The sequence below is a fragment of the Mustela lutreola genome, chromosome 1 (genome assembly GCF_030435805.1).
Source record: "Mustela lutreola isolate mMusLut2 chromosome 1, mMusLut2.pri, whole genome shotgun sequence".
NCBI classification, from domain to species: Eukaryota; Metazoa; Chordata; class Mammalia; order Carnivora; family Mustelidae; genus Mustela; species Mustela lutreola.
In genome coordinates, this window is record NC_081290.1 from 42,808,080 (window position 1) to 43,096,437 (window position 288,358).

The window sequence follows — 288,358 nt, forward strand, 5'->3', positions numbered from 1 at the left end:
GAAGGCATTTCAGACTCTACCATAACTTCCTGAATTAAGATTCCCCCTTTCAATTATCCCTTCCTTCTTGAATTCTGATTTTCTTCAACTCCTTTGGTCAGCACTAGTACTTACAGGGGTGACTAAGAGACATTGTTCCCATAGCCTCTGTTCTTAGACACCTCAACATTCCTCTCTTAAACTCTATTCCTTGCTTCCTACTGTTCCCCTCACACATTTATAGGCACCAAGTAAGGAAATTAACATAGCATGCATGTTTATACATATTACATTGTCCTGAATTTTTATTTGAAAAATATGATCCTTCATTCTTTGAGGATTTGGATAGCCATCAGAATGCACCCCTTAGATGTCCCACTGCAAAAAGTGTAATTGACATCCCCCCCCCCATTTTTAAATTGAGGCTGTTCTTTCAAGATGCTTTGAGCCAAGAACTGAGCATGGCTGGTCCATTCTTACAACATAAAACAACTTTAGCTCAAACACACACTCACCCATATGCCCTTGTGAGCTTTTCTTGGAACTACACTATAGTTCAAGACTCTTAATATGTATTCTCCTCTCTTTCACTCTTTATTCTTCATGGCTGTTATACCCAATCTTTTTTTTTTTTTTTAATTCCATATTTAATCCAGGCTGGTTTCTGTTTTTCAAAGACTCAAACTGACATAGGAACATAGAATGAATGTGTGTGTGTGTGTGTGTGTACACATATACATGCATATATATACATATATAATATATATAATCACTCTTAAATTTTTTTTAAAAAGAATATAGAATATGTGGTCTCCATTCCAAGTATCATATCATTAATGAATTTTAATGTAAAGCAGTAAACAATTTCATGGTTACTTAATTTAGAAGGATTTGGAATTAAATACCAATTCTGTAGAGTATCAATTATGATTTTAGACTATCCTTTCAAGACATTGTTTTCTATATTCTGAAATAAAAATATCAATAGTTATCCCATATAAGACTGTTGTGTAGAGGAGGTTTCCTGTATATAGTAAACATTCAATTAAGTGGTAACTAAAAGTAATGATTGAGGAAATCAGGAATCTTCAGAAAATTATTTTGGACACTTGAAAGAATGGGCTTTCAAATGCAATTTTTATATTACTCTCTGTGACTAGGGAAATGGCAATTTAAATTGACAGAAGAAAGATTGACATGGTTGGCAATATCTCCTGGAATTACCTCTGCAGTGTTTTCTTGAAAACCTTGGGTGGCTGAAGACCTGACTTGTTCTCAGGGATTTCACTAGATCTCACTTTTTAATAGGAAAGAATCAAAATCTCATGAAAAATTTATCATTAGACCCCCTATAGACCTGGGGAAACTGAACTTTTCAAAGGTTTTTTTTTTTTTTTTTTTTAAGATTTTATTTATTTATTTGACAGACAGAGATCACAAGCAGGTAGAGAGGCAGGCAGAGAGAGAGGGAGGAGGAAGCAGGCTCCCCGCTGAGCAGAGAGCCCGATGTGGGACTCGATCCCAGTATCCTGAGATCATGACCTGAGCGAAGGCAGAGGCTTAACCCTCTGAGCCACCCAGGTGCCCCTGAACTTTTCAAATGTTAACTTTGTGGCTTTTGCTTGCAGTTGAAGGATTACAGAAATGACCTCATTTTTATTTTTTAATTTATTTTTAAATATATATTTATTTATTTTAGAGAGAGAGAGAGATTGGAGGGGAGGGGCAGAGGGCAGGGAGAGAATTCTCAAGCAGACTCCCTGCTGAGCACGGAGCCAGAAGTGGAGCTTAATCAACTCAACCCAAATCATGACATGAGCCAAAATCAAGAGGCAGACACTTAACTGAGCCACCAAGGTGTCCCAGCAATGACCTCATTTTTAAGTAGCCCCCATCCTAAGCATGGTGATTTGGGGTTATTAGTGCTGTGTCCTCAGGTTAACCCTCAGATAACCCAACTAAAGCAAAAGGAAATAAACACATCGCAGTTCAGAATATTTGCAAGGTTTGAATATAGTGAAACAGCACCAAAAAGAAACTACAGGTGTTTGAGATAGAATTTTGATCTGCAAAAGTCTCTGCTACATGAAAGAAATAATAAATTTTCATTTTTATTCAAGCAGAGCTTTAATACATATAGAACTTTAATATTTGATGCAAAAATTTAATTGTTATAAATTCTTAGTCATATATGTGAAGAATGAGATATATCTTACGTGAAATATCCTTCTAGTTTAAGAACACTGTGATATGCATGACAGAAGAGAGGTTTTGAGGTCAAGTCTGTCATTTCATATAATGTAACTTCCTTAAAGATTAGATGGTAATGCAGGTCAGTGATAAGAAAATAAGAGGCTATGTACATTCAGACAGTAAGTTAACACTTCAGGAACAAATCTAGCTTCTTTCAAAGTATCAGAACTTAGCCACACATTGAGTAAGGAGTAAAAATTATTACCAGTAGGAGAGTGCATTGTGTGAACGGAAGTCTCAGTTCTTGAATTCCCTACGAAAAGATTTATGTAGGGATCCACACTTGAATAAAGACAGCCAGAAGAAAATTAGCAAGCACAAACAGTTTATTAAAGCAAAAGTATACTCTCAAGGTGGAAGAGTGGGTAGGTTCTGTGAGGTGGGACTGGACACTAGGCTGTTCTGGGATTCGATATTAGTTGGGTCGCTCTGTGCTGGAATGAGTTTTGACAGACAGTGGGGTGGTTGCTAATGGAGGCTGCTTCTAATCATTTTCAGAACTCTTTCCACAGGTTGGGAAGGGGAAAATTTTTGAGCCTATAAGGTTTGTACCAGAACCATCATGGGGGTCTTTCTCCGTGGGGGCAGTGGTGGTAGAAGAGGAGAGTGAGTGCATGCTGTGCAGGTCTGGCGCTTTGTTAGTTAGCCCCAAGGTCTTGGAAGCCAGGAGGTCAGGATGTTGAGCCCCCTGGGCTCCTAAGGTGTAAACTATTTAATACCTTCCCGGCCTCTAGCTTCTGTCTCTACCATTCCCTCTTCAAGGACCAGTGACTCTGCCTCAGGGTGTTCTTCCATTGCTCAAGTCTAGCTTTTACCTAGATGTTACCTCCTAGAGTAGTACTAGCGCTCTCTAGGATGATAATTCACAAATGAAAACAACACTGAAAAGAAAGCAGACAAATTCTTTAACAGATATATCAGTAATTATATTCTGAGGAATTATATACAAACAGTGATGCTGAGTAAACAAACACATATTATTTTAGTAGATTTAATAAATAAGAAATTCCCTGGAATACTGATAGAAATCAGTTTCAATGGAGTAAAGAGCATGAACTTTCTGAAAAATGGATTAGTAGCCAAATAACCATACTGTATATATATATACATAGCCAGTTGCTGAGATTAATAGAATAAACAGGAAAATAATGAAGTAGCTTTTTATTAAAAATGTTTAGAAACTTGGGGCGCCGGGGTGGCTCAGTGGGTTAAAGCCTCTGCCTTTGGCTCCGGTCATGATCCCAGGGTCCTGGGATCGAGCCCCACATCGGGCTGTCTGCTCAGCAGGGAGCCTGCTTCCTTCTCTCACTGCCTGCCTTTCAGCCTACTTGTGATCTCTGTCTGTCAAATAAATAAATAAAATCTAAAAAAAAAAATAAAAAATAAAAATGTTTAGAAACTCAAGATCCAATAGTGCAGTTGATAACTAGGCATGAGATACTATACCCAAGAATAATACTGTCAATTTAGGAATTTTTTTTAAGATCTTTTTCCTCATAAACCAGATACTGAAAGACTTTTCTGTAGGTGGCCAGATTGTAAATAATTTAGGCTTTGCAGGCCATTTATGGTCTTTGTTCTGCTCGACTTTGTTTCTTTTCTTTTCTTTTCTTAACAACATAACATTTTTAAACTTTTCTTAGCATACAGTGGTGGAGCATACAATGACCTACAATAACCAAGGCCCAGATTTGGCTTAAGGGCTATAGTTTGTGACCTTTGATTAGTATTCTTGAAGTTAGGATATTCACACCCTCCACAGAAGGGGTGCTGCAGATGACAGAGGATAAATGAACTGTCCCTAAGATAATGAGTTCAAAATAACAGAACACTTTTATCACCAGGTTCTAGGATATCACATGTCTTATAGAGAGGACTGGAATATCTATGAATGAATGAGAAACTTACCTGATTGGACTATCATATGGAAATGCAATCAATACTGCATATCCACTTCCACATTGTAGCTGATGCATTAGATTTTAGGTTTCTGTTCTTTCTTTTGCCTCCTTGCCCATTTCTCTTATAGATACAAAACAGTTTATGATTTTTAACAGAGATGACCAAATACATTTCCCCCTATCTTTAACATAACAGATGAAGAGAAAAATTGGTAAAGATTCATGTGATTTTCATTTCTTATTTTCCATAATTATTTGACATGGCTTAAATTGAATATAGCAGAAATGTCTACATTAACTTGAAATTAGAAGACTGCTTTACTTTGAGCTATCTTAACAAACATAGAATTATCTACATTATATCCATAGAAAAGAAGGAAAAGGCCTTAATTACTTTCAGTGTTTCCAACCCGCAAATCAAGGAAAAGATTTTGAAAGAGCATAAAAAACCATATTTTTGTGGTATTCTGAAATACCCCATTTGGAATGCTAATTATAATCAGCACATATATTACAGGGTTTCATCTAGAGAATAATATATTTCACTTTTGACCTTATAGCCTTCTATCATGTCCTTATGCAGAATTCACATTTCCCTGACAAAGGAGGCCAGAGAAGAAGCCTGTTGGTATATACTGAGAGCTTCCTGGGGTTGCAAAGCTTAATACTTTTTGATCACTCTGGATGAGGCATTTTATGCAAGATACTCCACTTACATAGATGTGATTCTAACCCTTAAATGATTTAGTTTCCAAACAAAATAAGAAAGAAAGAAAAGGAAGGGAGATGTCATATAAGAAGTGAAAAAGAAAATTAAGTTATAACAAGAGAGGAAGCACAAAGAAGGAGTGTCTTCACTCCGTAAGATGCATTTCAGATGTATGAACTAAACGTGAACAGTACAAAACTAATATAAAATGACAAGCAAAGGCACAAGAAACAAGATACGGGGAAAAAAGCAATTTAAAATTTTCTATTTGCTCGATGCCTTTGAACAAACCATGGATTTTATAGTTTCTTTTTCTATTTGAGAGTGGCGATGATGGTTGAATTGAACCTATATATTGGACAAATATATACTTGGATATTTTTGACATTTTAGCAAACTTATGTTGCACTGATATCACTAATTTTATGGAATGTGATAGAACCATCGGGAATTGGCTTAATACATAGCCACTAACCACATGAGGTTAGTGCAACTAAAGAACTGAAATTTTAATTTAATTAAATTAATTTTAATTTAAAGTTAAAAATTAAAACACTCACAATATATTTGTGTTACAACATTGCTCTTGTAGACCGATTACATTTCACTTTAACCATTGCATTATGTAAAATGACATTGTTTTTTTGTTGTTGTTTTGGGTTTTTTTTTTAAGATTTTATTTATTTATTTGACAGAGTGAGATCATAAACAGGCAGAGAGGCAGAGACAGAGAGAGGAAGGAAACAGGCTCCCTGCTGAGCAGAGAGCCTGACTTGGGGCTCAGGACACTGAGATCATGACCTGAACCAAAGGCAGAGTTTTAACCCACTGAGACACCTGGGCACCCCAGTAAAATGACATTGTTGTTTTGTAGTGCCCATTTTTAAGTTCACGCATTGTTTCTAGAATTACAATCTAGTTGGTGTCCACAAATTCAACTAAATTGTTTTTTTCAGATGGAAGGGTATAATACTGTAATGTGTTTTTAAAATATTTTATGAGACAGTGTGAGTTGCAGTATTACCTATATAGATTATAATTGTGATAATTAAATGGAAAGATCAGGGCCCCTGTTGGCTCAATCAGAAGAGCATGCAACTCTTGGGGCACCTGGGTGGCTCAGTGGGTTAAGCCTCTGTCTTCGACTCAGGTCATGATCCCGGGGTCCTGGAATCGAGCCCCGTATCGGGGTCTCTGCTCCACGGGGAGCCTGCTTCCCTTCCTCTCTCTCTGCCTACTTGTGATCTCTCTCTGTCAAATAAATAAATAAAAATCTTTAAAAAAAAAAAAAAGAAGAGCATGCAACTCTTGATCTCTGGCTCATAAGTTCAAGCCCCACGTTTGGCGTAGACATTACTAAAAGTAAATAAACATTAAATGGAAAGATTATTTTAATTATATTTTTTTTTCCTAATTAAGAAAAAAGTATGAACAAACTTTAAAATTTAAAGCAAAAGCATAATACCTGTGCAGAGTAGAGTTTGTACTATGATCTCTCTAAAAACAAGATTAGAAGAAGGTATGATGCAAATTTTATGATTAGTGGGCATTGCAATTTGCTATAACAGAACAAAATGAAAAAATTCTTAGAGGAAATAATATTAAAAATAATAAGGAGTGCAATAGTAATACAAGTTCTGAGCAAAAAAGTAAATTCCTTGAAACCTTGCTTCTCAGCATTAAAAAATATAATAATAAAATTGTTAAAACTGATAGCCTGAACTCAAAATTAAATATCCAAAACAAGTTTTTAATGATTTTAATAGGGTATGAACTTGTACTTTTGGCCAGCCATAAAATAGATAATATGTAGGTTTAAAAAAGTCATTTTTGAGTGATGGTATAAGCAGTTATTATTTCATTTATGGTTAATTTGAAAGAAAATTATGAAAAGGTTAAAAAGATAACCTACACAATTTTTTTTAAATTCAATGAAGCCACCAAGCAGTTATAGTAGAATGCAATTTTTTTTACAGTGTGAAAAATTAATTGATTCAAAATTCTAATTACTTTTTTTAGCTTTAGAAGAGTCATGTTTTGTTTTAAAGGACTTCCAAGTATCAGTGAAGACTATTAATGGAATTCATGAATTAGAGTTTTAAAAATTTTTTGTATCTGTCAAAAAGATTTTTCAGTGAGATAAGAAATAATAGTTTCTATTATGACACAGCAAACCTTATTATAGTAGGTCAAATGTCCAGGTTTAGGGGAATTTAAGACAAGAGACTAATATTTTCCTTATTGTTTCATTTCACTCTTTAAGGCATATGGAAAATATCTGTGCTCAATGAGTAGAAGCAGACTGTGAAAATAGTAACAGCCTTAATGGCTAATATTGTTTCATAGACACATGCAAATGTATGAATCGTCCCCAGTTTATGAAACTGTTGAAAGAAATAGAAGATAATGATGACTTGTACTTCGGCAAAACTCAAAGTTTTAGAAAGATTCACCAGATTGCTAATTCCGGTTCAAGATTTTTTTGAAACAAAAAATGACTGCTAAATATCCTCCAATGAAAGGCAATTTAAAAAAAAATCGTAGTGTGACTTACGTTTTCTCACCAACATCAAACAAATATGAATATTCTAAATTTGAAGTTCCATGAAAAGAAAAACTTTGTGTTACTTAGCTAGACAGGTAGAATAATTTATGATTAAATTCCAACTTTTCCTACAGTAATAATAATTTTATATAAAAGTAATACATTTTCTGACATGAATCAAGTGAAAGAATTTTCATTACAACCACCAGCATTATGTAAATTATAAAACTTCAAGAAAAATTCAAAGAATATTCTGTAGGTATTCATAAATTCAGAGCTGCTTTTCAATTTATACAACATTCTTTGAATTGAATGTTAATACAGTAAGAAGACACAAGAATGAATTTATGTAATTAACTGAATAAATGTAATTTTTAAATTGATGGTTTTGCTTCAAGCCATATAAATTTTTTTTAAAAGACTAACCTTCTCAAATAAGCGGAAATATTAAAGGGAAATTATTTTTGATTATCAATTCTTTATTGGAAAACAATGCATTTTATAGATTTAGGTGCCTGTTTATATATTCATCTGTAAATTCTGTGAAATTTAAATAGAGATATTTTTCTGATGAACATGCAGCATCTAAATTAAAATGTACAGTGGAATTCAATGACTGTACAAAAAAAGAATGTAAGATACTCATTTTTATATTGATTTTTGAGGAAATGATAACCTTTTGCATATGTTGGGTCAAAAACATACATTAAAATTAATTTTATTTATTCTTTTAAAATTTTATATGAAGTGATTAATTTAAAATTGCACTCATAACTCACATTTTATTTCTATTGGAAGAGCTAATGTTGAGCATATAAGAAAATCAATGCAAAACATAGGCTGCTGTCTTTGTCACAGCATTGCTCAAAGATCAATAACAGGAACAAAAACACTCAAACTGTTTTTCTCGCTATTTAACCATTGATTTTTGCTTATATAGCATTGAAGGTATTTGTTCATGGATGTGTATATTTATTTGTTTTGTTTAACAGGCAGTGAACAAAACAAGACTTTGAAAATAAGGGTTTAAATCTCTTTTTCACTTAAAATCCTTTTACGTTGAAAACAATACTTCACTTTTAACTTGATGGAATTAATAATATCAACCCTATAAGGTACTGCCACAACTACCAAGGAAGAGAATTAAGAATATGTAGTTGTAAATGTTAATTTTTCTATGAGCTCATAAAGATTTTATTGGGCAGTTGCATTTCCTGCCTACATAGATATATACTTCATAAACCTTCTGCTAGCCAAGGCGATGTAACATATAATCAAATACTATCTCTGTCTTTATCAGCAAAGGAAAACTGTCATATATTTTGAACAATAAAATCAAATGTGTGTGCATATATATATACACACACATATATATGTGTGTATATATGTATATATATAAGCTAATTATATTTAATAATTCATTTTATTCATGGATTTCAGAAAAGAAAAATCCTAAATATTCTTCTAAGATTTAGTAAAAATCCCCCAATACTTAGAAATTATACAGCATACTTCAGAATAACACAAATTAAAGAAAAAGTCTCAAAAATATAAAAATAAATGACAATGAAAAGCCAACTTGTCAAAATTTGCAGTGAAAGCAGTCCTTAGAGGAAAATATACAGCATTGAGTGCATACATTAGAAAAGAAGGTAGATCTAAAATCAATTATCCAAGCTCCCATCTTAGGAAATTTCTCTCTTAGGAATCTCAGGAAACACGAGCAAATTATATCCAAAGTGAGCAAAAGAAAAAAAATAATAAAAATTAGAGTAGACATTAATGAATTTAAAAGTGGGAAATCAATAGAAAAAAATCAACAAAAACAAAAGCTGGTTCTTTGAAAAGATCTCTAAAATCAATAAATATCTAGCCAGGTTAACAAGGACAAACAAACAAAAAATGACACCAATTACTAGCACCAGAAATGAGTGAAGGGGGAAAAAAAAGTCACTACAGATTTCATGGACATCAAAAAGATAATAAAAGAACACTATGAATAACTCTATGCTCACCAATTTGATAACCCAGATGAAGTAGACTAAGTCTTTGAAAGATATAATCTGTCAAAGAAATAGATGACTGTCATGCGAATTGACCAGGGTAACTGTGAGGGCTAAGAGGATGGTGAAAAGAAATTAAGAGACAAAGAGATGGGAGCAGGAGGGTCCCTGAAGATGATGTCCAACAGTGCCAAATTTATTCCACGTCTTACAAGCATTTATAAGGCAGACCAGAATAGGAGGAGCATTACATCAGTACCTAGTCAGATGACCCCAAGTTCCTATAACAAGTTTACATGAACTACAAGCAAACCTCGTGATGCTAAAGCCATTAGCAAGACAATCAACCAGGGAGTGGATCATGGGAGGTACAGAACAACAAGGATTAACTAAGAACTCAGGACTCTGGGCACATTGTTCCCTACTGCAGGGAGAGTGTGTGGGAAGTCACGTAGGCGAGCGCACGACACATAGCACAGACCCTTTCTCAGTGCATTCAACTTTCCCGTCCTTAACCTTGTCAAGGTGTCCGGACTTTGAAGGAGACACAGTCAGGGCCTGGTTTGGTCCTCGACTCCAACCGTGCCGTGGCCTCCAACAGATGACAATTGGAAAAGTCCTATATCCATTGAAGAAATTTGATCACTGGTGAACCTTAATATAAGTGAGTGAACCCTAATGTAAACTGTGGATTTGGATATGTTAATGTAGGTTCACAGACTGTAGCAAATGTACCATTCTGATGTGGATGTTATTATTTGGAGAGGGTATGCACATGTAGAAAATGGGGCTATAAAGGAACTTGTACATTCTGCTTGATTTTGCTGTGAATCTAAAACTGCTCCCAAAAATAGCATATTTGAAAGGAAAATATGAAAGAATTAATTCTGAAAATCCACGTTGATTCAGTTCAACATTTAAACTAAAATTTTTTTCTACAATATTACATGTTGCCTATTTTCTACCATATTCCATGCTGCCTGTTTAGAGAAACTAAAAGGATAAGCTAGGGAGGCACTTGGGTGGCTCAGAGGGTTAAGCCTCCGCCTTTGGTTTGGGTCATGATCTCAGGATCCTGGGATCCAGTCCCGCATCAGGCTTTCAGCTCAGCAGGGAGCCTGCTTCCCCTCTTTTTCTGACTGTCTCTCTGCCTACTTGTGGTCTCTCTCTCTCTGTCGAATAAATAAAAATCTTAGATAAATAAATGAATAAATAAATAAATAAAAGGATAAACTGGAAAAAAGTTAGTAGGAAGTTCATGGTAGAAGGTCAAAGGAAAAATAAAATTATTAAGAATGAAAGTAGGAAACAAGAAACTCCTTTGTGTAGATTTTTAATCATTTTCAAGATAAATGCACCTGTTTTTCATAAAAGATTTCAGTTGTTTTGACAAAATGTCAAAATCAAGCTCTTTATTTTGAAATAACCAAAAGAATGATGCAAAAATCAAATAAACAAATTGGATCTACCATCCTGCTATATGGAAATGGAAAATTACAAATACAACCAAAATTCCCTTAAGGATTTTATTCCATTAAGGACTTCAACACCCCTGACCTGCCAGCCAGCCTTAGTTTAAAAACCAGGTGTTGGGACATCTGGGTGCCTCAGTTGGTTAAGCATCTACCTTCAGCTTAGGTCATGATCTCAGCGTCCTGGAATCAAGTACCTCGTCCTTGCTCAGCAGGAACCCTGCTTCTCCCTCTGCCTCCCAGTCCCCCTGTTTGTGCTCTTTCTCTGACAAACAAACAAACATTACCACGGATGTTTGCTCATATGATAGGTGAGTCAGTTGTTTCTATCTGTAGAGAAGGAGTATCACAGAGACCATGATATCACTTTCATTGTCTTTACACAAGAAATTTGTGTTACTGGGACCCAGCAAAATGGGTCAATGATGAGTAATTAAAAAGAAACAGACACTTGAACTTGGGTTCTAGTATCTCTATCAATTCTGTTTGGCCTTGACCAACGATTCATTGGATTTTGTGAGGACGAAATGATGTGTGTGAGCAGCAATTTTTAAAATGTTAATTTCCACAGTAAGTATAAAAGTTTGTCTTGTGGACTTTAATGTTGGGTTGCGGTCATCATTGTGTCATCAGGTTGTTTAGCAAGTTGTATAAAAAGAAAGAACCCCTTTGGTTTTTGTTGACTTTAATTTTATCAAATTATTTCACAGACAAGGACATATTAGGTAAGTTATGCTCTCCTGTTGGCTTATATAAAAACAAATAATAAATCTAAACTCTGAGGTGATCAGTTTGTACTCTCTTACACAATATCTAATGTGTGTGTGTACTCTTAAGTATATATATTATAAACAACAAGTATATATACTATAAACAACTGTGTGCAAACACCCACATACCCACACACACTCAGTAGGCAAGTGCATACTATTTCCCTTTAAATGCAATAAAGTAACACAAACGAAACTATATTATTTATTATTTGGCATATGTCAGACACTGGAATAACATTCTGTGATGGATTGTCCCTTGTAATAAGGGGAGATATATATATACATATATATATGTATATATACAGACACACACATATACATATATACACATATATAAGCATTTATTAGTTATACATATCTAATAAATAAATTTATTTGTAAAAATATACCATTAACCCCACTTTTACAAATAAATATCATTAACCCCACTTTTAAAATGAGGAAACTGAGGCTCAGAATGTTTAAAGAACTTAAACAAAGCCCCTCTTGAATTAAGGTTGCTGTTTTGAGTTTTGGAAAACCCCACACTTCCTTCTAGCTGCATCCTTCAGCTAAGTATTTTGTTTGTGGATTTTTTAATTGTTTCATATTGCCTTGGCTTTTGAGAGGCAGATATGGTGATATAATTCAAAGAACTTTTGATGGGTCACTTTCTGCCTGTCTGTGCTCTACTGACTGAGAAGTAGGAGGCATAGAAGTCTTGCTCATTTCTTTCATTGAAGGAAGAAATAATAAATCATACTATATCTCATTTTATGTTGTAAAACTGCCTAATAGCATCATGTTTTCAGCACTGTATTAAACCTAATGTAATTGCAACTATATAGCTCTCTAGCAAAGGTAAGGTTTTCTTCAATTCTTTACTTATGTTATAGAACCTGCTCCGATTGTTCAGCACAAATCATTATGGTAGATTAGAGAAGCAGAGGATTGCTTAGCAATGTTTTTAGTATAATATAAACAGTAGAGACAAACGATAACTTAAATGAGTATTTGTGATCATTAGACTGCCCATGGCTCAAAGAATAAACTATGCCAAAAGCTTTAATTTACATCATAAAGCAAATTATTTTAAAAATGCATAATGATATTGAAAATAAGTATAATCTTGAATAATGATTTTTCACCCAAAAGTATAATCACAAATTTATGTGACCAAAACACTATGTATATTTTCAAGTATGTCTTTTCCCATAACCCATTTGTCTTTCGGGAGATATCACAGAAAATTCAGTAAGACTTTTTTGGGTTTTATTTTGTTTTGTTTTGTTTTTAAGAATTTATATAATATGGAGTGCCTGGGTGGCTCAGTCAGTTAAGTGGCTGCCTTTGGCTCAGATCATAATCCCAGTGTCATGGGATTGAGCCCCATATCAGGCTCCCTACTGGGCAGTCTCACCTGCTTCTCCCTGTCTAGCTCCTCTGTGCTTGTGTTCCCTCTCTCGCTCTCTCTCTGTCATGAATGAATGAAATCTTAAAAAAAAAAAAAAAATTTATATAATAAAATATGATTTCTGCATTCTTATATCTGATTCATTTTTTTTCATTTTTCTCCACTCAGAATATTTATTTCATTAAAATCTGATAGATCATTAAGTCTTAAAGTATAGAGTTCCATTTTATGTTTTCTGCTAATGTCACATTTTAAAAAATCATTACTTTCTTCATATTAACCATATATATTTTTCCTTTATAAATCCTACTCTCCATGTCCTCTGTAATCCTATTTTTGAGTGACAATAACAAAAGTGCTGAAAAAAAAAATCCTCCATTCTAAATTATGTGTAACATTAATGTTGGGATGTCAGTTTAATTGCCTTGTAAAAATGCATGAAAATAAAATGTGAGTGCAACAGAAAACCTTAGGTCTCAGGTCAGAAAATTCTAGTATTCTTTGCTTCCTTTCCATGATAAGAAAAAAAAAAAATGACACAAAGTTGAAAAAGAATGTGGCATACATATTAAATCAAGTTTTCCTAATGAACTTGAATAGTTGTTGCCATGAAGCACGTAGAGAATCTGAAAGTTTCCTGTTCTCTTGGGAGCATAAGCATTTTTATTAACATTAGAAATGTTATAGCACTTTTAGATAGCAAAAGGTGATCCTGGACTTATTATTTCCAGGCCCTCGAAATTCTTTTTGCTTCTCTCAGTTCTAAAACTGTGGAGCTTTAGAACAGACAACAGCTGCACCCTTGTCATCCTTCACCAAAAGTGTTCTATCCTTTGCTCTGTTTGTAGGGTGAGTTGAAGGAGAAATGAAATGTTTCTTAATTTTACCAGTTAATTTTTAGTATTTGCTTGAAATTTAAAATTCTAATAGCAGTTTGAAATATTTCTGCTAGAGAGTGCAAGGACAGAAAAATACATATATGCATATATGTAGATAATCCCCTCTATCCATATCTATATCTGTATTCCTTCATTGAAACAAGTGAAAGCAGGATTAAATTAGGATAAGTATTGAATTTGATCAGAGCTGTCTAACTTCTCTCCCTATGACTGGACAGGTCTTCAGATTTAGAATTCAGAGAAATTATTTTTTAGATCATTGGTTTTATGATGCAGAACACAATTATTAACAAATAATACTAATAAAGGTAAAATCTATATGGTCTATCACATAAAACTAAAGTACACCATTTGGATTTATCCTTGTAACATAAACTTCAAATTTTCTAACTTTGTTCAACTAAATTTGCAAACCTAATGTTGCATTAACTTTTACTTAAGCTAATTCCTACCACATTTTCCCATTTGTATTTAAAAAAGCTCTTAGTGTTGAAATTCTATCCCTATTTAAGCAAATCTCTTCCAATAAAACTACTCCCTTGAATTGGATTATTTGCCATACAGTGCTTTATTTCCTCTTCCTGAATATTTGATAAACATTATCTGGAACCAATTAACACATTGATCATTTCGATGTTTATTAAAACCCTCTTAACGACTTTTAAAGAAGAAACATGGTTGTATTTACAAACATTATATAGCGCATTAATCTAGGACATCATGCAGAGAGAAAAAGACATTTAAGGCATAATTCATTGGTTGTATAAAAGAGAGTTTCGTTAGCAGCTTGGTGAAATATTCTTAGAATGCTGTTATAAATATAATAACAATTTTCTGGTAGAGAAGTCAAGACAGCTTAGGGAATTGGTAAGGAGTTATGGGTGAAATTCTCAAAGGGTGCTGTAGAGGCCCCAAGAAGGGGCTTAAATGCACTGGAGCGCGGTAAGCAGCTGCAATTGATTTAGCAAGTAATAACGCGGAACACAGGGAAGGAAAGAAGAGAGGAACACGTAGCCATTCTGTCCTGGCTTCGATGTTTTTCTGAAGGCCAAGGACATAATTCTGCCAAACTTTTGAGGTTGTTTTTCTTGTTAAAAAGTATCACTTTGCTTTTTTGACTAAGTATGTGTCAGTTTTAATATAACCATTTGATGGCTGCTCTCTCTGGAGAAGGGCATGAGACTGTCTTGTGTAAATGGAAACTCAAATCTTTCCTTTCCCATTCTCTGCTTACGCATTGAGAAATGATTTTCATGTTTTGCTTCACCTTCTCAAGGATGAAGTCACTCAAGTCAACCATTTTGTTTCGTAGCTCCTGGGGGGGTCCTACTGGTGACAGGACAAGGAAGAAGCCTCAATACGTGGTGTAGTTAATGCTCTTACCTTTGCTCTTGGAGACAGTTGGAACTGGTGTATCTGACAATACACAGCATTGCTTCAGAGCCCCATATGTTAAGAATGATTTCATGCAGTCATTTAAGTATAACCTTCTCTGGCTGCCTGAAACGCAGCAGGATTTCAGGGACTGGAGGGTCATAGTTCTTCGGGTTCAGACAGCTATGGTGACCCCTTCAAATGCCTCACAAAGACTGGGCTGTCACACTTTGTCAGGTGGTCTGTGTTTTCAGAGCTTTATCCTTGTAAAAGATTTAAAGTGTTCTCATTGCTGTAGAATTTCTTTAGTCACATCTTCCAGCTTTTTCCCTCTATATGGCCTTTTCTCGATCCAAACCATCCATCACTGTTTATAGACCATCTCCCGCAGTACCTTACCATGACACCACTGTTCATATAATCTCCTCAGATTAAAACCTCATCGATCCTCATGTCGATTAAAACCTCATGTCGATCCTCATACTGACTTCACCCTTCATTTCAGCGCATTGAAATCAGGCTTATTATTCAAAGCTCAATCCATGTGCTACCTACATATTAGAAGCTTACAACTAACTAATTGTATTTGCTATATCATATATATTAGATTTCTTTTCTTACTTGTATCAGTTAATGTATCAGTAATGCATTAGTAATGTAGGCAATGTGATTAGTAATGTAGGCAGAGTGATTGAGTTGGAGTCTGGAGTCTAATTACATGCATTCAAATCTGGATTGCTAATCTTAGCAGACGTGATATTGAACTAGTTGTCTGACTTCTGCACTTTAGTTTCCTCATCTGTAAATTAAAATAATAGTACCTAACAGAAAGTATTTTTAAGACAATCAAATTGAAATAATATCCATGGCTACCTAGAGGCATGTTTAGCACAACCTAAGTGTTATAACATTAGAAATCACTATTAGTGCTTTTGGGTGTAATGGTTACTTTCATGTACTTGTCAATCATGCAAAACTCTAAGAAAGAAGTATTTTGTTTTCTCAATAATTGTATCATCTATAAACATTTATTTCCTTATATATAATTGATCCTTCAGCAAACATTTGTTAAAATCAGTCCATTGTGAAACAGGCACAGGTACTAATTTTGAACTCTTTGAAAATGGAAACTATCCATTTTCTGGATCTCTCAATATGTTTTTACCATAAGAAGTCAATAAATGGTATTTGAATGAAAGACTGAAGACTTAATGAAGGAAGAAAGAGAGAATTTTAAGCAGACTCCTCACTGAGCACAGAGCCCCAGGTGGGGTTTGATTTCACAACCCTGAGTTCATGACCTAAGCCTAAATCAAAAGCTGGACGCTTAAATGCCTGAGCCAACCAGGAGCCCCAATATAATAGGTTAAATTATTTAAGAGACATTTCAAAAAGCCTCAAATTTCTTCCTTCATGATCAGGCAGTCAGTTTTGTTGTACCAGTTTTACAGATGAGGAAATTTTAGTCAAAGAAATGAAGTTAAGGTCACAAAGTAATATGAGACAACACTGGGTATCAAATCAGAGTTTGAACAATAATCAAAGCCTACATAGTTTCCTACTGCATTACATTTAGAAATGACTTACAGGAAGTAAGCTCATAAGCATGATTTAAGTCAAGAAAAATTAGAGAACATATTGTCTATGCTGCTCCACTTCATTTCAAGTAACTATTTTATAGCAGCAATTCAAATAATAGTGAAATATAGAAGTAGCAATAGTCAATCCTTTTGAGGGTGGAAAATACTACCCAAAAGGCTCTTTTCTCAAAATGAGGATTTGGGATTTGAAACCTCATAAATTGTACTACAAACTCTTTTATTGCTCAGATGTGTTAAAGGTTATTCTGTTTTGAGACCCTCTTGATAGCTTTACCTGTTCTTAGTAAGTAGTAATGATTACTGTTTAAGAATGCATTAACTACATGTACTGAATAATTATTGTGACACATAGGGAGCCTCTACAACTAACATGAAACCCATTGGAACAGTTCACTCTAGAAGAGATTTCTGCACTATAATGAAACAATTTATAACTTGAGAAAGGAGGGCAGAGATTTGACAAGGAGAAGGACAAGGAGGAAAAGATGTTCATCTTTTTTTGTTTGTTTGTTTTTAAGGACAAAACTTTAGTGAGCATTTTTCAAAATGATTTTGGGTTATGAAGGCATGCCTATTACTGGAAGTAATTAAAGCAAAAGCTATCATTTCACTTGTCAGGAAATGAATTACCGAACCAAGAGATGTTCTCTAAGAATTCCAGCTGTTAGTTGGCATACTTTTACCACATAGGTTAGATTTTGAGGAATAGAGAGCCTTTTAAGGTTACATTGGTGATTGGGGTGTATTGTAAGGAAGCATAAGGAAGTGAGTTAGGAGTTGTATAACACATTCTTTCAGAGAATGGAAGGAGCATCTGAGATAGAGTAATGTGTTATATTATAACCTCCAGAGTGGGGAATTTTCCAGTTCCTTCTTTAATCTCCTGCCATATTTGCTTCAAATTTCAGTTTTTCTTTCCCTTTTACTTTACCGTTTGGATTCCTCACAATTATACTGTTTCTGTCTTTTCTGTAGTGCATCTATTGTCTTCCTTCAGCATCATTTTAATCTTTGTTTTTCCCTCTTCATCTGTCACCCACCAGTTCCGCTGCAAATCCCATAGTTTAGAGCATCCATATAAGGCAGGGTTTCCAAGACTGGAAAGAAAGTTAAAGAGTTAATGCTAACTGATACTGGAGATAATTGAATCTTTAATGATGACTGAATAGATACTTCAGGGTCTTGAGGTACCCCAGAGTCATATTTAAATGCATTAATTACCTCTCTTATTATTTGTAACTTCTTTCTTTTGCATAAAAGTCATGGGGAAAATAAATTAGTGAGTTGAGCTTTCAAATAACTTGGAATACAGATAAATGAGAATGTATTGTAATTGTGTGTATTGCAATTGAAGAGTCATTTCCTCAGATATAAGATTAATGACCTTGACCTTCCTGCTTGATTCCAATTCTAAGACTTCTGTGATCTACATAAATACAGTATAGAGTTTCTCACCATGTTTTGATGATTGCTTTAGTATAGTCACATTTAAAACTTGAATTCTAAAAAAAAAAAAAAAAAGCAAAGAACGAAAACAAACAAACAAAAATATTGAATTCTATTTCCTGTATTAAATACCTGGCTTAATCAAGAACATGAACAAATATCCCAATATTTTGCAATCATATGATAGTAAGACTGCAGGATTTTCTTAAAATTTGATAAGTAGTTGAGAACTCTATAATGTGCAGGAGAATGTGGTAGTTCTGATCTGCTTCCCTATTCTGGTAATCAAGAAAATGTCAAACTATTATATATACTATAGGTGTTTGTTTTTCCTGATCAAATGTTACCATTCTGAGGAGTGATATCAGGTTGCTAATTCTTTGGTTTTTTTTTTTTAAGATTTTATTTATTTATTTGACAAACAGAGATCACAAGTAGTCAGAGAGGCAGGCAGAGAAAGAGGGGGAAGCAGGCTCCCTGCTGAGCAGAGAGCCCGATGTGGGGCTCCATCCCAGGACCCTGGGATCATGACCTGAGCCAAAGGCAAGAGGCTTTAACCTACTGAGACACCCAGGCCCCCCTAGGTTGCTAATTCTTAATGTCAAATGCATTTTACAGAAACTAGAAATAATTCACAGTCCCATTTAATTTCAGAACTAGTTTACTCAAATGATTTGGTCATTTATTCAGTCTTTTAATTTTTTTTTTTTTCCTAATGACATCAGTCTAATATGAAGTCTAGCTGAAAGCAGCTTCACATGAAGAGATTTAAACATAACAGGACTGGAAATACAGTGGGATTCCTCTATGCCCTTGGTTCCCAGTCCCCACATCTTTCCTGTCATGTAACTTCCTCTTTGAGAAATAGCTGAACAAAAGAAATAACTGAGTAGCCTTTGACCTCCCTGCGTTAACTGCTGGCAGATTTCATATTTCTCTATTAGTTTCATTATTGGGTAAAAAAAAACAGTCTAACATTCATCTTTTCCTCTTTAAAAAATTTTAACTATTATCTATGATGTACTGGGTAATGTTCTAGGTCCTCAAGATGGGGTAGTAAACAAAACATACAAAAATACCTGTCTATAAAGAGTTTCTTCTCATGGCATTCTGGAAACTCTTTAAAATAAGTAAACATTTCATTTTGGACAACTACTTTTCAGTGATTTTTTTTGTGTTGTTTTGTTTTGTTTTGTGCATTTTAAATTGACTATCATGGAAACTAGGTAGATTATTTACTGGAAACAGAACTGACATATTCATCTACTTTATAAAACTACAGAACATTGAACTCATTACACTTGTAAGTAAACCCAAAGATGGGCAAAATAGCATGTGTAGCATTTTTTGCTGTTTTCCAATTTAGTATTTACTCAAAGGATAGAAGAAGTTGTGTAGAGAGAGCTTTTTCATAACAATATTCAGATTAATTGATAGATTACAAATAGCTGACAAGCAATAAACCAGAACAAATAAACAATTTGCCACTGACCATTAAGACAGGAAATAATACGTTTTTGCTTTCTCTCTGGAATAAACTGGAGTAAATAAGTAAGCAAGCATTTGTGGCTATGTTGTCATTGATTTCACTTGAGAGCAAAAACATTTCTAACTCACTTGTGGCTTTGTCTTTGGCTAAATTATATGGTTTTCTCATTGCTTACATAAAGCACTCAGTACTCTAACAATGACTGGTCATTTTAATGTGTGCACATTTACCACTGTCCCTGCTGTGGGTTAAACTACATTTATCCTGCCACATATTAAATTTTAAAGAATTTTGCCTTTACCTTAAAGATCTATTTGCCTAAAACACATAAATTATATTTGTCTAAAGCACATTTTATTTTCTCAAATGATAATACATATAAGAAACTATATATAAACTCTACAACAAGTAACAAAGTTGCTTCACTACCTGATTTAGATCAAACCAAAACAAAAACTGCACTATAGGCTTAATCTTCAGCAATGGGTTTTTCCCATGAATAGTGACAGAAAGAAAATATTTTCTTCTTCTAAAAGCAAAGTTAAAAGAATGCTTCTCCCTTCATCTTTGCACATTGTTAAGTTCAGGCCACGCGAGAAGACATAAATATTGACTTGAATTAATGGTGATGTGTGATTTTTAGAACTTAAAAAAAAAAAAAGTAAAGATTCTCATCACAAAATTTCTATTACCTAGCAAATTATACAAAGTGATTTCACTCAACCAATGCAGTAAGTTAAGCATAGTAATATTTTCTGGAATTTTAAGGGGGGGGGGAAAGAACAGAAATTTTTGAAAATATATGCAATTATCTTCATGTCATTATTAATAGAGCAGGTTTTTACATAACCTAACATTCTGATGGACTGATAAATATGATTAATCAGCATGAGGATAATGACAACAGTCCCTCAGCATTTGTTTCTAGTTGCTCTTCAGACTCATGTCAGTGTGCCAGTTTGACTAGATGCTTGTGATACTTGCTAATACACAAAACTCAAACTCCTACACATGGTTTAGATAAATTTTGGATAAATTAAGAGGTTTTTTTAAATAATGTCAAATCAAAAAATTAACTACCAGCAATAATTTTCTAATCATTACCACATAAAGGCCAAAGTAACTCAGTCTGGTTAGCTGATTTCTTTTTCCTTTTCTACCTGTTAATTGATAGGCAACTATTTGATTGATAGAATAGCCCTAACCAAAAGAATGTTTCTTTCATGATATTTGTATTTGGATTTTCTTGGAACTCAGATATAATGAGACTGAAAATTTTAAGAAAAACGTTCCTTCAAGTATCAGTCAAGGCTACACTTGTTTTATATGGAATAGTGTCTTTGTAATCTGGCAATGTTTGGCTTGGAACTTGAGTATCTGGAGGTAACATATTCAATAAGTGTGTTGTCTTGTAGAAGCTTTACTGTAAATAAGAACCTAAATATTCAATATTTATGCTGGCATGACTGCTTTTACCGACCTGACCATGGGCAATTGATGAGTTAGTTAAATAATGAATGATATCTGTTTTAAATATGTTAGTATGATATGACTATGGAAGATCCAATTAGAGATGTTTAGTAGGTAGCCAAAGGTCAAAATCAACCAATCAATCAATCTCATTGGGAAATGAATCTTTGTGAATCATAAATATGTATAAGATGATTGAAGTTAAAAAAAAAAAAAAAAGAGGATTGAAGTTATCCAATGGATAAAATGTTGGGAGTTATATTTAGGACTAAGTTAAGTATAAAACCCGTTAGGTTTATACTGCATTAGTTTGTTTCCCTCCATCATCTTCAGCCAACAAATTAAATAGAATCAGCCGGGTTACATTTTTCCTGGGTGGTTCCTGCAAAAATAATACAAACCATCAATAATGGCAGAGGAGTGATTGAGGTAATGACTTCTTTAGAGAACAATGTGAAGACTGGATGCAGATAAAAGGAGAAGACAGCAGAGGAGCCAAAGACTAGAAGTGCCAATGAATTAATAGCCTAAGTGTTTATGAATGACTGGGTAAATGAATGAACATCATTTGTAGTTATGGTCATATTGTGTCTGCAAAATGTAAACTCAGAAGTGACATATTTAAGGCAATGACATGGATTGCTTGTGACCCTGTGTTCTCATGGCAGTTTATACTTAATTCTACTCTAGAACTCATTACATTGTATAGCAATTGTTTTTTTGTGCCTTTCTTCCTGACTCTAATGGGAATCACTTTCAGGTAGGGAAAATTATTTAACCCTACCTGTTTCTGGGACATAGAGGATTTCTGGTACATGGTGGATGCCCAATATATGGTGTAAGTGTGGAGGTGTGTATGTCTGGGCACATATGTGAAGATATATTTTAATATATGCTATTGAATATAACTAAATTTATATTCTATAAATGTAGACCAGAGTATCACTTTTGATGCAGTCATCATAAGCTTTCTTGAGCTATATGAAAAGTTTATTAAAGTTTTCCTTCTCTTATTGTTCTCATGCATTTTTCAAAAGGCCATCTTTTATTTTTTAAACTTTAAATTTTAGATTTCATCCCCTAAGCCCTTGTAACTTTTCCACGAGAAAAGACCTCTTCATTCTTAGCTCTTGTTCATTCATTGAGACAAAAGTCTGTCTCATCACTTGATTTTAACATATTCCATTATCAACCATACCCTTAAAATATTTTTCTTTTTTTCTTTTCTTTTTATTTTTTTAAATTAAGATATAATGTATTATTAGCCCCAGAGGTAGAGGTCTGTAATCACCAGGTTTACACACTTCACAGCACTCACCATAGCACATACCTTCCCCAATGTTCATAACCCAACCATCCTCTCCCTACCCCACTCCCCTTGGCAACCATCAGTTTGTTTTGTGAGATTAAGAGTCTCATGGTTTGTCTCCCTCCTGATCCCATCTTGTTTCATTTATTCCTTTCCTACCCCCGCCAAACCCCTCATGTTGCCTCTCAACTTCTTCATATCAGGGAGATCATATAATTGTCTTTCTTTGATTGACTTATTTCACTCAGCATAATACCCTCTAGTTCCATCCACGTCGTCGCAAATGGCAAGATTTCATTTCTTTTGATGGTTGCACAGTATTCTATTGTTTATATCTACCACCTCTTCTTTATCCATTTATCTGTTGATGGATGTCTAGGTTCTTTCCATAGTTTGGCTATTGTGGACTTTGCTGCTACAAGTATTCAGGTGCATGTGCCCCTTCAGATCACTACATTTGTATCTTTGGGGTAAATACCCAGTAGTGCAATTGTTGGGTCATAGAGTAGCTCTATTTTCAACTTTTTGAGGAATCTCCATGCTGTTTTCCAGAGTGGTTGCACCAGCTTGCGTTCCACCAACAATGTAGGAGGGTTCCCCTTTCTCTGCATCCTTGCCAGCGTCTGTCATTTCCTGACTTGTTAATTTTAGCCATTCTGACTGGAGTGAGATGGTATTTCATTGTGGTTTTGATTTGTATTTCCCTGGTGTCGAGTGACGTGGAGCACTTTTTCACGTGTCTGTTGGCCATCTGGATGTCTTCTTTGCAGAAATGTTTGTTCATGTCCTCTGCCCATTTCTTGATTGGATTCTTTGTTCTTTGGGTGTTGAGTTTGCTAAGTTCTTTATAGATTTTGGATACTAGCCCTTTATCTGATATGTCATTTGCAAATATCTTCTCCCATTCTGTCAGTTGTCTTTGGTTTTTTTGACTGTTTCTTTTGCTCTGAAAAAGATTTTGATCTTGATGAAGTCCCAATAGTTCATTTTTGCCCTTGTTTCCCTTGCTTTTGATGATGGTTCTAGGAAGAAGTTGCTGCAGCTGAGGTTGAAGAGGTCTCTTAAAATATTTTCAAAATAAGATTATTATTTATTATAATCTATCACCATAAGAAAACTTATAAATTTAAACTTAAGATAAAAAATTTTAAAATTTATTCATGATTTTATTTATTTGGGTCCTTTCTCTTTTCTTTTTGATAAGTCGGGCCAGGGGTTTATCAATTTTATTAATTCTTTCAAAGAACCAGCTCCTAGTTTCGTTGATTTGTTCTATTGTTTTTTTGGTTTCTATTTCATTGATTTCTGCTCTGATCTTTATGATTTCTCTTCTCCTGCTGGGCTTAGGGTTTCTTTCTTGTTCTTTCTCCAGCTCCTTTAGGTGTAGGGTTAGGTTGTGTACCTGAGACCTTTCTTGTTTCTTGAGAAAGGCTTGTACCGCTATATATTTTCCTCTCAGGACTGCCTTTGTTGTGTCCCACAGATTTTGAACCATTGTATTTTCATTATCATTTGTTTCCATGATTTTTTTCAATTCTTCTTTAATTTCCCGGTTGACCCATTCATTCTTTAGAAGGATACTGTTTAGTCTCCATGTATTTGGGTTCTTTCCAAACTTCCTTTTGTGGTTGAGTTCTAGCTTTAGAGCATTGTGGTCTGAAAATATGCAGGGAATGATCCCAATCTTTTGATACCGGTTGAGTCCTGATTTAGGACTGAGGATGTGATCTATTCTGGAGAATGTTCCATGTGCACTAGAGAAGAATGTGTATTCTGTTGCTTTGGGATGAAATATTCTGAATATATCTGTGATGTCCATCTGGTCCAGTGTGTCGTTTAAGGCCTTTATTTCCTTGCTGATCTTTTGCTTGGATGACCTGTCCATTTCAGTGAGGGGAGTGTTAAAGTCCCCTACTATTATTGTATTATTGTTGATGTGTTTCTTTGATTTTGTTATTAATTGGTTTATATAGTTGGCTGCTCCCACATTGGGGGCATAGATATTTAAAATTGTTAAATCTTCTTGTTGGACAGACCCTTTGAGTATGATATAGTGTCCTTCCTCATCTCTTATTATAGTCTTTGGCTTAAAATCTAATTGACCTGATATAAGGATTGCCACTCCTGCTTTCTTCTGATGTCCATTAGCATGGTAAATTCTTTTCCACCCCCTCACTTTAAATCTGGAGGTGTCTTCGGGCTTAAAATGTGTTTCTTGGAGGCAACATATAGATGGGTTTTGTTTTTTTATCCATTCTGATACCCTGTGTCTTTTGACAGGGGCATTTAGCCCATTCACATTCAGGGTAACTATTGAGAGATATGAATTTAGTGCCATTGTATTGCCTGTAAGGTGACTGTTACTGTATAGGTCTCTGTTCCTTTCTGATCTACCACTTGTAGGCTCTCTCTTTGCTTAGAGGACCCCTTTCAATATTTCCTGTAGAGCTGGTTTGGTATTTGCAAATTCTTTCAGTTGTTGTTTGTCCTGGAAGCTTTTAATCTCTCCTTCTATTTTCAATGATAGCCTAGCTGGATATAGTATTCTTGGCTGCATGTTTTTCTCGTTTAGTGCTCTGAAAATATCATGCCAGCTCTTTCTGGCCTGCCAGGTCTCTGTGGATAAGTCAGCTGCCAATCTAATATTTTTACCATTGTATGTTACAGACTTCTTTTCCCAGGCTGCTTTCAGGATTTTCTCTTTGTCATTGAGACTTGTAAATTTTACTATTAGGTGACGGGGTGTGGGCCTATTCTTATTGATTTTGAGGGGCATTCTCTGAACCTCCTGAATTTTGATGCTCGTTCCCTTTGCCATATTGGGGAAATTCTCCCCAATAATTCTCTCCAGTATACCTTCTGCTCCCCTCTCACTTTCTTCTTCTTCTGGAATCCCAATTATTCTAATGTTGTTTCGTCTTATGGTGTCACTTATCTCTCGAATTCTCCCCTCGTGGTCCAGTAGCTGTTTGTCCCTCTTTTGCTCAGCTTCTTTATTCTCTGTCATTTGGTCTTCTATATCACTAATTCTTTCTTCTGCCTCATTTATCCTAGCAGTTAGAGCCTCCATTTTTGATTGCACCTCATTAATAGCTTTTTTGATTTCAACTTGGTTAGATTTTAGTTCTTTTATTTCTCCAGAAAGGGCTTTTATATCTCTCGAGAGGGTTTCTCTCATATCTTCCATGCCTTTTTCGAGCCCGGCTAGAACCTTGAGAATTGTCATTCTGAACTCTAGATCTGACATATTACCGATGTCTGTATTGATTAGGTCCCTAGCCTTCGGTACTGCCTCTTGTTCTTTTTTTTGTGTTGAATTTTTCCGTCTTGTCATTTTGTCCAGATAAGAGTAAATGAAGGGGCAAGTAAAATACTAAAAGGGTGGCAACAACCCCAGGAAAATATGCTTTAACCAAATTAGAAGAGATCCAAAATCGTGAGTGGGGAGAAAGGGGATAAAAAGAGGTTCAAAAAGGAAGAAAGAAAAAAGAAAAAAAAAAAAAAAAGAAAAGAAAAGAATATTTTTAAAGAAAGAAAACACCTAAGAAAAATGTAAAAAAAAAATATATATATATATTAGATAAACTAGTAAAAAATCGTTAAAAAAGAAAAAGGTAACAGTTAAAAAAAAATTTTACCCGAAGGCGAGAAAAAAAAAAAAAATGAAAAAGAAAAAATTAAATTAACTGCAAGACTAAAAAAAATCACAGGAAAAAAGCCATGAGTTCCGTGCTTGGCTTTCTCCTCCTCTGGAATTCTGCTGCTCTCCTTGGTATTGAAACCGCACTCCTTGGTAGGTGAACTTGGTCTCGGCTGGATTTCTTGTTGATCTTCTGGGGGAGGGGCCTGTTGTAGTGATTCTCAAGTGTCTTTGCCCCAGGCGGAATTACACCGCCCTTACCCGGGGCCGGGGTGAGTAATCCGCTCGGGTTTGCTTTCAGGAGCTTTTGTTCCCTGAGCGCTTTCCGTAGAGTTCCAGAGGACGGGAATACAAATGGCGGCCTCCTGGTCTCCGGCCCGGAGGAGCCGAGAGCCCAGGGCCCCACTCCTCAGTGCGCCCTCAGAGAACAGCGCCCAGTTACTCCCGTCTGCCTGACCTCCGGCCGCGCTCCGAGCTCACCGAGCCTGCGACCGGTTCAAGGTAACACGGAGCTGCGAGCTTACTGTCGGCTCTGTCTCTTTAGCCGGCTTTCCCGTTCCAATACCCGCAAGCTCTGCGACACTCAGACACCCCCGATCCTTCTGTGACCCTGCGGGACCTGAGGCCACGCTGACCCCGCGTGGGCTTCGCCCCGGTTTAGCCTCTGGAGCGATGTCCCTCAGCGGAACAGACTTTTAAAAGTCCTGATTTTGTGCGCGGTTGCTCCGCCGCTTGCCGGGAGCCGGCCCCTCCCCCCGGGGTCTATCTTCCCGTCGCTTTGGATTCACTTCTCCGCCGGTCCTACCTTTCAGAAAGTGGTTGTTTTTCTGTTTCCAGAATTGCTGTTCTTCTTCTCTTCGATCTGCCGATGGATTTTCAGGTGTTTGCAATCTTTAGATAAGCTATCTAGCTGATCTCCGGCTAGCTGAAGCAGTCTCAGCTTGCTACTTCTCCGCCATCTTGACTCCTCCCCCAAATAAATAAAATCATGAATGAAAGAGGAGAGATCACAACTAACACCAAAGAAATACAAACTATTATAAGAACATACTATGAGCAACTCTACGGCAATAAATTTGACAATCTGGAAGAAATGGATGCATTCCTAGAAACATATGAACTACCACAACTGAACCAGGAAGAAATAGAAAGCCTGAACAGACCCATAACCAGTAAGGAGATTGAAACAGTCATTAAAAATCTCCAAACAAACAAAAGCCCAGGGCCAGACGGCTTCCCGGGGGAATTCTACCAAACATTTAAAGAAGAACTAATTCCTATTCTCCTGAAACTGTTCCAAAAAATAGAAATGGAAGGAAAACTTCCAAACTCATTTTATGAGGCCAGCATCACCTTGATCCCAAAACCAGACAAGGATCCCACCAAAAAAGAGAGCTATAGACCGATATCCTTGATGAACACAGATGCGAAAATACTCAACAAAATACTAGCCAATAGGATTCAACACTACATTAAAAAGATTATTCACCACGACCAAGTGGGATTTATTCCAGGGCTGCAAGGTTGGTTCAACATCCGCAAATCAGTCAATGTGATACAACACATCAATAAAAGAAAGAACAAGAACCATATGATACTCTCAATAGATGCTGAAAAAGCATTTGACAAAGTACAACATCCCTTCCTGATCAAAACTCTTCAAAGTGTAGGGATAGAGGGCACATACCTCAATATCATCAAAGCCATCTATGAAAAACCCACCGCAAATATCATTCTCAATGGAGAAAAACTGAAAGCTTTTCCGCTAAGGTCAGGAACACGGCAGGGATGTCCATTATCACCACTGCTATTCAACATCGTACTAGAGGTCCTAGCCTCAGCAATCAGACAACAAAAGGAAATTAAAGGCATCCAAATCGGCAAAGAAGAAGTCAAATTATCACTCTTCGCAGATGATATGATACTATATGTGGAAAACCCAAAAGACTCCACTCCAAAACTGCTAGAACTTATACAGGAATTCAGTAAAGTGTCAGGATATAAAATCAATGCACAGAAATCAGTTGCATTTCTCTACACCAACAGCAAGACAGAAGAAAGAGATATTAAGGAGTCAATCCCATTCACAATTGCATCCAAAACCATAAGATACCTAGGAATAAACCTAACCAAAGAGACACAGAATCTATACTCAGAAAACTATAAAGTTCTCATGAAAGAAATTGAGGAAGACACAAACAAATGGAAAAATGTTCCATGCTCCTGGATTGGAAGAATAAATATTGTGAAAATGTCTATGCTACCTAAAGCAATCTACACATTTAATGCAATTCCTATCAAAGTACCATCCATCTTTTTCAAAGAAATGGAACAAATAATGCTAAAATTTATATGGAACCAGAAAAGACCTCGAATAGCCAAAGGGATATTGAAAAAGAAAGCCAACGTTGGTGGCATCACAATTCCGGACTTCAAGCTCTATTACAAAGCTGTCATCATCAAGACAGCATGGTACTGGCACAAAAACAGACACATAGATCAATGGAACAGAATAGAGAGCCCAGAAATAGACCCTCAACTCTATGGTCAACTAATCTTCGACAAAGCAGGAAAGAATGTCCAATGGAAAAAAGACAGCCTTTTCAATAAATGGTGTTGGGAAAATTGGACAGCCACATGCAGAAAAATGAAATTGGACCATTTCCTTACACCACACACAAAAATAGACTCAAAATGGATGAAGGATCTCAATGTACGAAAGGAATCCATCAAAACCCTTGAGGAGAACACGGGCAGCAACCTCTTCGACCTCTGCCGCAGCAACATCTTCCTAGGAACTACGCAAAAGGCAAGGGAAGCAAGGGAAAAAATGAACTACTGGGATTTCATCAAGATCAAAAGCTTTTGCACAGCAAAGGAAACAGTTAACAAAATCAAAAGACAACTGACAGAATGGGAGAAGATATTTGCAAACGACATATCAGATAAAGGACTAGTGTCCAGAATCTATAAAGAACTTAGCAAACTCAACACCCAAAGAACAAATAATCCAATCAAGAAATGGGCAGAAGACATGAACAGACATTTCTGCAAAGAAGACATCCAGATGGCGAACAGACACATGAAAAAGTGCTCCATATCACTCGGCATCAGGGAAATACAAATCAAAACCACAATGAGATATCACCTCACACCAGTCAGAATGGCTAAAATCAACAAATCAGGAAATGACAGATGCTGGCGAGGATGCGGAGAAAGGGGAACCCTCCTACACTGTTGGTGGGAATGCAAGCTGGTGCAGCCACTCTGGAAAACAGCATGGAGGTTCCTCAAAATGTTGAAAATAGAACTGCCCTATGACCCAGCAATTGCACTATTGGGTATTTACCCTAAAGATACAAATGTAGTGATCCAAAGGGGCACATGGACCCGAATGTTTATAGCAGCAATGTCCACAATAGCCAAACTATGGAAAGAACCTAGATGTCCATCAACAGATGAATGGATCAAGAAGATGTGGTATATATACACAATGGAATACTATGCAGCCATCAAAAGAAATGAAATCTTGCCATTTGCAACAACATGGATGGAACTAGAGCGTATCATGCTTAGCGAAATAAGTCAAGCAGAGAAAGACAACTATCATATGATCTCCCTGATATGAGGAAGTGGTGATACAACATGGAGGCTTAAGTGGGTAGAAGAAGAATAAATGAAACAAGATGGGATTGGGAGGGAGACAAACCATAAGTGACTCTTAATCTCACGAAACAAACTGAGGGTTGCCGGGGGGAGGGGGTTTAGGAGAAGGGGGTGGGATTATGGACATTGGGGAGGGTATGTGATTTGGTGAGTGCTGTGAAGTGTGTAAACCTGGTGATTCACAGACCTGTACCCCTGGGGATAAAAATATATGTTTATAAAAAATAAAAAATTAAAAAATAAATAAATAAATAAATAAAATAAAATTGAAAAAAAAAAATTTTAAAATTTAAATATATAAATAACAATCTAACACATGTATGGGCAATAGTCCATGAGTGAAATAGACAAAGAAACTAAAGTTTAAATTCTCTTTAATCATTCAAGTTCTGCTATTTCTAAAATATACAGAGCTGTCAATATTTGAAAATTTTGGTCTACTGTCTTCATAAAATTTAGATTTTATTTGGCACTAAAAGCTTAGTAGAAAGTATTTTTATAAGAATAATCATATATGACTTAGTTGTTTGTGTAACTAATTGCAGATTGGTTTGGGGTATGTTGTTGCATAAACAAAGTAATTTCAGGCTTTTATTGTATTTCCAAGATATCAACCATCTGGTTGAAAGTGAATTACTCAATCAACTGTCTGTAGTCCCAGGGTCTAGAAGAGGTAAATAAATAATTTCCCCATTTGGAGCATTGTGTTTGTTATTTTATGACTGGAAAACTGATATCTTGAGGTAAAATGATAATTATTTAAAAATAATCTATAAGCATGAATATATTTGCATGTCCCTATGTATACCCTAAATTAGAATGTCCTAGAATTGTGCATTTCATTATCCCTGATTTTTGGTACCGAGTGTGAGTCAGAACTGTAAATAATGAAGTGTTACTTATGGCACTTGTGTTAGGAGTTTACACATGGTTCAACAAATATATTTATTGTCCTATAAAAATACATGGTATACATAATTTGAGTTTTATATAGATGATATTTTCATGTTAAATGCAGATTAGAAACTGAAAGTTGTCATCTGCGAAGGACTAAGAGGAACTGTTGAGTGCTATTGATTGTAGCAGATAAACAAGAAAACTCAGTGTGTATTTGTATGTTAGAGAAATATGTTTATTAAGGTGATGATATTCCTGCTTCTTCTTGTAGTGAAAAAACACAGTGAGGATGCCTGGATGGCTCAGCTGGTTAAGTGTCTGACCCTTGGCTTCATCTCAGTTCATGGTCTCAAGGTCATGAGATCAAGCCCAACGTCAGGCTCCACATGTAGCACCAAGTCTGCTTGAGTATCTCTCTCTTTCCCCTTCCCCTACTGTCTCACTTTTTCTTTCTCTCTCATAAATAAATAAATAAACAAACAAAATATTTTAAAAATACATTGTATATAACCATAACCAACAGTATAATGAAAAATGGATAATTTGGTTTCTGAACTACAATGTTGGATTAGTTTGTGTGACATGAATTTCAGTATTTCCTGAACCTTAAGTATGGATCAACCTTTGGTCCTTTGTATAATTGATTTCTTGTGATACTCTCTCCCAGTTACCAAAAATGATCTGTTGGAAAGTGAAAAATTTGATTAATCCAATTATGATGTTAGGATACTTGTGAAGTAACTACCAAATTTCCTTCCTTTCCTTGGATTCCACCATCCCTTAAACCACTGACCTAGTACATGCCCTCTCATTGTTGGTCTTTTTGTATCTCTCTCAGTCTCTTTTTGTCTGTCTCTCTCTCCCTCACATATACACAAACACTTACCAATATCCATTTATCTCTGTACATGATTTGGAGAATTAAAACTGATGGCAACTATGGAAAGGAGAATTTGTGAGTCTCTTAATGCGAATAGTGCTGCCACAGCAGTTCAAGTAACAATGCAGAGCATCTCTCCCTTTCTCCTGTCTTTCATACATAAGATCTATCTCACTGCCCATCCCTGACATTCAGGTAGCACTGGGAGCATTTTCATGTGTCCAGAGATGGAGCCCTTGTACATCCTCTTGTTTGTTGGTGTCTATAGTGGGTTTCTTCAAGTGTTGTCACAAAAAGGAGACTTCAGCAGTGGGTTCCCTATATTGAAAGGAAGAATGGGGTAGCACTATAATGGACTTATCTGTGATTGGTTATAATATATAACTTTTGGTTCTCAGAGGGAATTGAAAGGTATTGAAAGGGAAGGAGGCAGTAGATAGAACCCTACTGAGAGAATCCCACTGGATGAAACTTCCATTGCATCACTTATTTCCTAGAATGCAAGAAATACTTTTTGTAATGACTATTCTTATTTTATTATCATCAATGTACACTTTTATGTTGGATAAATCCCAGATAAAAAATTTACTTCTTTCTTATATTCACCTCTCCAAGCCTCATAGATACAACTGTAACATCCTTTCCTCCCATTAACTTCTATTATTCTTTCTCAACTAACACACGTGCTAGGTTTGTAGGCATTTGAAAGAAAAATATATCACACCCAAGTGTGTTCTTTTCCAAGGTAAGCGTGTATAAATGCTTAATTTCTGTCATTGTTTTGCCATTTTAAAATGCCAACAAACCAAGAAAACAATAAACATTCCTGAAGATTTGAGATCTCCAAAAAGTATGAGGGTAATAAAATTGGTTTATTTTTAATAGAAAATTAAGTAAGAAGATGTGGTTCATATATACAATGGAATATTACTCAGTCATCAGAAAGGATGAATACCTATCTATTTGCATTCACATGGATAGAACTGGAAGGGATTATGCTAAGTGATAGAGGTCAATCAGAGAAAGATAAATATCACACAGTTTAACTCATATGTGGAATGTAAGGAATAGCATGGAGGACCACAGCAGAAGGGAGGAAAACTAAATGGGAAGAAGTCAGAGAGAGAGACAAACCATGAGAGATTCTGGACTCTGGGAAACAAAGTGAGGGTTACAGAAGAGATGAGGTGGTGGGACAGGGTAACTGGGGGGTGGATATTAAGAAAGGGATGTGTTGTGATGAGCACTGGGTGTTATATGCAACTAATGAGTTGAACACTACATCAAAAACTAATGATGTACTTACTATACATTGGCTAACTGAACATAATACAAAAAAAAGTAAAAAAAACGTTTATTTCAATATACGTATCCCAATATGTTAAATGTTAAACAAATATAATGATAACTTTTTATCAAGGCTTTGAGTAAGCTAATCTGTGAATGGACCACAATCTAAAAAGATCAATTTGCCTAGCAGAGAGAGGCAATGGAGTAGCCAAAATATTCTAAAAGAAACTTCCTACTTCATATTATTTACACTTAATTTTTTTCATATGAAAATAACATAGTCACTGAAACAGAATAAAATAAAATGCTATTGCTAGTGAATCTGAATTGAATTCTTTTGTAAAGCAAGGAAAACATTTATGTTGTACCCATATTCCAATAACTATATATATGGATTCTGATAAATATGTCAATTTTAGTTTATTTTTCAAATACGATGTATAAAATTGGTCTTAGCAGTATTCATGGTAAACTTCTCGTGTGATTATTGTATTCTATGAAATGCAAGCAGTACTAGATAATTAGTTGAAAATCATTCAACAACACAAATATTCTTCTAAATGTGACACATAATAGAACTCATTCAGCAAAGATTACAGTGCAGCTAGATCATTATTTCTGACATTCAGCAGTCAACATCCAACATCATTGCCGAAGATGGTTTTCAGAGCATCTAAACACTTTAAAATAACAATTGCGGTATCAGAGCATTCATGAATAACACACAAAGCTGGAATTTACATTTTTCATTAGTAAAACTCCCTGTTTTCTTCTAAAGAATGTTGTTTATTTGGGTAAATAATACAAAGCCATGGCTTTGATATGATTCTGGTATAATTAGAACATTTCAGTAATTAACTCCCTAGTCAGTGGATCTAAAAATTTAGAGGCCCAGATTACCACCAGACATACTTTTCAGATTTGTCCTTAGTTAATTATTAAAAAACAAAAAGAAAAATCTGGTCAGTAAAAACATTGTATAAATATATTTGTTAGCATGGACTACATAAATAACCCAGTGAGAAGCGCCTTCTCTCTCTCTCTCTTTTTTTTTTTTTTTTTCAATTTGACAGACTGACAGAGATCACAAGTAGGCAGAGAGAGGACAGGAAGGGAAGCCAGCTCATGCTGAGCAGAGCAGGACTCAATCCCAGGACCCTGGGATCATGACCTGAGCCTAAGGCAGAGGCTTCAACCCACTGAGCCACCCAGGCACCCTGTGCCTTCTCTTTCTAATCTAGCACTTCCCAGTTTATTCCACCACCAAGAAGTACAAAGTATTTTCATGATGCCTGTATAATTGGAGAAATTCATGAATATTTGTAAGTACAAATGATGAACAACAAAAAGCAACAATACTTCAACATTATTCTGAACTTTCATAACACTTTTTAGGGCATATGTTTCTCTCCTTACATTCTTTCAGAAACATTCACAAAGGCTCTCCTTATTCTGCTGAAATCAAATGTCATTTCAAGGCTTTTTCATGTTTCATCTTTTAAAAAAAATTTTTTTTTTTAAGATTTTATTGATTTATTTGACAGACAGAGATCGCAAGTAGGCAGAGAGGCAGGCAGAGAGAGAGAGAGGAGGAAGCAGGCTCCCTGCTGAGCAGAGAGCCCAATGCGGGGCTCGATTCCAGGACCCTGGGATCATGACCTGAGCCGAAGGCAGAGGCTTTAACCCACTGAGCCACCCAGGCGCCCCTAAAAAATATTTTTTAAATAAAAATTGATTTCCGACTCCAAAGACTGCTCCCTAAGTAAAAGAAAGAAACAAATAATTCCCCCACACATACACATACACAAAACTCCCATAATAGTTCAATAAGGTCATTGTGGCTGTATTATCTATTTATTGAACAAATGCATCTTTCCATAGCACAATTGCTCTGAAATTCTGAACTACCTCTTAGTGTTTATCACTTCTTTGCTTGGAAGTATTTAATGATCCCCCTCTCCTGCAGGACAGGATTTTATTTCCTTACTCTGTCACATAAAACTTCCCTGTGTTTGTTCCAAGACTGCTAGGGTTCAAATCCCAGTTCTCCCATTTATTAGCAGTCTAACCTTGTGCAAGTAACTTTAAACTCCTTAGCCTTCTGCTTTATCTATATAGTAGAAATAAAAATCATCTGTAGATTATAACAAAGCTACTATTGGAAATAAATAACATGTAAGTATATAAGCGCTTGTGACATTAAATATATATATATATATATATATATATATATATATATTTAGTTACATAATTGTACTGTGCAAGAATAAACTCAGCTAAGATTTGTTCTTACTGTATAATTAAATATAAACAAATATAAGAATAAATGTATGTGTATAGAAATACAAACACATGATATATTCATTTTAACTATGCAATTGAGTTGTTTTTTTGTTTGTTTTTTGTTTTTTTGTTTTTCTTTTAGGAAGACCATGGTTTAAAATTTGTGTGCCACTCTTTACCCTTGGTATCCAATATTCCAAGTTTCAGAAAGGTCTGAGGCTTTTGATTTCTCATTATCCCAGAAGGCATCCTCTTGTGGTAACCTGTTTTTGCCTCTCTCTTAATTGTAAGTTAAGATTCAGTCTTATTTATCTTTATATATCCTCTACCCAGAGCATCAGGTCACACAAATTTCTTAAATGGTATCAAATAAATGTCATTTGGGGATTTGATCTGCTAGTATTGAAGAGCTAGTATCAAAGAGCACTTGAAATGTTCCATTTTTGAAATATGTATAGCACATAAACAAGTAAAATTTCCACCTAGAAATATATTATATATACTGTCCTCAAAAGTCATATGTGAGGGCACTGATATAGTACAAAACTCTAGAGATCTTTGAAAATATTTCTGAATCACTGGAATAGAAGTTGTTTTTAAAAAGTTGGGTAGAACATATTAGTAGATTGTTTTTCCTGGGTGACATCTCTGAAGTCAACATTATCTCTAAGAATTTAGGGTAACTGAACTAAGTGAATACCTGAATGCAATATTATATGAATTGTTACTGATTTAAGTCAGGGCAGTCACACTAAAAAAATAAGCCACTAAAAAACCTCTCATGTTAAAAAAAAATTATTTTATGCAGCATCATGCAAGCTAAAAAGGGAAACCAGCGATTACTAGCATTTTTCTGAACCCAACATTTTAACATTTTGAAAAAAGGCAGAAAATACTGAGAAGTCAGAAAAATCAAGCTAGAAAATGAATTTATTCACAATAATCTTCTACAGATAAAAACTGCAGAGATGGAGAATCAATAGTCACACTTTGTACCCACTCCATCATAAACTTCAGTGGATGGCAAATTAAAGTCCAAATGAACTGTTCCTGAACTTTCTTAATAAAATGTCAGATGGGTTCTCAGTTCATCTCTTTGATCCTCAGCAATATTTTCAGTTTTCACAAAGGCAAACCACTGGATAAATGCATGACCACTTGTATATAAAAAGAAAATATCATTTAAAACTGTCTTCCACAATTTATAAAAACATATTATGTCTTCATCAATTCAGTTTTCAAATTAAAATAACAATTTTTGATTAGCCTAAACCCCTATTATTATAAGAGTAAATTCAATATTCCATGTCATCATTTTAATATTAATTACAGTCACATTTTCATACAAGAGAAATAAACATATGTTAAAGATATATTTACTTACATTTCTTTTTCTCTTTTTAATTAAACATTCTCAACCCAATATATAGAGGGAAAAAAAATGATTAAATAATTAACTTTTTTTTAATTCTTTGGAGATCCTTGTGCATTTTAATTTACAGGTTGATTATGTAGCCAGGAAAAGTCTCCCATGTTTAATTTGATTAAGCAAGGCAGAAAGTGCCTTAAAATGAACAGATAGCTGAAACTGAGTATGCATTTTGTGTTAATTGTGTTAATGAACTACCCTGATGAGACTTGTTTAGTACAAAAGGCCCCCTGACCTTTTGATTAACTATAAAATAGGATACCTCTAATATCTGCAGAGCTTTACTCTATTTTCACAATTTCTTAAAATTGAACTCTTAAGCCACTTAAATATTTTAGAAAATAGTGGAATAAGCTAAATAACTAGGCCTTCATTGTCTTAGTTATAAAACTATGGATTGTTGTTCACTGTAAAACTCTCAGGTGGGAGTCACTAGCATTTTTGAACTCATCACTGCCTTTGTATCCCAGACTGAGGTAGACATTGTGGGGTGATCTATAAGAAATGTAAGTCATATAAACCATAATATTGTGTGGGCAAGGTCTGTGACTCATGTACCGGGCACAAAACAATGTCTGAGTATAAATTGTAATAGTATAATCTAAACATGAGTGGAAGTTATGTGCAGCAGTTTTTGAAAAGGACACTGACAGTCTGAGATGAGACTTACAGTCCTCTCCTATGGGAAGTATATTACCCGTCAGTGCAAAGTATCACATCCTTGTGTCACAGCAAGATCTAACTTGTACACATATAATCATCTGAAAAATTGAAAGAATTGTGTACCTATTCAACAACTAACTAATTTTGGGGGCCTGAAGTCTTTATAGTCAGATAGTATCTCAAATGTGTGTATGTGTGTGTATGTTAAATGAAATACACATATATTTGTCAGAGGCAGGCCCCCGGCCAGGGCGACCTCCGCCATTAAAAGATGGCGCCTGGCTAGTTGCCAGGTTAGGATTGCCTCGTGAGACTAAGCAGAACGCCCAAAGAGGAAGTAAACAGCATTGGTTGCTAGCGAAGTTGTTCATTTAGGTGCACAGCCTGATTCGCTCCCTCCTGTACCCTGCTCACTGATTGGTCATGTAAGCATATATAAGTGTGTAGACTTGCGGAAATAAAGAGAGAAGGGAGAGAAGATGCATCCGAACCAGGGTTCTTGTCATCCTTGCGGGGCGAGAGCGATAATATTTAAACAAAAAGGAGACTCACAGATAAATAAAGAAACTTTTGGCAAGAATTAAAGGCATGTTTTTTCCCATTACATTGGGAGAGTTTTCCTTTTGATAACTTACAGAATAATTAAGAGATAATTGAATAATTTTAAATAAAGATGATAATAATGGACACTAGTATGCTGATTTATGTAGAATGAATGATAAAATAATTATTGTTCAAAAGAGTAATAGTTAAATACATTTTCTCATATAAAATAAAGCTAAGTTGCCATTAAAATGCAAAATATCTGAAAATAAGGAAAATCTTTTCAGGTAATTTTTTTAATTAAAAATTAGCATACAATGTATTATTTGTTTCAGAGTTATAGGTCTGATTCATCAATCTTACACAATTCACAGTACTTACCATAGGACATACTCTGCCTAACGTCCATCACCCAGTCCCCTCTTCCCATCCCCTCCCCTCCAAAAACTCAGTTTGTTTCCTGAGGTTAAGAGTCTCTTAAAGTTTGTCTTCCTCTCTGGTTTTGTCTCGTTTCATTTTTCTCTCCCTTCCCCTATGATCCTCTGTCTTGATTCTCAAATTCCTCATATCAGTGAGATCATGTGATATATATATTTTTTCTCTGATTGACTTATTAAACTTAGTGTAATACCCTCTGGTTCCATCCACATCATTGCAAATGGCAACATTTCACATTTTTGATGGCTACATAATATCCCATTTTATATATATACCACATCATCTTTAACCATTCATCTGTTGATGGACATCTGGGCTCTTTCCATGGTTTGGCTATTGTGGACATTGCTGCTATAAATATTGGGGTGTGCATGCCCCTTCAGATCACTACTTGTATACCTTTGCGGTAAATACTCAGTAGTGCAATTGCTTGGTCATATGGTAGCTCTATTTTCAATTTTTTCAGGACCCTCCCTACTGTCTTCCAGAGTGGCTATACCAGCTTGCATTCCCACCAACAGTGTAGGAAGATTCCCGATTCTTTGCATCCTCACCAACATCTGTCATTTCCTGACTTGTTAATTCAGTCATTCTGACTGCTGTGAGGTGGTATCTCACTGAGGTATTGACTTGTATTTCTCTGATGCCAAATGATGTTGAGCACTTTTTCATGTGTCTGTTGTCCACTTGGACCTCTTCTTTGCAGAAATGTCTGTTCATGTTTTCTGCCCTTTTCTTAATTGGATTATTTGTACTTTGGGTGTTAAGTTTGATAAGTACTTTATAGATTTTGAATACTAGCCCTTTATTTGATATGTCATTTCCAAGTATCCTCCCATTCTATTGGTTGTCTTTTGGTTTTGTTGACTGTTTCCTTTGCTGTTCAAAAGTGTTTTAGCTTGATCAAGTACCAATAGTTCGTTTTTGCCCTTGTTTCCCTTGCCTTTGGCAATGTTCCTAGGAAGAAGTTGCTGTGACTGAGGTGAAAGAGGTTTTGCCTGTGTTTTCTTCAAGGATTTTGATGGATTCCTGTCTCACATTGAGGTCTTTCATCCATTTTAAGTCTATTTTGTGTATGGTATAAGAAAATGGTCCAGTTTCATTCTTCTGCATGTGGTTGTCTTTTTTTCCCAACACCCTTTGTTGAAGAGACTATTTTCCCCCCATTGGACATTCTTTCCTGCTTTGTCAAAGATTACTTGACCACAGAGTTGAGGGTCCATTTCTGTACTCTCTATTCTTTTCCATTGATCTATGTGTCTGTTTTGTGCCATTAACATGCTGTCTTGATGATTATAGCTTTGTAATAGAGCTTAATGTCTAGAAGTGCAATGCCACCAGCTTTGATTTTCTTTTTCACCTTTCCTATGGCTATTTAGGGTCTTTTCTGGTTCCATATAAATTTTAGGATTATTTGTTCCGTTTATTTGAAAAAAGTTGATGGTATTTTGATAAGGATTGTATTAAATATGTAGACTGCTCTAGGTAGCATGAACATTTTCACAATATTTGTTCTTCCAATCCATGAGCATGGAAAGTTTTTCCATTTATTTGTGTCTTCCTCAATTTCTTTCATGAGCATCCTATAGTTTTCTGAGTATAGATTATTTGCCTTTTTGGTTAGATTTATTCCTACGTATCTTATATTTTGGGTGCAGTTGTAAATGGGATCAATTCCTTAATTTCTCTTTCTTCTGTCTTGTTGTTGTTCTACAGACATGCAACTGATTTCTGTGCATTGATTTTATAATCTGACACTTTCCTGAGTTCCTGTGTGAGTTCTAGCAGTATTAGGGTGGAGTCTCTTGGGTTTTCCACATAAAGTATCATATCATCTGTGAAGAGTAAGAGTTTCACCTCTTCTTTGCTTATTCAGGTGCTTTTTATTTCTTTTTGTTGTCTGATTGCTGAGGCTAGGACTCCTAGTACTATTGAAAATAGCAGTGGTGATAATGGACATCCCTGCCATGTTCCTGATCTTAGAAGAAAAACTTTCAGTTTTTCCCCATTGAGATTGATATTCACTGTGGGTTTTTCTTGAATGGCTTTTATGACATTAAGGTTGTACGCTCTATCCTTACACCATGAAGAGTTTTAATTAAGAAAGAATGGTGTACTTTGCCATTTTTTTTTTTCTGAATCTATTGAGAGTATTATATGTTTCTTGTTCGTTGATTGATTTGCAGATGTTGACCCAAACTTGCAGCCTGGGAATAATCCCACTTTGTCATGATGAATAATCCTTTTAACATACTGTTGGATCCTATTGGCTAGTATTTTGGTGATAATTTTTGCATATATGTTCATCAGGGATATTGATCTGTAATTCTCCTTTTTGATGGGATCTTTTTGTCTGGTTTTGGGATCAAGGTGATGCTGGCTTCATAAAATGAGTTTGGAGGTTTTCCTTCCATTTCTATTTTTTTGGAACAGTTTCAGAAGAATAGGTATTAATTCTTTAAATGTTTGGTAGAATTCCCTTGGGTAGTCATCTGGCCCTGGGCTCTAGTATGTTGGGAGATTTATGATTACTGCTTCAATTTCCTTACTGGTTATGGGTCAATTCAGGTTTTCTATTTCTTCCTGGTTTGGTTTTGGTAGTTTATAAGTCTCTAGGAATGCATCCATTTCTTTTGGATTGTCTAATTTGCTGGTGTATACTTGCTCATAATATGTTTTTATAGTAGTTTGTATTTCTTTGATGCTGGTTGTGATATCTCTTCTTTCATTCATTATTTTATTACTTTAGGTACTTTCTCTTTTCTTTTTTGTAATTCTGGCCAGGTGTTTATCAACCTTATTAATTCTTTCAAAGAACCAGCTCCTAGTTTTGTTGATCTTTTCTACTGTTCTTTTGGTTACTATCTCATTGATTTCTGCTCTGATCTTTATTATTTCTCTTCTGTTTGGTTTAGGCTGTATTTGCTGTTCTTTCTCTAGCTCCTTTTGATGTAGGGTTAGATGTAGGGTTGAGATCTTTCTTGTTTCTTGAGAAAGGCTTGCATTACTATATACTTTCCTCTTAGGACGACCTTTGGTGTATCCCCAACGTTATGAACAGTTATGTTTTCATTTTTATTTGTTTCCATGATTTTTTTAAACCCTTCTTTAATTTCCTGGTTGACACATTCACTCATTAGTAGATGTTCTTTAGCCTCCAAGTATTTGAGGTCTTTCCAATTATCCTCTTGTGATTGAGTTCTAGTTTCAAAGCACTGTGGTCCAAAAATATGCAGGGAATGATCCCAATTTTTTGTATTGGTTGAGACTTGATTTGTGACCCAGGATGTGATCTATTCTGGTGAATGGTCGTTGTGCACAAGAGAATAGATATTCTCTTGCTTTGGGATGAAAAGTTCTGAATATATCGGTGATGTCCATCTGGTTCAGTGTGTTATTTAAAGCCTTTATTTTGTTGTTGATCTTTTCCTTAGATGATCTGTCCATTTCAGTGAAGGGGATATTAAAGTCCCCTACTATTATTATATTACTATCAATGTATTTTTTTAATTTTATTATGAACTGACTTATATAATTGGCTGCTCAAATGTTAGGGGCATAGATATTTAAAACTGTTAGATCTTCTTGTTGGATAGACACTTTAAGTATGATAATCATCTCTTATTGTAGTCTTTGGCTTAAAATCTAATTTGTCTAATATAAGGATTGCCATTCCAGCTTTCCTTTGATGTCCATTAACATGGTAAATTGTTTTCCACCCCCTCACTGTTAATCTGGAGGTATCTTTGCGTCTAAAATAAGTTTCTTGAAGAGAACATATTGATGGGTTTTACTTTTTTATCCATTCTGATACCCTGTGTCTTTTAATTGGTGCATTTAGCCCACTTACATTCAGGGTACTATTGACAAATATGAATTTAGTTCCATTGTATTGCCTGGAAGGTGACTATTACTGTATATTATCTCTGTTCCTTTAGAGTTTATGTTACTTTTAGGCTCTTTCCTTTCTTAGAGGACTCCATTCAACATTTCCTGTAGGGCTATTTCGGTGTTTGCAAATTCTTTCAGTTTTTCTTTGTCCTAGAAACTTTTTATCGTTTCTTCTATTGTCAATGACAGCCTAGCAGATTATAGTCATCTTGACTGTGTATTTGTCTCATTTAGTGCTCTAAATATATCATGTCTGTCTTTTCTGGCCTGCCAGGTCTCTGTGGATAGGTCTGCTGCCAGTCTAATGTTTCTACTATGGTAGGTATAGATCTCTTCTTCTGAGCTGCTTCAGGATTTACTCTTTGTCTCTGAGACTTGTAAGTTTTACTATGCAATGTCAGAATGTTGACTTTTTTTTTTTTTTTGATGGGAGTTCTCTGTGCCTCTTGGATTTTGATGCTTGTTTCCTTCCCCAAATTAGGGAAGTTCTCCTCTATAATTTGTTTCAACATACTTTCTGCCCCCTCTCTTTCTTTTTCTTCTGGGGCCCCAAATATTCTAATATTGTTTCATCTTATGGTATCACTTATCTCTCAAACTCTTTCCTTGTGTTCCAGTATTTGTTTATATCTCTGTTTACCAGCTTCTTTGTTCTCCATCATTTGGTCTTCTACATCACTAATTCTCTCTTCTGCTTCATTTATCCTAGCCATGAAAGTCTCCATTTTATATTTCACCCCATTAATAGCCTTTTTGATTTTGACTTGGTTAGATTTTAGTTCTTTTACTTGTCCAGAAAGAGATTCTCTAGTATCTTCTATGATTTACTCAAGCCCATCAAGACACTCTGAACTCTAGTTTGACATCTTACTGATGCCCATATTGATAGGTTCCTGGTCATCAATCTGCCTCTTATTCTTTTTCTTTCTTTCTTTCTTTCTTTCTTTTATTTTTTTCTTTTTGAGATGAGTTTTTCTATTTTGACATTTTGTCCAGAGAAGAACAGATGAATAAGAGAACAAAGTGCTAAAAGGGTAACAAAAACTCCAGAAAAATATCCACTAAAGAAATCAGAAGAGACCCAAAATCTGGAAGAAAAGAGAGAGGCTTGGGGAGCCAAGAATGATCAGACTGGTGAATAAAACAGAGCCACACAGGAGATTTTGGATGTAGTTTAATCTGTTAGGAGAAGCTGCTTTCCAAAATTTTAGAGAATGAAAAAAATATATATATACAAAAATAAGGGTACTATGAAGAAGGAATGGAATATGACTATAAATATGAAAATTTTAAAAGATTTTTAAAAAGGAATTGATAAGAAGTTGGTTAAAAAAAAAGGAAAAAATTTTAAAAAAGAAAAAGAGAGAGAATGTGATCAAGCAGGAGATTAGAACAATGCCATACACTAGATTTAAGGTATATTTTGTTCTGTTAGAAGAAATGTATCCCAAAATTTTAAAGAAAGAAAAATTTATATATATATTATATATAAATATATAATATAATATATATAATATATATATATAAATAAGATTAAATACAATGAAGGGATAGAATATGAGTGTAAAAATAAAAATTAAAAAATTAAATATATATATATATATAAATATATGTATATATATATATATATATATATTTTAATAAACGTATAATGTATTTTTATCACCAGGGTACAGGCCTGTGAATCGCCAGGTTTACACACTTTACAGCACTCAACATAGCACATACCCTCCCCAATGTCCATAACCACAGCCCCTCTCCCAACCACCCTCCACCCAGCAACCCTGAGTTTGTTTTGTGAGATTATGAGTCACTTATGGTTGTCTCCCTCCCAATCCCATCTTGTTTCAATTATTCTTCTCCTAACCCCTTAACCCCCCATGTTGCATCTCCACTTCCTCATATCAGGGAGATCATATGATAGTTGTCTTTCTCTGATTGACTTATTTTGCTAAGCATAATACCCTCTAGTTCCATCCACGTCGTCGCAAAAGGCAAGATTTCATTTCTTTTGATGGCTGCATAGTATTCCATTGTGTATATATACATCTTGATCCATTCATCTGTTGATGGACATCTAGCTTCTTCCCATAGTTTGGCTATTGTAGACATTGCTGCTATAAACATTCGGGTGCATGTGCCCCTTCAGATCACTACGTTTGTATCTTTAGGGTAAATACCCAGTATTGCAATTTCTGGGTCATAGGGCAGTTCTATTTTCAACATTTTGAGGTACCTCCATGCTGTTTTCCAGAGTGGTTGTACCAGCTTGCATTCCCACCAGCAGTGTAGGAGGGTTCTCCATATTCTGCATCCTTGCCAGCATCTATCATTTCCTGACTTGTTAATTTTAGCCATTCTGACTGGTGTGAGGTGATATCTCATTGTGGTTTTGATTTGTATTTCCCCGATGCCAAGTGATGAGGAGAAATTTTTCATGTGTCTGTTGGCCACCTGGATGTCTTATTTGCAGAAATATCTGTTCATGTCCTCTGCCCATTTCTTGATTGGATTATTTTTTCTTTGGGTGTTGAGTTTGCTAAGTTCTTTATAAATTTTGGACACTAGCCCTTTATCTAATATGTCATTTGCAAATATCTTCTCCCATTCTGTCAGTTGTCTTTTGGTTTTGTTGACTGTTTCCTTTGCTGTGCAAAAGCTTTTGATCTTGATGAAATCCCAATAGTTCATTTTTGCCCTTGCTTCCCTCGCCTTTGGCGATGTTCCTAGGAAGATGTTGCTGCGGCTGAGGTCGAAGAGGTTGCTGCCTGTGTTCTCCTCAAGGATTTTGATGGATTCCTTTCTCACATTGAGGTCCTTCATCCATTTTGAGTCTATTTTTGTGGGTGGTGTAAGGAAATGGTCCAATTCCATTTTTCTGCATGTGGCTGTCCAATTTTCCCAGCACCATTTATTGAAGAGGCTGTCTTTTTTCCCTTGAACATTCTTTCCTGCTTTGTCAAAGGTTAGTTGACCATGCAGTTGAGGAATTACTTCAGGGCTCTCTATTCTGTTCCATTGATCTATGTGTCTGTTTTTGTGCCAGTACCATGCTGTCTTGATGATGACAGCTTTGTAATAGAGCTTGAAGTCCGGAATTGTGATGCCACTAACTATGGCTTTCTTTTTCAATAGTCCTTTGGTTATTCGAGGTCTTTTCTGGTTCCATATAAATTTTAGGATTTCTTTGAAAAAATGGATGGTATTTTGATAGGAATTGCATTAAATGTGTAGATTACTTTAGGTAGCATAGACATTTTCACAATATTTGTTTTTCCAATCCATGAGCATGGAACACTTTTTTCCATTTCTTTGTGTCTTCCTCAATTTCTTTCATGAGTACTTTATAGTTTTCTGAGTATAGAATCTTAGCCTCTTTAGTTAGGTTTATTTCTAGGTATCTTATAGTTTTGGGTGCAGTTGTAAATGGGATTGACTCCTTAATTTCTCTTTCTTCTGTCTTGTTGTTGGTGTAGAGAATTGCAACTGATTTCTGTGCTTTGATTTTATATCCTGACAGTTTACTGAACTCCTGTACAAGGTCTAGCAGTTTTGGAGTGGAGTCTTTTTGGTTTTCCACATATAGTATCATATCATCTGTAAAGAGTGATAGTTTGACTTCTTCTTTGCTGATTTGGATGCCTTTAATTTCCTTTTGTTGTCTGATTGCTGAGGCTAGGACTTCTAGTACTATGTTGAATAGCAGTGGTGATAATGGACATCCCTGCTGTGTTCCTGACCTTAGCGGAAAAGCTTTCAGTTTTTCTCCAGTGAGAATGATTATTTGTGGTGGGTTTTTCATAGATGGCTTTGATAATATTGAGGTATGTGTCCTCTATCCCTATACTTTGAAGAATTTTGATCGGGAAGGGATGGTGTACTTTGTCAAATGCTTTTTCAGCATCAATGGAGAGTACCTTATGGTTCTTGTTCTTTCTTTAATGAATGTGTTGTATCACATTGATTGATTTGCAGATGTTGAACCAGCCTTGCAGCCCTGAAATAAATCCCACTTGGTCGTGGTGAATAATCCTTTAAATGCACTGTTCAATCCAATTGGCTAGTATTTTGGTGAGAATTTTCACATCTGTGTTCATCAAGGATATTGGTCTGTAGTTCTCTTTTTTGATGGGATCCTTTTCTGGGTTTGGGATCAAGGTGATGATAGCCTCATAAAATGAGTTTGGAAGTTTTCCTTCTTTCTATTTTTTGGAACATTTTTGGGAGAATAGGAATTAGTTCTTTTTTAAATGTGTGGTAGAATTCCCCTGGAAGCCGTCTGGCCCCGGGCTTTTGTTTGTTTGGAATTTTTTGATGACTCTTTCAATCTCCTTAACATTTATGGGTCTGTTCAGGTTTTCTATTTCTTCCTGGTTCAGTTTTGGTAGTTCATATGTTTCTAGGAACGCATCCATTTCTTCCAGATTTTCAGAGAAAAATTTCAGAAAGAGAAATTAAGAGATTTTAGAGTTGCTCATAGTATGCTCTTATAATTGTCTGTATTTCTTTGGTGTTAGTTGTGATCTCTCCTCTTTCATTCATAATTTTATTTATTTGGGTCCTTGCTCTTTTCTTTTTGATAAGTCTGGCCAGGGGCTTATCAATCTTATTGATTCTTTCAAAGATCCAGCTCCTAGTTTCATTGATTTGTTCTATGTTTGTTTGTTTGTTTCTATTTCATTGATTTCTGCTCTGATCTTTATGATTTCTCTTCTCCTGCTGGGTTTAGGGTTTCTTTCTTTTTCTTTCTCCAGCTCCCTTAGGTGCAGGCTTAGGTTGTGTACCTGAGACCTTTCTTGTTTCTCGAGAAAGACTTGTACCACTATATATTTTCCTCTCAGGACTGTCTTTGTTCTGTCCCACAGATTTTGAACCATTGTGTTTTTATTTTCATTTGTTTCCATGAATTTTTTCAATTCTTTTTTAATTTCCTGGTTGACCCATTCATTCTTTAGAAGGATGCTATTTAGTCTCCATGTATTTGGGTTTTTTCCAAATTTCCTCTTGTGACTGAGTTCTAGCTTCAGAGCATTGTGGTCTGAAAATATGCAGGGAATGATCCCAATCTTTTGATACTGGTTGAGACCTGATTTAGAACTTAGGATGTGATTTATTCCAGAGAATGTTCCATGTGCACTAGAGAAGAATGTGTATTCTGTTGCTTTGGGATGAAATGTTCTGAATATATCTGTGATGTCCATCTGGTTCATTGTGTCATTTAAGGCCTTTATTTCCTTATTGATCTTTTGCTTGGATGATCTGTCCATTTCAGTGAGGGGAGTGTTAAAGTCCCCTACTATTATTGTATTGTTGTTGATGTGTTTCTTTGATTTTATTAATTGGTTTATATAGTTGGCTGCTCCCACATTAGGGGCATAGATATTTAAAATTGTTAGATCTTCTTGTTGGACAGATCCTTTGAGTATGATATACTGTCCTTCCTCAACTCTTATTATAGTCTTTGGCTTAAAATCTAATTGATCTGATATAAGGATTGCCATCCCAGCTTTCTTCTGATGTCCATTAGCATGATAAATTGTTTTCCATCCCCTCACTTTAAATCTGGAGGTGTCGTTGGGTCTAAAAAGAGTTTCTTATAGGCAACATATTGATGGATTTTGTTTTTTTATCTGTTCTTATACCCTGGGCCTTTTGATTGGAGTATTTAGCCCATTAACATTCAGGGTAACTATTGAGAGATGAATTTAGAGCCATTGTATTGCCTGTAAGGTGACTGTTACTGTATATTTTCTCTGTTCCTTTCTGATCTACTACTTTTAGGCTCTCTCTTTTTAGCAGACTCCTTTCAATATTTCCTGTAGAGCTGGTTTGGTGTTTGCAAATTCTTTCAGTTTTTGTTTGTCCTGGAAGCTTTTTATCTGTCCTTCTATATTCAGTGATAGCCTAGCTGGATATAGTATTCTTGGCTGCATGTTTTTCTCATTTAGTGCTCTGAATATATCATGCCAGCTCTTTCTGGCCTGCCAGGTCTCTGCATAAGTCTGCTGTCAATCTAATATTTTACCATTGTATGTTACAGACTTCTTTTCCCAGGCTGCTTTCAGGATTTTCTCTTTGTCACTAAGACTTGTAAATTTTCCTATTCGGTGATGGGGTGTTGACCTATTCTTGTTGATTTTGAGGGGGGTTCTCTGCACCTTCTGGATTTTGATGCTTGTTCCCTTTGCCATATTGGGGAAATTCTCTCCAATAATTCTCTTCAATATACCTTCTGCTCCCCTCTATCTTCCTTCTTCTTCTGGAATCCCAATTATTCTAATGTTGTTTCATCTTATGATGTCACTTATCTCTTGAATTCTCCCCTTGTGATCCAGTAGCTGTTTGTCCCTCTTTTGCTCAGCTTCTTTATTCTCTGCCATTTGGTCTTCTATATTGCTAATTCTTTCTTCTGCCTCATTTATCCTAGCAGTGAGAGCCTCTATTTTTTATTGCACCTCATTAATACCTTTTTTTATTTCAACTTGGTTAGATTTTAGTTCTTTTGTTTCTCCAGAGAGGGCTTTTACATCTCCCGAGAGTGTTTCTCTATCTTCCATGCCTTTTTCAAGCCTGGCTAGAACTTTGAGAATCATCATTCTGAGCTCTACATCTGACATATTACCAATGTCTATATTGATTAGGTCCCTAGCCTTCAGTACGGCCTCTTGTTCTTTTTTTTTTTTTTTTTTTTTTTTTTTTTTTTTTTTGTGGTGAAATTTTCCATCTTGTCATTTTGTCCAGATAAGAGTATATGAAGGAGCAAGTAAAATACTAAAAGGGTGGCAAAGACCCCAGGAAAATATGCTTTAACCAAATTAGAAGAGATCCCAAATTGTGGGGGCAGAAAGGGTATAAAAAGAGGTTCAGAAAAAAAAAAAGAAACAAATAAAAAAAGAAAACAAATAAAAATATAAAAAAGAAAAATTATATTTGATAAACTAGTTAAAACACATTAAAAAAGAAAAGGGTAAAAGTTAAAAAAAATTAGCAGAAGAAAAAAAATTGAAAAAAAAATTAAATTAACTGCAAGACTAAAGTATCATGTAGAAAAAGCCATGAGTTCCGTGATTTGCTTTTCTTCCTCTGGAATTCCACTGCTCTTCTTGGTATTGAACCTGCACTCCTTGGTAGGTGAACTTGGTCCTGGCTGGATTTCTTGTTGATCTTCTGGGGGAGGGGTCTGTTGTAGTTATTCTCAACTGTCTTTGCCCCAGGTGGAATTGTACCATCCTTACCAGGGGCCGGGCTGAGTAATCCGCTCAGGTTTGCTTTCAGGAGCTTTTGTTCCCTGAATGCTTTCTGTAGAGTTCTGGAGGACAGGAATGAAAATGGCGGCCTCCCAGTCTCCGGCCCAGAGGAGCTGAGGGCTCGGGGCCCCACTCCTCAGCGTGCCCTCAGAGAATAGCGCCCGATTACTCCCATCTCCCTGGCCTCTGGCTGCGCTCCAAGCTCACCCAGCCTGCGACCAGTTCAAGGTAACCCTGAACTGAGGGTTCACTCCTTGGCTCTGTCTCTGTAGCCAGTTTCCCTGTTCTAATACCTGTAAGCTCTGCGACACTCAGACACCCCTGATTCTTCTGTGACCCTGTGGGACCTGGGGCCACGCTGACCCCATGTGGGCTTCACACCGGTTTAGCCTCTGGAGTGATGTCCCTCAGTGGAAAAGACTTTTAAAAGTCCTGATTTAGTACTCCATTGCTCCGCCACTTGCCGGGAGCTGACCCCCCCCCCCCAACCGCCGTCTATCTTGCCGGCGATTTGGATTCACTTCTCCGCCAGTCTTATCTTTCAGGAAGTGGTTGATTTTCTGTCTCTAGAATTGCTGTTCTTCTTCTCTTCCATATCCCATTGGATTTGTAGGAGTTTGCAATGTTTAGGTAAGCTATCTAGCTGATCTCCTGCTACCTGATGTAGTCTCAGACTGCTACTTCACCATCTTGACTCCTCCCTCAAAAAATGATATTTAAAAAAAAGGAATTGATAAGATATTGGTTGAGAAAGGAAAGAAGAAAAATTCCCATAAAAAAGTAGAAAAAGAAAAAAATAAAGAAAATTAAAGAAAAAAAAAAACTTTGAAAGACTAAAGATTCATGGGAAAAGCCATGAATTCTATGCGCTAAATTTCCCTAGTGCTGTAGTTTTGCAGTTCTCATTGATTGGTAAACTTGTTCTTGGCTGGATGTTCTTGCTGATCTTCTGGGGTAAGGGTCTATTGCTGTGATTCTCAAAGATCTATGCTCGAGGTAGAATTGTTCTGTCCTTGCCAGGGGCCAGGCTAAGTAATCTGCTCAGGTTTTCTCTTGGTAGGTTTTGTTCCCTGAAAGCTTTCGATACAGCTTTAGATAATGAGAATGAAAATGATGGACTTCCAATCTCTGGCCATGGAGGAGCTGAGACCTTGGGGCCACACTCTTCTGTGAGCCCTCAGAGGAAAGCAGTCAATCACTCTTGTTCTCCTGGTCATGCTCACCTGCCCTGTGATGGACCATTTCTATCCCTGGCACATGACCCTGATTGGAGTTTCCAAACCCAGCAGATTTTTGCAGCGTGCTTCCAACCTACTCCTCCTGGGGGCAGAAGGGGAATCTCCCTGGATCTGCTGCTTGTTGGGTAGCTGCTGGAAGAATAGTGGCCCAGCTGTGCCATGGATCATGGTTTATGGGAACCCTGAACTGAGAGCCCACTCCTTGGCTCCATCTTTGCAGCTGGTTTCCTTACTTTGATATTAGGAGCTGAACCACACTCAACCACACATCAGCATCCCTGGTCTTTCTGTGGCCCTGAGGGTCCTGAGACCACACTGTCCCAGTGAGGATTCCATTCTTACACTTAGCCACTAGAGAATGTCCTTCAGTGGAGAAGACTTCTAAAATTTCTGATTTTGTGCTCCACTGCTCTATCACTTGCTGGTAGCCAGCTGACGGAGGCTCTGTCCCCCCCGCAGTGGACTGTTTTCCCAAATATCACCTTGGATTCACTTCTCCACACATCTAACCTTCCAGAAAGTGGTCATTTTTCTGTTCATAGAATTGCTGCTACTTTTTTTTTTTTCTTCAGTCTCCTGTTGAGTTTGTAGGTGTTCAGAATGATTTGCTAACTATCTAGCTGAATTCCTGGGACCAGATGAAATTAAGGTCTCCTACTTCCCCACCATCTTGTTCCTCCTCCCTTTATTTTAAGGTAATATTTAATGTAAATTTGAAATTGGAAAAAAAAAAAAACAATATGCTAACACAATTACAAGTTCTGGAGCCAAATATGTTTATATGCTTAACTATTAGAAAATAAACTCAAACATTAACAATAATAATATTTGATTTAGGGGATTACAAAGTGATTTTTTATATATTTTTTTCTGTACCTTCTGTATTTTCTGAAATTTCTACAATTCACTTTTATTTTATTGAAATTATTTAAATATATATTTTAAAATCAGTACCTCTTCTTGGTAAAATGGTCATCAAATATAAAGTGTTTTTTTTCAAATTTTTATATTTAAAACTATAAGTTAAATCTGTAAGCTAAATATTCCAATACCTGCTCAATTCTTCACACTCCCCACTTCCAATTCTAAAACTCTGTCACTTATATATTTATTTTTTGATTTTTTTTAAATAATTTTTTTTAATTCTGTTATGTTAGTCACCATACAGTACACCATTTGTTTTTAATGTAGTATTCCATGATTCATTGTTTGCATATAACACCCAGTGCTCCATGCAATAAATGCCCTCCTAATACCCATCACAGGGCTCACCCATCTCCCCAATCCTTTCTCTCTCAAACCCTCAGTTTGATTCCCAGAGTCCATAGTTTCTCATGGTTCATCTCCCACTTTGATATCCCTCCTTCATTTTTCCCTTCCTTCTCCTAATACCTTCCATATTATTCCTTATGTTCCACAAATAAGTGAAACATATGAATTGTCTTTCTCTGTTTTGTCACTTATATATTTATATATACACAAGTAGTTGAGATAGAAATTAATTAGGTCTTGGCCTAGAAAGTTTAACTTTTTCTTTTTCTTTTTCTTTTCCTAAATACAGAGTGTGTGTGTGTGTGTGTGTGTGTGTGTGTGTGTGTGTGTGTGTGGAGAGAGTGGAGTGAGAGTTGGGGAGTCAGGGGAGCAGGAGATGGAGAGAGAGAGAATTCCCAAGCAGACTGCAGGCCCAGCACAGAACCCAGCATGGGGCTTAATCTCACTACCCTGAGATCATGACCTGAGCTGAAATCAGGAGTCAAACACCCAATTGACTAAGCCACTCAGGTACCCCAAGTTTAACATTTCAAGGCAGATCATATGGGCATTCTCAAAGTTTATCTTCCATGCTGTTTTTGAAGGTTCATTCAAAAGTTTTTACATTGAACACTACCTATAATGCTTGTACTATATAAATATTGTTAGTGTAGAACAAATTATATGTTTGGTACATAGTGTTTGAATGATTGTAATTTTACAGATCTTGTGCTACTCAAAAAGAGTGAGTCTAAAATGCAGGTGAAGTACTTTTTTTAATTATATGGATGAATTTTTTCATTCATCAAAGAGTTACTGATTGCCTGCTATATGGAAAATGCTCTCTCCATTCTGTAATATTTAGATATCATACCGTATTACAGTTTGCTTCATATTCATCATGCAATTTCTTTTTCTTCTGTTTTACCTAGAATTATGGTCGCCTTTTTTATCCCCCATTGTTGGATAAATTAATCATGCTTGCTTCCCCACTTCTTTAATATTCTATGATTTATTGTCACAATACCTTGATCTTGATGCTTTGATTATGCAAAAAATTTATACCAGGACAGTAACTGTTTTGCTTGTTATTTAATCTCTACTATTCACCATAGAATCTGGAGTATTTTAATTCCTTAACAAATATTTTTATAATGGATGAATTAAAAAAAGCAATAATATGGTTAATACTTTTTTGTCTTTCTAGTTCCAAAAAAACTAGAGATGTACTAACCTATTATCTCATAAACTTTCAAGTTTTGTAATCCAAGAATGATTGTTTCAGTTTGGCACCAATTGAATGTGTTCTAGAAAGAAACTAAAGCAGATATCGATGTATTCTTTCAATTATTTATCAGACTTTTTATTTATTTTGAAAATACATTTTTTTTAAAAAATTTTTAAGTAATCTCTACACCCAATGTGGGGCTTGAATCTATAATCCTGAGATCAAGAGTCATGTGTTCTACTGACTAAGCCAGCCAGGCACCCCTGAAAATAAATTCTTGAACTCAAGCTTTGTATGGTTGTAGTCTGTATGATATAAATTAGATTCAGATGTTAAAAATAAAGAAGAAAAGGAAAAAGAAAAATACCAAGACACTGGAAAATATCATCATATTCAAAAAATTTAATTATTTCAGTTGGTTTCATGTCATACTTTAAAGACTTGATTTGGTACCTATTCAATGGCTTCTTTCCTTTGCCAGTTGAACAAGATTTGGGTTCTGTGGCATTATCCACAATGCTGTTTTTACAGGTAATAAAATGTTCTCATCGTGGACCCCCAGGAATCTTGGTGTGAGAGAAGTAAGTTTTAAAAACACAGAAATATGGAGATATATCTTATAAGGACATTTCTACCAAAATTTTAAATGACCACAGTATAAAGATATGTCAATAATTAGAAATCTTAGTATTTTTATTCATTTATTCATCTATGAGTCACCTCTGTTCATAAATGCTAAAAACCCACAATACTACCTACATCTGTATTACATACTCCTTATTTTCATGTTGCACTTCACCACCCCCCGCCAATACCTGCTATTTTCCTATCTTCAAACTTCAACTCTCCCAATCCGTAACAAACTTTTGACTCTTCAGTGTTCTGAATATATTTACTGAAAATGAAAAATAACTCAGTTCCTCTGTCTCTTCTCACCTCAAGCCAAAGACCCTAAAGATGCTTTCTAGACACAGTTTAACATAAGAATGTGATGTAAATATTGGCATTTGTTATAGTAACATCAAGTCTTCAGTATTGAAATGACTGCCAAAGGCATAGAAAGAGCCTAGCTAATTTGTAATTGGATTTACATTGATTGAGCTTCTACCGAAAGGAAAGTTAGTGGACTTGAATATGTTTACAGGGTCCTAGATATTTTACTCATTTGATTTACAATTCCTTAATCTTAGGCATATATATATATATTTTTTTTCGATAGTTTAGACATTTTGAAGTTGTCCAACTTGTAAGTCCTTCATCTCTTGATTTGTTTTCCTATTCATAGACTTAGCTAAGAATTCGTAGATATCAGTATTTATTTGTTTATTATTTATTTAAAGATCTATTTATTTATTTGAAAGATAAAGAGAGAGAGGGAGAGAGAGAGAAAGTCTCAAGTAGGCTCCATGCTGAGCATAGAGCTTCATTTGGGGCTTGATCCCACAACCTGTAGGTCATGACCTGAGCTGAAACTAAGCCTTGGAGGCTTAACTGACTGCAACACCCAGGCATCCTAGATTTCAGTATTTACATCAAGTCTTCTACTTGTTCATCTGGAAGATGGAGGTGCTAAACAAAAGCATGATTTAAGTTTTCCTAGAACGTGAGACCCTGAATAAACTTTCCTGCTATTGGACTTACTTTAGCCTCACCTTTCCTGCAATTGAACCAAAGCGAGTTTGTTCCTTAGCAAGTTGAGTAGCTGCCCAAGGGAAATGTTTATTTGTAACAAGATCATAGGGCATGGCTTCAAAAGCTGTGACTCTCTGGAGAGGGTGAGTGAGTTCCTTTTGTTTAGGGTTAGCATGAATATTTAGAGAGGGAAGCCTGGTATTATATGCTGAGGTAGGGCATAAGGTCACACATGGGCCTTAAGGAAACATGCCTGACTGTATGTTATGCAAATGAGTCTGAGGCTCCTCTTTGGGCAGAGATTTTAGTACTATAGGAGATAAAGACAATTGTTGGTCATTTCAGAGGCTCACTCCCTGGCCCATCTGCATAGGCAGGAGACAGGGCTTTAGCTCAATAGCTCTGAGTGGTCTGGGCCCTTGAGGAGGTCTTGTCAGGGAGTAATCGCCATCACCTGGTGGGTGGTTTCACATTTCATTGCCTGAGTTAAGAGGTAAGCTAGAATGAAGTGCTTATAGAAAATTTTAAGACAAGGGATAGTGAGTACAAGGGGGTGAGCAGTAAAGGCCAGGTCTTAGGGTCTAACTCGTGACATGCCCTCTGCTTCCTCTACTAAAGTGGAAACCAAGATATCTTGTTTTTGTCATACAATTTACTTTTTTATTTGTTTTTGTAAAAGCACTTTACTTTTAGGATGAATTTTGCTAGAGAAATCAAGCAATGGAATGCCTGAGGAAGAAGAAACAATGTTATCCATAAAGACACTAGCAACAAGCCCTGTTTCCGTGAAACAGATTTAGGGAGGCTAAGCAGAGGAGAGATGCATTATTATCTTTTGCAATTAAAAAGAGTAAATACTTTTCCCAAGGTCACAAAGCCAATAATCATTAAAATCAGGATTTCAATCCAGGCTGTCCTTGTTTACTTTGCAATGTTGTAAGATTTTCCATTAAAATAAGGAACACCTTACAGATAACAATTTCCAACAGGCTAAAGAAGGTATGCAACCTCCACTGCATCATTTTTAAAGTGTTCTATTAACAAGTTGTTTGGGCATTTAACAGCCATTTGTTACTCATTAATTTTAATAAATTGGGATTCTCTGTGCCTAGGTATCTTTTAACTTGTAGGGAAACTGTATGCCTCAGTGGTTCATTACTAGCCAGTACTCAATACTACTTAAACATGTAACCATTTGCACGCCATACATTCTATGTGTCCCATGCCTTTATCTATCCAGGTGTGCAGAATCCATCACAACAAAACATTATTATACATAACTTGTTTCATTTCTTAAATGTTAACAGAAATAGCAATTTCCATGAAATATAAAGGAATAACATTTTATGTAACATTCTGAATATCACATATAAATTCATGGTTCTCAGCATCATTCAACATCAGGGACAGGCATTGTACTCAAGATAGCAATCAGAGTAAAGGAAAGGATATGAGAATCAGAAAAATGCCAAAAAGATGACTGAAAGGAAATTCATTTGATTTTGAGAGAAGGGAAAAACACTGAGTCAAAAAGAACCCACGTGTCACACACATATAGAAAATTTTATTTGCGTAATATATGTGCAAACCTGTTTATGCAGATAAAATTAAAGAGATATTTGGGAATGATAGTATTCATTTTATGCCAGGTATGCTAGTGCCTACCTCATAGGCTTGTTGTAAAATTAAATGAGAATGCATGGAAAGCACTTATCACATTGCCTGGCTCATATTTCATAGTCAATAAATGCTAGCTGTCATAATTTTTTTATTGTGGTCATTATTCTGAAAGCCCAGGGTGAACAATTTGGAGGTATGTGCATTAATGAATTAATGAAACAAGTATAGAAATGTTTATATACTCAAAATTTTTATTAAATCTGCATGGCAGTTATCTAGACAATTCAGTTCACAATGTTCACTGGGGACGAGGATTATTTGGTTTGGCTGTCATACACTGAGATAATTAGTTGGACAGTTGACAAATTTCTCTCTTCTTTTATACTAGGCAGCAGCCTGGAAGAGATTTGTAATAGTGGAATCTGTGGACTTTCTTTCTATGTACTGCTAATTAAAAAAAAAAAAAAAAATCAGGCATATATATTTTCCTGAAAAAAAAAATTGGAAACTGCATGTTTCTTTTATTTCCTAGAAAGGAAACAGAAATCATATAAATCTGACCACATATTGTAATTGTTAGTTGTACATAATGATTCTTTTACAAAAAGTAAGAGTATATTGATTTTTTTCCCTACGTGAAGGTCAGAATCTTCAAACTGTGTATATCCTAAGAATCTGAGGATGTGGTGAAAAAAAGAGTCACTTTTTGAACATGTTGCTGATGAGAACAGTGGTGTGGTGGTGGCGTGGTCATTTGGATCACTCACTTATTTTTCTCAGTGAAAATCATACAATGGCCATTAAGGCTTATACATTACTTTCTCATTAAATTAATTTGGTTATATCAGTTCCCCAGGACCTACTTATTCCTAGTCAATTGGAAAATTGGGCTTTCCTGTAGCTGGGAAGCTGAGATATAGATTCAGAGTCAACTGCCTAGTTATATCCACCCCCCCTCCCCCACATAGAAAATAAGCCTCTTACTGCTCTATACTGCAGGTGCGTGGGTCCCCTCCTGAAGGCTTAGGGCTGTCAATCACAGTGAAACTAGACCTGAGTGGGAGCGTCCTAGGTCAGCAGCAGGTTTGGAATGTTTTCTCTTTGCAGTTATTATAGAAAAGACAAATTGGGCAATTGACCAGCTCCCTGCAGAAAAGACAGCTCTCACCTATGGGGAAAACCAGGGAGACAGAAGGACCAGAAGCCAGGTAAATTGCCTGCAAAATGGCTCCAACCATTTGAGGCTGGAGTGTAACACTCCTGGGGAACAGAACAGGGGCTTTGGGCCTGATAAACTACTTAAAAGCTACAGTAGCAGAAACCTGTTTTACCTAAGCCCCTGTAATTTTTAATTCCCCTTATACATTATTTGTTCCTCTTTATTCTCCCTATTAATTTAGAAAAAAAAATTCTTTTGAAAATCCTGTTCTTGTCTCTGATCCATTATACAGAGTAAAATAATAAGATTTTTTTTTTTTTCTTTTCACAAGTAGACTGACATTGTGATATTTTTAAGGGAGAGTTTTATAACCCAGGGGCCAAGAGAGGATAATGACAGATGGATTCCATGTGTGTGAACCTGAAGAAGCTGTCACTTAAGGGGAGATAGAAGTTGGTGACTCTTGTTCAGCTAACCCTCCCAACCAGTGAATAATTTAGAGGAACTGATTCTGCTCTGGTAGGGAGGAAAAGCTTCCTCAGCCCTATGGTCCTTCTAGCTGCAGTTAGGATCAAACTGACATGAAACAGATTAACAGGAGAAAGTCAAATTTAATAGGCATTCATACAAAGAATCCTCATAGACATGAGATTCCAAAGACAATGAGGCAGCATGAAGCTTATCTGAAATAAAGAGAGGGGCAGGGCCTGAAGATAAACAGGGGAGAAGCTCAGTTAGTATGGTCGAAGGAGATGTTTGGAAAGCCAAGTCTCAACTGTTATGTAGGTGAGCTCCTTAAGTAAAGGAGAGAAGTCTTCATAGCTGTATTCCTGTTGCAGGTTCTCTTTCCAATGTAAATTTAGGCAATTGTTGGGGAGGCAGAAAGCCTTTCTTGCATCGGCTGGGTTTTCATTACTTTCAACTTGAAATAATCTTTATGCCAATGTGGCATATTTTGGGTGTCTCATGCACCCATTTGGGTCTTTTCAAAGGGGCCCTATGTAATTGGTAGATAGTTTGCCTCTCAACGAGAGTTTAACAACAGTTTGTGTGTTGTGTGTGTGCAAAATGTATGTCTGTATTCATGTTATGGCAATAGCTTTTAGAAACTGTGAGTTTAACTCAGAATGTGATAGCTTGGGAACTAAAACACTGAATTCAAATGCTAGTTCTACTTCTTTGGGTTACAGTTTTTCCTCAGTAAAGTGAGAATAATAACAGAATATAACTAACAAGTTAGGTTAGATTATTAAAATATTTATTTCTCATAAAGAACTTATAACTGCTTGGCACAAGTAAGTTCACAAGAACTATTATTATTAGTAGTAGTATTAGTTATGGATCTGTTTAGTTATCTAAGAATTTTATTACACTGTTAACAATTTTTAGCTATTTCATTGCACTTTAAGCAAATTTGTTCATTAATATAAACCTGAAAATACCAAGATGTTATATAAATCTGTGTGAAAAAGGTGAACATCATTTTTAACTGAATATAGGATTGTCAGTTTCAGTAATTGCAGGACAAAAACTCAAATTCTCTAGTTGACAGAAACTACAAAACCATAAAAATGAGGGAGGGACTGACTTAAAGAATATCAGAACTAAGTTAGTGAAGAATTGTGCAGTTAACAACTGAAAAAAGAATACCAAAATCATGAGCTTCACATTTGATGCAATTTAATTATCCTCCCTAGGGGTCCCTACCAATCTAGAAGAAGAATGAGAGAAGACACAGAGTTGTTACTGTTTGTACAGGTTTAGGAGAATAAAACCCTGCAAATGCCCAGGACAGGATGGGGCTGATAATCTTCCCACACTTAGGAAAAAATTCTAAATGGATTACCATAGCAATAAAGGTGGACAAGCCATAGGTTAGCTCTCCTGGGCAAAGAAGCCCATTTTCAAGTCATCTCAGTGATTAAAATTGAATTGGATTTCCCAGGGACTTCTATGCCATCCGGAAGATCTAATTGTAAATCCTCTTTAGTAATAATAATAACAATAATAATAATAATCTGATTTAATAACAATACCATAATTTTTTTTTAAGATTTTATTTTTACACTTTAGAGAGAGAGGGCACAAGAGTGGAATGAGGGGCAGAGAGAAGCAGACTCTCCACTGAGCAGGGAGCCAGATGCAGGGCTTGATCCCTGGACTCCAGAATCATAGCCTGAGCTGAAGGCAGACACTAAAATGACTGAGTCACCCAGGCATCCCAACAATAACACAATCAATATTTAATATAAATCACATTTTATGTATTTATGTAATTATATTTATATAATCTTATAGTTATATGTATATATTATATACAATTTAATATTAATAACATAATATATAATATATAACATACAATAACATATATTATATATAATATATTTATATTTATAGAATTATATATAATTATGTAATTTTATTTACATGATTTATATAATTATATAAGTATATTTATATAATTATATTTATATATTATATATAATTTAATATTAATAACAATATTAACAATGTAGGATAAAGGGGACCATTCTTATTCTGATAAATAGTGACTATAAACAAAAAGTAAATACCTACTTAATTTTAAAATGTTGAAAAATATCTCTGAGATTTCTATCAAGCACTAGAGGAGATTCTAGCCAGTTTAAAAAAAAAAAAGGTTATAAGAATGAGAAAGAAAGGGTCACCTGGGTGGCTCAGAGGGTTAAGCCTCTGCCTCTCTGTCTTCAGCCCAGATTATGATCTCATGGATCTGGGATCGAGCCCCGCATCCGGGCTCTCTGCTCAGCAGGGAGCCTGCTTCCCCCTCTCTCTCTGCCTGCCTCTCTGCCTGCTTGTGATCTTTCTCTCTGTCAAATAAATAAATAAACTCTTAAAAAAAAAAAAAAAGAATGGGAAAGGAAGAAGTAATCTCACATTGGCAAGTGAAATATTTGATTATGTAGAAAATTCAAATGGAACTACTGGCATTTTAAAATTTAAAAATGAGTTTAGCAAGTTTGCTAGATACAAAATCAATATGAAATATTAAAATGTATTTATATGAACCATCCAACATTTGTTAAAAAAATACTTATAATGATACAAAATTATCTGACAGGTAGAGATATATGTAACAGAGATATAAAACCTAGAAAGTTAACAATAAAATTTTAGTGAGAGATAAAAGACCCACATAAAAGAAAAAAACACAGTTGCTTATGGATTGATTAGAAGAATGGGTAATTACCTCTCAAATTTATAGAGGGTCAGTCAGCCCCAACCAAAGCCACTGCACAACTATATTTAGAAATTAATCAGGTGGAAAAAATAAAAGAAATTTATCACCTGATATAAAATTTTACATGAATTATAAATGACCAAGAATGTCTAGATTCTTTGAGGAAGAATGAGAGGAAAGAAATGTTAAAAAGTCTGACAGTAGTACTGACACAATGATAAACAAATAAGCCAAATTAAATGGAAGAGAGATAAGAAACAGTTCATGTATAAAAAATTTAATTCCTAACAGAAGGGAGAGTGCACAATAAAATTTGTCTTTTTAATAGCTGGTGCTCGGTGAATTGAATATTAAAATGTTAATATTAGTGAAAGGTGGATTAAAAATGAAATACAGGTTTTTTAAATGATAATTCATAGAGTCATGCACTTTTGTGTAATTTTTTGTGTGTCTTGATACTTCAATTAAAAAGAATTGCTTAGTCAAAAAAAAAAAAAAAGTGATTCTGAATCTTTTTTGGGGGGAGCCAGAACCATGCTATAAAATTATATGTTTAAACTTGATTATCCAGACTTAGCAAAATTAGTTATCTAGCCTGTGTAATTAACTATTACATAAACAAATCAAAATAGTAAAAAAAAAAAAAAAAAGGATTTTTAAAGATAAAATTTTTCAAAAATATTGAAGACATTGACAGTTGAGATAGTTTCACAAACAAAAAAGCTCCTCAAGGATTCATTGTGTTTTGTTGAAAATGTATTGGAAAAAATGGATAGATAGATGATATTCAGCTAACAATCTGTATCTTTTTTTTTTTTTTTTTTTTTTTTAGTGGTAAAATATAGAAGAAAAAGAATTGGTAAATGTCAGGTAGTTAAAAGAAGGTCTGATAGCAGGAGTTCTTTAAATAGAACCAAAATGAAAGGTAGCAAAATAGAAGTAGTTTTCTTTGATACAATCCAATTTAATTCAATTGAACAGATATATTTTGAGTGATTGTGTATAGAGCCCTGTGTTAAGTGATTATGTTTCCTTAATGAAGATTTACAATTATTTTACTTTAGAATCTTCATCCAATTTTACTTCAAGCCAATGTTCTAATTTTTTACAAACTATAGGAAAATTCTTATTTTGGTGGTTGAATTTCGTGATTATATGTATTTAGAAAACATAACTTGTCAAGACACAAATTAATCAGAGCAGTTGAAGGTACTGTATCTGACAATAATACAAACACTCATGTATTTTATGTCTTAAGAACTTTAAGCAATATTTGTGTTCTTGCGGGGTCTATGTATGTATTGCATTTTAAGAAAACATCTGTTGGAAAAAAATTCTTGCTATGTTCATTCTATTTACATTTTTATTTATTCAATGTAATGCCTGGCTATTTGTTTTTGTTTTTCCATTTTTTTTCTATTCCCTCTTTTTTTGGGAGGTGGTGGGGCATTTTCTTAAAAGTATCAGACCAAAAATAGAGATTCTTTTTCATATTCTTTTTTTTTTTTAAGATTTTATTTATTTATTTGACAGAGAGAGATCACAAGTAGGCAGTAGGCAGAGAGGCAGGCAGAGAGAGAGAGGAGGAAGCAGGCTTCCTGCTGAGCAGAGAGCCCGATGTGGGGCTCGATCCCAGGACCCTGGGATTATGACCTGAGCCGAAGGCAGAGGCTTAACCCACTGAGCCACCCAGGCGCCCCTCCTTTTCATATTCTTAAGAAAAATTTGATGAATATACATAAGCTACCACTATTCAAATAACTACATGAATATTACTGTAGATTATGGATACACTTTTTGATATCAGTCAGTATAGTAATAAATTGAATAAAATCACATTTCAAATTTAAAGTCAATTCTGGCAACAAAATAGAAAGTAAATGCCTTGCTTATTTATACTTCTCAAGTAAAAAATACAAGTCCATCAATAAATGGATGCAGAAGTAGTATGTAACATAGATTGATGGAACAGAGTAGAAAGCCCAGAAATAAAGCCACAATTAATCCTTGATAAAGGAGACAAGAATATGAAATAAGAAAAAGAGTTTATTCAACGAATAATGCTGGGAAATAGGATGGCAACATGCAAAAGAATGAGACTGGACCACTTTCTTAGACCATACAGAAAAATTAATTCAAAATGGATTAAAGACCTAAATGTGAGACTCAAAACCAGTGAAGTACTAGAGGAGAACACAGGCAGTAAATTTCTTGACATCAGCCATGGAAAGTCCTTAGTAGATATGTCTCCTGAGGCAAGGTAAACAAAAGCAAAAATAAACTATTGAGACTTCACTAAAATAAAAACTTCTGCACAGTGAAGCAAACATTCAACAAAGCTAAAAGACAACTTACTGAATGGGAGAAGATATTTGCAAATGAAATCTCCAATAATGGGTTTGTATCCAAAATAGAGAACTGATACAACTCAACTCCCAAAAAGCAAATAATACAATTAAAAATGGGCAGAAGGGTACGTGAGTGGCTTCTCATTTAAACATCTGACTCTTGACTTCAGGTCAGGTCATAATCTCAGGGTTGTGGGATGGAGTCCTGTGTTGGGCTCCATGCTCAGCAGGGAGTCTGCTGGAGATTCTTTCTCTCCTTCTGCCCCTCCTGCTTATATATACATGCACTATCTCAAATAAGTAAGTATATCTTTAAAAAAATAACAAAAATAAAAATGGGTTGAAAACGTAAACAGACATTTCTCCAGAGAAGACATCCAAATGACCAGTAAACATATGAAATTATGCTCAACATTACTAATCATTAGGTAAATGCAAATCAAACCACAGTGAGATATCACCTCACACCTGCCATAATGGCTAAAATCAAAAATGTAAGAAAGCACAATTTTGGGCAAGGATGTGGATAAAAGGGAACCCTCTTGTACTGTTAATAGGAATGCAAACCAGTGCAGCCACAGTGGAAGACAGTATGGAGGTTCCCCAAAAAATTAAAAATAGAAAAATACTACAATTCAGTAATTGTATTACTGTGTATTTACCCAAACAATATGAAAACAGTAATTTGAAGGGATATACACACCCCTGTTTATTGCAGAATTGTTTATAATAGCGAAATTATGAAAGCAGCCCAAGTGCCCATTGATAGATGAATGGATAAAGAAGATGTGGTATATGTATACAGTGAAATATTATTCAGCCATAAAAAATGAAATCTAGCCATTTGCAATGACACAGATGGATCTAAAGAATATAGTACTAAGTGAAAGCAGCCAGTCAGAGAAAGAAAAATGAAATAAGATTTCATTAAATGCAGAATTTAAGAAACAGAACAAATAAAGGAAAAGAGAGAGAGAGAGAGAGAGAGAACTCAAAACCAAAAACCAGACTCTTAACAATAAAGAATAAACTGGTAGTTACCAGAAGGGGGGTAGGTGGGAAGATGGGTGAAAAAGGTGAAGGGGATTAGGAGTACACTTATCCTTGTGGACATTGGGGAGGGTATGTGCTATGGTGAGTGCTGTGAAATGTGTATGCCTGATGATTCACAGACCTGTGCCCCTGGGGCAAATAATACATTATATGTTAATAAAAAACAGCAATATAATCATAAAAAAGAGTACACTTATCTTGATGAGCACTCAATAATATATGGAATTATCAAATCATTATATTTTACAACTTAAACTAATATAAAACTATATGTTAACTATACTAGAATCAAAATAAGAAAACAAGTAAGAAAAAAAATAAAATCTAATGTTTAGAAAATATATGGTATATATATATATGCATATATATGTTATATTGAAATAAAATATGAAATATACTCAGCCGTAAGACAGAAATCCTATAATTTATGACATTTATGGATGTTGAGGGCATTATGTCAACTGAGATAAACCAGACAGAGAAAGACAAAGTATGGCATCACTTACCTGTGAACCCTTAAAAAGTCTAATTCATACAAATAGTAAAATGGTAGTTTTCAGGTGGTTATGGGGTGGAAGAATTAAAGATATATTGATCAAAATCTAAATAAGTTCTGGGACTCTAATGTAAGACATGGTAACATATTTAAATTAACACTGTATTGCCTAACTAAAATGTGCTCAGAGGATAGAATTTAAATTTTCTCACACAGAAAAAGTAATGGCTGGTGGCACATGGGTGGGTCAGGTGGTTAAGCATCTGCCTTTGGCTCAGGTCATGATCTTGGGGCCCTAGGATCAAGTCCCACATCAGGCTCTCTGCTCACAAGGGATTCTGCTTCTCCCTCTCCCTCAAGCTCTGTTTGAGCTTGCTCTCTCTCTCTCTCTCTCCCCAGTAAATAATAAATAAATAAATAAATAAATAAATAAATAAATAAATAATAAATCTTAAAAAAAAAAAACAACAACTGGTGGCTACATTAATTAACAAAACCAAAAGAATCCTTTCCTAAGGGGTGTGTGTGTGTGTGTGTGTACGCATATATACATATATATACACCAATGCACACTCTAAATATCTTAACATTTTATACATCAATTTTACCTCAACAAAGCTGAAGGCTTTTTAATAAGTACAAAATAACAATTATTTACAGATTTGAACCCTTTCTGCTGTTTTCAAAAGAGCAATACTAAAGACCCGTTGATCATTCAGCCCTTGCTTGTTTCTGCAAATTCTCATGCTTCTCTTAAAAAATTTATTCAAAGAGAATTGGTTTTTTTAGTGCTGATATACTTAATCAAGAAAGAGAAGAAATTTTATATAATGTAGCTGTTTATTATTCAAACTCCGACCTGTATGTAAGCAGCCATTTATCAATACAGAAAGTTTATATAAAGACAACATTAAAACATGGAATATGATTACTATTGGATTTCTTTAATGTTTCCTCTTTCCAAATAGGAGTATTCCATGGTGGGCTTTATAAGGATCATATCATTCTATCTTACTAAAATGGCTTCTACATTTAGTTCAAGATACCAGGTGTTTTGAATATCAGGAGTCTGTCCCTGATTCAAATGGTACAGTGCTTTAGATATACTTAAACAGATTTCGAAACATGGCTCTAAACTGGTCCAAGTATTTCTATTTCTGTTTCTCCTCCACTCATTCAATCCAAAGTCTAAAGTCATGGCCTATGAATATAATTTTATTGTTTAGCTTATGTCTATAGTGGTGTGACATTGTATACAAAGATGAACAGAGATGTATTTTTCAAATACTCAAGAATCATATGTTCTAATTGATATTCTCCAGAGAAACAGAACCTAGAGGAAGGCCTCCAAGCCTCCTATACGGAAGTCAGAAAGTAGGAAGTGGCAAAGTTCTGGGTATTATGAATTAGAAGCATCATTATTAGGAGAAAAGAAAGAGGTCATGGGATATTCATATTTCTGCCAAGATTTACAAACCTCAGAGCTTCTAACTACTATCTGCTTTTGGATCCATCAGGATTAATCCAAAAATGCTACTTATCTCGATATATTTTAGTAACCCCCTTGGATCCCCGAATTTGTGGTTCTTTCTCATGATCTGGACACTTACACCTAATTTTCATAATATTACCCTATTTTACACCCTCTCTGATTCCCATGTCTCCCCATGTGTCCCCCAGGCTTAAGGCATGTCATCTACAAAATCCCCTACAGCTTCAAACTCTTCTCTGAACTTTTCTTTCATCGTGTTCTAACCTACACTGAATGAATAAAGGAAAGAATGTCTAAGGGGGTCAGAAATTGAGACAATCTGTTGACCAAACCTTTTTCATTTCCTCTTTGTTTTTCCCCATAAATTCTTTTTTTTTTTTTTAAATAAAACGAGACTCTTATGGTGTAGCCCTATATATAGCAAAAGTTTAAAGTGTTTGTTGAAGCTGTGCAGATAATCTTGTTTGAACATTTTGTGTATATTTAACATGTTTTGAAAAGCAATAGTTTAAGTAAATTTGCCTTATAAGAAAAAGCTAGAGGAAGTTCTATCCTACAAATGTTAATCTTTAGGGAATGACTTAATGATATTCAACTCTTTAAGGTGGTATTTGAGCCTGCTGAATTATGTTTCCTTATTTTCACTGTGAACTGGACCAGATTTAACTGGAGCACAATAAATTTAGGTTTATTATTAAGTAATCCAAAAACTGCATTGATAGAGAATGGACCCTGCTGAATATTAAAAACAAACAAACAAACAAACAAACAGACACTAGATCACTCATAATACGTGAATCTGAAACCAAACTAAAACAAAATGATTCTACAAGACTGATAAAATTTAAACTGTTAAATCTTAGCTTTGGAGTACTTGGAGCCAAATGTAAAGCACTGATTTGTAAGCATGTTAAGGGATTTATAAAACTTATCTTTCAAGGGAGTTGGGGGAAGCCTTCTTGAAGCATTCTCCAAGCAAGTGATAACCTAAAAATCCAAAATAATATCTACCTGAGAGCAGAAAATCAAGAAATATAATTAGGTCATTCAATAGAATCAAGAGAATTGTTAGCAAAACTTTCCCTGAAGCAGAGTGGATTGCACAGTTCACAATATGATGGACTGAGCAGAGTCCACTTTTGTTCTGTAAAATAGTCTGTCAAGGTACTCAACATAAGCAAGAAGGTTATTTTATTAGTGACATTATCTTTTAAAATCATCAGTTGCTCTCACATACATGAGCTGAAAGCCCTTGTAAGCCTTTCTGGGAATGCAAAGTTTAGCCAATTGAGAGGTTGACATTCACTCCAGCAGCATAAAGTAGATGGTAGATAAATGAGTCAAACCAGTGCCTTCAGCAAATTCCAGCTAACTATTCAGTTATAATTAGTGTTTTGGAAACACCATCCATGTTTGACTCTGACAGGGAAAGTTTTCAATGTTTTTTCTTAAAAAAAAAAAAAAATACTGTCTTTTTTTGGTCATAGTTGTAAAATCTATGTGTCCAAAAATCCTGTCACTCATGAAGTCTCTGGATCTGACTGTCAGAGGAACTTCGGGTATTTTCGGGCAGTTAATGAATAGGCCTCCATATCTGTATCTTACACCTGAAGTCAGATGTCACAGTTAATGTGCACTGAGTAGGATAGTATGTTCCAACAGAGTATACAAGACACTCCAATAGCAGCACCCCACAGTCCTTTCAGAACCAATGAGTATCAGGAACCTGAGGTGGTTTTCTATGTCTATGTATTACCAACTCAACTGACTGAGAAGTGAATAATTTAGTCAGCCCAGTTTTACATGACATTTGCTTTAGTATTATATAGATAATGGCTTAAAGTAAAAATTTGAGATATATTGCTGAGCAATGCTACCTAATTATTTTAATTACTTAACCAATATCCCATTATTTATGCCTATAATTTTCTCAATCTTAGTTTTATTATTCTAATGCCAGAATCCAAAATAAGTAGGATTTTTGCCTCTGTCATTGAGCTAAGCATTATTTTATAGGAAAGTAATTAGACTAGGAATTATTTTATAGGAGAGTAATTAGACTCCATGATAAGAAAAAAAAATTATGGAAGACACTATTTTGCTTATAGATAGAATGTGCCTGTGATAGTTAATTTTATGTGTCATTTTGGTTGGGACACTGTACCTAGATATTTGGTCAAATATTCTGGAACTTTCTTTGAAGGTGTTCTTGGTATGAGTTCAACATTGAACTGGGTAAACTTTGAGTGAAGCTGATTGCCCTCCATAATGTAGGTGCAACTTACTGAAGCCCTTAAGAGAACACAGACTGACTTCCTCTCCTGAAGGAGAAGGAATTCTTCTAGGGGACTACCTTTGGATTCAAACTGTCTATAGCTATTCAATCAAAAGACATAAAGTGACTGAATTTAAAGCAAAAGCAAAAACAAACAAAAAGACTCATCTATAAGTTGCTGTAAAAAGACTCACTTCAGATCTATGGAAATACACAGAATAAAGGTGAAAAGATGAAAAAAGATAATCCATGAAAATAGAAATGAAAAGATAGCTGGAGTAGCTATGCTTATATCTGACAAAATAGATTTTAAAACAAAGACTGTAATAAAAGACAAAGAAGAACATTACATAATGATAGTCTCAATCCAACAAGACGATATAACATTTCAAAATATTTTATGTACCCAACATAGGAGTACCTAACTATACAGAGTAAATATTAATAGAGCTAATGGGAAAAATTGACACCAGTACAATAAGAGTAAGGGACTTTAATATCCTGCTTACATCAATGGCTACATCATCCACATGGAAAATCAATAAGGAAACATTGGCCTTAAATAATTCATGAGACCAAATGGAATATATATATGTGTGTGTGTGTGTGTCTACACACACACACACACATATATATATATATAAATATAAATATAAATAAAAACATTCTCTAAGATGTATATGTTAGGCCACACAATATGTCTCAGTAAGTTGAAAAAGATTAAAATTATGTCAAGCATCCTCTCTGACCACAATTGTATGAAATTAGAAATCAATTGCAAGAAAAAAAGGAAAATCACAAACATTCAGAGGTTAAACAAAATGTGCCCAAAGAACATGCACTAATAAACCAATTGCTCAATGAAAAAATCAAAGAAGAAATTTAAAAATCCCTTGAGACAAATGAAATAAAAATACAACTGACAATCTTTGAGATCTAGCAAAAGCTGTTCTAACAGTGAGGTTCATGGTAATACAGGCCTACCTCAAGAAACAAGAAAAATCTTATATGAATACTCTAACTTAATACCTAAAATAATTAGAAAAAGAAGAATAAAGGAAGATAATAATATTAAAGAATAGAGTAAAAATAAATGCAATAAATTTAAAAAAATTGATACATCTTTAGCTAGACTTCCACCCCCATGAGGTGAAAAAAAAAGAAGAAGATTTAAATAAATAAAATCAGAGAGTCTCCTGACTGGCTCAGTTGGAAAACCAGGCAACTCTTGATATCGGGGTCATGAGTTTGAGCTGCATGCTGGCTGTAGAAATTACTTAAATAAAACAAACAAACAAACAAAAGTTTTTAAAAAGGAAATTCTGTTTCAAAGAATTCTATTTCTTTGTTATTGAATTCTATAACAAAGGATCATATGGGACTACTGTGAACAATTACACGTCAAACAATAGGACAACATAGAAGAAATGGATAATACATAGAAACATACGATCTCCCAGGAGGAATTATAAAGAAATCCAATATTTGACTGGATTGATTACTAGTAAGGAGATAGACTCAGTAATAAAAAAAAAAAACCTCCCAACAAACAAAAATCCAGCATGTAGACAGCTTTACTAGTGAATTCTGCCAGACATTCAAAGTAGATTTAATACCTATTTTTCTCAAATTCTTCCAAATAATTAAAGATAAGAGAATGTTTCTAAATCCATTTTACTAGTCTGTTACTAAAACCAGAAAAGGACATCGCAAAAACAAAAACAACAACCCAAAACACAAAACAACAACACAAAAATTTATAGGCCAAAATCCCTGATGAACATAGGTGCAAAAATTCTCCACAAAATATTAGCAGACCAAATTCAACAACATATTGAGAGGATCATGCACCATGATCAAATGGAGTTTACTTCAGATATGCAAAGATGATTTAATATCCACAAATCAGTCAATATCATATACCACATCAACAAAACAAAAGATAAAAATCATATGATCATCTTAGTAGATGCAGAAAAAGCTTTTGGCAACATTCAACATTCACTTATGCTAAAAACTCTCAACTAAGTGTGTACAGAGGAAACATACCTCAACATAACAGAGGCTATATATGATAAACCCACTGCTAATATATTTTCTTCTAACACCAAGAATAAGACAAGGATGCCTGCTATCCCCACTTTTATTAAACATATTAGAAGTCCTAGCCAGAGCAACTTGGCAAGAAAAAGGAATAAAAGACATCCAAATTGGAAAGAAAGAGGTAAAACCATCACTATGTGGAGATGACATAATACTATATACAGGAAACACTAAGGACACCACACACACACACACACACACACACACACACACACCGTGTTAAAATTAATAAATGGATTCATTAAGTTTGCAGGATACAAGATTGTTATTCAGTTATCTGTTGCCTTTTTATACAATAGTAAGAAAATATCAGAGCAATTAAAAAAACAATACCATTTACATTTGCATTAAAAAAATACCTGGGAATAAATTTAACCAAGGAGATAAAAGATCTGTACACTGAAAACTATAAACAACTGATGAAAGAAATTGAAGAAGCCATAAATAAATGGAAATCTATGTCATGCTAATGGATGAGAAGAATTAATACTGTTAAAATGTCCCTAAAACTTAGAGTAATCTATAGATTCCAAAATTCCAATGGCATTTTTCATGGAATCTAAACAAATAATTCTAAAATTTACATGGAACCACAAAAGACCCCAAACAGCCAAAGCAAATTTCAAAAAAAAAAGAACAAATCTAGAGATATCACATTTCCTAATTTCAGATAAAACAAAACTATAGTAATCAAAACAGTATGGTATTAACACCAGACACATAGATCAATGGAATAGAATAGAGAGCCCAGAAATAAACCCTCATGTATATGGTCAATTAATTAATAACAATGGAGCTAAGAAAATACCATGGGGAATGGGCAGGCTCTTCAATAAATCATTTTAGGAAAACTGAACACCCACATGTAAAGGAATGAAATTTGATCTGCTACCTTATGCTTTACAAAGAAAAATTAATTCAAAATGGATAAAAGACTTTAATGCAAGACCTTTAATGGTAAATAGAAGAAAACATAGGTGGTGGCTCTTTGACATAAGTCTTGGCATTCAATTTTTGGATCTTACTCTAAAAACAAAAGCAAAAAAAGCAAAATAAACAAATGGGACCACATCAAACTAAAAAACCTCTGCACAGCAAGGAAAACCACCAACAAAATTAGATGACAACCTATCGAATGGGAGAAATTATTTGCAAAATATATATCCAGTAAGGGGTTAATATCCAAACAATATAAAGAACTCAAACAATACAATAATGTCAAAAATACAATCAGATTAAAAAAAAAAAGACAGAGGATCTAAATAGACATTTTTCCAAAGAAAGTATTTTTCCAACAGGCATCATCAAAAGATTTTCAACATAATTAATAATTAGGGACTTACAAATTAAAGCCACTTACAAATTAAAGAGATATTGCCTCTTTCCTAATAGAAAAAGACAAGAAACAACAAATATTGAACAAAATGTGAAGAAAGGGTACTGTTATACTTTATTGGTGGAAAATTCCACTGATTCAGCTACTAGGAAAAATGGTATGCAGTTTCCTCAGAAATTAAAAATATAAGTACATATGATCCAGCTATTCCACTTCTGGATATTGAAACAAATGAAACACTAACTTGAAATGATATGTGCACCTCTATATTCATTGCAACACTATTTACAACAAGCAAGATCTGGAAACAACCTAAGTATCTATCAAGGGATGAATGGATAAAGAGGTTGTGGTAATATATAGAATGAGATATTATTCAGCCATAAAAAATAAAATCTTGCTATTTGCTAAATACGAATGGACCTTAAGGCTATTATACTAACTGAAATAAGATGAAAACAAATACCATGTGATTTCCTTCATATGTGGAATATAAGAAACGAAACAAAACTCAAAGTTAGAACAGATGGGTGATTATCAGAGGAAGACAGTTGGGAGTGGATGTAATAGGTTCTGAAGGGAGTTAATTGTATGATGATGGATGGTAATTAGACTTATTGTGATCACTTTGTAGTATATACATATATTGAATTATATGAATTATATGTTATACAACTGAAACTAGTATAATGTTATATACCAATTTTACCTCAAAATAACATAAAAAATAATACAATGTTATAAAGATCATTAACACAACTTATAAACAAAATGAGGAGAAAAAGCTCTAATATGAATTTATTAGGAATTCCTAGAAGAAAAAATTTAAATAGTATAAAAAAGATTTAATTGTATCCTAAAAAATATTAATTATTCATGTTGCTATTTTAATTCTTGCTGTTGAGTTTTATATTGTTACTGGGCACCAGAACCAGATTATGTTCTTTTATCCCCCTCCCCGAATTATGTTCTCTAGAAACCATACTTAGATATGCTGTAGATCCAGTAGGACTGAAGTCCCAATTAGTCTGACATTTGAGAATGTAAGCTAAATTTACCTGAGTCTTTGTATGAGCAGTTGCCAATGAAAGTCCACAGTCAATTCATCTATGAGTATATTATCAAGGGCCATGTGTCTTTTAATATTCAGATAACTTCATGTATCAGAAAGTATACTATATGCACAGTTTCAAATGGATTCATGACTATGTCAGTTAAGATACTTAGTGAATCACTATATATGTCATCTTAGACTATCTTCCCATATTTCTCCTATACATCAGCTCAAATGAATAAAAGTTAACTGGACAAGATCCAAAAATGAGCATTATCAAATACATATATCACAAAAATATGAGATTTAATAAAACAAAACAAAACCATGTGGTTGTCTTAATAGTGTCATGGCTTAGCAGTGGGTCCTAAATTAGGCATGGAACCATATTTTTGAAAACTCAAAGTCACCTTGCTGAATTTGCAAACTTCATAGATAAGTTTTTATGAATGAAATACATACAATTAAATAATTAAGTAAGGTTATCTAACAAGAACTAGAAGAACCTCCATAATAGAATTAAAAATATTTTTCCATAAATATATTTATGTGAGGTGTGAGATATTAAATCGTTGAATATCTGAGTCACTTTGAAAGCTATGTAGTGATACCATATTTGGATAGTCACTCCTTGAAATTCAAATATCTGGCTTATAATCATAGAGACAGCAACTGTATGTATATAAAAATTTGTAAATATTAGAATTGATTTGGTATGGTTCCTCCTGCTTCAGGATCTCTACCCTATAACCTCCTTCTTTAGTCTACCTCAAGGAATGCTACCTCTGTTTTTTATTCCTGGATTCATTATCCAGTCCTGGCTCCCTAAAGTTCAACTTCTTTGGATATTCACTGTTCTTGCATTCTTCTACTACCTTCTTGCTTTGGAATTACTTCTTCTCCTTGATGGTTCCCCACCACCCACCCCTTAACATTCAGGGACTTGCTCAACATTATATATTCCTCGAATTATCATAGAGGTCAGGCTCTCATGCAATTTCTGGAACTTTGTTATAGATTCCCAATTTTTCATCCTTACATTAGCCTTACTATGCAACCCACTTGTACAGACATATTTTTTTATTTTTAATTTTTTAATTTTTTTAAATTTTGTACAGACATATTTTTAAAACCCAAATCAATCTAGTTCAGTACTCCGAACAACCTTTAGTGTTTCCCACTTTTTACAACACATTTTTCAAATCTGATCATGGCACATAAATTTCCCCACCAACTGTCTGATCTCTGCCCCTTTGGCCTTATCTCCCACGCAGATCCCTCTTGGCAGTGTTTTATTTATTATGGCTTGTATAAGCCTGTGGAACTAGTTCAGTCTGATCATTCATAGCATTGTCCCCTTGAGGAAATAGATCAAGTGTTCTAAAACAGTGATTTACAAATCACTTTTACTGTTTGATTTGTAGCACTATTTGTTAAACTTTAACTTGTGCTCACTACCTATTGTATGTGTAAGAATTCTAAGACTTTTTAGGGCCTTCACATACATAATGGAAGCTTTCCCTTATCAAAAAATATTTTGGAAAATATCCTAATATTATGGATTACTATAATACAAATAGTAAGAACTACAAATGCATCTCTACAAATTTACATTTCAGCAGCAATGGTAAACTTTCAAGAATTGGATTACTTTTTATCATGCTTGGTTTATTTACAAAATTTTTCAAAGTAGAACTAACTACTTCCACAATGCTCTTAGAAAAAGAAAAAAAAGAGGCTAAATCATTTCAGAACCTTTGAATACTGACAAGGGCAATACTTGTAAGATACTTATTACTATAAAGAATAATTTAAAAAAACTTTATACAAATTAAAAACCATAAAATTGAATCCTCAAACAAATTTGACTTAAAGGACAGATCAGTATTAAATTCATAAACACCACTGTATTTCATATTTTCAGTGTTAATATAGCACTAAAACCTGCTCTAGAATTTAGCTTCTTCATTGTAAAATAGAATAACATAAATTTACTATTTAGAATAAGAACTAGGGAAAATGTGTTTAAATCAACAAAAATCTGATATTAGATGACTGTATGAAACCAAATACAAAACTATATAAACATCCTTTTCAGAATAAAATGCTAGCTTCGATATATAATTGTATGAGATGCATTTGGAGAGGCTTGCTCAGACCATTTTCAAAATATGATAAACCATAGCTTAAGCCAAGAGATAAAGAAGTCTCTCCAAATTCCTGTATGTTAGACAACAGCTTAGACTGCCTGCTTATTTGTTACAGATCCACCAAAATCTAACTAAATAAATCTCTTTTAATAGCATAGTTTGATAACAGTTCTGACAAAGAAAACTGCCATCAGCAACTACTGTAGGCTGCCAAAGAATAATGCATTATTATAAGATATTGGCCAAATATATGGACTCACAAAAAATGAAATTAATTGGTCTCATAAGTCTACTTCTATTTCAGTGCTAGAATTAACCATTTAATTAACTCATTTTATTAAAATAGAACATTCATATAATAGCTTCAGCTTAAGCCCTGGGACTTTTCTGCATTGAGTGCTGGCTTCCTTTTCAGCATGTAGGCCCAAGATTATCCCACTATATCCAAATTCATTCAAACTTCAGCCAACCCAGATATCCCTCGGAGCCTCAATCTCAAGTATTCATTTATTCAGCAAATATCCACAGACAGCTACTATGTGCCAGGCATTATGCTAGGCACCAGAGAAACATTATCAGCATTTTCCCAGGGACATTTATTTTATAAGATATCTCACAGTAAAATGGTTCAGTGATCAATTTATCTTGAGAAATGTTGTATATGTTACCACACTCCCAAATATTCAAAACCTATTTTTAAAATTTTGAAAACATTGCAAGATTGTAGTTAGAGACAAAAAACACACATCATAGAATGGCAAAAATCCAAAGCATTAACACCATCAAATTCTGGTCTATCATTCATTGCTGGTAAAAATGTGAAGTAGTTTAGCCATTTTGGAAGACCATTTGGCAGAGTCTTACAAATTTACCCTAAAGATACAAACGTAGTGATCCAAAGGGGCACATGCACCCGAATGTTTATAGCAGCAATGTCCACAATAGCCAAACTATGGAAAGAACCTAGATGTCCATCAACAGATGAATGGATCAAGAAGATGTGGTATATATACACAATGGAATACTATGCAGCCATCAAAAGAAATGAAATCTTGCCTTTTGCGACAACATGGATGGAACTAGAGCGTATCATGCTTAGCGAAATAAGTCAAGCAGAGAAAGACAACTATCATATGATCTCCCTGATATGAAGAAGTGGTGATGCAACATGGGGGCTTAAGTGGGTAGGAGAAGAAGAAATGAAACAAGATGGGATTGGGAGGGAGACAAACCATAAGTGACTCTTAATCTCACAAAACAAACTGAGGGTTGCTGGGGGGAGGGGGTTTGGGAGAAGGGGGTGGGATTATGGACATTGGGGAGGGTATGTGCTTTGGTGAGTGCTGTGAAGTGTGTAACTTGGTGATTCACAGACCTGTACCCCTGGGGATAAAAATATATGTTTATAAAAAATAAAAAATTAAAAAAAAAATTAAACCTAGTCATACCATACAATTCAGTGATCACACTCCTTGCTATTTACCCAAATGAACTGAAAACTTATGTCTTACACAAAACCTGAACATGCATGTCTGTAGCAGCTTTCTTCACAATTGCCAAAACTTGGAAGGAACGAAGATGTCCTTTAGTAAGTGAATGAATAGGTATACTACATACAGGCAAACAATGAAATATTACTCAGAACTAAAAAGAAATGACTTATCAAGCCATAGCAAGACATGGGATCTTAAATATGTATTACTAAGTGTAAAAGGCCAATCTGAAAAATCTATGTACTTATAATTCAAATTACATGACATTCTGGGAAAGGCAATGATACTATAGAAAACACAAACTATGGAGACAGTAAAATGATTAATGGTTTCTAGGGGTTAGTGAGGAGGTAAGGATGGATAGGTAGGGTGTAAGTTTTTTTTTTTTTAGGGCAGTGACACTATTAGCTACGATACTATAATGGTAAACCCATGTCATTATACATTTGATAAAACCTACTGAACACGCAATACCAAAAGTGAACCCTAAAGTTAACTTAGGATACTGGGTGAAGTGTCACTGTATGTTCATCAGTTCTAACAAATATACCCCACTCTGGTGGGGTATATTGATAGCAGAGGAGGCTATGTATGTGTGGGGAGATCCCTGTCTCCTCTCAGTTCGGCTGTGATCCTCAATCTGTTGTAAAAAGTAAAACCTGTTTTCTGTTTTTGTTTTTTTAAACCCTTTTATCTTACTTGATTATGTGACTTGTGTGTCAGGAAATTATACTATTTCTTTACGGAACGAATAATCTCAACAGATTTCAGGAAGTCTTAGCCCATATGATATATAAATGAATCAGCAATTCAGTAAACTAATTAGAACACTCAGAAATATCAGTTTCCAAAACAACCTACAAAGAAACAAAAACTACCATAGCCAGTTATTTTGGCAAGTTGACTAATCAAGTAAATCAAATTTCATCTTGTATTTCAGTAGATAAAACAGGAGCTATCTCTTGTGTCATATTTTTTAAACCAATTTTTGATTTATTTACTTTTTAAAATATTTTATTTACTCATTTGACAGACAGAGATCACAAGTAGTCAGAGAGGCAGGCAGAGAGAGGGGAGGAAGCAGACTCCCTGCTAAGCAGAGAGCCTGATGCAGGGCTTGATTCCAAGACCCTGGGATCATGACCTGAGCCAAAGACAGAGGCTTTAACTCACTGAGCCACCCAGGTGCCCCTCTTGTGTCATATTTTAAGAAAAAACTCAATTTTTACAAACCTTTTGATTTAGAGTGAAAATTTGCATCAATATAGGTGATATTTTCCATTAAGTCACTTATTTAACAAATTTTTTTTTTTAACTCCAAATTTGTGTTGGCAAACACTTTCTTTTAAGGGCAAATGAGTAAATATAAGATTTGTGTGCTACTGAGGTCTGTTACAACTCACTTCTGCCAATGTGGTGCAAAGTGCAGTCACAGAAAATATGCAAATGAATGGGAGTAACTTGTGCCAATAAAACTTTCTTATAAAACAGGGAGCAGCAGGGGTGCCTGGGTGGCTCAGTGGGTCAAAGCCTCTGCCTTTAGCCCAGGTCATGGTCCAAGAGTCGTGGGATCCAGCCCCACATGGGGCTCTCTGCTCAGCAGGGAGCCTGCTTCCCCCTCTCTCTCTGTCTGCCTCTCTGCCTGCTTGGGATCTCTCTCTCTGTCAAATAGATAAATAAAATCTTTAAAAAAAGTTAAAAAAAAAAAAAAACGGAGCAGCACAAATTAAGCCTGAAGGGTGTGAGTTTGCTACTCTTGGTCTAGATGATAGGGATACAAATTTTAAGTTTCCTTCTTTTAACAATTTAGGAAATATGGAGGAAATAAAGGAAATATGAGTCTTTATTTCATTATTTTAACTTTTATGAAATTATAAAAGAGGAAAGGTTGACCAAGAAAGAAAATGCCCAAGTGAGACATTTTTCTCATGTTCCCGGGGTGAAGAGTGGTTTATCATAGTGCAGGTTGCTATTTTGTTAAATATTTGATTGCTCAAAAGAAGATCTGTCCTTTTTTTGCATATTATTTTGGAACGTATGGAACTACAGATGATATTCATTAAGAACTCACCCACTCACCTCCTACTTTCTGTAACAACTTATGGTAGAAATATATCAGAAGATGTGATGAAAGGATGTGTGGGAGAGTCAGCAGTTATACTCAGCTGAGGATATCCACCACAAAGGCAAAACCTACTATTGAAAAGTAACAAAGCTACAAAACAGAACAACTAACAATGAGGCCTGGAGGTAGAACAAGAGTAAGAGAGAAGAGCACCTGATATCCTCTAGGGGAAGACTGAATAAATTATAGTCATGTGTTGCCTCAAGAATCTCAGTAGGGGAGACAATGAGGTCATCACTTCCAAGCTCTGGCCTTGCTAATTTTCTTGAAGTTATTTGTGTATAGATTTCTGGAGACGGTAGTCCAAAGGCTCTGGGGTGAGAGAACCTATAAAATAGATTACATAAATGACTAGAGCTTTAAACAAGCATTTATGGAGCGTTGGTACAACAGTTAATTTTGTGTGTCCACATGACTAGGTTAAAGGATGCCTAGATAACTGGTAAGACATCATTTCCGGGTATGTTTGTGAGGGCATTTCTGGAAAGGATTAGCATTTGAATAGGTAGGCTAAATTAACAGATTGTCCTCACCAGTGTTAGTAAGCATCATCCATTTTGTTACTGGATGTTCCTGAATGAAAAAAAAAAAAAGGCAAATTTGATTTTTTTCCTTAAGCTGGGACATCTATCTTCTCCCACTCTTGGACATAACTGCTCTTGATTCTTTGACCTTCAGATTTAGACTGGAACTATATCACTGGCTTTCTTAGGTCTCTAGTTTGCAGATAGCTAAGCATGAGACTTATCACCCTCCATAATTGTGTGAGCCAATACCTCATAATGAATATTTCTCTGTTTATCTATTTATCTATCTTCTATTTATCTATCTATCTGTCATCTATAACCTATTTGTTCTATTTCTTTAGAGAATCTTGACTAATACAAGTTGATACGTTTATTTACCAGTAATATTTGCTGTGGGGGTAGAAGAAAGAGTAAATAATTCAATTTCTGAAATATTTAAGTTGGGATTATAAGACATATAATTGATAGAGATATATGTATGAGTGTTAAGCAGTTAAATAATATAACCCACAAAGCCCAACTTCTAGAAATTGTCATTTCCAAAAATAATAATACGACTCTACAAATCAAAGAGAAGATAAAAATTAAATAACATTTTAGTATATTTTTTGAAACCTCAACTGTCAAATAAGTTTGAAAGTATGAATATTTATAAAGAAAGTATATGGTTCAGTTGGGAAATAAGGAACAGGAATGAGAAAATACTTGATCATTTTTGAATTCAGAAATTTTATGTTTTCATGTTTTATTGATTTATTATGTTATATCCAATAAACCCCTAAGCTTCAATTCTTTATACTTATTCTATAGATTCCCACCCCATGCACATGGAATGCCTTACTAGTTTTAACACCATCTAGTGGTTAAGACCAAATGATTGAAAGTAAACTCAATAGAAGGTAAGAGGCAGAGGCAGGGATGCATTCCATTTCAACTTTAGGACAACATAGCTGATAATACTCTTTTCAGCTTCTTGATACATTATCAAAGCAAACATTGTAATAAGCTTCATAGGTGAAGGGTTTAAAACGAAAATTTTAGGAGAGATTTTAATTTTTAAAAACTGATTATTTATATTCTCAAACAAGCCTTTTGAAATCACAGTACCTGTAAAATTGATTTATTGTTTGCTTGGTCTTAAATACAAGAAGTTTCTTTCTCTGGAAGTGGGTGGAGAGAGTAATCTTGCTCTAATTGTAACTAAACTGTGAGGAGACAGAACATAGATGGATGGTAAATAAGCAGAACAAACCAATGGCAAAGCAGGTGTTCAGAACTGGATTGCAAAGCAGTTAATCAAAGTCAGTGACTTTTGCTAACAGGAACTAAGGCAACATTATTTTGTGGTTTTTAAGAGGACTCTTCAGCTAAAATAATCAGGTGGAGTGTTATAGGACGCTCCATAACTTACATGACTATGGATAATAGTAATTTCAAAATTAAAAAAAAAATTAAGGATGACTACAGCAATAAAAGAGGGATACAATAGTTATTTTTTGAGAGGAAAAGCTTTAATATTCATCTCAAGTAGTGATGATAAAATGCTTCAAGAAACACTAGTAGCATTATGACCTTATGTTAGTGTCTCTCTTATGGCAAAACAGAATCAGGAAAACAGGTATGGGGGTTTCTTCTGCACAGTGATACCAAATATAAGTTCACTGATAGAGTTCTGATGCCTGTAAGAAAATACCAATTAACATGAAAAATGATAATGTTGTAAATGAATTAACTATTATGTGTGTGAAACATAAAAACCTAAAATGGAAGCTCTAGAAAACACTTCAGAAATCTCTTAATCCAACAGACTCATTTTTCAAATTAAAAAAAAAAAAGGGGGGGTTGCCTGGGTGGCTCAGTGGGTTAAAGCCCCTGCCTTCGACTCAGGTCATGATCCCAGAGTCCTGGGATAGAGCCCCGTATCGGGCTCTCTGCTCGGCAGGGAGCCTGCTTCCTCCTCTCTGCCTGCCTCTCTGCCTGTTTGTGATCTCTGTCTGTCAAATAAATAAATAAAATCTTTAAAAAAAAAAAAAAGGGACGCTAAATTCTGCTGTTTTTTTTTTTTTTTCAGTTCTCAACATATGACCTAGATCAAATGTGTGAAATTTTGCAGAGCTAATCTGAAATAATTACAGTTCCATCTATGATCCCAATAGTCTCTATACGGTCCTCACCAGTGTTTTGTTATAGTTTTGAAAACAACCCAGATGTTAGCTGTTCTTACATTCTCATACACCTTCATGTTTTCCATCTGTGTATCCACTTCCGCATAGAGTTCATCAACACTTTGAGTTGTCATAAGATAATTTACTCACACAAACAAAAATATTAGTGAGAAATAGTCACTGCAAATAATTCAGTTAACAAACATTTACTTAAATCATCTGCTAAGTGCCAAGCACTATGTTAGGCGCTGGGGATAAATATAGGACTTGCCCGGATGGAGATTATAACATAGTGGAGAAGAAAGACTAATAGAATAAACAAGAGACCAAACCATATAAAGAACTACTAGTTCAGTAGAGATGAACACATATATTCAATGAAGATAATTAATGTGGTCAGGGAAACCCAAGAATGCTTCCTTAAGGAATGAAGATTTAGCTGAGATTCAAGGAAACAGTCTGATTTAATTTTAAGAGCTGATGTATATGTTGGTATACCTACAATCAAAATGTGTAATTTGAAGAACTGAAAGAAGACTTAGAGAGAGTAAACATATATGGAAAATTAAGTATAGTATACTCTCAATGAAATATTATGTGACACTCAAAATGAATGATCTGTAGGTACACACAAGAACATGAGTGGGCTTTAGCAATATAATATTAAGTTGACAATTATTTCTATATAACACATTCCTGTTTATGTCTTTTTACATTTTTTAAAAATGTAAAAATCATGATTAGCTCACTGCTGTACAAAAATGGGCTTCTGGTGAGATTTGGGTAGCAGGCAAAAATCAATGCACATGTACAAACACATATACACTAAGTTTCATGATAGTAATTGCCACATGTCGAAAGAATGGTGGGTTATGGGGAAAAAACATAGATATGATGTAGTATGTGTTTGTGTTTTAGTTCTTGAGTTGAATAATTAATTAGAAAGAGTTTATAATATTAGAGGTTAAAAAATACAAAAAGAGAAAGCCATCCACAGACCAATAATGACAACATATTTAAAAATCTAAAAATATAGGCAATGAAAATTCAATTGCAAATGCCTTAAAGATCCAACATCCAACAAAGATGAGAGAGAGAGATACACACAGGGACAGAGAAGAAATTAAAGCATGAAACATTAGTATCATGCTGGTTGAGAGGTTGGCAAATTCTTAGAGGCCAGATTCTTAATCATGAATGAGTTATGTGGGTCTTTATTTATGTGTGTATGTATGGCCAGATGGATGGATTTATAAGTTAACTTTAGCTTTAAATTCTTTTTTTTTTAAATTAATTTAATTTATTTATTTATGTTTAGTTAGCCAACATATAGTACAACATTAGTTTTTGATGTAGTGTTCAACAATTCATAAATTGCATGTAACACCCAGTGCTCATCACAACACATGCCCCCCTTCAGACCCATCACACTGTTACAACATCCCCCTCCCCTATGAACCCTCAGTTTGGTTTCCAGAGTCCAGGGTCTCTCATGGTTTGTCTCCCTCTCTAATTTCTTCCCATTCAATTTTCCCTCCTTTCCCCTATGGTCTTTCACACTATTCCTTACATTCCACATGAGTGTAACCATGTGGTAATTGTCCTCTCTGTCTGACTTATTTCATTAAGCATAATCCCCTCCAGTTCCATTCATGTTAATGCAAATGGTAGGTATGCATCCTTTCTGATGGCTGAGGAATATCCCATTCTATATATGAATGTCATCTTCCCTATCCATTTATGTGTTGAAGGTCATCTCGGCTCCTTCTAGAGTTTGGCTATTGTGGCCATTGTTGCTAGGAACACTGGGGAGCAGGTGCCCCTTCTTTTCACTATGTCTGTATCTTTGGGGTAAATACCCAGTATTGAAATTCCTGGGTGCTAAGGTAATTCCATTTTTAACATCCTGATGGACCTCCATACTGTTTTGCAGAGTGGCTGCACCAGCTTGCTTTCCCACCAATAGTGTAGGAGGGTTCCCCTTTCTCCACATCCTCATCAACATGAATTCTCTTTTTAGATTGGGAGCAGAGGGGGATGGTAGGGGAAGAGTAGGGAAAAAGTTTGTTTTTCTTTAAGATTATTCCCACTGCAGTAAGAAAAACTCCTTGGAAAGAGCCAACAGAGTTATATACCTACCATTAAAGAAGTTATAGAAGAGTCCAAAGTGGATTTGATAACATGTGAGGTAGTGTAATACTTGTAAAAATGGGGAGAATTAAGTTGATGTTTAAAATATGTAAAATATCTTTCCAATAGATAAAATGTATAAACTAATTGAATATGGACTTTGAGGGTGAAAAGATTTTAAAAAAGACTATTAAACTTATGGTACCTAAAAATTAAATACCTGGTAATGCTATTAAAACAATGTATGAGAGCTAGATTTAGGTAGTAGTTTACTTATTCAACAATTTATTCAACATTTACTAAATACTGATTTGTGAGTCATCATTTTTCTAGGTACTAAGATACTAATATAAACCAGATTTGCAAATGTCCTGCTTTCATAGCGGTCCTGCTTTAGTTAAAGAAGAGCCAGGTCACAAAGAAACATAAGCAGAAAAATAAGGTAGTTTAAATTCGATGTTATATAGAGGAAATAAAACCACACAATGAAATAAGGAGTGAGAGGGGAGGCTAGGAAGTTATTTTAAACAGGAGATTCACAGATTTCTCTGAGAATGACACTTCAGCAGAGACCTGAATAGTAACATCATGAGTTTTGGTTTTAGATAATGTTCTCCTTGAGGTATCTTTGAGATATCCAAAGTAAAGATGAGAATGATCCAGCAAAAAAAGACAGAAAAGCAGTCATGTGAGAGAAGTTCTACAGCTCTTGTAAAGGAGATTAAGGAAGGGTTAACCTGTCACCCCATAATATCTATGTTTAATTTGTATACATTTTTCTCCTTTCTGTCTGCTTCTCTAAGATAGGGTTGTGAAATTTGGTAAATATAAATACAAAATGCCCAGTTAAATTTGGATTTCACTGAAATATGGATTATGTGTGTATGTACACCCATGCACTGTTTGGGACATACTTGTACATAAAATATTTAATGTTTATCTGAAATTCTAATTTAACTGGGGATCCTGTATTTTCTAGCTACCCTGTTCCAGGAAACACTCAGCTTTCCTAACTGCCTTCTTCCCTCTTCCTTTTTCTCTCATCTTTCCCTTCACCTTTCCTTTCCTCCCTCGTCTCCTTCCTTTCTTCTTCCCAAATTTTCCACTGGAGACTTTAAAATCCTCACTTCTTCACTGAACAGAGCACAGTGATTCTGCCCCTTCTTGTCTTTTCTAGTATGTGCACAGCTCCTTATCAGGCTGTGGATTAGAACAAAAAACAGCCAAGAAGAGTCTCATCTGAGAAGTCAGTTGAAGTCTAAAATATATTTACATATGTGTAGGCACAGGCCCCAATAAACTGTCCGTAGGTAGAACACAGGAGCTCTTATCTGTCTTATCTATATTCCCTATAATGGACTATAGATGGTAACAGAAAATATTTTTTAAATGATAAAAGCAGGAAATTTGATGAAGTTATATAATATGTTACCAGCAATATTATGTAGTAGTGTCTGTTTCTTACCTTTAAAATGAGAGAGTTTAGGGGTGCCTGGGTGGCTTAGTTGGTTAAGTGGCTGCCTTTGGCTCAGGTCATGATCCCAGGGTCCTGGAACTGAGTTCTACATCAGGCCCCCTGCTCAGCAGAGAGCCTGCTTCTCCCTCTCCTTCTGCCTCCTGCTCTGTCTACTTGTGCTCTCTCTCTGTCAAATAAATAAATAAAATCTTTAAAAAAATAAAATAAAATGAGAGAGATTAATAATAATGGTCGTAATAATAACAATAACAGCTAATATATTGGTCAATTACTACTTTTGAGGTATCATATTAAACACTTAACATGTATTAACCTAAAAGTTCCTTTCACCTTTAACAATGTGTGCTTCATTGATCTCAGCACAATCTCAGATATGACAGAGCTTAACTGAGGAGAACTTAGAGATGCATTTAAGTTCATGGATGCCATTAATAATGTGCTGCAATTACATTTATTGAATGCCAGGCAAAAAGGTTTTAATGTTACCATGATTGGAGCATCTAATGGGCTCAGTCAGTAGAGCTTACAAGTCTTGATCCTGGGGTTGTGAGTCCAAGCCCTAAACTTAGTGTAGAGATTACTTAATCAAATCAAATCTAATCAAATCTTTAAAAATAAAATTAAGTTACCATGATCTTCATAAAGTCAGAAACATCACTGAAAAAATTCTTAGTAATTTATATTATTTCTCTGTTAATTCTAAAACTGGTTGAGGAAAACTTCTACAATGTGTCATACCTTGGCAATTCTTCTCTGTGAGAATCATTCATAGAACTAAAATTCCCGTTGGTGTGACTACAAGGTATTTGGTTGGTTGCATGAAACTACATGCTATGCCGGTGTAGGAAAAATGTGTTATTAATGCTATTAGTAAGAAACATACTTTAGAATTTACTTTTTTCATACTTTAGAATTTAAAAACATTTCTTCTATGCAGTTTATTGGGCTTTACAAATATTTCATTAAGCTCTATTTCCCCTGCTGTCAGAGGGAGGTGACTATGTTGCAAATATTATAATAGACAGCTATCAAAAGGCTATTCAGATAAGAAAAGAACACTGTAATACACAGCATGTGCAGTTAAGAGAATGAATATTTAAATATAGCCACTTACATTAAAAGGCTATGATAAAAGCTATATTGGCATCAGAGTGATTTGAAACAATATGAAGGATATCCCTTTTTGTTTGTCCCTCAAGACAATCCAGTGCACAACGGAAGCACAACCACCTACATGCAGAGTCCCACAGATGTACTTGAAGAGCCATGCAATTTGTAGTGTGATCTAAAAAGTTCACCTTACCCACACCTACCTTTCAAAAGAATTTCAAGTATGTGAAGTCCATTCTGTACAGGAACAGCTTATGGAAATAACTTTTGTGTCAGTCTATTAGGTAACTTTTGCTGCATACAAGCCACTTCAAGTTTTAGTAGCTTATAATGCCAAACAGACATGAGCTCATGGTTTGCAAGTTGGCTGGGTGATTTTTCTGGTATAATAACACAGATTGGATGTTCAACATTGCTCATGCACGCACAAGTTGTCAACCGCAGGCAGCGTGGAGTCTCTGGCTTGCCTCTTGCATTTGTCTGGGCCTCCACGATGACAGCACTATTTGCTTCGTGTGATCTCCGCTCTTGGGGATGTCAGCTTACAGTTGTTCTCATGGCAGCAGCAGGATTATTAGGGGGACAACAGAAGTGTAGAAATCCTCTTGAGGGCCAGGCTTGAAACCAGCATAGCACCTACCTCACTGCATTATGCAAACAGTTCAAGATGGCCTGACTAGATTCAAGGTCTAGGTAAAGAAGATCTACCTTTTGACAAAAGGGGCTGCATTAGTCACATTGTAAAGTTTTGAGTCTGGGTAAGGGAAGAATTGATGGCTGTTTTAAAATCTACCCCAGTGGTAGAGTACACATGTGTCATGATTTTGGCACCCAATGACTTTTATTTATTTATCTCTCTATCTACTTATTTATTTATTTTTGAGATTTTATGTACTTACTTGAGAGAGAAAACAAGAGAGAAAGCACAAGTGGGGTGCATCAGGGCAGAAGGGGAGAGAGGAAGGGATAAGCAGAGTCCCCAATGAGCAGGGAGCCTGACCAGGCTCATCCCATGACTCTGGGATCATGACTTGAACCAAAGGTAGACATTTAACCAACTTAGCCACCCAGGCCCTGGTACCCAACTATTTTTTTTAATTTTTTTTTAAGATTTTATTTATTTATTTGACAGATAGAGATCACAAGCAGGCAGAGAGGCAGGCAGAGAGAGATGGGGAAGCAGGCTCCCTGCTGAGCAGAGAGCCTGATGTGGAACTGGATCTCAGGACCTTGGGATCCTGACCTGAGCCGAAGGCAGAGGCTTTACCCGCTGAGCCATCTAGGCGCCCCTACCCAACCACTTTTAATCAGAGTCCTTTATTTGGGGGAATTTACCACTTTATCAGTACTACTTTCAGGAAAAACAAAAATCAAAATACGGATATGGAAAACCTGCTTTCCCAACTTCCTTTCAACTTACACTGTGACAAGGTGAGCTGACCCTGTCATGTGACCTAGACTTAATGAATTAGATTCATCTTTGTGAGATTTTTTACTTGGAGAATGGAAGGCACTGTGCATAGTTCATTTTCTGGTCAAGAGCTTAGAGTGTGGGAGAGAAACAGGTGCCATTGTTTCCATTTGTGGCCTCCCAAGTGATGCATATGACCTCTGCCTGTGTCGTGTATGGTGAGGTCTCTGAGGTATGACCCAGGGTGACAGGTCCCGGCTGCTCAGCCTCTAAGCCCGATTCTCTGGCCCTCCTAGAAAGTTGGCAAATTACTGATATTAAGTCAAGTCCTTAAATTAGCCAGAGTTGATTCTATGGGTTAAAAACTAATAGTCCCAATTGACATATTAGGGACAGAGTATGTTTCCTCATTTTTAAAATGGAAAAGATAATCTCCATGGAGAAATGGTCTGGGTCACAGTTAGTACTTAGCAATATAATTTTATGTTTTCTAAACATTTCATGAAACAAAATTCTACATCCTCTCTCAATAACTAACAGCACCAAACAACACTGGTGAATTTCATTTTACTTTATTCTTAAGACTCACAATTAATTTCTTTTAGTAGTCCAAATAGTTCAACTATTTGGTTTTTACTTTCCCTTACTTTTTTAAACAGAAAATTCCAGGCCTGCATGTCATGGTAGAAATATCTTTGAAAAGGAAAGTAGAAGGTGAAGGTCTGAGCCCATACTTATCATATACAAGATATATGTAAGTCTCTTATCTACTTGGATCCTACTGCATTCATACGGTTGGGAAAGTGACTGCATTGTTTATGTCAAGGATTATTTGAAGATTCATATGAAATATGATGAGCATAAAGACTTTGAAACTATAAAGTGTTATGTAAATAGAAGGGATTACTTTTTTTAGAAACGAATTTCTTAACCTCCCCATCTGTGGTATAAACAAATACAATTTTTAAATTTTTAATATATTTTCAAAGTTTATATCCATTTTGAGCCTCTCTAACATCTGTTTATATGTGTCCTCAATCCAGATTTAATTTAGATTGGTCTTTTCGTATTTTGGATTGAAAAAATTGACAGGAAAATTCTGTAAAGTAAAATTTGTTTACACCACTAGAGGAAAGTTTTCTTCCAAGCCTAATTTCAGAAGAAATACCACTTTTCTTTCCAGCGCATGGAACTGACCTGGACTAAATAGGTTACAAATTAATTTAAAGTGACAATGACTACTAGTAAGACTGAATAATGTAGCAAATTTGCTATATAAAACAGTCTTATAAAATAATTACTACACATTTCTGGTATACCATATGTTATTAAAGTTTACACTACAGGGTTTCTCTTTAGAATTTTGACCTAAATCTTTCTTATTTCCAAATCTATATACAGTATGATCCTTTTGTCTCTTTCTGAAAGGATTTGTGCAGACTACCTCGTAGTTTATGTTTTTTTTTTTTAATTTCCAACACTTCAACTTTATTATTTTCTTTTAGATGCTACATGGGGGAAAATCACCTAAGCAAGGAACAAAGGCATTAATAATTATACAAAGTTGACGACAAAAAGAGCAGTGAAATTATGTAGTATAATGAAAATTGAATTTAGGAACTGATTAAATAAAAGAATACAACCAATTACAAGAAGCATGCAGGCATACTATAATGCATAAAACCACAAAAAGGAAATACAGAAACAATGGTAAGTAATTCATCAAAAGTGACACCTTAAATTAAGTAAAGGGCAAGTGAGAATTTAGTTAAACTTCATCTTCTTCCAATTATTTTATTTCAAGTTTAGTTAACTTCTCAAGAATGGTAAACTTTCTGTTTCTTTCTTGTATTTATCTTATGATAATGATTCAATTTTTTGTGCTGACTATTTTGTCCATGAGATGTACCAAGTTCTTGTTTTCATTTCAGAAACTGGTGCCCAACTAACCTTATATAATAATCATCAATCAAATAATACCAATCTCTGCAACAATAGTTAAAATCCTTCAGTAGGCTCTTATATTTCTTTAAAAAAAGATCCATCTCCTTATGAGAATTGCAGGTGCTTATGTGAGTTCTCCTTGCCTACTTTTATCTTCATAATCTATACTATTCAGTTGTCAACTTTGCTAACCACAATGACCTTTCTTCTGCTCAACCTCATATGCCAAGACCTTCTGTGATCTGACTCTTATGTGCCTTTCTAACATGATTCCCTTCTGTTCTCTACTGTACTCATTATTTTCCAGCCACCGAGACCTCCACTCTGGTTCATGACCACCTGAAGACATTTCTCACCTCTCAGGGCTTGAGGCTTATTATTCTCTTGGTTCCTGAAACCCTCTTTCCCTTTATTTCATTGTAGAACCTGTTCCTTCTTGAACTCCCATTCTCAACTCAAATACCACACAGCAGAGAGCTTTTTCTTTACCACTCTATCTAAATTGCATCTCCTGTCAATCTCTATCATATAACTGATTATTTACTCATAAGTAAAGTGTCTTGCTAACTTGTTTTACTATCCCCCCTGAAATAGTAGTAATCTCCTTGTAAGCAGTGAGTATGTCATGATTATGATTATTACACTCCCAAAGTAGCAGGAGCAACACAATAAATATTTCTTGAACTAACTAATGAATCTATTGCTCTCCTTTGTAAATTAATATTCCTGTCTCTTACTAAAATATTATATTTACTCTAAGATAGTTGACTTATTAAATCACCATACAGAGATTTTTGTCTTTGTATTTTCTTTATTTTGATTACCAAAGTCTCATAAGTAATTGAGTCATTTTATTTTTTCCCTCTTCAGATGTCAACTATATTTACTGTCTTAATGTCCTGGATATTATTTCTATTTTCCAATACCCAACCTCATCCCCAAGCTTTTCTGCACTTTCCACCATGGGGTGTGGCAGCCCTAGGGCTGTATTTCCCAGAATCACTTGCATGCAGAGTTACAGATTCAAGTCCACTAATAAGAAGAACATACATGTGATTTATAAGGCAGAAGAGTAGCAAAGGCTAATATTTTTCCTATAATAGCAATAAGCATCTTGTGGTCTTTGGCAGACACTGGACATACTCCTGAGCCTTGTCTAAATAATCACTCACGTGGTGCAGCATGCAAATCAAATCATCCATGATGGTTTCTGCCATTTCTTGTACTTCTTCATTAGGAACAGTAGCTCTGATTTTGTGCCCTCAAGCTGTCCAATGTATATGTATGTATGTGTTTCTGAGTGAATTTTAAAGCTTCTCATTTTTTTTTCTTTCTCTTTTAAATACCTAGAGAGTTCTGTATTTTTCTGAGCCAATCAAACTTAGTAATTGGTGAAAATTGATCCACTACAAATGAATTTTAAAGTATTCTGATTTATTTAGTGACCAAACATACAGAAAATATTTCACAATTCTGTGTACTGACTTTTTGTGAGAGAGTGTTAAAATACTCCCAATTTTCAAAGACTAAATGGAGAAAGTATTGAATCTTTGAGATGAGAGGTAGACTAGTGGTGCCCAAAAGAGAAAGAAGGAAGGAAAGTAGGAAGGAAGGAAGGAAGGAAGGAAGGAAGGAAGGAAGGAAATTATAGCTCAAGAGATGAGTGGGAAAAGCAAAAAGAAGATAAAATGAAGGAGATCCTGACCCTACTTAGCTCATACCATCAAAAGTAATTTCCTTACTTTAGCTTGAAAGATATCATAGTTAGTCCAAATAGACTGCAATTGAAGTTCCCCATATTGTGCAATACCTTGACCTAGAAGAGACAGAATGTGTGATAAAACGGCCAAGTCCAGAGTGCTTGTGAAATAAAATCAGTTGATTCAATAGCCAAGTGGGCCATATGGAGTAGATTTCGGGTTTAAATGCCATTTTTTATGTGTGTGTGTCATTTTGGCCAATGAAAGTCCTGATTTGTGTCCAAATATTCATGTAATGATGGGCCAAAATGACTGATTCATACTAGAAGCTAACCCAACACAAAGAGTGATGAAATCTACTCTCATATTTGTGACTTAAAATTTATATGTGTGTGAAATGATTTCTTTTAAAACCAAGATCTTTATGACAGACTTAGGAGTAAATATATAAAATAAACATATATTATTTTATGTATCTGTTTATTTATATGCTCGGGTCTATTCTACTAGTGCATATTCTCAATGAAAGCAGGGTATTTCCTGTTTGATTTTTGCTTTTCCTCTGCTATTTCATAACCATCTAGAATAGTGCCAGTATTTGCTGATTAAATCAAGAAATGAATTAGAGGGCTCCTGGGTGGCTCAGTGGGTTGGGCCTCTGCCTTTGGCTCAGGTCATGATCTCAGGGTCCTGGGATCAAGCCCCACATCGAGCTCTCTGCTCAGCAGGGAGTCTGCTTTCCCCACTCTCTCTGCCTGCCTCTCTGCCTACTTGTGATCTCTGTCAAATAAATAAATAAAATTTTTAAAAAAGGAAATGAATTAGAGAATATAACTACTTATAACATGACTAAGGGCTAGTAGAAGTATTAAAATATTCAACTCTATAGGCAAAGTGTCCTCCTATGGAACTATTACCTTCAGCAGTTCTCAGACTTTTTGGTCTCAAGACCCCTTACACTTGCATTGAAAAATGCAAGTGACTTTAATTTATGTAGGGTATAATGCTATATTAGAAATTATCACTAATATTTTACATATGTATTAGTTTATGTTAAAATAATAATAAGCTTATTACATTAAACACATAAAAAAGTTTTCAAAAAATAACTATTTTTCAAAATTAAAAAATTAGTGAGAAAAACATTGTTTTACAACTTTGCAATTTCTTTGACATCTGACTGAATAGAAAGCAGTTGTATTCTCTTATCTGTGTCTGCTTTTGATCTATTACAATATGTTGTTTTCATTAAAGTATGTGAAGAAAACAAGTTCATACAAATAGTTCAAAAAGAAAGGGGTATTTTAATTGCCTTTCAGAAAATTGTTGATATTCATCTTTCATACTACACCAAAATTCTATCTTAAAGTTCATTTGCAATATGGAATCTGAAACTATATAAATAAACTTTTCATACTCTGCTATATTAAAATCTCATGGACTTACCAAACACCGTGAAAGTATGTTTTATTCTTGTAGGATTTTGTGACATCATGCACTTGTCATTTAGGAGGCACTGGATCACTAAGTGATTAAAATACTATAAATAATTATACATTTAATTTTATAATATGAAAAATGTTATTTATAAATATCACTTCCCATCTCATCAGAAATGTTCTTAAGGATGAAGTTGTCAAACTCATAGAGGTGTTCAAGTTTTCCTCTGAACTTTCACATTGTAGTATTGGCAAGTCCATTTACAGTCATTTGACATGAAGTGACAGACTCCCATTGTTTAATTTTGAGAAAATGTTCATCAAATATCCAATTCTAAATAAAATAATCTGTCCAGTCATTCTTTCAAATACAAATGATATTCCATGAAAAATAACAATAAACAAACAAAAAACTCCTGCTTCAACTATAATTTGAATGATTGCCATTGATTTTTAATGGTTGCTTGGAAATAGTTGTCATACTTTGGTATGCAACAGAAATGATTTATGCATATTTTCCATTTTGTCACACCAAATATTATAAAGATATGTACACAAGGGTCAAAATTTAATAAAACTAATAGTTTTTATGGCTTCAGTGTGCTTTTTTCTGAGTGTGGAACTGAAAAATACAGTGGTTACTAGTATAGTTGGTGCCACTCCCTTGATTGATGCTAAGGTGCCAGAAGTTTTACCCATGGTTAATTTTTACCATTGTGGCAAAATCATCAATAGAGGAGAGGGAAATACAAATAATGTTTTAGTATCATTATGAGTCCAATAGACCTCATAAAAGGGTTTCAGGGACTCCTTTACAAATCTAACATGGAAGTAGAAATCTGAATTAATTTGCTGAGCTGCCATAGCAAAATACCACAGATTGGATGGCTTAAACAACAGAAATATCTTGCCTCACAGTTTTGAAAGCTATAAGTCCAAGATCAAGGTATCAGTAGGTTTGGTTTCTGCTGAAGCCTCTCTCTTTAGCTTGCAAAATGGTAGCTTTCTTATTGTGTCCTCACATGAGTTTTTCCCTGTGTTTAGACATCATAGGTATCTCATCTATGTCCTAATCTTCTCTTCTCAAAAGGACACGAACCTGATTGGGTTCAGACCAACCCAAATGACTTCCCTTAATGTTAGTCACCTCTTTGAAAGCCTATCTCCAGACACAGTCACATTCTGAAGTATTGGGATTTAGAACTTCAGCATATGAGTTTTGAAGGACACAATTTAGTATGTAATAACATTTTTATCACTTCACTATCACACAGATTAAAAATGTTCTTGAATACTTTCATTCAAAAATCTCTATTTTTACATATGTATCTGTATATGCTGATTTATTTAAGTGTATACTGTAAAATGATTCTAGAAAGACCCTATGGATAACTAGTCCTTTAAAGTAGAATAATAAAAAAAAAGTAGAATATTACATATATGTTATTCATCTTGATCATTCCCTTAGAATTTTAACCTACCTTCAACTTTCGACTAAAAACTTTGATGACTCTTCTCTTAGTTATTTTAGGGTGTCTTACAAAGATATTTAAGTGTATAAATATTCTTTATAGGATACTGTATAGATATCTTATAAACTTTTAAATCCCCTTTGAAAGCGTAATCAGAGGGGCGCCTGGGTGGCTCAGTGGGTTAAGCCGCTGCCTTCGGCTCAGATCTTGATCTCCGGGTCCTGGGATCGAGTCCTGCATCGGGCTCTCTGCTCAGCAGGGAGCCTGCTTCCTTCTCTCTCTCTCTCTGCCTGCTTCTCAGTGTACTTGTAATTTCTCTCTGTCAAATAAATAAATAAAATCTTAAAAAAAAAAAAGTGTAACCAGAGTCTCAGCCACTAAGATCAATGGCTATTTAGGGTTCACTGAAATCTGCTTTCCAAGATATGGGGAGGGGAGTGGGTGAAAGTTGTAAAAACCCTAAGAAGCCTACTCTGTTAGTCTTCAGTTAAATCTGTAGGAATGACCTTTCATCTTAGGCTAGTTTATTGGGTCAAGAGCACAGATGCAGATTCTTATACCATTTGCATAAATTTTGCATTTATCCATGTTAATTAACATTCACTTTATATGTGTGGAGCTCTCAAAAAATTTAAAATTACCCAAGTATATTTTTTATAAATACCTCTTTAAAATCAGTTTTTGATTTTTATCTCATTATCAGGAATTTTATCTCATGATCATTCTATGACAGACTAATCTCCTCAGAAAATTTTCAGATAATTGAGGAACACTTTTAGGTAAATATTACTTTATTTTTACTTCTTTAACAAAAAAATTTTTTTAATATAATTTTTTATTTTTTATAAACATATATTTTTATCCCCAGGGGTACAGGTCTGTGAAGCACAAGGTTTACACACTTCACAGCACTCACCAAAGCACATACCCTCCCCAATGTCCATAATCCCACCCCCTTCTCCCAAACCCCCTCCCCCCAGCAACCCTCAGTTTGTTTTGTGAGATTTAGAGTCACTTATGGTTTGTCTCCCTCCCAATCCCATCTTCTTTCATTTATTCTTCTCGTACCCACTTAAGCCCCCATGTTGCAACACCACTTCCTCATATCAGGGAGATCATATGATAGTTGTCTTTCTCCGCCTGACTTATTTCGCTAAGCATGATACGCTCTAGTTCCATCCATGTTGTCGCAAATGGCAAGATTTCATTTCTTTTGATGGCTGCATAGTATTCCATTGTGTATATATACCACATCTTCTTGATCCATTCATCTGTTGATGGACATCTAGGTTCTTTCCATAGTTTGGCTATTGTGGACATTGCTGCTATAAACATTCGAGTACACGTGCCCCTTTGGATCACTACGTTTGTATTTTTAGGGTAAATACCCAATAGTGCAATTGCTGGCTCACGTGGGAGCAGCCAACTATATAAACCAATTAATAACAAAATCAAAGAAACACATCAACAATAATACAATAATAGTAGGGGACTTTAACACTCCCCTCACTGAAATGGACAGATCATCCAAGCAAAAGATCAGCAAGGAAATAAAGGCCTTAAACGACACACTGGACCAGATGGACATCACAGATATATTCAGAACATTTCATCCCAAAGCAACAGAATACACATTCTTCTCTAGTGCACATGGAACATTCTCCAGAATAGATCACATCCTCGGTCCAAAATCAGGACTCAACCAGTATCAAAAGATTGGGATCATTCCCTGCATATTTTCAGACCACAATGCTCTAAAGCTAGAACTCAACCACAAAAGGAAGTTGGAAAAGAACCAAAATACATGGAGACTAAACAGCATCCTTCTAAAGAATGAATGGGTCAACCGGGAAATTAAAGAAGAATTGAAAAAAATCATGGAAACAAATGATAATGAAAATACAACGGTTCAAAATCTGTGGGACACAACAAAGGCAGTCCTGAGAGGAAAATATATAGCGGTACAAGCCTTTCTCAAGAAACAAGAAAGGTCTCAGGTACACAATCTAACCCTACACCTAAAGGAGCTGGAGAAAGAACAAGAAAGAAACCCTAAGCCTAGCAGGAGAAGAGAAATCATAAAGATCAGAGCAGAAATCAATGAAATAGAAACCAAAAAAACAATAGAACAAGTCAACGAAAGTAGGAGCTGGTTCTTTGAAAGAATTAATAAAATTGATAAACCCCTGGCCCGACTTATCAAAAAGAAAAGAGAAAGGACCCAAATAAATAAAATCATGAATGAAAGAGGAGAGATCACAACTAACACCAAAGAAATACAAACTATTATAAGAACATACTATGAGCAACTCTACGGCAATAAATTTGACAATCTGGAAGAAATGGATGCATTCCTAGAAACATATAAACTACCACAACTGAACCAGGAAGAAATAGAAAGCCTGAACAGACCCATAACCAGTAAGGAGATTGAAACAGTCATTAAAAATCTCCAAACAAACAAAAGCCCAGGGCCAGACGGCTTCCCGGGGGAATTCTACCAAACATTTAAAGAAGAACTAATTCCTATTCTCCTAAAACTATTCCAAAAAATAGAAATGGAAGGAAAACTTCCAAACTCATTTTATGAGGCCAGCATCACCTTGATCCCAAAACCAGACAAGGATCCCACCAAAAAAGAGAGCTATAGACCAATATCCTTGATGAACACAGATGCGAAAATACTCAACAAAATACTAGCCAATAGGATTCAACACTACATTAAAAAGATTATTCACCACGACCAAGTGGGATTTATTCCAGGGCTGCAAGGTTGGTTCAACATCTGCAAATCAGTCAATGTGATACAACACATCAATAAAAGTAAGAACAAGAACCATATGATACTCTCAATAGATGCTGAAAAAGCATTTGACAAAGTACAGCATCCCTTCCTGATCAAAACTCTTCAAAGTGCACATACCTCAATATCATCAAAGCCATCTATGAAAAACCCACCGCAAATATCATTCTCAATGGAGAAAAACTGAAAGCTTTTCCACTAAGGTCAGGAACACGGCAGGGATGTCCATTATCACCACTGCTATTCAACATCGTACTAGAGGTCCTAGCCTCAGCAATCCGACAACAAAAGGAAATTAAAGGCATCCAAATCGGCAAAGAAGAAGTCAAATTATCACTCTTCGCAGATGATATGATACTATATGTGGAAAACCCAAAAGACTCCACTCCAAAACTGCTAGAACTTATACAGGAATTCAGTAAAGTGTCAGGATATAAAATCAATGCACAGAAATCAGTTGCATTTCTCTACACCAACAGCAAGACAGAAGAAAGGGAAATTAAGGAGTCCATCCCATTTACAATTGCACCCAAAACCATAAGATACCTAGGAATAAACCTAACCAAAGAGATACAGAATCTATACTCAGAAAACTATAAAGTACTCATGAAAAAAATTGAGGAAGACACAAAGAAATGGAAAAATGTTCTTTAACAAAAAATTTTTAACAGATGCATAATACTTCAACCTACTAATTTGCAAAATTTAAATAAATTAATACATACATATGCATATATAAATATCAAACAATCTTCAAATCATTTTGTAACAAGCTATCACAAATTAGCCAGCATAAAGTAAGAGGCTGTTCATAAATGGAAACCTTAATTTACTGCTTATTTATACATCACTGTGTGGGCTTAACCATGCATATTTGTTCATCAATATGTTTTTTTCTGCATACAAAATTAATAATTCCTCATTTAATTATTATTCAATTTTGAGAATAAAATTTTGTTAAAACATAGACTCCTCCAATATCTTATAATCTTACTCTACAAAACAACTTTTAATTGTCCTTAGGCCCAAAGGCCAGATCATCAAGTTAACCAATAATTCCCTAACTTAATTTTATGTATCTTTGTGTATATTGTAAGAACATTTTGTTCTCTAAAGAATAAGGACAATTTCACTTTTCTCTTATATTAAACTTGTGTTATGTTTAACTTTTTCTCATATTCCCAATTTTATTTACTTTCCAATTTTTTATAAGATGTTTTATTAATAGAAACATTCTCTACCTTCCTAAAAACAAGATTGACAAATGGACTTTCCTAATTCACTGCATGGTTGGCTACATATGTACATCATACATATTTAATTTTAATATTGTTGAAATGGCCATACTACCCAAAGTCATCCATAGTCAAACCAACCTCTATCAAAACACCAAAGACAGTATTCATGGAAATAGAAGAGACAATCCTAAAATTTGTGTGAACCACAAAAGACCCAGAATAGCTGAAGCTATCCTAAGAAAAAAAGAAAAAAGTGAGATGTATCATGCTTCCTGATTTCAAACTATACTATGTCATAATAATAGAAACAGAATGATAAAAACAGAATGGTAAAAATGATAAAAGAGACTCATAGATAAATGAAACAGAATAACAAGACCAGAACTATATCCTGACATTTATGATGAACTAATATTCAACAAGAGAGCCAAGATCCCAATGGAAGAACGGTAGTCTCTTCACCATCACCACAACCACCACCAGCAACAACAACAACAAAAACATGTTGGGAAAACTAGAGAAACACAGGCAGAGCAAAGAATTCAGATTTCTACCTCATACCATTCACAAAAATTAACTCAAAATGAATCAAAGACTTGCACATAATACTTGATACTATGAAACTCTTAGGAGAAAATTAGGGGAGAAATTCATTCATATTTGTCTTGGCAATTTTTTTTTGGATATGATATCAAAAACCACAAATAACAAAAGCAAAAATCAACAAATAGAACTATATCTAACTCAAAAGCATATCAAATAATTTAAAAAAATGAAAAGAGAGCCAATAGAATGGGAGAAAAAATTTGCAACCATATGTCTGATAAAAGGTTAATATCCAAAATATACAAAGAACCAATAGTAGTTAGTAGCAACAACATCAAAAACACACCAACTAAATAACAGGAAGAACCAAATACACATTTTTCCAAAGAGGACATAAAAATGACCAATAGGCACATGGAAAGATGCTAGACATCACTGGTATTCAGGGAAATGAAAATCAAATCATAATGAGATATCATCTCACACCTTTTAAAAGACAAGAGACAGCCATTGCTGGTGAGGATGTGGTGAAAGGGAACTCTTTTATACTGTGATGGGAATATAACTTAGTCCAGCCACTATGGAAAAAAATATGGAGGCTCTTCAAAAAATTGAAAATAGATCTACCATATGATCTAGCAATTTCATTCTTGGTAATATATACAAAGGAAGTGAAAAAAAGGATTTTTATGAGATATATGCACATTCATGTTTATCACAGTATTATTCACAAGAGCCAAGAAATGGAAGCAACCCAAATGCTCATCAATAGATGACTCTTGGTTTTGACTCAGGTCATGATTTTGAGTTGTGCTTGAGATTCTCTTCCTCTCCCTCTGCCCCTCTTTCACTCCACTCATGTTATCTCTCTCTCTTTCTCAAATAAATAACTTTTAAATCTTTTTTAAAAAATTTGCTTTTCACTATCTCCTAGTAGAAAAATAGTAAATCTGCTAAAAATTCCATGATATCTCCAACTAGGATGTTTTTCTCACCAAATAAACTTCTCCTGATAGCTAAGCATTCTTGAAATCTCATTTTTGCAAGAGAAGTGTTTCCAGCAACAAATCTTCAAATAAAATGCATGTGTGCATTTACAAAAAAAAAAAAAAGTGGATAAAAAAATGTGCCATATATATGCAATGAAAGATTATTCAGCCATAAGAAATCCTCTTATTTATTCCTCTTATAAGAGGTAGATATCCTCTTATTTGCAACAACCCTGGAACACATGCTAGATTAGAATAGTCTGAGATACTGCATGATACTGCAATCAGAATACTGCATGATATTACTTATATGTGGGATCTAAAAAACAAAACAAAACAAACAAACAAACAAAAAGGTCAAACCTGTAAAAAATACCAGAGAATGAAACCAGAAGGTAAAATGGTAGTTACTAGGGCATGGGGAGCCAAGAGGCAAGACTGATGATGTGTAGGGACAAAAACTTAAAACACATAGTAAAAAAAAGCCATACAATTCTTTTTTTTTTTTTTAAGATTTTATTTATTTATTTGACAGAGAGAGATCACAGGTAGGTAGAGAGGCTGGCAGAGAGAGAGAGAGGAGGAAGCAGGCTCCCCACCGAGCAGAGAGCCCCATGCGGGACTCGATCCCAGGACCCTGAGATCATGACCTGAGCCGAAGGCAGCGGCTTACCCACTGAGCCAACCAGGCGCCCCAAGCCATACAATTCTAATGCATAGTAAAATGAAAGTAGTGAATAATTCTACACTGCTGTGATAAAATATAAATATTGGTCCAATAGAATCATATTACAATACACTAATATATCAAGGTAATACAAAGTATAGCTTAAATTTACAAGCTCTAGCATGTGAAACTTATTAAAAAAAGAAAAAAAAAAGCTTAAAAAGCCTAGTAACTATTTATCCATTTATTCTGGAATTAGGTTTTAACACAATTTTAGCTTCTGAGATTGTAATGCAAATTTATTTTTGTGCTTAATTAATTTGTAACCCAAATACTTACACACACCCATAGCGATGTCACCCCAACATATATGAAATATATAAATAATATAAAATCAATTTATTCAAATATAGTTCATTTATGAGAAATTGATACATATATATATATGTATACATATATGGATGTTATCTAGTCTGAATCTTCACTTACTAATTAAAATTCAAACTAAAAATTATAATCTACTTTTAAACTCAAGAGACCAGTTCTCTGTCTACATAAATGGAAAATGCTTAACCCAAACAGTCGTTCCCTTACCAGAGCAGCCATTCTTAATTTCCATTGATTCAGAACTCCTTTCTTCAGTGCATGGGAGCTAGTTTTGATTACTCTCTGAATGCAGTATGGTGATGGCTCATGCACAGATGTTTCAGTTTATAAAGAAATCATATAACTATAAACATCTTAAACCAACAATATTTACTTTAAAAAATTATGTAAATGCCCCATGCAGTGAAACCATTGCAAATGCTGTTTTTATACATGTAAATGTATATGTACACATCAATGTTGATCTATTCTCAACCATCTTGTTGCAATTAATTTGAAAGTGAAGCTTCATGTATACTTAACTGTGACACATTGGCTGTTAAAACTTTCCATTTATGATATGTAATTGCAACTCTTTTCCTTCAGATGCTCTTCTTTTTTTTTTTTTTTTTTTTTTTTTTTTTTTTTTTTTTTTTTAAAGATTTTATTTATTTATTTGACAGACGGAGATCACAAGTAGGCAGAGAGGCAGGCAGAGAGAGAGAGAGAGGAGGAAGCAGGCTCCCTGCAGAGCAGACAGCCCGATGCGGGACTCGATCCCAGGACCCTGAGATCATGACCTGAGCCGAAGGCAGAGGCTTTAACCCACTGAGCCACCCAGGCGCCCCTCAGATGCTCTTCTTGTGCAGATTGTCCTTGTCACAGTAAGTGCCCTGGGTTCACCTTTTAGATGTCACAGACTATAGAAACCCAAATAAGCAGAATACTTGTGTTCAGTAAGTGTGATGCTTTAAGGGGTCTACAGATACCAGTAGTTTTAGTCCCAAGGGAATGTATTGCTTCGGTGATTTTAGCAAAAAGTATTTGTACTCAGTCTTTCAAGCTTATTAACTTGCTTTTTGTTGATAAACTGAAAGTATGGTCACATTTTCAGGGACAGGCTCAGGTTAATTGAGTTTATGAGACTGATGAATACAATACTGAATGGTCACATGATTAATTTTCAATAAAAATTATAAATATCCCACAAACTGAAATACTTACATTGGCATAATATGTATAAGGCCAAAGACATATTCTTGACATGTGTTGAGGATAATCTAATATTTTGAGTATCTTTGAAAGCTTTGGGCCTATTCCTATAAAAACTAAACATATGCACATAAGTGCAGTGTTGTGTTTACAATTTTGGGGGGATGTGTATTGCCAACCACATCTCCAATTGCCTTTACCAAATGGTTTCTGCTTTTGAACTAACTTTGACTCATACAAATTGATCAGGAAAGATCAAATAAATGAAAAATTTAATTTAAAATCTCTGGGTAGGGACATCTTGGCAGGGACACCTCAACACCAGCTGAGCATCTGCCATGGGCTCAGATCATGATCCCAGTGTCCTGGGATGGAGTACTGCTTTGGGTTCCCTGCTCAGTGGGAAGTTTCCTTTTCCCTCTCCCTTTGCCCCTCACCGCTGCTTATGCTCTCTCTCTTGTTCTCTCTTTCTCAAATAAATAAAATCTTTAAAAAAATGTAAAAGATCTGGGCAAAATTCCCTCCTGGTAGAGAATCCTGTTAAGTTATATATGTATTTAGACCATGCAAAATGAAAGTTCAGTCCAAGATGTAATTTGACCAGAATCATTAAATCTGGAAAATGGGAGAAGATTGCAATTTCTATCATCAAAGAAAGCTGTGTGTTGGGAGTCAATATACTCACAACATTAAGGAGTTCATAGGGAAAATTATTATATTGGTGTTTACATGTGCTATATATTTTATTCTATAGTAAACTGACAATTTTGAATTTTACTTGAGCTTTGTACAGCTGGAAAATAGCAATGACTAAGAAATTCCCCCACCCTTCTTCCTTCAGAAAAACACCCTTCTGCATATGACTTGGATAAGACTCACACATGTTTCCCTGGTTTATCTATAACAAGGCCAGAACAATTTTCCAAATTCCCATTATTTGTCTCATAAATAATTAGCTCAACTGCTTGTTCCCACTAATCAATCAGAACAAAATTATTAGTCAATTTTAATTATTAGTCAAATTTTAATTAAATGTATTTTTTTTCACCAGGTTCCCAAACTTTGATGAAACTTCAACCAGCAAATCACCCCTTCCTAACCACCCTCTGGATAATAGGATGGCCTCAGGGTAAAACATTCTCTAATCTAGTACCTGATCACCTCATTCCTTCATTCTCTTCCCACACTTACTTCCTCCTAGCCTTGTTTATTCCTTACAAAAGAAAAACTTTTTCCTATTGAGTAGTTCCTATTCCACATCAGTGTATTAAACATCTCTGCTTTCTACCAAATTGACTATCAGACAAAATTCCATGATATTCTGGTATTGATATTTGTCTAACCTCAATTCATATGATCGAAGGTTTTCATTTTCTAGCCATAGCATATATTTAAACTTCCATTAGAAAAATAAAATTTCAGTTGCTTGATTCCTTAAAAAAAATAAGTTTTTTTTTTTAAATTACATCTATGGAGTTTCAGGAAATGAATACGACAATTTTCTATGTGAAAATACAACAATAAGAGTGGAAAAAATAAAAATCAATAGCATAAAAAGAGAAGGAATTGAAAAGATGAGATCAAATTTGGAAGTGCATAATAATGGATATATAAATAGAAAAGATAATAGAATTAAATCTGAACAAATTATCAAGGTAAAACATAATTTATTTAATACAGCATATGTCTGTGCCTCATAATCTGACATAAATCAAACCACAACATGGAAAGTTATTGAGATTCTCAATGAACACAATGTTCATTATAAATATTCAACAAAAAATGGAGTGTGTAAAACAAGAGATATGATTAGGTACAACAAAAGAAATTCATTAAAAAGAGCCCAAAGAAAAGCAACTTTTCTTCCAATAAGAGACTTTGTGACTACCGATTATTAATCAAAATAATTTCCAACATCTAATATATTTTAATTCAGTACATATAAATTGGAAAAGATAGCCTGTGTTATAAAAACTTTGTGCATGGACATTTCCAACTCTTTTACGTTTTTCAAGCTGTTTTGGGTTCAATGCCCATACTAATTTTAGGTAGCATCGTCTACTCAGTTTCTGCTAGAAAAAGATAACCACGATATTTGGTAGGATTGTATTGAGTCTGTAGATAATTAGGGAAATATTGCCATCTTAACAATATTAAATCTTCCAATCCACAAAAATGAAAAATATTCCATTTATTTAGGTCTTCATTGATATCTTAAAATTATGTTAAGTAGTTTCAGTGCACAAGTGTTACATTCTCTTTTGAAAATCTATTCCTGCTACCAGGAGAGATCACAACCAACACTGAAGAAATACAAATACAAATAATTATAAGAACATATTATGAGCAATATATTCCAACAAATTAGGCAACTGAGAAGAAATGGATACATCCCTAGAGATGTATAAACTATCAAAACTGGAACAGGAAGACAGAAAACATGACCAAACCAATAACCAGCAAGGAAATTGAAGCAGGATTCAAAAATCTCCCAAAAAACAATAGTCCAGGGCTGGATGGCTTCCCAGGAAAATTCTACCAAACATTTAAACAAGAATTAACACCTATTCTTCAGAAGTTGTTTCAATAAGCTGCTACGAAAGAAAAGTTCCAAACTCTTTCTATGAGGCCAGCATTACTTTGATCCCAAAACCAGATGAAAAAATGTTTTATGCTCATGGATTAGAAGAATGAATATGATCAATTTTTTTAAAGATTTTATTTATTTATTTGACAATGAGAGAGGAAACATAAGCTGAGGGAGAGGGAGAAGCAGGCTTCCCGCTCAGCAGGAAGCCCAATGTGGGGCTTGATCCCAGGGTCCTGGAATCATGACCTGAGCTGAAGATAGTTGTTTAATGACCGAGTCACCCAGGTGCCCCAAGAATATAGTTAAAATATTTACGTGACCTGGAACAATCTATATATACAATGCAATCCCTATCAAAAGATCATCAATTTTTATCATATCTAAAACAAATAACTCTAAAATTTGTATGGAACCAGAAAAGACCCCAAATAGCCAAAGGAATATTGAAAAAGAAAACCCAAAGCAGGTTGACATCACAATCCTCATCTTTAAGCTCTATTACAAAGCTGTAATCATCAAGACAGTATGGTACTGGCACAAAGACAGACATATGTCTTTTATGTTACAAGACATATGTCTTGTAACAGAATAGAGAACCCAGAAATTGACCCTCAACTCTATGATCAACTAATGTTTGATGAAGCAGGAAAGACTATCCAATGAAAAAAAGACAGTCTCTTCAACAAATGGTGTTGGAGAAATTGGACAACCACATGCAGACAAGTGAAATTAGACTTTTTCTTTATATCATACACAAAAATAGACTCAAAATGGATGAAAGACCTAAATGTGAGACAGGAATCCATCAAAATCCTTGAGGAGAACCCAGGCACCAACCTCTGGGACTTCAGCCACAGCAACTTCTTGCCAAATACATCTTCGAAGGTAAGAGAAACAAGGGCAAAAATGAACTATTGGACTTCATCAAGAGGAAATGCTTTTGCACAGCAATGGAAGCAGTCAACAAAACCAAAAGATAATCAACAGAATGGGAGAAGATATTTGCAAATGTCTTATCAGATAAAGGGCTAGTATTCAAAATCTATAAAGGACTTATCAAATCCAACACCCAATGAACAAATAATACAGTCAAGAAATGGCCAGAACACTGAATAGACATTTCTCCAAAGAAGACATCCAAATGGCCAACAGACATATGAAAAAGTGTTCAACATCACTCAGCATCAGGGAAATACAAATCAAAACCGTATGAGAATTTTGGACCACTGAAAAGAAATTAAAAAAAAATTATATATATATATATATATATATATATATATATATATATATATATATATATGAGATAACACCTCACACCACTAAGAATGGCTAAAATTAACCACTCAGTAAATGACAGATATTGGTGAGGATGTGGAGAAAGGGGATCCTTTCTACACTGTGGGTGTGAATGCAAGCTGGTATAGCCACTCTGGAAATGGTAGGGAGGTTCCTCAAAAGTTGAAAATAAAGCAGAAATTGCACTACTAGGTAATTACCCAAAATATATAAAGTAGTGATCCAAAGGGATACCTGCTCCCCAATATTTATAGCAGCGATGTCCATAATAGCTAAACTATGGAAAGACTCCAGATGTCCATTAACATATAAATGGATAAAGAAGATGTGTTATGTAAACACACATACACACACACACACACACACACACACAGTAATACTACACAGCCATCAAAAGTGAAACCTTGCTATCTGCAATGATATGGGTGGAACTAAAGGGTATTATGCTAAGCAAAATAAGTCAGTCATAGAAAGGTAATTATCTTGTGCTCTCACTGATATGTGGAATTTAAGAAACAAAACTGGTTCATAGGGGAAGAAAGGAAAAAAAATGAAACAAGGTGATGTCAGATAAGGAGACAAACCATAAGAGACTTTTAATCATAGGAAGCAAACAGGGCTGCTGGAGGGGAAGAGGGTGGGGAGATGCAGTAACTGGACATTGAAGAGGGCACATGACATAAAGAGCACTGGGTATTATATAAGACATATTATATAAGACTGATGAATCACTGACCTCCACCACTGAAACTAATAATGCATATGTTAATTAATTGAATTTAAATAAATAAATACATAAATTTATTCCTAAGTATTTTATTCTTGGATCAGTTGGCTAAGTGACTGCCTTCAGCTCAGATCATGATCCCAGAGTCCCAGGATCAAGTTCAGCATCGGGCTCACAGCTTCACAGGGAGTCTGCTTCTCCCTCTGAACTTCTACTGTCTCATTCTTTCTCTTACACACTCTCTCTCTCAAATAAATAAATAAAATCTTTTAAAAAATAAAAGTTTTCTTAATTCAATTTTCAAATTGTTCACTGCTAGTGTAAAAATACAATTGCTTTTTCTATATTGATCTTGATCCTGTATCCTGAGCCTTGCTGATCTCTTTTATTAGCTCTATTTTTTTTTTTAAAGTATCCCTTACCATTTTCTTTATACTAGGTCATGGCATCTTCAAATAGAAATAATTTTAGTTCTTCCTTTCTATTCTGGATGTCTTTTAACTCTTGATCTTTCAGAGGAAAACAGTTATTCAATATTAACTATTTTCTACAGATGCCTTTTACTGGGTAAGGAAATTCTCTTTTCTTCTGAGTTTAAGTGTCTCTGTCATTAAAAGATATAAATGTTATCAAATGTTTTTTATGCACTTGTCATAATCAAGAGTATGTCCTTTATTGTATTAATATAATGTATTACATTGATTTTCATATATTGCAATCAACTTTGTATTAATGCAATAAATCTCACTTGGTCATGGTTTGCAATCCTTTTCATGTTACTGGGTTTGTTTTACTACTATTTTGTTGAGAATTTTGCATGTGTATTAATTATTGCTCTGTAGTTCTCTTTACTTGTGAATTATTTGTTTTGTTTTTGTATTAAGTAAAATTGGCCTCATAGAATGAGTTGGGAAGTGGTCCCTCCTCTTCTATTTTTTGAGATAATTTGTGAAAGATTGGTGTAATTCTTAAAATGTTTGGTAGAGTGTATCAGAGAAGCCATCTGGCCCTGTGTCTTCCTTTGTGGAAGCTTTTCTAATTATTGAGTCAATTTTCTTATTTGGCATAGGTCTTTCTTATTTATCCATTTCTTGTAGAATTAGTTATGGTAGTTTCTGTCTTTCTAGAAATCTGTCCATTTCCTTTAGGTTATCTAATTTGTTGGCATTCAATTGACCATCATCTTCCTTTATAAGTCTGTTTATTTCTATAAGTTCAGTAGGAATGTTCCTTCTTTCATGTTGGCCCACTCTCTCTCTTTTTAAAATTTTTTTAAAAGATATTATTTATCTGAGCATGAGCCAGGGGAAGGGAAGAGGGAAAAGTAGATACACTGCTGAACACTGAAACCAATGCAGGGCTCAATCTTGGGAGTCTGAGATCTGAGCCCAGGTCAGATGCTTAACCTACTGTGCTACCCAGACACCCCAGACATCTCTTTTTTGTAATCACTAGTTTAGCTAAAGATTATTTAATTTTGTTGATTTTTTCAGAGAACCAAATTATGTTGCTTTTTCTCTATTTGTTTTCCATTTACTATTTCATTTATTTCCACTCCACTGTTTACAATTTCCTTCCTTATTTGTTTTAGGTTAATTTGGTCTGCTAATTCCAGTTTCTTTTTTTTTTTTTCTAATTCCAGTTTCTTAACTCAGAAATTTAGCTTAGTGATTTGAAAACTTCTTTTTGTCATCGTCATCATCTTCTTCTTCTTCTTCTTTTTTAAATGTAGGCATTTACAGCTATAAATTTTCTACTGAGAATTGATTTTGTTACAGCTCGTACATTCAGTATGTTATGCCTTCACTTTCATATATCAAAAAATATTTTATAATTTTTCTAGTGATTTATTTTTTGACCCATTGGTTATTTAAGAGTGTGTTGCTTAATCTCTATATATTTATAAATGTCCCAATTGTCTTTTATTGATTTTTAATTTTATTTCACTGAAGTTTGAGAAAATACTTTGTGTAATTTCAATCCTTTTAAATTTACGTAGACTTTTTTATGAACTAGCAATATAGTCTATCTTGGAAAATATTCCTTGTGCATTTTGTTGATTTTGGTCTACTATGCTAGGTCTGTTTGGTTTCTCTGAGTACTCTGAATATTTCCTTCCCTTAAAGATCTTCTATCTATCCGTTATTGAAAGTTGAGTATTGGAATAAACCCATTTTTATTGAATTGTCCCTTCATTTATGACAGCTTCTATTTCACATATTTTGAGCTCTGTTATTTGGTGCATATACCTTTATACTGATAAATATGTTTTTGCATTAAAACTTTTATTAATATGAAATATTTTTCCCCTCTGTAGCAAATTTTATCTCAAAGTCTACCCACCTTATATTGATGTAACCACTCTAGTTTTCTTTTGGTTATTGCTTTCATGGCATATCTCTTTTTTCATCTATATACATTTAGTCTATTTATGTCCTTGAATCTAAAGTGTATCACTTATAGACAGCATATATTTCTATCATGTTTTGTTCTTCTTTCTAGTCCATACTCCCAAACCTTGACTTTTAATGAAAGTTTTAAATCCATCTGCATTTTAACATAATTATTAATAAGGTAGGATTTATATCTGGCATATTCTATTGGGTAAGTGTGTGCATATGAGTGTGTGTTTGTACATATCTTTTTGTTGTTGTTGTTCTTCTATTCCTGCATTTTGCTTTATTTTGTGTTAAATAGGTACTTTATAGCATACTATTTTATTTCCCTGTCATATATCTTACTATAATTTTTAGTTATTTCTTCATAAAATTTTACTTAATGTAATTTATAAAAGTCTAGTCCAGACTAATACCAACTAAAGTTCAACAGTGCATAATAAGTCCCTATAAGAGCTCCATTACCTTCCCTCTCCTTTGTTCTGCCTTTTTTTTTTTTTACAAATTGCATCTTTATTCATTTGGTGCCATCAAAATAATATATAATTATTACATTATGCAGTTGTCTATTATATAGTTCTCTCAGATAGAAGAAAAAAGGATTACAGAAAAAAAATTTTTACATTGCCTTTTACATTTACCTATGCAGTTACCTTTACTGGAGTTCATTCTTTCTTCGTATGGCAGGTTTACTATCTACTATCCTTTCCTTTAGGCTTGAAGGATTCCCTTTAGTGCTTCTTTATAACTGGTTTACTAGTGACTAATTCTTTGAGTATTTATATATCTTAGAATAATTAATTTCTTCATTTCTGAAGGATCATTTTGCTGGATATAGAGTTTTTGTTGACTCTATCTTTCAGCAGTTTGAATATGGATTCTTACTGCCTGCTGGATTTATGTTTTCTTTCTTTTTTTTTTTAAGATTTTATTTATTTATTTGACAGAGATCACAAGTAGGTGAAGAGGTAGGAAGAGAGAGAGAGAAGAGGTAACAGGTTGCCTGCAGAGTAGAGAGCCCAATGAGGGACTCTGTCCCAGGATCCTGAGATCATGACCTGAGCCAAAGGCAGAGGCTTAACCCACTGAGTCACCCAGGCACCCTCAATATTATCTCCTTATGTTTGTTTTGATTGTTTGGTTATAAAGTATTCTGATGTAGATCTTTTCAAATTTCACTTACATGATATTTGGTGAGCTTCATGGATGTGTCAAAAAATATTTTGTTTTTGTTTTTGCTTAATCAATTTTAAAAAGTTCCCAGACCTTATTTTTTTGAAATTTTTAACTTTTAGTTTTTTATAAACATAAACATAAAGTATATTTTTATCCCCAGGGGTACAGGTATGTGAATAGCCAGGTTTACATACTTCACAGCACTCACCATAGCACATACCCTTCCCAATGTCCATAATCCCAGCCCCCACTCCCTACAACCCTCCACCCAGCAACCCTCAGTATGTTTTGTGTGATTAAGAGTCACTTATGGTTTGTCTTCTTCCCAATTCCATCTTGTTTCATTTATTCTTCTCCTACCCTCTTAAGCCCCCATGTTGCATCTCCACTTCCTCATATCAGGGAGATCATAAGATAGTTGTCTTTCTCCGATTGACTTATTTCGCTAAGCATAATACCTTCTAGTTCCATCCACGTCATTGCAAATGGCAAGATTTCATTTCTTTTGATGGCTGCATAGTATTCCATTGTGTATATATACCACATCTTCTTGATCCATTCATCTGTTGATGGACATCTAGATTCTTTCCATAGTTTGGCTATTGTAGACATTGCTGCTATAAACATTCGGGTGCATGTGCCCCTTCAGATCACTACGTCTGTATCTTTAGGGTAAATACCCAGTAGTGCCATTGCTGAGTCATAGGGTAGTTCTATTTTCAACATTTTGAGGAACCTCCATACTGTTTTCCAGAGTGGTTGCACCAGCTTGCATTACCACCAGCAGTGTAGGAGTGTTCCCCTTTCTCTGCGTCCTCGCCAGCATCTGTCATTTCCTGACTTGTTAATTTTAGCCTTTCTGACTGGTGTGAGGTGATATCTCATTGTGGTTTTGATTTATATTTCCCTGATGTTGAGTGATGTGGAGAACTTTTTCATGTGTCTGTTGGCCATCTGGATGCCTTCTTTGCAGAAATGTCTGTTCATGTCTTCTGCCCATTTCTTTTTTTTTTTTTTTTTAAGATTTTATTTATTTATTTGACAGAGATCACAAGCAGGCAGAGATTCTGTCCATTTCTTGATTGGATTCTTTGTTCTTTGGGTGTTGAGTTTGCTAAGTTCTTTATAGATTTTAGACACTAGCCCTTTATATGATATGTCATTTGCAAATATCTTCTCCCATTCTGTCAGTTGTCTTGGTTTTTTGACTGTCTCCTTTGCTGTGCAAAAGCTTTTGATCTTGATGAAATCCCAATAGTTCATTTTTGCCCTTGCTTCCCTTGCCTTTGGCGATGTTCCTAGGAAGATGTTGCTGAGGTTGAGGTCGAAGAGGTTGCTGCCTGTGTTCTCCTCAAGGATTTTGATGGATTCCTTTCCCACATTGAGGTCCTTCATCCATTTTGACTCTATTTTTGTGTGTGGTGTAAGGAAATGGTCCAATTTCATTTTTCTGCATGTGGCTGTCCAATTTTCCCAACACCATTTATTGAAGAGGCTGTCTGTTTTCCATTGGTCACTCTTTCCTGCTTTGTCGAAGATTAGTTGACCATAGAGTTGAGAGTCTATTTCTGGGCTCTCTATTCTGTTCCATTGATCTATGGGTCTGTTTTTGTGCCAGTACCATGCTGTCTTGATGATGGCAGCTTTGTAATAGAGCTTGAAGTCCGGAATTGTGATGCCACCAAATTTGGCTTTCTTTTTCAATATTCCTTTGGTTATTCGAGGTCTTTTCTAGTTCCATATAAATTTTAGGATTATTTGTTCCATTTCTTTGAAAAAAAAATGGATGGTATTTTGATAGGAATTGCATTAAAAGTGTAAATTGCTTTAGGTAGCATACACATTTTCACAATATTTATTCTTCCAATCCAGGAGCATGGAACATTTTTCTATTTTTTTTTTGTGTGTCTTCCTCAATTTCTTTCATGAGTACTTTATAGTTTTCTGAGTATAGATTCTTTGCCTCTTTGGTTGGGTTTATTCCTAGGTATCTTATGGTTTTGAGTGCAATTGTAAATGGGATTGACTCCTTAATTTCTCTTTCTTCTCTCTTGCTATTGGTGTAGAGAAATGCAACTGATTTCTGTGCATTGATTTTATATCCTGACATTTGACTGAATTCCTGTACATGTTCTAGCAGTTTGGGAGTGGAGTCTTTTGGGGTTTCCACATATAGTATCATATCATCAGCAAAGAGTGATAGTTTGACTTCTTCTTTGCCCATTTGGATGCCTTTAATGTCCTTTTGTTTTCTGATTGCTGAGACTAGGACTTCTAGTACTATGTTGAATAGCAGTGGTGATAATGGACATCCCTGCTGTGTTCCTGACCTTAGCGGAAAAGCTTTCAGTTTCTCTCCATTGAGAATGATATTTGTGGTGGGTTTTTCATAGATGGCTTTGATAATATTGAGGTATGTGTCCTCTCTCCCTACACTTTGAAGAGTTTTGATCAGGAAGGGATATGTGCTTTGTCAAATGCTTTTTCAGCACCTATGGAGAGTATCATATGGTTCTTGTTCTTTCTTTTATTAATGTGTTGTATCACATTGATTGATTTGCGGATGTTGAACCAACCTTGCAGCCCTGGAATAAATCCGTCTTGATCGTGGTGAATAATCCTTTTAATGTACTGTTCAATCCGATTGGCTAGTATTTTGGTGAGAATTTTCACATCTCTGTTCATCAAGGATATTGGTCTGTAGTTCTCTTTTTTGATGGGATCCTTGTCTGGGTATGGGATCAAGGTGATGCTGGCCTTGTAAAATGAGTTTGGAAGTTTTCTGTCTATTCCGATTTTTTGGAACAGTTTCAGGAGAATAGGAATTAGTTCTTCTTTAAATGTTTGGTAGAATTATCCTGGCAAGCCGTCTGGCCCTGAGCTTTTGTTCGTTTGGAGATTTTTGATGACTGTTTCAATCTCCTTACTGGTTATGAGTCTGTTCAGGTTTTCTATTTCTTCCTGGTTCAGTTGTGGTAGTTTATATGTCTCTAGGAATGCATCCATTTCTCCCAGATTGTCAAATTTGTTTGTGTAGTGTTGCTCATAGTGCGTTCTTATAATTGTTTGTATTTCTTTGGTGTTAGTTGAGATCTCTCCTCTTTCATTCATGATTTATTTATTTGGGTCCTTTCTCTTTTCTTTTTGATAAGTCTGGCCAAGGGGTTTATCAATCTTTTAATTCTTTCAAAGAACCAGCTCCTAGTTTCGTTGATTTGCTCTATTGTTTTTTTGGTTTCTATTTCATTGACTTCTGCTCTGATCTTTATGATTTCTCTTCTCCTGCTGGGTTTAGGGTTTCTTTCTTGTTCTTTCTCTAGCTCCTTTAGGTGTAGGGTTAGGTTGTGTATTTGAGACGTTTCTTGTTTCTTGAGAAAGGCTTGTAGCACTAGATATTTTCCTCTCAGGACTGCCTTTGATGTGTCCCACAGATTTTGAACTGTTGTGTTTTCATTGTCATTTGTTTCCATGAATTTTTTTCAATTCTTCTTTAATTTCCTGGTTGACACATTCATCCTTCAGAAGGATGCTGTTTAGTCTCCATTTATTTGGGTTCTTTCCAAATTTCCTCTTGTGATTGAGTTCTAGCTTCAGAGCATTGTGGTCTGAACTTATGCAGGGAATGATCCCAATCTTTTGATACCAGTTGAGACCTGATTTAGGACCCAAGATGTGATCTATTCCAGAGAGTGTTCCATGTGTACTAGAGAAGAATGTGTATTCTGTTGTTTTGGGATGAAATGTTCTGAATATATCTGTGATGTCCATCTGGTCCAGTGTGTTATTTGAGGACTTTATTTCCTTATTGATCTTTTGCTTGGATGATCTGTCCATTTCAGTGAGGGGAGTGTTAAAGTCCCCTACTATTATTGTATTGTTGTTGAGGTGTTTCTTTGATTTTGTTATTAATTGGTTTATATAGTTGACTGCTCCCACGTTAGAGGCATAGATATTTAAAATTGTTAGATCTTCTTGTTGGACAGATCTTTTTAGTATGATATAGTGTCCTTCCTCATCTCTTATTATAGTCTTTGGCTTAAAATCTAAATGATCTGATATAAGGATTGCCACCCTGGCTTTCTTCTTCTTCTTTTTTTTTTTCTAAAAACTTTTTTGCTTTCAGCATAACAGTATTCATTGTTTTTGCACCACACCCAGAGCTCCATGCAATCCATGCTCTCTCTAATACCCACCACCTGGTTCCCCCAACCTCCCACCCCTCCCCCACCACTTAAAACCCCTCAGGTTGTTTTTCAGAGTCCATAGTCTCTCATGATTCACCTCCCCTTCCATTTTCCCCCAACTCCCTTCTCCTAACTCACCATGTCCACCATGCTATTTGCTATGCTCCACAAATAAATGAAACCATATGATAATTGACTCTCTCTGCTTGACTTATTTCACTCAGCATAATCTCCTCCAGACCCATCCATGTTGTTACAAAAGTTGGGTATTCATCCTTTCTGATGGAGGCATAATTCTCCATAGTGTATATGGACCACATCTTCCTTATCCATTCATCTGTTGAAGGGCATCTTGGTTCTTTCCACAGTTTGGCCACCGTGGCCATTGCTGCTATAAACATTGGGGTACAGATGGCCCTTATTTTCACTACATCTGTATCTTTGGGGTAAATACCCAGTAGTGCAATTGCAGGGTCATAGGGAAGTACTATTTTTAATTTCTTGAGGAATCTACACACTGTTCTCCAAAGAGGCTGCACCAACTTGCATTCATTCCCACCAACAGTGCAAGAGGGTTCCCCTTTCTCCACATCCCCTCAAACATCCCCTGTTCTAATACCTGCAAGCTCTGTGACACTCAGATACCCCCGATCCTTCTGTGACCCTGAGGGACCCAAGACCACGCTGACCCTGCATGGGCTTCACCTGGGTTTAGCCTCTGGAGCGATGTCCCTCAGCGGAATAGACTTTTAAAAGTCCTGATTTAGTGCTCCATTTCTCCACCCCTTGCCGGGAGCTGGCCCCTCCCCCCGCAGTCTATCTTCCTGACCCTTTGGATTCACTTCTCCGTCGGTCCTACCTTTCAGAAAGTGGTTGATTTTCTGTTTCTAGAATTGCTGTTCTTCTTCTCTTCAATCTCCCGTTGGATTTGGGGGTGTTTGCAATGTTTAGATAAGCTATCTAGCTGATACCCTGCTTCCTGATATAGTCTCAGCCTACTACTTTCCGCCATCCTGACTCCCATCCTGACCTTAAGTTTTGAAAATCTTTTTTCTTTCCTCTTGAATGTGCATTATGTGTCTTCAGACTAGATAATCTTAATTGAACTTCAAATTTGCTATTTCCTTTTCCAAATGCTCACATCTGCTGTTGACACCCTATATTGAATGTTTGAGCTTTGATTTCAATTCTAGAATTTATATTTTGTTCTTTTTTGAATCATGTCTAGCTCATTATTGATATTTTCTATGTGGTGAGATGACATTCTTATACTTTTCTTTATGTTTTTTGACATGGTTTCCTTTGGTTCTCAGAACATATCTTTAAAAGGTGATTTAACATCTGTCTAGTAAGTCTAATATGCGGCTTCCTCAAGGATAGTATCTATTGATAGCTTTTTTTTTCCTCTGTGTGAACCATACTTTCCTGTTTCTTTGCATTCTTTTTATGTGTGTCATACAAGAAATTTCAAATAATATAATGTGACAAATCTGGGAATCATTTTGCTCCCTTCTCAAGAGTTGGTTGTTGTTGCTCTGTGTGTGTGTGTGTGTGTGTGTGTGTTTTATTTGTTTGTTTGTTTGCTTGTTTTAGTTCTTTGTTTGTTTTGACCTTTCTAAAGTAATTCTTTAAAATCCATATTCTTTGTTGTGTGTGGTCACTGAAACTTCCAGCTACTGTAGTGGGCAGATAATTACTAGACAAATGGATAGATATTTCCTTAATAAATCTCCTAGTCTTAGCTGAAAGACTCTCTATGCATTTTGAGACATGTCTTAAACAGATGGTTGACAACTCTACATTAGCTTTTAATTCCTGATTTCTCAGAGTCTCATAGGCAGCCAGAGTTGAAAGCTCAGGGCCTTCTCAAGTTTTTCCCTGAGCATGGGCAAAGCCCTGTCTGTGTGCTTGTCTTCTTATTTTCCCAGAATATTATTGGAGCTTTTAAAAGTCCCTATGGATATCTACCCCCCAGATTTTCATTTTAAGAATTTGATTAATTCATTGCTTACCTCACAGTTTCAAACAGCTGTGAAAAGAAACAATACACACCTCCAGAGAGAAGCCTTTTCTTACTGGGGGAGCTTCAGCTCAGACTAAATAAATTAGACATACTTGTAAGTAGAATATTCCAGGGAATCATCAGACAAAAATTATTGATTCTCTGGAGATAAAGCTTTGAAGGAATCTCAGCCCTTTTCTTCTCCCTCTGCTCTCTGGTAGAATGCTGGATTTCACCATGTTTGTGGGCTATCAGTTTTGGGTAGTAGAGAGGGGAGTAGTAGGAACAGGACAAGTTAAAATGGCAAAAACTTTGTTCACACTGAGATTTAGCCTTTTTGGTTAAATAACATCTCTTCAACCTCTTTGGAGTTTGTTGGTTAATTTCTAGCAGATCAATAAAGTTGATTCAGCCTTTTGCCATTTTTTTCCTTGCTTTTGTGTAAACAAATTTTGAAGTCCCTTAATTGCCATTCTTTGTTAATATAATGCCATTTAGCCACTAATTCATGTAGGTCCCAGTCATACATATTTTTGTATTACAAACATTTTCAGCAAGGTAAGCCCTGGTATACTGCTTCTTTTCACATGTGATATGGAGATTTTGTTATCATGAACTCTTCTGATCAATTTCCAACTCCTAACATTATAGACCATCAAGCAAATAAATGTTCATTATCAACATATGAACAAGTCTCTTCTCTTTCATTTCCTAAGAGTGTATAAATATGGTTATTCTTATACTATTATAGTAGCTAGCAATTTGTTTGTAAGCAATGGCTTAGAGTATGAAGACTAAACTGCTGCTCTAGTAACAATAGCCAATTTTAGTTAATATTTATAAGGCTCAGTTTCCTCAGAAGTGACATAGGACCATTCTGGTGTTCTTATACTTGCTGTTGTTTAGGGAAAAACAAAAACAAAAACAACCTAAATCATTCACAGAAACCACATAAGTTGTGTTAAAACCAGAACTTAATTAACATTATTTATTACTGTTCTATTTCCTAAATTGTTCTACTTCTCTTATATCTTGTTCCCTCACTTAATCTCTTTTATGACTCAGTTTGCTCCTCTGGCTAAGTATTTGAGAAAAGAAAACACTTTAAAAAATGTATCAATTAATAACTTGGTTTTCCTTCTACTCTGGTGATTAGTCATTTAGATGGCATGAATGGAGAGTAAAATTACTCTGCAAAATGTAGCTAAATGACAACCTGTTATCTTTGTCATAAATTTCACCTATGTTTCATGTGGTATGCACGAAGACATAAAGAGAAAATATAATGAGTTGTTTTTCAATCTCATCTTCTCACTTAGAATCATTAAGGGAAGTAAAGAGTTATATTCTGTATCAAAAAGGATTGCATTTATATTCTTTCATTTCTAAAATGGTTTCTCTTTTTGAAATGGAAACAGTTTTCTAACTTAAAGTAGGTAATTACACACTCCATTAAACAAGTAATTAACAGATTACAATTTGAAAAAAAGGAAAACTTGAAAATGAGCAATTCGGATTCAGAATGTGAAGAGTAGTGTTATAATTAGCATAATACCTTTAGAAATAGATTAACAAGTACACAATAAAAATGGAAAAAGAAATAATCTGTTTTCTCTATACAAATCATACACAACAAATAGTATTTTGTGAGTCAAACATCAGCATGGTTTTAAGAAAGGTTGGTTTTATAAGTGTTGCTATAGTACTCTAAAATTCAAAAAGATTTTGATATATAAAATATTTTCTATCCTAAGAGGCTATGACTCTTCAGAGTCAAATGTTTTAAATTGTCTTTCAATGATAATTCCCTGAAGCAACTGGCCAATGTTAGCAAGCTCAACATGTGTAATTCAAATTGGCATTTTGAAATTGCAAATAAATAAATAAATAGATAGATAGATAGATAATAAGTCTGGCTTGGTGTTATGTACATACAGCTCATTTTCTCTGTAAGATTAAAAATGTGCATACAGGGAACTCAGAAGAAACAAGCATACTAAGTCTTGATTTTCCTGCATTCCAAGAAAAAGCAAGAAAAATTATCCATGTTAAAAGGGAAAAAAGGGCCACCTTTCCTGCTAATTTATTCTTGAAGAATAAATAAATAAATAAAAGTAAATAAAAACAAGACTGAGTAATTGAAGGCACCAGTGAGAGCTTTCAAGGGTAGTGATAAAAGTCACATAATAACTCACCCTACAATAAAATTTTTTTTTTTTTTTTTTTTTTTTTTTTAAAGATTTTATTTATTTATTTGACAGACGGAGATCACAAGTAGGCAGAGAGGCAGGCAGAGAGAGAGAGAGAGGAGGAAGCAAGCTCCCTGCCGAGCAGAGAGCCCGATGCGGGACTCGATCCCAGGACCCTGAGATCATGACCCGAGCCGAAGGCAGCGGCCCAACCCACTGAGCCACCCAGGCGCCCCTAAAATTTTTTTTATTCATGCAAAATTCTGGGCTAAACTTGATATCCAAATCACTGCAGTAAGAAAAAAAGTGAAGGGTTCTTTAAGTTGGGTCTTCTGATGAAACTACCAACAGGTTTTTTGTTTCCCACCATCTTGAAAAATCATGAGAGCAACAGTGTATCATCAAGTTAAAACTTGTGCTTTTGGCTGAGACCTGATAATGATCTCTTTTCTGAAAATTGAACTGACCCTGTGAGTAAAAATAGTTCATTTAAAACATTTGGGGAAAAAAAAAAGTCCGTCAACTATTTGCTAGAACCAACCCATATGTTGTTTTCATTCCATATCGAAAATAAACAAAACAGATCACTCTAAAAAAAGAGGTTTCCTCCTACAAGCATACTAAAAACAGACATTCAGTAGGTTCAAATCTGCCAGCATGGAGATGCTACTGAGAATGTCAAAAAGCTATTGTCTTTTGAGTAGTAATTTCTTCATGGCAATGAGGAAAAACTGCTGTTGCATGTTTCTACTGCATTTGCCTTATAATATTGGTTTTTTTCCAGTAAAAAAATACTAGTTTGAGTTAAAATTTCAAATGTTTTCTAAATAAGAACTAAATTAAGTCAGGGTAACTCAGTTAAGACAGGTAAGAAATTTTGCAAATATATTTATAATTATATTTGTGCCAATTACTTTAGAAACTTCTATTGTGATCTTATGTTAATCCTTAAGTCTTATTTATATCAACATATATGTAGAGCTTTTCTGGAAATGTTTATTTAAAGAATACTGCCATAAAAATCTATAACTTATGCATGTACAGATTTCAGCTATTATAGCATATCCAGTTAGGTTTTGATAATGAAAGAATTGGGTGAAATAGACTTATCAACTTGAATGATCACACTATGACCTATCACTTAGGCTTGTTTTTATTTATATTTTTATTATTTATTTTATTTATTTATTTATTTTTAATATTTTATTTATTTATTTGACAGACAGAGATCACAAGTAGGCAGAGAGGCAGGCAGAAAGAGAGGAGGAAGCAGGCTCCCTGCTGAGCAGAGAGCCCATTGCAGAGTTCAATCCCAGGACCCTGGGATCATGACCTGAGCTGAAAGCAGAGGCTTTAACCCATTGAGCCACCCAAGCGTCCCTCAGGCTTGTTTTTAAAGTAGGTATGCAGAGGGTGGTGAGCTGTAAAGCACATTCAACCTGAATTTTCTGCATATAAAGAATGATTTTTTTTTTATAAATCATATTGCATTTCTTAACAGCAGATCATGCATCATCATAAGTGTCATCTATGTGGCAAATCCAGAATTTGTTCACAAGAAATCACTGCTTAAGTGCTATGCTTATGCCCTAAGCATTGTGTTCGAAATTGAAAACAGAATTAGAAATATCCCAGACCCTTAGTTTTTGGGCATAACTCAACAATGACAACTACTTTTCTAAAGATCAAGAATACTTGGGAAGCTGTATTAATTTTACAGGGCAATTCCAGACAAAAATTTCCTGAATACAGTTAGAGTTCTCAAAAGGTTTCAGAGTTTTCTCTTTTCTCATTTCAGATATCAATTTTAACAATTGTATGTCTTTCTTAGTTATTTTGATGTAGAAAAAATATCCAGTATCTCTCCATTCACACCTCATACCCTTAAGCAAATATTTGGGCTCTGAGGATAGTGTAACTTCTAAGGACCCTCTGAAGCTGATTGTAGACAGAGACTGCTGGTCAAGATTACAAGGTTTCTCACAGCTCAGAGTATGGCATATTCACACACAATCATCAGTACTGGTGGGTTGCTATGGGCAGGGGTTTTAGTGAAACCTCAAACCATCTTCAACCATCTCCAATTACACTTAGTGAGGATTTACACAATCATAGAAAGATGTTCAGAAGCTTCGTGTCTGCACTATTGTTGAAGTGCTGATCTTTTCCTAGTATTTGTGGTGTTTGAGATGGTTAAATTTTAACCATCAACTTGGCTAGACTCTGGTGTCTGGTTATTGGTCAAATACCTGTCTAGCTATTTCTGTGAAGTTGTTTTGTAGATGTGATTAACATCTACAATCAGTAGATTTGAAGCAATGGAGATTACACTCTATTATGTATGTTTCATCCAATCAGTTGAAAACCTTAAATGCAAACTTGAGTTTTCTCAGAGAAGACAGAATTTTTCTTCAAAACTGCAACATGGGAATCCTTTCTGATTTTCCAGTCTCCTGGATTGCCCTAAGGATTTTTGACTCAAGACTGCAACATTAACTTTTGCCTGAGTTTCCAGCTGGCACAACGGCCAACCCACACAATCATATGAGCCAATTCCTGAAAGAAATCTGTTATTACTGGAATGTAGATATCCTATTGGTTGTGTTTCTCTGAAGAACCCTGACTGATACAGAGCTACCCCAAAGTGGAATTCTATTTTATAACTAAGCTCAGAAGTACCGAGGATACAAGGTCCAGAATACAGATGGGCTCACTTAGCAGCATCGGTGTTAATTTTTTTGTGACGCAATTCTTCCTGAATGACTGAACACAGCTTAATATAATTAGAAACATTCAAATAGATATATGTTACTAATTATTCACTGGAGTGTTCATTAGCTCCAGAGGTGAAAGGATGCTATTTGTGTTAAAAAAAAAAAAAGTTGTTGAGAGTACTTCATCTATGTTCAATACTATGCTAAATTTGGATAAAACTGTGGAAGATATTTCCAAAACTATGGTATTCTTAGTCTAGTGGGGAAAATAGGTGGTGGAAAAAGAGAAAGGATGTCCAGAACAATACTCTAAGCAGAGGGAATATCATATGCTGAAACACTTTGAAGAATATGAGGTAATGAGTTTGACAGTCATGAAGATAAATGAATGTTGAGAATCTGTGGCACTTACGAGAATATTGTTGAAGACTTGAGCTTAGTCAATAGACCACAGTTAAAATTTCTGAGCCTTCTCTTTATCCCTTATGTCATTTATTTATGGGTCAAAAAACAGAGATGTTTTTACATAAATCAAATGAGGTAATTTGTAAAGTGGTGAACATATAGTACTCGTTCAAAATATGGTAGTTTTTGTTATTTTATTAGTAGCTTTTGTTATTTTTTAGTTGACCTTCAAAAGTATGGTCTGGCAGATATATAATGTCTAGAGCGGTGATTATTGAGTACATGGCCCTCCCTCTTTACCTTTTGTGTCACTTCCTTTGGCAGCTATTTAGGCTAATATATGTCAAGCACTTATCACCATGTCTGGTACATAGTAAAGGCCCGAATATTGATAGTTAGCTTTATAAATGCACACACCAATCTGTACCTTTCCAGTCAACCACCAATCACTCAAGTGCCTCTTTTGTTCAGAATATTAGGAGTGTCTTCAATATAATGCCATTACTAACTAGTTACATAACAAAATATAAAGCCAGGTTTTTGTTTTTGTTTTTGTTTTTGAGACTATTAATTGCATTATTTTAAAAATTGGGGATTCCTTCACTATTTTCGAGATTGGATAGATAAATGATAGATAAATAATAGATAGATGATAGATAGATAGTCAGGTTTTTTATATAAATTAAAACTAAATTCAGGAATATAAGAAAGCCTTTGACAGTAGGTAAACACTGGTTTTGGAATTGAGAGACCTGAGTTTTAGAGCTAACTATAGTACTAATTGATTATTGCAAATATTTTTATAAAGTACTAAAATTGTTCAAAGTATAATTTCACTGTCCTAAAATGAACAAATTAAATTAAATGATTCATGAGATCCCCTTTGGCACTAACATTCCAGGATTGAAGATGTTCATATTTTGTGAGTCATAATATACAGGCAAATCCCACCAAAAGGAATCATAACAGATATTGCTAAATTACTGATATCTAAACAATGAATGTGATAAGATTTAATTACTTTGGGATCATAATATCAATTAAAGAAAACTAATGTGTGATCAGATTTTAGAGCATATAGGTTCTTGGATGTTTGAATTTCTGAGGCTGAAAACCCCAAATCATCTCCCTCTCTCTCTCTCTCTCTCTCTTTTTTTTTTTTTTCTGTCATTATAAGTCTTTTAAAAATCAGAATATTCCTGTAAAGTCTGCAGAGCCAACAATCTGTCCTTGGGACAAGTGCTTGAACTATGAAATGTTGCCTGAGGGTTTACTTAGAGGGAAGAGGTAAAATAATCTTGAATCACTGTTACTACCATCCCATAACCAATAATCAGATAATGCTAGCTAACAGTAGCAAGCAAAGATTGACTACTTGGTCCTGTAGCTATATCTCTTCTTTCAAATATTGATAACACATTTCTTCATATGCATTTTTAGCTATTAAGTGCTTCTCTGGGTAGTGTTCCCTTCCCAAGGGAAGTACTTGATTTATTCAACTATTGTCTTTATTGAAGCACCAAGATTATGGTTTGCAGTGCCAAGAAGTGGCTATACTCCTGAATGTCACTTTTATTGTCACAGCCTGTCCTAACATTTGATGCCAAGCTTGGTGTGTAGGTTGGGTGTGTAGGTTGACTAATGAAATCTGTCCAGTAACCAAATGTGACAAATCACTTGTCACAGTCTCAAATTCTTGCAACAATTGTTTCTAAGACCTAGAAATACTTCCAAATTCCCAAGGAAAGTTTTCAGTTTCTCTAATCACTTCTTTCTTTTCTCTCTACATTATACAATTATATGCCTCAATTGACATGAGGACTATAAATCAAATTCATTTTGAAACAAAGTGCTACACATATTTTTATCATCAATAGCAATAGATTTATTACAGTAACCATAATACTGATGACTTTGCAAACTGACTTTAATAAAGTCTCTAAAAAATGAGAATCAAAGATTTATGTGAGTTACAAGGTGATCCAGAAAACTGATCTTCCTCATGAAAGTTTCTTTCAAACAAGCATTTGAGTAAAACTATATGAATTTAGTCAGATTCTTTATCTACTTGACAGACAGACCAGATTTTTCATCATGAACATTCAGTTATATTTTCAAATGGATTAAAGATCAATAAAGATTTATCTTTCTATTTTTAAGGTTAATATAGTTTACAAAATTGTCATTTACCTAAAACCCCTGTGTTTTGCAGTATCTGTTTACAAACTCTACTGTTATTTACTTAGTATTTTATAACTTTTCTTTGCCTAAAAATGATTATGCATGCTTTCATCACCATTATAATAATGAATACCATTATATCAAAATACTATTAAATGTTAAAGATTTTAAAAATCAACAAAAATCATCATTAATTTAATTAATGTAAAAATTATATGTTTAAAAACTAATTTTTCAAGAATCAGAATGAAAATGTTTATTATAGGTCAGTAATCAAGTTTTGGATCCTTTAAGCTTAATTAACATTAAGATAAAGCTTAATTTAAGAAGATGAGTTATATAACTTTTTAGATTAACCTATTCTGAGAACCTCAACTGAAATTTTACATATACATATATATGTATGTGTATATATATATATATATATATATATATATATATATAACTAGAAAAATATTTAATTGCTTTTTGTGATAAATTCTAATTCTGAGTGTTCATTGTTAATTAAAATAAGATCAGCAACTTTGAATACCAAATTTTTGTTCCAAGAGGCCATCTGAGCTGTTCCTCAAATTCTTTTCTTCTGAATGTGTCAAATGATTTGGTGATGTTTGCAACAACTGGAGACAAAAGCATTTCTTAGAGATACAAAAATGCTATCCAATTTGGGAAATTATATGTGAAGACCTTTTACTTACTATCCATAAACAATGTTTTTGTGATGTTCAAAATACTTTTCAACATGTAGCACTGAATTTATAACTAAGTATCCCAACACATAAAATAAAATAATGTGCTATGGTTGAGACTTGATGACTGATCTTCCTGTTTTGCCTTCAATGAATTCAGTCTGTCCTGAATGTGGAATACTGCTATAAATGGATTTTATAAAGATAAAGTAAGGCTGTCCCACAGGGCTGATAGAACTGCAGAATATTCCAATATGTAAAGGCAGTCTCTATTGATGCATACAATGTTTAATATGCACACATATTAAAGGTTTTAACCATGAAGATCACCCACTATAGTTGTCCTTCTGCTTCAGTAGAAAAGGGAAGATTTTCAGCATTCAGTATCAGTGAAAAAAATTTAGGAAATGTTTCAAAAATTCAGTGGCCTCTCTTTATAATGATAGATTTTTTTTTCAGCTTTGTGTATATCTTGTAAGTCTTCCACATATCTGGGGTGGTGTGGGTTTGAGGAATGTGGATGTAGGATATGGAGTATTACTTTCTGTGATAGAATTTGACCATGTGGAACGACATGTTCTTATTTTGTACCAACTATGACTTTAGTGCTTTTTGTGTTCATCCCAATAAATCACTTTCAGACTATGTCATGAATTGATTACATAAGTTCTAAAATCCCTACTCCATTGTACTGAATGTCCAAGATTGACAGAACTTAAGATCTCCACAGTCACAATATTTAGCTCATTTATAATACACTAAATACTAACTAAAATCACAACATCAAAGGATTAATCCATTTTGAGTCAATAGAATATATTTTATTCTAGTTGTGATGGTATTTACTACCTTTTTAGCTATCTCTGTAATTTTGCAATGTACCATTTTATTTGACAAAAGCAACTTACCACTTCCTTTGTTTGTCCCTGCTTATTATTTTAAACTATTTTGGTAACGGATATGATAAGTTTATTTACAAATTACTCCAACAACTATAAGCTTCTCAAGTAAATAAAACATGATAAATGAGTATTCTAAAATATTAACATTTTTATCCAATTAGTGTTAACGAGTTACTAAAATTCTTGATCATCTTTCCACATTGCTTTAGTCTTTGGAAGTTTCACAATGCTGCTTGAGGTCAGACAGTATCCTATAAGAATTGGGAAGCATCTCTAAACTTAAAGGAAATTGTTTGTATTTATTTAGAGTTTCATAAAAAATTTATAGTTTAAATATTTTTATCATACTTTCAATATTTGCTTTGCAGCTGTTACTTCTACAAAACTAAAAGAAAATGTTATAATTTGTATCTCTCTCTGAAGACATGCAGATTTCATCACAATCAAACCTAACAATATTAATAATGCTATCAGTAATTGTAGTAATAGCTACAATTTAATATCTATGTTCCTGATATTATCTTGATTACCTAATCATGTTAACTTCTTGATTCTTCATATCATATTTAAATAACTTTCAATTCTTTGTATAACATTCTCTTCTTTAAACCAGTGATCTGAAATAGGTTCCATAGAGTAGAAAACATACCTCCTCACATACACACACAAACTAAAACATCACAAAACCAATTCCCACTCATATTTATTTTGCTTCATTCCTGCATCATTAGTAGGCTTAATATTAACTTCTTGAAATGTAGTTGCACTATCCTGATGAAAAAAAAATTGAGGGGCCCTTGGGTGGCTCAGTGGGTTAAAGCCTCCGCCTTCGGCTCATGTCATGATCCCAGAGTCCTGGGATCGAGCCCTGCATCTGTTCTCTGCTCAGCAGGGAGCCTGCTTCCTCCTCTCTCTCTGCCTGCTTCTCTGCCTACTTGTGATCTCTGTCTGTCAAATAAATAAATAAAATCTTTTAAAAAAATTGAAATAATACATGTCAACTAGTATGTAAAAACCCATGCTTCCAACTTATATCATCCTACTATTCATGCTTACAAACCATAATGGTAAAACATTTCAATTTAAAGACTTCATTAACCCTTTCTGGACTTTCTTAGCACGTAGTCATATTAAAACAGATTAACATGCAGGACACCTGGGTGGCTCAGTTGGTTAAGCATCTGCCTTCAGCTCAGGTCATGATTTCAGGGTTTTGGGATTGAGCCCCACATGAGGCTCCCTGCATGGCAGGGCATCTGCTTCTCCCTCTTCTGCTGCCTCTCCCCCAGTTCGTGTTCTCTCTCTCAAATAAATAAATAAAAATTTAAAAAAATACAGATTAATGTGTCACGATTTACTTTAGCTCCTTCCTAAAGCAGAAAAAATTCATTAAATATCAAGCTTGGCATGTTAATTATATTTTTCTAATGTGCATTCAAATAAATGCCCAAATATTAAGCCAATGATTATATATTTGCAAGGCTTAAACTTTGATAAAATATACAAGTTACATTTAAGATTCATCTAATATTTTTAGGTGTTCCTTTGAACTGAAGGGAAGTAATAAATTCACTTGATTTATACATATCTCTTATGGATGTCAGTAGTGTCTTGGGTCATTTTAATGCTTGTGCTATTCCTTTGAGAGTAAAGAGAGGATGGGAGGGGGTGGGCTTGAAGGAGAAAATCCCACACTCACATTGTAGGAAAAGTCTTTTTTTTTTTTATTTAATCCACAAATAAGAATATATGGATATTGCAGCTGTTAGCCCTAGGACTGATGACTGCACATAAAAGATTGCAGCAAATGAAGATTTTATTGCCCCTCTCTAACTTTCTAAAATGACACGGAAGCTTGCATGTTCTGGGCACCATTCCCAGAAGTATAGCATTCTCTCCAAAAATCCACAGATGCTCTTCTGGGAACGAGGTGGCAGCACTGGCAACACAAATGAGCTGACAGTGTGCAACCATTCCTGGAAGCACTGCCTTCTGGAGAGGAGACTTTCAGGAAAAAATACCAAATTTACTTCTGTTCTGTTCTTCACATAGCCAATGTATTTTTAAAACCCATAGATTAATATTATGTGGGAGGCAAAAGCAAATTTCTGACTGCTTGGAGAAATCACTAATACATTTTTTGAAACTGGAGACATGTTGGTTTGAGTTATCAAAGACTGGAGTGTTTGAGGCACCATATAAAGAAAAAAATTGGAAATATTTACTTAACCACCAACAGACTAAATCATTATGCTTTGCCTGAGAAGGCCACACTGTACTTACATTTAAAATAAAATACTTACTTTTAAACTATAAAATACTTCTTTTAAAAATAAAGCAGTTGCAAACAGTAGAGTCCTGCATTATCATAATTACTTGTATTTTACAGTGATTTTATCTTAGATTCATAGGCTGTTAATTTTTAAAATTGACCTTAATGACCATCTACCAGGTTCTTCATTTTATAGGCTCCTAAGAGATTAAGTGACTTGCTTAAGATGAGCCAGTGGTGATACACAGGAGGCTCTCCTTAATTCAAGGATAATATTTTACCTTTACCAATTTCCAAAGAGTTTCAAATTTATTAACTCACTTGAGAAATCTAGAAAACCTATGGAGGTGTTACTATGAAATAGAACCCAAACAATTTAACCAAATTGATTTACAAAATATGTCTCTCAGGATTATAAAACTTAAAACCACAAGCTTTTGTATTAAATACAACATATCACAATATATACTGAACAATCTCAAAATGATGAATTATATTTTATAAGTTTCCTACTTTATATTTTTGTTAAATTATAGCAGAGGAAACTCCCCTCATTGCCTTTGTAGTACTTATTTTTCTGTTTTAAATACAAGAAAGAATCCATTGTAACACCTCAGGAAGAAAATTAATTTAACAGCTACTTGATCAATTGACATACGATTGCAAAGAATGAAGATTTCTCATCCACAAAGTACTCGCTTTTAGACGCATAAGGAATAAATGCATATTTTCAATACAAAAATCAATCAAGTGCCCTCTTATTCGTGGAATCATTCCTGATGGAAGGAATATAACAGATGACAATATCATGTTTCAGTTCATTCTTGAGGCTTTCATGTAATTTCTGTTTCTATGTCAGTCTCCTACATAATATCAGAATGATCAGAGATAGGAGTCACAGTCTATTTATTTTTAAATATGTAGTTTCTAGCATAGGAGCTCTTATATCCTAGCCTTTCTGTAAATCCTTGTGGAAATGAATGATTCTGGCTATATTGGACCCACAAAAAAGGGGCCCAATACTCAGTAATTAAAGCAAAACCAGACACAAGAAGGAAAGAGCAACTAACAGGTAATATCAGTCTGATATCAGTCATGAATATCTTTAGTGTTTCAATCCAAATTGTTGAGCACTTTGATGGTGCAGTACTCTCACATTTTTTCCCCTCCATTTTTTCTTTATTGAGGCTGTTCATTGAAGATGACACTACAAGATGATGAGATAATGTGGCTACCCAAGTTAATTGGTTTCTCCTTATATTTGTCTCAAGATGCAAGTTGCTGGATAGGAGTAAATACTTTTGGCAGTTTTCTAAAACTTGTTCATTTTCTATTTCAGCATTCATTTTTATTTTATTGAATACAACATATTTATTAAAATATGGAAAAGAAATGAAGACATTCACAGAGCCATCATTTCATTTTGCTAGGATTAAAAAATGTGAAACACAGAACGGTGCTGCCTCTCTCACTTATATTCAAGCACACTGTCTACTGATTGATAGATAATCTAAAATACAAAGCAAACACATATTAGAAATATACCTACAACTTCAGTTACTTGACTTGAGACAGATGGGTTCGTATATTATTTGGATAGTATGTTAAGGCTTGATAGAGCACTTATTCTATCTACTGGTTGTCATGCTACTAAATTTTATTGTTGAGTAATGTCAGTTAAAAACCAAACCAAACCAAACCAAAACAAAACAAAACAAAAAAAACCTCCTTTCTTCCCATGATTGTATTTCCCAGACCTATTATTCTGTGCATTTGCAGATAGCAGTCACTCAAATATAATGACCTAAACAGATTCCAAATATTGATGTCTTGGCAAAGATTCTCCTACTTCCCAAAGAAAAAAAATTGTATGAAAAACCTTTATGCAGTAACTGTGTTCTCTCTGTGCCTGTGTGTGTGTGTGTGGGTGGGTGGGTGTGTGAGCTGTTCCAGCATATTGGTCTTTTTTTTTTTTTCAGAGAATCAATGACACAATCTTCTCAAATAAATTAACATGTAAAAATCAGCCATAATCTTTTAAATAGAAAAAAGTTAATGCTACAATTCAAAGAAAAAAGGACAAAGAAGAATGAGGGGGTAAACATTTTGATCACATTCTTAGATATGAGTAATAAAACTTAACTTTATGAAAGGGGTTTAGTCAATCTTCATAAAGTAAGACAGAAAAATCTTCTTAATTGCTTGTGTTAAAATGCATGGTAGGACTGGAAATCACATGTCATAGTAAAAGTTTTATTGTTGGGGTGCCTGGGTGGCTTAGCTGGCTAAACCTCTGATTCTTGATTCTGGTCAGGTCATGATCTCAAGGTCATGATTTTGAGCCTTGTCTCAGTGGGGATTCTGCTTGAGATTTTTCTCTCTCTCCCTCTGCTTCTCCCCCTGCTCCATGTTCTCTCTCTGTGTGTCCCAAATAAATAAGTAAATCTTTAAAAAAATGTATTCCTTAAGTTTTCAATTATCTGTTCAACTAAAATCATTGGGTACCTACTTTGTACCTAGTGCTTTTTTAGAAACTAAAATATGTACCAATAAATAGAATGTGTAAGTGCTTATTGAACTTGTATGCTAGTGGACAAAGATAGAAGTAGATAAAGTAACAAATAAACACATTATTTATCAGGTGACATTAAACACTATAAAGAAAAAGAAAGGTTGGTAAGTGAAAGAGAGAGATTAGGGGGCACCTGGGTGGCTCTGTGGGTTAAAGCCTCTACCTTTGGCTCAGGTCATGATCTCAGGGTGGCAGGATCGAGCCCCGCATCGGGCTCTCTGCTCAGCAGGGAACCTGCTTCCTCCTCTCTCTCTGCCTGCCTCTCTGCCTACTTGTGATCTTTGTCTGTCAAATAAATAAATAAAATTTAAAAAAGAGAGAGAGAGAGACATTAGGAAGAGATTGCTGGTAGAGGGAACAGAAGGTACTGATGATTTCAGATGGAAAAATGTCTGGTGTATTGAAGAACGAACATGAGATATAATGGTAGAAAGTTATCGTTCTACTAGATAAAATTGTAAAGGTGCACATTGTTCAAGGTTTTTTATTATGGAAAAATAGACATAAGTTTATCATTTTGAAGTGTAGCTTTCAGTGAATTAGGTATGTTCATATTATTGTGCGTAGCATCCCACCCTTCCAGAACTTTGCTATCATCTCAAACTGAAACTGTTAAACTGTACCTATTCAATAACTATTCTCCATTCCACCCCCCCACCCCAGTCCCTGGTAACCAGTATTCTACTTTCTATCTCTATGAGTTTGACTATTCTAGGTAACTCATACACGTGAAGTCATACAATAAATGTCCTTTGGGAGCTGTCTTATTTCACTTGCTGTAATGTTACCCCAATTCATCCCATATTATAGCACGTGTTAGAATGTCATTCATTTTGAGAATGAATATTACTCTATTGTTTGTGTATACCACATTTTGCTCATTTCATTTATCTGTTAATGGAAGTTTAGACTGTTAACACTTTTTTGGCTCCTGTGAATAATGCTTCTGTGAACCATGGTGTATAAGTATCTGCTCAAATTCCTGTTTTCAGTGCTTTTGTGCATATACCCAGAAGTGGAACTCATGAATCATATGGTAATTTTTATGTGTAATTATGTGAGTAACTGCCATACTGTTTTTCATAGCAGTTGAACCATTTTTACTCCCTCAGTAATGCAAAGGATTCCAACTTCGCAACATCCTTTCCAACTCTCAGTGTTTGGGGTTTATTGATTGTAGCCTTCCTATTTAGTATGAAGAGGTACCTCATTGTGGTTTTGATTTGCATTCATTAATGATAAGTTATGTTAAACACCTTTTCATGAGCTTATTGACCATTTACAAATCTTTGGAGAAATGGTTACTAAATCTCTTTGCTTATTTTTTTTAAAGATTTATTTATTTATTTAAAGAGAGAGAGAGAGAGTGGGGAGGGGCGGAGGGGGAAGGAAAGGAAGGTGGACAAAGAATCTGAAGCAGACTTCACATTGAGCACAGAGCCAGACACAGAACATGATTTCACCACCTCGAGATCATGACCTAAGCCAAAACCAAGAGTCAGACACTTAACACTGAGCCACTCAGGTACCCTTCTTTGCTTGTTTTTTTGCTGTTGTTAAGTTGTGGGGGTTCTTTATATATTCTATATGTAAATCCCATATCAGATAAATGATGTGAAAATATTTTCTTCCATTCTGTGGGTTGTTTTTTTCCTAGTTTTAATGTCCTTCAATGCATAAAAGATTTTAATTTTGATGAAGTCCAATGTATCTATTTTTTCTCCTGTTTGCTTGTGTTTTCATAATATATCTAAGAAATAATTTCCAAATCTACTGTCATGAAGCTCCTCTTCTTATTCCTCTTAAGGATTTTTTGGTTTAGCTTTTACATTGGTTTATTTCCCTTTAGACTTAATTTTTGCAAAGTAAATTAATTTTTTTTAAACAGTATAAGTTAAGAATCCAACTTCATTCTTTTGCATGGGGATATCCAGTTTACTCAATACCATTTGTTGAAAAGACTGCTCTTTCTCCATGAAATGGAGTTAATACTCTTATTGAAAACCATTTGAACATATTTACAAGAGTTTATTTATGATATCTGCCATACTATTGATCTACTTATCTGTCTTTATGCTAGCATCAAAATGATTTAATTATGGCAGCTATGTAGTTTGTTTTGAAATGAGGAAGTATGAGACTTCTGTGTTCTTTTTCAAGATTGGTTTGGCTATTTGGGGTCCCTTAAAATTCCATATGAATTTTAAAATGGATTTTTCTGTTCCTGAAAAAAAAAATGTTGCTTAAACATTAGTAGGTTTTGTATTAAATCTGTCAGATAACTTTGGGTGGTATTGATATAGTGATAGTTAATTTTACAACAGTTTGGGTCATAGGGTACTCGTATATTTGGTCAAACATTATTCCAGCTTCTGTCTGTAATGGTGTTTCTGGATGAGATTAACATTTGAATTGACAAACTGAATAAAGAAGATTGCCCTCCCTAATATGAGAGGAATTCATCCAATTAGTTGAAAGCCTGCATGGCACAAAAGAGCTAAGTGGGAGGATTCTTCTCCTACCTGGCTGCCTTTAAGCTGGGACATCAATTTCTTTGTCTTTGGACTTGAACTGTAACTATACCCCCAGCTTTCCTTTATCTCTAGTTTGCCAGCTACAGATATTGGGACTTAGTTTCTGTAATTGCATGAGCCGATTTCTTTCTTTCTTTCTTTCTTTCTTTCTCCACCAACATCATTTTTTTCCACCACTTTTTTTCTTTTTAAAAAATTTATTTATTTATTTTAGAGAGAAAGAAAGGAGAGAGAGAGCAAGAGCAGAGGGAGGTACATAGGAAGAGGGAGAGGATCTCCAGCAGACTCCCCATCAAACACAGGGCCTGAAACAGGCAGGTTCAATCCTACAACCCTGAGGTCATGACCTGAGCCAAAATCAAGAGTCAGACACTTAACAGACTGAACCACCCAGTGCCCTGAGCTAATTTCTTAAAATCTCTCTTTCTATCCCTCCCTCCCTCTCTCTTCTGCACACACAAAGCCTTGCTTTGTTTTTCTTTAGAACTCTAATACAGACATCTAAACAATTTTAAGTCTTCTAATCCCTGAACATAGAATATTGTATATCCTGTGTTTTCAGTGTATGTCTTTTATCTCCTTGGCTTAGTTTATTTACAAGCATTTTATTCATTTTGATGTTTTTATAAGATTTTATTTATTTATTTGTCAGAGAGTGAGGGAGAGCACACATAAGCAGGGGAAGCAGCAGGCAGAGAGAGAAGCAGGCTCTTTGCTGAGCAGGAAGCCCAATGCAGGACTCAATCCTAGGACCTCTGGGATCATGACCCGAGCTGAAGGCAGGCACCTAACCTGTTGAACCACTCAGGCATCCCTTGATGCTTTTATAAATTGAATTATTTTCTTAATTTAGTTTTCAAATCACTAATTGTTAGTGTATAGAAATTCAGCTTTTTTTTTCTGTCTTGAATTTGTATTCTGTAACATTACTGGATTTATTAGTTCTACACAATGATTTCTGTTTTTTAATTTTTTTCTTCTTGCGTAATTACTCAGGCTAGAAATTACAGTGTGGAACAGAAAGGGTGGAAGTGTGCATCCTTTTTTGTTTCTGATCTTAGAGAAAAAGCTTTCAGTTTTGCACCATTCAGTATGATGTTTGTTATGAGTTTTTAATATATAGCTCTTATGTTGAGATAGTTTCCTTCTATATCTAGATTTTTTTTAGTGTTTTTATTAGGAAAGATCAGAATTACTATGAAAGAGCAGAATCAATTATCAACTGATCAATCGAGGTGATCTTTTTTTGCATTATTCTAATAATGTGGCATTATACTGATTTATTTATTTAAATATTTTATTTATTGGAGATGGAGAGTAAGAGGGAGCACAAGTGCAGGGTGAGGGGCTGAAGGGGAAGCATATTCCCTGCTGAGCAGGAGCCCAATGAAAGTCTCAATCCTGGGACTCTGAGATCATGACCTGAGCTAAAAGGAGACTCTTAACTGAATGAGCCATCCAGGTGCCCAATAGTGATTTTAACTTTTTAAAATATTGAACCATCAGTGCATTTCAGGAATAAATTTTTCTTGGTCATGGTAAATAATTCTTTTATTTTGATGTTGAGTTTTGTATGCTAGCATTTTGTTAGGAATCTCTATGTTAATATTTATGGAGATTACTGGTCTGTAGTTTTCTTGTACAGCTTTTGTCTGCCTTTAGTATCAGGTCAATACTAGCCTCATAGAATGAGTTAAGAGCTGTTCCTCCTTCTTCAATTTTTGGAAGAGTTTGAGAAGTGCTGGTGGGCAGTTTTTCATTATTGTGTGGTAGACTTTATCAGTGAAGCCATCTGGACCAGGACTTTTCTTATCTGAGAGGTTTTTATTACTGATTAAATGTTTTTACTAGTTATATGTTTATTTTTATTTCTTTATGATTCAGTCTTTGTAGGTATTGTTTTTCTAAGAATGTGTCCATTTTATTTAGCTCACCCAAATTTTTAGTGTATAGTTGCTCATAACGCTGTCTTATAACATTTTACCTCTATTTTTAGTTTAAATTCAATTACCCTACATATAGCACATCTTTATTTTCAGATGTAGAGTTCAGTAATTCATCAGTTGCATATAACACCCAGTGCTTATCACATGTCCTTCTTAATGCCCATTACCTAGTTACCCCATCCCCATAACCACCTCCTCACCAACAACCCTTAGTTTGTTTCCTGTAGTAGTTAAGAGTCTATCATGGTTTGCCTTAACCCTTTATTTCCGTAGCATTGGTAGTAATGTCTCCACTTTCATTTTTTATTTTAATAATTTACATTTTCTTTTTTTTCTTATCCAGTATAGCTAAAGTTTAACCAATTTTGTAGATCTTTTTGAAGAACTAACCTATGATTTTGTTGACTTATTAGTGTTCTATTCTCTGTTTTTAACTTTTATCATTTCCTTTCTTCTGCTTACTTAAGTTTAGTTTATTCCTTTTCTTTCTTTTTTTTTTTTTTTTAATGTTCTTGTATGGACTTTGACTTTTACTCTGAATAAAATGTGAAGCCCTCAGAAAACTTGAAAAGTGGAATGGCATAGTCTGATATATTTTTAAATGAGAACTTTTGCTTTGTGCTGGAAATAGATCAGAGTGATATAAGGGCAAAACCATAAGAACAGTTAGGAAACAATCCAGGAGGCAAAATAATGGTATCTTGAACAGTAATGGTTATGGTAGATGTAGTTTTGATATTCTGAAAAAATGTTGAAAGTTGTGAAACAAGATTTGTTAATAGATCTGACATGGGATGTGAGAAAAGAGGTGTCAAGAGTCATGGATCCAGGGGCTTTGGTCTGAGCAGGGGAAGAATGGGGCTGCTGTGCTGGGATGAGGAAGAAGCACATTGGAGGTTTTGGAGATTAGCAGTTAACTTTCAGACATGTTAGGTTGTGATCTATACTAGCCACTCATAGAAATATCAGGTAAATATTTGGAAATACAGGTCTGGGATTCAGGGGTAGAGATATATTTTGGAAATTATCCCAATGCATTTAGATGAAATTATCTAAAAATGTTAAGGTATATTGGGGAAAAAAAAAAGATATCAAAAAATGAATCCCTGAGGCACTCCAAAATTTAGAGTCCAGGAAGATCAAAGGAAATCAACAAAGGGACTGAGAAGCAGCTGCCAAACTGCCAGTGAAATGGAAAAAGAATAAAGATATAGTGTTCTCTTGAAGAAAAAATGAGGTTGGGGGAGGTGTTTAGGAATGGAATCAATTGTATGCAATCAAATATAGTGATCAACTATATGAAATAATATCAACCGTAATATATATATATATATATATACATATATATATACACACACACACATTATATATATGTGTGTGTGTGTGTGTATAACCATATATATGTAACTGGGTAGGAGCTAAATGTGAGGCCAAGAGAGGACTTTGCTTTAAATGAACAGTTCAACAAGATATTTGTCTGATCAAAGATCAGGTAGAGAGAGGAAATTGGCAGCAAAGCTGGAGTAATGTCCTTGAGTAGTAACAGTGGCTGGAATCTAGTGCTCAGGTGGGAGGGATGGCTTTTATGAAGACCACAGAGAGCTCACCCTTATAACAAAGTTAATAGGTCAGAAGTTGGTAGGTGTATAATGGTGGTTATAATAGTGTATAGACATTCTCTTCCTTTTTTTCCCCCTCTGTAAAACAAAACAAAACAACAAAACAAAACAAAACAAAAAAAGTGGTTGGTTGAGCCTGGGATGGATTTGAAGTCTCTAGAGGTTTGAGGAGAAAGTAAAGATGTGAAATGGTTGTTTGGAACAATAAGAAAGTGTAGAGATTAAACAAGTGTAATAGTAGGGCCAGATAAAACTGAGGACCCAACGATATTAGCAATCAAAATGTTGAGGCCCAATCATATGATGGAATATTTTTGATGACCATATTACACGGCACAGGGGCATACCTAAAATAAATGGAGAGTTAGAATAAGCAGGTTTATTGATCGCAAATTAGTATGATTACATAACAGAAATGAAATGTGATTAATTCTAATGAGGCATTGAGGTATTCAAGCTGAGTAAGAAAGAGAACATAATTATATTAGTTTCCTTTTGCTGCTGTAATAAGTTTCCATAAACTTAGTGACTTAAAACATCACAAATGTATTATCCTATAGTTCCGGAGGTCAAAAGTCTGACTCAGACCTCATTATGCTAAAACCAACGTGTAAAAAAGACTGAGTTTCTTTCTGGGAGGCTCTAGAGGAGAAATCGATTGCTTCTGAATTTTGGCTTCTAGAGGCCACTTACATTTCTTAGCTATTGACACTCTTCCTCCATTTTCAAAGCCATCAATAGAGGTAGTCTTTATCATGTCTCGTAACTGACATATTCTTCTGCTCCCTTCTTCACCATTTTAAGAACCCTTATGTCTACATTAGGTCCACCCAGATCATCTAGAATAATCTCTTCATCTTGTCATCTTTAACAAATCACATCTGCAAAGTCCCTTTTCCATGTAAAAGAATATATCCATGGACTGTAGAGATTAGGACATGAACATTTTTCTGACTATTACAGTAATAAAGTAAAGATAAATGAAAAAAAATAGTAGGAGAATGGATTTTAGGACCCTGTGACTTTGGAGATTGTTAGAGTACGATTATTATAAGGAATGATCTAGTGTGGCTGAGATTGTTTCCTAATATCTGTTTTCTGGATATACTTTCCAGCCTCCCTTTCAAGTAGAAATAGCCATATGACTGAGCTCTGGTCAATGAAATGTGAGTAAAATTGGTGTATATCATGTTTAATTCTGGTCCACAATCGTTCTATATGTGTTCCTTCTCTTTTCCCTTTGATGTCTGAAAAAATGTACTATTTACATAAAAATTGCAATTAAATAGAACTAAAGATTCAAGTCCTCAGTCACACGAACCATATTTCAAGTGCTTAATAGCTAAATATGACTATTGACTACAATATTGATCAGTTCAAATATAGAATAGCTGCTTTACTGCAGGAAATTCTTTTGGTTAGTGCTGGACTAAAGGAAGGTAAAGCCACAAAAAGGAAGAAACCCAGTTCCCTAATGGATTACATATAGAAACTCGTCCCCTCTCTTGATTGACGTTGGGTTATTCTGGGATCAACAAGTAAAATTTTCTTGTATCCAACCAAAGAGATTTTGCATTCTTTATTACAGCTCTTACCACTCTAACACAGGTAGGAAAGAAAAGCAATGAGTATGGTAGACATTATGATGCACCACACAGCTTTCTTTTGGAAAATAACAGACTTATTAGCCTAGCTAATAAGACTGAGGAAATATAAAGGCTTGAGTCTCTTGCCCCAATTTTCAGACAACATGAAGAGTCATTTGAGACCTCCCTTAGATTACATGACAACTTGCTTTCTCCTTCTGTCCAGTCTTACTTACTTTCCTTCCCTTCTACAGGTGTTTCTGTTTTGTTGTGTCATTTCCAAGAGTACTCACTAATATACCTCCTGCATGCTAACCACCATCTCAGAGTCTGATTCCTGGGGAACATAACCTACAACAACTGTTATTGGATTTGGGCCAAGAAAGCAGATGTTGGAATAAGGTATAAGAATTGCGTCACCTGCCACCTAGATATAAATAAGGGCCCCATCATTGGTGGTAGATGTATCACAGAGAAACCTTGTTTCTAGTTGATGCTTCAGTTGTTAAAGCTTCACCAATAGTGAATTAAAATGGTATATTGTTGAAGGTGAATGCATTAGCAGGTATCAGACATTTAAGAAGTGACAGAGAAACTAACTAAAAAGATAGTATTAGGTGGCCATGGTTGAGTTTGTTTGATGCTTTGAAGTAGAGATAAGGAGTAGATGACTGTATGACAACTAAAATCTAGGACTGAAATTCTAGAAGGCTTCCTTAGTGCATACAAAAGTTCTCACTCTTTTGCAGTGAAAAGGCAGAAATAGCTTAGGATAAAGCCCAGGACTTAATTATAAGAATACCCAAACTCCCAAGAAGTTTGAACTCTTAAGCAAGACATGTATTGGGAAATACTGGACCCCTAATATATAGAGTAGAAGCATCTTGAGTGATGCAATCACCCCCGGGGGGGAAAAAAAAAAAAAGTCCTCATTTCCAGATCTATTAAACTCCATGAGCCTGGACCTACTCTCCTTTCCTTAAAGACAACATATATCCTTCCCCACTTAAGACAAGATTACTTCTTCTCAATACCTCCCTCAATATGCTATGATATCTACTGGCCATAGGCCAATAATTAGGGTTCATAATCTGGTCAACATAATCTGCTCAAAGGCATGCTTGATATGATTAGAGAGTAAAGAGGCTATACCCTCAAAGGAACTGCAGGACTCAGCCAGCCTATACTAGTAGGAGCTAAAGAAGTATGTGTGAGACTAGAATTTGAAGGTGCTAGATCAAGTAGAATGGATTGGATAAAGAATGGCCTGTTGATTTTGGATCATCTTACAGATTATAGGATTATACACACTTGCAAAGACCTCAGGAGATGACATACTCTACTAGAATCATGGAAAAAGAAACAACTTATACAAAGTGAGGTAGACATTCCAGCCAGCCATGGCAAATAGCAGAAGAAAGAATTAGAAGACTTAGAAAGTTGGCTTGCAAAACCATATGTAGTATATAAGGCTGGAGAGCCCACCAGAGGACTCCATTCCACTGGGAGGCCTAGAGGATATGTAATTTACTAAAGCAATAAGGGAAGCCTTGGTGGGAGTGGCACTGGCATCACTCAGAAGTTTATTGTCAGCTGCCCTGTATAATCTAGGGTTGGTGGGAAAAGTTACCATTAAAAATTGAGTTCATTGGGGCGCCTGGGTGGCTCAGTGGGTTAAAGCCTCTGCCTTCAGCTTTGGTCGTGATCCCAGGATCTTGGGATCGAGCCCCGCATCGGGCTCTCTGCTTAGCGGGGAGCCTGCTTCCTCCTCTCTCCCTCTCTACCTGCCTCTCTGTCTGCTTGTGATCTCTGTCTGCCAAATAAATAAAAAATAAATAAAATCTTAAAAAAATTGAGCTCATTAATCACAAAAGGATGATAGATTCCATATGGATTTATTAGCTTAAACCTTTTGTCAGAGCTTAACTTGGATGGAAGGCACAACACAAGCTTGAATGGTAATGATGTTCCCAGTCCCCTAAAAAGAACCATTTACTCAAGTTCTGGGAAAAGGGAAATGTCAAAACATTCCAAAGATATTTGGACATAGAGTCTAAGAAAAATGTATTATTATGCCTGTGTGTTAGGAAGCATAGAAGATATGAATATTAAAAGTAATCCTGACCCAGGTTTGAATAACAGTGAGCCACTGAATCCTGAATCTATTTTTTAAAGTGCACATATTTGAATAGGAGAAGATGGCGGAGAAGTAGCAAGCTGAGACTGCTTCAGCTAGCCGGAGATCAGCTAGATAGCTTATCTAAAGATTGCAAACACCTGAAAATCCATCGGCAGATCGAAGAGAAGAAGAACAGCAATTCTGGAAACAGAAAAACAACCACTTTCTGAAAGGTAGGACCGGCGGAGAAGTGAATCCAAAGCGACGGGAAGATAGACCCCGGGGGGAGGGGCCGGCTCCCGGCAAGCGGCGGAGCAACCGCGCACAAAATCAGGACTTTTAAAAGTCTGTTCCGCTGAGGGACATCGCTCCAGAGGCTAAACCGGGGCGAAGCCCACGCGGGGTCAGCGTGGCCTCAGGTCCCGCAGGGTCACAGAAGGATCGGGGGTGTCTGAGTGTCGCAGAGCTTGCGGGTATTGGAACGGGAAAGCCGGCTGCAGAGACAGAGCCGACAGTAAGCTCGCAGCTCCGTGTTACCTTGAACCGGTCGCAGGCTCGGTGAGCTCGGAGCGCGGCCGGAGGTCAGGCAGACGGGAGTAACTGGGCGCTGTTCTCTGAGGGCGCACTGAGGAGTGGGGCCCTGGGCTCTCGGCTCCTCCGGGCCGGAGACCAGGAGGCCGCCATTTGTATTCCCGTCCTCTGGAACTCTACGGAAAGCGCTCAGGGAACAAAAGCTCCTGAAAGCAAACCCGAGCGGATTACTCACCCCGGCCCCGGGTAAGGGCGGTGCAATTCCGCCTGGGGCAAAGACACTTGAAAATCACTACAACAGGCCCCTCCCCCAGAAGATCAACAAGAAATCCAGCCGAGACCAAGCTCACCTACCAAGGAGTGCGGTTTCAATACCAAGGAGAGCAGCAGAATTCCAGAGGAGGAGAAAGCCAAGCACGGAACTCATGGCTTTTTTCCTGTGATTTTTTTTAGTCTTGCAGTTAATTTAATTTTTTCTTTTTCATTTTTTTTTTTTTTTCTCGCCTTCGGGTAAATTTTTTTTTTTTTTTTAACTGTTACCTTTTTCTTTTTTAACGATTTTTTACTAGTTTATCTAATATATATATATATATTTTTTTACATTTTTCTTAGGTGTTTTCTTTTTTAAAAAAAAATTCTTTTCTTTTTTTTTTTTTTTTTTTTTCTTTTTTTCTTTTTTCTTTCTTCCTTTTTGAACCTCTTTTTATCCCCTTTCTCCCCACTCACGATTTTGGATCTCTTCTAATTTGGCTAAAGCATATTTTCCTGGGGTTGTTGCCACCCTTTTAGTATTTTACTTGCCCCTTCATTTACTCTTATCTGGACAAAATGACAAGACGTAAAAATTCACCACAAAAAAAAGAACAAGAGGCAGTACCGAAGGCTAGGGACCTAATCAATACAGACATCGGTAATATGTCAGATCTAGAGTTCAGAATGACAATTCTCAAGGCTCTAGCCGGGCTCGAAAAAGGCATGGAAGATATTAGAGAAACCCTCTCGAGAGATATAAAAGCCCTTTCTGGAGAAATAAAAGAACTAAAATCTAACCAAGTTGAAATCAAAAAAGCTATTAATGAGGTGCAATCAAAAATGGAGGCTCTCACTGCTAGGATAAATGAGGCAGAAGAAAGAATTAGTGATATAGAAGACCAAATGACAGAGAATAAAGAAGCTGATCAAAAGAGGGACAAACAGCTACTGGACCACGAGGGGAGAATTCGAGAAATAAGTGACACCATAAGACGAAACAACATTAGAATAATTGGGATTCCAGAAGAAGAAGAAAGTGAGAGGGGAGCAGAAGGTATACTGGAGAGAATTATTGGGGAGAATTTCCCCAATATGGCAAAGGGAACAAGCATCAAAATTCAGGAGGTTCAGAGAATGCCCCTCAAAATAAATAAGAATAGGCCCACACCCCGTCACATAATAGTAAAATTTACAAGTCTCAATGACAAAGAGAAAATCCTGAAAGCAGCCCGGGAAAAGAAGTCTGTAACATACAATGGTAAAAATATTAGATTGGCAGCTGACTTATCCACAGAGACCTGGCAGGCCAGAAAGAGCTGGCATGATATTTTCAGAGCACTAAACGAGAAAAACATGCAGCCAAGAATACTATATCCAGCTAGGCTATCATTGAAAATAGAAGGAGAGATTAAAAGCTTCCAGGACAAACAAAAACTGAAAGAATTTGCAAATACCAAACCAGCTCTACAGGAAATATTTAAAGGGGTCCTCTAAGCAAAGAGAGAGCCTACAAGTGGTAGATCAGAAAGGAACAGAGACCATATACAGTAACAGTCACCTTACAGGCAATACAATGGCACTAAATTCATATCTCTCAATAGTTACCCTGAATGTGAATGGGCTAAATGCCCCTGTCAAAAGACACAGGGTATCAGAATGGATAAAAAAACAAAACCCATCTATATGTTGCCTCCAAGAAACACATTTTAAGCCCGAAGACACCTCCAGATTTAAAGTGAGGGGGTGGAAAAGAATTTACCATGCTAATGGACATCAGAAGAAAGCAGGAGTGGCAATCCTTATATCAGATCAATTAGATTTTAAGCCAAAGACTGTAATAAGAGATGAGGAAGGACACTATATCATACTCAAAGGGTCTGTCCAACAAGAAGATTTAACAATTTTAAATATCTATGCCCCCAACGTGGGAGCAGCCAACTATATAAACCAATTAATAACAAAATCAAAGAAACACATCAACAACAATACAATAATAGTAGGGGACTTTAATATTCCCCTCACTGAAATGGACAGGTCATCCAAGCAAAAGATCAGCAAGGAAATAAAGGCCTTAAATGACACACTGGACCAGATGGACATCACAGATATATTCAGAATATTTCATCCCAAAGCAACAGAATACACATTCTTCTCTAGTGCACATAGTACATTCTCCAGAATAGATCACATCCTCGGTCCTAAATCAGGACTCAACCGGTATCAAAAGATTGGGATCATTCCCTGCATATTTTCAGACCACAATGCTCTAAAGCTAGAACTCAACCACAAAAGGAAGTTTGGAAAGAACCCAAATACATGGAGACTAAACAGTACCCTTCTAAAGAATGAATGGGTCAACCGGGAAATTAAAGAAGAATTGAAAAAAATCATGGAAACAAATGATAATGAAAATACAACGGTTCAAAATCTGTGGGACACAACAAAGGCAGTCCTGAGAGGAAAATATATAGCGGTACAAGCATTTCTCAAGAAACAAGAAAGGTCTCAGGTACACAACCTAACCCTACACCTAAAGGAGCTGGAGAAGGAACAAGAAAGAAACCCTAAGCCCAGCAGGAGAAGAGAAATCATAAAGATCAGAGCAGAAATCAATGAAATAGAAACCAAAAAAACAATAGAACAAATCAACGAAACTAGGAGCTGGTTCTTTGAAAGAATTAATAAAATTGATAAACCCCTGGCCCGACTTATCAAAAAGAAAAGAGAAAGGACCCAAATAAATAAAATAATGAATGAAAGAGGAGAGATCACAACTAACACCAAGGAAATACAAACTATTATAAGAACATACTATGAGCAACTCTACGGCAATAAATTTGACAATCTGGAAGAAATGGATGCATTCCTAGAAACATATAAACTACCACAACTGAACCATGAAGAAATAGAAAGCCTGAGCAGACCCATAACCAGTAAGGAGATTGAAACAGTCATTAAAAATCTCCAAACAAACAAAAGCCCAGGGCCAGACGGCTTCCCGGGGGAATTCTACCAAACATTTAAAGAAGAACTAATTCCTATTCTCCTGAAACTGTTCCAAAAAATAGAAATGGAAGGAAAACTTCCAAACTCATTTTATGAGGCCAGCATCACCTTGATCCCAAAACCAGACAAGGATCCCACCAAAAAAGAGAGCTATAGACCGATATCCTTGATGAACACAGATGCGAAAATACTCAACAAAATACTAGCCAATCGGATTCAACAGTACATTAAAAAGATTATTCACCACGACCAAGTGGGATTTATTCCAGGGCTGCAAGGTTGGTTCAACATCCGCAAATCAGTCAATGTGATACAACACATCAATAAAAGTAAGAACAAGAACCATATGATACTCTCAATAGATGCTGAAAAAGCATTTGACAAAGTACAACATCCCTTCCTGATCAAAACTCTTCAAAGTGTAGGGATAGAGGGCACATACCTCAATATCATCAAAGCCATCTATGAAAAACCCACCGCAAATATCATTCTCAATGGAGAAAAACTGAAAGCTTTTCCGCTAAGGTCAGGAACACGGCAGGGATGTCCATTATCACCACTGCTATTCAACATCGTACTAGAGGTCCTAGCCTCAGCAATCAGACAACAAAAGGAAATTAAAGGCATCCAAATCGGCAAAGAAGAAGTCAAATTATCACTCTTCGCAGATGATATGATACTATATGTGGAAAACCCAAAAGACTCCACTCCAAAACTGCTAGAACTTATACAGGAATTCAGTAAAGTGTCAGGATATAAAATCAATGCACAGAAATCAGTTGCATTTCTCTACACCAACAGCAAGACAGAAGAAAGAGATATTAAGGAGTCAATCCCATTTACAATTGCATCCAAAACCATAAGATACCTAGGAATAAACCTAACCAAAGAGACACAGAATCTATACTCAGAAAACTATAAAGTACTCATGAAAGAAATTGAGGAAGACACAAAGAAATGGAAAAATGTTCCATGCTCCTGGATTGGAAGAATAAATATTGTGAAAATGTCTATGCTACCTAAAGCAATCTACACATTTAATGCAATTCCTATCAAAGTACCATCCATCTTTTTCAAAGAAATGGAACAAATAATTCTAAAATTTATATGGAACCAGAAAGGACCTCGAATAGCCAAAGGGATATTGAAAAAGAAAGCCAACGTTGGTGGCATCACAATTCCGGACTTCAAGCTCTATTACAAAGCTGTCATCATCAAGACAGCATGGTACTGGCACAAAAACAGACACATAGATCAATGGAACAGAATAGAGAGCCCAGAAATAGACCCTCAACTCTATGGTCAACTAATCTTCGACAAAGCAGGAAAGAATGTCCAATGGAAAAAAGACAGCCTTTTCAATAAATGGTGCTGGGAAAATTGGACAGCCACATGCAGAAAAATGAAATTGGACCATTTCCTTACACCACACACAAAAATAGACTCAAAATGGATGAAGGACCTCAATGTACGAAAGGAATCCATCAAAATCCTTGAGGAGAACACGGGCAGCAACCTCTTCGACCTCTGCCGCAGCAACATCTTCCTAGGAACAACGCAAAAGGCAAGGGAAGCAAGGGAAAAAATGAACTACTGGGATTTCATCAAGATCAAAAGCTTTTGCACAGCAAAGGAAACAGTTAACAAAATCAAAAGACAACTGACAGAATGGGAGAAGATATTTGCAAACGACATATCAGATAAAGGACTAGTGTCCAGAATCTATAAAGAACTTAGCAAACTCAACACCCAAAGAACAAATAATCCAATCAAGAAATGGGCAGAAGACATGAACAGACATTTCTGCAAAGAAGACATCCAGATGGCCAACAGACACATGAAAAAGTGCTCCATATCACTTGGCATCAGGGAAATACAAATCAAAACCACAATGAGATATCACCTCACACCAGTCAGAATGGCTAAAATCAACAAGTCAGGAAATGACAGATGCTGGCGAGGATGCGGAGAAAGGGGAACCCTCCTACACTGTTGGTGGGAATGCAAGCTGGTGCAGCCACTCTGGAAAACAGCATGGAGGTTCCTCAAAATGTTGAAAATAGAACTGCCCTATGACCCAGCAATTGCACTATTGGGTATTTACCCTAAAGATACAAATGTAGTGATCCAAAGGGACACATGCACCCGAATGTTTATAGCAGCAATGTCCACAATAGCCAAACTATGGAAAGAACCTAGATGTCCATCAACAGATGAATGGATCAAGAAGATGTGGTATATATACACAATGGAATACTATGCAGCCATCAAAAGAAATGAAATCTTGCCATTTGCAACAACATGGATGGAACTAGAGCGTATCATGCTTAGCGAAATAAGTCAAGCAGAGAAAGACAACTATCATATGATCTCCCTGATATGAGGAAGTGGTGATGCAACATGGAGGCTTAAGTGGGTAGAAGAATAAATGAAACAAGATGGGATTGGGAGGGAGACAAACCATAAGTGACTCTTAATCTCACAAAACAAACTGAGGGTTGCCGGGGGGAGGGGGTTGGGGAGAAGGGGGTGGGATTATGGACATTGGGGAGGGTATGTGATTTGGTGAGTGCTGTGAAGTGTGTAAACCTGGTGATTCACAGACCTGGGGATAAAAATATATGTATATAAAAAATATATGTTTATAAAAAATAAAAAATAAAAAATAAAAATAAAAAAAAAAAAAAAAAAAAGAAAAATACAAAAAAAAAAAAAAAAAAAAAAGTGCACATATTTTGTCCAAAGTGGTAATGTCCCAAGATCCTGAATGTATAATTGCAATAGACATACTTGTAGTTGGCAGGTGAGTAACGGAACTGCTACTCCTAAAGACCCTAAAAAGAGAGAAGTATCGGTTCCCAAAAAAATCTCCATTTAATTTAATCTCCATTTAATTTACCACACTAGGCAGAGCCTGGAGGATGACAATGGACAATTGTGAGTGAAGAGTATGAGCTCTAATTGCTGCGATGGGGCCAGATGTTGCTTCTTTGCTAGAGTAGATTAATGCAGTCTATGGTACATGTATGTCACCTTTGAACAGGTGAATGCATTATTTTCTATTTCTATCTATAAAACGTGTCACAAGGAGTACAAATTCACATAGGATGGACAAGTATATACATTTATGTATATGTACATATAGGTTTATGCTAACTTACCTACCTTTGTTACAATGAAGTCTGAAGAGATCCAGAAAATCTGAACACCAATTATAATATCATATTGTTTCATTATATTGATGACATGCAAATCAAATTAAATGTGCACAAAGTGGTTTTTCCAAATGGCTAAAACATTATACCACTTGCCAAGATTAATGTGCTATAGAGAGTAGAGGTAAAAACTAAAAAAAATCAGATGACTGCTATATGTATAACATTTTTATGGGCCTAGTGATTGGTGTCATGCCAGGTTATCCTTTCAAACATAAAGGACAAATTATTGGTATATTACGCAAAGCACCAAGAAACATAGGCCTGGTGGACCACTGCAGGTTCTGTTCTTCAGGCACTATAGTCCCTGGAAAGCTTGGAATATTTCTCTGCCTCATAAAATGGATGATTTTAAAAAGGCAGCTAGTTTGGGGTAGCAATCTGAGCAAGGACATTCAACAGTTCTAGGATGTCAAGTGGTTCTGCACCTTGATTTTCTGTAATAAAGATATTAGTGTCAGGAGATGACATAGCCCATTGAAAGAAGGAAGAATGACTGAAGATGAACAGAAACACAATCAGAGGGCACAGAATGCTCCAAGTTTCCAAAGTGCCTTCCCTCAGCTCACACCTATGCTCATGTTGGGGATCCCTAATGATTATGTTTCACAGATTCATTGGTGAATGTTGGGGATACAAGCTAAAAAATGGTGGCCAACTCTTTTACAGACTATCTAGGCATCATCTAGAAAAAAAATTTAGGGAGAGAAAAATTCTAGCTATGGTGCAGAGCTTCAGGTACTGAACCTAGTTATCTACTTTGTTTGAAAAGATAAACAGTCTAAAACACCCACTCACACACAGTGATACACACAAGCAGTCTGAGTTTAGAAAATGTGAAGACTTGAGGTATTGGCAAATGGTTTAGCAAGCCATCAGAGATATGTAATAACAAAAAGGGGAAGGTTGTAGAAAAGGAGGTCTGGAGTAGATGTGTGTGACTGGGTTTATAGGAGAGGACAAAAAGTGTAAAAGTCTCAAGTGTCTCATATTAATGCCTATCAAAGAGCAACAGCATGGTATATAAAATGACTTTGCTGCTTTCCTCTCAACAGACACTCCAAAATAGGCACAACAAGTATACTAGTAGCTATGTTAGCAGGGATATACTCTGAACTCTTATCAACCTGATCTAGTTATTGCTGCCACTGAATGTACAACCTATAATCAGCAGAGAATAATGTCAAGTCTACAATGTATTTCCATCCTCCGATTAAACTACCTAAGTAATTTATGGTAAATCAGCTACATTAGGTATGCTCTGCTCTAAAGTCCAACAATTTCTTTTGGCATAGATCAACACATATTCTGTATGTGGGTTTACCTTTCTGACATGTAAGACCTGAACAAGTACCACATTTTTATAACTATGAAGTATCTGATCTACCCCCATGGATCTCACACACTATCATGTGAGATCAAGGGATCCACCTTACAACAAAAGAGGTGTTGGGCATAGGCTGATGACACACTCCACTACCCAGAGGCTTTTGGTCTGATAGAAGATTGAGAGGTCTGTTGAAAGCACCACAGGAGCACTAGCTTGAAGATGGTATTTTGTAAGGCCAGGACAAGATGCCACCCTAGAAGACACTGGATACATTTTGAATCAAAGAAAGTTAAATAGTGCTTTGACAACAGTAGTTAGAACACGTAAGTCTGAAAATGAAATAGAGGAAACAAGAATGACTCTGCTTAGCTTTTTAAATTTTTTTTTTTCTGGTGATTCATTTCCAATAGGGAGGACATATTCATTAGTAGATAAATCAAGAGTTCCTCTGAACTATGAGCTGTAGCTGCTACCTGATTACTTTGGACTCTTTAAGCGAAAGAACCAGAAGGCAAGAAGAGTTGTCTTCATCTTGGCAGAAAGATAATCTTGATTGTCCAGAGTAATTAGGATACTATTGCACATCTGGCTAGCCAGGAGTATGTTTGCCACCCAGGTTATTTATTTTACATTTCTCCATACTCCATACATTTTGATGGAAAATGGAAAATAACAGCAACATTGCCTGAAAATGACATAGTGACCAGGGACTCAGAATTCTTAGGAATGAGAATGATTAAATAACCAAATAAGCCACAAAAACTACCAAAGTTGCTAGCTGAGGCTGAAGAAAATCTAGTTTTACTCTGAAACCAGTTTCAGCAGAGCGTGCTGTAATTCCTATTAACCTTACTCTTTTGTCCCTAAAAGCAAGGCCCACAAGAATCCTAGAGGAGAAACTGATACCAGAATTTATACAAAGAAGTTGATTTAAGTGAAACACATGTTCATTGTTGTGGTTGCTGTAATGACACCCATATCACCTTTCAAGAAACAAGGCCCTCAGCTTCTGAGAGTATTTTCAGAAAAACCTTGAGTTATCAGCCATTTGGGGAATGTGCTCAGCTGTAGGGAACTTCACCAGAAGTTGTGCTCCTGCCTAGAAAAAAATCCCATATCCAATGACTCTACCCTTAAATTGGCACAAATATTAAAGGTGAAATCTTTGTAACTACCTTCCAAGTCATCTGAATTTTCTCTTAAGACTATACTACAGTCAAGGGTTCCTGGTGGCTCAGTTGATTAAGCATCTGTTTGCAGCTCAGGTCATGATCCTGGGGTCCTGGGATTGAGACCCACATCACGACCCTGCTTCTCCCTCTCCTTTGTGCTCATACTCTCTATCCCAGTCTCTGTCTTAATCTCTCAAAGAAGTAAACATCTTTTTAAAAAAGTATACAATATTTTTAAAAATTTTAAAAAAGAAGGCTATACTATAGTTTAACCATTTCTGCTCTAGTCCTATTTTCTTAATTCCCTTTGGCAGTTATTGATCTCAAGAGCATTTCTTTATTTTTTTTTTAAGATTTTATTTATTTATTTGACAGATCACAAGTGGGGAAAGAGGCAGACCAAGAGAGAGGAAGGGAAGCAGGCTCCCTGCTGAGCAGAGAGCCTGATTCGGGGCTCGATCCCAGGACCCTGGGATCATGACCTGAGCCGAAGGCAGAGGCTTTAACCCACTGAGCCACCCAGGCACCCCTCAAGAGCATTTCTTATAAATGCCCTCACACTAATCTCTATCTCAGAGTCTTTACCTATGGTATCCAAACCATAATAATAGATGTCAAAAAATGTCATGCTTGAAATTGATATTGTAAATCAGAAATTTACTACCACTGACAAAGTCTGGGGTTAGACCATGGGAGTGGGTGGATAAGGTAGACTGTGGATCAGTATAGGAGAGGTAACCAAAGAACTGAGGGACCAGAATGATCATCTTCATGAAAATTTGATTCTCCAAATAGTGTTGGAGAAAGCATTAGTGCACCAGGCACCCACACTTTCAAGGATTTGAGATATGTAAAACTGATGTGTGAGTGACTATAGTAAGAGTATATAATTATTAGTATAGTCTGATGGTACGAGTAGAGAGGGTGGTGGAACAATGACCTGGAAAGCACTATGGGAGATGGTAGGACAGAAACGTGCTACACTTAAGAGAACTCTCAGGACGATCCATCTTTCAGTTAGAAATAAAAAATGTATTCAGGAAGAAAGTTCATGTGAAGAAAGAAAATGTATTCAGTAAGAAAGATATGTTAAGTTTTGCCTCAAGGCTAAGTTCCTCCTTACCCACTAATCTATACGGATCTTAGATATAAAGAATTGATCCTGTTTCCGAAATATTCCAGGTAAAAACTAATGCACTTGTAATTTTGTGTTTTCATCGTGTGAGGCAATACAATTTACTGTAGGTGCTCAATTTTTGCTTTTGGTCAGCTGATTAGGATGCTTAGCTAAATTGCTTGAATTAGTGACTATATTTCTTAAATTGCTATAGCTATAATCAGAGACACAGAAAAGTCAACTACAAAAATAATTATTACATAAGACAGACCATGTACAAAATTGGTTATATTGTTTATCCTGTGAGAATCTGAACCATGGAACAATCATGTAAAAATTGGTTTTAATCTCTATACCTTTAAAATTATTATTCAGTGAAGCTGGAATTTTTATTAAATATAAGAACATCTGAAGAAAAGGACATTTTTACCCTTTTCAGAAATTGTTAGATTTGCTTGCAATTACTTCACATTTTTCTACTATTTAAAAACTAGGCAAAATTTCAAATGCTCATGATAATTTTACAAAACGAATAATGACAAAGAAGAATATGCTGCTCTATTTGATAATGATTTATATACCCAGTACTTCCAGAACCATATTTCCACCTTCCTCTTTTCTCCTAGTTATACTGCAATAGGTCACTCATCAGCATTTTCAAAATGAAACTACTTCTATTAACTCTTTTTTCTGTGGAATCTTCAATTACTAGCCAAAATGCTTTGTTTTTTTTTTTTAATTTTTTTATTTTTTATAAACATATATTTTTATCCCCAGGGGTACAGGTCTGTGAATCACCAGGTTTACACACTTCACAGCACTCACCAAATCACATGCCCTGTTTTGTTATTTTCTTCCTGGAAAGAGCAAGATTTCACTTCTTAGCCTCATTTGCTGCCACGTTGGCCATGTAACTGAATTTTGTCCAGTGGAATATAGGTGAAAGGAATATATACCTCCTCTAGGTTTAGTGCATTTAAAAACTCCCATTCAATCCTCAATTTTCTCAGTGTCTGGAGTTGTGAGCTAGAGGCAGAGAATCCAACAAACATCTCTGAGACGGTGGGAATGAAGAAGCTGCAGGATGAAAAGAACCTGTATCCTTGAATCAGAGCACATTGAGTCACCCCAAAATTCCAGCACTGTTTTTTCAGATGAGTCAAAAGATTTCTGTGACTCTATGTTTTTATAGCACTTCCTCTTCCCTTCCCAGTCTATATACTTTTATTCTACCTGACATTCCTATTTCTGTGATGGCCACTATAGCATATCAGATACATACAGACTGAGAAGAGGAGCAGAAGCAGTAAGTATTCCCAATCAGTTCTTCCTTCTTAATCACATAATCTAATTACTGAGACAATATTGTTAATTCTATTGCTACAATATTTCCTTCTTTGTCCCCATATCTTTAGTTTTCTGCCTAATAAAGTCCAAATTTTTTAATGAGTATCTAAACATATCAATATATATTCCCAAAATTTAGCTAGGAATTACCCTTATCAACATTATACTTTGTGATAATACAATCTTAATTAATCTATTATTAAAATGCCCCATCATATTTTTGACTCTTTGGGATGGCCAAAATATCTCCTATATTGGGAATTTTTTTGGTATGTATAAAACATAGATAGCTAGCTAGAGAAATGAATATAAAAATATAAACCATGCTTAAAAGTAAATGACTTATTCCTCAACTTCTTTATGAGATCCTCCCATATTTTTCTTTTTTTCCCTTATTTTCCTATTTATAATTACCTTTATCATTTACTACAAATGTACTATGCTACAGTATTTCTAGTAATAATAAACTTTGTTTTCATTTGCATAGGGCTGTATCAGATTTCTATTGCTGTATAACAAGTTACCATAAACTTTTCATAAAACACCATTTATTACATCACAGTTTGTAAGTCAGAGTCATACAGAGCATGACAGGGTTCTCTCTTCAGTTTATCACAAGATTGAAATCAAAATATTGGCCAGACTGAGTTCTCATCTTGAAGCTCTGGGGAAATTTTGCTTCCAAACTCACTTTTGCTGTTGCCAGAAATCTGTTCCTTGTGATTGTAGGACTGAGGCCCTGTTTCCTTGATATGTACACTCCTGCATCTTCACTAAATTGAATCCTTCACATACTTCAATTTTCTGACTTCTTTTACCAGTAGCTGGAGAAAACTCTGCTCAGAGGGCTTATGTGATTAGGATAGGCCTAACTGACTAGTACCCTTCTCTTAAAGTCAGCTGTGCCAAGCAGTATAAACTAATCACAGAAAAAAATCCATGCTCTCATAGTCCTGAGGATTATTTAGAACATATACATCAAGGGGAGGGAATCTTGGGGAGAATATTAGAATTCTACCTATTTCAAGAAGCTTACAATTAAAAAAAGCAATTTTGCTTTCTCTGCATCCTTGCCAGCATCTGTCATTTCCTGACTTGTTAATTTTAGCCATTCTGACTGGTATGAGGTGGTATATCATTGTGGTTTTGATTTGTATTTCCCTGATGCTGAGTGATGTGGAGCACTTTTTCATGTGTCTGTTGGCCATCTGGATATATTCTTTGCAGAAGTGTCTATTCATGTCCTCTGCCCATTTATTGATTGGATTCTTTGTTCTTTGGGTGTTGAGTTTGATAAGTTCTTGATAGATTTTGGATACTAGCCCTTTATCTGATATGTTGTTTGCAAATATTGCCATTTGCAATGACATGGATGGAACTAGAGGGTATTATGCTTAGCGAAATAAGTCAATCAGAGAAAGACAATTATCATATAATATCCCTGATATGAGGAAGTTGAGAGCCAACATGGGGGTTTGGGGGTAGGAAAGGAATAAATGAAACAAGATGGGATCAGGAAGGAGACAAACCATAAGAGAATCTTAATCTCACAAAACAAACTGAGGGTTGCCAGGAAGAGGGGGGTAGGGAGAGGATGGTTGGGTTATGGACATTGGGGAAGGTATGTACCATGGTGAGTTCTGTGAAGTGTGTAAACCTGGTGATTCACAGACCTGTACCCCTGGGGCTAATAATACATTATATGTTAATAAAAAAAATTTTTAAAGAAAAAAAGCAATTCTGGAAGCTCCAAGTCATTGAACTTTAGCTTCACTGAAGTATAGGTTAGGCGTAGCAAGAATTACTATTGTTTGTCTCATTGATAAATAACAAGAGGTTCAAAATATTTAAGCAATGAGACTATATTCTTGAAGTTACATTGGGCATGGATACAGATAAACGTGGTTTAACTAGAAACAAGATTATCTTTACAACATTTCATAGACAACATTTGGGCTTATATGTCCATTATTATTACTTAATTGCATGTTATTTGATCATAAAATGCTAAAGTATCACATCAGCATAGGAATTTAGAATTTTCTAAGTAAGTAGTATATAAATTTATCCCTTTGATGTCATGATAGAGAATGGGGACCAATTTCTCTTTTACCGACATGTATCATGTATTCATTATCTTGGGCTGTCATAACAAAGTAACATAGGGTAGCATAAACAACAGAAATTTATTTTCTTACAATTATGGAGGCTGGAAATTTGAGACCACAGTACCAGCATGCTTAAGCTCTAGTGAAGATTGTCTCTCCAGTTTGCAGTCACATTAGGAATTAGGGCTTCACCATATGAACCAAGGTGGGGTGGAGAGGAATACAATTCAGTCCTTTGTAAAACATAGCCAAATTTGGAACATACATAAAACAGCTAGTGAATAAATATTCATTGATCTCCATTTTTAGTCAACAAATTGATACCTACTTAAAACAGATCCATGCAGAATCACATGAAATAATATATACTCCAACTAAATTTTGTTCTGATGATTAACAGAAAAAAATTGGGAATAAGAACCATGAGAGCTTTCTTTAAGCTCCCTATAGCTATAGATAGAACTCTCATGATTGAAAAACAGAATGATCATCAACTTTCATTTTGGTTGGAGGTTTAGACTTGACTCAGAACTTAAAAATCTCGATACTTCAACAATTTCATATAAATTATCTTAAGTTAAAAAATGCTAATCAGAAAGAAAAATCGTGGGCGCCTGGGTGGCTCAGTGGGTTAGGGCCTCTGCCTTCGGCTCAGGTCATGATCCCAGGGTCCTGGGATCGAGTCCCGCATCGGGCTCTCTGCTCAGCAGGGAGCCTGCTTCCCTCTCTCTCCCTCTGCCTGTCTCTCTGCCTACTTGCGATCTCTGTCTTTCAAATAAATAAATAAAATCTTAAAAAAAAAAATTTAAAAAAAAAAAAAAAAAAAAAAAAGAAAGAAAAATCATGATCAAGATAGCCATATACATAACTGGTCTGGAATAAACTCAGTAGCTTATAGATTTCTGTATTCTGAACAATACCATTTTTAGACATGATTTACGGTGCTTAATACCTGTGTGTTGGCACTGGGGGCTAGGGAAAGGGTTATTCTCAAAATTCTTCTTCATATAGCATTATAAAGCCATGAGATAATTTAGTATTACAGTGGAAGTCACATTGCATACTCCTCACCCAGTAGACTGCTAATGTTTCAGCCTACAAAATAAACTGGTTCCAATATGAGACTATCATGACAATGCCAGAATGGAAGAATTCTAAACTCATTAACTTATAGAGGGATGGCATTTGTTTTCTCTTTGCTAAATCAAATAAACAAAGAAGCAAATAAAGTTGACATGTTACTTTGGGGAAAGATTGACCATTGCTTTGACCTACTTCGGTTATTCAGAGGTTCTTATGCAAATGGTCCTCTGGAACTGTGGAAAATACATTGAGCACATTGTAAAAATAAGGGGGAAAGCTCAAGAAAATTAACATTTTTAGCTATTAGATACAGCCATTATTGATATTCAGAAATATTCTGACAGCTTTTGCTACAATTTCCTCCTCTTTTGTTTTAAAAAATTCTACTCTAAAGAATATATTCAACTAGGTTATAATTAACATGGCTGTCATAAGATATTATATGTCATCAGCTGCTTACCATCCTAAGGTAGACATAGAATAGCAATGCTATTGTTCTCTGCCTAATCAGGTCAAAGCAATGGCAACTTTAATTAGAATGATTGTCAAGAAACTGCTTAAAGTCTATAACCATAAACTATGTCATATGTTTGCTCCTGCATCTTTTATTTTAACCATATTGAGGGAGGGGACATTTTTAATTTATAAATTGGCAAGTTTCTTCTCATAATATGTGTTCTATCAACACCCCTTCTTATATTTAACAACCAATGTCTAGTAGCTGACCTACAAGTTCTACTAGAATGTTAAAAGTCTAATGAATTTATTTTAACTCTTTAAGAATACATCAAATTACTAAGATTTCAAAGCATAAAAGTCATGAGAATCAAAATTAAAAATTGTGGATGCAATTTTTCCTATATAAATTACCAAATAGGAAAGAGATACATTTATAAAAATGCTAAAAAAAATCACAAAAAATGATTTGGGCTTATTATTAAATGCATCAAGCTTTTAGGAACAGATAGCATTTAAACTGGCTCTGAACATAAACTCTATTCTGATTTCTCTATTTTGTTAAAGTACAGTATATGACTTTGAACAAAGAAAGTATTTTATGTACAATAAATGTTCTTCTAATTGAGAAAATGATACCTAACTCTGTATATATTTCATTAAGGTAAAGTTGATATATCACATTATATAAGTTTCAGGTGCACCATGTTATAATTTGATATTTGTATACACTAGAAAGTGATCACCATTATAAATCTAGTTACTCTCCATCACTGTACAATTAAGCCCCTTCACTCATTTTGAGCAGCCCCCCACAAACAGTATCCGTCTTTCTTCATTAACAATTCACTTAACGTAATACCCTCAAGGTACATCCATGTTGTGCCAAATGTCAAATTATAATTTTTTATGGCTAAGTAATAGTTTATTTTGGGGTGTGAGTGTGTGTGTGTGTGTTTGTGTGTGTGTGTATCCATGACATCTTTATCCTTTCATCCATCAATGGACACCTAGCTTATTTCCATATCTTGGCTATTATAAATACTGCTGCAATAAAAATGAGTGTCTTGAATTCGTGTTTTTGTATTTTTCAGATAAATACACAAAAGATGCATCATAAGGTATTTCTATTTTTAGTTTTTTGAGGACATACCATACTATTTTCCACAGTGGCTATACCAACTTACATTCTCACCAAGAGGGTGACAGGATTTCCTTTTCTTCATATCCATGCCAACCTGTTATTTCTTATCTTTTGGTACTGGCCATCCTAACTAGTGTGAAGTCATATCTCATTGTGCTTTTGATTTGCTTTTTCCTGATGATTAGAAATGCTGAGCATCTTTTCAAGAGCCTTTTGGCCAACTATATCTCTTCTTTAGAAAAGTGTATATTTGGGTCCTCTGCCCATTTCTTACTTGGGGTATTTTGTTGTTATTGAGTTGTACAATTTTTTAATATATTATGGGTGTTAACCCCTTATCAGATATATGATTTGCAAATATCTGCTCTCAGCCAATAGGTTGCTTTTTTGTTATACTGGTGGTTTCCTTCACTGAGGAGAAACATTTAGTTTGATGTAATCCCATTTGTTTATTTTCCTTCTGTTTTCCTTGCTTTTGAAATCAATCCAAAAACAAAAACAAAACACAAAATGTAAAAACATTGCTGAGACTACTGTCAAAGAGCTTACCACCTATGTTTCATTCTAGGAATTTTGTGGGTTCAGGTCTTATTTTCAAGTCTAATCCATTCTGAGTAAATTGTGTCTGTTATGAGATGGGGGATCTTTTCATTCATTTGCATGTGGCTATTCAGTTTCCTTTAAACCATTTATTGAAGAGACTGTCATTCTCCATTATGTATTCATGGTTCCTTTGTTATAAATTAATTGACCATATATATGTGGGCTTATTTCTGGAATTTCTTTTCAGTTCCATTGAAATATGTGTTTCTATTCTAATACTCTACCCTATTTTGATTACTATAGCTTTGTAGTATATTTTGAAATTAGAAACCATAGTTCCTCCAACTTTTTCTTCTTTCTCACAGTCGCTTGGACTATTCAAACTCTTTTTATTTATTTTTAAAATATATTTTATTTACTTATTTGATAGGCAGAGATCACAAGTAGGCAGAGAGGCAGGCAGAGAGTGGGTGGAGGGGGGAAGCAGGCTCCCCACTGAGCAGAGAGCCAGATGTGGGGCTTGATCCCATGTCCCTGAGATCATGACCTGAGCTGAAAGCAGAGGTCTAACCCACTGAGCCACACAAGCGCCCCTCAAAGTCTTTTTAGTTCCATATGATTTTATAATTATTTGTTTTGTTTCTGTGAAAAATGCCATTAGAATCCATGAGCATTGAATATATCTTTTTATTCATTTGTATCTTCCTCAATTTCTTTAAGTAATGTCTTATAAGGTAGTGCAAAAATGATGCCCACCGGTGCTTCCATCTTGGAGGGAGTCCCAACAGGTTTCTGTCTCTTCAGATGCTTTAAGATTAACAAATAAGTTTCCTTTGCATATCTGGGCCCCTTAAACTGTTGCTTTTGTGCTACATCCCAGATCCTGGTGGATCTGTGCATAAACTCTAACAGCAAATTTTCCTTTCCCTATAGCTCCCTTCCCTATGGTCTCAGAAGTAAGTTCTATTGGTTTTCTAGGCCAGATGTTTCTGGGGCTTATTTTTCCAGTGGAGTTCCCAAAGGTTGGGGTAACTGATGTGGAGCACTACCACCTCAGGGAAAAGATTGATGCTATGAGAGCCCCTCCAGTTGTGGGTTATTGCACCTGGGTGGGGTTTCTTGAAGGACTGTGTCTCAGTCTCTCCTTCTTGTCTAGGTGCTGCCCTTCATGTGGAGGCTCTTCTCATCTTCCAGGTTCTTTTCAGAGGGAATGGTTCCATATATATCGGTAGATGTGTTGAGTTCATGGAGGAATTGAGTTCAAGATTGTTTCACATTATCAATCCCTCTTCAATATTCTGTATTATTTTTAGATAGATTAGCCTGTCAAGTTTTTATACATTCATTGGTTCTGTACAGTTATTGCTTAGGGGAAAGATTCAGTGTAAAATAACAAACTTATCTTAATACAAATAAATCCAATTTGTAAAAATAAATACATATTATTTGGACTTATTTTAGCAAATGTATTGTTTTAAAAGTGAGAAAATATTTGTTTTTAGCTGGCTGCTAATTTATTCCTTTTCCTTTTGTTAATTTTCCAGGAAATTATGTTCACCTCCTTAAGGAAACATTTCTTGTTACATACTGACTTTCCGGTCATGACATATGCAGCTTAAGATAATAAGACTAGCAATTACTTTTCTATTTTGACACACTAGTCCAAGAACATTGTGTTGCATTTAATGAAGTAGGCCACTGCTGCCTTTAGGATGTATTCAGGCAGTCCTCAACTTAGGTGGCTTAACTGACTGCTTCCCTCCTCCAACAGAATTTTTTTTTTCTTCTGTTATTTCTCTTACGCTTTCTACAAGACAATGCCTGGAGTGATCAATCTTCTCTCTTTTAATGTACACTCTCTCCTAGAACTTCTCGTCCGTACCAGACTAAATAAGAAGAGCTCATGATCATGGACCTGGACTGACTATAAGAGGAAAGAGATAGAGAAGGAGATAAACTGAATCTCCATTAACTTCCCATTTTCGTTTTTCAGCCCTACCTGAGTTCTCCTTGCCTTCGAAGAACATCAGTCTAGCTCCTCAGCATGTCCAATTTATGTTGGATATTTATGTCCATAGATATTTGACAAATCTTCATGGAGCCCTAGTTCTTTACTCCAGAAATCCAAATCCCCTCCATATCTTATGGAATCTATATCTATATATATGTCTAATCTATATCTATCTCCAGGGTGACCTAAGATTAAAAAAAAAAAAAAAAAAGAGGGGGAAAGGAAAAATGAAATGGAAAGAGAGAGGGAACTCTATTTCTAATCTGAGACATATCTAGTCTGTCAATGAGAGACACTTTAAAAGATGACAGGAAAGTGAAGTTAGTCAATAAGGATAAATAACAAAAACTATCACCTGATCTGGTAGAGTTGGAAGAATTTGGGGAAAGAGATTTTAATTCTCATCACTTCTTCTGTATGGGTCTGAAGCTCTTGAAACCATTTCCATTCAAGTCTTTCGTTGTCCTGAGCCTACCCTCCTATACCCCTGCCCTTTTGTATCGGACCTTTGACACCAATATTTGTTATCCTCCCTGTGAGTGAGGGGAGAGTTGGGAGAAACAGGGAAGATTTGGATTCATTCAAAGTATGTAAATTTTCTTTCTTGTGCTCAGATTCTGTAGTGCTATGTAAACCACACTGTATTTCTGGCATTTAAGAGGATAAATAGATTTCTGTGAGCTAGTGTGGGAACATAACCAAGATAGATAAACTATCTATCCAAGCAAAATGCATTTGGAATTTCAAACAAGTAAGTTACCTATAAACTTTTGGAACACTTTATCATTATAAATCGGGTGTTGTTTTTGATCCTTCCAAAGGAATATGGCAAGAAGTTTACTGAGTTCCTCAGAAGCTCAGGTTTGTTTGAGAAATTTTTGCCTGTTATAGAGAATCTTGAGAAGAGAAGCAGAAACAGCACAAGCTACAGATTAAAATTTTGCTTCTATTTTGCCCCTCTTCTCAACATGGAATCTCTTTACCCTTCATTTGTGTGATACTCATTCTTATTATAATTCTTGGTCATTGGTATATATATTGGGAGCAGTTTGTTAAAAAGCAGTGGGAGGAAGCTGGACTGTGTATGTTTAAGTCCTTTGAGCAAGTGACAATCACTTCAGCAAGAACAGCAAAAGGATTCAGCTGTTAAAAATCTTTGAAAAGCAGCAGCTTAGAATATTATATTGCATAATAGAATATACATTTAGCCAGAAATCCCAAGGATTAAAGCCATAAAGCCAGAGGAATGAAGCTTTGTACTGAGTAACTGGTTAAGAAGTACTTGGAAGAGACCTTTGGAAAACAATTTCTTCTGCAGGTGAAAGAAATAAAATTAATATTGAATGCTTTTGCACAAGTGGTCAGGACTCTATGCATGTGATATTTATTCCTTTATTTTCTCAGTAAGTACTTACTAAGCACCTATATGTCTCTAGAAAATACCACATTAGGTATGGGAATACAATGATGAATAAGATGTGGGTCCAAATATGAAAGAATTTAGAGTTTACCAAAGAAGAAAAAATATGATAGCATGAGAGGTCTAAACAGAAGAAAATAGGAGGACAGGAAACTCTAATCTTGTTTGTGGAGTGGAATAGTAAAATGGTGGGTCTTAGAAATTTCACAAAGACGATGTCTAAGTAGTTTGTTAGTCTTAGTCAACTTAAAGCAAACCAGGAGTACCCATTTTATACTGCAATATTACACTTCAAAGCCCAGTCAGTAAATATCACTCTTTCTCCCATCCAAGTACTACCCAGGCCAGACGCTGCTTAGCTTCCAAGATCAGACGAGATCGGGCGCGTTCAGGGTGGTATGGCCCTAGACAATATCACTCTTTCTATTTAGACTTTCAAGGTGACATGCCTCTTGAATAAATACTGGCCAACTTATCTTTTAAAATCTTTGGGTTATCAGAGAGCTTTCATGTGAACCCTAAGACATGTTCAAGAAAGAAAGGCAATACCCCATTTGAAAGGGACTTTTAGGCTGAACTCCGTAAGCAGCACTAGCTAAGGCAATGACTATGGCACGTGTCTAACTGGAAGGTCCTGTAGACTTGTGACAACAGTTCTTAGGCATGCAAACACTGAGAAATGCTAAAATGGTTTGTTTCTCCAATGAGCCTACTATAAACAGCTTTAGCTCCCCTAGCAAGGCAAGTTAAATGGAGTGGTTTGGTTCTCAGCGGGACAACACACAGCTCTCCTAAGCTTTCATTGGCACATTTTTATTAGCAACAAAAGGCTCCAACAGCTCCAGGAGTTCATCTTCCCAGAGTAATTTACCAGTTCTTTCCTTTGCTTTTTCATCCTTCCCTAGGAACACTCGAGCATTCAAGTTGCTGCCCACAGCGCACCCACCATTCTCTATTTTGGTGGAGAGATAAGAGAAAATAAGACAGGAGGAGTATTTTTGACTCTTACTCCTTTGCCTTAAATAAGCACCAGGGCTCAATTTTTGCATGACTCCTTTGTGATAGGAATTTGGCTTCAACAACAGCTCTCCTTTCAGTGGCTGAATCTGTCTTTGCTCTCCTGTATCCTCACCCAGTTTCTCTTCCCACACAAGAGGGCTTTCTTTTTTGCACATTCGGCTTTATGATGCCACTCATTTGAAAACCTTGTACATAACCCTAATATTACTCATCTAACAAAATGTTTATTAAACATAACAACCCAGGTATTCTGCTTAATTCTTGGGATGTAACTCACGTAAGACAGGGTTCCTACCTTGAAGGGTCTTTCAATTAATTCTAGAGGAGGCATAAAGCAATTAATTATAAGTTTCTTTGAAAAGGTCAGTGAGAGGGGATGGAGACATGACAAGCCTTACAGGCTGTACTCCACTTGCTCTTCACTTTTGCTGTGTGAAATTATATGTCCTTATAAAGAAATAGCATGTAAGACCCTACCTCTGGCTCTATCTTCTGGAGGATCAAATTCAAAATCAGGCCCTCAGAATGAGATATTGGAATGGATTCCTACCTTCCTGATGGGTAGCAGGACAACATCAGTAGTGGGGCAGTGCTAACATTTGGTATACTGTGGCATCACGATTATTAAAGCTTTCACCTTTTGTTAACTGGGATGAAATCAAGGTAAAAAAGTTAGGCGCTGGGATATGTGGTAGCTGTTTTCACTTGAAAGGCACAGGGAAGGGATTATTTTAAAAAGTTTGAGGTGGACTGGCTTATTTTAACTACAGTGGAAGCCTTGTGAAAGGAAAAGTATAAGCTAAGGGGATCTCACTGCTAATTTAAGCAAATTATGAAAGGACCATGTTTGCAGATTTTGCAAATTTTAAGGAGATGTTCATCATCTACAGCTTCTGACTGTAAAGAAAATCAGACCAGAATCTTACTTTGGGGTGTAAGAGCAGCAATAAGAGCTGATCTTGGAACACAAAGTGACCATAAGACTGACCAATACCAGCACACCATGAGCTGGTAATCATAAAACCTGTAGAATCACATGGTTAAGGGGTACATGATAAGAAGAGAAAGACAACTTGTCAACAATTTCTATGACACTGATGACTCTTCAACTTATAGCTAATAAAGGTAGTAAGGGTTTCTTCCAGCCAAATGGTAGCGGAAGGAAATCAGGCCTGGTTCACAGCCTGCACTTACCTAAAGATTAGTGCTAGTCAAAAATGGACCACCAATGCATCATAGTGTTACCAAAGTGGCAGGTTTGTTTTTTTTTTTTTTTTTTCCTTCTCAATACCGTTTGCTGAATAACCAGATAGTATTTAATGGCAAACAAGTAATGCATTCAATGGCCAGAGAATAGAGAAGGAGAGTGTATGATCCAAAGGCACATTCACTCAGAATAGGTCTCATGAACAGAGTATTATGGGGTTAGGAGATATAAGTGACTCTTAAGCAAGATGGTGTAAGCATTTTTAAGGGAAGGAATAGGAAGCTTCTTGGAATCAGAGTGCCATCTATTTTCTTAAATGAGCACAGTGAGATTTGTCATGTCACTAATAGATGTGTTTTCTTACTACAATTAGATGGTAATGATCCCGAGGTCATCTGAGTGATTGGCACAGCTTCTGAACTAGATCAAACTACTGAAAATTATGGGGGCCGTTTAGAACTTACAGCTTCTGGCATCTATTAGTTTCCAATGGCATGCTTGCCACTGTAAGCAGGGTTACAAAACTGGGTTATTGTCAAAAGCTCCATTTACAGGTGACCTGAAAGCACCAGTGGTCAGTGCTTCTAGTTGTGAACTTGATTCTCTAATTTGTATAGGAGGAGAAATGACCTGACGTAATCAACCTTACCGCTGGCATAATAGACCCATGAAAAGAGTTTGCATTGGCATTTGTGAAATAAACCCAGCAGCAAGAACTCATTTTTTTTAAACTCCTGAATGTGTCACTTTCCAACAATAGAGATAGAAACAAAGCTCTCTAACTATCACCTTTTCTTGAGAAAAATAGTCAGACACTTGATGATGGGTGGATTGTATCCAATACTTTACACTCTAGAGAGAACAGAGATTTGTGCTAACAGAAAGAAACATTTATTCCATCTAGATGTTGACCTTTCTTATCCACGATGCCCATGGCAAAAACAATTATCTGGGGGCTCCGATGTCTGCTCGTAATTAAAGGGAGAACTTACACCATAAGTTGTCATGGAACCCAACTCAATGATATCACCTAAATGTAATCATTGAGTCTTAATGTCATAGTAGCTTGTTTGCCTCTGCTGGTATCTGACTGTGTGCTTACCACTCTGAACTGGACAATCACTCCACTTAGCTCTTGACATACACAATTCTAGTATCTTAGCTCTTGACATACACAATTCTAATATTCTAATAACACAAGCCTGTACTTGTGCTTTCCAACATGCTTAACATTCTAATATTGCTTCATAAAAACTGACCCTTTGGTTTATTTTAGCCCTGTGTTCTTTTAATCTATTTATATTACTAATAATTAAAACATTTCAAATAATGTTATAAATATATTAAATATTCTGCTTCCATTTTGAAAGTAAAATACAGATGGTCTCCTCATCTGTGAAAAGGAGATAATATTTATTGCTATAAAAATGAAATAAGATCATACATGTGATTATTTTTTCCTAAAATGCCTGGGCTATATTAAGCCCTTCTAAATATTTCTTTTTTTTTTTTTTTTTAATAGGGGCGGGGTAGGAGCAGAAGGAGGAGAGAGAGAATCTTAAGCGGGCTCCATGTACAGTGCAGAGCCCAATGCAGGACTCCATCTCACATGATCTCACAGAGGAGATCATGACCTGAGCTGAAATCAAGAAATGGATGCTTAACCAACTGAGATACCCAGGTGTCCCATAAATATTTCCATTATCATTTGTATGTATATCATCATGAAAAACTTGGAATAATAATACTTGTATAAATACCAGAAAGAGTAAATCAACAATGAACTTCAATTATTCACTAAGAATGAGGTACAGTAACCCATAGGTAAATAGATAGATGAGATAGATAGATAGATAGATAGATAGATAGATAGATGGATGATAGTTGGTGATAGATAGGTAGATGATAGACAGATGATGATAGATAGATAAATGTCTAGTTTACAACAACTGAATTGTTACGGACCTTAAACTGAGAACTTAACTGCTGCTAATTTTTTTTTCTTTAATATCCCATGGAAATGAATCAGAATGCAGCTGAATATGTGGTAAGATGTCAGCCTCACTATGATTCCTAATCAAATGAAATAACTTCTAGTTTTCCTGCCAAGAAGAGCCCTTACCTTTTTAAGGACACCAGTTAATCATCTAGGTTCAGGTTATAGATCACTTTTCTCCCATGCAAGTAGTAGACTTCCAAGCTGAAAAAGAACTGCTGTATATATGTTTTATGGCTTAACATTATCATATACCAAAGGACATATTTTGCTTTTACCTTTTTCTAATTGATAGGTGCATGCAGAACAGTATTAAATCTTTTAATATCCTAGAGTACTCTTAAATTTTCATGCTTTCAAGCCTTTACATGTATAATTTCCCTTTCCTGTAATATTTTAAACTGTTTTCTCAAGACTCAGATCAAATGCCACTTCCCTGTGAATGTAAGTCTGAATTAAAGAGTAAAAATAAAAATCTTAGAAAAAATCTTGCTCAGTCTGTCCTTAATTCCAACTTCTGACTTCTTTACCCGTTGGCTCCTCACAGCATTGATCTTTACACAAACATCACCATCTCAGACCACCCTTCCTCAGAAACCATTAATATTAGTATCCTCGGGCTGCTGTAAACAATTACCACAAACGAGGTGAATTAAAATGATAGAAACTATTCTCTCACAGTCCTGTAGGCTAGAGAAGTTCAAAATAGAAACTGGACCAAAGTCAAGGTTTTGGCAAGATCACACTCCTGCTGGAGACTCTGGGAACGAATATGTTCCTTGCTTCTTCCACCATGTGGTGGCTGCCAACATTCCTTGGCTTGTGGTTACATCTGTCCAACCTTCAAAGTTAACATCTTCAAAAGCCTCTTTGCTCCATCTTCACATTGTTTTTTCTGTGTATGTAACTTCCTGCTGCTTTGCTTTTAAATGGATCTTTGTGAATGCATTTAGAATGTATGCAGATAATCTGGATCATTTTCCCATTTTAGGATCCTTCATCACACCTGAAAAGCCTTTGCCATATAGAATAACTTTTATAAATTTCAACAATTAGGACTTAATATTAGAACAGGCATTTCTTTGGAAATCAACAAGTTTTTATTAAATTTATATGAAAATACAAGGAACCAAGAATAACCAAAACAATTTAAAAGTAAAGTAAACACAGTTGGAAGACTCACACTCCCTGAGTTCAAAACTTACTCCAGAGCTAATGTAATCAACACAGTGTTGTCATTGATAAGGATAACATATTTGTAAATAAAAGTATGTCTTATAAGTGCCTAATATCCAGAATATATATAACAAACTCTTGCCACTAAACAATAAGACAAATGACCTAATTAAAAAGTGGGCAACTGATTGAAATAGATATTTCCCCAACTATGATTTACAAATTACCAATAAACATATGAAAATATGCTTAATACCATGAACCATTATAAGAATACAAATGAAAATCATATTGTGATATTTTATATCTATAAAGATGGCTAAAGTATATATATGTGTGTGTGTGTGTGTGTGTGTGTGTGTGAGTATATACACACACATAATATTTTTTGGTGATAAAGTGGAAAATGTAGACATGTTTCACATTGCTGGTGACTTTGGAAAGTAATGTATCAATTCTTCCAAATAGTAACTATAGAGCTAGTGTTAGTATGTACATAAGTATATCCATACAATGGAGTACTAGACAATGAAAAGAAAATGAAGTATAAATACACACTCCAATGTAAATCAACTTTGTAAACAGAATGTCAAGTGAAAAAAAGTCAGAACAAAAGATTATAGATTACATGGTAACATTTATGTGAATAGTCTAGAATGCCAAATCCATAAAGACAGAAAGTCGACTGGTGTTCCCCTGGGGATGGGGATTACACAAATAAAGATTGCTGCTAATGGGTACAAGGTATCTTTAAGGTATATTGGAAATGTTCTGAAAATAAATTTTGGTGATGTTTGCACAAACCTATGAGTATACAAGAATCTATTTAACTGTGTACTTTAAGTGGGTGAATTTTATGGTATGTGAACTATATTTCAATAAAGGTGTAAAAAACAACAAAGAATAATTAACCAGGATGAATGTACAGGAACTGGTTATACTTCTGGGACTGGATTTTGAATGTGTTTAATCAAACAGCCTGAAGCATAAAATTCAATAAGAAGACGTTTATTGGGGGGGATGGATATTAGTCATGGAAAAGCTGCATGTCAAACATATAATCAGAGATGGATCTACATGGCATAAGACTTGGACTGTGGTAGCCATGGAAGTGAATCTTCACTGTAATCTTGCTTCAGGAGAGAATCTTGTCATTCACCTGAAAGGAATTCTATTAGCTGAAAGACTCTACCTGAAGAGCTTTCAGGATCCATCTCACTTGTTTTTTGCTTTTTGTTTTTTAAGATTTTTATTTATTTGACAGAGAGAGACACAGTGAGGAGAGAGGGGACACAAAGAAGGGACAGTTGGAGAGGCAGAAATTGGCTCTCCACCAAGCAGGGAGCCCGACCTGAGGACTGATCCTAGGACCCTGGAATCATGACCTGAGCCAGAGGCAGATGCTTAATGACTGAGCCACACAGGTAGCCTATCCATCTCACTTTTGGAGCCAAGCAAATGCCTGGTCATGTGTAGATGACTTGTCTTCTGGTTTCCAAAAGAAGTCTGATCTAAGGAATAATCTTTGTCTTGGACTTCCCAGTTGGGTTGCCCAACACTGTCCAATCTGTATAATGGCTAGAAAGTCTCCCTGCTCTATCCTACTTCTTTAACTCCTTTTCTTTTTACAGTTTTCATTTTTGTATCAGATTCTGAATCCAGTTCTGCCCTTATCTCTTACAGATATGACCTCCAATAAACTGCAAACCTATCTTAACATTTTCTTTTATAGAACCCAATGGATGTATCATAGAATTCATCAAATTCGGTTGAAAGCATAAACATATCTGACATATTTAAAAGGACCCAAATTTAAGGATAATTTTTCATCATAAAAACTCATATTAATATATTTAATTCAAAATAAGGTATCATTATTTCAAATCTATTTTTTAATGAAACAGACTACTTAACATAATTACATAGTCATCTTAACCTCTTTTTTTACTCTCATTGGTGTTATTACTATTTTATTGATGGTTCAGAAGATTAAGGAATTTGGACATAGTTCGATTAGAGTTGAGTCTATTATTTAAGGTTTCTGGCACTAAACTTGGAGCAGTTCAGTTTTACTGTAGAAACAAAATAAATCCTCTATATTTAGTTTAAAAAGTAACTATAAAAAAACAAAAAATGGTTACCAGAGGGGAGATTGGTGAGCAGATGTGTGAAATAGGTGAAGAGGATTAAGAGTACACTTACCTTAAAAAAAAAAAAAAAAAAAAAAAAAAAAGATTTTATTCATTTATTTTAGAGAGACAGAGAGAGAGAGAGCATGAACATGAACATGCACACATGAGTGGGTGAGGGGTAGAGGGACACTTAAATGACTAAGCTACCCATGTGCCCCCAAAATACATTTAACTTGATGATCACTGAGTAATATATAGAACTGCTGAATCACTATATTGTATACCTGAAACTAATATAGTAACACTGTATGTTAACTATATTAGATTTTCTTTTAAAAAGGTAACAAGAAAAACAAACTAAAAACATTACAACAGTCATAAAATTTCTAAAAGACAAATCTCGATTTTACTTGGGCCTGCCATAAAGAAGCATAGCTTTTGCTGCATAGCATTTCATATTTTAATTTCACAATGAAAATGTAAATGATTACATTCCTGATAAAATGATTATGTCAGTATCCTATGAAAGCAACATAAAATTTTTACAAACAATAAACTAAGCATGTCTCTAATAGAAGAGTCAGTTTTGGTACCATTATACAAAAGAGAATACTGCTACAATATTTTATTCTCTTAACTAAAAGTCATTCATTCTCATTCTTACCACATTTATAGCACAGTCTACTGGACTTTGGCAGAGCTGCTGTGACCACAAACTGTTTCTTGAATCAGAGGTAATTAGCAGGCTTGTGTGCCAATTCTTGAACAATGAGATTGGTTTTCTAGCATTTCTGGAAGAAATGTTCATCTTTTGCTTTTTTTCAACTCCATTTCCCTGCAGCATTCACAGAATGCAGATTTTGGCCATCTGGGGTCCACACATAGAACAGTGTGAGGCATGACATGCCTGCTTGAAACGGATTTATCTTTTAGTATAAGAATGATAATAATGAAAATATGTAACACAGGCTGCTTACAGTTTGATGTGTTCCTTCCAAAAAAGGTATATTGATGTCAAACGCCCAGTACCTCAGAATATGACTTTATTGGGAGATAGTTTCCTAACAAAGTAGTCAAGTTAAAATGAAGTCATTAGGGTGGGCTCTCATCCAATACGACTTGTATCCTTTTAAAAAGGTAACGGTGAGGGAGAATCTAAGTCTCTTTCCCAGGTTTTGGTAGCCTCCCTTACAGCCTTAAGAAAGAGCCACCCCTGCCAACACCTTGATCTCAGACTTCTAGTTTCCAGAATTTTGAGACAATAAATTTCTGTTGATATGTCACCCAGATCATACTATTTTGTTATAGTAGTCCCAGGAAACCAATACACAGGCTACGTTTAATTCACTGTAGGGTACATGAACTTCATTTTAGGGAGCAATTCATTTTTGAAGATATTTAACTACACTTCCCTTGAGCATGTATGGTTTGAATAAGACTGCATTTGTATGTTTATCATGTGTTTTGACTTTCCCCTTCTACTTCTAAAATCTCACCACTTCTCATAAAGCAATCAAGGAAATAATGAATACATATCATTTAAATAAGATTTTCTTTCTTTTCTTTTTTTTTCTTTTTTTTTTTTTTTTGGTTGAAAGTAGTTAACAAAAAGCAATGAGTCTAAAAAGTTCCTGTGGTAGGCAGCCTCTAAGATGGGTCCCAACAGTCCCTGACTATAAACATTCATGCTTTTATGTAACCTCATCCTTTTCAGTGTGGGCTGAATTCAGTGACTTACCGCAAAGAACAGAATGTGGCAGGTGTGATGGGATGTCTATATTACAAAAACATGACATCCATTTTTGATGATTTCTTGCTCTCTTATTTGAATTACTCACACTGAGGGAAGTGGCCATGTTTATGAAGAACCCTATGGATGGGTGCTTGAGCGGTATTAACACCCTCTGAGGCGTTCGTCTCATACACTACAAGAAATTTTATTCTGATAATAACAGTGTCTGTCGGCAGATACTTCAGCTCATGAAGTCCTGAAATAGCACTGCAACTCTGCCAACACTCTGACAATAATCTCTTGAGAGGCCTTGAACCAGAGGTACCTCACTAAATGGCATCCATATTTCTGGCCCACAGATTGTAGGAGATAATAAATGGTTGTCATTCCAGCTGCTAAATGTTAGGATGATTTGTTACACAGAAATATATAAATAACACAAAGCTATAATAATTATTAAACATTTTTCTCTTTGTATGATATTATATTTACATCATTTTAGGGATTTTAGGGAAAACGTAAGTGGTGATAATTTTGAAGGTAAAAAGAAATGTGTTAGAGAGGACCACATCTCTAAAAGGTTAACAAAGTTTAAGTCTGTGGTTTCACAACTGCTTCTTTCCAGTGAAATTTGTTTGCAAATAAATTTGCAAAGCTTCACCATAAATACAAAGCATTTATAATAAACTCCATGCATATTATATTTTCTCATACATAAGTTGGTTCTATTTTTCTCAGATACTAAAAAGTTACTTCCATATTCTTTCAGCTTATTTTAAATACTAAAAAGTTAAGTTGTTATTTTTTGTTGTTATTTTTGTTAAATGGAATTATTTCCCAGTACATTATTATAATATTAATAATGTTTTATTTTTTAACCTAAAATACTGTTAATAAGATTAAAGGATTTTTTTAAAGATTTTATTTATTTATTTGACAGGCAGAGATCACAAGTTGGTAGAGAGGCAGGCAGAGAGGAGGGGGGAAGTAGGCTTCATGCTGAGCAGATAGCCCAATGCAGGGCTCGATCCCAGGACCCTGAGACCATTATCTGAGCAGAAGGCAGAGGCTTTAACCCATTAAGCCACACAGTGCCCCAAGATTAAAGAATTTTATGAAGAAACTATTTACATACAAAGAAATGTGGCAGTAGTCAATGAACTTAGACTTGTCTGAGTCTAAATTTAGTCTGAATTTAAATGAGTCTGAATTTAAACTTGTCGAAAAAATTATTGTTTCTCTTATACAACTTCCATTGGGATTCCCCCAAATTTGTAGTTTTCCTGGAAGACAGATGAGATAAATGCTTTTTATTATTCAATCAAAATACTGTAATGAATATATTAGTTTTCTATTGTTGCTGTAACAAGTTGCCACAAACTTAGTGACTTAAAACAACACAAATTTATTAAGTTACAGTTTCAGAGTTCAGAATCTGACACAGGTCTCATAGGACAAAAATCAAGGTCTTGGTAGTGTGTATGTTCCTTTCTGGAATTGTTAGTAGGACAATCCATTTTCTTGTCCTTCCCAACTTTTAAAAGCTGCTTGCATTCCTTGGCTTAAGACCTTTTTCCTTCACCCTCAAAGCCAACATTGGTACAGGTCCAGTGATTTTCACTTTACCTTTCTGGGATTTATTTTTCTGTTGTCACATCTGCTTTTAAGGACTCATATCATTACAATGGGTCTATGTGCATAATCCAATGTAATTTCGCCATGGTAATGTCTGTAATCTCACTCACATCTACAAAGTCCTTTTTGCCTTGTGTGGTGAAATACTCCATGTTCCAGGACAAGAGCCTACCATAGTAGATTATGGTATTTGGTTAATAAATAATATATTAAAAACTATAAAATTAATTTTAATTCTGAGATTTCATATCAAGGTATATGCTCAAGAATGTAAAGAAATGTAAAGATTCAGACATGAAAACACCTTAGTGTTCTCTTGTGAAAAATAAAATTGAATATCTCAACAAACAAATTTCCTTTCAAGTGAAAACTCAGTACTTTACAGAAAATGAGTTCTTTTTTTTTTAATTTAAAGATTTTATTTATTTATTCGACAGAGAGAGATCACAAGTAGGCAGAGAGGCAGGCAGAGAGAGAGAGAGGAGGAAGCAGGCTCCCTGCTGAGCACAGAGCCTGATGCGGGACTCAATCCCAGGACCCTGAGATCATGACCTGAGCCGAGGGCAGCAGCTTGACCCACTGAGCCACCCAGGTGCCCCCAGAAAATGAGTTCTTATAAAATAGACTGAATTCCCAACAAATTTAGTAGATTAAACAAGAATAAACATTGGTTTTATAAATCACTTAGTTGTAGCTGGCAGTTGATTTTTCTGTTTCTGTGCTCACTGGAAAAAATGGAAGTGATAATATTGATCAATACTTAAGTTCGTATTTTTATAAGAATAACTGATTGGAGGGTGCCTGGGTGGCTCAGTCACTTAAGTGTGCAACTCTTGATTTTGGCTCAAGTCATGATCTTAGGATAGTGAAACCAGCCCCATTGCGCTCCGTGCTCAGCTCAGAGTCTGCTTAAGATTCTCTCCCCCCGCCCCTCTCCCCATGATCTCGCATGCTCTCATTCTCTCCCTCAAAAAAGAAATCGAACTATTAAAAATGATCATGTGAAAATGGAAGTAAAAATGCAAATTACTGTAAATAAGATTATAGGTGAAGTTAACAACTTACTGTCCATTTTTCAAGTTATGTTTTTTTGGCCAATAAGTTTTATGGTTGTATATATATATAAGATAGATCTGATAATTTCTCAAGATTCCATTGTGCAATATTCATGCTGTAAACTTTGGTTTATTGGAGTTACCCACATCAAAAATATAAACTGAACCACAAGCAACCATTAGTTTCTCTACAGAAGATGGCTGATATTGAGTATGTATCATCAGATACTTTATTATATTTATTAAATCAGCCTTAGAAAGCGCAGCTCTGATTACATCAAGGCTCCTCTTACAAACTATCACTTTTTCTTTTATGCTCCAAATAAATAGAAGTACTTGCTATTCCCATAGCATATCTTGAAAAGGCATGAATTCAAATTGTCCTTCTCCACTAAGTAGTATTTCACTATAATTTCAACAAAGATAATTAAATCCCAAAACTATTTATATTATTAAAAGGAATACCTGACAAAATTTTATTTTACTTTCTGTTTGTGAACATGTGCAATATATTACTAATTGATTATTAGTAATATTTCCCTTAGATTTACTTTATCCAAAAAGAAATAACACTTGGAGACAATGGTAACTATTACTAAAATAAATTCAATTATATATGAAGAGAAGAGGATGATCAACAAAAGATCTTTAAGTTAAGGATGAATTTTGTGATGAAAATGCTAGTTAAAGGAGAAAAAAGAAAGAGGTTAACATTTCCAAAATTTAAGGGAGAATTATTTTTCAAAGGAATCAAATCACTGTGATTTTTGTTTTATTGCCTAAGAGTTGAAGAATGATATGTTTTATTTGAAGTGTCAATATTTATAATATTCCAAAAACTATATCATTTGAAACTCTTTAAACATATGATAAGAAATATGTATGACAAGTTAAAAATGTTCTAGGAGGTTACTTCGTTTTTAAAACTTTTCCAAAATGTTTAAAGGCTATTACTTTAAACTATAATTCAGACTCAAATTCAGGTCATTAGTTACAATACCTATCCTTCATGATAAGTTTCCTAAGCCCTATATAGGACTTCCTATAATTCCTATATATCTTATTTTGCAATGGCAAAGCAGATGACATCAAATTTCCAATAACCTTCAAGATGACATCAAAATCCATTGGACGGAGTATTTGGTTTTGCTTTTTTAACAATTCTATTTGTTAGAATGGATGTTTTGTGAATTTTATTCTTAGAGGTCTTTAAAAGAAAAAAGTTTTTAATTTTCAATAGAATAAAACTAAATTGGGGTGCCTGGATGGCTCAGTGGGTTAGAGCCTCTGCCTTCAGCTCAGGTCATGATCCTGGGGTCCTGGGATCGATCCCCACATTGGGCTCTCTCCTCAGTGGGGAGCCTGCTTCCCCTTCTCTCTGTCTGCCTGCCTCTCTGTCTACTTGTAATCACTCTCTGTCAAATAAATAAATAAAATCTTTAAAATAAAAGAAAAGAATAAAACTAATTTATTTATAAAGATTTTATTTATTTGACAGAGAGAGATCACAGTAGACAGAGAGGCAGGCAGAGAGAGAGAGAGGGAAGCAGGCTCCCTGCTGAGCAGAGAACCCGATGCGGGATTTAATCCCAGGACCCTGAGATCATGACCTGAGCCGAAGGCAACAGCTTAACCCACTGAGCCACCCAGGCACCCAGAATAAAACTAAACTAATTCTACCTTGCAATTATCTTGGATTCATTACCATTTGTATAAATCTGTGACAAATTATGAGATCTTAAAACATATTTTAAAACATATTTATATTTCATCATCTTATTTGCTATTTAAACTAATCATTACTATTAGCCATTACTGTTACAATTTAGTCATTACTCAAAAATTATTCTCAACTGTGGTAAAACAGACTAAAGCAATAAGAAAACAAAATGATGTAGTGCCTTAGAATAATAACATAATAGTGAAATAAACTGCCACAAATTCTGTTTTTCAGTGTTCTTACTGCAAAGACTAAAGTATTATATCAAATTGCAAGACCCTATGAAAGAAGACTAGAAGCACCGTATTTTTGCCAGCTTTTTAGCTTTAGTTGAACATAGTTCAAGTTCACAATTTGTCATTTTCATCTCTTAAAGGCAAAGAAAAGAAAAATTTTCAGATGTTTCACTATAATTAGGTGAATCAGAAGATTGCAGACAAACAACCTTGAGTCTAGACTCTAAGGATGGTGAAATTGTGTAGGTGAAATTTTAGACTGTGTGTCTTTATAGATGATGATATTCTACATAAATTTTCTCAAACTCAATAACTGATATTCAAATTATGTATGTCTAAGAACAAAAAGAAAATTCATCATTCTCTCTAGGTAGTCATTCAAATAGAAAGGTTTAATCATGCAGTATTTTGTGATAATCATCTGGACCACCACCATGTTTTGCTAAAAGAAAATGAGACAGCATTTTTTCATCTTTATGATGAAGATTTTAATGAAAATTTTATGATGAAAATATGATTTAAAAAATTATCTCATGATATGTGCCAAAATTTACTTGATACAATTTCTAAGTGTACAAATCCTGAAGGCAGGTGAGTATACAAACAAACTGGCAAGAAATAGATAATTTAGAAATGGAATAATTAGTCAAGAGGGCTATTCCAAATGATGTTAATTAATCTATAAATTAAAATGATTCACAATGATAGTGCAAAGGAGATGGCATAGTTTATGCAACAAAGTTTAATCTATCTATGATATCAGAATATTTGTGAATTATTTTGCTTCGATGATGCAATTGTGAGAACAAGAAGCAGAAGTAATGAAAAGTTATACTCATTAGAGATATAATTGAAATTGGTAATCAACATTTATAGAATTTTTTTGGTCATGAGTGATAGCAGAAAAGAATTAGTTATAGTCATGAGAAATCATTCACTTTGAAAATAGGTAACTTCAAAAGTAGATAAAACCTAATAAAATTTTGTTTTCTCTTTTTAAATTCTTATTAAACCTTTTATAAAGTTGATTTTAGATATCCTTTTACTTATTCTTTTGGAAATTATTTGTTAAATGATTTGAAATATATTATATTATAAATAATATGTTATTATTTTTATATGCAAATATATAACATGACACCTTTTTGTACTGGTCCTCTCCACTAAGTGCAGCTATAAACTCTGGAAACAAGGAGTCAACCTAAGGAGATCTCCGAAAGGTTATCAAAAAAAGTGAACTGGTTTGGGAACACAGGGTTAGAGAAATGACACAGCATCAGAGTGTCCTATGTTTCTTCATTCAACAGAAACTAAGCCAGACCTGAAGGCATCTTGGAACACTAATAAGTAAGAAGGAGCAATGGAATGACAATAGGATATCTTTTTCCTCATAAGTCTTATAAATCAAATTTGATGATTGGAACAAAATATAACAACACTGTTGGTGGGAATGCAAGTTGGTGCAGCCTCTTTGGAGAACAGTGTGGAGATTCCTCAAGAAATTAAAAATAGAACTTCCCTATGACCCTGCCATTGCACTACTGGGTATTTACCCCAAAGATACAGATGTAGTGAAAAGAAGGGCCATCTGTACCCCAATGTTTATAGCAGCAATGACCATGGTGGCCAAACTGTGGAAAGAACCAAGATGCCCTTCAATGGATGAACGGATAAGGAAGATGTGGTCCATATACACTATGGAGTATTGTGCCTCTATCAGAAAGGATGAATACCCAACTTTTGTAGCAACATGGGTGGGACTGGAAGAGATTATCCTGAGTAAAGTAAGTCAAGCAGAGAGAGTCAATTATCATATGGTTTCACTTATTTGTGGAGCATAACATATAGCATGGAGGACATGGAGAGTTAGAGAGGAGAAGGGAGTTGGGGGAAATTGGAGGGGGAGGTGAACCATGAGAGACTATGGACTCTGAAAAGCAATCTGAGGGTTTTGAAGGGGCGGGGGGTTGGGAGGCTGGGGTACCAGTTGGTGGGTATTATAGAGGGTACAGATTGCATAGAGCACTGGGTGTGGTGCAAAAATAATGAATACTGTTATGCTGAAAAAAAAAGTCATAAAAAAATAACATCATCTGATACTCAAGACAATGATATTTAAGAATGAGGAATGTAATGGAAGTGAAATGGAAGTAACATCTCCCATAAGTAGGATGTGATAAGTAACATGTATAATGAAATATCCTCAGCAACCACTACAAAAACTATACAAATAATATACTCAAAGGCATAAATGATCAAGATGAAATATTTCAAAAATTTCAGTAACTCACAAGAAAGCAATAAAGAGAAACAGAGGAGTGAGAACAAGACAAAACAAGTAAGAGTGGTAACTTAAGTTTTAACAAATCTATATTAATGAAAATGTCTAATTCTGCTAATTGAAAGACAGAAATTGACAGAGTTGGGATAAAAAAACAAATCCCCACTCTGTGTCATTTACAAGAAATGCACTTCAACCTAAATGTCATAGGTAGGTTAAAGAAAAAGATGAAACAAAGATATACCATGGAAACATTAGTTAAAAAAGTAGAAGTAACTCTGATGAAGTAGACTTCAGAGCAAAAAAAGTTATTATAAAACAAAAGGGACATGCATAATGACAAAAGAATCAATCCAGCAAGAAATTATATAATCTGAAATGAATACACACAAAGAAATATTTGCAAACCAGACCACCTGCAATGGATTGTACCAGACTATACTAAGAACTCTCAAAACTCAACATTAAAGACAAATCATCTAATCACAAAAAAATCATGGACAAAACAGAAAAAGTGACACTTCACCAAAGAGGATATATAGATGGCAGATATGCCCAAGGAATAACAGTTAATATCATTAGTTATCAATGAAATGCAAATTAAAATCATAATTAGATGTTACTACCAATGAGCTATATCTACCAGAATGGCTAAGATAAATAATGATAATTCCAAATGTTAGTGAGAATTCAAAGACACTGAAACACTCATACATTGCTGGTGGAAATGTAATATTGTATGGCCACTCTGGAAAACACTGTGACAGTTTCCTTTAAAACTAAACGGAATTACCAAAAACCCAGAAATTGCATTCTTGGACAATTATCCCAGAAAAAAGAAAGCTTATGTTCACATAAAACCTATGCATTAATGTTCATAGCTGGTTTATCTATAATAGACCCAAACCGGAAACAATCTAGCTGTCCTTTAATAAAGGAATGGTTGGGGTGCCTGGGTGGCTCAGTGGGTTAAGCCGCTGCCTTCGGCTCAGGTCATGATCTCAGCGTCCTGGGATCAAGCCCTGCATCGGGCTCTCTGCTCCACAGGGAGCCTGCTTCCCTTTCTCTCTCTCTCTGCCTGCCTCTCTGCCTACTTGTGATCTCTCTCTGTCGAATAAATAAATAAAATCTTTTAAAAAAATAAAGGAATGGTTAAATTATGGTATGTAAATTTTATCACGGTATGTAATAAAATTAAGCAGTAGAAGACAAGACCTGGTGATACACACAACAACTTGGTGAAACTCCAAGGAATGATGGGTGAGGGTAGGGAAGCCAATCCCAAAAGATTACATACTGTATGATTCCATTTATATAACATTTTTGAAATGACAAACAAAAATGAAATACGGAAGTGGTTGATGCGGCAGGGGCATGACAGGAGGGAGGTGACAGTGGTTGTAAAAGCAGAAGCCAAGAGACTCTTGTTATAATGAACCTGTTTAACATTTTAATTACAGAGTGGTAGCATGGCTGTGACATATGATCAAATTAAAGAAAATATACATAAATGAGAAAAAGCACAAGGGAGAAAATCTGCTTAAGATGAGTGCATCGTATCAATGTCAGTATTCTAGTTTGATGTTTTAATACAATTTTGAAAAGTGTAAACAATGGGGAAAACTGAATAAAGGTACACAGGATTCTCTGTTATTTCTTTTAACTCCATGTAAATATAAACTTATCTCTATAAAAAAAATCAATTAAAACTCGAAAAGGAGAGGAGTATTGAATACAGTATTGAATAATGATAATTTCCCTGATATACTAAATGCTAAGCTTGGGTATAATCACTCTGTCCTGGATCTTACACCATAGGGGACTCATTCTTGCCTTGTCTGGCCACATCTCACCCCTGGATGAAGGAGTTCCCCAGGCCAGGAAGACATGGCCCAGGGTTGGATATCTAGGAATCCACAGAAATCCATTCCCAAACCAGCAGAAACTTCCATAACCTTTTTGGGTCTCTTCACTGGGGCCATTCTCTGAGAAGTAGTTCATGCCATACATGTCAGACCTTTAGACATAAGAATGACCAACAGAATTAAGTATATTTGAGGGGGTGTGGATAGACTTAGAAACATGGTGTGGATTTCTACTATGTGTGCATGAGTCCTTTCCAGTGAGCACTGGGTATGCAATTAGAAAGAGAAGGGGATGAGATGAGCCTGTATGCCAGCCTTCTCCACATGGTCACAAAAATTCTAAATTCAGGGGTGGCTCAGTGGGTTGAGCCTCTGCCTTTGGCTTGGGTCATGGTCTCAGGGTCCTGGGACTGAGCCCCATGTCGGGCTTTCTGCTCAGTGGACAGCCTGCTTCCGCGTCTCTCTCTGCCTGCCTCTCTGCCTGCTTGTGATCTCTCTCTCTGTCAAATAAATAAAAATCTTAAAAAAAAAAATCCTAAATTCAAACCTATCCTTCCAGGTGTATTTATCAAGGTGTGACATTTAGTGTCTTCATTTATAACCTTTTTTTAAAAAGATTTATTTATTTATATGAGAGAGAACCAGGGGTTGGAGAGAGGGTGAAAGAGGGACAGAACGTCAAGCAGACTCCCTGCTGAGCATGAAGCCTGATTTGAGGCTCCATCTCAATGGTCCCTTCAATAATGACCCTGAGATCATGATCATGAGATTGTATCATGATCCTGAGATCATGATAGCAGAAATGAAGAGTTGGATGCTTAATAGACAGCCATCCAGGGGCCCTGGTTTATAATTTTTAATTATCAGGCTGTGTGCTAGTGGGCCTTCATCAGTAATTTTATATTGAGACCCACAAATGTTAGATGAAAACTTGGTTGAACTAATCATAATATACCAGAAAAGTTTAAATTCCTTCCATTAATTTCTTGAGCCCTGTATAAATATATCTACCTGCTTCCCAGAGAGTGCTTTTGAAAAATAATTTTACAATGACAACCACAGTGTTCTTTATGCATTTCTACTAAGCAATAAGTACTTTCCTGCTTAAGATGGGTTTTTATTTTTGCTTTTTTTTTTTTTTTGAAGCTATGATTTAGAGAAGAAAAGAAGTTATACTTTTTCTAAAATGACCATAAGTAACTACTTAAATGGAAAATTACTAATGGCATCTTCCTTGAAAAATAAAAAGTTCTGCTGCACAGGGCAGTTTGGTTTGGAAAAGTGGTGGAAGGGATTGGGGCATGAAATAAGAGAGGAAGCAAAAGCAAAAAGGGGAGAAAGTTGAAGTAAGGCAGAAAGGAGGAGCTAAATGATTAGATTCTTAACACTAACTCCACCTATGCCATAAGTTACAAAATAACAGTGAACCAAATGATTCATTTTTGAACTTCTCTGCTCCACTAAAAATAATAATAATAATAATAATAATAATAACATATTATGAGAGAATAGAGACCAAGATTAAGAATCAAGATTCTTGGATTTCAAGCTTTGCAGTGATATGTCTGTTTGACCTTGCAACTTATCATTTTAATTCTGTAAGACTCAATTTATATTCCTGTTTTTTTTTAATAAATGCTGATAAAAGCAATGTATGCTTACTCTTGAAAGTTTTGAAAATGAATAATGGTATAAAAAGAAAATATAAATCACGCATCCAGAGATAAACACTATTAAAATTTTGATATATTCCTTCTCTTCTTTACTTCTAACGGATGTGCTGGCTTACATTCTTTATTTTTCCTCTTAAACTTGTGAGCCTATTCACATCTCTTAAATATTCTTTTAGAGTACCCCTTTTATTATATGAATAAATATGCCAACACATATTCTGTAATGTATTTATCCTTTCTCATATTTTGGACATTTAGATGGCTTCCAAATTTTTTACTATTATATATAATAGATGAAAATCTCTATCATAAATCTTTGAATTTATGACTACTTACTTAGGCTATATTCCATAAAAAGGGGATTACAGGGTCATAAAATGTGACCTTTCTGACAAGCCTTTGATAGGAATTCCCAAATTGCTCAAGCCTCACTTTATTGGTAAAATGAGAAGCTCACAGGAGATGATTTCAAAGGTGCTTCTCTCAGATATAAAATTGTATGACTGTATGTCTTTTAGCCAGCTTACTATGAACTTTATGCTAAGAAGTCTATGATTCATTAAACATATAATGTTCTCTGACACTTAATAATAATACCTTGAAAACAATATTGCATTACTGTGTATCTCCATTTTTTATGCAGTGGACTTGGGGCTTGACTTGTCAGTCTCTCAAAAGCTAACTTTGAGGCAAGGATTCAGATATCAATGGCATATCAAGAAATTCCCAGAAAAAATTAGTAAAGTTTTAGGAGAAAGATGTAAGAAAGGGATGGGAAAAAGTCAGACAAGGACATCACTGCAGGTTCAGTCTGACCTCATTAGTACCAGTAGAAGACTCTATAAATTGTGCTGTGTGCATTGCTTCCTTTTTCTCCAACTCCAGCAATACTAAATCTTCTTTCACCTCCTTAAATATACTAAACTCTTCGGTCCCAGGCCCTGTGCATATTCTATAACCTCTTTCTGAATGACTCTTTGACTCTTTCCATGGCTAATCCCATTATTTCTCAGGACTCCATATCAGTGTTTTCTTCCTAGCTTATCTGATATTTCTCTGCTGTAGATGCCTACCATCATGTGGCTTCTTGTGTGTTACCTCATGACTCTGATCATGGTGTAATGATTTATTTGTCCACTTTTCCTCTTTATTTTTTTTTAACTTTGAATTTAGAAATAAAATTTGTTACAAAATTCTAAGAAACAGATATACTTTGGAAGACAGTTTGGTGATTTCTTATGGAATTAAGCTTACTCCTGTCATGCCATCCAACAACCACACCTTGTTATTTACTCAAAAGAATTTGTGTGAACCAGATTAATGTCATCTTGGACAAATCTGCCGTGAGGACCTATCTGTGAACTGAAACCTCCTTGAGTACAGCTCCCACACACATTCCATCCTTTTGTTTAACCACAGTCTTATGAACATCCTAGAGTCATAACATCCTTGACCAGCCCTGGGAATAATGGGAGTATGACTATGAAACTCACTTTTTTTCTTTTCTTTTCTTTTCTTTTTTTTCTTTTCTTTCCTTACCTTTTCCTTTTCTCTTCTTCTTTTCTCTTTTCTTTGTTCTTCTTTTCTTTCCTTTGCCTTTTTTCTTTTTGGCATCTTAAATATTCTCCTCTCGGGTGGTCCCCCAGCATGTAATACAAACTTCTAGGCTTATAAAAGTAGGATTTAAAGGAGGTGGGATTGTGGAGATCTACTTGTCTAGCAACCACACAGCATAACACACACTTCTGTGCCTAAGTCCCCTTAATAAACCATTTCCCCTCAACCTGGACTTGTAGGCTTTTTTTCTTCCATTTTGTGGGCTCCTTCGACTTTTGGAAGTCATTAATGGAGCAGAGTTGAAAATATATTCACACAAAAACCTGCATGCAGAATTTTATAGCAGCTTTTCTCATAATTGCCAAAGCTTGTAAGCAATCAAGATGTCTTTCAGTAGGTGAATTGATAAACAAACTATGGTGTATCCAGACTATGGGATGTTATTCCACTCTAAAAAGAAATAAGCTATAGCATGAACAGACATAGAGGAACTTTTAATGTATATTTACTTAGTAAAAGAAGACAATCTGAAAAGATTACATACTGTATGATTCCAACTATATGACATTATGGAAAAGCCAAAACTATGGAGACAATGAAAAAATTAGTTGTTGCCAAGGACTTGGGATGTTGTTAGGATGAACAGGTAGAGAATAGAAAAATTTTAGGTCAATAGAACCATTCTGTATGATACTATAATGGTGAATACATGTCATACATGTATTAAAACCCATGGAATATAACACTAAGAGTGAACCCTCATGTAGTCTGGACTTTGGATGATAATGATGTGTTAGTGTAGGTTCAGTTTTGTAACAAATGTACCACTCTGGTGAAGATTTTGATATGGGGAAGGCTGTGCCTGTGTGGGCTCCAGAAGTATATGGAAACTTTCTGGACAATAAGACAAAGAACTTTCATACACCCTTTAACCAGATTCCCCAATATTAACATTTTATCACATGTTATCATATTATTTCCCCCGCTATATTTATATAGAATACATTTTTTTTTTAACCTCTTGGGAGTCACTTGCTGACATAATGCCCATTATCCCTTCATAGTTCAATGGGCATTCTCTGCTATTACCTTCTTTTACATAATAATGGAACAATCTTCAAAATCAGGAGTTAACAATGATGTAATATTATAATCAAACCTGCAGAGTTCATTCAAATTTCACTCCCCCCACCCCCGTAGGTCCAGGACCTATTTCATCATCACACGTTGCCTCTGGTTGTAGAATCTTTACTTCTATTAAATAAAGAAGAGAACAGTTCTCTGTTCCTTTCTTTTCATTTATTATCTTCACTTTTTTTTTTTTTTAAATGTGCAGGCCAATAGCTTTGTAGAAAGTCCCTTAATTCAGACTGATGTGATGATTCCTCACAGTTACATTCAGATCATGTACTTTTGTCAGGAATATCATGGCAGTGCTGCTGAGTCCCTTTCAGTGCATTAGATCAGAGACAGACAATTCTGATTTGTCCTATGGCTGCTATTAACTTCTATCTCTAGAATATAATGGTGCCTGAAATAATTATTTTGGACTTATTAACCAATAAGTAGTGATAACTATTTCATAAGGAAAAAATATTTTTCAACAAAATTTTTATCCCTTTGATTTAACATCCATAATTACTTGCCTGAAACTATTACCATAAGACTATCCAAACAACAATTTCCTAATTTTGCCATTCATTATTTTTATTCGTGCATATTCTACTGTAAAGCAAAGATTTCCCTTCCCCTTTTAAAATTTTATTTAGGCATTTGTTCCTTTTAGAGTGTATAGTAGTATGACCTTATAGATTATTATTTCACTTAATGAGTTATAATTTGTCAGTATCTTGCCTTATTCTGATGTTCAAATTGTCCCAGATCTGGTCAATGGGACTCCCCTCCAGCTGGTTTTTGTATCTTTTTAATGTAAATTTTTTGGTGAGAGCAATTCTGTACAATCTGGTATTCTCCCTCTCTAGTTCTAAAAGATTGTTTCTCCAAAGAGTCTTAGGGTGTTTTAGTGGATAACAAAACCCAAAAATCAAGATCTAGGTGCTAAACAGCTCACTTTTATAGCAGTATCATTACTTCCCATCTGTTTTAGTTGATAGCAAGAAAATACATTTCCTAAATGTATACGTGTGCATGGGGCATGTACACACACATGCACACGTGCACGCACACATCAAATATCTATACCTATCCAGCTGTTGAGAAATTGATCTAAAACCATGACTTTTTGTGGATACCTCTAATTCAAATTCAACAGGACAAAGTTCATTTTTATCTCTCCATATTCCCCCCACACATGAGTAACTCCTTTTCCTTTCTATGAGAAACATAGCTTCATTTATCTCCAATAATTTCACATTTTTACTAACCCCTCCCATATAACCAGTTGGTGGGTTACATAGAGCTATACCAGAGCTGTGCTCTGACCAAGGAGGTGAAAGAGAGAAGGAGAGGGAGGGGGTGGGGGGGAGAGGGAAAGAGGAAGGAAGGAATGGTGGGGGGGAGAGATTCTTCCCTACCAGAATGCACCCAAAATTGAGTTCACATAGGTGCTCAATTATAAATATATATATATATTTATGAATTTATATATATATATATATATTTATGAATATATATATATATATATGAATTTATTTGACAGACAGAGATCACAAGTAGACAGAGAGGCAGGCAGCAGAGAGAGAGGAGGAAGCAGGCTCCCCGCTGAGCAGAGAGCCTAATGCAGGGCTCGATTCCAGGACCCTGAGATCATGACCTGAGCGGAAGGCAGAGGCTTAACCCTCTGAGACACCCAGGCGCCCCTCAATTATATTTATTAAATCAAGAAACAATCACTTTTACAGGTAAAAATGTACACAGAATGTTATGCAAATCCATCATTACTCTGTTATGATTCCATCCATAGCAACTATGTTTTTACAATAATTCCATCAAATAAGTTTTCCAGTTGCACAGCAAGTACTTAGTAAACATTTACTAAATAGTTAATAGAATTAAAGTTTTGGGTATGTTTATAATTAACCTTTTTTTTAAAGATTTATTTATTTATTTATTTTTGACAGATCACAAGTAGGCAGAGAGACAGGCAGAGAGAGAGAAAAGGAAGCAGGCCCCTGCTGAGCAGAGAGCCCCATGTGGGGCTCAATCCCAGGACCCTAGGATCATGACCTGAGCTGAAGGCAGAGGCTTTAACCCACTGAGCCACCCAGGTGCCCCTGTAATTAATTTTTTTATCACTTGTTCTATTTATTTCCCTTTTTCTCTATAAGTAATCAACAGTTTGTTTAATATTCCAATGAATTCCAATGATTTTATTAAAAGTAATATATGTTTTTAGAGTATTTCATGGATTGCTGGCCATAATGTTTGGCCATTATAAAATGGGGTATCTCTCGAAACATTAAAAAATAAAAAACTTGGGCAATTACCAGAGAGTCTAGAAAAGAATAAATGGATAAATATTCAAGATACGTAATTGCTACCATACGCTGAGCATTGCCTCCATAGCAAGTACTAAACTGGGTATTATAATTATACATACAGCTCCTATATGGTAGCTATTATGATGATTATTAGGAGGAAAATACAGACAGAGATCTAATAAGTTGTACCAGGTCACCCAGAAACTGAGGGATCGAAGCAAAATTCAAACAAAGCCACATGTAACTCCAAACCCTGTACACTCAATTCTCTCTTTGAAATAATAAGGACCACACTGCCAAATACTATTTGTCAGGCTGTGACAGGTAAGATCTTGCCTGAATCTCCTTTTGGGCTCCAAACTCCCGCATAATTAAAAGACTCTTCCTACCTCAAGACATGAACTGGAAAAGGTCCTGGACAAGCCTCAGATGGAAGAATATAATTCAGCTTATAAATTTAAACATGGATGCAAGATTAATTGGTAAGGCAAACATAAGAAAGCATTCAGATAGAAAAGGGTCATGCACTTAGAACTTGATCGAAAGTGCAAGGAGCTAAATGCTCTTGGCCCAGTTCTATTCACTCTTCTCATTTAAACTTGACACCTCAACCACACAATTATTATAAAAATCAGGCTGGTATGCCTTTCATTTATTTATTTCTATAATGAAAGAGAGAGCATAAAAGAGAAAGGCAGAGGGAAAGAGAGAGATTGATTCTAATACAGGTATAAGAACTATGATCCATCCACACAGGACTCCTTTATGTTCAAATGGACCAAGCCCTTTCCAGCTTTAAGGCCTTTGGATGTGCTGATCACACATTGTAGATCAATTCCTCTGCTCCTGCATGATCATCTCCTTTTTATAATCTGGGTCCCAGAAATATCATTTTCACAGCTGCACTTTCTCTGCAAAGCCTATCAAAGTACACTCCCCTCCCCATTACTTTACAAATAAAAGTATTACAGAAGACATTGAATTGGTTTATTTAAAGTGATTATCATATCCTGCTTTTAATTTTTGCTTATTCATTACCTATATCCATAGTTTCTCTCATATGTTTTAGAATTATATTTTTAACTCTTTGGCACTTAGCACAGTGTCTGAAATAGCTAGTTATCTAGACATATATAATAGATACATAGATATGATAATAATTATTGTGTCAATAAATTATATCTATCAATTATTTGCCCTTATACAGTTTCAAAGTGCAAACATTAGGAGTGCTAGGTACATTTTTTTTAAAGACGTTATTTATTTTTAACAGAGAAATAGAGTCAGAGAGCATAAGTGGGGGGAATGGCAGAGGGAGAGGGAGAAGCAGGCTCCCTAAGGCTGATGCAGGGCTCAATCCCAGACCCCTGGGATCATGACCTGAGGTGAAGGCAGGTGTTTTAACCGACTGAGCCACTCAGGTGTCCCCTAGGTACATTATTTATATAAAAACACAATACATTCTTTTAAATCTATGGACTAGGTATTATCTTTGACATAATAACATCAATGCAAAATGACTAATCAGAATTTTAAAAATAAACTTCTGAATTAATGTTATAAACTATTGCATCTAGAAAATATTTTTTTTTCCTTCCTGGCATACTTGTCATTTTTATACTTTAACTGAAAATTATATAAGACAATTATAGAGTAAAAGGAAATGAATCCACCTCAGGTCATGTCCTTTGTAATGTCCTGGTTACAAAGGCTATGACTTCAACGGACAACTTCATGTCATTAATCTGAGAGATTTCATGATTATCCAATGTCTTCCTTTTGTCTGGGCTTATTGTTCACAAGATACCTAAACACAAATACAAAAATAACCATGGTATAGGTGTTGTTAATTTACTTGTGTATATTTTGTTGCCCTGAAAACATAGTCACACCATTATAAAATTACTGTTTCAGCAGAAATTCTATAAAACTCAAGTTAATCTTTTTATATAATCCATTAAAATTGAGATTTAGGGATTATTGCTAACAATGATATGTCAGTAAATAAAATCATGTTTTCTTAAAAGTTTATTTTAAAATGTGCTAGTAATTGGGGCGCCTGGGTGGCTCAGTGGGTTAAGCCTCTGCCTTCGGCTCAGGTCATGATCTCAGGGTCCTGGGATCGAGTCCCACATCGGGCTCTCTGCTCAGCGGGGAGCCTGCTTCCCTCTCTCTCTCTGCCTGCCTCTCTGCCTACTTGTGATCTCTCTCTGTCAAATAAATAAATAAAATCTTTAAAAAAAAAATGTTCTAGTATTTATTTTCTCAAGGTTCTTTGCCATTTTCTGACTTTCTGAAAACTAAAAAGCTATTGAAAATTAATAAAAAAATTTAATAATGTATGTTATAAAAACATTTTTATAGAAAATGGAGTGAGATCTATATAGTCTAAATTTGTTTGTTCATATAACCCAAGTAGGCCTACTTACCACTGTCTTCTACTTTGTGATATAAGAATATTACAGATTCCAATGAGAATTTTTAACTATCTTTGAAGATAGCATTTTCTATAAATTATGATTTTCCCCTGAAAATCGTAAATCAAGAGGTTGATTTCAACAGCAAGTAATAGCAAATCATGACTTCACCAAATAAAACACTGAGAAAACTTATTATCTTGATTAGATGTTCGGAGATAAGTTAATTCAGCAGTTTGTTAGCATTATCAAGGACTCAGATTCTTTATATTTGTCTTTATGTGAACCTGCTATGTTGGCTTCACCCAAAAATATGTTCCATTCATGGTTACAAAATGGTTACCATGAACCATGGGTCTACTTGTTTTAAGGCCTCATATTTATTATACAGATCATCCAAGAAAGAATCCCTATACCCGTGTGGCATTGACTGAATCTGATTCCATACATCTCCTTAAATTAATCTCCTTAATTAATATAATTACCTGATTAGAATAGTGTCATCAGGATTTACCCTTGAAAGGACAAGCTCACAGTCCATCAGGATTTAGCTCTGAGAGAAGGACAGTGTCACAGTCCAGCAAGATAGACAATATAGGCTTCTATATGCAAGAAGTAATAGAGGAGATGGCAACAGCTACCTGCTTCCGTGACTCTTAAGTGAATACATATAATAACAAAAGAAATTGGATAAATCCTATATTCTGAGAAAGCTGATGTATTTGCTCTAATTTGGGAACAATGTTATTAAATGCATTGGCACTGCTTTCCAGCCTGTTCTCTATTTTTGACTTTTTTTCCCTGTGTTTCTCCTGCTGGCAAGAGCCTTTTAAGCTGCACCCTAGAGAAGTCAATAATTGCCTTCCATCTTCCTTAATATGCAGTGTGTATTTGAGTAGTTTTGTTATTCATGTGTTTTACTGATATTTATACTCAGTTCATTATGGACCTTAATAGGTAAGAATGTATGATTTACAGTATTTACTGTGGCTGTGTAATGGTTTTATTATGCAGGTCCGGTGAAGGTGGTAAAACTGTAGCACCACCTCACTGGAGAGCCACTTGCTGTTGCTGAGTCTTTCCTTAGAATTTTCCGTGGCTATGGTAATTAGCACCAGTGACGTGATTCCCCATGGAATGAGATTCTGGGGTTTGCAACTCACAGCAGATGGGACAAAACAATTCTCCTTTCCCCACTGTTGGATATAGTGGTTTCTGAAACCAGATCTGAAACATCAGAGGTTATTTTTGCTGAATGGCACACTAGCCCATTTGTCCAGCTACAATGAGAAATCCTGTAACAATGAAGATATGCTTTATTCCAATGACATTTCAGGAAATGAAATTCAAATTTTCTGGCAGTGAGCTGTATTTTTTGGGAGTCAGCCTCTTCCAAATTTTCTTGCAACACATAAAAAAGTTCAACTGTGGGTAAAACTGGAGAGCAGTAATTTATCATAGTTCTCACTCTGCAAATCTCCTAATGGTTAACATAATCAAAAGATATTCATCTTAAATTTTTTCCTTTCTTGGTGCTTTATCTTTCAATACTGTTACCCTCAATAACAACAACAACAACAACAAAAACTATAAAAAGAGAGAATATTTACTGTCATCTGTTTTTGTATTCAGTTTCACATATTTTGTGAAAGAGTTTCACACAAGTGTGGACAAGACTCTTCATGGAGACAGATATTTCCAAAATGTTACATATATTTCTAAGAGATTTTGTCTCTTAAAGTTAGAAAACTCTCTACCCTGGAACTCCAAGCAATAAAATATCTCCCCTTATTAGCTACAAGATAAACTAGTAAGAGTATACCTCATCCATATTGTCTGAATGCTGATCTATCTACATTGAACTTTGGATAATATTTTATCTCTGCTTTTATAAAATATCAAAATATAGAAGAAAACACATGCCTTCCTTCCATTTAGCTTTTTTGCAATGGCTCATTATGGTTTAGTTGATTTTCAGTTTGGTTCTGCAACCATTTATTAAGCATATACTCAGGGCATAACATGGTGCTAGCTACTCTCAGAAATACTAAAACAAATTATGATAAGACATTTATGACCCAAGAAGGAATAATAAAAAATAAGTATAATTTATTTAAGTCTATCAAGGCAGCCTTTAATAAGTGACATCCATTGTCAATGAGTTGAAGAATTGTAGCTCTACCACACACTAAATAAATAACTACATGAAACATTTTGTCGTTGTTTAATGGACCAAAACATTGGTTTGGTTAACATTGGGGAGGGAGGTCTGGCAAGGTGTTCTTAAAGCTAAGAAATGAGGAAGATAAGATAGCCTTTTGAAAATTAAATTTTAGTATCAACCCAAGGGGAAAAAGAGATTCTCTGGGCGGTAGGAGTCCAATGAAAATGCTAGTATATAACTGAATAATTTATTGTATCAAAAGAGGAATCTGTGGAGAGAGTCAGAGACACCTGAGTCCAGTGTTTAATGTAACCATTAGCTCAGAGTGGATATATTAGATGTATTACCCACAGAAACTTGAAAACTTCTCATTCTAATGCCAGATTATCACAAGGACAGTGCTGAATATAAATCACAGGGGTCAGTAAACACTGTTTTCCACATATTAACAAGATAGTACATATTATCAGATGCCTATGGCTAGCTCATTTAAACTGATGCCATTAAACATCCAACATAACCAAATCTCTTTATTTTGAGTTTTGATTCAATATGTAGTTTTTAATTTCCATAAAAACCTACTTACTAAGAAGTGTTATTATACATTTTTCAGTATTTCTTGTGATCTTTATGTTCTTGAATTCGCATAAAAAGTAAAAAACATTATTTCTTATTGATTATGTGAGTTTTCCCTCTTGGCATTTGGTGACACAAATATTCTGATCCATGTGATAACATTTCATCCTGGTGTTTATCTCAGTCTCACTGGTATTTTAGCGAAGTATGATTCAACCACTTAATGCCAAATTTTCCCTACATACAAACAAAATTTTGTCTAGATTCTCCTCATCCTCCTCCCCCTCCCCCTTTTTCTCCTTCTCCTTCTCATTTTTATTCTTATTCTTATTCTAGACTTTTCAAGAACCACATTCCATTAGTGTTTCCTAGGGCCAAATGACTACCATTTATAGATGTATTTCATTCTTCATTGATCTCCCCAATTAAGCAAACCCCTAAATTTCTGATCATTTGACTCTATCAGCTTTCATTTACATCAGTTACAAAAGGACATGTTTATTGCTAAACTTAGTCTATCAAGTAAACGACCTGGTTACATCAATGAAAATATTTAAGAAAGAAAATTTCTTCAACCATTCCTGGTATAAGTGTCTGTAAGTTATAACTATTAGGCTATTCATATACCTTCATTTGTTGCAATTGAATATTTATCATTCACTCCCAGATGCGTATGTAATTTATAGTCACTGAGAATCTGATTACCTGAAAGCCAATTTAAGGGAAAATAATTGTGGAGACTATATTAAGTAGAATATGAATACAAAAAAAAAAAAACAAGCAAACAAACAAACAAAAACACAAACAACAACAACAACAACAAAAATATATATTGACACTTTCTGTAGGTCCAACGCAGTATTCTCAAAGAGACTTTTTTTTCCTTTATTTTTATATCTTAAAGGAGAAAAGATTAGATACTGCTATGGATAATTAAAAATGGCAAAGCATATCTTTGATTGATTAAATAGTATAACCCCCCCCCCAAATTACAAAAATAATAAAACCAACACAGGAGCAAGATGGGATAGTGGAAAGAAAAAATTGCAAAACAGATTTTACCATCAGATAAGCCTAATTTAATGCTTTATCTTGTTTGGAACAACTTAAATAACCTTCTAAATCTCATTTTTGTTAAATATAAAATAGAAATAATAGCATCTGCCTTGTTTTACTATTATAAAAATTGAATTGTGATATTTGCAAACTGCCTTGTAAAATATCTGGCATCTGATAAAATTTACCTAATAGTAAATACCAATATTATAAATATTTACATGTTAATAACACCTCTCAATGGTATAAAAATTTATTTAAGGAAATGTTTCCAGTTCCCAACCAGATAACTTACTGTTGACAAAGGTACAGTGAAGAATCCAAAATTCAACAATATCTGGTTGTTGAAATGGGAAATTATAGGGGGTTTAAGGGATCTGGAACTGTTTAATTAATTAAATAAGGAGGTCATTAGACTGAAGTGGCTATATGTCTTTGGTGACCTACATGAGCAAACCAAAACTTAAGCCTGTAAATGCTTCAAGGTCAAGAAATTAAAACCTATTGACAATTAATCACAACCAACCAGTGAGGCTTTAAGCTATAGACAGCCATATCATCTCCTTTCTTTGTTTCTGCACCTTGTCTACATACATTTTTAACCCTTGCTCCTATCTCCCGTTTCCACCTAACAACTTCTAGTTTGGCATGCCCTCATTCAAATCAATTTTTGTTCAAGTAAATTCTTAAAAATTTTAATGTAATTAAGTCTCTCTTTTAACAGAGATGATGAAGGAAAATTCTATGATCAGTGAGACAGTAGGAGCTTTACTGGGTGGCACATGGCCAGGGTTGTAACGAAGGCAAAATTCCTTATAGTTTGACATTGTCCTGAGACTTAAGCAAGGTCACCATCCAGAAGAAAAGGAGGGCAAGAGAGGGGAATATAAGAGGGGCTTACCGATATAGCTAATGTTGCTCACCAGCCTGGGGCGTAGGAGGTGGGGTAGGCCGCTGGGTCAGAAGACTTTGAAGGCCCAAGGCTACAGGGCTGCAGAGTCCTGGAGCCTACAATTCCAAGGTTCTATTTTATCAATAGTTAAGAGCCCCGGGTGCAGTTCTGTGAAATATGCAAAACAAGTAAGTCTAAATGGCTAAAATCCCATTGCCCTATTAAAAAAAAACAAAAAACAAAACAAAACAAAACAAAAACCTGATGTATAGAATTTGAGATTGAGATTCCTGGTCAAGGTTTTGTATTAGTAGGTCTCAACCAGCAGCAAATAACCTAGGGACCAATATCCACACCATCTCTGACTGATTCATAGAAAAGTAACTATTATTACAAAAGTGAATTAAAGAGTTTCTCACTTGCCTGCTAAATCTATGGTTTGCACAGTCTAACTTATTAAAAAAAAGCACGTTTTAAGTCTGAGTTTCTGGTTATTTGTCATGAATAATCCAAAATTTATTTTAATTAACTAGAAGGTAAAGTTCCCTCAGTTTTTATAAGACAAAACTCTATAAGACAAAATACCAACGGTAAGTCAGACATTTTAGTAGAAGCAGTAATTCAGCAAAAGTTTGTGTAATTTTAATGACAAAAGAAGTTTACATACTTTCTAAAGTAGCAACATTTCATAGGAAGACATGTGAACAATGTCGTAGAGAGAATGGTGGCTTCCTAAAGATGTCCACACCCCAATCTTCATAATGTGTGAATATATTACCATACAGAGAAAAAGTATTTGCAAGTGTGGAGTTACAGATCTTAAGGTAAAGAGGTTACCCTAGATTCTCTAGATTATAAGTGTCTTTATGAAGAAAAGAGAACAGATGGAGAATCAGAGTCAGAGAGGGAGATGTAACAATAGAAATAATGGTCATGGAGAGTGAGAGCAAGAGAGGAAGGGAGGGAGAAGATGAAGTATTGAGATATTGAGGAAGGGGCTCATGCCAAAGGATGAATTTTCTAGAAACTGTCCAAGGTAAGGAAATAGATTCTCCCCTAGAATATACAGAGGGAATATAGCTCTGCCAACATCTTGATTTTAATCTATGCATCTATTTTGGGCTTCTGACCTTCAGAACCATAAGATAATAAATTCGTGTTGTTTTAAACCACTAGGTTTGTGGTAATTTGTAACAGCGGCTATAAGAAACTAAAACATTATTCATTTCTTAAATATATGATAGAATATAAGTTAAAGTCATGTAACAATTTTAATATAGCCATTAAAAATAGTATACCAATGTATATTTGAATTGAATTCTATTTGTTTATTTAATTGATCATGAAAATACATTTGGGGAAAAAATTAACCATGGTATTGGACTTAAAGAGCTCCAAAGGAATCCTCTGAGTGATGAGATGAGACCGTCTTTGTTACGGACTCAGTTACCCCCTGTCCCTGATCAACCAATACCACCAATCCATATGTTGAAGCCCAGACCCCCAATGTAACTGTATTTGAGAGAATCTTTAAGCAGATAACTTAAGCAAGTAATTAAGGTTAAATGTAGACAGAAGAGTGAAGTCTAATGTGACAGAAGGTGGCGTTGCAAAAAGAGACACCAGAGACCTCTCTTACTCTCTTCACATATTACTCACCCAGAGAAAGGGCATGGAAGGACACTGTGAGAAGACCTCATCTGCAAGCCAAAGAGAGAAGCCTCACCAGAAACCATTCTGCTGTCACTTTGACCTTTGACTTCCAGAATTGAGAGAAAATAAATTTCTTTGAGAAAATAAATAAACCACCTAGTCTGTGGTATTTTGCTATGGGAGCCTGAGAAGTCTAATGGTCTCCAAGAAAACTGACAGGTGAATAATCTTCCAACGTTCGGCTGAATCACAATCTTTTAATTGAGATAAATTTGTAATATTGTTTTCTTGAGCAAAAAATTCATGGTGGCCCTATTAGGTTTTGAATGAACACATTCTAAAAATATTATAAAATAAAAATTATGATGATATTCTCCTAAAATAATGATGACTCAAATTTATTGTAATTTAAAACCAGTAGGAATTTAAATCTCATTATCATTTTAATTATCATTACATAACATTTATAATTTAATGCCAACAAGATTCTAATAACCACATTCTCAGAAATATCATGGTCATTCTCTAGCCAAGTATCTTGATTAGTTGTATAGCTTATGTCACTATCCGAAATGATTAGTTTTTAAACCTTCATGGCAGTGTCTGTAAAAACCTCTCCAGATGATTCTAATGTATACTTAGGGTTGAAAAACAATGATTTATTCAAAGCTTGGTCCCAGGAAGAAAAAAAGATTTTGTAGATGATTGATCTCATTTTTCTTTTTTTCCTTCTATCCATCATCTTTTTTCTTCCTTCTTTCCTCCCTCCCTTCTTTCCTTCCTCTCTTTTCTTTTTATTTTGAAACTCTCTTGCCTTTTCTTCTTTCCTCTTCCCTCCCTACCTTCCTTCTTTCTTTCCTTCCTTCTTTTTCTTTCATCCTGCCCTCCTTCCTACGTCTTACTGAGGTTTTATGTCGGGTGAAATTAACAACACAAGAGTGCAGATCATTCTAGACTCTTCGAAAGAATCACCACTCCACTGAACCCAAGATGGTGGAAATGATGAGAAGCCAAGATTTGCAAGCATCTAACAGCATCTCTCTTCCATCCCCTTCTTTTCCGATATAGATGGTCTTTTGTTTACTTTTCTGTTGAATAAGAATTTGTCTTTGGTCAAAATCTGAGTTCTTGCTACCCGTTATTTATAGTCAATGGCTATAAACTGAGCCTCCAGGCAGCTTCCAGATATTGGAAAAAGATTGGAGTTATTATTATTATTTCTCTGTAGAAAGCCCAACTTTCTAATATATTGTCATAATATAGACTCAAAAAGTCAACTCTAAGTCTCATATTTGTTATGGCAATTTATTCTCAGTAAAGTCTCCTTGTCCTTCCCTGAAGTGATAAGCTCAGGGTTTCACCGTAACAGGAGAAATTACAAGAAATATTACATATGGCTGATTGAAATGTAAATCACATTAGTATTTTCAAATATTGCCATACCATTATTTGATCTCCATGCCTCCATGTTCTTAAAAGCAAAAGAGGATGATAATGAGCCTCATGAGATTGTACTAAAGTTTAAATAATGCAATTCACAATCAGTCTTTAAAAATACTTGGTATATGGTAAGCTTTCAATAAATGGTATCTCACTCATCATTATTATGTTTAGAATGAAAATTTAGTACATTATCTATATAGAAATATAAATTTCATCACAGTCATTAAGAACACATATGATCTCATGAGCTGGCAGGATAAGTTATTCTCTCTAATGAAAATAACACATTATTTTTCAAATTTAAGGGAATTGTTTTGTCTTAGTTAAATAAAAAAAGATACTTGATTACCTTCCAGTTGTTTATGTGGGGTTGTTTTTACATTAGTACTATCTTTAAATAATAATTATTTTATATTATCTGAGACAAAATGTAAAGCACAGGTTAATTTTCTCCTTTCGCTCATTTATCTTGTCTCTTCCACTGTGTGCAACCAAGTACCTCCTGGTAGGTTAGTAGGTAAGTAGGCAATTTTTTCTCAAAAATGAGAAAAATAAGCCTCCTGGGTGGCTAAGTGGGTTAAGCCTTCAGCTCTGGTCAGGATCTCAGGGTCCTGGGATTGAGGACATGTGACATTGGGTTCTCTGCTCAACAGGGAGCCTACTTCCCCCTCTCTCACTGCCTGCCTCTCTGCCTATTTGTGATCTCTCTCTCTATGTCAAATAAATAAATAAAATATTTTTAAAAGTGAGAAAAATATCTCTATTGGATTATCTTCATACCCCATATGAAAACATGCTGGATGGAGATTTCTGACCTTACAACATCCATTGTGTTGCACCTCTGACTATTAATATTAGCTGGGGAAAAATAATCCTACTCAAACTTTGCAAGACTCAAAAGCTTATATATGGAAATTCAAGTCAAAGCATTAATATATGTGTTAAATTACTTTGTGTTATTAAATAACTTAAAATTCATTAGTCAATATTTGTTGAAAAAAGATCAAATGCCTAATTTAACTGAAGTAAACAGGATATTCTAATTAATCAAATCTGAATAATATTGCACAGCACAAGTTATCAGTTAAAGATTTACAATATGCTATCGGGCTCTCTGCTCAGCAGGGAGCCTGCTTCCTCCTCTCTCTCTCTCTCTCTCTCTGCCTGCCTCTCTGCCTACTTGTGATCTCTCTCTGTCAAATAAATAAAAATAAAAAATCTTTAAAAAAAAAAAAGATTTACAATATGCTTTTAACAGTTGAGATACTTGAAGTATAAAATCAGCTGTTTTAATGCTTACTATAGAACATGGCTTCTCTTTGAAATATCACCTTTTCTGGAACTAAAAATAAGTGAGAAAAGTATATTTTACATACTCTATTATTAATTTATTTTCAGGATATATCACTCCTATATAGGGGTTTAAAGTGTTATTTGAAGTATAGAAAATTAACTTAAAACTACCATTGATCCAGTAGTGACACTACTAATCAGATAAATATTTCCCTGTGACATAGCCAGTGTGACCAAAATATTCTCCACTGATTGAATTTCTGTATGCTCTCCCACATTTCCCAATCTGGTTGCACTTACTTCAGACCAAGTAATAGTTCTAGACAATGAACTGAGAACAGAATTCACACTGCAGAACTTTATTCCTCCACCATCGTGATCATGAAGGACGCCTGTGGGGACGAACAAAACACAAGACCATCTGAGTCAGGGGATGAGACAGCTGTCTGAATCAGCCCCACTTGCAGCTGAGAGCAATGCTTTATCCAAGCTAATGCAGACAGGGGCCACTGGAATGCTTTCAGTGATACCTGGAATAATTATTAACTTTGCTTTCTCTTTGTCAGACACAGAGCTAAGAACACTATCACCACAGCAACCCAAGTTGCTGGAGCAGGTAACAAAATTAATATTATTGGACTCTGAAGTTGTCAGCAGTACGGCAATTAAATGAACTGTTAGGGAATATCAAATTGGAGACAGAATGCTTCTTGATGCCCTTTTGATATCCTGATTTTTTTATGCGGAGTATTTGTTTTACTTGGTGGATATTTTATGTAATGGTTTTTTTGCATAGTATCTAGTTCCTATGAAATTTAGTCTTTTTAAATTTTTTTTTGAGGGATGCCTGGGTGGCTCAGTTGGTTAAGTGGCTGCCTTCAGCTCAGGTCATGATCCCAGCGTCCTGGGATCGAGTCCCACAAAGGGGCTCCTTGCTTGGCAGGGAGCCTGCTTCTCCCTCTGCCTCTAGCCTGCCACTCTGTCTGCCTGTGCTTGCACTCTGCCTCTCTCTCTCTCTCTAACAAATAAATAAAATCTTAAAAAGAAAAAAAATTTTTTTTTGAAATTTAGTATTTTTAATTTAAAAAGTTGAATTAAATTAAAGCTTTCCATAAACACCAACAATTTCTGTAACAAGGGAGGGAATGATGATAATAATATCCAAATAATATCGAAGATGAATAATTGAGATTTTTTTAAACCAAGCACTTGGAACCCAAAAGTGCTCCTTTTTAAAAGGATATTATCTAATTTTTAGTATTAGCTATGTTCTAAATAATAACGTGCTAATACACTCCTCAAGCAAGCCATCGAGCAAGCCAGACTAGGTGTTCATGCACTTGCCAAACTACATGCAGTACTTCTGAGCAAGCAAGGCCTAAAGGGGTTGAGAAAGAGTCTTCCCAAAGTGTACCATTTTGGCATGTGGATCATTTTGAGCCCAAGACAAGGTCCAAAAGACTCAGGAAAAAGCTTTTGCCTCCTTCTTCACTGCCTCTAAAAACTGCATTAGAAGTTCTGGTCCAAAAATGGAGCTATCACAGAGGTAACTGCAGAGTGTGGGCTAAGTGTGGCAAGCTGTGGGGAGCATGGTGGGAACTGTTAATTCAGATTCCTTTCTATGTATCCTTGTCTCTGCGTGGCATAACATATATTCATTTACCAAACATTTGCTCTTCCTATCCTCCTGTCACTTGTCTTCCTTAGCTTTGAAGCCCCAGAACCCCTACCCTCTCTTGTTAGCTCAGGATGCCAACCGCCTAGGCCTCAATTGCCTGACTGTCTTGGAGAGTCTCTTGTCTTGTGGAGCTCCCATATGTAGAAAATTAAATTAGTTTTTTCTCTGGTTAATCTGTCTTATATCAGTTTATTAATAGATCAGAAAAAGACAAAACAAAACAAAACAAAAACTTGGAACAAATAGTACCAGGGAAATTTCTGGGAGATAAATTCATCTGTCCAGAGAAGTATCATCTAACTAAAAACTCTATGAGGACCACCTTAACATGGCTTTTAGTATAGAAAATGGGTATCATAACCTATAAACTCACAAGGACAAGTCGATTGAGTCAGGAAGTAGCTCATTTGGTTTCCAAGCATTTAAATAATTTGAAAACAGATGTTTTATGTGTTTTGTTCTATTTCAGTTATTTGTAAGATCAGATTTTATTCCATGTTAAACTTGGCAAATGCTAGTATTTTGTAATAGCATCTAGCTCTGGTCTATTAAAATATATCTGTTCTATAAGCACCACACACTGGGACCTTCTGTCTTCATTCTGGGTGAGATTAATGCTGTGGCAGTGGGATACAAAGGTTACACACCTTCTTGTTTTACCTCCAGAAACAGTGATGAAACTTGTATAAAACCCCTCACTGGCAAGGAAACATGGTTTTAATCACTGTCTGCAGTCTTTCACTTGCATATTCCTCCCTCCAGCTGAATATCAAAGTGCCTCTTTAGTCAAAACAAAAATAAGGCCAGCAGGTGTTTGTTTCTTCTCCAATACATTTTAACTCTCTTTAGGGACTGTGGTCACCAGTGCTTCTGCACCACAGGCTGTGTTGGAGAAAAAAGAATCTACTATAGTGACAAGATCTTCATTGGGGAAAAATTCCACATCTGGGTTATAATACACTTAGTGTGTCCCATAATATATTTCTTTTGTTAAAAGGTTGTCAAATATATGTGTACAATAATATGGGAGTCTTAGTAGAAATCGTTATATAAGGAGCACCCAGATAGGTTTAGTACAATTTTGTTTTCATTTTGCTAATAATAAAGTAAATATTGTGAAACTCAGTAAAGGAAACCTTATTCAAAACGGAGTTGGGAGTCCAAAAGACAGAGCTCTCATGCCTACCTCATGTCATTTGCATTCCCAACAAGAAATAGCCCACTTACTTTACCAGTAAGAGGGAGGAACAATTTCTCCTTGCCCATCTACAAGCTCAGCCATTAAGACAATATCACAATTTAACTAATGAGAAACCAGCACCATACTTAATGCTCACTTTCCTTCAATGTGAAGGAAACTTTCATCTAAAGCAATCCTTCCCACCTTCCCCTTTTTCTCTATAAAACAGCTTTCCTCTCCTTTGATCTCTGGACTTGTCTATGGTTTGCCATAGCTTATATGTCCCAAATTACATTTTGTCTGTTATTCACAAATAAACCCATTTTGCTTGTAAAATAACTAATTGTTCTACTTTTAAGTTTGACAGTATACTTTCTCTTACTAAACATATGTATAACATACTATAAAATACATACTGTAAAGCCACTGCTAACAATTCACATTATCTTTTTAATAAAAAATGAGAGAAATAATTAAAAGGACTAATTTCTTGTAGTTAATAGGACATTAAGACAATGACAATCCTTGGTAATCAAGTGGTGTTTCATGCTTTTACACAATAAAATATCATGATTTATCAATTTTTTTCTTGTCTAAACCTTATTAATGTTAGTAATGTTGTTTCTTTTATCCTCCTTTTGACTCTTCAAAAAGTGTATTTGAATTTTGTTTTTGAGAAATACCAGTCTCCCAAACAATATGCAAGATGGAAATACATATGTAAATTATCTTTGCTATTATCTTTCTTTTCTATGGAGAAATCAAGTTTCTCTTACTGACTCATTTACTCTACATTTATTCTAGCAAATTAAATGTTTTACTATCAAGAAGACAATAGCATCATTTTTCTTCGATTATTTATTTGCTAAAGAGAAGTAAATGATTAGAAAAATGTAAACCAAGTGTGTTATAAAAACATGCTATATACATTTAGAAGCTGTTGTAATTTTTGCTGCCAATAATTCTTCTCAATTTCCTTCATTTTGTGACTTTTTGGAAAAATTTCCATCATACCACTATACAGTATAGGTGGATTTTTCAGTCATGGTGCCCATTCCTCTTAGCCAAATGTTAGGTGCATTTCTTGATGTAGGGTCAGTCTGAGTATTTCTGGAATAGTGATTTTTTTCATAAGTGTCCATAAATCAATTAGGACAAAACCAAATTTTTTGGAGGGTTAAATAAGATATCAGGAAAAAGACTGTATGTGTATGTGTTCTCCCAAATATTCTGTGTTTACAAGAATGGAAGAAAATGAATGCAAACCTATTGGCAACAATTTTCTACATCATATAGAGTCTTTCATTTAACAAAGATAATATCCATTAAGATACAGAATCTAGGGGAACCCAGCATCTCAGTTGGTTGAGCATCTGACTCTTCATTTTGGTTCAGGTCATGATCTCAGAGTCGTGAGATAGAGCCCTATGCCCATCTTGGCACCAGGAGTGGAGCCTGATTAAGATTCTCCTTCCCCCTTTCCCTCTGTACCTTCCTCCCCCTCCAAGAAACAGAATCTAGTAAGAAAGGAGGAAAAGAGACAGTGAAAACAACAATGAATGAAATAGAGAGATGGAGATAGGGGTAAGTAAGATCAAGGAGAGAGAGAAAGGGATAGAGAATTGTTGGCATCATTTGAGTTCCTGAATCTAAATATAACTAAAGCACGACTTCCTCCATCTACTTCCCAATTACCAGAATCAGTAAGTTCCCTTTAAAACTGAATAAAAATAGCACTATTGAATGTTTATGTAACAGAATGTTAAAAGAAACCTTTCCTTATGTCTCAAATGTTTGCAGATGGCGTAGAGCTCGGTAGAGGACGATGCTCTGAATTCTACAACCTCAGGTGAGGTTGTCACTCATCCAGGCAGCCCTGACCATTTACCCTCAGGCTATGGGAGAGGAGAAAAACATTCTTAGGAGTTCGAAAGGGGCAGAGGGGAGGGTTTCTTTGGAAAGACTTGTTCCTGTTCCAATTTCCATGTTGCCCCAACCTCTTGGTCCAAGGGCAGGTAGAGAAGATACTTCCCTCTCATTTCAATGCAAGAGGTGGGGGTTGAAGAAAAATTCCGTGGAGAATTTTATATCCTGGAAAAACAGGGACATAGATAGAGCTGGATTTTTGCTTTTTACCTACCTGGAAAAGGCTAAAAACTAGACTATGGCTGGATCATGCTCTGCCCATTGGTGAAATAAAAGAGAAAGCCTTGAGTTTGTCTTGTCCTGCTAGTGTTGGCTGGACAAGACAGGTATGTTTCTCCTGAGTCAGGTGGAGCGTGTCAAAGTCCTATGGAATAACTTTGAGAGGGCTTCTGTCCTAACGTGTAACAAAGACTCAGAAGAATGAAATGAGCATAACAAAGATTTAATTTACAGAAGCCATAGAGCTGAAGGGAAAGGCTTGATTGGTCAGCAGCAGGATATATCTACATCTGCGTAGACAGTCCCATAGCGGTTTCCAAACAACCTACAAAAGAATGAATCAGCCTCTGAAATGTGCCTCACCCAGACTGCACTAATACAAAATAATGGCGGGACCAGTGAAGATTTTTCTTTTTTTTCTTTCCTAAAGCTCCAGCTATGGGGGAATCAAATAAAGTCCTATGAGTGGGAAAGAAGAAATTAAAGATCCATGCATAGAAACTGGGAAGAGGCTTACGCCCACACTCTTCTGACCCACTTGTAGATTCCAAATTCCTGGACTTGAGTTACACAAAGGAAGGTTTCATATATTCATTTCTTAACTAAATATTTATTAAATACCTCCCAGAAGCCAGGCATTTTTCTTGATGGTGAATAATGCAGTAAGCAAGTGGAATGTGGCTATTATGGAGTTTATATTCCATTGGAAGAGACAAAGAAAATGACATAGTTGATTATTAAAGTATGAAACTGATGAGAATATTGATCATTGGACCCAATCAACCTAGAAATGGTAGTTATTTTCATGATGCCACATATATGCTTAAAAAAAAAAATCACTGCACTATGGTTATGTTAAATTATTTAATGAAAACCACAGTTGTGGAAAAGTAAAAACAGAAGTCATGAGTAACACAATCATAATTTCAATACCCACAGGAACTGATATAAAGAGTAGCAGACTTTCATACAAGTTATTTGGTTAAAAAATATATAACTATTATAATAAATATGGCACTTTACCTGGAAAAAAAAACATGAATTTCATTAACATTGCTTATGGAATGAACCTGCTGTATGCAAGAAGAAAACAAAAGGAATATAAAAAAAAATACTGAAATAAAAAAGACACAAAGGGAGAAAAAGAACAGAGACTAGAGAGGAAAAACAGAGTGAGGGGGAAAAGAGACAGGAAAGTATATCAGGAAGAAAAACGTAGACAGAAATTGGCATTGGATTTTGTGTGATGAACCTTGTTGGTAACTGAAGGCAATTTCAGAGAAAATTGGTTAAGACCTCTTCGGGAAAATATTTTTCCAATTTAAACTGTAATCCATAAGATTCGAGGTTCACTATTCTTTCCATCAAGGTTGTCATATACAGTTTGCCTCAACTGTGGGAGTAATTTTACTACCAGGTGGAGAATAAAGTCAATGTTCTGATGATTGAGAAGTATTGTTGAGTGACCTGATCAACCACCCCTGAATTTTTCCTCTGGCAAATATTAAAGTTTGGTCTACTTAGCTCTAATTCCAGAGGTTCTAGACTATGTATGTGTGGAAGTATCTATCTATCTATCTATCATCATCTACCAATCTATATTCTCTTAAAACTTATATTCCATATAAAATGCACCTTATAAAGTTGATACATTCACTTTTTAATTACAAATTCATGAATCTAGAAGAATCTGGATTTTCAACAGCTTCTGATATTTCCTGCTCACAAGCAGAATTGATGTACAAAATGAAGCTCCAAGGGTACAAAATACCATATGGTAGGCAAAAAAGAACCACTTCTTGAGGAGACTGAAAGAAAAGCCCCACTCTTGGAGACTTTCCATGTTTCTATAATAATAGCAAGAAGTTGAGAATTTTCAGGAAAGAGGGTGATGATATGTGGATGATAAAACCTTCCTTAGATAATGAAATTTGTGAGAAGGGAATCTCACAGAAAGCATGCAGAAACAACAGGAAGGCTAGCCTTCCAGGCTGCAGGCTCTATCAAGACACCCAAAGTCCCTGCTACAGAAACCATATGCTTAGGTTTCACAAGCAGTTGTCTACACTGGATCCTCTCCACCTGTCTGGGGCCTCCTGACTTCCTCAGAACTACAGCAAACAGTCTCTAATTAACAATGACTACATCACTCAAAGGTCTTGTTGGGAGATCTTGAGGTAATTACTCTGCAGAGACCATTACGTATTTGACAAAATTCTTTTCCATTTCCTCCTAGGCACAATATCTCCCAGGCTCCCTAAGTTAGGTGTGGCCACGTCCCTGAGTTCTGAATAATGGCAGGTGAATGCGGACTTAAGTGATTTCTACCACTTCCAGTCTTCCTCCTCAGTGCCTCTCATGTGATCAATTCTCTTGTTTCTCTGCTCCTGTTTGTAAAGTGTCAATCCACAAGACAGCCTCAGAAGCATCATGTTAAGATGACAGAACGTCCGTCATTCTGTCTTCAAATGACTTTATGTCATAAAGCTCGAAATCAACAGGCAGGCATTTATCCATCGTCACTGGTTTGGCAATCAATCTGGCATCGATTTACTGGAATGGGTATGAGTAATGCCAACCAGTTCCTATTAACTTGCCTTATTACAGGATCATTTACTGAGGGCTACCTACCTACACTGTTTAGTATTTTGTATGTTTATTCTCATTTAATCTTTTTTTTTTTAAAAAAAGATTTTATTATTTATCTGACAGACAGAGATCACAAGTAGGCAGAGAGGCAGGCAGAAAGAGAGGAGGAAGCAGGTTCCCAGCTGAGCAGAGAGCCCGATGTGGGGTTCGATCCCAGGACCCTGAGATCATGACCTGAGCCGAAGGCAGAGGCTATTTAACCCACTGAGCCACCCAGGCACCCCTTATTTAATCTTTTCGAATACTTTATTTAAAAAAAAAAGATAAAATGATGAAAAGAAGGTGATTTTATATTTGTATTACAAGTTTTTCAACTCTGATGGAGGTATCTGGTATGATTTGAGAATTTAATAAATTGAATTTTGTTGCAAGATCATGGGAAACCTCAAATTCATAATTTTCTTTTTTTAAATGTAGTTTGCTGGAGGGAGAACAACACACAAAAGAGCAATGAGAAATGGAAAATACAAGTACAACTTTGTTATTAACTGGTGTAGTGTCTCTTTCCACATGCTGGTCTCTTTGGCAAACCTTCTAATAGGCCCCAAGTCTCTTACTTGGCAGAAGAATAATGCTATACCCATGTGTTTGAATGTTTAATGCAATATAGCTCAAACTACTACTAAATGTGGATAATTTACTGTCCTGAAATTCTCTAAAATAGGTCCCTCTTGGATTATAGGAAGCAAGACAGAGGGGTGGGCAGAAGGAGAGAGCTTTCCCTCTCCTCCAAAATGTAATAAGGTTTTTAAAAATAACTCTGTTTTCAATGTTCACTCTTTGAAATTAATCTCTCTTTTACAACTCCTTTTACCTTACCTACTCTCTAATTACAACCCAACTTGTTCATTATCATTTTGACCTGTAGCCCCTTGATCTACTCCCTGTTCTCCTAGGCCAGTGGTCCTCAATATGTAATTAGAGCAAAACTTCTCATGATTAGAGTGATATTTCTCAATACATAATTCAGAGCATCTGTGTCAGAATCAACTGGTGTACTCAGTACAATGTAGAATCCTGGCTGTACCTTACCGAATTAGCAAATCCATGGTGGAGGTGGTGATATTGTATCAATAACTGAGTTAGATTCATACCAGGAATTAAATGTGAGACTTGGAACCTCAGGCCATTTCTGGCTTTGACCTGTAATGTGCCTTACTCTGCCTCTAGATTATACAAATGAGAAGCCTTTAAAAGGATGCATTCACTACACCTCAAAGAGTCTACCCTCATGACCTTGCTTCTTTTTCCTTTGGTTACTTTTAAAACCGTGCAGTGTTTTTGCTACACCTTATCAGAGAGAAATTGCTCTCCTAAGGAAATCATGGCCTCCTGATGCTGATAGTCAATAGTGGTTTCGTTCTCCAAATTCTTCGTGGTATTCGATGCTGTGACAGCCCTTTCCTTCTTTAGATTCTTGAGTTCTTTGATCCAATATGTGACACCTTCCCCGTCCTTCTCTGTCAACTTTCTATCTTTTCTTTACTACAATCTCCCTCATCCCAAATGTAAATGTTCCCAACAGCTCTGCCCTCAGGCTGCCACTGAGGAGAAGAAATCAATAAGAGACACAGCATATCCACTGTGCTGTGTGCTCTGATGGGAATGGGCAGAGGGTGCTGTGTGTCCTCACAGCAGAGCCAAGTCCAAATCTTTGGAGGGTTCTTTCCCTGAACGTGAATGATGAACAGGAGCTAGAGACGTCAAAGGCAGGGAAGGCCTAGCCAGAGGTGACAGACGTGAGAGACAGCACCGTGTAAGAGGAACAGATCAGTGCCTTTTAACGATGTTGGTTAATTTTTCCTCTTTTGAAGGCCTCACATACACTATTTTGAAGCTTTTGTAAAAATGACCACCTCTTGAAAAAAGAAGAGGAAGGAAAAGAAGGAGGAAGAGGAAGAGGAGGCAGGAGAGGAGAATTACAAAGCTCATCCTGACCACTATCTCTGAAAGGCTGTGGACATGGTTTAAGGCAAGTCAAAGTTGCTGCACAAGTTTTCGTTACATTGGATATGGGATCAAATCTCAAGAAACAAGACTTTTTCCCTTGCTTTATTACATGGAAGAGATATTAAAAGGTCTACATTTTATTCATCAAAAGTAAACCAACTTTTCTCCCGCACATAACATGAGAGCTTATAAAAACTAAATTTCCACAAACCTCAGAGGTATTATTAGGTAGGCTTTTATTTGCTATTGAAATGACAAGCAGCAAGGTCTCCATTTCCCTTACTCTTTTTTATCTAGGGTAAAATAAGTGGAAAACATCACCATTGATGGAAAAATGTTTTGGCAGACTCTTCCTTCTTGTCTCTCAGTCAGCATTTTAATACCATTCAGACTGAGTTCAAGAGGGTCACTTCTTAATAAACGTTGGAACATGTAAAGGCTTTTATAAATAAAACCAAACCATTCTGCCTTTTGTCAGTTTGCTTGTGTTGTACAGAGTGTTCTTTTCCCTTCCTGTGCTGATCACATTATTTCCTCTTATTTTTCTTAGCCCCAAACTCACAACATACTAATGGATCAAGCTTATTTCTCCTCATGTAATACCTTGCACTGTTTAAGTGTTTATTTACAAAGGCTTTGCCTTAGCATAGAGGAGAGGAAGAAGAAAGTGCAAAAGACCAACTCTATTCCCTAATACCATTAATGGGAAGATTGTCTGTCACTGAAAGTAGCATATTGCTGACAATAGCTTTGGTAAAGCCACATTTGTTTATACTAATGCTTAAGGAGCGGGATATGTGACAGGGAATGACAATATGCCATTCGATTTGCAATTATTACCTGACTTCAAAGACAATGGGTAGGCACATAAATAAAGACAAACCATTATTACAGTGTGGCAGCTGGACTTCATTTCAAAGAGCTGGAGCCCAGGTTTAAGCAGACGGCAGGATTACCACACCACAGTAAAAAAATATTTTAATACATTCTCTTAATGACAGGACTTATTCTCAAATGAAATTGCTTAAAAAAAATTTTAGAGATGGCTTTTAAATGCCATTTTTAATATGAATTTCCTTTTATCAGTTTGTAAAATGAAATCAGATGTCTCCCCCATCAAGAACTTTTACTTTTCTTTCTAAACCATTTAATGGTATGTGACATGACAGTATCTTTAAAAATCACTCCATTTTGAAAAACAAATAATACTTTTTTGAGGGGAGAGCATACATATAAGGCTACTGAATGTTGACTGAGATAAAAGAGAGTCCGTTTGAAGTTTAAGGTTGGTTTTTATAGAATATCTGATGATTTCAAGAGGAAAAAAATGGAGTCTTAGGGAATATAAGAGTCTAAATACAACACAGGTTTGGACATGAAGTCTAATTCTGAGAATGAATAATTACCAAAGCCAACATTTGTCATTCTCACTTAATTCCACACTGGAACTAGCCAGGACCTATACAAATGTCTTAATGGCAGAGTCCTCTGGAAGTAATCTAGATAGGAAATTTATAAAATGATAACTTTTAATCATTCAATTTATTTACATGTAATCATTCACAGCGCTCGAATAAGTGTTACACATATTTAGAATGGAAGCCAGAATAAAATTCGAGGCATCTTAAAGGACAAAATAAACTAGAGAAGACAAGTCCATTTATGAAGTTGTTTCCATCAATCGATATCCACAGAGACAATGGACAGACCAGAGTCAACAAATTGCCACTTATTAAATAGTTGTCATGTGCCAGGCTCTATTAGGAAGTATATGGAATAAATGGATGGATAAGACATGGCCATTCCAAACACAAGATCATTTATATAAGATAAGAAAAACAGAAATTCTAACAAGGAACCTTAAGTAAAAGGAATTTGTGCTCTGTGCAAGCTAAACAGCTTTGGAGCAGAACAGAGCATTCAATTCTGCCCATACAGCCTGAAGAGTTCCAGACCTTAGAGGATGAGTATCTGTAAGTCACTGCAGAGGGCGGAGAGAACTCAAAACAGAGATAGTATCCAGAATGAAAGTACAGGCATAATATCGCATGTCGTGTTCCAGAAAATTATGAGCCATTATTTTGCAGAGTGGTTACAGTGTATGGAAGACAGGGAGGTGGCATGTTGGCAAATAAATCTGGAAATATATGTTTTGAGGAATCTGAGTTACATATAAAATTAGTTTGAAATAATGTACACATCTACTTCCATTATCCTACTTCCATTATCCATAGCTGATGAGAAGACATTTAAATATAAGAGAACCAGCACAAGTTTGCATCTATCTCTTACCATGCACTATGCACTGAAATACACACCATTCATTATCATTTTCTCTCCACGACTCTAAAGATTCTATTCCTCCCATTTCCCAGATCAGGAAACTGAGGCTTAAGAGAGGTGAGCTTATTATCCAAGACTGCCAGAGCCTGATAACAGACTGACAGCCCAGAAAGGAAAGGCTAGTGATTAGGAGAACAAACTTTGGAGCTGGATTATATAGAGCCAAACTCACCACCCACATATGTAAGATTTATGACTTTGGAAAAGTGCTCAACATCTTCGGGATTCAGTTTCCTTGTCCACAAATGGAACTAATAATAGAACCTACTGCATAGCATTGTATGAGGTACTATATACAAAACATTTAGAATAACATCTGGCAATTAGTGTCATGTAAAAGTTTGGCTGTATTGTTACCATCACTATTTTTATGAAGGAAAGAACTAGACAGGGCTGCAGAAGATGACAAATTGTCTCTTCAAAGCAAATTAAGACTGGAAGGTGAATATGTCCTCCCAAATGAAAATGTAACTTCTGAAAATGATGAAGAATCTGTTTAGCTTATATACATGTTATCCCAACACACTTCAATATGTGGCACCATTATATCCTCATTTTATAGAGAATTTGAGATTTACAGAAGTCCAGAGAGCTCCTCAGTTTTCCATGGTTATAATGATAACAGAATTGGAATCAAATAGTACTGCTTTTCCTTAACAGCTTATAGTTGCTACCATGCTACCAGCTTGTGTCTATCTGAGGGAGTCCTTTCCCTCCAGCAACTGGGGCAGGGGACAGAGGAGACTGCACAAGGGAGGTTGCAATGAATTTAAGTCTTAAAGGGTAAATAAAAGCTGAAATGCAGTCATAGACAAGAAGAATTTGCCAGGAAGAGGCTCCAAATGAAAAGGACATTCAGGGAACAGTTTTGTGGGTGATTTTCATGAGGCTTTTGAGGAGTTGGAGGAAGAATGAGGGGAGGTTAGCAGATGCCAAACCTAGCATGGCTTTATGTATCATTCCATGGTTTTGATTTTTTTTCCCCCTCAGAGCAATGGAAGGTCATTAAAACTTTATGAGCCTGAGCATGCCATAATCAGATTTGGATTTGTAAGAACTCATTCCGGAAGTAGTGCAGAAAGGACTACATTATGGACAAAGAAATTGGTAGAGACACAATTTAATGAAAGAGAACACTGGTAAGAAAAGTTGAAAGAGTAAGCAGGCAGAAATTTTGGTTCTAAAGGTTTCTTAATTTTCCCAAGGTCAGTGTCTCCCCCAGGTTCTTCATGATATCTGGCTACTGATACCACTACCTAAATGGTTACTGTATCCAAGCTAGGGTTGTCTCTCTGAAAGAGAACATGCATTTCCTCTTTAATATAGTTTTTTTGTTTGTTTTTTTTTTTTTAATGAGGTCAACTTGCTTGTATCATTCTTCACTACTCAATATGATGCTATGTTCAATTTACATGTTTGCATTTTAGCAGAAACAGTTTCCAAAGTATTCCTCAACTGGAAATTTTCTTCCTAAAGTTACAAGTTAAAAGCATCAAATTCTGTCAGGGAAGGAACCACCATGTGAAGGTGTCTCATACTCTTGAAAGATAACACACTTGAACTTGGACATGTCCATCAATAATGTTGCATAGATGTTGAAATATGCTGCCAGGATTTTAAGAGAAGATGTTCATCAAACAACATCAAACTCGTGTTGTATATTAGTAGTGGGCCATGCTGCTTGTAGCTGAATCAATGATCTTACAAATTATTTATCATGCTCAACAGCACCATTTTGTTTAATTTTTAATTTAACATTAAATGTTTATAGATTCAGTGTACACATTTTAATAGGCTAAAAATTTATGATTTTGTTTAGCATTAATTTATTCATATTATACTAGAAAATGAAAGGTAAAACTGTCCCATGCTTCCTTCAGAATCTGAGAAGCCTTCTCTCCATAGTCATTCAACATCTAGGTATTAAATATCATACGATGTTTCTAAGAGCTAAATATACAGGTATTAATTTTTTCATCAAATTTATTTTGTGCCAGTTGATGTTTAATGGTTGAGGATTGACATGGTACCTGCCTTCATGTAGCTCACAATCTAATGCTATGTTTTTCAAACTGCAGTTACGAACCATTGCTGGGTAATGAAATTGACTATATTGCTCATATAATATCAAATACTACTGTATTTCAAAAATCAAAATATAGTGGAGTGCCTGTGTGGTTTGGTCAGTTAAGTGTCCGACTCTTAGATTTGGCTCAGGTCATGATCTCATGAAATCAAGAGCTGCATCGGGTTTTGCATTCAATGTGGAATTTGTGATTCTTTGCCTCTCCCTCTCCTTCTGCCCCTCTCCTGTGCATGCACACACACTCTTTCTCAAATAAGTAAATAAAATCTTTATTAAAAGTGGGGGGTTGTTCTGGTGGCTCAGTCAGTTGAGTGTCAGACTCTTGATTTTGGCTCAGGTCGTGATTTCAGCATCTTTGATTTAAGCCCTGAGTTGAGCTCCCTGCTCAGTGTGGACTCTACTTTGAGATGGTCTCTCTCCCTCTCCCTTTCCCCCACTCACACACACACTCTCCAAAATAAACAAATAAAATATTTTTAAGAAATCAAAATATATTAAAAGTGAGTAGAAAATACCAGAGTGCCTAGAACAATGGTATTATTGTTTTAGCATCACTATATGTGTGTGTGTGTGGTTGTTGGGAGTGGGATATGAGGCACATTGGGTTAAAGAATAAAACAGATATTTTCCTGGAGCATCATAATCTTCTAGAAAGTTTGTAAAGCACTTATCAAAATAAGTGAATACATTTATTAAAAAGTATATAATTCTTTCCTCAAAGGAACTCAGAGATTAGTAGATAAAAAAGACATTTAGGGAAGTTACAACATAGAATGATGAATGGAGCAGAAGCACCATGTACAAAGAGTAGAAGAAGCCTAGAAATTGGCTTAGTCTCTTTGTGCCAGGCAAGGGCCTGGCCTGGTATGTGTGTGTATGTGTGTGTGTGTGTGTGTGTATAAAATAAAAAATGAAAGCTTCAGAATTTTTGGCTTAACAATTTTATAAGTGTAAATACCTATTATGCCCTAACTCTTGGGAGAAGACACACCCACATTTTCTTCTTTGGGGCTATTCTGACACAACAGTTTGCATTCCACTAAAGGCATCATTTGGATAGAGTTGTCTTTGTCTGACAGATAAAATTTCAGAAAACAGGTATCCCATGCACACAGGAAGAATCTTCCTCCAAGCTTCCTGGTTAAACAACTTTGGTTCTATCCCATGTAGAAATCCCCTCACTCTCTTTGCTATCTTGATCTTCAAAAATTTAAGAGTTTCAAGATGTTTCTAAATTATCATTTAATTCAAATGTGCCCAATTATTGCCTAGTTAATGCAAGCATAGATTTTTTTTTCTATAATAGGCACTAGGGTAAGCATTAAATGAAAAACTCATGAACAAAATAGACAGGGTTCTTATCCTCAAGAATTTTATTCCCAGTAGCAAATAATATTTTCAGTATATAATATTATATATAAATATAAAATTATGTGCTATGGCATGAAATATATAAATCTAAAAAAGAACTTTTCCAGGAAAACCAATTTAATTTAGGGGTAGAATTCATAGAGGATCTCACCAAACCCATCATTTTTGGCTGAAATTGAAAGATGTTTTAGAAGCAACTGTAGAGTGGGTGTTGAAGGGAATGGAAGAGAGGAAGGCATTATTGGTGGAGGACAGGATATCTGTGAAATATATGTAAAGGCCCTGCGGTGGAAACTGGTGAATTTTGGGAGCTGAAACACTGGCCAAGAACAAAAGCAATACAGTATCTGCCTGGAGATATAAGGAGACAAGGACTAGGTTATGTGAGCCATTTGTATACGTTTGAGATTTGGGATTTTTAATTTTAAGAGCAATGGGAAGTCATTGGATGGCTTAAGGCATCCAAATTTGTGGAAACAATTACAAAATATGAGACGTACTCAATATTTTTTTTCTTTACAGTAACTCATTGCAGACATTGTTTGGTTTATGGTAACTATTGCCCAGTTATGTATTTATAGGCTCTCTTAGTGAAAAACGCATGAGACTTCACATATATATAACATTTATGAACATATTATTTGAAGAGATTATTTTATGCATACCATAAAAGTAATAGCACAATTTGTAGTAAAGTAAATGGTGTTCAATTGAGAATACTGTATTTGTTTTGTTACTTTATACTCATTGGCTCACTGATTATTATCACAAGATGATATATTGAAGGTGTCTTCCTTATCGTTTTTTCCTTTTCTCTTACTCAAGGTGATTTCTAAATACCAAAGTGCACAACCAAAGAAAACAACTCCACTTCATTACCATCTCATTTTTCCCCCTGGTTTTCTTCAAAGTGATTTCTCTACAATTCTTCCCCAGATATGTTTTAATTTTTTCAACCCTCATGTGATCTCTTCACAACTAAAATGAACTAACAGTTTTACCAAAATTAAGGGAAAATGGAAAACTCCCTGAAACAAGAATAGTCTAATGGTAAAATCAAAGCCTCCCCAGCATTATTATCTAAGGTAGTCCGAGAAAAAATGCAGGCAAAGGAGGAAAGATTGGAAGGTTGAATTATACCCAAACCCTAGTTCAACACATGTTTAACAAAACAAGACTTAACTCATAAATCAGAAAGGTGAAGCTCTTGAGGTGCTTGATTATTTAGTCTGACCTATTCATTTCCCTCAAAAAAATCTCTAATGTCTTCCAGGGACTGGGCTTGAGATTACAATTAAATTGTGGATATATAGAAATAATTCTGCTTAAGAAAATATATTCTATTACCTTGTCATTTTTGAGATGCCCATGTAAGTTTGTCATTTTTGAGATGCCCATGTAGGTTTGAAGAGAAAAATGCTATCTTTGATTTCAAATTCTAAAATATGGGAGAACAAATCCAAATGTTTCCACTCGACCACACCCTTTATTTTTGTTTGTTTTTTGGGTTTTGTTGTTGTTGTTGTTATTTATAGCTGTGTTGTAAGGGAATGTGAATTGGAAACATGTTTCTAAAGGCTAAGTTTAGGTTGCCCTTTGTGGATCTAAATTTCAAATATGTGGGTACTACGTTTGTGAACAGCAGCAAAAACTATAGCATTAGGGTATTTAGAGAAAAGAAATTTGGCTCCTCTGGTGCTGTGCCATGACGGCAGCTTTAAACCCAAGTTGACATTTAGCAGAGATTACTGAGAAGCTGGAAAAGACCAGAGTATGAAACTGTCCTCATTAAAAAAGGTTAAGTATGTGAATATTGTGATGCTGAAATCCATATTAAGCTCTATTATAGGAAGATGACTTGATCCTCTATGTGCTCCAGAGCTAATGAAAAGCATCATAGCCACAGCCACCTTGGCTTTTCCTGCCCTCTCTCCTTCATGTGGCATGTTCAAAAAAGCTGTGCTTCAGGGGTCCTGAGTGGCTCAGTCCATTGAGAGACTGACTGCTGGTTTCGGCGCAGGCTGTGTCTCCAGGTCATCAGATCAAGCCCCAAATGGAACTCCAAGCTCAACAGGGAGCATGCTTGAGATTCTCTCTCTCCCTCTCTCTAAAACAAATAAATCAATCTTTAAAAAATAAAAAAGTTGTCCTTCTTTACAACCATCACCTACAGGGAGGAATCTTTTCTTCTTCCTATTAGGTGGACTAAAGGTAGAAATACTTTTTTTTTCCTTCAAAGTAAAAAAGTGGAAACAAATTTAAAAAGCAACTATATGCATATATCAGTACATAAATATGCATATACACACACATATATATGTGTATATGTATATATATAGTTGCTTTTTTATTGAAATATTTTTTAAAACATATTATTTATATTTATATTTATTTTTTATATTTATTTTAAAATAATATATTATTTAATATACACTTAATAAATACATTTATAATAAATATTTATTTAATAATATATTTGATAGGTAATCTATTTAACAATATACTTATATCCATTATTTAAATATAATTTATTAAAATTATTTTCTAAAATATGTTATTTAAATAAAAAATTAAAAAGGCAACTACATACATATGTATATTTATACATATGTATGTATTTGCTTTTTCATTTGTTTCTATGTGAAAACATTGTAGAGGCACTTAAAAAGTTCTAGAAAGAACATTGTCCTGAGAGCCTGAAGATTTTTTTGTTCTTTGTTTTTGTTTGTTTGTTTGTTTTAAAGTAGGCTCCACTCCCAGCATGGCGCCCAACGTAGGGCATGGACCAGGCACTTCTGCAGACAGGTTTTAAAGCCAAGCTATATCACAAGGTGATTTCCTGATTTCAGTTTGACCAAATCATTAATTAAAATGTAACCAGGTGGTGTTAGTTCTGAGTTGGGTCTTGTTGCTCTGCAGGTGACAATTGAACTCCACAGTTAAGAATAAAAGACACTGGGGTACCTGGGTGGCTGAGTCAGTTAAGCATCTGCCTTCAGCTCTGGTCATGATCCCAGTCCTGGGATCAAGCCCCATGTTGGGCTACTCGCTCAGTGGGAGTCTGCTTCTCCCTCTTTCTCTGTCCCATGCCCTGCTTGTGCGTGTGTGCATGCTCTCTCTCTCTCAAATAAAATCTTAAAAGTCAATAAATAAATAAATAAATAAATAAAAGACGTTCATCCTATTCCTTATGTTCTACATATGAGTGAAACCATATATAATTGTCTTTCTCTGCTTGACTTATTTCACTTAGTATAATCCCCTCCAATTCCGTCCATGTTGATGTCAATGGTGAGTATTCATTCTTTCTGAAGGCTGAGTTAACATTCGGTTTTACATATGAACCACCTCTTCTTAACTCATTCATCTGTTGAAGAGCATCTCAGCTCCTTGCACAGTTTGACTATTGTGGACGTACTGCTATGAACATTGGGGTGCATGTGCCCCTTCTTTTCACCACATCTGTATCTTTGGGATAAATACCTAGTAGTGCAACTGCTGGATCATAAGGTAGCTCTATTTTGAATGTCTTGAGGAACCTCCTTACTGTTTTCCAGAGTGGCTGCACCACACTTACATTCCCACCATCAGTGTAAGAGGGTTCCCCTTTTTCCACATCCTCACTAATATTTGTTGTTTCCTTCTTGTTAATTTTTGCCGTTTTAACTGGTGTAAGGTGGTATCTCATGGTTTTGATTTGTATTTTGCTGATGACTAGTGATGTTACACAACTAATGAATTGTTGAACACTAAATCAAAAACTAATTATGGGGGCACCTGGGTGGCTCAGTGGGTTAAACTTCTGCTTCGGCTCAGGTTATGATCTCAGGGATTGAGTCCCGCATCGGGCTCCTTGCTGAGCAGGGAGCCTGCTTCCCCCTCTCCGTCTGCTACTCCCCCTGCTTGTACTCACTCTCCTTCTCTCACTCTCGGTCAAATAAATAAATTCTAAAAAACAAACAAACATACAAACAAACCTAATTATGTATTATACATTGGCTAACTGAATATTAAAAAATAAATAAATAAATAAAATACATTCAGGGGCACCTGGGTAGTTCAGTAAGTTGAGTGTCTGCCTTCAGCTCAGATCATTATCCCAGCATTCTGTGACTGAGCCCTGAGTCTGGCTTCAACTAAGTAGAGAGTCTGCTTCTCCCTCTGCCCCTCCCCCTTTCTCTGCTCAGCCTTGTGCTCTTTCTCAGTGTGCTCTCTCTCTCTAATAAACAAATAAAATCATAAAAAAAAAAAGAGAGAGAGAGAAACATTCAGTTTCCTACATGCCAACTGAGAAGAGAATATTTGGTACTGGAGTTTATCCATTGCCCTACTTGTGTCACTCCTACTGATATAAGCAAGAGGAATTCTTGGAGACAGGAGGTCATATTTTGAGGGAAAGCAGACTCCTTTTGTAGAGAGAGGTCATTCTATTTCCTGCTTTCCCATAGAAAAGGTAAGGTTCTTTCCCTTTATAAAACCCAGAATCAATGGGGTGCCTGGGTGGCTCAGTGGTTAAGCCTCTGCCTTCAGCTCGGGTCATGATCTCAGGATCCTGGGATCAAGTCCCACGTTGGGCTCTCTACTCGGCGGAGAACCTGTTTCCTCCTCTCTCTCTCTCTGCCTACTTGTGATCTCTGTCAAATAAATAAATAAAATCTTCTTAAAAAAAAAATCCAGAATCAAGGAGGTTATCAACATTTTCCTTCTGCTAGTGGGGGAAAAGTAATGACATCACATGTAATGTTGGGCAGTGGTGAAAAACATCCAGGAAAGTATTTTAGAGAGGATAAGAGCAGAGCAGGACCATTCCTCTCCACCATAAAAGAGCAGTTCCTAAATAATGTAGGAGATGAATGAGGCCACATTTCTAGGGGTTGGCATTGAAAAATAACAGGACTGGGGCCACAACCTTGTCTTGATGATCCCAGTGGGGAGCGACATGATGGTGGCACAGAGGAGTGTGGCATAATGTCACTAACCAAGGCAAACAATCAGAACGTTTACCAGAAAGTTTACAACTTGAACACTTGTTGAAGCTTTATAATGTGCTTGATTTTGTACATAGTTAATTCATTTAATCTACACATACCCTACTGAATAGACAATATATATATATATATATGATCATTTTTTTTTAAGTAGGTGCAATTCCCAGCATGGAGCCCAGGATAGGGCTTGAACTCATGACCCTAAGATCAAGGCCAGAGCTGAGATCAAGGGTCAGACACTTAACTGACTGAGCCACCCAGGGACCCCTCATTACCAACATTTTATCGGTGAAAAGTCTGAGGCTCAGAGAAATGACATAATTGTCCAGGGTTACATCACTAGTAAATATCAGAGGTAGGTCTAACCCAGGTGTTTCTTTCCTGAGACATAGTCAAACCATGCCTGGCAAAGCCCATGTTTTTCTGCACCTAAAACTAGCAGCACAACTAAACTGTAGTGAGGGGAATATAGGAGAAACATTTTAAGTTAATTTAATTGAATTATTTTTAGATGAACAGAATAATCATTTAAAAATCAAAATCTCTGTTTTGATAATGCACAATATTTACAAACCCATAGAGTTCGGATAAGATATGGCCATGACTTCCTAATACCTTGTAGGGAAATGAAGATTTATCAGAGCACAGGTATTGATATTCATGGGGGAAAAAGAAAATGAAGCTATTTCAAGTTTCTGTTCCCCTAAGCCGATACTCATCAGTAAGCTGGTTACAAACAGCTGTAAATGAGGCAGAGTAGAACATGGGTTTTGGTGTTAGCAAACAGAATTTAAAATATGGACTTTTGCACTTTCACCTCAAATAATTAAGATTCTTCATTGGTAGAATCAGTATTGTCCAGATAACAGAATGAGACAGGAAAAAAGAGACTATACTGTCCAAACAATAAGATTCCATTCTAGTGGTTTAACAGATTAGCAATTTTTTTTTTCTATTCATGTAAAATTATTGGGTGTGTATTCAGGTCAAGTGAGTGGCTCTCCATCATGAGGTTATCAGGGAGCTAGTCTAGCCACTGCTGAGTCTGCTTTAAAAAAGAGAGAGAGAGAGAAAGAAAAGGGAGAGGTACACATGGCAGTTTGTATGAGCAAGGCCCTCAGTGGTGAATTACTTCTTACATAGAGACCTTAGTCATTATGACTAGATCCATCTACAAGCAATTCTGCAAAATATAATCCATGTGCTCAAGAATGGAAAAGGGATGCTGGTGATTTTTGTCACATGTATATAAAAGGCTTAGCAGAGTACCTGACACAAATGGCATTCAGTTCATCTGTTGTATCTCTGAAAACCCTAATGGGTTTAAACTTCTAAGACTTAAAATGGAAAATTATTTTAATTAAACCATAGAAAACAAAATTTCTTATAGATAGGACATTGAGCACTATTGCAAATTTTACTCAAATTCAGGCACAGACGTATCAAAGGTAAAATGATAAGTATTTCTGGAAAAATAGTAAAGTTTTAACACTATGTAATCTCTCACTCCCAGAAATGATAAAAACAGATATTAAAATGCAAAAACGAACAAACAAACAAACAAAAAAAAACCCACCCCATTTTAAAAAAGGCAGGGGAGAGGAAAAGACAAAAGAAAGGGTACACAAAAGAAGAAAGAAAAAAAAAAAAAAGAAAAACTTCCTAAGGGAGGGAGAAAGGGAAACAGAGCACTCACTTTCTAAATCTCTCCTAAATTTCTGCCTAATAAAGTGTAAGAGGGAAAGAGACCTACAAAGACATATTAACATACACTTTTTCCTCCTAAGAAATAACCTTTCCATAGTTCTCCTCTGTCTCTCCTATTATGGATCTCTACGGTTACTGACATTGACTTATACCCATTAGCACTCAAGTTTTTGATCTGATACTAAAAATCTAATCCCATCTAGAAAAATATGTAAAGGAATCAAGGTAAATTCCCTTATAGTATTTGGTAGGTAATAGAATAGTGAGATAGACTTGTTATATTCAAGGATGGGTTACCAGGGGAGGGAGCGGAGAAAAAAAAACGTAGAAAAGATCGATATAAAAAAAGTTGAGGTAACAGGTAACATAGTAGAAGGAAAAGAACATACTACTTGAGAGAGAGAAATTTTCTGTAGTATCTCCTTAGAGGTTCCCGTGAGGTTAAACAACATGTGTACTTTATGAAGCTGGAGATAAAAGATGGGCAGACAATATAGAGACTGAAATGGATGATTGGCTGTCAGGAGAGAATGTTAAGGGAACAAATAATTCTTTAGCAAAAATGTAAGTGATGTAAGAAACAGGATTTGAGGGAAAATGTCCAAAATATAGACATAAATTCCTCTAGCTGGCGCCATGTAATGACTTTTCCCATTTGGGGGATAGAAGAAAATAATGTCATCAATATTTTTCTGACGCAAACTGGGGTTAAAGTTTGTACACAATCTCTTACAAGGCAGGGGCTTTCAAATTTTGACAGTTACTACCCAGAATGTGGACATCATTTTCCATCATGATCTTTACACATATCATACACAACACAACGTAACACAAGGACAGAAATTCTTCTGAAACACTATGTGTGATGCTCTCTGGAATTTTCTCCTCATTCCTCATTCATTTAAAATAGTGTTGATTGAGATCCATCAATTTTATTTTCTGGAAATTAAATAGGTCTGACTAAAAGTTTGAAATATCAGGGCACCTGGGTGGCTCAGTGGGTGAAAGCCTCTGCCTTTGGCTCAGGTCATGATCCCAGGGCCCTGGGATAGAGCCCCACATCGGGCTCTCTGCTTCATAGGAATCCTGCTTCCTCCTCTTTCTCTCTGCCTGCCTCTCTGCCTACTTGTGATCTCTGCTGTCAAGTAAAAAAATAAAACCTTTAAAAAGAAAAGTTTGAAATATCCTGCCAAAGATGTCTAAGATTCTGAACTAGAAAAAAAAAAAAAATCCATTCCAAGCTTGAAGTTTTCTTTGTACTTGTTTCCTGGTGATTATTCTATGTGTACTATTCAGGAGAGGGCCCATTCCTTTAACTCTACAAGGATTCCCCTGGGCAATGCTTAATGGGAATTTGCCTAGAAAATGTTACTAAGGAGGAGGGGGGAATATGAATAGATTCCTCATCTACTCAATCTGTATGCTCACTCTACCCCCAGGGAACCCAATAAACAGAGGTAACTAGTTAAAGTGGTAGACCAAAACTTCCTACTGAGACTCAGCTGAAAGCAGTGGCAGCCTTCTTCTCCTTTTGCCCCTGCCAAGAATGAACAACGTCAGCTCAGGTCCTCAAATAGTTTAACAATTAAAATTTCTTTGAGTGCCAGAACAGTGTATCATAATCTCATTCAGTCCATTAAATGTAGATTAAACTGCAGAATATCTTTAAATACTGGATCTTGAAATAAATGTATTGTGTCAGGACAGGATTTAAAAAATTAAAGAAAACAGAACAAAAGTATCTGTTGTTTTTGCATATTTTAAATGTTACTTTTATTTTTTTTTCATTTACTTAGATGTACATCTGTCTAAGTATGTATGCATGTACATACTCAGATATAAACTATGTTGCTTATAGCATATAACAGTAAAAATACTGTAAACTGTAACTGTCTAAGTTATTTTGTCATTGCCTTTAAGAGATAATAAAGGACAGAGAAAACTCTTCTCTGCAGTTAAACTGTGTTGAGTCATAGAATTTCCATTTTGTTATGATCAAGATAAAAAGAAAATAATGCAGTCTAATCATTCTGAACCATATCGCGTCCAAAAAAAAGGCAACAAAGCAAAGCTATAATCATAGTTGCTTTGAAAAAAAAAAAGTGAATCAGATTTAGTATAAATGTAGCACTTCTTCAATACACAACACTATTATGAATATTAATAATCAGAAAATCAAAAATATATAAAACTAGTAAGACAATAAATATAGTGGTAATTATTTGTATTGCAAACAAGAAGTAGAACAGATAATATATTTAAATATATATTTTTTTAATCTCAAGACTAGCAGCTAGCTGATTGTGGAGTTTATTACAAGCCAAAAAAAGGATCTATTCTGACCGCTGACTAGATATGTTATGGTGATTTAAATCCTTTATGTATTTTTTAAAATGGTGTTAAGTGGGAAGGAAAATTAAGCCAAATGATAGTTAAAGCATATAACTTTATGTTTTTACCATGTACAGAATCTAAAATGTAATGTACGCTTTCCAAATAATCAGAAAAAAAAGCTTATTGAAATAAAAATAATGGCCCCATATAAAAAATGGAAAACACTGGAAAAAGTAAACTAGTAATTGTGCAATAGTGACAGAAATGAAATAAATTATTTATTACACTGTGTATAAATGAGTTAACATTTCCTATTGAAAAAAATTCAAATTCTTCTCACAGAGAAACTTTTTAAAGCAAATGACTAAAACAACTCAATGTGAAGGCTCAGGAGGAAAAACCAGATGGTTTCAAAGAAAAACAGAAAGTAGGGCAAACAACAATTATATTAGGTGAAAAATCACCCAGCTGAGTAGGATACACATCTTTAAATGATGAAGGGACAATTTCCACTTCAAGTCCTGGAACTAAAGGACCTGACAATGTTGAACTTTACTGAAGCCTTGAACTCCTGTAAAACAGCACTGATCAAGGAAACTGCTTACTACAAAGAGCCACCCTTCCCCATATCACTTAGGAACTTGTGGATTGTTTGCCTATGATGAGATCAAAGACCCTCTACATTCTTCCTCTTTGACTCATGATTAGCTGGACTGCCTTCACTGACCAGTCTGTACAAAAATACCTACTATTAACCTAACTAGTCTGGACTCTGCTCACACTCACTACCCCTTTCACTCTGCAGCTCTGGGACCTTGATGTTCCTTGGAGCAGTCACTGAAAAATGCAAAAATGTCTCTTTAGCCATTCTTCCTGAAATCAGCAGACTTCAGCAAAAACATTTCCTAGATCTGATGATCTCACCTTGCCTTCTCATTCCTCTTTACCCCATTCTTTCTAGCCTGTTCACTTCCTTTCTGTAAAAGAGGAGCCCTGTTTCTCAGTTTCTATGAGTTCAACATTGTGTGTGTGTGTGTGTGTGTGTGTGTTTAGATTCCACATACAAATGATAGCATGCATTATTTATCATTCTCTGTCTGACTTTATTTCACTTAATATAAGACCCTTGAGCTCCATCATAATGTTGCAAACAGCAGGATTTCTTTCTTATGGCTGAATAATATTCTATTATGCATACATGTGCATGTTGCATGTGCATCCATTTTCTTTATTCACTCAACCTTTGATGGACACTTAAGTTGTTTCCATATCTTGGCTATTGTGATTAATACTGTAATGAACATGGGAGTACATATATATCTCTAATATTCTATTTTCATTTCCTTTGGATATATACCCAGAAGTGGAATTGTTGGATCATATGGTAGCTTATTTCTAATTTTTTGAGAAATCTCTGTACTGGTTCTGATAATGGCATTTCTAGTTTATATTCATACCAGTAGTGTGCAAGGATTCCCTTTCTTCTATATTCTTCCTGTCACCTGGTTCCTCTTGTCTTTTTCAAAATAGTCATTCTAGCTTTTTTGCAATGGGTTTGCTGCTAGAATACAGGTGTCATGAAAACCACCACTCAACCTAAACCAGAATGGGGACGGAAAAGACTCATATCAACATTGTTGTCATGGAACATGTAGATTCGGGCAAGTCTACCACTACTGGTCATCTGATCTACAAATATGGTGGGATCAACAAAAGAACTATCGAAAAATTCGAGAAGGAGGCTGCTGAGATAGGAAAAGGCTCCTTCAACTATGCCTGGGTCTTGGATAAACTGAAAGCTGAACGTGAACATGGTATCACCATTGATACCTCCCTGTGGAAATTCGAGGCTAGCAAGTATTATGTAACCATAATTGATGCTCCAGGACACAGAGACTTTATCAAAAACATGATTACAGGCACATCTCAGGCTGACTGTGCTGTCCTGATTGTTGCTGCTGGTGTTGGCAAATTTGAAGCCAGTATCTCCAAGAAAGGGCAGACCCATGAGCATGCCCTTCTGGCTTACACACTGGGTGTAAAACAACTAATTGTTGGTGTTAGCAAAATGGATTCCACTGAGCCACCCTACAGCCAGAAGGGATACGAGGAAATCATTAAGGAAGTCAGCACCTACATTAAGAAAATTAGCTACAACCCCGACACAGTAGCATTTGTGCCAATTTCTGGTTGGAATGGTGACAAATGCTGGAGCCAAGTGCTAACATGCCTTGTTTCAAGGGATGGAAGGTCACCCATAAAGATGGGAATGCCAATGGAACCACACTGCTTGAAGCTCTGGATTGCATTCTGCCACCAGTTCATCCAAATGACAAGCCCTTGCATCTGCTTCTCCAGGACGTCTACAAAATTGGTGGTATTGGTACTGTCCCTGTGGGCCTAGTGGAGACTGGTGGTCTTAAACCTGGCATGGTGGTCACCTTTGCTCCAGTCAATGTTACAACTGAAGTCAAGTCTTGAAATGCACCATGAAGCTTTGAGTGAGGCTCTTCCTAGGGACAATGTGGGCTTCAATGTCAAGAACGTATCTGTCAAAGATGTTCGTCATGGCAATGTGGCTGGTGACAGCAAAAATGACCCACCAATGGAAGCAGCTGGCTTCAAAGCTCAGGTGATTATCCTGAACCATCCAGGCCAAGTTAGTGCTGGATATGCACCTGTGATGGATTGTCACACAGCTCACATTGCTTGCAAGTTTGCTGAGCTGAAGGAGAAGATAGATCATCATTCTGGAAAAAAGCTGGAAGATGGTTGCAAGTTCTTGAAATTTGGTGTTGCTGCCATTGTTGATATGGTTCCTGGCAAGCCTATGTGTGTTGAGAACTTCTCTGACTATCCTCCTCTGGGCCGTTTTGCTGTTCATGACATGAGACAGATGGTGACAGATGTGGGTGTCATCAAAGCAGTGGACAAGAAGGCAGCTGGAGCTGGCAAGGTCACCAAGTCTGCCCAGAAAGCTCAGAAGGCTAAATGAATATTTTCCCCAATACCTGCCACCCCAGTCTTTTTTTTTTTTTTTTTAAGATTTTATTTATTTTTTTGACACAGAGGCAGGCAAATAGAGTGGTGGAGACAGTCTCCCCTCTGAGCAGAGAGCCCAATGCAGAGCTGGATCCCAGGATCCTGAGATCATGACCCGGGGCCAAAGGCAGAGGCTTAACCCACTGAGCCACCCAGGTGCCCCTGCCACCTCAGTTTTAATCAGTGGTGGAAGAAGGGTCTCAGAACTGTTTGTGTCAATTGGCCATTTAAGTTTAATAGCAAAAGACTGGTTAATGATAACAATGCATCATAAAACCTTCAGAAGGAAAGGAGAATGTTTTGTGGACCATTTGTTTTTGTGTGTGTGTTTGTGGCAGTTTTAAGTTCTTAGTTTTTAAAATCAGTACTTTTTAATAGAAACAACTTGACCAAAAATCTGTCACAGAATTTTGAGACCCATTAAAACAAAAGTTAAATGAGGAAAAAAAAAACAGTCATTCTCATAAGTGTGAGGTGATATCTCATTGTGGCTTTTGTTTGCACTTCCCTGATGATTAGTGATGTTGAGCACCTTTAATGTACCTCTCGGCCATTTGTATATCCTCTTTGGAAAAATGTCTATTCGGTTCTTATTATCTTTTATTCAATTTTTTTTCTTTTGCTATTTAGTTGTCTGAGTTCTGTATATATTCAGCAATAAAAACAAAACAAAATAAAACAAACAAATGAACAAACAAAACCCTAACGTCTAAAGATCTAATGTATAACATGGTGACTATAGCTGATAGTACTATGGTACATAACTGAAATTTGCAAAGAGGGTATAACTTAAAGGTTCACATCTATAAATAGATTTAGACATAGATAAGTATATTTACTAAGAGAGAGTGAGAGAGAAATAAGAACATCTATGTTCCTGTGGTAAAAGATGAATTTTTCTCTAATTCTTTTTAAACTGCAACTGCAAATAACAAAGAAAAACATAAAAGGTAATTTAAAAATGTTACTTCCTTTTAAAATGAATTTGGTTTTCACTAAGAAACCATAAAAGACTGAGAAGCAAATTGCATACATTTATTCATGGGATGAGGAAAGTCTTTTCTGTACTACATAAAAATAGGAAATTTTGGGAAAAGATTATTAGATATAGTACATGTAAAAATGTGTGTATGTATGTGTCTCAGTCATTTGGGGCTGCTATGAGAACTTAGCATAGACTTAGTGGCTTAAACAAAATCATTCCTTTCTCACAGTTCTGTGGACCGGAGGTCCAGGACTAGGATGTCAGCATGGTTAGGTTCTGGTGAGAGCCCTCTTCAGGGTTGTAGTAAGCTGCTTATTCATTGTGTCTTCATAGGGTGGAAAAAGAGTGAGCTAGATTTTGGTCCCTTTCTGTAAGGGCACTAATCCCATTCAAGGGAGCTCCACAGTCATGTTCTAATTATTTCTCAAGACCCTACCTCCAAATACCTTCACATTGGTGACTAGTTTCCATATGAATTTCACTGGTTCACAAATGTTCAGTCCATATACACATGCATATAAATCCATACATGCATGCATTGATTTATACGTGTTAGTGCACATAAATATGTAAGTATACACATACGTAAGTAAGTATATTAAATACATGTGTAAGTAAATATATTAAAAGACCAAAAATCTCAGAAAATACTTTGAAATTAATGTTGGCCAAATGCTAAATCCTTAAATGGTCCTAATAGGTGTGAATTGTGTATAACCCAAATCTAAGGGGAAAATTGGCTTTCATAGCTTATACATTTATTGAATATTGTAGATTTGTCAACTAGAAAATGCTGACAGATTACAGATAGTGAGGTGTGATGTGGAGGTGCTGCTCCTTCTGATTTATACAATATGCTACATTGGTGGGGGAGATGATTGTTGGTCCTGTCAGAGCAGAGAATACAGTCCAAGTCTTATTATGTACTGTACTTTTATATTTACATTTATATAATTTGCCGGTAGCACTTATACAAACAATATTGTATGCTTCTGTTCAAGGAAATATTTACAAACATCAGGATCTGCAGTTTTCTGAGTCAAGTTCTCTGGTAATAACAAGGCCACAGCCCAGTCTTTAAGCATTTCAGAAAGCTCTCTGACATTCAACATTCCAAATAAAAAGAAAATAAATTATAAAGATTGAAATAAAAATAATGCCCCATCTGAGGAAATTGAATTCAACATCACAGTTATTGAAGTAATGCAAACAAAAATATGAGATGCTATTTTATTGCCATAAAAATGAACAGTTAAGCATAATGAAAACCCTAGCACTTTCATGGAGGCAAGAAATTGCTCATCTCCATCATTAAGGCTTTTTTTTTTTCCCTGAAACAAATTTGGTTGTATCTCAAAATTCTTAAAAATACCATCATTTTAGTGCTAGGAATTCACCATATGGAAATAATATTCAAAGACACAAATTAAACTGTATATACAACAGTTTTCATTTTACATTATTTTAATAGCAAAATATATGCCTTATGATTAAAAATAGAAATATTTAAAATGGAATATTTTCAACACACTCCCAAGTTTAAAAAGGAGATAAAAATATCTGAATATGACTGTTATTGCATTTAATTTGTACACACAATATATTTAAATTGTGTAATAGATAATAGATTATGTATTCCATAACATCTTTTATATACTCTCATCTGTTAAGATCTAAAATGTATATATTGTATATTATTACTCGTATAAGACAAATTGTATATTTTCTTAATAATATAGTGCATGATATATATCATGTACCACATTATGCATAATTTACTATATTCAATCATTATAAATGTAATTATATAATATATTATATATTAATATAATATCTAATGTAATAAGATATGATTATATTTTATAACAGTTACTATATTTAACTTCTGCTATAGACTGAATATTTGTGTCACTCCAGAATTTAACTGTTGATGCCCTAACCCCTAATGTGACTCTATTTGGGGATAGTGCTTTTAAGGAGATAATTAAGGTTAAGAGAGGTCATGAGGATAGGGCTCAGATTTAATAGTCTTAGAGTTCTTGTAAGAATAGACATCATGTGGGACGCCTGGGTGGCTCAGTTGGTTAAGCAGCTGCCTTCGGCTCAGGTCATGATCCCGGCGTGCTGGGATCGAGTCCCACATCAGGCTCCTTGCTTGGCGGGGAGCCTGCTTCTCCCTCTGCCTCTGCCTGTCATTCTGTCTGCCTGTGCTCGCTCTCTCCCCCTTTCTCTCTCTGATAAATAAATAAAATCTTTAAAAAAAAAAAAAAAGAATAGACATCATGAGCTCTCTCCCTTGCTCTTTTAGCATACACACAAAGAAAAGGTCTTGTCAGTACACAATGAGAAGGAGGCCCTCTGCAAGCCAGGAAGTCAGGTATCACCAGAACCAAATCTGTCAGCACTTTGATCTTGAATTCCCAGCTTCCAGAACTGTGAGAAATAGATTTCTGTTGTTTAGGCCACCCAGTCTGTGGTATTCTGTTATGGCAGCTTGACCTAAAACAGCCTCTTTTCAGATTTTCAATTTTTTTGGTTTACATTTTTAAATCTTAAAATGTTTTTTGTTTGTTTTAAATGGAGCTTTGCAGCACTTATTATACTTTAGCAGAAGTCTCAGAATAACTGATAAAATTAGTGAAACTATAAAGACATTTACTTTCTCCACCAGAAATCAGTTCTCTATTTAGTAGGAAGCAGATTTGTTCTTAGTCCAGTGGCTCAGTGATACCATGAAGGATCAAGGCCTCCTCTCACATTCTCTCCTGTGAGCCTCAGAAGATTATTTAACCTCATAGTTGAAAGAGGTTTTGTTTTGTTTTGTTTTTAAGTTTTTTATTTAATTCTAGCATACAGTGTAATATTAGTTTCAGGTGTACAACTTAGTGATTCAACACTTCCATACATTAATCATTGCTCATCACAAGTGCCCTCTAAATCCCCATCAGCTACTTAACCCAACCCCACTCCCACCTCCTCTCTGGTAACCATCAATTTGTTCTCTATAATTAGGAGTATGTTTCTTGGTTTTCCTCTTTTTTCCCCCCCGTGATCATTTGTTTTGTATCTTAAATTCCACATATGAGTGAAATCATATGGTATTTGTTTTTCTCTGACTGACATTTCACTTAGCATAATACCATCTTGCTCCATCCATGTCATTGCAAATGGCGAGATTTCATTCTTTTTGATTAAAAAAAAAAAAAAGCTTTTTTCTCTTCTTTACCCATTCAGTTGATGGATATTTAGGCTATTTCCATAATTTATTGTTGATAAGGCTTCTATAAATATCAGAGTACCTGTATCATTCAAATTAACATTTTTGTATCCTTTGTGTAAACACCTAGCTGCACAATTGCTGGGTCATAGGGTAGTTCTGTTTTTAACTTTTTGAGGAACTCCATACTGTTTTCCAGAGCACCTGCACCAATTTGTATTCCCACAAACAGTATAGGAGGGTTCCCTGTTCTCAGCATCCTCACCAACTTCTGTTATTTCCTGTGTTGTTAATTTTAGCCGTTCTGACAGGTGTGAGGTGATAGCTCATTGTAGTTTCGATTAATATTTCCCTGATGATGAGTGAAGTTGAGCATTGTTTCATAAGTCTGTTGTCCACATGTATGTGAAAGACAGTTCTATGCTGAGGTTCATACTAGATACCATCCAAAACAGGGAGAAGAGAAGTAAAAAGAGTAATTGTGTGTGTGGCCATAAACTGAGTCCTACCTGTACCTACAATAAAGCAATTATGACCAGTGGGGAATGGAGTTACCTTGATTATTTGACTAAAATTCACTTAAACCCTGGCTCTTAGCCTACCACAAAAAATGATATTCTATTGAGAAAGAACAAAATTGGGGTTCACTAACATTATTTGAAATGAATTTAGTATCACATTACATGTCAACTCTAGGTCACTATCAGGATGGCTACCAACAAAATAATACCAGCACTTCGACAAACATGACTTAGACTTAAATGAGAGTTAAATTCTAGTGAGGTTGTTTTGTTTGTTTCCTTTTATTTCTTATTTTTAAATTGTTGTAGCATAAAAGTTCTACGAGAATGTTCCAAACAGGCCTAATGCCTTTCCACACTAGTTTGATGAGGGTCCTGTCAACCTGTCATGGATGTGGTGGTCCCCATCCCCACTTCATGATAGAGATACACATTCCCCAGCTGCCTGGAATGTTTGTACAAAATGATAGTGAAATTGGAAGGGGAGATGAACCATGAGAGACTACGGACTCTGAAAAACAATCTTGAGGGTTTTGAAGGGGCAAAGGGTAGAAGTTTAGGGGAGCCAGGTGGTGGGTATTATGGAGGGCACATATGGAATGGAGTACTGGGTATGATGCATAAACAATGAATTCTGTTACACTAAAAAGAAATTAATAAAAAAAATGATAGTCATATTGAGACAGTATTTCTTACCCACAGTTTCGCTAAAATGTCCTATTTCCAAATTAGCAAAGAAATAAGAGTATCCTTTTGCTGCCATATAAAAGTAAAAAAATAATGAATATTTTCTAGTTGACATAATGTTGCCTTTCTGAAACAAAAACATTTACTGTTTTATTTGGTTTAATTATATTCGTGTAAATTGTCACCCCAAACATTTATAATAATCTTTCATTCCTCCAAATGTTTTGTGGAAATTAGGGACATGTGACTGAGGCCCAGATATGGCAAAGCAGGCATAAGGAAAAGAAAACAACTGTGAAAGATACATTGGGCAGAATAAGAGTCCTTTAGAGACATCCATACCCTAATCTCGGGAACCTGTGACTATGTGATCTTCCATGGCAAGAAGAAATCAGGGGAGCGGATAGATAAAAGCAGATAAAAGATAGATAAAAGCAGATAAAAGCTGCTAAATTAGGTGACCTTAAAAAGGGGGTAGTATTTTAGGATTATCTGGGCAGACCCAGCATAAAGTAATCACAATGGCCCTTTAAAATGGAAGAGAGAGGCCAGAGAGGACATCAGAATGATATGATGTGAAAGTCTCAGACCACTCTTGCTGGCTTTGAAAATGGAGGACGGGTGCCAGGGTCCAAGGCATGTGGTCAGCTTCTAGATGCAGGAAAGTGCAAGGAAACAATCTTTCCTCTAGAGCCTGCAGAAAGGAAGGCAGCCCAACCTACATCTTGATTCAGCCCTGTGGCACTTCTGACTACTGTAACTGAGATAATAAATTTATGTTGTCTTAAAGTACTCTGTTTGAGGGTCTGTGTTATGACAGCGATAGGAAACTAATGTAGAAGCCTTGATACAATTTGGGTTGAGAACTGAACCCAGGAGAATAAGGACTCAAGAACATAGAGAAATCCAGGAAATAGCATCTCTTTGCCCAGAGAAGAGAAATGGGAAAATTGAGCCTATCTATATGTGTGTGTGTGTGTGTGTGTGTGTGTGTGTGTGTCTCAAAAGATAGGTTAAGTTTAACCTCAACTTCTAGATTTAGCTATAATAAGATCCTGCCTCTGATGCTGTTGTGACTGTTGCTATTGTTGCCACTGGTGCACTGCCTGATTTTGGACACTCATATTTGCATTTTATCCAGTCCTGAGGTAAAGTTCTTAACCCTGTGTTTATGCTACCCTCTAAACTCAATCTCAAAGCTATAATCTCTCTTTGGTCATGTATTCCACACAGAGCACAGCCCAGCTCATCTTCTAAAGCTACATTTCTCAAACTAGCATATGCTAAAAACAGATATATCCAGAGGCTACCCTGCGGAGAAGCATACAATCTCCATAAATAATCTTCAGGAAATACCAGTTTTATGCAAAGACCTAAAGGAAAAAACTAAACATTAACATTACAGTTGGACAAGCAAAACTGTAGAAACATTTTCTGGTTGAGCAAATATTATCCTTTAAAAATATTTCATGAATATACCAATATTTATATGCAATCAGATATTGGGAAATTAGGTATTTTGTGCTTTCAAAGAATCATATGACATCAGTCTCATTAATACTGTGGTCTTGAATCAGCCAGAATGAATTGTGTTATTTCACAAGTTATCAACCCATTCTTGTGCCTACCCCCAAAACCCAATCATATTGGCCTGAAAATAGGAGATAGCATCACTTGATTTTTCCTTTTTTATGTTTATCATTTTATGAGCTAGTCTTGTTATTTTCATTGGTGATTACACATGTATAAACATACACACACATACACATACACATACATTGTTCACAAACCAAAACTCTTTGACAAATGCACTTCATTAAATTTTTGTTTAAAAAGAATGATTGGATATCAGGGCACCTGAGTGGCTTAGTTGGTTGAGTGTCTGGCTCTTATTTCAACACAGGACATGATCTCAGTGTCTGGAGATGAAGTCTGGCTTGCTCCATGCTTGGCTGCTCAGTGGGGAGTCTACTTGAGAATCTCTCCCTCTCCCACTGACCCTTCCCACTCACAGGCACTCAGTTGTGCTCTTTCTCTGAAATAAATAAATAAATCTTTAAAAATAATAATTGGATAATCATTATGTCATTTAAATATTGGAAAATTTGGGGTGCCTGGGTGGCTCAGTGGGTTAAGCCTCTGCCTTCAGCTCAGGTCATAATCCCAGGGTCCTGGGATAAAGCCCCGAAACGGGCTTTCTGCTCAGCAGGGAGCCTGCCTCCCCCCTCTCTCTGCCTGCTTCTCTGCCTACTTGTGATCTCTGTCTGTCCAATAAATAAATAAAATCTTAACAAATTAAGAATAAATAAATAAATATTGAAAAATTTGCCTTTATTATATTCTTCTTTATTTTATTTTTACTTTTTAAAATTAGAGTGCACTTTAAATTATATTTTCAACTGGGATCACAGATAAGAAATAAAGACTAGATGTTTGAGAAAAGGGAGGCTCAGTATGAGTATTTTAAACCATTGTGTGCTGAAATATAGACATATTGTAGTCTCTCAAATAGAAAAAGATGAATTTTACAATGAATCTCTTAGTTCTACTGCAACTATAGTTAGTGAATTTATAGAGGCAGTAGTTAATCTACATAGCATATTTTGCTAACCATTTGTACTTATTATGGAGGAGATAGAAATCAGTCTATTTCAATAGAAGTGATATGATGTAACTTCTGAGACTTGATGCCATCAAGAGACCTTTCAACTTTTATTTTACCTCTCTTGGAAATTTGCCTTCAGATCACCCTATACAAAAACCCTAAGCTGTCTAATGGAGGAAAAGAAAACTCATGGAGCAAGGCAAGTTGACTCAGCTGGTGGCCTCCAGATCAACCATTTAACAGCAAGCATCAACTTCCAGATACAAAAGGGAGGTTATCTTTAACTTTTATCTAAAATTATCATTTTATTTATTTATTTATTTTAATATTTTATTTCTTTGATGAGAGAGACACAGCAAGAGAGGGAACACAAGCAGGGGGAGTGGGAGAGAGAGAGAAGCAAGCTCTTCACCAAGCAATGACCCCGAAGTGTGGCTTGATCCCAGGACCTTGGGATCATGACCTGAGCCTAAGGCAGATTCTTAATGACTGAGCCACCCAGGTGCCCCTAAAATTACTATTTTAGCTGTTAAATCCACTATTGCATGAATGACCTAAGGAAAAACCAACAGAATCCCTTGCCTCATTGAACCTAACTCACTGAAGCTGACCTTCAGAATGCTAACTGAATAGTTACCATTCAAGCTTCCAAGGAAAAGGGCTGTTTTATTACACAGCAATAGATAACCAACACAACATTTATGTCTCATGAGACATCAAAACTTTAGGAGAACACACTAAAATTAAAAAATTCACCTTTTTAACATTGGGATTGGAAATCTTAGTCAGATCTACATGTTCATGAGTTGGATTTTCTATCTTTCAATTTTCTACAGATGACCATTAGACTTTTTTTCCATGAATACATAACATGAGTCACCTATTTTTCAGTCTCAGCATTTTTCTCACTATTTTTTCAAGTGCCCACCTGTAATTTGTTTACCATTTCTCCAGTTTTGCAATTTCTGCAGCCTATTCTCACCATCTCACCTCAAAATCAATGTCTCTTGTGTAAGAATCTTGTTATGGTGCCATCCTAAGTACTAGTACCTGCATCAGTTATCTATGGATGCTTTAAAAATCACCCCAAACATAAGCAAACTATCTCATTGGGTCACTATTCTGTGGGCAACTTGAGCTGACCCTCAATGGACAATTCTTTTGTTGGTCTTAACTATGTTCCCATGCAACAGCTAGACTGGGACTGGCAGGTTGTTGTAGATTCACTTACATAACTGAGAGCCAGTGATGGGTATAGGTGAAGGGGGTTCTGCTGGAAAAATTTGACTCTGTTCTATATGATTTTTTATGTGCTGGTAGGCTACACTAGACACACTCAGGGCTGTATTCAAGGAAAATAAGCATGGAAGCAAAATTCCACCTGGACCTATACTCATTCTTCCATAAACTAAAGGTCAAAGCTCATCACAAGGCCAGTCCAGATTTAAAGGATGCTATAGGAAGTTTAATGATGGCTTCTCAAAAGATACATCTATGTCCTAATAGCCAGACCCTTTGAATGTCACTTTATTTGGAAAGAAAAAGGGGGGGGGGGTTGTCTAGCAGATATTATTAAATCAAAGGGTTTTGTGATGAGACCATCCTGGAAATCTCCCAGTTTACCCTAAATCTAATGACAAGGGTCCTTATAACAGACAGAAAAGTAGAAGACAACAGGCTGAAGTTGGGGACAGAGATTGGAGTGAAGTAACAACAAAGGAATGGTGCTAGCCAGCAGAAACTGGAAGGGGCAAAGAAAGATCATCCTGTAGAGACTTCAGAGGATGATGGCTTGCTGACACCTTGATTTCAGACTTCTGGTCTCCAGAACCATGAGAGAATAAATTTTTGTTGTTTTAGTCTCCAAATTTATAGTAACCTTTTACCATGGTCATGGGAGATAACCTGCATTTTCTGATAAAGGTGTGATTAACAAAGTCACTCTGCAGAGAGGTGGGATATAGGAATGGGAGGAATTACCACAGATGTATTTGAAGACACTCTATGTCTATGTTCATACATGTATTAAATCATTGCTCTTGTAGCATCATTTGAATCTCATTTTCATTAAAAATTAGAAGTTGAATAAAAAAAAAATTTAATTCTGTTCAAATGAAAGATGCCTTGCATAGAAATAATACAAGTTCAATTCAACAAACAAAATTTTTAAGGCTTTAATTTTCTTATTCATCACTTTTATGATCTAGAAAAAGTTTATGTTGTTAAGAGAAAATTAGTTTTTTTATTCTTTTTTTAGTTTTTTTTTAGTTTTTTTATTCTTATAGATGAATCAGTTTTGCAAAAAAAAAAAAAAAAAAAAGCTGAAACTGATGACCTTATTTCAAAACCTGATGTACTTAAATGGCCTCAAAATGTATACTTAAGCTATTGATTGAAATATAGTTCTTTAGTTCATAGCAGCAATTTGTATTTATATTTTTGTTTGTATTTATAGTGATAGTCCCTACAGAACAATTAATTAAGAAAGTTGCTTTATAGAAAAATAGATGTTGAAGATATTTTAACCAGGTGTGTGAATTATTCTAGCAAACAAAATTAATCATTAAAAAATTAATAATAAATGTTAGAACTATGCCCAGATGGAGTTACAGTTATGAGGAGCCACAAATGTGAGTGCTATCTCAAAACAAATTCTTTGTAAACCCATATTATTACTGGCTTAAATCACCAATGATATCTCAAACTTATTGTCAGTATCTTAATTACCACAAGGTGATCAATGGAATGATACAATCAGAAGTCTTGTGCAAAGAAAAAAACATGTTTTTAATGCTCAGTTTTGAAACTGATTCATAATAAAGTAGAAAGGGTGTCTTCAAAAGCACTTTATCACACAACATCACCCTGAAATACCTTATGCGGACAGTTTTGGAACCCAACATTATACTGTTCTTGCTGATTTAGTTTTTCCGTTATGAAGGGGTGGGGGGAATGAGATGCAAAGAACATGAAAGCTCAATCAATGGAATGAATTCAGTCTTCCTTCTCCTTGATCAGCAATACCCCCACCAAGTCGGGAAGCTTTGTGGATATATTTTAAAAATTTAATACTCCTAAAGGACAACTTTAAGGCAAGCTAGCGAGCTAGTTAGCTAGATAGATAGAATAGATACACATATGACATTAACAAAAGTTAAAAAACAAGGCAATGAAACTACAAAAAAAAAAAAAAACAATAAAGTACAGGAACTGGAAAGATAGAAATGACTATAGGAATTGTACTCTGATTGGAACTCTTAATTCATTAATTTGTGGTTTAAATTATAGCCTCAATGGAAAAATAATGAATAGCATCATCAATTAATTTTCTTCACTGAAGAAAAGTGGTAATTATTTCCTTGAGGCATTCAGAAAGACTGACCTGTGGATCAAAGAGCCATTTAGTTGACCATATACCAAACACTTTTGCATTTCCTTTTTTCCCTCCTACTTCCTCCCTCCAAAATTAAACTATTCCTAATATTTCATTTCTTAGGCCAGTTTCTTCAGCAGCACACCCTCATAATTACCTGAGCATACTGAATGAGGAAAATACTATTGTTACTTATAGTTGTGTATTCGTGTAAGGCTAAGTTTATCAGAATATTATAAAAACATAGCAATGAAAAAATTGCTAGGATAATGTCACCTATTTAATCCCAGGCCATATTTTTTTTAGATGGTACTTTCAATGTAACAGCTAATCTTCCATTTACCATCAAGAAAAGTAAGAAACATCCCACCATTTGTTAATTTGAAATATTGAATGTTAAAACAAACATCATATATTTTTCATGAAAACCTTCAAACAGAACCATCTGACTTGAAATACTGTAATTCTCATATGAGATGTAAAGTCCCCAGATTCTCAACACTTGAGTTCTCTAACCGCTTAGCTATTTAGATTTGAGTGGAGATACTGTTCCAAGACATGTTTGTCAACACAGCTACCTTGCGTTTTTGTCAAGCACTGTTTTTGATATATACTTCTAGCCAGATGTGTTCTAGCCAGAGTAGTCAACCAACAATCAACTCTGAGGATCTTTATGATGTTGTGTTTACATCAGCCCCATAAGTCTGAGTTGGTGGGGGGAAGAGGTATCATTAATGACCATGATTCCAGTAGGAATTTCAACATTTCTGAAACTCTTTCTCTAACTTCTTTTGCTTTGCTAGTTTGTCTTGACAGTTGGCTCATCTCATGCAATGCAGCCACTCTACATATTAGCCATAGGGTTAAAAACTTCCTTCTGGGCACACCAAAGACTGATATAACTATAAATGGAAATTATCTCATCCACTTCTTTCTTCCATACACACACACACACACACACACACACACACACACACACACACATTCACCTTTGGATAAAATTTGTAGATCAAAATTAATTAACAGTTAAAGCTGATAGTGTTATGGGAAGCTCACTGATGACATTATGAAATTCAGTCTTTCTCCAGATTTCATGTGAGAACTTCTATTACTACCCAGGTCTTTTATTTTCTTTAAAACTCCTTGAGGGGCACCTTGGTGGCTCAGCTGATTAAGCATCTACCTTAGCCTTAGGTTATGATCCCAGGGTCCGGGGAGTGAGCCCCAAGTGGGACTACCTGCTCAGCAGGGTGGTCTGCTTCTCCCTCTCCCTCTGCCCCTCCCCTTGTTAGTGCTCTTGTTCTCTCACACACTTACTCTCTCTCAAATAAATAAATAAATATCTTGACAAAAAAAAAAAAATCTCCTTAAATTTTTTTATCTTTTAATTTAAAGACCTCTTTAAATTTCATTAACTCTCAGAAATATACTATCATATATTTTGTAGTTCATGATTTTATCTAGATAATAAGTATTGTTAGTGTCTTTATGTCTTCAAAAGGCTTATACTAAAATAAATGCTAACCCAGTCCTTCATAACTATTAAATGCCCTATATATAGATTGGAAGGGTTTTATTTGCTGCATTTTGTTAAATAAAAGAACAGATTGCACCATATATCAGTTTAGTCATTGGCACTTTCCATTAGTATTTTAGAAGTGTTGGGATTTTATTAATATAAACAGGCAGGACTCAGTTGGAAATGTCAAAACTATTTTTGTTGAAGAGATAATCAATTTCTGGTGACATTGCTACAAACTGCCAAAAGGTTTGCTTTAATAATAGATTTAAGATTATGTGACTTACCAATTAATACATTATTCTTTGGAATACTACCTAATCAATGATGTGTGGATCCCAGCTGCTGTCTTCTAAAAGGATACCAAAAAGAATAGAGAAATTTGCTATTTATAGTCAAATTTCAATTTATTAGAATAGTTAATCTTGTCAATATATTACTTCTGTGACTTGCTTCACATCTATCTATATAAATTCTTTCTAGCCTTATCATTTCCTCTATTCTTTTGAAGAAGTTAAGGTAAAAGATACAACATTCAAGTTATCTTACATAGTTTTGACATATGCATATATGCACATCTATAGTGTTTATGACATAACACTAAAGGCTAGTGGATAAAATAAGTTTGCTTATTTGTTTATTAAAGTTTTCCCTGTGTTTCTAAACTTTACAAATAATTATAATTTATCCATATGAAGATAGTTGACCTTTAGATAATGAAGGGTCTCTTAATTCTTCTAGATATCTAAAGTTCTTGATATACATATTTGTTTCATGTTTTGACATGACACAAACAGCAACCCATTTTCTTGCAAAAGGCATTGTTACACTATTTTCTAAAAATAAATCATATTAGCAAAACTAAAAGGAATTTTGGAACTTTGACATGATGTATCAGTGTGTGAGCTTCCAATATTTCCTTGGTAAGCATAAAAGTTTACTAAATGAGCTGCTGAAGGATAAAAAAAGCATAAAATTAGTTTTGCTTATATTTTTATTTAAATCTCCCTCTGACAATTTATAAATTTGTTCAGTCATTCAATAAATTTTTAGTGTGTGCCTACAACATGGTAAGCACTCTTTGAGGAACTAGAGATGCACAGTGAACCAAACCAAAATCACTATTCTAATGGATTTTTTACTCGTGTGTGTTGGGGAAACAGAGTATTACAAAAATTACATATGTGAATAAAATGATAACATTTCTGTTGTTGATATAAAATAAGGCATGCTAAGGGAGATATGTGATACCTGGATGGGTGTTGCTAATTGATACCAGATAGCAGAGGAGGGATGTCTCTGATAAGGTGATATTTCAGCAGAGATTTAAAGTGAGTAAGAAAATGGGACCCACAGATAATCCTGTCAGAGAGCATCCCAAGCACAGAGGGTAGAGTAATGCAAAGAAAAGAAATAGGATCTTGCTTATCACTGTCAAGGAATAATAAGAGGTAGTGTGGTTAGAGTGTTTTATGTTCTCATTACTGACTTAATAATAATGCTTTACATAAGACCAATTTAGAGTTGACCAAGTGTTTGCATACATTTTTGTGTTGATTCATACAAGATATTTGCAGTATCTTTGGAAGTTATTAACTTAAATTTATAAAGGAAGAAAAAAGAAGTCCAAAGATTTTAAGGGCTCTCCTTCAATGCTCACAACTACTGAAGGCTAACCTGATACTAGAATCCAAATCTCCGGAAACCTGGCCCATTTTGCTCCTTAACATATTTTGCATCAGAGTTAAACTAGGCTGGGGTTTGATTACTCTCTGAAATACGCAGCCCATGACTTGAGAATCTAGAAACATAACTAGAAATAAAACCTCTACATAAAAATTACATTCCGAACAGCAACCATGGTGACTGCCTGTTGAAATCTTTACATTTTAGAGAAGGGAAAACTACCCCCTATGTCACTGAAGCTTATAAGACACTTGAATTTAAAGTTGTTTTTCTCTTAACAGATAAGTTATTTCATTGGTCTTAGATAAAAATATCATCGACCATAATTCAATAGTTAATTGATGTGAAGCTTTAAAATTATTTGAGTCCAAATACCCAGGATATGTCAGAATGTCTGCTTAGTGTCCTCTGAACATATGCCATCCTCCTACCAAGTCTTTCATATTTCCTCTCTAGATATCACTTACATTCCCTCCACCTGTGGAAGTCTCTTCTGTTGTTTGAGATATCATTTATGGCAATACTCTGCCAATCATATATTCCTCATAGAGCTCAGAACACCCTTAATGTTTGTGTTTACCACTTTTTCTAAAGCCGGGATATTTTCTTTCTTATTGTCAATTAGTGTTTCAATGTATCTGTCCTAACACCCCAAAACAAAACAAATGATGAACTTCTGTGGACTGTGTGTATTTCCAACCTTTTTGTTTTATACATATATACAAACATACATATACATATGTATATATGCCTGTGTGTATATGATAATCACTTAACAAAAATGGTTAATGTTAATGATGATGAAGAACGATTTCTCCTAGAATGAATGGTTACATAAAATATGTTCTTAATGAACTCTTCCATCTTCTAAAATCTTATAATTTTAATGTTTATTTTAAATTAAATTTACAAGGATCATGTCTATTTCAAATCAAATATTTACTAATCTCCCTTTGGAGATACAGAGAAAAATGTTTAACATGTAGTATCTTTTATACAAATGCTTATTTTTTTTTTTCAAATCAACCTCCAAGTACTGAAGTGATACATAAATAAATTAGTCTTTAAAAATTAAAATATTGGAAATAAATCTGTTCTTTATCTCCTGCTGGCACCCCCAGACTTCTCCGGATTTCACTATCATTGCCCCTGCTCAAGATGAGTTAGTTGAATATTCTTTTTCAGGTGTTTCTCTGCATTGACACACATACCTGTGTGTCCACAGATGCATCCTTACTATTTTGGTTTGTGATACATAAATAGATGATAGATAGATATGGATAGATAGATGGATATAGAATGTTTATATGCATAATCTTTATGTAATATAAATAATATCCTTGTTTTTCTACAGCTTATCATTTTTACATACTATTGTTTAGAAATACTCTATGCTTGTACATACCAAAATACATCTTTCTTTTTAATACCACACACAATATTCTACAGTAGGAAATACCACAGTGAGTGTGTTTAAAGGAACAATTTGGGATTTTCAAGGACTTCCTTTAAAATAAGAATCAGAGAATTTTTCTCCTTGAAATTCTCTGAAAAAAGCCACTATTAGTGAGCTAAGCATTAACAGTTCCTTTACCAGTAAGTTGAACCCTCATATGCCCTAATTATGTCTCAAGGGTTTAATAACCTGGCAGACAGATGGAAATCAGTTTCATGCTTATTCCAAAAATTCTTTAAGGGACAAGAACTTTGCATTGCTTTATATACTCAAGACAAATTAACTGTTAATCCAAGATTTTTTTTTTAAGAATTAAGAACAAGTGGCATAAATGACACTAAGATTTTTAGGAAAATATATTTTCTAATAGCATATACAAGGATGAAGATGAAAATGAACTCAAATAAATATGAAAAAATTAGCAATCATACAGACATGCTTTCTGATGATGAGTGAATCACAGGGAAAAAGTAAATCACCTTTCATTTAAAGACATCAGAATTGACTAGAGACTCAGGTATTCAGATAAACCAAAATATTTGGGGTTTTAGTGTGAATATAGTAGACACATATCCCAGGAGAAAAACTAATTTTAATTCTTGCCCTAGGTACATTACACAAAGGATATCAATAAATAATTTTGGATCTGCTTTGCAGGGATAATATTTTTTACAACTTAAAATGCAGAGAAATATATCTGAGACAATGGTTACTTTTTTTATTACCAAATTTTAATTGACATACAATATTCTGTTAGTTTCAGGGGTACAACATAATGAATCGATATTTGTATACATTGAGGTGTGATCACCACAGTACATCTAGTTACCATCCATCACCACAGTTACCTTCTGCTGGAGTCATAGTCCTGGGACAGACAACACTCACAGAAAGCACTGAATGAAGAAACCAATAGATAAAGGAAAGCATTCATTGATCTTGATATTTCAAAAAACACATAAAACCAGTGACAAAAATTCTATCCTGAGAAAACAACACAGAAGCTTAGAATGGTGTTGGGATTTGGATAGATCAAAATGTGGCAAAGTAATTCTTTTTCAAAAGATTTATTTTATTTTAGAGTTGGGAGATGGAGAGAGAGAGAGAATCCCAAGGGTACCCTGCTGAGCACAGAGCCCAACAGGCAAGAGGGGTTGTGAAGAGAGGGTAAGTCTATCTCAACCCTGAAGTCATGAACAGAACCAAAATCAAGAGTTGAATGCTTAAACAACTGATCACCCAGGTGCCCTGCAAAGTAATCTTTATCAAGGATACCTAATTTCTAAATGAATTTATATCTCAAGATACTGGTTTAGTAACAGAATTCCTCAACCAATCAAATAAGGTGAAATATAAAGAATTAAATGCAGTGTTAAATTGAAGAAAAAAAACAAATAAAAAAGGAGATGATTTTGGAGGAAGCCCTGGGAAGTTATAGACCAAATAGCTTCACTTTTGCTCCCAAAGTATGGTGAACAATCCCTAATTCAAGAAGAATTTACATCACAAGAGCATCTCAAATATGTTTGCCTCAGTGTACAAGTTGTTCCAAATGAATGTCACTATATGACACATACTAGAAAAAAAATTAGTTATCTCAGGCAATTCTATGACAGCACCACAACACACACATTCAATATAGTTGACATTACATTATAGTTAACAAGCCTGGTTTGTGCTAGATAAAAAGAATAATAGCAATAGACAATGTTTGAATGCTTAGTATGTGTTAGGCAATACACCAAGCATTGTGCACAGATTTACTCAGTTAATCATCGCAACAACATGAGAAGATGTTATTAACTGCATTTTAGATGGGGAAATTGTAGCATAGAAGGAAAAACAGGACAGTAGACTAGGAAGAGAAAGAAAGCTGGAGAACCAGAAAATACGTCGACTTATGTTCAAAGATCCACAAAGCTGAATTTTTTTTTAACCATTTCAAGGCTGATACATTCCAAGACGGTTGTTCTTCTTCCAAACTGCTCATAAAACACAGCATGGGGTAAAAATTAGATTAATTTAGCTCTAGGAAGACTTCCACTTAAAGGTGTTAACCAAAAAGTGAGACACCTATTTTTTTTTCTATTTTTTTTCAGTGTTCCAGCATTCATTGTTTATGCACCACAGCAATGCACTATGCAATACGTGCCCTCCATAGTACCCACCACCAGGCTCACCCAACCCCCCACCCCTCTTCCCTCCAAAGCCCTCAGTGTTTTTTCTCAGAGTCCATAGTCTTTCGTGGTTTGGTGAGACAACTATTGCTTTCTGGAAATACCTACTGAAAATTAAATATTTAGATCACAAAAGGAGTAACCAATGATTGAAATCAATATTTGTCAAAATATATTCATGAAGATCACTGTGTTTTCAAAAACTGTTATTTTTTTTTCCTAAAGATTTGTATTTATTTATTTGATAGAGACACAGCGAGAGAAGGAATAGAAGTGGGAGAGTGGGAGAGGGAGAAACAGGTTTCCCATCCAGCAGGGAGCTGGATGTGGGGTTCTATCAATTCCAGGACCCTGGGAACATGACCTGAACTGAAGGCAGATGCTTGACAACTGAGCCATGCAGGTGCCCCAAAACTATGGTGTTTTGTTTTGTTTTGTTTTGTTTTGTTTTTTGACTCATGAACACTTAGCTGAGTTCTTCCCACTTCTCTGATAATTAAACTCAATTTAAAGGGAAAAGTATATAAACCAGAGAGATAAGAGTTCCTTAAATGTTAGTATGTTGTAATCTGATATTTAGGTTATATGCAGAACTGAACTTTTCTGAACTTAAGGCAGAAAAGGTAATTGCTTTATATTCAGAAAGAGAAAAATGTCTATTTGAAATATTTCCCAAGATTCCTCTATGATAACCATTTTTCTGATTTTCCTTTTTCTTTTACATTTTCTGTGAAGAAAGGGTATAGTTGTACTTTCCAGAAAAAAAGTTCAACTTAAACCAAAAAGGGATGTTTTACCTATGTATAGATTTTGTGAATAATGCAAATATTAGTAAGTATCATAAATTAAATATTTTTTAAAATTTATTTATTTGACAGAGAGAGATCACAAGTAGGCAGAGAGGCAGGCAGAGAGAGAGAGAGGAGGAGGAAGCAGGCTCCCTGCAGAGCAGAGAGCCTGATGCGGGACTCGATCCCAGGACCCTGAGATCATGACCTGAGCCAAAGGCAGTGGCTTAACCCACTGAGCCACCCAGGCACTCCATAAATATCATAAATTATAAGTAGATGTTTGGAAATATTTTTTGTCAGCAAATTATGCTAAATGTACCATTAGTTCAAAGATGTTTTCTCTATGTCTCTGTGCAATTTGTTTTTGTTTTTTTTTAAGATTTTATTTATTTATTTGACAGAGTTCACAAGTAGGCGGAAAGGCAGGCAGAGAGAGAGAGGGGAAGCAGTTTCCCTGCTGAGCAGAAAGCCTGATGCAGGGCTCCATGTGGGACTCAATCCCAGGGCCCTGAGATCATGACCTGAGCCGAAGGCAGAGGCTTAACCCACTGAGCCACACAGGCTCCCCAGTCTCTGTGCAATTTGAAGAAATCGTTAAGTATAGGAACTCTGCAATCAGAAGACATTAAAAAACAAAACAAAACAAAACAAAAACACGAAACAAAAAAACAAAACTTTACGATTGGGAAAATTGGCATTTTAGACTAAAACATTTGGAGAATTGACTATTCCATTGTGGTGTAATACTCCTTTCTTTCTTGCTAGATCCCTTACTTTAACTTCAGTCCTGTCATGTGCTTTGCTTTTTACTTTTAAAACTTGCTGCTATATCATTTTTTCTCATAGAATTTTCCAATCATTAAGCCACCTATGTTATTGTCCAATCATGAGGGCACTGAAATTATTTTGATTTCCTGAATTTTTTCTCTATAACCAAAATATTAAAGAATAAAGAGAAAACAGCTTAGGGTGGCATTATCACACTTGCTTGAATAAACAATGCCCAATTATTTTGTACTTTCCCATAAAACTTTACTTGTTCTTTTTTCCTTTAAACACAAAAGTTAAAATTATTTTGTAAGTAAGAGACATAGAGTCAGGAGATTTTTTTCCCCCCACTATGGATATCATGTTAATTGACAGTGAACCCATCCTATTTCTTGTATATTGTCTAGTTAGAGTTCATTAACCTGTGTTCCTCTCTTGCAGTTAAATGTTACCCTTGTCATGAGTTAACCTCCAGATATTTTTCATTATTTTATCCTCAGTGTAGAATATTATGCTAAGCAAAGAAATACTTCTTTCAGTTTGAACAACAAATCTCAGAATGATACAATTTTTTCTAAGATACCTCATAAAGTGTCTTGACAGGCAGTAAATTCTTGAATAGGCACAAAATAACAGACAGTTTCCATGACTCATATTAAATCACAAGGGAGCAGTTTTCCATTTACCCACTCTGTTACATAGTACACATATTGGAAACTCATTTTTATTTAATGTAATGTAAACTGGTCTCACTAGGAAGTGAGTATCTTCACTCATACAACTCCGCAATCTCGTTTGTCTGCCTAGACAAGCTAATCTGATTGTAATCATGTTACTTATCTTTTAATTTCTTTTGAAGCTAACACACATCAGAAGTGGCATTCAGCTGGGAATCACATAGGTAAAATTGATTTTTAACATGTTTAAATGTTTCAGGGCCTGGGCTTGTGTTTTTAGATATGTGATCTTAAACCACCCTGGGTGGAAGTCCAACTGGGAAACTACAGGCACAAATTCAATGTTGAAAGAAGAACAAGACTGTAATGATGCAAACATAGTTGTAAAGTCCTGGTGATTCTGATGCCATTGATTTTTTTCTCCCAAAGCGAATTGGACATAGATAATGATTACCAAATGCACACACATATTATTATACAACTGAGAAGCTACAGCTCAAACAATTCTTGGCTGTCCTATGCTTCTTGAATTGGGTCTACCTACAATAACAGAAACAAGTATTAAGGAAAACAACAATAGTATCATTTCTTTATAAACTGAATTCATGAGAAAAATTAGAAAAAGCAGCAATTAATAGCTAAGCCATTTAAAAATGAGGTGCAGAAGCTGGAAATTTTATTAGGATAACCAGTGGTTGTACAGCAAACCTAGAATCTGTTGGAAGTGGTGATCATTTTATTTATTCCATGACTTTGTACAAACGACTTGACCTGAACAAGATCTGAGAAGACTTCAGTTTCAGGATACTGAATTCGGTAATCTCCCAAAGTTCCAGCTTCAGGAATTTAGTGCTGAGAACATGTACCATGATGAGGCGATTTCATGGGGAGACATCCAGGTAATAGATAATGGAAGAATAGCCAGCTTTGCAATTAGAAAGCCAGATCCAGAGCCATAATGACAATCATCTGGTGGTAGAAATCACAGCAGATGGCTAAACTTAGAGAGGCTGATCAATCACAGCACTGTGGTAACTAAAAGTTAGAAAAAACTAAATGCCTATCATTAGAGGAGTAGATGAGTAGAATGTGGAATATTAATGGAACAATTATTTTAAATAATGTATAAAAATAATATATAATATATAAATATTATATATATCAAACACATACACACACACAGAGTATGAGAGAAAGAGAGAGATTTCAAGGACAGAAAAAAAGTGAAAGAAATAATATTAGCATTCATACTTTTTAAATCCCACTCTCCAAGCTGAAATTGTTACAAAACAAATATGTGTATAGAAATATATACACTGACCTCCTGGTGGTATTTGTCTCTGGAAACAATTTTTTTTTTTAAGAAATAAGGATTACAGGGGTGCCTGGGTGGCTCAGTGGATAAAGCCTCTGCCTTCAGCTCAGGTCATGATCCCAGGGTCCTGGGATCGAGCCCCACATTGGGCTTTCTGCTCAGCAGGGAGCCTGCATCCTCCTCCTCTCTCTTTCTCTCTGCCTACTTGTGATCTCTCTGTCAAATAAATAAATAAAATCTAAAACATTATGATTTCAAAAATTGTTACATTGTTCCTTGTGATTTTCTGTTTGTACATGTATTTAGGTAATGAAAAAGAAAAAAAAAAAGGAAAATATAGGGTAGAGTGACATCACCAAGATGGCAATGAATGTTGTTCCTGAATCTGCTCCCTGGTAAGAACAATTAACAATTATTCAAGAACAAGACACAGCTGAGAGAAACCTAGAACATGGGGATGAGGCTAAAGCATCCCCTTGCACCACAGAGACCAAGACACATGGCCTTAGAAGAGGAAGAGAAGTAGCTACACCTTAATTACATTAGCTTTTACCTAGGCCAGCACACACCATGCAGAGAGGTCTGCCTAAATGTCTAGCTCCTTCAGTGGAAAAAGAGAATCCGGGAAGGACAACTAGTACCCCATCTCACATCCCCACCATTGTGCATCACTCTGTGGGAGCCCTTATTCTGATCTTACACCACAAGGATTGCAGGGAAATCTGCAGGGATCACTCACTGGGAATCTGACTGTGGAGAAGATTGGAGGAGAGACTTGTGAAAACCAGCATACATATTTTGGCAGATTGATATGACTCAAGAATATCTGCACCCTACTGAGTTTCCTTGAGTTATGAATCACATCCTCAAATGAGGAGTTTTGCCAGCCTTGTGAACTGGTTTGCCTATGCTTCAGCAAGAGACTGAGAAACACACAGCCCCACCCACAGTGAAGATTGTCTCCTAGACACATCTTAACAGAGGGGCTGGTGAGAACATTTGGAAGCTATGTAGTCCAGCAATGCTCAATCTAAAAGGCAGGCATGCAAAGCTAATCATCTTTAGAGCAAAGCCAGTTCTGGGGATGGACAATTCCTATGCATGCATAGGAAGGGAGATTAACTGATAAACAGGGCCGTGGGTAGTTCTCCAGGCCTTGCGAATGGAGAGCTGGTTGCAAAATTGAGAGTTGCCTGGAGTGACGCTTCCCCATTCCACACAGGCAAGGGAACTAAGGCACAGCTCCACTCACCAATTGTGGTTCCTGTCCCCATCTGGCCAGAGAACATCTGGGAGATGGGCATCTCAGCAGTGCTTGAGCTGAGGCAAGGATGGGTGAGCAAGTAATTTGGAGAACAAAGTCAGTGAAACTGTTTAGTCAGGAAACTTGGGATTAGGATAGGCTTGAATTAAGGCAACAGAGATTTTTACTGACCTTAAACCTAATTCTTCTATTGTGCCTGGACAGAAAGCTAATTTATAGCACCACTCATTAAAGAATACTGTCTCTAGTCAGCCTAACCAGGAAATAGAACAAGAACACATAGGATTTGCATAGCCCATCCAACAGCACTCTTACAGTGGCACTTGAGCAGAGAGCACAACTTGTGGCCTTCCCCATTTGCAAAGCAAAACTGGTGGCCTCACTTAACCCTGAACTTCAATGCACACTCTTGCTTCATTCAGGTCACTAAATGACAAGGTGTACAAATCCTGTGTCCTACTGTGTTGCTCTGCCAGGACAGACAAGCTATTTTATAGGCCTATTTACAGCTGAATGTACCACCTGAACCTGATTATGACCATACACAGCCAGAAGCCCAAATAGAGCTGACCAATGAAAATCTATCTCTGCCAAAATAAACATGTGAAATCTGGAAGAGGAACCCGGTTACTCAGATGCATGGAAACCAATGTAAGGAATCAAGGATTGTGAAAAAACAGTTAAAGATGACACCACCAAAGGAAACTAATAAAGCTCTACTAACTGATCTTAAAAAAATGGAGATCTATGCTCTGTCAGACAAAGAATTCAGAATAACCCTCTTAAGGAAGTTTAATGAATTATGAGAAAGCACAGATAATGAAATTAGGAAAACAATGCATGGACAAATGAGATTGACTAAATGATAAAAACCATCAAAACAAAACAGAAATCTTAGAGGTGAAAATAAAATAATTGAACTCAAAATACAAGAGAGAGTTTCAAAGCAGACTCAATCATGCAGAAGAATCAGCAATCTTGAGGATAAGACTTTACAAATTATCCAGTTAGAGGAACAAAATGACAACAGGATGAAAGAGTGAAGAAAAACTATGGCACTTATGAGACACAATAAAAAGAAAAAAATAATCACATTATAGAAAAGAAGAAGAGAAAGAGAAAGAGGCAGAAAATATATTGAAAGCAATCATGGCAGAAAACTTTCTGAACTTGGGAAGAGAAGTAGACATGTAGATCTATGAGGCCCAGAGGACTCTAAATAACTTAAACCTAAATAGGGCTACAGTGAGACACAATATAATTACTGTCAAAAGTCAAAGACAAAGTAAGAATTCTAAAAATAGCAAGATAAAAAAGAGCAGTTATGTGCAAAGAAACCCTCACAACACTATAGACTTTCCCAGAGGAAACATTCCAAGCTAGGAGAGAATGGGAATACGTATTCCAAATTTGAAAGAAAAACACCCATCAATTGGGAATACTACACCCAGCAAAGCAGTTCTTCAGACATAAAGGAGGGATAAAGGTTTTCCTGAACAAACTAAAGCTGAGGGAGTTCATTACCAGTAGACTTGTCTTACAAGAAACAAGAGTGTTCTTTGAGTGGAAGTAAAAGAACACTAACTGACATCACAAAAACTTAAAAAGGTAGTGTAAAACTCATTGATGATGGTAACTGTGTAGTCAAAGTTTGATTCCATAATTTGGTAATTATGGTGCATAATTCACTCACAAGTCTAGTTTAAAAGTTAAAAATAAGAACATAGTAAAAATAACCATAATTATAATAATATTTTGTTAGTAATACAATATAGGAAAGTATGTAAATTGTACAACAGTAACCTAAAATATGAGAGAGAAAAGAAACAAAAGTATTAATTTTTGGAATTATATTGAAACTAAATTGTTATCTACTTAAAATAAAAAGCTATAATTATAACATATTTATGTAAGTTTCAATGTAACCACAAAGGAAAAGCTTATAGGAATTGCATTAAAAAATATGATAAAGAAGTCAACAAATGCCAAAAAACAGGAAAGCATGAAAAAGGAAGGCAAGATAAGAGATAAGACACAATGTTATATAGAACAACCAGAAAACAGTTAACATGGCAATAGTGAGTTCTTACCTGTCAATAAGTACTTTGAAAATAGATACATTAATTCTCCAATCAAAAGACAGAGAATGTCAGGATAGATTTAAAAAAAAAAAAAAGATCCAACCATATTCTGCCTACAATATCCTTACTTTAGCCTTAAAGACACATATAGACTGAGTAAAATAAATAGAAGAAGTCACTTCAAGCAAATGATAACTAGAAAAAGCAGGAGTAACTACACTTTTATCAGGCAAAATAGACCCTAAACTAAAAATGGCCAAAAGAGACAAAGAAGGTCATTACATAATGATAAAGTGGCTGATACATCAAGAGGATATAACAATTGTAAATATATATGCACCCAACATCAGAGCACATTAACATATAAAGCAAAAACTAACAGAGTTAGTAGCAGAAATAAATAGTAATACAATAATTAGATAGGGACTTCATTACCTCACTTCAAAAATGAATAGATCCTCCAGACAAATAATTGATAGGTAGCAGATTTGAACAACACTATAGACCAAATGGACCTAATAGACATATACAGAACACTCTAAACAGCAGAAAACTCACCTTTCTCAAGCACAGGCAGAACATCTTCTAAGATAAACCATGTTATGAGACTGACATGCTATATATTGAGCTAACGAGGCACCGTAAGGTAAACCATGTTAAACCACCAAACAAATCTTAGCAAATTCAAAAGATTGAAATTATATCAAGCATCTTCTCTGACCATAGCCACATGAAAATAGAAATCAGTGATCAGGAAAAAAAAAATGGAAAATTCTAAGCACATGGAAATTAAACAACACTCTCCTGAAGAACCAATGGATCAAAGAAGAAATTAAAAGGGAAATAAAACAGTTTCCTGAAATCAAGAAAAATGGAAACACAAACCAGAGCTTCTGGGATATAGCAAAAGCATTTTTAAGAGGGAAGTTCAAGGCAATAGATACCTATGTTAAGAAGCAAAAGGGGCACCTGGGTGGCTCAGTGCGTTGGGCCTCTGCTTTTGGCTCCGACTGTGGTCTTGGAGTCCTGGGGTCAGGCCCTGCATTGGGCTCTCTGCTCAGTGGCAGCTCGCTCTCTCTCTGCCTGCCTGCTTGTGATCTCTATCAAATGGATAAATAAACTCTTAAAAAAAAAAAAAAAAAAGAAGCAAGAAAAATCCCAAATAAATAATCTAACTTTATACTTTAAGGAACTAGAAAAAGAGCAAAGAAAGTAGAAAAAGAGCCCAAAGTTAGCAGAAGAAATGTAACATAATGAAGATTACAGCAGAAATAAATGAAATAGAGAAAATAGAAAAGATTAACCAAACTAAAAGTTAGTTCTTTGAAAAAATAAACAAAACTGACAAAATCTTAGCTAGATTAACCAAACTAAAAATAAAGAACCCAAATCTACAAAATTATAAATTATAAATGAAAGGAAGACATTGCAATTGATAACAGAAATTTAAAGGACCATAAAAGGCTACTACAAACTATATATCAACACTGAAAAAGCTAGAAGCAACAGAAAAATTTTTAGAAACATATCATTCATCAAGACTGAATAAAGAAAAAATAGAAAATCTGTGCAGACCAATTGATAGTAAGGATTTTTGAATCAGCAATCAAAAAAATCTCCCAAAGAAGAGTCCAGGACTAGATGGTTTCTTTGGTGAATTTTACCAAACATTTAAAGAATTAATATCAATCTTTTTCAAACTCTTCCAAAATTAAGGAGGAGGGAACATGCCCAACACATTTGACAATATCAACAATATCCTGACACCAAAACCAAAACAGGAAACTATTAAAAGTTAAAACTATAGGCCAATATCTCTAATGAACATACATGCAAAAACTCCTAATAAAATACTAGCAAACTGAATTAAGCAATACATTAAAAGGACCACTCACCATATTAGGCAGGATCTATCCCTGGTTTAACATATGCAAATCAATGTAATACTTCATATTACTTGATTGAAATAAAATAATCATATGCTCATTTCAATAGGTTAAAAATGTCAAAATTCAACATCTATTCATGATAAAAAGTCCTTACAACTTAGATGTAGAAGGAACATATTTTTACATAAGGCCATATATGATAAGCCCATGCTAACTGCATACTCAGTAGTGAAGGATTGAAAGCTTTTCCTTTAAGATCAGAAACAAGACTCCTATTCAACATAGTACTAGAAGTCCTACCTGAAACAATCAGGAAAGAAAAAGAAGCAATACATATCAGAATTGTAAAGGAAGAAATAAAACTCTCTTTTTTTCAGATGACATGATTTTATATAGAGAATCCTGAAAAGTCAACCAAAGAACTATTAGATCTTACCAATGATTTCAGTAAAATTGAAGGATAAAAATAATACAAAAATATATAGTGTTTCTATGCACTAATAATGAATTTTCTGAAAAAAAAAATAACCCCATTTACATTAGCTCAAAAACAGTACAATACTTACCAATAAATTTAACCAAGGAGAATAAACATCTGTACTCAGGAAACTACAAGAAATTCATGAAATAAATTAAAGAAGACACAAATTAATGGAAAGGTATCCTGTGTTCATGGATCAAAAGAATTAATATTGTTAAAATTTCAATACTGCCAAAAACCATCTATATATTTCATGCAATCCCTATCAAGATTCCAAAAGCATTTTTCACAAAAGGAAAAAAACACTGTTAAAATGTATATGATACCACAAAATACCCTAAATAGGAAAATTAAAAAAAAAATTCTGATAAAGAAGAACAATACTGAAAGAGTCATGCTCCCTGAATTTAACATATACTACAAAGCTAGTTTTCAAAACAATATGATACTCAGGCACGTGGGTGCCTCAGTCAGTTAAGGATCTGCCTTCACCTCAGGTCATGATTTTAGGATCCTGAGATTGAGCCTTGCTTCAAGCTCTCTGCTCAGCAGAGAATCTGTTTTTTCCTCTCTCCCTCTCAAATAAATAAAATATTAAAAAATATATACAATACTGGCATAATAAATGGGCAAATAGATTAATAGAACAGAACCAAGATCCCAGAAATAAATTCAAGCATAGTCAACAAATATTTGACAAGGGAGCCAATAATACTCAATGGAGAAAAGACAGTCTCTTCAAGAAATAGTGCCACAAACATTGGATATCCACTTATAAACAAACAAACAAACAAAACTGCACCCCTCTCTCACACCTCCTAAAAACTAACTTGAAATGGATTAAAGACTGAAATGTAAGACTTAAAAATCATAAAACTCCTTAGCATGGGCCTTGGTATTGACTTTTTTGGACATAACACCTAAAGCACAGCAACAAAATCAGAGATAAGTGGAACTACATCAAACTAAAAAGGTTCTGTATAGCAAAAAAGAAACCATCAACAAAATGAAAAACAGCCTATGGAAGGAAAAGAAAATAACTTTTGAGCCACATATCTGGTAAGAGGTTAATATTCAAAAGAAACAAAGACCTAATACAACTCAATAGCAAAAACCCCTCCAAATAACCCGATTGAAAAATGGGCAAAAAACCTGAGTAGATATCTTTCCAAAGAAGATGTGGAAAATGCCAACAAATACATGAAAAGATGTTTAATATTGCTAATCATCAGAAAAATGAAAATTAAAACCACAAAAATATATCACCTCATTATACTTGTTAGAATAGTCATCATCAAAAGATAAGAGATAACAAATGCTGGTGTGGATGTAGAAAAAAGGGACCCTTGTAACTGTTGGTAGGATTGTAGATTAGTGCAGTCACTATGGAAAACAGTATAAAGTATCATCAAAAAATTAAAAATAGAACTAGCATATGATTTAACAATTCCACTTCTGGGTGTATGTCTGAAAGACGCAAAGATACTAACCCACAAAAATAAATGCACCCCCACATTTGTAGCAACATTATTTCCACTACCCAAACCATAGAAACAACCAAGTGTCTGTCGATGACTAAATGGATAAAGAAAATGTGGTATACCCACATGCATGTGCGCGCGTGCGCACACACACACACACACACTAAAATATTACTCAGGTGTAAAAAAATGATGAAATCTTGCCATTTGTAACAACATTGATGAGCCTAGAGGAATTTTGTTAAGTGAAATAACTCAGACTAAAAAAGACAAATACCATATTATTTCACTATATGTGGAATCTAAACAAAACAAAACAAATGAATAAACACACATACAAAAAGCAAAAACAGATCCAAAATAGAGAAAACAAACTGATGCTTTCCAGAGAGGAGGGAGGTGGAGGGATACAAAGTGGTTGAAGAGGAGTGGGAGATGCAGGCTTTCAGTTATGGGATGACTAAATCACAGGTATAAAAGGCACAGTATAGGGAATATAATCAATGGTATTGTAATAGCGTTGTGTGGTGACAGATGGTAGCTACACTTGTGAGCATAGTTGTTCAATCACTATGTTGTACACTTGAAACTAAGGTTACATTGTGAGTCTACTATACTTTTTAAAAAGAGTAAAAAAATTAAAAAAAAAATTATTCCATACTTCACCCCATGTCTCAAAATTAATGTTAGATGAATCAGAGCCTTAAAGCTAAAATAGATCTCTAGGAGATAAAGTTAAGAAGAATTATCTTTGGAACCTTAAAATGGTTGAACATATTTTAGCCTAGACACAAAAAGCACTAAATAAAAATAAATAAGTGGTAAATTGGACTTAATCAAAGTTAAAAATTTCTGATTACCAGAGGGCAATGTTAACACTATTAATCCATAGGTTCATAGGGAATGTAATGCCAAAAAATAAATAAATAAAAACTGTAACCATCATTTAAAAATGACTTTTATACATTAATAATGAAATTTCAAAAAATCCAGTAAAAATGACCTAAAGACTTGAACAGACACCTGAAATAGAAGACATACAAGTGTCTTGAAAACATCCTCTACATTGTTAATCAGTAAAATGAATATCAGAGCAACAATGAGATAAAGAGCTTTCATTCTCCTTAGAATAGCTAAAATTAAAATGTCTGACAATACCAAATACTGGCAAGGATGTAGCACTTGTAAATCTCCTACTTTGCTGGCAGGGGTATAAAATGGATCATTTTGGAGTGCGTTCTGATAATGTTATCAATTTCTGATAAAGCTAAATAAATATCCCCCCTACCTGGGCAACAGAGAAAGGATAAACGGCTTGTTTTACAATCATATCATGAGCTATCACTAGCAATGAACATTCTACTGAATGAAAGAGGTCAAGAAATAATGGCTTTTTGGAGAGTGGGAATTGACTGTAAGATGCACAAAAAACTTTTAAGATGATGAAAATGTTTCATATCTTGCTTTGCATGGTGGTTGCATTGCCATATATATTTAACAAACTCATTCAAAATGAACACTTAAAACATATGCTCTTTAGTTTATGTAAAGTACACCTCATTGGAAAAACAACAACAAAGAAAAAGTAAAATTACAAACAATCTAATCAACAGGTACGGCTACCACAGTGAGTAATATAGAACTTGTGGGAAAATGTACTAGAGACTCTGTTGTGAATCAGATTCCCACAGTCAGTGAGAGGATTGAAGTCAGTATTAAAAAATACTTTGATTCTGTCTTCCAAATTACATTTACCTTGGCGAAAAGGACTAAGTATGCAGAAGATTTCATGAAAAATAGATTACTGTTGGTATGTAAAGCATAGAAGTTAAAATAGATCTAAACCACAGAAAATATTTTCTTCATGTCTAGTACATGAGACTCTGAGTCAGCATTTATCAACTGTGTGTTTACAGAATTAATCTTAGAAAAATGAGCACAGCTTCTAAAAAGTCATTTCAACACATTTTCCAAAAATGCATTGTTTGCACTGGAAATTAGCCAATATTTAAAAAATATATATATATCCCCTTAGCTCTCAACTTATCATTATGCAATCATCTTTGAAAAGAAAGTAAAAGGTCATCTAACCATTTTTCTAAGCAGAGCCGTTGGGGTAGTATTCAAAATAAATGGATAAGTCTTTGGATTTCTGTTCCAAATCTTCCCTTTTGCTGGGAGTAACAGTGACCTGTTGTGATACCCTCAGGCAAATGTTGTCCTTGTATTATAACAAGTATATTTATTTAGCTTTTGCCAACATTAATTAAAAACAGGTGACACATACCATTGGGCTGCAGAACATGGTTGTGTAATTAAAGAAAATTCTTTTGCTCTGCTTCATCTAAAGGCTTATGGTCTGATTTCAGCAATGTTCCTTTTCAGAGAAAATAAAAATAATGAAGGACAACTGTTGGCATTAGTCAGAAGGTATAAACTTCATGATCCCTGGGCTACTCATTCAACAAATATGTATACAGTACTTATTTTTCCTAATATGGTGCTGGTCTCTGTGGAAGAAACATACAAAATAATACAATGTCCTTCACCACAAGGAATCCAACATGAAGGGTCCTGATGCCCGTCGGCATTTAGAGATGTCGGCTAGTTACCCTCTTGCTCTGTAGGTTCTCCAAGGCAGATCCTGGGCAAAAGGGAGTCAGAAGATAATAAGTGTATCAACTTAACTTATGATGACCCAAAATGCAGAGGTTCCTATAAAGATGGGTGAAAGGACAGCACGGAGATGTATAACCAGGCTCAGGTGGAGACAATTAACTAGTCTTCTAGCTTCTCTTTTGTGCCCCCTATCCCTCCTTCAGTCATTCACTACTGATTTCTCTCCATTCACCCACATGGAGGTTAAATCTGACAAAACAGATGCTTATCCAATACAGCAGTAAAGACTGTTTATCCTTAGGGATTAATATGCATTTTATCTCCCTGTCTGAATGTCTCAAGATAAACAGTGCTACACAGCAGCTTCTCCCACTGTGACAGGCTCTTAGTGCCCTAAACAGTCCTGGAATACATCAGCTATCTGACACCTACAATCTCTCTCATTAACATATTGCAGCCCCTGAGTCACGCTAGTGGTATGTATCTGGTTATTTTACAGTCACTGAAATTTATAGCCAAATTCTCAATCAAATGAGTAGAAAGATTTTAGGGGGTGCCCAACACCTCATTCAGTAGGACTTTATTAATTTGTATCTGGTTAGAAAATGAAAACAAATTATAGCACAGAGCTTCAGAGAAACTGTTAAGGTGTGTGTTAAAAAGTTGCTTTGAAACATAGAAAACATGAAATGGAAATGAATTAAACTGATACCATTTTATTTCACTAATGAGCAAATATTTAAAGAACTTGATTTGTCATCTGATCGGCTGCCAATATGAGAGCTCCTTATTGTTTATTGAATTATATTTCTAAAGAATCTGTTCTTTTGCGGGATTTTGGTGAAAAATACAGGCCAATAAAATAAAATTAGAGGTCTAACAACTTAAAAATATTTTAGATTGCCTCATGGGCATATGAATTAATGAGATTAACATAAATATTGAAACCCATCTTAATATGTAAGAGGACAACGACATAGAAAAAAGGAAACTGAACTATTCTAATGACTTTACAAACATTATTAAGCAATAACACAGTTTCTAATAGGGCAGAGAACCAATATACCCAGATGATAATTCCTTCACTTGGAGCAAGAGTCTCTTTGCTTCTTTTATGATCATTGCCAACTGTTAACCAAAACACAATAAGTGTGTACACTTGCATACACACACATACACAAGCATAGACACGCACATGCAATGGACTTATTGTTTTTGTCAATCATTTATATTTCATTTTGTATTTTGTGATTCACGTCTATGGAAAGAATACATAACACATACACTTTGCACTTACAAAAAATAATAATAAAGGATATCAAACGTTAAGAAACAAGTATTAACATGAAGTCATGCTTTTCAAGGCCAAGGGTTAAATTATTTTGGCCAAATATAGTAGTTGCTATAAAGAGCAGACCCATCATGGCTTCCCTGTTAGCAATGGCTAAATATTATTGCTTTGCTATTTCAATAGCAAACCGCCAGACCTTTGGAGCCAGCAGGCTCTCCTCAAGGAGTTGCTGATATGTAGCAAAAATATTTTAGTGTGAAAAAACTACTCCCTAGTGCACTTGTTTGCAAACTGCTGAATTTCTAGATAACTCTATGTTCGAGGACTATTTTTGATAGTGCAGATCGAGTGCTGAAATGCCTCTTAGGAATCAACACTTCTTTTCTTTCTTTCTTTTCTTTTCTTTTTTTTTTTTTTTTAATTTTTTACTCACAGCATGACAAACCCAGTAGAAACACAAAGCTGCTTGGGTAGCAATTTTTTATTTTGTACAGTAATTTGTTGTGTTGAACCCAGACCTCTCTGTTTCATGCTTACAAAATAGTAAAAAAGCAGTCAAGTGAAATGCAAATTAATATGAAACTCAAATACTCTACTTAACAGCTTTCAACTTAGTAGACTCAATTGCCAAAAGAATGTAAAGCAAAGCTTTAACACTGCTGTTAATTATACTTTCTTGCCAGAAACACTTTTGCCATTACCTAGAAACTGTAAAGAATTGTTTTATTTCATCCAGAGATTTCTGTGATTTAATTACTGTTTATTTCTGTTTTATCTTCATCTGTTTTAAGTTAACATAAAATCGAGCAACGAAGCAAATTCTTTTCTTCAATGTTTCTGTTGAGATGTACAAAAAACTGAAGTCCATTTAATTTTCACTATAAAGTCTAGTTAAAGTAAGACTGAATTTATTTTTCAATTGTTGTAATTTATATAGATTAAATGGATGTTTATTTTTTGTGTTCTCTACTATTGGGAATATGCTTTTGCATATCTGATTTAATCTATTTATGCTAATAAACTTCTAACACACCAAAATTTAAATACATTTCTGAAAGTGAAATTAATATTATAGATACTTGAGACTGTTATAGAATCTTTTGTTTACACTCTAGCCTTGCCTTACAAAAACTTTTTACTATTCATGGATGGGGTGCCATATTTCATATTATGTTCCAATTTTGAAGAGACAAACAACATGCTTTGTTTCCCTGGTGGAATTCAATATCTACTGAGGGAACACACATTTAAACAAATAATTACAATACAAATACTAAGTATTATGAATGTTTCTCATGAAATCAATGTCCTTTGTCCTATCAACAGGTACTTAAGACTCATCCACAGTGTGATTTTTTGATTCCTCTGAATACCAGGCCCAAATTGGTCAGGAGTCTAGTGATTGAGCTTTTGTTTAGATATTTTCCAATCATGTTAGTTACAGCATTAATTGCCCAATTCACTACCATTTCCTCCACTCCCTTATTGCCGTATAGAAGGCCCGTGTATCTCTTTGGTTACCACAGGCATTATGTTTGAGACCCTTCAAGTTGTCCCACATTTAATAAATCACATAAAACCATAAGTGACTCTTAATCTCACAAAACAAACTGAGGGTTGCTGGGGGGAGGGGGTTTGGGAGAAGGGGGTGGGATTATGGACATTGGGGAGGGTATGTGCTTTGGTGAGTGCTGTGAAGTGTGTAAACCTGGTGATTCACAGACCTGTACCCCTGGGGATAAAAATATATGTTTATAAAATATAAAAAATAAAAAAATAATAAAATAAAAAAGTAAAAAAAAAAAAAAAAACCTGTTTGACTGTACAAAACTCCATCGGAATTCTAGCCAAAATACTCAATTACAATTGGATAACTGACCATTCTCCACTTTACTTTTCGATGTGAGAACACATGCCACCCTTCACACGCTAGCGTGACATTACTGACCTACCATCTGCCTTGAGAATTTTTCCTAGTGGTAAGAAGAGATTTTCTCAAACCCATATACACCTGGGTCCTTTTTGACAAAGAGCATGCATTTGGAGACAGCTGGCCAAACTTAGGGGCATGCTGTGTGGCTGTGGAACAGGGCAGAGTTAGCTGGCCCACATGGGGACTGAACCTTGGCCTCATTAGTAATATACTATAATCAGTTGAACTCAATAGTCACGAACAGCTCTATTGAAAACCAACAATATGCTCAGCTATCCGCTGCGAATATGCTCTTTCTTAAGTGTGTAGGACCAGAGATTTTCTATAACAAATATTAAAATTTCACTTTTTTCTCTCTCATTTCTGGTAAGAGAAAGACTTGCTACTACCTTTTCCTCTATTTTTCTCCAATTATGTTTTTCTCCTTCAGCTTGCTTTATCATGCCCATATTTTTCTGCTACCCTCTCTATTCCAACCATGCATATTATGTAGGAGCAATTAGTGCTTATAACCAGAAATACGTTAATATCACATAGCTTCAGAGAATGGGTCATATGCAATATAAACCACTCAATGGGGGCTGAGGAGAGAAGTAGACTTTGAAATGAAAAGTTTCTCACCAAGAATACTAGGACAATTATTTCACTAAATTAATTTGATCCTTCAGGTTTGTGAGATTGGGGTGGTTGTGGCGAGAATTACCAATGATTTTCTGCAATTGCATAGCCACTTTCAACTTTAGGCTCATGGAGTTTTAGGGCTAGAAAAAGCCCCTAGAGTACATCTAGCCCACTTAAATTCAGAGAGTCTAAATGATTTCTTAACATTACAAAAGCTGGATAATGACGGAGTTGAATTTTTAGTTAGACAATAATCTAAGCTGCTATAACAAATAAACCCATAGAGTTGAATTTGTTTTTCCGTTATTAAATGGACTAAGAAAACAATGGATATTGAATGTGTAGCAGTCTCTGGTGCAGTAGAAGTCTATTCTTTTTTTTTTTTTTTAAGATTTTATTTATTTATTTGAAAGAGAGAGGGAGAGAGAGAGAGAGAGCATGAGCTGAGGGATGGGCAGAGGGAAAGGAAGAAGCAGGCTCCCCACTATACCAGGAGCCCAATATGGGACTTGATCCCAGAACCCCATGTTCATGACTGAGCAAAGTCAGACCCTTAACTAACTGAACCATCTGGGGACCCCAAATTCTAATGACTTGATTACAAAGTTTGTAGTCTCTATAGGACAATGGTTTTACAATTTAAAGAACATATCTTATTGTTGAAAATTACTATTTTATTAAAATTTCATATCAGAATACCACCTTTGCAGTCACCTTAGATGATCTTTTCACATATCTTATGTGATCTCTTCATAGTACTCTTTATATGAAAAAATTGAAAAATTTAATGTATACATTGTATATTAAGATAGAGTAAGTCTTCAAGAGTCCAATGTTTGAACCTAATTGAGAAAATTAAATAATAATAAAAACTTATTGATATGATCTTAAACATTATTTGAATCAAAATTAGAGTATATGACATTTAACCCATGGAAAGAAATTTAAACATTTATTTCAAAATTAACTTATACTACTGAATATGATTCAAAAGGACATTGATATGTTTCCTTGGACAAGATCTAGTGCCTGAAATATTTGAAACAATTTAATCACTCAAGTAAATTTTGAATAAATTGTTGGATTTAAAAAATGGGTGAATGAATGAATCATTTGTCCAAAAACAATTTTGATTATGTCATAACTATAGTGATCTATACAGATTAAATATTTAAAAATTGCTTGTTGAATTAAGTTCACAAGTTCCCCATCAGATGATTACCTATCACGTTTTGTCTTAGATCATTAAAAACAATTTTCATTCTCTTTGACTTTAAGGATTAAGAATTTGGTGATCAAAATATGTGTGCATCTACTCTAGGTACAAAGTTTATTTGGTCTTTTTGCCCAGCTATTTAATTGTCCCCATGTTTCATATCAGAACATTAGAAGGTGAGTGATATAAATGTCTTTCTACACGTATCAGTGAAATATCCTAGGAGACTTGCTATATTTACATTCAGGAATATTGGAAAGTTCTGGTAATGTTTTCCCCCTCTGGCTCTATTTGTATAACGCAATATAAAATATTTGCTGTATTTTCCAAGTCTCCCCGAGCCATCTCCTCTCTCTTCCACTTTTTTTCCCCTGAATTTCCTGTCATCTGTCTCCCTGGCTTATAAAAACATATCCCAAAGATTTCCCAACAATATGCTGCAGGAGTTCTTTTAAGGAGTCCTTACTTTCTTAGTTCTTGGGTAGGAGTTGGGGGAAAAAAAAAAAAAAAAGCCACTGGAGACAGTTTGTACTGTACCGTTGGGCTGACCATAAAGTCTTTTACTATCTCTTTTTTTCCTTTTCTCTTTGAAGGGTTCTGGCTTAGAGCCATAACCCATTCTTTTGCCTCATCCCTCCAGACCAGCTGACTGGCTGGCACCACACCCATAGGAGCAAGGAATTCTTCCCTTTGTAGGGTTTAGCTGTCATTGCTCAGGCATTTAGTGCAATATGATAACTTCTCTGCTTCCCATAAATACAATCCACTTTTAGAAGAACTGTACTTACTGTGTTTAAGTTGGTGACAACCATATGAGATTGTATGCAGAGATTCTAAAATACAGAAATCATTTTTGAAAATACATACCATGTAATCTAGTGGCACCACTAGGATACATTGAAACATATAACAGATGATTTTATTGTAAAATTTCTAAATCTATTAAGTAACAAATTATTGTATTATACATAGGTATAATACAATATTATGTATAATATTGTATTGTCTTAATTAACAAATACAATTTTAAGAGCATTTCCAAGATCTGGTTATAATGAAGCACCTCTTCATTAATGTTTGTTTCTACTAGCTATAAACTAGTGACATCAGTGCTTCTACTTCTTGAATTCATAATTTAAACCAATTTTAGAACTATGGGGTTATTTTGCTTTTTATTTTGTTAACTGGCTGCAAATTTCAAGCATCTAAGTGAATAAACTATAGTGATGACATTTCTATGCATCTGTTCTTTGACATATATTCAAAACATACAAGTAGAAATTAACTTTATTAAGAAGGCTTGCAAAATAACATTAGCATTTTTCATACAAACCAATTTTTCATAGCTCTGTGAATTTTTTTTTAATTAAAGGCTTATTCATTTATTTGAGAGAGAGAGAGAGAATGCCTATGTGCAGGGTGAGGAGGGGTAGAGGGAGAGGGAGAACCCCAGGTGGACTCCCCAATGACTGCAGAGTCCAACATGGGGTTTGATCTCATCACCCTGATATTGTGACATGAGCTGAAATCAAGGCTCAAATGCCTAATTGACTGAGCCACCCAGGTCTGGCTTTAGGAAATTTCTATATGAAATTTCTCTGAAGTCAAATTACCCAAAATAGAACCCTCAAAATAGAACCATTCAAATTCCACAAATTAAATTTAAGCATGAATATATATATATATTCAATAATTTGCAAAATTAATGAAATTCATTTTTCTGAAATTAATAAAAAAGGAAAACAAGAGATACAGAATGCTAGGTGGGAAAAGAAGACTTCAGTAGAAGACAGGATTACTTCCTTGAAACATTTGAAAAGCTATACTATAGGGGGATCTTTTATTTTGAAGCCCAAAGACAGGACCAAGGAGTATTAAATAAAAATCATAGAAAATTGATTATATTTTATTATGTGGGTTTTTGTTAAGAGTTGCTGAGCAAGCAATCATTGCCTTTGAGGTTCTGAGGGTCCTACTATGGCTAGTATCCTGAGACTTACTGACAGAGTGTCATTGCATTAAGGGTAATGGTGAACAAGGCCAATTGTATACCAACAAACAAACAAACAAAAACCGGTGGCTACCTGGCTACCTAAGAAGTTCGATTTGACATTCATCCCAGAATTACATCTGCTGTTTATTAAATTTTCCTCCCATCTAGCCAGTAATCCCCTTAGTAATCTCTTAAAAATAAAAACAAAAAAAAAAAAACAAAGCAAAATGAAAACTAGAATATAAGGTCATTTGTGTCCCCAAAGCCCTCATTAAAATAAACATAAGTAACCTAGGTATGCCCTTTAAGGCCGATCCCATTATCATATAAAATGTGCTAATTTATCAGAATAATTTATTGACATAGATAAAGGTGATTCCAAGGGGGATACTACTGAATATAACAGCAGGGAGCGGTAGGAGTAAGAAAGTAAAACCCATGGATGAGAATATAGACCCGGAGAGATGTTAAGAGGAAGAACAGAAGACTGGCTTAAAAGGAAACAAACATTCCCATTTGCCTGTTTTACCCAGGACATCAAAAGAGTCTTTGTTTGTTAACTCCCACATGAATTCATTCTTTTATCAAAATATGTTAAGCCCTTCAGATCTACCAGATACTCTTCCAGGCTCTGAGAAAAGTACAAGGAACATGTGAACACCTCAAGCTGCTGCCCTTGAGGTGTTCACAGTCTATTAGGGAATTCCTAAAAATCCAGCCTGAAGCACAGCAATGAGATGTTATCCAGAGAATCCAAATTAAAATTATCTCATCAAACTCTTGCAAAAATTAGAAGATAAAAATTAAATTATATAAATATTTGAAGTGTCCCTTCTGGCTAGAAACTAGGAAGATAGATGAGCAATTCTCAATATTAAAGTACATTGGTTGATCTTAGAAAATAGTTTCTGGAACAACACTCATCAACTTTAATTTTGTGAGAACTCTTGATTATATTACCTATTTGAATAAGTAATTTGTTAAAAAAAGTTAATAAACTTAAAAATGCAAAAAGTAATAAGTATAGAATGAAAAATATCTCTCTCAGCTCTGCTGCATATCCACCCATTTCCTTGCTACTTCCCTTAAAAGTACAGTGACCATTATTCCATTATTATTAACCATTCTTATATTTATGCAGGAAAGTAGTATAAAATTCTCTATTTTTATGTAAAAGATAGAGTGATATTCATGCTATCCTGTACTTAGTCCCCCCCGCCACATAATATCTCTTAGCAATCCTTCTATATTAGTTCATAGAGCAGTTTCTCATTTATTTTTATAGCTGTATAGTATTCCATTCCGTGTATGAACATTTATCTAAATAGTCTTATTTTGATAGACATCTATTTTGTTTTCCACCATTTGTTATAACAAATTATGTTCAATAAATAACATTTTCATGCATCCTTTCTGTAGTGCAAAGGTATTTGTAGAATGTGTTCTTAGAATTGTTTGATTAGAGTGGATATATATAGGCAGTTTTGATTAATTTTGTTAATATTACCTCCATGAAAGTTGTACCACTTATCCTCCTACACTTAGTGTATGAAGGTCATCTCTTTATTTAACAGACTATGTTGTTACACTTTTGGATTTCTGCCAAAATAAAAGGTAAAAATGACATCTAGGTGTGAGTTTAGATTCTTGCATGGTCAAAACTCTTTCCAGTAGTCTTCATTTTGGAAAGATAGTTCGATTATAAAGTCTTTGGTTCACAGTTGTTCCCTTCAGTATCATGGAGGCTTCTGCTCTGTCTTCATTGGTTGAATTTTGCTCTAAGGAAATAAGGTTAGCCTTAACTTTCCCCTTTGAAGAGATCCTGATTTTAAATTCCTTTATTTTATTCTGATGCATCTTGCTGTTGACCTTTCCTGGTGAATTTTTTCTCACACTTGACCAAACAGTATAGTTTTGTGTATCCTGGTAATATAGTCTTTAAGTTTTACTTCATTTTTTTTTTGAGATGTATTGTTTCACCTTGAAATATACTTTTATACTTTAAACACTCTTTTTTTAAAAGTTTTTATTTATTTATTTGAGAGGGGAGAGAGAATGAGTGGAGGGGAGGAACAGAGAGAGAAGGAGAAGCATACTCCCCACTGAGCAGGGAGCCTGACACAGGGACCCTGGGATTATCATGCAAGCCAAAGGCAGACGCTTAAATGACTGAGCCACACAGGCATCCCTGAAATACTCTTTTAATGAAATAATATGTTCTCTAGGTTCCTTTTTTGGTACCACACATGTGCTAATATAGTACTTCCTGTGAGTGTCTTAGGTACTTCTCTCCTCTTTTTTATTTCTTTTCCTGTCTCTATTATTTTTACATGTATTGTAATTGTCCTTTGTGCTTCTAAATCCTTCTGCATTTTATTTGAATAATGATGTTGTTTATTTCTTCTCTTTCATTCTGATTCCAGCAATTTGTTTTCATCTCATTCTATAATCTAGCATCACTTTCTTGTGGCTTTTCAAAGGCTTAATTCTTTTCTTAAAAATTCTTGGTATAATGACAGTTTTATAATTTTCATCTGGTTTCTTAAAATAATCAATTTTGGCTGCACTTGTTTTGTCTTTTTAAATATTCTGCACTTTTTTTTTCTAACAGGTTATCGTATCTTTGCTTTGATGTTGTGCTTGCCGCTTTTCTTATCACCCTTCATCAAAGGGGGTGCCTTTTCCTTGACTCATCCTTTTCAGAAAAATCCCATTAAGTATATGGAAAGTAGGACACCAGGGCCACCTTGCAGTCTTCACATACCAAACTCCCCCTACACCCTTTGGTTTCTGAAGGAATCATCTTGCAAATGCACCTTTTAAAAACACAGTGTAGCTCTGTGTTCTCTTTTCCTATTATTTGGCACCCAGAAGGTTTTTCCTGTGGGCCCATCTCACCCCAATTTCCACTTCTCTTTTGTCTATAAGAAATTCAGGATTTCTATTTCATGATGATATCCTTGCTTTCAGGAAATGTGTTTTACTGTTCTTTTTCTGAGATTTGTCAACAATTGACCTTTTGTCCATTTTTTTTTTTTTTGGTTCGCTTTACTTCCTCTATTTGAGGCTTATTTTGTGTGTTTTTTGTTTGTTTGTTTTTCCCCCTATTTTAGATGTTTTAAGTAGGTCTTTCTCTTATTTTAAAGCCTGTGAATTATATCTTTCTTCTAGTTTTTCTTAAAATAATTGATTTTTGTTCTTTTGAGTTCCTGGAAGGGAAAGAAGTAGATGATAATTTACACAGCTATACTCTTTCTGTTGATTATTTAGTTTAAAAAAGAAATAACTCTGACACACTGGTATGGGGGAAGAAATGGATTTTGTCTATTGGGTCTCAATTCTTCAAATGGTAGTAAGCACTGATTTACATATCAAACTTCTTTTTACAACATTGTTATAACCAAATATAGAGGGACATTGTCCTTGATGAATTAAAAGCTTTTTTGACAGAGGTATGAAAAACCTATGGTTTTGCTCAATAGTAATTTTTTTTTGTTTCCACCATAAAATTGACAGATGCTATGGAAGCCAAATGTTAGCAAGTTTCATTGTTGATACTTTTAACTTGACTGCAATGTAGTTTGAAAACCCATACAACTTGAAATTATGTTTTCAATGAGATTTCATCATCCTCCTTTTTTTTTCCCGTTTCACTAATTGCACCTGCAATCGACCAATTGCTTGCTCAAGAGGTTAATTAGCTACACCTGCATTTTTCACCTGCGATTTTAGTGACCTTTCGAAGTTAATACTCATGCCTTTCTTCACATTTCTAACTTACCAAGCTAACTAATTGTAGTTTTTTGCTTAAACTAGTCAAAGAAATTTTTCATGTTTCCAAGGAAATTTGGAGGAAAACAATTGATAGCTGACAATGATTTAAACAAAAAGTTGAGTTCTTTTTATTGCAAAAGGAACAAATTACGACCTTTTCCAAGGAAACAATACTTATAAATAAACAAAAGAAACTTAGGGATCAATTTTTAAGTGTTAGATATAACTATTATGTGAAAAGAATGCTGTTTTGAAAAACAATAGCATAACTCATAAATGTTGTAAATTGTCTGTTTTTTGTCTTTATATGTGTCATGGAAGGTTCAAAAGTTACCTTGCAAAGATGCTCTTTATTCAGTCGGAATGGTCACCTCCATAACAGAAATTAATTATTGGGGCTCCTGGACCCTTGAGATTTTTATCTTTTGCCAAGCAATGTCTAAGTTCAAGTCCTGATAATTTGAAATGAAGTCAAACAGGCAAACCACTTAACCTGAGATGAAAATTAATGGTTGGAAATGAATTAACTCCTTAAATATTTAATTACTTATAGATATAAAAGTCAGTGGTCAGGATCAAAGGTAAACTTCTGACATACTGTTCCTTAGCAAAGTTTTTCATGACTAAAATCTTTGATTTATTTTTAGGAAATGTTTATAAGAAAGTAAATTTTAAAAAATAAGCAAATGGTAACTCTAGCTTGTTCTGAGAATACTTGAATCTTATAGTAGTCTCTGTTCTATCTCTTTTTTTTTTCCTAAGTGTGCTTTTTGATAGATGCTAAAATCCCACTAGCACAAACCTAAGAAACTATTAGCTTGTTGAGACCTTGATAACTTTAGAAATAATAAACCAACCCAAACTGACCAAATGTGTTGTCAACTGTGAGGCCAGATAGATTTGTTTGTACATTTCCTGTGTCTGTTAGTCTCATTTATGAAGATGAATTTGCAAAGGAAAGAGGGGAAGATGGATTTATTACACGTTGTTCCATTATCCTTCCTCTTTCAGGATTTGCCAGGTCCATGGCCCTTGACCAAGAATTGTGTTTACTGAATTATACTTAGGTGGTTTGCTATTATTCAAGTTGAAGGAGCTCATAAGAAATCACCCCTGAGAAATGCAGCAATGTGTTTTGCTGTAAGGATGTTAGTGAAACCATGATTCACTGGGTTATACATTATCCTTTTTATCAGAACCTTAGGGAAATGCTTCTGGACTTTTCCAGAGTAGTTGAGTTTCCTGTGAATCAGGAGTTCATTTCTGTATCATGGATACTATGAATGTCTTGAATTTTCCTTTTCCTTTTCATTGCCAAGAAGTTTAAAGCCAACATCATGATCAACCTTTAAGAGATTAATATGTTTGATACACATTTATGTATTCATCATCTTCTGCATGTATTTTCTCTTTGCTCTTTATTTTCCTTTTTTGTTTATGATAAATGGAGGGATATAAGCATTACCTAAAGAAATCAGATACTCAAAACTAAATGTGGAAAGACTTTATCTCCAACAGAACCTTGTTTTAGAAGAAACTTTGATCAAAGAAGTACTAACTGTAATTTATTAACACTGTAACACTTTCCTACAGTTTCTAACATTTTTAGAACCAAATTAGAAAAAAGGGAAAATTTAGGAAGTTAGTGAAGGGAGATGATATTTCTTTGCAAATGCCTTCTTCCTCTTACAGAGTTCAATTGTATGTGCTGTGTGTATGTGTGTGTGTGTGTGTGTGTGTATGTAGTCCTATGTGACAAGCATAATAGTTGCTCAAACACCACTTTTCTGCTGACAGAGCCTTGATTTTTTTTTAAGATTTTATTTATTTATTTGACAGATAGAAATCACAAGTAGGCAGAGAGGCAGGCAGAGAGAGAGAGAGAGAGGGAAGCAGGCTCCCTGCTGAGCAGAGAGCCCAATCGACACGGGCTCTATCCCAGGTCCTGGGTTCTTGACCCAAGCCAAAGGCAGAGGCTTTGCCCACTGAGCCAGGCAGGTGCCCGATTTTTTTTTGTTTTAAGATTTATTTATTTACTTTAGAGAGAGAGATTGGGAGCACGCAAGGAGGTGGGGCAAAGGGAGAGGGAGAGAAAGGGAAACCTGTTTCGGAACTCAATCCCACATCCTGAGATTATGACCTGATCTGAAACTGTGAGTCAGATGCTTAACTAATTGAAGCACCCAGAACCTTGATTTTCTTAAGGCATAAGAAGAAATCCCTTGATGTCAGAGAAAGCGGGCCCCAAATCTCTTGGTTAGGGAGTGGTTACTATCTTTTCTCATGAAAGAAGTGAAGGAAAATTCTGCTAAAGGTCTTTGTGTAAAAGTAATTTCAAAAAGAGGAAAAGAGCATGAGAAATTGTCGTGAGATAGGTCTCGATATCTGGAGATTCAGCATCCTTCTTGTAACCATGAAAGAACAAACTTAAAATTAAAAATCCAAATTTCTGAGGATCATAGAGTAGAAAGAAGGAAAAATCCTAGGTTCTTTTTGATAGTACTGACAAAAGTATTTTGAGTGATAACCTTACTTTTTAAAAATGTTACTTGCAATTCAATGTAATCCTGATGATGTAGTCTTGGAAGAGAAAGGTTAGGAAATGTTTTTAAGTCCAGCCAACCTCTCCTAGTGACTGATGACAGAAAGAAGGATTATCTCTTCTATGGTCATAATGCTGAAGTTTATTAAAACTTCCTGTACAATTAATAGTCTGACAACTTTCTTTCTATGTCTTTATTGTTACCTGTCACAGAAGGTATCTGATTATTAGAAAAGTTAAACCAACAGGTATTTTTATTTTCCTCTGTTTACCTTCAAGCTTTTGAATTGTGTGTGTGTGTGTGTGTATGCACGTATGCATGTATATATATATATATACATACATATGCATGTATATGTATATACATGTATGTATATATACATATAAATTTTAGTAGTTAGTAATGAACCACATGAATTTTTCCCAAATTTTTTATTGAAGTATAACTGACATACAATATCTTATTAGTTTTATGTATACCTCACAGTGATTCAATATTTTTATAGAATCAGAAATGATCCCCATGGTAAGTCTTATTACCTGTGTGTCTAAAAATTAATATTTTGAATGTAGACATCCTTTGTGTCTTAAGGGAGACTAATCCAATTTAAATTTGTTTAATATACAATGGGAGGCCATTTTTCATTTAACACATATTATAATTTAATGTTTCCTAAAGAAAACCTGGCACTTATTTCAGTAACTCTAGATTAGAAATGGGATGGTATATACAGAAATAAGAAAAGAAAAACCTATAGAGAATTTCTTTACAGAAATGAAACAGAAAGCAAATTTATGAAAGCCAGAAATGGTACAAACAGTGAAAGCTATTAGTGGAAAGAGTATAAAATAAAATGCAGAACTGTGAACAAGAATATGACATTGAGTAATGAAACAAAAAAAATCAGAGAAGTGATATACCATATATAATATTTAGAAAACATTTATCATTTGTCTAACACTGTGCCAAAAAACTTGCATTTAGAATTACATGTAAGACTTGCAACCACCCTAACTAAGTTATATTCTTATCACCATTTTGCAAGCAAGAAAACTGAGCCCTGGAGAGATACAGTAACTTAAAATTACACAGCTACCAATTAAAGCAAAGACTGACTCATGTTTTAGCAAGATTCTAAAGTCTATACTTCCAATAATATTGTAGTTCCTCTTAGTAAATGTATTAGTACAGCAAGGTATATATAGATCATACCTACATTTTTGTTTAACATACATTTGTATAATTGTCTATATTCCAAATTCCATTCTCCCATTAATCCTTCGGAGATTTTAGAACTAACGTCAAATGTTATAATTTGAGTAGTCATGCAATACAAAATTTTACCATTGTACATATCAGCCAAACTGTTTTCAGCAACCATTTTCATTTTTGCTCCTCAATTAATGTTAATCACAGTGATTATGCTAATCTAGGTTGTATACAGTATACAAGAAATAACAAGGAGAACCATTTTAGACTAAACAGCCAAAACAAGATCCACAGTAGACACAAATACTTGAATTGTAAATAATTTGAATTAGGTCATTTGCTGAATAAACAGGAAACTTATTTAAATATTGAAGAACAAACAGAATTTTCTATTTAGAATGGTACATCATAGTATTTATCTCTTGATATTTATGCTTTCACATTATTTCTGCTCTTTATGTACTTTTACATTCATCTGAAAAACAGTATATCAATCTAAAAAACAATAACAATTTTGTCTAAATTGACATACAAGTTGATTGCTATCAGCAAGACTATCTGACTCTACATGAGAGCACAGGATAATGGTGCACACCACATACATTACCTTTGGGGAGCTAAAATGTTGTCCCTCTTCCAGTGCTTGGTAGCAAAAGCAGCTGTGAAAAAACTTGGTGTCTGAGGAAAATGTGTTTCCCTATATACATATATCAAAATATTCTCCCATGTTTAGAACCAATTGGAAAAAGTTGAGAAAATCCTACAATCAAAAAATGTCACTATTACAACCTATATTATCCAATCTGTTCCCACACCATTATCAACCTTCATAAACCATCCAGCAGAGACATAAAAGTTACACAGGCCAGGAACTCTAGGCTGTTTATAAAGGATTGTTTCCCTACACAATAAGGTAGTATAATAAAACAAACAAACAAATGCCTATTTTAATTTAAAATTCTGGCAATTCGTACATTATCAACTTCTTGCATTAACATTGACTTAATAATTTGTTTCAAAATAGAATTATATCATAAAATATAAATATATAAATGTATGTATAATTTTATAAAAGCATTATAATACATACATTTATATATAAATTAATATATTTTATAAATATAAACTATATGAATATATATGAATATAAATATAAACTATAAAAATTCATAAAATACATATATAATACACACAGTATAAAATACAAATTATTGTCATATTATACTTATGTTATATATCTATGATATATAATTATTATTTATCTTAATTACCAAATGTCTTGGGGCTGCTTGAACTTCATACGTAAAGTAAATTGGCCCACTCACTTCAACTACTTCCATCCTATTCTTTATGAATCTGTTCTAATTTTATATGCCAAGATTCATATAAAAGTACAGGTATGCCCAATGGAATTCTCTATAAAGCTGAGAGTTAAGGACACATTATGGTCTTTCTTTTGGAGAATTACAGAAGAAAAAAATCATAACAAGAAATTACCTGTTCTAAAGGTTATCTTAGATGGAATACAACTAGGGGGGAAGAAAATTGCCCTATTTTCATGAGTTTAGAAACAGTATGCTGATGAAGGTATTAAGCTTTCCATGTTTCTAAAAAGCTAAGACTTTTTTTTTTTTTATAAAGTAGGGGAGACTTGGCTACCAAAGAGTGAAGATTTAAGTAAATATATTAGAACTATTACATCCAAATATGTGGTATCTACAAAATAATCATCATATTTATTAATTAATTCCAGTGAATTACTCATCAACATTTTGTGATTTATTCCTGTGACTTGCTCTCAGAACTAGACTATGAGCCATAGGAATGAAACTCTTGTTAATTCAGAGGCACAACACATTTTGTCTTAAAATAATTTTGCCAATTTAAGTGCCTAACACTTACATGAGTTGAATTTCTACTATTACTAGAAACCAAGTCTACTTGCTAAGAATGGCCACCTGCCAAGATTAATTGAATTTAAATGATTTGAGCAAGTTTCAAAAGATATTCCCAAAAAAGAAATTAGAAAGTATCTTAATATACATAGATTTTAAAATAAGAAAACAATGTTAGTTTACCCTTATTTATAAATAGGTTTGCCAAAACTAAGTTGAATTTTTTTTATCACCATAACTTGTACATTATTTGTAGTCACTATCCTCAACAGACTATTGATCAGTAGCTAGGGTGGTTTTCTCCAGTGCAGTAGTATCATAGGATCGAACAAAGACCATGTGTGTGTGTTAAAAATACCTCAGTAGGTCCTCATTCCATCTCATCAAATTCAAATCAGCGTGAGGTTGAAGGTGTATCTTCCATCTTAGTCCTTCGAATAAACTTGGTTTCCTCAAGTTGAACACTGAATGAAGTAGTTGGATTATAGGCAGGAGCCATATTAAAACACATTAAAACAAACAAATTACACACACACACGAAACCCACTCAGTATGGAAATTGGTTCACACTGTGGGACATATGTGGGAACTAAGGCCAAGTAATGCAAAAGTGACTTTCAATTCTAGTTCTTCATGGTAATTCTGGATATTTTTTTATTGAGTCACATGTTGGGAAAAATATTCTGCCCCATTTATAAGGACATTTTTCTCTATCTCGTGTATGTTTGTGCATGCATGTATGTGTTCAATTTATAGTTTAATTTTGTACAAAAATGCAATTATGATGCAACTTGGCCATACTTAATTGAAGAATGATGTATTTTTAGAGATACCTGATAATTATAACAACTTATTCCTTTTTAAAGGAGAAAAGTGGTTATTTCATTTGAATGGTTATTTTTTGTTTAGAATGTTCTAGCAGATCCTAATGGAAGAAAAATAAAGTTGAGCTAAGATTGGTCATTCATATGTGAGAAAACCTGGATTAAAACACTTGGCCTACCCATAAATTTGATAACCTAAGTGAAATGGAGCAACCCCTTAAAAAACACAATTTGCAAGATAAGATATAGACAATTTAAATAGACATATGCCTATTAAAGAAATTGAATCAACAATTAATTATCTATCAAAACAGAAAGAACAATGCCATATGTTTTCACTGCTGAGTACTACAAACATTAAAGGATGAAATTTTACCGATTCCCTACAGTCTCTTTTAGAGGATAAAAGCTGAAGTCAAGGGGCATCTGGGTGGCTCAGTGGGTTAAGCTGCTGCCTTCGGCTCAGGTCATGATCTCAGGGTCCTTGGATCCCGCATCAGGATCTCTGCTCAGCGGGCAGCCTGCTTCTCTCTCTCTCTCTCTCTCTCTGCCTGCCTCTCCGTCTACTTGTGATTTTTTTCTGTCAAATAAATATATAAAATCTTTAAAAAAAAAAAAAAAAAGCTGAAGTCAAACCTCCTAATCATTCTGAGGCCAGAATCACCCAATACCAAAACTAGACAAAAATAAAAGAAAACCACAGACCAATATCGCTCATGAGAATAGAGGCAAAATCTTCAAAAAATATTAAAAAATTGAATCCAACAACAATACAAAATAATTGCATACTATAGCAAAATGGAATATGTGTCAGGTACACAAACTTGTCCAGCATTCCAAATCACATCAACACATGTGTTACACATGTGCTATTTATCACATCAACAACTAAAACAGAAAAAATTGTGTGACCAAAGCACTAGGTTCAAAAAAAAAAAAAAAAAAAAAGAATTTGACAAAATCTAATGCCCATTCATGATATATAGATCATATATAGGAATAGAGAGGATTTTCCTCAACTTGATAGAGAATATCTAAAAATACCTACAGGCACCATTATACTTAATGATTAAAAACTCAAAGCTTTCCCACAAGATCAGGTAAAAGGTAAAGATGCACCATCTCATCTCTCCTTTTAAATCTCATACTAGGGGCACCTGGATGGCTCAGTCGGTTAAGCATCTAACTTTGGCTCAGGTCATGATCCCAGCGTCCTTGGATCAAGCCCGGGATTGGGCTCCCTGCTTGACAGAGAGCCTGCTTCTCCCTCTCCCTCTGCCTGCCGCTCTGCCTACTTGTACTCTCTATCACTCTGTCAAATAAATAAAAGCAAAAACTCTTAAAATAAATAAATAATAAATAAACAAACAAATAAATAAATAAATAGATCTCATACTAGATGTTCTAGTTGATGCAATAAAATAAAAAAAGAAAAGAAAAGGTGTCTTGAATAAGAAGAGAAAAATAAACCTGTCTTTGGGTGCAGATGATATATAATCATCAATGTAGAAAACCTGAAAACACACAAAAACTCCTGAAACTAATAAGTGATTATAACAAGTTTGCAGAATAAGAAGTTAATATACAAAAGTCAATTACTTTTCTACATACCAGTAAGGAATGAATAGAATTTGATATAAAACACAATTCCATTTACATTAGATTTGAGAAAATGAAATTCTTAGATATAAACCTAACAAAATAAGTACAAGAGCAACAAAGCTACAAAAGTAAATGTTAAAATCAAAGAAAAACTAACTAAATGGAAAAATATTCCAGGTTTATAAAGGGGAAAACTTAATATTTTCAAGATATCACTTCTAATCTATAGATAAAACAATCCCAATTAAATACCAAGTTATTTTGTGGATACTGACAAACTGATACCAGTGAAGAAAAGCAGGCAGGGAAAGTTCCCGTCCTAAGAGGAAACAACTCTTAAAAGGATTTTACATCACCTTGGAAGGAGCCTTCCACCCTTGCCCACGTGAACAACTACCTGATAGGTAGATGAGTGGGTGGACAAAAACCTGATTGCGTGAGAGGTGCATAGAGGGTTAATCAAATTACAACAACCTTCCAACAAGTCCATAAAAACCCCTAGACTTAAAAAACAAACATACATGGGACGCCTGGGTGGCTCAGTGGGTTAAGCCTCTGTCTTCGGCTCAGGTCATGATCTCAAGGTCCTGGGATGGAGCCCCACATCAGGCTCTCTGCTCAGTGGGGAGCCTGCTTCCTCCTCTCTCTCTCTCTCTCTCTGCCTGCCTCTCTGCCTACTTGTGATCTCTCTCTGTCAAATAAATAAATAAATTCTATTAAAACAAACAAACATATAAACAAAAACCCTAGACTTAAAAACTCCAATGGCAACCCTCTTGGGTTCCCTCCTCTTCAGGAACTTTGTACTATCACTTAATAAAATTTACTATTGTTCAATAAATTTTGCTTTGCTGCCCACCACTCTTTATCTCTTCAACCTTTCATTCTTCAAAATTGCATGACCAAGAATCATGGGCACCAAAGGAAAAGAAATCCTGCAACAATACTAAAGTTTTTATAGATGCTGAAGACCCAGGTTAGCCAACACAATATTAAAGAAGAACAAAGTTGGAGGAATGATATTACCCAACTTTAAGGCTTACCATAAAACTACAGTTCTCAAGACAGTGTGGTACTGGTGAAAGAACAAAACAGAACAGTATTTCAGAAATAGACTATCATTAATAAAGTCAAATAATCAGTGGCAAAGAAGTGCAACAGAGAAGAGATAGTGTCATCAACAAATGGTGCTGGAATAACTGGACGTCTATACGCAAAAATTAATCTAAACAGATCTTACACCTTTCACAAAGAGAAACTCAAAGTAGATCAGAGATCTAGATATAAAACACAAAACTATAAAACTTCTAGAAAATTACATAGGAGTAAACCTAGATGACCTTGAGTAATGTAATGACTCTTTAGATACAACTCTGAATGTACAAACTAAGAAAGAAGTAATGGATGAGCTGGACTTCATTAACATTGAAAACAGCTCTGGTAAAGACAATGTCAAGAGTAAAGAAGACAAGCCACAGCCTTAATTCCTAAGGAAGAATTATTTACAAGAGATCTGACAAGGACTGTTATCCTTTTATTTGTTATCAAATTATATAAAGAACTCTCAAAACTTGACAATAACAAACAAAAACCCCAGTTTAAAAATAAATGGCTAAAGACCTTAACAGATATCTTTTCAAAGAAGATATACACAGGGAAAATAAGCATATGAAAATATGCCCATCGTATGTCATTGGGAAAATGCTATAAATTAAATTAATTAAATTGATTTATTATTAATAATAAATTAAAAGAACAAGAAGATACCACTATGCCCCTTTTAGAATGACTACAGATTGGATCTCTGATAATACAAATGGTTGGCAAGGATGTGGAGCAAGAACTCTGCTGCCCTGCTGATGGGAATGCAAATAGTAAAGCTACACTTTGGAAAACAATTTGGAGGTTTCTTATAAAACTAAATGCATTCTCACTATATAATCCAGCAATTAAATCCCTACACATTTACCCAGAAGAGTTGGAAACCTATAACCACACAGAAATTGCACACACAACATGGTTATTGCAGCTGTGACTATATGTGATACACCTTAAAAGCAACCAAGATGTCCCTTAGTAGGTGAGTAGATAAAGAAACTGGTACATTCAGATAATGGAATATTACTCAGTGCTAAAAAATAAATAAGCAATCATGACGTGAAAATGAATTTAGGAACCTTAAATGCATATGACTAAGTGAAAGAAGCCAATCTGAAAAGGCTACAATCCCTAGGATTCCAACTATATGACATTCTAAAAGAGGTGGAACTATAGAAAACATCAAAAACACACAGAGGTTTAGGGAGGATGAGGTAGAGAAAGGGGGATTATTAAGCAGAACACAAAGGATTGTTTAAGGTAGTGAAAATATTCTCTATGAGACCATAATGACAGAAACACGTCATTCTACATTTGACAAACCCACAGAATGTACGACACCAAGAGTGCACCCAAAGGTAAACTGTGGACATTGGATGATCATCGTGAGTCACTGTAGGTTCATCAGCTGTAACAAACGGGATGTTGATAATGGGGGAGTTAGGCATGTGTAGGGAAAGGGATATATGGAAGATTTCTATAACTTCCCGTCAATTTTGCTGTGATTTTAAAACTGCTCTAAAAAATGCTTAATAGAAAATGAAAAGAGAACAAAACCATGAATGTACAATAAATAAAAGAAGGGGAAAAGCCCCTTGCTGTAACAGTTTTTAGTTGAGTACTCAGTAATTAGATAACATTCTAAAATTTTGCTCACTTATTGTAGAAATAAAGGTAAACATTGTAAAATTCAAGTGAAATTTGTATATTTTTCTTAGAGTATATTTTTGAAGCATTGTAATAGCTATTTTTATTTAAAATAACTACACATGCAGTATACTATGTATAGATATTAAAAAATCTTTTTGGAAGAAGGGGGTGGGATTATGGACATTGGGGAGGGTATGTGCTTTGGTGAGTGCTGTGAAGTGTGTAAACCTGGTGATTCACAGACCTGTACCCCTGGGGATAAAAATATATGTTTATAAAAAATAAAAAATTAAAAAAAAATCTTTAAAAGTTCTTTGTAAATAATTTTGTTGTAGTATAAGAAAAACACATATATTTGTAATTTTTAACCTCTCAAAAATTTCACCATATTTGTGGAATGTATCTTCATTGTTGGTAACATATAATCCCAGGTATGCTACCACCAAAACACAAAATGAAGTCAGGAAATGTAGCTTGTATTTCACCTTACCAAATTACTTCCTCCCTGATATTTTTGTTTCTTCCATTCTTCCTTTCCATACATATTTGTCTTTGCAATATTTTATGACATTGAATCCAGAACTAATGAGCTACAATTTATTAGTAATTGTTGACTGTTTTAATGATAGAAAGAGACCTATGTCTTCCACAAGTTCCAGTTCTGACTACCTGCTTTGGCAGTTTTGACCATTTTTACCCGTTATATTTAAAAGTAAAGATATGATACAATTATTCAAGGTTCAAGGACTCTGCCAATTTATCGGTCAATTAAGCACTTGTGCTTTCCTAACTCAGCACACACTCACATGGACACTGTGAGGAAAGAGAAAAATATTGATGACAGTCTCTATTTTCAGTTGCTTTTAGTATTTCTCATATAATAGGGTCTTTTCTGACCTTCAGTTTTCCCCACATCCTAATACTTATGAATGTCTTTCCTTCAAGCTCTAAATACTTATTATTCCTTCTATGATCTGGCCAAACCCTGATTCATTGTATTGGTCCCCAAAAGTCAAATCTGTACCTGAGACCTTGATGATTCAAACCGAGCCAAACAAAATTCCTTCCTCTGGGATTTAGAAGTGAGAATAAGAGAATCCAGTCTCAGCTAGAGTTATTCTCTTGAACATGATATAGGTCAATGTACTAGTTAAGCCACATTGTTCCTTATGGACTAAGTAACAGGGAAATCTATCTACCAGGAGTGCAGGGAAGAAAGGAAGCATAGGTCTGGAAAGGTACAATTAAAAGGGGTTGGGGGTGGGGAGACAGGGAGGGGAAGGAGGAATTTCCCAGTTCCAGAAGGTTCTAATTTTCTTTTGTAGTACCTGCACTGCCTTCTCTTGAGTTAAAACAAACAAACAAATAAACAAACAAACAAAACCTCACATATGAATTTAGAATACAGCCTCCTTTCTGGCTTGATCTAGTTCAAATATATTTTCACTATTTGCAACAAAAATGTTCTAACTTAGATGAACAGCTATCTTTGGGTTTATAATTCTTATCAAGTAAATGAATGTGTACAAAATATGAAGGACTTGTAAGTGAATGATTAAAAACATGTGACTGCCCATATACTAGCTCTCATCAATATCCAGATACATCTGGAATTAAGAGACACATTCCAGTCCCTAACCCCTGGGGAGCATGGCACATTCTCCAGCTGATTCTGGGCTAGAGATATCAGGGTCAGGAGGTTTCTTGGGGCAGTAGAGATGCCAAGTGATTTTTATAAGACTCAAGATTATTGGTCTGTTTATATGCATTTCTTGAACTTTTTTGGCCCTCTGGGATATGTCTAATATTATAAATCAAAAACAATCCCTTGCTCCATGAACAGAGTTAGGAGAATGTCTTTTATTAAATTCCAATCCTGGGTGAGCTAAGAAAACACTTCAGATCAAAATTAAAAGCTGAATAAGTTTCATAAGCTTTGTTATTAGCTATTTTACCAATTGAAAAACCAAAAAAATGCTGCATTCCTGACATACCCCATGCACATCTGGTCTCTCATAATCAGAGAGATCGACAGTAGTGTTAAGATATTTTGAAGGATGCCTGACAAAAAGGCAAAGTTAAAATGACGTCTCATTGCTTAACCTAAGTAGCTAAATCTAGAGAAGAAAATAAAACTCCTCTAGGAAATGCCACGCAGTTGAAGGCAGAACACTTCAAAAGTCCTGAGGAAAGGATAGGAGTTTTTAATATAGAGGCTGATTGAAAATGTAAGAACTCATAAGTGTCTCTCAGAAGGCTAAGGATGAGGAAATTTACACAGAAATCATTTCTCATCAGGATAAAGGCTTAGTGAATTGAGCACGGGCTCACCTGCAAGCCTTGGAGATTCTAGTCACGGCTTTGAAACTAGGGTTCAATTGTGTGGCCTTTATGGTGACTTCCTCTCAGAAGTGACATTATTAAGAAAGGAAAAAACAATGTGACTGCACCCAAGTGATGACAGAGAAAGGAGATTGGATTCTGAACCCTAGTTTTGATTTTAACTTACCCTCTGTGAAAGAATCAAGAGCAGTAGGTAAAGAATCAGTATTCCATGAACTTTTTAATCTCTGTTAATTTTGTTATTACCTACATTGTTCTTATGTGAAGAAGATTAAGTCGTCTCATCAAAGAAAACCCTCCGCATGGCTGTGGTCACTTGTGGGTGCTGTGGGTAGAGAGGCTGAATTCCGCAATGAGAGAATTCAGTTGAAATATCACAGGGATGTATCTAGATGCGAAGAGGGAGGAACAGGGTGAGTCTCTACAGTTGAAAGATAAGGGTTTAGAATCTGTACAAATCAAGAAATAACCATAATTATCAGATAGTCCCATGTGTAGTGAAGGAAAGTGGGTATTAAGCTTTAAAGACCAGTGCTGTTTAGTCAAGATTGATAATGATTTGTGATTTGGAGTAAGGCCATAATTCAGGTCTTCTGCTGGTCACTTTCTGGTCATATGACTTTTTTTTTTCCCCTCAAGATATCTCCTCTAACATTATTGCAAATACACCCCCTACCCACACTCACACATTTAATGACGGCAAATTTTATGAAATAAGGATTACATTAGTTTTGTTCATCTTTGTATTTCCTGCATCTAACATGATGACTGGGACATGGTAAGACACAATAGAGGAAATAATATTATATGAGTTAATGAACGAATAAATGAATTAATTGAATAGAAATATAAATTATTTTAGAAAAATGATAGGCAAATGAGTATCAGCTCAACTCCTCTACACCCACGAAAGCATCACATTTCTGTCAACAGTGATTTCCTTAACTCTTTCTCTACCTATTTATCTTAATTTCAGATCTTCTTATCGTTCATATACTCCAAAATAATGTTCCTTTGCAATAGCCTCCTGCTATTATGTTTTTCTATATAACATGCTATCAGTCCTTAAGTTGTTTAATATAAGAAAGCTATTTCAGGGAACATGCAATAATCCTTTATGTGAACTAGAAATCCACACACAAAGATGGAAATAAAAAAGAAATATTCTCTACTGACCTTGCAGCCTACTTTAAATTTACTTCAATTTAAGGGACTCCATGAAACATAAAAGCTGTGTTTTTCAGCTCCATGTGGATATGCTGCACTACATGAAATATTTGGCTTAGTTCAGTGTCTGAATCCAAAAATATCTCCTTATGTTATGGCTGCTGTTATCTCTTACAAAATTAGCTGAACCATGGGGATAAGAATGTTCTCATGTTTCACATAGGACATGCACACCATATACATATACACATGGGTAATTGAAGGGAGAGAGGAGTAGACAAAAACAGAGGCTTTCCTAACATGGAGCACAAAAGCAATTCTAATCATAAATATCCCACTGTCGAACTGTCGCACTTCAGAGCAGGGACACCCAGTCACAAGATCCTATATAAATTTACCTAGTGCTAGTTAACTTGATTTATCCCTGTCAAATCTTTAAAAAAAAAAAGAAAAGTCATCTCCACCAAATCATTAAATATCTAAATTGAGACTAAATGTATTAATATTTTTGGCTTCTTTAATCATTGAAAGAAATCTGATATTTCACTTTGCAGAATATCTTTAGTTCTCTGAGAAAATAGGGTTTGGGAAACTCAATTTTTGAGGGCATCAAGAGAGGATATATAAAAGACCCTATGTAAAAGTAAGATGGTTTAATTTGACCTTATCCTGATTCCGTGTAGAGACCCCTTCAATTAAATCTAATTGTTTCAGCTATTACAGAGGACTTTACACTCTTTAAAGTAATCCTACAGAACATTAAAAAGCCCCTTAAATCAGATAAGTTTAGTTTATTAACAACTCAAGGGGCTGCTATAAAAATGCAAAAACCTGTGTTTTTACCTGGGAAAGTAACTCAGGGACAGGACCAGAGGACATCTGGGAAACTCCTCTGTTATCAGTAAATACTCATTCTGTAACTAACAGAGAAATTAAGACAACACAATTTCGTTCAGGAATTTGAATTAAATAGCTCTATTTGCATGCATAATATATTATACTATTTAAGGTGGCAAAAGATTAAGGAACAGGAAGATATGTAAATACAATGAGCTTACAATTTCATCCTGGTAAAATAATTCTTAAATCCCTAATTCAGGCCAATCTATAAAATCCTGCATAAATTCTTACTTGTTGCAAAATGTTCCACAATGGTTACTTATAGAATTGTAGTCTGACAACAGGTTATGTATCAATTTTAAGAGGAACAAAACATCTGCTTCTATCATGTCAACAAGACAGATATTCATAATAGAAGGGTTATGCTAGGCTGGATGCCCTCTTGGGAAAGGAGAAGGAAAAAAAAAATCACTTACCTATAGGAAACTAAATCTTACAAGGCAGATACATGTATCCAATCACCAAAATGTAATACAATAAGTATTATAACAAAAATACATAGATTATACTATAAGAACTTGGATGAAAGAGCAATTAATTCTTCATCATCAAGACTAGTTTCAGAGCGATGTCTCTTGAACTGGGCCATGAAAAGAAGAAAGATGTCTTCTAAAAGTAGTTTTGTAAAATGTGATATATTTATCCCCAGAGGATGTCCGGAGATTATTTAGGCCCTCCAAATCATATTCCCCTCCATTCCTGGTATACAGGGGAGTTCATTCATTCATCCATCCATCCATCCATCCATTCATTCATTCATTAGATATAATTGATGTGTAATAGAAATTGGAGGCTGAGCCAATGGAAAGAAAATAAATTGAAAGAAGACAAAGGGAAAAAAATGGTTGAAGAGCAAAGATGAAAAAAATAATAATTACCTTTTTTTTTTTTTTTTGAGGAGGGGAAGGGCAGAAGGAGGAAGAGAATCTCAAGCAGACTTGGAGCTGAGCAATGGAGCTGGATGGGGAGCTTGAAGTCACAATCCTGAGATCATAACCTGAGCCAAAATCAAGAGTCAAACTCAACCAACTGAGTCACCCAGGCACCCCAATAATAATTTTCATTTAATGAATACTCATTTGATACCAGAAATCTCTTTACATTGTTTATACACTGGACCAGAATCACAAAATAGATGCAATTTACATTTTGTGCATAAGAAAATTGACTTTTTGGTGGGCTAAATAACTTGTCTCAGGCCCCTCTGCCAGTGAGTAGAAGAGCTGAAGAGCTGGATTTCACAACTGTGTTTCTCACCTCCCATTACTATCCTCATGTAGAAGACCCAGTCTGCCATGTTGCCGTATCATTCAAAATGCTGTTTCTCATTTTACATTGTATGAAATACACAGACACACACAGTTACACTTTTACCTTGAGTTTAAAAAGCAAGAGAGCACAGTAGGCTCTAATTCAGGGCATCAGCATTAACCCAGAAACTCTTCCTTTGTCATGTCAGAAAACTGTACTACACTTAACAAGTTGTGGCTTAACTTCATTACTTTCATACACTTCATTAGCTTGGAGAAATTTAAAGGGAAATAATCTGTGCGTATATTATAGTTCTACAGAAAAGATCTCAATCTCTTGAGCTGAAAATCTATTCATAAGATTTTACTGCCCTTATACTTAATGAAGAAGAAATCAAATTACTTTTATTTTCTGAGAGGAAAAATCTCAGATGATGTATTTGGATATCTAATTAAAATGCTTATGTACCTTGCCTAATTAAAACTAGACACTTATTCAAAATAACAGGACATCTAATGCATCTATTTATAAATAACTCAGATGAAATGCCTGGAAACCAGCAAAAGGAAAGTAACTGAACTTGGTTCATGTATTAACCTTCAAGGCCCTCCACCCACTGCCTTTTTGCAGGAAAACAGTATAAAACAAGCCCTGTCCTGAGCAAGCTTTTGAAAGGATCTGCAATGGTGGCATAGCATAAAGGAAAAATCTCTAAGAGGTTTTTTTTTTTGCTTTTGTTTTTTTTTTTCCCCCAGAGTGTTGTGACCCAACCCAGAAATCAGAAATACCTCAGTCACGCTGGAATCAGAAGATGGCTTTTTTTTTTTTTTTTTTTTTTTGGTAAGGACTTGAAGGATCTCATGAATGCAAAATGGACCCAAAGAGTCTGCTTATTCTCTGCTTGCTTAAATGTCTTTAATCATAGAAAGAGCCTCTATCTTAGGAGACAGAAACTGTTTGTAAAAACCCTGAACAAATCTTGGATGAGCATCTGGGGCATGCTATAACATTTCTAAATAGTTCAATGAATGGGATAGGATAATGGAATTTTGCTCAGAATATGTAAGAACTCAAACTTGGTTTTATGACTCTTAACAAGAACTTTCCTAGAGCCTCGATCAAAATCCATTAAGTTGCAAGCTGCTGTATTCATTGTCTTTACAAGCTCTCAGAGATGATTCATGTTTATCTCTATTGTTTTTTCTTTAATATTAGAATTTACAGAACCAATCAAAAAAATGCATTACATTTAACTACAATAATTTTCTATGTCTCCCAGGGAAATTAAAGATGTCTAGAGAGGTTTTTCAGGAAAGTGCTCTTTAGGACAAAGTTTAGAATAGAGAAGTAAGGACATTGGGGAGGGTATGTGCTTTGGTGAGTGCTGTGAAGTGTGTAAACCTGGTGATTCACAGATCTGTACCCCTGGGGATAAAAATATATGTTTATAAAAAATAAAAAATTTAAAAAAATAAGTAAATAAATAAACCTTAAAAAAAAAGAATAGAGAAGTAATTTTGTGAATTTGTTTTTTCTAAAACAGGTTAAAATTTCTGAATGTGTTCACATTGAACATCTCAAGACCATTCCTTTGGATGAAGATTACATCAAAGAATAGACTGTTAAGAACATTTTCTATAACGCTCTCTTTAAATTAGTTAAAAGGCTATCTTCCTTTATCCCACCCTTCCCTCCTCTCTCTGTGCCTTTTTGTCTGCATATTTTTCCTTTTTTTCTTACATGTTATTGGGCATCAGCTATGTTCCATGAACTGGGTTAGTTTCTGATGAGATAAGGTTGAACAGGGTAGACATATTATGTGTTCTCCTCAAACTTAAAATCTAGTTGAGGAGTCTGTCCATTTTGTTGATCCTAATGCCTAGTTGAGTCCACCTTGGAGACTACAAAACTAAAAACCACACCTTCTCTCTTCAAGTTGGTGAGAATTCCAGTTAGTAAGTGAATATTATCCATAATCAACTTTAACTCCACTTATAAATCATGAAATCAGCTCTACTTAATCTCAAATATTGTTTATTCACCAACAGTCCAAATCTAGGTCTCCCACCCCAGATTTTCTTTAGGATTTAAAAAAGGGGAAGAGGAAGGAAAAGGAAGAGGGAGGAGGAGGAGAAGGAGAAGAAAGTATAACAACCTCTGAAAGAGCATAACAACCATCTAATCAGCTGAACTTTCCTTTAGATTTGCTTATGTTTAAGTGAAGTCCTTATAATTCCAAAGTTGACTATCTGACATATATCCCTGATATATGAATATTCATATTGATTGACTTGGGTTTATTTCTCTATATCTTGAAGTTTTATTAATCCCAACTTTGAACTTTGAGCTATATAAATTATAAACAAATAGACATAGAAGTTATAATTCACAAAAATTCAGTGGTATTAAGCAGGCCAAGAATTGTGCTCACAGAATCTCCAGAATTATTTAAGACTCCTTGCAAAGATGCAAAACCACAAAGCTGTGCACTCTATTCTTCTGAGATGCCTTCTGAAGTTAGCTTCTCCCTAGGCTCTGAAGGACTACTAGGTTATTCAAGGTGGTGAGATGTCTCTGACTTATAGAAGACATTTTCTGAATACTCATCCAGAACATTTGAAAGTTTCTATTCCAGCTTCTAAGAGGGTATGTACAACTAGTCAACTGTCCTTTTATGTCTGAAGGGCTAGAGTAAATGTGACTTCACTTGTCAATGAGGAGGTTGGACATACTGATGATGGACACAGACTCTAGAAACCCATGGCCTTGTTTTGAGTTTGTAATTCACTATTGGGTGACCTTGGGCAACTTGCTGAAACTTTCTGTGTGTTTGTTTCCTCACCTGAAAAGATGATATAGTTTTCTCATAGAGTTGTCTTCAAGATTAAATAAGTTATAATTAATAAAGCTCTTGAAAGAAGGTCGGACTTATTGTAAGTTGGCATATGTGTATATGTGTGTATGTATGTGTATGTATGTGCATATTAAATTATGTTAATTTGAAAATTAGCTGTCCTTGAATTGAGCAGAGAGATACAGGAATAATTAAATGATCACAAATCTAGGGGTACATGGGTTGCTCAGCAGGTTAAATGATCACATGTCTAAACTTCAACTTTTGTTTTTTACAGTCTTTCCTACTGAATGAATGGAAACATTAAGAAAAAACAAACTGAAGATAATACTCAAAACAATGTGGTAATGGCACAAAACTAGACAAGTAGATCAATGGATCAGAATAGAAAGCCCAGAAATAAACCAAAATAAATGTAGTCAATTAATCTATAGCAAAAGAGGTAAGAATATAAATGGGGAAAAGACAGTTTCTTCTGGTAGTGGAAAACTGAACAGCTATATGCAAAAGAATAAAACAGGGCCACTTTCTTACACCATACACAGAAAATAAACTCAAAATGAATTAAAGACCTAAATGTGAGAGCGGAAACCATAAAACTCCTAAAAGAAAGCACACGTAGTAATCTTCTATATTGGCCTTTCCAACATTTTCCAGCTTTCTCTCCTGAGGGAAGGAACCAAAATGAAAAATAAACTATTGGAACTACACCAAAGTAAAAATTTTGGAGAGTGAAGAAAACCATCAACAAAATCAAAAGGCAATCTATTGAATGGGAGGAGATATTTGTAAATGATGTTTCCAATAAAGGATTAATACATGAAATATGTGAAGAACTTAACACAACTCAACACCAAAATAAAACAAAATAAGTAATCTGATTACAAATAAAGTAGACATACAAAAAGGCAACAGACACATGAGAAGATGTTAAATGTCACTAATTAATTATCAGGGAAATGTACCTCAAAACCACCATGATGTATCACCTTACACCTGTGAAAATGACTAGAGACAAAAAAACAAGAAATAACAAATGTTGATGAAGATGTGGAGAAAAAGGAACTCTCATGAACTATTGGTGGGAATATAAATCAGTGCACCTACTATGGAAAACAGTATGGAATCTCTTCAAAATATTATAATAGAAATACCATATAATGTAGTAATTTCACTACTGGATATTTACCCAAAGAAAAGCAAAAACACTAATTCAAAAAGATATATGCACCTTTATGTTTATTGCAGAATTATTTACAATAGCCCAGATATTGAAGCAACTTATGTGTCCATTGATAGAGGAATGGATAAAGATGTGGTATATATGCAGGGAAATATTATTCGGCCATAAAAAAGAAATGGAAGCTTGTCATTTATAGCAACATGGATAGACTTAAAAGGAATTATGCTAAGTGAAAAAAAGTCGACAGAAAATGACAAATACCATGTGATTTCATTTGCATGTGGAACCAAAAAACCAAAACAAATGAACAAACGAAAAAGCAGAAATAGACCCATAAATGCAGAGAACAAAACTGGTGGTTGCCAGAGGGAAAAGCGTAAGGGAAAGGGAAAATGGGTGAAGGGAAGAAAGAGATACAGGCTTGCAGTTATGGAATGGATAAAACACAGGAATAAAATGTACAGCATAGGAAATACAGTCAATGGTATTGTGATAGTCCTGTATAATGACACATAGTAACTACAACGTACAGAGTTGTCAGCTCACTCTGTGGTACACCAGAAATTAGTGTAAAATTATGTATCAACTCTACTTCAATAATTTTTTTAAAAAGTAAAGTAAGCTAAAGAAGGAAGTTTAGCATTAAAGTCAAACAGCCAAGAGCAGCGGAGAAGTCCTATGAGAATTACAATGGAAAAACTCATTAGAAACTCTCCTTTGCAGATTATTTATTGTATTTGCAGTATGAGACAGTAGTTACCATGTATCTCTTTCTGGAAAAACATTTTGAGGGTAATAATTGTGTCTTGTTTTGTTTTTGTTTTTTTTCTCCAAACATGTATCAGAGATATGTTATTCTTTTAGGTATTATCCTATTACTTGTAGGTAGAGGAAATCTTTCAAATGTGATCTCCTCACTGCCTACTCTTATGACATAGAAG

General features: G+C 35.1%; 1 pseudogene; it reads left to right on the forward strand.

Annotated features, from left to right (window-relative positions):
• The first annotated feature begins 223,020 nt into the window (after positions 1-223,020).
• Positions 223,021-224,432, forward strand: LOC131819295 (elongation factor 1-alpha 1-like; annotated as a pseudogene).
• The last annotated feature ends 63,926 nt before the right edge of the window (positions 224,433-288,358 follow it).